Below are 214,701 nucleotides of genomic sequence, written 5' to 3'. Positions count from 1 at the left end.
CAGTGAACACCATGATACCATGATGATCAATTTGGGGAGGGAAGGGTTTATTTAGCTTACACTTCCACATTGCTGTTCATCATCAAAGGAAATCAGGACAGGAACTCAAGCAGGGCAGGAATCTGGAAACAGGAGCTGATGCAGAGGCCTTGGAAGGGTGCTGCTTACTGGCTTGCTCAACCTTCTTCTTTTTTTTTCAATTCATTTTTTACACTCCATATTCTATCCCCCACCTTCCCCATCCATCCTCTGACTCCTCCACATCCCACACCTCCTCCCCACCCCACCTGACCTCTAAATTCCTTGAGGCCTCCAGTCTCTTGAGGGTTAGGTGTATCATCTCTGAATGGACACAGACCTGGAAGACCTCTACTGTATGTGTGTTGGGGGCCTCATATCAACTGGTGTATGCTGTTTGGTGGTCCAGTGTTTGAGAGATCTCAGGGGTCCAGATTAATTAAGACTGCTGGTCCTCCTACAGGGTAGCTCTTCTCCTCAGCTTCTTTCGGCCTTCCCCAATTCAACAACAGAGGTCAGCTGCTTCTGACCATTGGTTGGGTACAAATATCCACATCTGACTCTTTTAGCTACTTGTTGGGTCTTTTGGAGGGCAGTCATAATAGATCCCCTTTTGTGAGTGCTCCATAGCCTCAGTAATAGTGTCAGGCCTTGGAACCTCCCCTTGAGCTAGATCTCACTTCAGGCCTGTCACTGGACCTTCTTTTCCTAGAACCCAGGACCATCAGCCCAGGGGTGGATCCACCCACAATGGGCTGAGCCCTCCCCCATTGATCACTAATTGAGAAAATGCCTATAGCTAGTTTTCATGGAGGCATTTTTCAACTGAGGCTCCTTCCTTTCTGGTGACTCTAGCTTATGTCAAGTTGACATACAAAACCAGTGGAGGGCAGGAGGGGGAGGGGGGAGGGAGGGATGGAGGGAGGGAGGGAGGGAGGGAGGGAGGAGGGAGACAGACAGACAGAGAGAGAGAGAGAGAGAGAGAGAGAGAGAGAGAGAGATCTTGATATGTCCCAGGCAGGCTTTGAACTCCTAACCAGCAGTCTTCCCGCCTTAGCCTCTGGGATGGCTTGGCTACAGGCATGCATGCCACTGCACCAACTATGTCTCTGCCTGTCATAAGACTCGCTGTACCTGTCACTTTCCCTCACTGTGACCAAAATAATGGAAATGACAACTTAGGGGAAAGATTAATTTGGGGTTATGGTTTTAGAGTCTAGTCCACAGTCCTCAGTTTTGCTGTGAGGAGGGCCAACATTGTGACATTGGGTGCAGGGGGAGGGGGAGGGTATGGCATGTGCTGCCATACCTGCCACAACTTCAGCTTTTAAACACAGATGCTATTTACAATTTTCACAGCTTATAATGATATTGAGACTGGTGATTAGGTTTTTGGGGCTGGAGTCTCTCTGGCTCATGGGTTAAGAATGCCTACTTCTCCCCCACCATTGCCTCTTGCCACCTATGGCAGGTGGGAGAGCTGGCCCTGGGGTCACAAGAGCAGGAGAGCTGGCCTTGCCCCTCACCTGCCCAACATGTCGCCTGTGCAGCACAGCAGAGCTGGCTATGGACATGGGGGATGCTGATAAGCTGGCCCCCAGAACATAAGCACAGGAGAGCCAGCCCTCCCACTTATCTGCTGTGCAGTTACAGACAAAGGAGAGATGTCCCCACTCCCCTCCCTTGTCTCTCACCATCTACAGCAGGCAGGAGATCTGGCCCTGGGTTCATAAGAGTGGAGAACTGACCCTATTATTCACCAGCTTCAACATCTGGGAGAGTGGGCCCTGCACCTCACAGGGGCAGCACGGTAGAGCTGGTCCCAATGGCATGGGTACTGGTCAGCCAGCCTCAAGGGCACAAGCACAGGAGAGTTGGCTCTGTCCCTGCTGGCTGAAGCATTGGATGGGCCAGCTGGGGCAGGGTAGGAAAGCTCACCCTGCAGGCTGACCAGCTCAGATACCTCTCAGAGCAAGATCCAGGGCTTTGAGTTGGTCCACCCCAATATCTATCCCATTGATGAATTCCTGGAGTGCGTAAAGGGTCTGATCCTACAGATCTAAAACTACAGGATCTCCATGACACAGGTCAACAACAGAATATCCTAGAGGAGTCCCAGTGAGGTTCCAGTATTGATATGTAGCAGAAGCCAGAGGTCTTGAACTAGACCAATGACCATTGTAATGAACATATGCAAGCAAATAGGTGTGGACAAAGGGCTATACTGTGGGACACACTGTGACATCCTAGAGCTTCCACGACAAGATTTCTTTCTCTGTTGGGGAGTAGGTTGCAAGGTAGGAGGGTGGGTACAAGAGGAGGGAGAGACAAGTGGTATTGGGGTGTATGATATGAAGTTCACAAGAAACCAATAAAAAGTTAAAAGAAGAAGGAGGAGGAGGAGGAAGAAAAGGAGGAAGAGAAGAAAGACAGAAAGAGAGAGAGAGAGAGAGAGAGAGAGAGAGAGAGAGAGAGAGAAAGAAAAGAAAAGAAAGAGAGAAAGAAAGAACTTGTTGCTCACCAGACATTGGTGGTGGACAGCTTCAATACCAGCAATTATGTGGCAGAGGCAGGTGAATCTGAGTTCTAGGACAGCCTGGCCTTCAGAGCAAGTTCCAGGATAACCAGGGCTACAGAGAAAGACACCTGTCTTAAAACAAAAAGTGTTCAGCTCGTCTCTTAGGAAGCTCCTAACTGCCTGTAGCTCCAGCTTCAGGAGACCCCCCCCTCCACTCCTCTGTGGTCCTCCAAGAGCAGCTGCTCTCACATGCACATGCCCATCCCCCTCCCCACAAAACACACAGTTAAAAATTAAATAAATATTTAAAACGATGGCAATTAAAAAATTTAAAAGTTCTTGTGCATTCAAGAACATATATTTTTTTTCTTTCATGCAAGTTGCTAAAAGTGGAACTACTGGACTTTGAGTCATAAATACTAACCATGATTACATGTACAGCCCCAAAGTTATACTTCTTTCCTGTGACCACTGGAAAACTTCAGAGCCCACAGGTTTGAAAGCTGACATAATCTGATTTCTGCTATCACTACCTATTGTCAGGTGGACGCTTGCACCGTTGCTTTGATTGACATTTTTCCTGTTAGCCTTGAACACCTGTACATTTTCCCATACCTGTCGGCTGCTTGAACACCTAGGGCAAACCGTGCACTTACTTTGGATAGGTAAATTTTATGTCACGTGTACTATATATTCAGGTTGGAAACCTTTGGGGTTTTCTTTTCTGTGAAGATTTCCTTTCCACAGAATACCACCTGCACTTTAATGCAATGTTTATGGTGATTTTTACACACGTATATTCAAATCAATCTCTTCCTTCATGATTTCTGATTTGGGGGTCAGTTACCATTCCAACATGATACACATGCGTCCTTCTTTTTCTTCTAGACTTTGCTCGCTTGGGTTGAGTTTTGGCCTACAGAGCTCTCAGTCAGTCAGGGACTTCTAAGTAGTCTAAGATGTGGTGCACAACCCACACTTTCTTTTTCTCCCACTGATTCGCTGGTTGCCAGACCATTTATCAAATAGCGGATCTTATTCTCTTTAATGCATTTGAGTCCATTCAGACACTCTGACTGACAAACTGAGTCTCACTGACTGACCAACAGCATGGTTGACAGAACTGGGGCCCTGGAGCCACTCACTCAGTCTGTTATTGTTGGCTTTCCCTTTTTTAGGTTTTATTTAAACCTTTCCATATAATATGTTTTGATCACAATCTCCTCCATGATCCTTCCTACCTTTCCACCCAGCCAACATTGTATTCTTTCTCTCTCTTTCTCTCTCTAAAAAAAAAGAAAAAAACACAAAAATCAAAACAGAAAAAGAAAGAAAATCAGAAAGACAAAAACAACCAAAAAAACAAGCAAGCAAACAAACAAACAGACAGAGCTTGCTCTGTAGCTCTAGGCTGTTCACAAACTTGAATCTCCCAGTCCTGGCCTCTCCCTTGTTGGGATTATAGAGGTGTACATGTGCTCCTGTGCCTAATGCTACAGTACTTAAATCCTGAGGCCTTCCTGAGATGAACATTTTCATCTCAGATGGAGACTTCCCGCCTCATGGTTAAGACTCAGAGTTTCTTGACTCTCTGTATCTGATGGTTTTTCATGATGAAGTGTAAGGCTCCCTTGCCACCTCGATTCCCCAATCCTTAGCTGGCTTTTGAGTGCAGTGATATCATATTCATACACTCATTGGAGAAAGAGTGGGCATATGTCATAACATCATTTTACAACTCAGAAAACAATGTCTTTTTGCTGGGAATGGTGGAAACAGCCTTTAATCCCAGTACTTAGGAGGCAGAGGGAGGCAGGTTTCTGTGAATTTGAGGGTAGCCTGATCTACATAATGAGTTCCAGGCCAACCAGGGCTACTTTGTCTGTTATAAACGGAAAAGAAAACAGTCTTACATATCTGAGGCTCGTCTCCATCTCACTATGTAGCTGAGGATCACTGTGAACTTCTATCTTCCTACCTCCCTCTCCCGAGGGCTGGGAACTCTGATGTGCCTCACCTCGTGCAGCCCTGGGGATTGAACCCAGGGCCGTCTTGGTTAGGTAAGTACTCTACCAACTGAACCACACCCTGGCCCAACTGTGTAATTTTTGTGAGTTTTATGGAGACGTATTTCACATAGCATATAGTTTAGCCATTTAAAATCTCCAACTCAAAGGCAGGTCTGGAGAAAGAAGACCTCTGGTCACACAGGGAGGTCAAGGTCAGCCTGGGAACTTAGTGAGAGGGTGGAAGAGTGGAGAGCAAGAGAGCAATGAACAAGGACGCCCTGGATAGAGCGCTAGCCTAGAGTGCACAAAGCCCAGCACAATAGGTTCAATCCTCATTAACACACACACACACACACACACACACACACACACACACGCGCACACACTCACTTCAGTGTATTTTAATATACTCAAAATCATTTGCTCATGACCACAGTCGAGGTGTTTGAACATTTTCAACACTCCCAAAAGAATTCAAACACCCATTAGTTTTTACCTCCTGTTCCCCAACCTCTCAGCTTCAGGCCATTATAAATCTCCTTTATGTGTCTCCAGACCTGTCTTCACGGGACAGGTCATAGACATGGAATCAGGGTGTGGCCCCTTCTCAATGGCTGCTTTCCCTTGTAACATGTGCAAGGTTCGTCTGCAGCTAGCAAATACCACAACTTAATTTCTGCAGAGGCCAAGTAATAACATTGTATAAACACACTACGTTTATCCACTGATCAGTTGGTGGCTCTATGTAGTACTTCTGTCTTTGGCTATCTTGAACAACGCTGTTATGAATATTCACACTCAAGGTTTTGTGTGTTTTTATTCCTCTTGAGTTTATAGCTAGGATTAGAATTGTTAGGTCCTGTGGTAACTCTTCTTCTAGTATTTTGAGGGATTACCAGACTATTTTCCAGGATGACTGTGCCATTGAACGCTCCCACCAGCAGTACGAGTCTGAGGGTTCCTACTTCTCCTGTCCTTGTCAATATCTGCTAATATTTGTCTTCTCAATAATAGAGTGAAATAGTTCATTGCAATTCTGATCATGTTGGCTTTTTTTTCCAGGACAGGTTTTCTCTGTGTAGCCCTGGCTGTCCTAGAATTCACTCTGTACACCAGGCTGGCCTCGAACTAAGAGAGATCCACCTGCCTCTGCCTCACTAGTGCTGGGATTAAAGGCATGTGCCACCACTCCCCAGACATACCCATGTTTTCTTCTTTGAGTTTTGTGGTCTTAGCTCTGACATCTAAGTCTTTCAACTGTTTTGAGCTAAGCTCTGTGTGTGGTGTTGTCAGGGACCTAGCTTCACCGATTTGCACATGGATATCCAGTGGTGCCAGCTCTGTCGGTGGCAAAGACTGTTCACTTCCCTTTCAAATGGTCTTGGCACTTGGGCCTAAATAAATAAAAACTAAGTAGCTGTAAAGTGAGGTTTAAATGCCGACTCTCCATCTTGCTCCTCTCATCCGTCTCTCTAGGATAACCTCAGCGTCCTGGCTGCTGTAGTGTTCCTCCGAGTCTTGGAACGAGGGAATGTGTCTTCCCACCTTTCACCTTCCCCCAGGGTGTTTTGCTTGTTCTGAGTCCCTGTCCTGTTTTATTCAAAGGCACCTTGGGTGCTGGGGTGGATAAAATAGGCTGCATTTTTTTTTCTATTGTATTTCCTATTTGGTCCCTGCTGGTGTACAGAGAGTTACTGAATGTTGTATGTTTGTTTTGTATACAGTTCCTTTACTGAATTCCCTTATTGGTTCTAAATATCTTCCAACCCATTCGTTGTGGTAGGTAGACAATCACATACATACATACATACATACATGCATACAAACATACATAATTTGTTCATAATGATAAGCTTAACTTTTCTTTCCCAAATTTATCCCTCTGTTTTCTTCTCCCATTATTCTTTGTCTGATTCACAGTGACAAAGATCCTTGCTTTCATAGGGATGCTTTTATTATTAGAGACTGCATCTCTTCTTCATCCCTCCTCCTCATTAGGCACCACGCTGCAGTTTGATGGGGACAAATACCATTTATCACGTCACCAAAGCCACCTTGTATTTCTAGTCACTGAGTTCTCATCAGGGGACATCCCATCAGGGTAATTATATTGCTGGGTCTCCTGAGCCCTATTCATATGATGAACAACATTAATAAACTTTACATTGATTCCCCCTTTTATAAACTAATTGTCTCCCCTCCAGTGGGAACAAATGAGCTCACATTAGCAGAAATAGCTCAGGTTTCAGAGGCACATGGTCCCACCTGTATAATATAGAACAGATGTCACAGGCTGAAGGCTGGCGTGTCATATATCCATTTGGCTTATAAGGAAGGGCTTTTAAAATACTGTTTTGAATTAGTCAACAGCATTGAAAGATTAGGGAATTTCAGATAAGAATTCCAATTTCCTTTTTGTCTTTAAATCTCTTAAGATCTGGCCATTCTGGTTCCTGCGTTTCCACATGGCCACAGCAGGCTGAGGCTGGGCCCCAGGGGCTCTCTTGAGAGGTCTCTTCATCTACCTCATTAGCATTCTATCTGTACCCTATTGTCTCCATAGTCAATTGTTTCCTAGACACAAGGGTCAAGGGTCAGTTACCCAGTTTTTTTGTATTTGTGCAATTGCGTTTCTTATAATGGAATTAGGTGAAAGTGAAATATTTCTTATAATGATGTCTCTAGAAAATTTAGAGGAAATAAAAGAGGCCAAGAGGGCTCTGTGCATCAAGAGACACAGGGAAGCATACTTCATGGTGGATATGAAGAGTGTTCTTGGGGGGTTAATACGCAGTGGGTGTCTGTTGAAAGCATTTGATGTAAAACGCCACCAGAAACTAAAACATTACAAGAAGAATATTTAAAAGTTGCATTGACGTAGGAACACACACACACTCACACACAGATTGACACACACTCACACACACACAGACACACACACACACACACAGACACACACACACATTTCCACCAGGATCATTTGAGGAAGCTTTAAAGTATAAACCAGGCCGCTATGAAATGTCACGATGTGTTAAGGAAAACTCCTGTCCTGAGTCTGTCCCTGAGTTTGACCTGCCTGGCTTGCAGAGATATTTATGTTTCTAATCTTCGCTCGGGTCTACTTGGTTATTTCTGAGGAGTTTCCCAGCAGTGACTGTGCTGGCCTCAGTCTCTCTGGGAAGACTAGAGTACAAGGCATTGAAATTTCACACTTACCCTCATCTCTAAGAGGCCAGAGCTGGGGCATGTTCCTTCCCAGCCACCTTGGACTCTTGCTGTGTGATGCCCAAGCTCTCAGGGGTCCTAATAGAAACCTCTTATTTCCCCTGCCCTTGGAATTCTTTCCCCATAAAGTTCAGATGCTAACCTATGAAGCTGACCTGGAGCAAGGGTCACAGCCACAGAGAAAGCAACACCAAGGGGTTGATTTGGGAGAGACAGCGATGATGCAGTTTGGCTCCATATCTACCAGTTTCTCAAAGTCCAATCTGAATTTTAAAATGGTGACATACTGGCCAAACCCTGAGCCTCCCCTCCTCTCATACCCAGGGCCACCCATAAACTCCTTGCAAGTCCTCAACTCAACCTGGTGAGTGTGCCCAGGGTGGCTCATGTGTCCCTAGGCCACTTGATTTTGCTGTTTGTTTTTGGCAGAGTCCTCACTATGCAGTGCTAGCTGGCCTAGAGTTTACAGAGACATGCTTGCAGTAGCATCCTGGGTGCTGGGGTTAAAGGTGCGTGCCACCTAGTCTTCTTGAGACATCAGACATGTTCTAATCTTCTTAAGCTCACCAGGATGGCAACATTCCTTAAAGCTTACTTGATGCGCCTTTTAGATTTGCTTATTTTATTTTATGTGGTATGAGTGCTTGCCTGCATGTATTTATTACATATGGTATTTGTGGCTCGATGCTGTGGAGGTCAGAAGCAGGTGTTAGATTCCCTGGAACTGGAGTTACAGATGGTTGTAAGCCACCATCCTGTGGGGGCTGAGAACCGATCTTGGCTCCTCCGCAAGAGCAATACCTGCTCTTAGCCACGGAGCCATATCCCCAGCTCCAATCAACACCACGTTGGCACAGCACATTACTTTCTTTTCCCTTTTTTTAAAAATTGAAACAAGGTGTCATGTAGCCCAGGCTGGCCTTACACTTGTGTATAGGAGGATAACTTTGAACTTCTAACCCTCCTGTGTCTACCTCTCAAGTGCTAGTATCACAGGTGTGCCACACTGTGCTGGGTTTATGTGGTGCTAGGGGGCAAACCCAGGCCTTTGTGCGTGCCAGGCAAACACTTTACCAATGGAGTTGTATTTTCTGCTCTACACTGATTTAATTTAACAACTTACACCTGTTTTTTGTTTGTTTGTTTTTAAGATTTTGCTCCTTTATCATTTTCATCTGCAGTTCACCACATTTTAGTGTCAGGTTGAAATGAGAACTCTTTAAGTAGTTTTTTAAGATCTGCAAATTTTAATTTTTTTAAGTGTTGGCTTATATTTATAAATAATTTGGACTGGCTAAAAAAAAAAGCTGTAAATATGTAGGCTCTATAAAGCTTTGCCTAACTCTCCCAAATACCAGTATTGAACATGAAATTAGAATTGAAATTAGAATTGAGGGCTGGAGAGATGGCTCAGCTTAAAACCACTGACTGCTCTTCCATAGGAACCTGGCTCAGCTGCCAGCATCCCCGTGTAAAAACCCACTGTCACTCCAATTCCAGGGGCATCTGACTCTCTCTTCTGGCCTGGGAGGGTACATCATATATGTGGTGCACAGACAGACATGCATGCAGACAAAATACCCATACACATAGAATAAAAATAAACCTTAAACATTTTACAACTAGGCCGGGCGTGGTGGCGCATGCCTTTAATCCTAGCACTCAGGAGGCAGAGGCAGGCGGATTTCAGAGTTCGAGGCCAGCCTGGTCTACAAAGTGAGTTCCAGGACAGCCAGGGCTATACAGAGAAGCCCTGTCTCGAAAGAACCAAAAAAAAAAAATTACAACTAGTATATTACAGTAGCATTGAGACTAGATCTTGCTACGTAGTTCAGGGTGGCCTTAAACTCATTACTTTCCTGCCTTTAGCCTGCCCAGTTTTGGGATTACCAGCATATGCCAACATGGCCAGCTTGATGTTATGAGTAGGTTTTATTCAAATGTTGCCATTGATTCCACTAAACTTACTTCTTTTGGTCCAAGACCCAATCTTGAATCTCTTATTACACTTAACTATTGTGTGACAATGGTCTCCCAGTCTTTATGTGCCTCATCCATGAAACGGGTATTTTGTAGAATGACTCTCAGTGTGGGTTAGTCTGGTTTGTCCCCCATGGTTAGACTGAGGCAAAACATTTTAGGCACGTACATCTCAGAAATGACACACCATTCTCAGCCCCTAGAATCACGTCACTCCATATGATGTCATCAGTTTTGTTTGGCATAGGGTGTGTCTGCCTGGTTTCTCTACTGCTAAGTTTCTGTTTTCTCCTTGTGGCGGTTATAGATCTGATGGGAAGTTATTAAGCAAAGCAAATAGCTCATTATTTTTTAGTCCCTTCAGGCTGCAATATCAAAAACATCACACATGAAGTGACTGAAGGTCAGCAAACATTTCTTCCTTCCTTCCTTCCTTCCTTCCTTCCTTCCTTCCTTCCTTCCTTCCTTCCTTCCTATGTTTCTTTTTGTTTGCTTGTTTGTTTTGTTTTGGTTTGGTTTTTTTGACACAAGATCTCTCTATATAGCCCTAACCGTACTGGAACTCACTGTGTAGACCAGGCTGGCCTCAAACTTACAGAGATCCGCCTGCCCCTGCTTTCCAAGTGCTGGGATTAGAGGCATGTGCTACCACACCCAGCCTTAGCAATTCCTTAATAATTTAGTCTACAACCCTTACATAGTCTCCCAAACACTGAAAACACAAATGTGAATGTTTTATTTTCCCTACCAGTTTTTGCTCTTTCTTTCTTTCTTTCTTTCTTTCTTTCTTTCTTTCTTTCTTTCTTTCTTTCTTTCTTTCTTTCTCTCTCTCTCTCTCTTCTTCTTCTTCTTCTTCTTCTTCTTCTCCTTCTCCTTCTCCTCCTTCTCTTGTCCTTCTCTTCCTCTTCCTCCTCTTCCTCTTCTTCCTCCTCCTCCTCCTCCTCCTCCTCCTCCTTCTTTTGGAAGTATAGTCTAGAGGATTCCGGCTGTTGCCATTTTGTCAGATTCTCTTGACTGTGCCTCTGGGTCGCCTTCTGTTTCCCAGCTCCTCTGGGCTCAGTCTTTTCCTAGGAATGAATGGCAACTGACATGATCTGTTGTCTGGCTATGAATACAGACTGAATAACGGAGGGGAGGCAATATAAACAGAAATCAGACTGTGGAAGGGCAAGGAGGGATGAAAAACTCAGGGAAGACTCTGCCTCGTGTCCTATGTGCTGAGGTACGGTTTACCATGAGCAGATTATTTGGCTTTAAGGAAAGCGTGCTAAGAGTTTGGATATGAGCTGGCTGTCTAGGCTTCCTGTGTTGGAAGCTTTGTCCTCTGCATGGTGCTGTCAGGAGCTGGAGCCTGTGGGGAGGGAATGAGATCCCAGGGTGTCTCAGCACTGATGACTGAGGTACAGAGGTGCAGAAGCACCAGAACCACAGGGTTTTCACTCAAGAGAGAAGTCCAGGCTACCATTTTGAATGGGATGGACAGATGGACCAAAGTTCTCTGGGAAAAGAAAAACCAACTCATGCAAACATGCAAGGCTTCCAACGCTAAAGGGAAGATGAAGAACAAGAAGCCAGAAACAGGTCTGAAGTGAAGGGTATTCAGGGACCAGGGGAGTTTCCTCAGAAAAGTAGCAACAGTGAACCACATGCTGGATCTGGCCTTTAGGGCTTTCCTGGTGACCTTTTTCTAGAACATAGTGGATTAAATGTAAGATGAGGAAGTCAAAACAGGGCAGGCTACTCTCTGAAAACATCAGATGACGAAGGGAAGCAGGGGGATTACAAATAGCCTTGTTTGTAAGAGGAAACAACAGAGCTGTACAGTGATGGGAATGTAACCAGGTGCCACCACTAAGTGACAGAGGCACCCATGGGTCTTTCCAGCTGCACTGGGGCACTGCTTCTAGTGCCTGTCACTTTAATTTCTGTCCAGAAGATGCCAGGTGCTCTTGAGGTCTGGTGGTCGGCCCTGCAGGGACAACAACACACCCCAGTGTTGAAGGGAGGACAATTTCAAACTCAACATCTGCGCCACAGCTGCTAGGAAGAAAGAGGGTGTGCCATTGGAGGGCAGCATCGCTGGGTTTCTGAGGTTCTGAGCTTCCCGGGGTTTTAGCTTTATTCTGCCTTCAGTTTTGGGAATAGCAAGAATGCAGAAGAAGTCAAACATTCCACAACTTCTCTAGCACATTCCTGGACTGTGAAGTGCGCTCTTCTCTATCTTCTCTTTCAGGCACATACTGCCAATCTTCTTTGCTTCTTTACAGTGAAGCCTGCTTCCTCCATCCCTCTCCTCCAATGTCAACATTTTTGTGAATAAAGTGGAGACTGGGGAGACAGTTGTATGGACCACATTGCCCACGGCCAGGCTCCTCACCTGTAAACAGGTAGTTGGGATGGAGATCACTGTGGCTAGACCCATGGTGGGCATTGAGCCCCTTCCCACCTAGTTCCAACTTCTGCTCCCGCCCAAAGGGTACTTTCTGTTTCTGTCTATTTGGGGAAGTTGCTTTTTCTTGGTATTTAGGGAGTCAGGAAAAGAAAAACCATTGGGTTTTTACATTAGCTTTCAGGTAGGGTTGTGGCTTTTGAGCAACAATAACGTATGACCTTGTGGTCGGTTCTAGATCTACTCCTGGGAAGGTGGAACCCAGCTGAAGTGATGAGAGATTCTGGCACCGTGTAGAGGTGGTGGGTTGTGAAATCAGAGGTTGCAGAAGCAGTGCTGGAAGTTTCTAGGAAGATTCCTGTAGACGGAATAGAGGAATCAGGGTGCTTGCTCCTCAGCACATCAGGGGTTCAGGACTTTTAAGGGTTAAGAGCACCCGAAAAATAGAAGTAGTAGGAGGAAGTGGGGCGCTGGGTCGCATTGCAAGAAGGAAGCAGCTCATCGGAGCTTCCTCTTTCTCCTCCTTCCCCGAAGCCCCCACCCACCCCTCCTGCACAGACAAAACGCTCTTCCGCCGCACGGAACCTCATCTTACTTTTGGGGATCTGTGATACTCAGTACTGGTACACAAGCCGAAGCAGATGGGGTCCTAGCGCAGGGCAACTGCTTAGAGTCCTAAACTCTAGGGCTGGATGTACCGACTTGACACAATCGAGCCACCAGAGGGCGAGAGAGCCCAGCTGGGCGGCTAGCCCTGGCCACACCCCCCAAAGGCCCGCCCCAAAGGCCCCGCCTCCCATAGAGTTGTAGAGACCCGGCAGATGCTGGGACTTGCTGCCCGGCTCCAGCCGCTGAGCGGTGGTCCGGGGCCTCACCCCAACTGCTGAGAGTCGCCGCAGGAGAGGGGCTCGGTGCCCGGCGCCCAGCGGGGACTGCAGGTGTGTAGCTGGACAGCCAGCGGGTGCTGAGGACGCGTATAAGAGCTCGAAGCACAGCCAAAGCAGGTTGGGACCATCCTGGAATAGTGTGTCCCAACTGCAGCCGGTAGGCTGGACAGTTGGCGACCTGCTAGTTCTACAGTTAAGGTCCACCTAGGGGACCGGGGCTCACAAACCCATGGGACAAACCCAGAGGCAGAAGGGGCATCCCAGGACTGTTCAAGATTGAAGTAGCTATGCGGCCAAGTGTGTGTGTGTGTGTGTGTGTGTGTGTGTGTGCAGCCTCCTGCTGGGTTAAAGCCACCGTGTGCTCAGGAGTGAAGGAACCTGCCTGTCTCTGGCTCTGAACTCTCTGGGGTAACGTGGACAACAGGAGTTGTTTGGCATCAGGACCGGGGCGTTCTCCTCCACCGAGCCTCAGGCTGCCCAAAGTTAGTGACTCTCAGACCTGGCTGCGGGCTGGGAATTGCGCGCCCAGCACAGTGTTTACGCTGTATGAGTGTGTGAATGTATACACGTGTGTGCACGGTAGGGCTGGCATGATGGCCCATCCTAGGGTGGTGGTGGTAAATATGCAAGAAGTTCAGGACAGTAGGAGGAAGGAGGCTGTTCAGAGGGAAAAGGAAGGCGAGATGAAAGCAGCAGGATGTGGTATGAAGTGAGTTAAGCCTCCTGCCGAGAGGAGGGGTGGCTTTTGGCAACAGGAGGTCTAAAAGCAGGCCAACTCACCTGAAGGCCTTTTCTGAATGGCGGTCCACTTTGCTTTCTTTGGGGGTAAGGCCCGGTTCCCAGAGCAGGGCTGTGCTCCTGTAATGCCTATCGAGTCTCTGGGACCCAGTTGTACAGTACAGCTTTCCAAGGTGAAACACATTTTAAATAGGGTTCTTAAGCCTTGATGGGGGAGCTTGCTTGGTAAGGTGTAAGATGGAATAGAGACCTGAAGTCCAGCCAGGTTCTGGCATATGACAGCTCCTTATTTGTAAAACTGGCTGTGTATGTCTGAGTTGCAGTGTCGGGTCAGAAATAAAAGAACACAACGCAATGAGAGCTATGTGGGTGACCCTCCACTATGATTGTTACAAGCTCTTACAAGCACATAGAATCTGTATGTTTAAAGAGACTCATTCCCGCCGAGGGGCTGAACTGTGTGCTATGTAAACGTGTGTATGTAGCCTGGTGTTTGAGCCTTTGGTTCAAATGAGCAGCAATGAATATTACCTATAAGGATATATCCTCAATTTGGAGATGTACATGTGGTTCACATTTTATTTCCATATCTCAGTTATTATTTAAAACATTTGTTATTTAATTTGTGGCTGTGGATGAGAGCGCACACGTGCAGGCTTGCCATGGTACATATGGTGGTCAGAGGGCACCTGGAAGGGGTCAGTCCTCTCCTACCCTGTGAGTCCCAGGGACTCAGGTTGTCAAGCATAGCAGGAAGCCGTCTCATCTGCTCTGTTTGTCTTTTCTGAGACAATCTCAGCCTGTGCCCCAGGCTGGCCTCTGACTCAGTATGTAGCCGAGGCTGGCCTTGAGCTCCACTTCACACTCGAAGTTTAGCAATTAAAGTTAACAGATTACTATCATAATAAGCCCTGATGTTTCTTTCTTGTCAATACACAAAATAGTGGTGCATCTTTACAACTGATGGCATCTTACAGTTTGTTAAATACAGGGTATATTTACAGATCGGAGGGAATATATATTTTTTAAGATTTATTTATTTATTATATGTAAGTACACTGTAGCTGTCTTCAGACACTCCAGAAGAGGGAGTCAGATCTCATTACGGATGGTTGTGAGCCACCATGTGGTTGCTGGGATTTGAACTCCGGACCTTCGGAAGAACAGTCGGGTACTCTTACCCACTGAGCCATCTCACCAGCCCTGGAGGGAATATTTTTTAGAGGTATATGGGTACACACAGAATTGTGTCAGTCTTCTATCTTGCATACATTTAAAAAATTGAACCTCATTGACATTTTGTGGTATCTAGGTTTTTTGTTTGTTTGTTTGTTTTTTTGGTGTTAATTGTTTTTTTGTTTTTTGCTTTGTTTTGTTTTTGAGACAGTCTCACTGTGTATCTCCTAGCTGACCTGAAACTCATTTGTGCATACCAGGCTGACCTTAAATTCACAGACATCTGCCTACCTCTTATATCCAAATGCTTTTTTGAATTGCTTTCAGCAGGGATTAAAAATGTGCACCTCCACACCTGGCCCTATGGGCTCTAGTTTTAAAGACAGTGTTGCCTGCTTTGTCAGGTGGAACACATCCGATCTGATTTAGTAGCTTTTCCAGAATGTGATCAGACAGTTTGAACACACCCTTCTCCTTTGTACCTTGGGCCTGCTTCTGATACATTTCCCTCCATCTCTTCCATCTTTCTATGCCACGTCTCCCCCTTTGGCTACACGTCTGTGGTGTATTGGACACTGTGCTAAGTGCTTTGTACCCTTTCATCTTGATATCCACACTCTGAGATAGTTGTCACTCTCACTCCCGTTTTACAGATAAGGAAATGGGGTGCTGAAGCCACTCAATCAGAAAGTGCCAGACCTGGGGTGACTCCAGCATCTGCTCTTGACCAGAGGAGAGAAGGCCCCAGTGGTGGGCTGTGGTTTTGCTTCTAGGCTGGCTGGCAGCTAGCTTTTGGATCATTGGCAATCTATGCTTCTGGGTGATATCACATGGGGTTGATAAAGGAGAAAGTAGGTAATGGTTATAGCTCAGAACATGAGTCTCCTAACTCTCTCATTTGGGTCCCAGATTCTGGCCAATAGAGGTTGGCCTCAGTGGGGGGGGGGGGGGGGAAAGCGCCTGCATCCTGTTGCTATGGTGATGGAAGACTCCCAAATCTGAGTGATTCATTCTTCAGCTGAAAGCCTGAAGAAGGGTATCTAGGCCTCCGACCCCCAGCCTACATCCACCCTCCTGCGTTCTCTTATGAAGCACAGGAAGTCCTTCAGCATTGAACATAGTGTTTCATCTCCTCAGACTGTTCTTCCCTTCCTCTACTTGCCGAGTAAACTGAAAGTTCCTCCCTGGGTGAAAGGTTTAAGCTCCATCTTCCAGAGTCTTCCCTGATCTCTCCTCTCACCCTGTAACACTAAGCTACCATCCCTCTGTGGGTTCCCAGCATAGCACTGACTGCCCTGGTCCATGGGGAATGATCAGGGACAGACACAGCTATGGCCTGTTCATGATCAGCATGGCATTAAGCTGTCACCACGAGATTCCCTAGGATCTCCCAGGCAAGAAGCCCTCCGTGTGCAACCCCAGTAGGGGTTGCCTAGATGCAGGATAGTGTCAGGGCCAGCAGGGTGGGGCCCCCAGAGACTGTTGTGCTTTTCATTTTCGTGTCCTCTGGAGTCTTGTTATTGTGTTGACCTAGGCAAATGAGCGGTGTGGTTTCTTCCTGGGGGTGTGGGCAGGGCTGGGATGTGAAGATTGAAGGTGGATTCTAGCCTATGGGACTTGCTTGCTTCTACCTCTCTCCTCCACTCCTAGCCACACAGCCTTGATTACAATCAGATGCTTCTCTGAGTGTCATTTCCCCTGACTATATGGCGGCAGTGTGGCATTTGAGCAGGCCTAACCTGCTAGGGAAGCATAGCAGTTTCTTATGGGACATGTTTTCTTATGGAACATGCTCAGTGGACAGTCACGGTCCAGGCTCAGACATGGGAGGGCAAACATGGTTCCTATTCTCAAGGAGATGTGGTCTAGTGGTTCAGGACACACGGCACAGAAATCATCTTGTGATACGTGTGAGAAAGGCACGCTGCTGTGGGGTTGCAGGAAGGGAGTTTGGGGTTTAGGGTTATGTCATGGTTTACTTGAGACTTGAGAGATATAATACTCATGGTAATAATGAAATGAGCATTTGACAGTTACTTGCTTATGGCTCTGTGGATATCTTCTCTCTGGAGTTTGCCTCCCAATAACTTGGAGTGTATGTATGGTTATGAGGGGTTTCTGTCTTTTGAAATTCGATGTTACAACCAACAGTAGTGACTTGGTTCTATTTCTGATGTGGACCAAGGGCTCTTTGAGTACTCCCTCCTCTTCCGATATTCCAAGGTGCATTTTGTGGACATCGAAGTCTTAAATTCTGTTGCACTGGGGGAAGGCTCCCTCTTCTCTGTTCTTTGCTGGAGGGCACACCTGTCTCGGGACCCTTTGTGGCCATGCGTTTTGTTAGTAGCCCAGGGAGTCTAGACCCACTGGAAGTTCTACCCGTTGAAGCCACACCTTTATCTGGTGTCTCTTGGGCACCCTGTTCTTGCCATGTTCAGAAACCCAGCTCCTGATTCTCTGTATCATGTAATATGGATCCTTTTTCTCCATCTAAGTCTGTCTTCCAAGAACCCCAACATCCACTCAGACGTATGGTTGAATGTTTGTTCCTGTGTGGCTCTGTGGTGTGGGCTCTTGTCAGGCAAATCTTCACACAGCCACTTCCACCCCACCTGGTCGACGTGGCCAACCTCTTCTGGGGGTTTTCTGCATTAGTTAGATCACGTCATCTACACCTACAGCTCTTCCAGAAGAGTTTCAAACACTCTCTCGGCCAGTGGCTGTCAACCTTCCTAATGCCTTTAATACAGTGCTAATGCCTTTACTACAGTTTCTTGTGTTGTGCTAACCCCCAACCATAAAATTATTTAGGTTGCTACTTCACAACTAATTTTGCTACTATTATAAATTGTAATGTAAATATCTGTGTTTTCCGATGGTCTTGTGGTTTTACCCCTGTGAAAAGGCCATTCAGTTCCCCGAGGGATCTCAAGCCACAGTTTGAAAAAGTGCTCTGGGTAGTGGGTCCCTCTGAAACACTGATGGAAGGGCTAGTTAGTAAGCGCACATGTATATGTAAACACACACACACACACACACACACACACACATACACTATCTCTTTTACATAAAACTCCAGAGTCTTCTTAGATTTCTATAGTCCAACAAAGAGCCCAGCTTAGTAAACTGTGTTCTAGAAAACACAATCGTCTCTATGCAGTGAGGCAGCTGTTATCAGAGGCAAACTGCACATGGAGATGGGTAATGAATACTTTACAAGGCACCACAGGGACGACCTTAGTGACCCTCTATCTAGTGAGACTTTGGACCATGTGCTAGGGGCCGCTGAACCCCATGGGCTCACACTGGGTTTGTCTTCTGCATTTGGTTTTTTAATGTGGAGTCTCACTATGCAGCTCGGACCTGCCTCTAACTTGCACTCACGACTGAGTACTGAGTATCTCCTGAGTACTGGGATCACAGTCGTGTGTCGTGTGTCCAGCTGCCATCTTCTGAATTGCTTGTGAAGATTTGATTCCAACCTGTTTCTAAGATGGCAGATGAGCGTTGCCTTGGCTGATAACATGTTGATAAGAAGCACTTCCACTTGGTTCCCCAGCCAGGGCACCAGATTTATAGCTAGGATTAGGGGAGAGAGAAGAAATGGCCACGATCAGGTCTTTGCCAGTTATATCTGCAAACCCTTGTGTTCCTAGAGACTGGCTTGTTTGGGGGCTTCCTTTCTTTGATGTGGTGGTGGCACATCAGCAGGAATATGTTTGAAAGGTTCTTTCTTCCATTGCTCACTTACGAGGAATGTTAAAAGCATGACTGAATATTAAGGCTGTCAAATACATTTTTGAATGTATGCTAGAAAATTCTTTCACTTTGACATGGGATTATGTGACGCATCATATTATTAACTTCCTCTCATTGAGCCTTCCTTGCATTTCTGGAATGGATTCGATTATTATTTTAAGTGCAGCATTAGGTTTCTTCAGTGTAAGCCTCTTTAGGAGTTTCAAGTCTGTACTTAACGCGTTAGCTTCCCGTCATTGTCGAACACCTGAGATAATCAACTCGTAGAGAGAAAAGGCTGACTCGGGCTCTGAGTTTTGGAGTTTTCAGTCTACAGTGGGTTGGCTTCACTGCTTTGAGCCTGTGGTGGAGAAATAGATCGTGATTGGAACATATGATAGACTCAAACTGTTTACATCAGGGCTGCGAAGGAAAGCCAGAAATGGGGAGGGAGGGAAGGAGGAAGGAAAGGAAGGGAAGAAAGAAGAAAGGAGGGAGGGAGAGACAGGGTTAAAGAGAGAGAAGTCCCCTTTGTAAGTGTAAGCTAAAGACCATTAGCACACACACCCCTTCTTAAAGGTCCCATTACCCCCTAATCTAAATAACACTGAACTAGAGACCAAGCATTTAGCATATACACATCTTTAGGAACATCTAAGATTCAAATCACTCTGCTCATAGTGAGTTGGTCCTTACTGCTCTCCTCAGTTTCTAGTATGCTTTGATGGTGAACTTAGAGGCAGTTCATCTCTTGCACCCTGGGGCAGCTTGCAGAGCAAGCAGTGCAGGTGCGTCCCTTGACAGTCACGAGAGCTGCCCAGATGCTGTGGTCCCCTGCTCCTGGGTCCCACTCTCTAAGATCTTCTCTCCTCGGCTTTTTAGTTCTCTTAGATGCATACCTGTAATCCACAGCCACCCATAGCTAACACTGAAGAGTCATCTCTGGTCCTTGACTCTGACAGTCAACCACTGTGCCTTCACCTTACATGCCCTTCAGCTTATGCTAAAGCCATTCCTCCGAGTGTAACTCAGCCCCCCCCCCACTTCCCCCTTTTGGGAACGCTGATTAACCGCCCATGGTATGTCAGAGAAAGGTAACCAAGGAGGGTGAGGACATGATGTAAAATTATCATAAAAAATCAAAGTTTTCTCTAAGCAGAGGAGATGAGTGAGGTGCCACCTATCTTCAGATGTCTGAAGGGAAGGGCAGCTTCCTTTGGAGAAGGGTGAACAGGATGGGAAAGGAGTCAGTGAGAGAAAAGGAAAAGGAAATAGAATTCAGCTCACTTCAAGGAAGATCTTAGAGAAAGACAGAACAGATTACATTTTGACAGCCCTCTCCTTATTGGTGGAAAGATTCTGGGGAAATGCCTGATACTCCTACGGCCATGGTAGCTGTGAGAACAATGTGAGCTACCTCTGCTCCTTTCCATTCGGGGATCGTGTCTGGCTACAGACAGGATTGTTCTGTCTGGGAGTGGTGGTGCATGCCTGTCAGAAATTTGCTATGAGTTTGAGGCTAGCCTAAGCTGCATAGCAAGAATGTCTCTCTCTCTTTTTTTTTTTCAAGATGATTGTTCTGAAAGTTGAAAAAGTAAGTAAGAAGTCTGGTGGGCTTGAGAGAACAAATTCAGTTATCTTGAAAGTCCCACATCTCTGCCTCACAGTGCATTCCTCCTGGCTATTGGAAAAAACCATCAGTGCCCATGGCGACCCCCACTAGAGACCTAGATCTTTATCACATCCTAAGCTTGGGTGTGGGACTCTGCTTGGGGTCCTCTGCTCCTTGCTTCCTATGATGCACTAAGTCCTGTGAAAAGTCATCTGGGCAGAGGCCCTCAACCTCTCATAACCAGCCACAGGCCCTCCATGGTGGGCGGGGAGTGAATGGCCTCTGGACTGTGTGGCTTTCCAGTCAATATTTCATAGGCCTTTGAAATTTACATTTGTTTCTGTATAGACATCTTGGGAGATTTGTTTTGAAAGAACTGGATGCTCAGAGCCATGACTATGCTTAAGGGAGTATAGAGCTGCGGGGTGACACTCAGGTCACTGGAGGGAACAGAAGATGTGACAGTCAATCTTTTTTTCATAGTCCTTCTCATCTCCCCAAGCCCATTGCCTCCTGGACCAGCTGACCCCAGGATTCTGACCTGGACGTTTCTAGGCTCTAGATGCATCCTTGTGGGAACTGATGATACAGCTCTGATCCTAAAGCTGGGCAGTTCTCTCAAAAGTGACTTTAACGCGTGACCCTCCTGGATTCCCAGGCATGTGCCACTGGGTCTCCTTCTTGGAAGTTTCTACAGAAACCTGAGGCCACCTGCTGTCACCGGGAGCTGTCCCCTTGCCACTAATGCCTCTGGCCAACAAGTCCCCTTCTGTCCTTGGTCCCTCTCTCCCCAGACACACTTCTCTTTCTCATCCCAGCCCTTGTTTCTAAGGCCATGCAGGCTGCTTTCCCTTGGATGCACTGTTTCACTGGGAACACACATCTGGAACCTAACACACTTCCTCCAAGGACTTCCTCACTGCTGTCTCTTCTGCAATCCGACTCCAGCTCTGAAGTCCCGGCATCCTCTCCCATGATGCCCTTCTCTCCACGCGGTCATCCTCTCCCATGATGCCCTTCTCTCCATGCGGTCATCCTCTCCCATGATGCCCTTCTCTCCACAAGGCCCTGCTGTGATGATGCTATCTAACTCCATGGCTTTTTTGTCTCTGACTTCCCCATCCTTTCCTCTGATGCCCACTGACTTCTTCATCACTGTGTACCTGTGGAGGACTTCTGTCACAGACTCTTCCTTTCCCTACCAGGAGCCACGGAAGTGAGCTTCATCACTCAAGAACGCTTTGATGTCATCCCATTTTGGAGAAAGCCTAATGTCCTTGGTGTTCCTTAGGATACAGTACAGTGACACTGTGTTCTTTATGAATTCTCATCTTCTCAAATTCTACCCCCCAAGGCCTAAGGTGTTCTTGCCCCCCCCCCCCCCGGTAAAGAAGGTTTTCCAGCCTTTACTTTCACTGCTAAGTCCCCAGTGCTTTGGGAGAAGCGGTATTTGGCTGTGTTCAGTCAGTAGTGGCTGAGGCTATGACAGCTCCACGAAGCAGCCAGCACAGGAACAGCTGAGCCTCAGCCATGAGGGTTGACTGATAGGCTGAACTGCCCATATTTGACCTCTCCTGGGGGTTTCTCTGCAATTCTCTCAGGGGCTATACCTTCCAAGCATCTTGCTGGCTTCCTGGAGGCTCTGACAGGTTCTGACGCCTGTGTCTGTGCCTTCCAGAAATAGGACAAAGTAGATGCCCTCTGGTGCCATTTCAGCCCCCTCCCCCGTTCTGGCAAGAGGCGCGTGCTGATTCTTCAGGGGGTCCTCCTGCAGGCAGCCTCGGCAGAGGGTGCATGGGATGGGGAAGTCCTGAGGAGCCTCTCCCCAACCCCTGACAAGCCCCAGTCTGTGACAGCTTGGGTACAGGAGGCTGGGGAAGTGTCTGTTTGCAACACAGTATTTACAAGGCTGAGGGCCTTCCTGTCTCACCTACAAAGTAGGCTGTGGGGCAATTGGGAGCAGTGTTTTCAGGAGGAGACAAGACATGGTTGGGGGGATTTCTGGGGATTCTTTAGACATGTTTGGGGGTGCCTGGACTACCTGACCTAGGACAGGTTAAGGGAGATAATGAATGCATGTGTTTCAATTGGGAAGAAGGTATTATAACTAGTTATGATTGTTTTATATACTGCAAAACCTGAAAGCATTTTTCACAGATGTAGCCCTGTAGGGTGACGGCGACCCTTTAGAACAACAACAAAAGCAGGCCTTCTGCTCAGATTCCAGGAGGGGACCATGGGTCAGCATAAGGGAGGGTGAGATTCTCGTCATCCTTTGCTTTCTTTCTTATTCTCTCCCTCTCCCCTCCCTCCTCCTCTCCATTCCCACCCCACTTCTTCTCCCATCTTCTGTGCTTTCTTTCCTTCATTCTTTCTGTATGTGGTATGTGCCTGTGTACATGTTTGTATGTGCATACATGTGTGTCTGCATGTATGTGCATGTCCACATGCTTTTGGAGTCCAGACGCCAATGCCCAGGGTCTTCCTCCGTTGTTCTATTATTCTTCACCTTCTTTTTGTAGGATGGGGTTTCACACTGAACCTGAATCTCATCAGTGCAGCACAATTAGCTGACCCGTGCGTCCCAGGCATCCTCCTGTCTCGGCTTCCTCACCACTGGGATTTTGCACTGCTGTGTTGCCTTTTTACATGGGCCCTGGGGAATCTAAACTATGGTCATTGTGTGAGAATGACCAACACTTCACATACTAAGCAGATGCCCTTCTTTTTCTGAAGGGGAGCTGTGTATTGGAGAGGGAGGAAGGCTTTCTCTGGAAAGGAGAAAAAACCCAGCAGACAGAACCCCTCTTTCTAACTTGGGGTCCACCTGGATGGAGAGAACCACCTCTGCATATGCTTCTATGGCCTGAAGAGGCTGCTATGGTCTCTTGGTCTCCTTACAAGGCATGGCAAGTTTTGGGGCACTCAACCATTTGCCTGGCTCCCTTGCTGTGTCACATGCAAGAACATGAGCTCATGTCCAGAGTCCCCTCACTGGCCCCAGATACGAATGAGTATCTGGAAAGATCTTGGAAGGTTCTTTAGGTCTTCTTGGCCAAGGGGATAGGAGTGCCCCCATGTTCCTCTGGAGTTAGAGAGACCCAAACCACGGCTCAGTTTTAAAGCTAGGAAGCTGTTTTTCGAAGTGTGTTATTTCTCTGAACCCACGAGAGAAAGGATGGAACATATGAACCACCCAGCTTTGGGGCTGAGGCGTGAAAACCTTGACAGTGACGGGCTGGACTGTGGGTTACAACGTGAGGATGCCGGTTTGTGTAAGTACATTTGCTGTGAACTGTAAAGGGGGTGGGGAAGCAGTGGTAAGGGTGTGGCTTTAAAGGACTTGTTAATAAAAATATCCAGCAACTGGCTGGGATGACACATACCCGTGAACCCAGTACCTGAGAATCTGAGGCAGGAGGATTACCGTGAGTTTTCAATGTGTCGAAAAAAAACCAAGCTTCTCCTTGAGAGAGACAGAGGCTGCCCTGAGGGCCTTGAGGAAGATGAAAAGTGGAGTCGAAGCAGCCTGCAGATGAAAACAACAACAACAACAACAACAAAAACTCCCCAAAAAACCAAAAAACAAACAAACCACAAACCACAAAAAAAACCAACCAAACAAAAAACCCACAGTTCTGACCTGTGAGGCCAAGCCCAGGGCCAAGCGTGAACTCTTTGGAGTTTCATCAAAAGTTTGCTCCAAAAAGTACTGAGCCAGATGGCCAGGATGGTGGGGTCGTGGAGTTGACAGACACAACCCTCAATGGACAACTCACTGATGCGTCAAATAAGGACGCCTCATAGGTGTCACCAACTGCCACTCCTCCTCTTATGTCCCACTTTGTCCCAAGGCCCCAAGCTGTCCTCTGGGATGGATGTAGCTGGCAGAGAATGCTTTTGGCAGGCCAAGGCTAAATTCCACTGTCCCCAGGCTCCTTTGGGGGGCGGGTGCTGAAGGACTTGGTTGTGGCCTTCATTGCATGATAACCATACTTCCACCTTGAGCCTAGAGCTCAGTCTCCTCAGAGAGTAGCGTCTTCTTTCTCTCTCACGCTCCTCTCAAAGATGGGGATTGCTTTCCCCAGGGGTTTGAACTCTTGTGATTGGCTCAGAAGGTAAAGGTGGGCGAGTGCCTCAGTTTCACTGAAGTGTTTGCTGTCTCAGAGGGAGGAAAAGTCATTGTGAAATGTTATTTATTTCATGGTACCTTCTTATTGGTCAGTCGTGGATGGTCTCTACTCTGTTACTAAAACAGGAACTTTTCTACAGAGAATTGCTTCAGTACTGCCTGGCCAACTCTGTATGTTCCTAAGAACATTTGACCTGAAAATCCTTGAGTTCCTGTCACTACACAGCCTCTAGAACAGGTGACACACAGAGGCAGCAACCCATCTAGAAAGTTGATATCACCTCTCTGGAGATCTTTATGAGGTGGTCTCTTACAAGGGAATTTTGGCTACACATTTAAGGTCACGCCATAGTCATACTCTACACATTTGGGAAAGTCCACTGTTTGTATCAAAATGACACAGTAACTGATAAGCAAAACCATTGTTTTCTGACTCAGCGTGGACAGAGACCTTAGCGTATTGCTTTGTCTGTTGTATAGGAAGAGAACCAAATTGCTGGTGACTTAAACAAGCAAGGAAGGGATTTATTTCTTTCTCATATAACAGCTACATGTTTGCAAGCTACATGTTAGCAAGCCACATGTTAATGACAGCCTCTCAGGTCAGAAACCAAGCTTCCCTCTATCGTGTGCCTTTTTCTTAAGTATGCCTTTTTCTTTTCTCTGCGCGAGGCTTTCATCCCATGGTCCATGATGGCTGCTTTAGCCATCACATCGTCCCTCTGGCCAGCAAGAAGAGGGCAGGGAAGGGTAGGATGTGAACCTTTTAACAGCATGCTTGGGGAATCACAGTCTTCAGTGTCTGCTCCAGTGGGCACACAAGAGTGGCTGGGAACTGTAACCTCCAGGTTCTGAAAGTGATTGTCAGAGAAGAAAGGAGCGTGGCTGAGAAGGCCAAGCAGAGTCTCAGTCATACTGGAAATCTACTCATGTGAGTGAATCCCCTCTGACACATAAACTTCATTGCTCTTGCCACAGAATACCCGTCTTGAGAACCCGTTAAAAACTTGGAATAAATAATGACACGAGGGCCAGGGAGAAGCCCAGAGACTAAGGCACTTACTGCATAAGCACGGGAACTGGAGTTTGAATCCCCAGAATCTGTGAAAAGCCAGGTGCATCGTAATCCCAGCGCCCCACAGCTCGATGGGATGTGAAACCCAGAAGCTCAGGGGCTCTCCTGGTGTATATGTAAAGCTAGAGAGAAAAGCCCTGTCTCAAATGAGGTGAAGACCAATGCCTGAGGTTATCTTATAACCGTCACACATGTGCTATGGCACATTCGTGTGTGCACTTACACACAAACATGCTCACTTACACCCACAACACACATACACACATCAAAAATGACATTTTGCACCAAAAGACAGAATCTTCTCAAATGACCATAGAAGGCAAATGTATGCATTGTGTATGTACAGTGGACTGTTCTTCAGCCTTAAAAAGGGCTGCAATTCTCACCTTCACTACAAACCTCATGAGCCTTGAAGACATGCTAAGTATAATAAGCCAAGCACCGATGAAGAGTACCGTTTGCTTCCATTTATATGAACTAACCACAACTCTCAAAGCCAAGGGATGGAAGGAGCTGAGAGATGGCCAGAGGAAGAGAGGAAGGGGAAAGAGAGTTAGTGTGGACTATGTATGTTGTTCCGTGCTGGAAGATGAAAGCATGCAGGCGATGGAGAGCAAGGATGGCTGCTCACGATGTGAAAGTACCTCATGCCACCGAGCTGTACATCCTATGTACAAAGCAATGTCATTTCACATTTAGTATATGTTAGCACAATTTAAAAAGATGGTGCTCCATATGGGTCCATCAGCAGGGGTCTCTGGTATTTTATGATTGATGTCCCTACAGGTAAAGATGCTCAATACTTTTGGGTGAGTTTACTAAATCAGCCGGGAACGAAATCAGCACCAAGCCCACCAGACAGAGCTCCCACTCAGTCACGTTTGTTTATAGCATCCCTGGATTGTTACAAGACTTGCTACAATTCAGAAGCGTTGTTTTTGTAGCGCTTTGCTTTGTTTTGTTCCCTATTTTAAATAAACAAATCCTTCCCAGTGTGGTGAACTGCCTTTTAACCATTCATAGAGAATGTTGCCTGTGAGCTGGTGGACGCTGGGATTGGGTTTCCAGGATTCTACCTTTTCCCCTCTGACCCCCTTTTCTCTCGCACATGTCTCATTTTCTCCACTTTTAGATCGTCGGTAGTCGTTTCCTTTTCTCTAAGTGTCTGAGATGAATTTATCCACACCTACAACCCAAAGTGTAGCATAAGCATCCGGGCCTGGGCTGGGCTCAGTGGGGGAGTGTTGGCTAAGGCTGGGAAAGGTCCTGAGTTTCATCCTCGCCACTTCAGATCATTCATTCTGTATCATACCCCATGCCCCTCGGTCTAACTTCACCCTACAGCTCCTGCTAACTGCTAATCCTAAATCAAGGGTATTATTCACCAGGTCACAACTCAGCAATGTCTCTACATGGCCACTATAGAAGCTCTTTGGTTGTTGGCCTGTCATCAGAGACCATTCCCAGAGTCTACCATCCCAGCCTTTAAAGCAGTGGGTTCTGAGCTTCCTAAAGCTGTGACCTTTTACTACATCCCTCACGTGGTGGTGACTCACCCCAACCATACAATTATTTTGTTACTATTGCATAGCTGTAATTTTTGCTACAGTTATGAATGGTAATATAACTAATTTGGGGGACTGGTTTGCCAGGGAGAATCACTGCTTTAAAGGTTCGTGGCTAATGCTCCTTTTAGGGATGCAGTCTTTTAGGAATGCAGCCTTTTAGGGATGCAGTCTCGTATCCCCCACCTTTCCATCATCCACTCCTCATTACCCAGGACAGCTCCTCCTGTCAGAACACCTCCTAGAAGCTACCCCTTGGTAGAATCTTGGTCAGTGTGCATTCTCCTGCCTCCAGGTCCCTCTTGTATCTGCCCTGGAGTAAACTCCACTGGGACATCTATCCTTTGGGGTCTTTTCTAGTTTGAAGATCATTTTGGATGTTGTTGGGGTTTTTTTGTTTGTTTGTTTGTTTGTTTGTTTTTCTGTGCTTTCTGGCACACCGCATTTTGCTAGTCCTAAGCCTAGGACAGGGTGAGATCACAGATGTAGTGGAGAGCCACTGAATGAGTTTCTGGGTGGAAGCTGTCCTACCAGCTTACATTCCCGCCAGCAGCTGCGAGTGCCCTTGCTGCTTTAGGCCCCATAGACCCTGTGCTTTCCACCTTAGACATTTCTGGGCGTGTCGTGGTATCGAATTGTGGTTTGAATTTTCATTTCCCTTATGACTAATGAAATTGAGTGACTAATGAAATTGAGTGACTCTTCTTGTATTTGGAGGCCAACTGGATGTCTGCTTTCTTGAGTTACAGGCTCAAGTATTTTGTTCATTTTTCTACAGGGCTGCTTGTCTTCTTTGGGAATTCTCATTGTTCCTGTGACGTTATGTGATAACTACTCAGGGGCCACTCTTCCCTCAACCATGAACATTGGAGAACTCAAAGTCTTGGGAGGTTCATCATGTCCTAAACCCTCAATACACATTTCCTACGGCTCCCCTCAAGGAAGCTGGAGATCCAATTTCATGAAAGCACCTCCAAATGCCAGAGGTGGACATCTCCTGCTTTGGACTTTGAGAACAACTGGGCAGGCCCTCTGCAGGGTCCTCCAGGTCCTTCTCAAACCATGCTTTGTAACATGCCTACAGTGTAGATATACATTCTTGTTTGGGGTCCTGGCTTCCATCTGCACTTAAGGCCCAGGAAGTCCCACTGGCTCCTTAACATCCCCTTTCTCCCACTCCCCCCGCCATCCCCTGTGACACCACATGCCTGCGTGACATGGCTTTGGTTTTCAGTGTTCTTTCCTCTCACGTCTCAGCCTCTTGGAAACCTGCTTCCTCAAAACCTCTGCACCTAGCATTGTCTTCGGTGAGTACTACAAGGTCTAGGGTGATGTGGTCATGTCCTCCCTGTTTGCCCCTCACTTCTGTTTTATAAAAGCTTGCTCTGTGGTCAGAATCAAAGACAGCAGTTTCCACCATTTTCTGTGATCTTCCAGGAGATGAGAGAAGCAGGAAGCATGACAGTTTAACTTTGGTTTAAAGGTCTAATGTCATTCTGGTATACCTTCCAATTCAACTGAAGTCCTTGCCATCCCCAGACCTCAGCTCTGGCTTTATGACTCAGGGAAGGAAAGTAGTGTCTCAGTTCTAATGTGTTTCTACCTTTGGTGTCTTCGTTTGGACTTCTTCGCCATTTTACCCATCCATCTATTCATCCATCTACCCATCCATCCATCCATCCATCCATCAAATGTGCCAGGCACTGTTCTAAGAGTACCTGGTACTGGCATTCTTTTTTAAAATCAAGAATTTGTTTATTTTTGTTTCATGCATACAAATGTTTGCCTGCATGCATGTATGTGTACCATGCACATGAAATGATCAAAGAGGCCAGAAGAAGGCATCAGATCCTCAGAAACTGGAGTTGCAAATAGTTGTGAGCCTCCACATAGGTGCTGGAACTGACCTTGGCAAGAACAGCCAGTGCTTTTAACCACTGAGCCATCTCTCCAGCCCCTGTGCTTACATTCTTTGTCTTTGTTTTTGTTTTTTGTTTTTTGTTTTGTTTTTTTGGTTTTTTTTCGAGACGGTTTGTCTGTATAGCCCTGGCTGCCCTGGAACTCACTTTGTAGACCAGGCCGGCCTCGAACTCAGAAATTCACCTGCCTCTGCCTCCTGAGTGCTGGGATTAAAGGCGTGCACCACCACGCCCGGCTGATTGTTCAGGTCTTTACAACGTGGTGACATCCACATGGGCAGGAGCAGAGCTCAATGTTTGCGATGGACAGTGAGTATATTAGTCATCTTTGAGTCTACCACAGCGTCAAGCATTGTTCTCGTGGCTGTATCTGCTGGATAAGAAAGGGTTTTGCTCGAGTAGGTGAGCATAGGATGGACGGTCTCTAAGGGCTCGCCTACTCCTGGCTTGCTGTGACTTAGTTGCCTACTACGCAGCCCCATGGCTTTCTCAGTTTCCTCACAAACTTTTCTGAACACGTGGCTCAGCAGCTTCTTGTCATATGGCCTGGTCTCTGTCATGATGCCTGGTGTGTGTCTTCCACTGCCCCAAAATGTAGTGCTGCAGAATGTCAGCCAGTTCGTTGATTCTGGGTGTGTCAGGAGTTTGACTTGGTGAAGTGGGGTGGTGTCTCTGTGCCAGTGAAGTGTTCAGCATTTGGAGAAGCCTCAGCTGGGAAGATAGAAACATCTGGAAAACAGAACTGTGGATCCAGGTGCCCACAGATTCTCCTCTAGGTTTCTTGGGCTTCCTCACATCACGACAAATTCTAGGTACAAAAGGAAACAGTCACTGCCTTGCCATTTATGACCCAGCCTTGGAAGCTGAAGCAGGCTGCTTCCATTGTAATTCACTGGTTGTCACAGTCATTGGCCTGCCTTGGTTTAAGGACAGAGAAGTTAGAATCCACTTCTTGAGGAACTAGAGTCTAAGGGACTTTAGAGACACCATTATAGACATCTTTGGGTACTATGATGTTATCAAATACCTTCTATTTTCTTGTTTTGCTTTGCTTTGCTTTATTTTGTTTTGTTTTTGGAAAGCAGGTCTTTCTACATAGACAAGACCAGTCTGGAACTTGCTATGTAGCCCAGGCTGGCCTCAAACTCACCATCCTTCCACCTCAGCTTCCTGGGCTTACAGCCATGTATCACCATGCCCATCTCTATGTTGTTTTCCTGTGGTGAGTTTTCGGGGACTTTTCCCTTTCTTCTGCTGCCAACAAGAGTGTCTTGAACTCCTTTTGAGTCAGTCATGGAGTCTCCTGGCTGAAGGAGGACAGTCAGGAGCCAGATGGAGGAGCATAGCTTTGGAGTTCGTGTCTTGTCCCCAGGAGCAGCATGTGGACCAGGGGTAAAGCAGACCTTTTAGTTTGTCAGGGGGAATTCCCATGGAGCTGGCATCTGACTACATGCTGTGTAGAGTGGCTCGTTTCCAGCCAATCTAATAAGTCCTGGCTGTGCCTGCTGAATGGGTAAGGGCCTGAGCCTGCCTGGGTGGGTAGTGTGTGTTCCTACCCTCCTTTCAAGGTGAGAGAAGGGGGGACAAGCCAGGCCTTGGAAGAGAAAGGCTTGCTGGCTTCCTGGACTGTTCCATGGCATAGCTGCCTGCATCCTAGCCCTAAACCCTTTCTTGGGAAGAAGAGATTTTTCTGTACTCCTCCTGTTGCAAGCTTATTCATTTGCTGGGGATTCGATAGACATGCATTTGTTAACCTCTTACAATGTAAGGGGCCAATGTCTATGTGAGGTCCCTGGACATAATGGGTTGCAGGCATGTGTTGAATAACATTTCCATTGATAATGAAATGGATATACCATGGTAGTCCTGCACCGTTATAATGAAGTTGACATTTTTCTATTGCCTAGTGATGTGGCTGTCGCAGAGCTGGAGCATACCACATTACTCCCGGGTTTGTGATGATGCTGGTGTGCTACTAATCATGTGAAGAGAAAAGTGCGTAACTGTGTAAGGGGTAATGCCTCCATAATGACAATAAGTGATCTGTGTCGCTGTTCCTGGCTTATGAATTTACTATAGTCTACTTTTAAATATTAGCTTGGAGTATCTTCCTTCTATCTACAAAAAATGTTGACTGTCAGACAGCATGCCATATCACGTCAGAGGTAGCCTCCTGTGCTCTCTCCTCACATTAGTGTCCTGTGGTGTCTGCATGGCTACCAAACTGTCGAATGGTGCATTCCCCACACCATAGCCTAAGGATGCGCTTTCCCTGTTGAAAGTAACGCATGACCACATTCAAGACATGATAAGCACAGCCTGCAGCTCAGTTTCATGTGGCTCAGCAAGGTACGTGTGTCTATGTGTGTAGCGTGATCATTAGATCCCCCAGTTAAGGAACCTGCCAAATAGGAATAAGGCAGAAAGGACAGAGACGTCAAAATGCCCTCCTTTCCTCTTTCTGCAGCTCCCTGCCTACAGCCTGCCTCTGTCTTGCCTCTTTGGGGGTACAAGTACAGGAGGACAGAGCTGGGCAGCAGGCTGGACTTGCTTAGATGTGAATTGCCTATAGCCTGAGTGAGCAAAGTGGAATCCTCGGCTTGGTAGGACCCCACAGGGAAGGTGACATTTTTCCAGGTCCTGGAGTGTTAAAGTGTGCATGAAGAGTAATGTGGGGGGTTTTGATGGTGGAACAGAAAGAAGGCAAGGGATGGAGGTGGAAGGGCTCTCCTGGAGACAGAGGCAGCTTACTGAAGGGGTTTAGGCAGAAGGCAGCAGGCATGCTTTCTTGGGGGAAGCCAAGAGAGAAGGCTGGAAGTTGATCTTCAGCCCCAGATCAGGGCCTGATCATCCATCCCTCCAATGACTTTTAACTGCACTTGGGAGCCTTGTAAACCTCTGTGAGAACAGACAGACAGACAAACAAACAAACAAACAAACAAACAGTGAGGCTGGGGACTAGGTGGGATGGGACCCCTTGTGGGAAGCTTCCTGAGTGACCTTGCTTCTGTTTAATTTATCTGCTTCCTGTTGCCAAGGAAACCCAGCTCCAATGGTCTTTCCTGGAGCCCTTACACCACCTTACTAGAAATTCCCAGGGAATGTAGTTTGGCCTGGGGGTGGGGGGAATCCCCCACGTAGCCCTCCCCAGCTGCTTCTCTAAGAATGGAGATCTTTCTGTTTCTTTATCTTCACACTGACACGGTAAGGTATTGTGACTAATGTGACAGGTGGGATTTGAAGCAGCTGTGGGAGGAACAGGCAGATAGTAATGGGTTGCAGCCTGCGGAGCTGGCTGTGGCAGGGAGTCCCCTGGCCCTGCTCCTCAAACTGCAGAGTCTTGAGGTGTTCTGACACATCCTGTGCCCCAGCCCACCGCTGGCTGCTCTCGAAGCACAGGCCAGATGTGCAAATTCTGCGGCTGGGCCGGGGCGAGGGCAGTACAGCTTGCTTTTCTTGGAAATCATCAGTGATTTGTTAGAAAAACAGGAAACCCTGGGGCTGCCGGTGTGCATCTTGACTTTTCTGTTTTTGTTTTTTGAGTTCCTTTTATCTATGACAGGCCCAGGTTGCCAAGCAGCCCAGCCCCGCAATGCTGTCTCTTAGCAATCATTGCCTGCCCACCTTCCTCTTTTCTCCTTCCTTGGGCTTCTGCAGCCTCGTCCTTTAGTCCCAGGGACTTGTACAGAGACAGGTCAGATGAGGTAACCATGGAAACATGATGATGGATATCAAGTTAGACCGTTTCTTCTGTAAGGTCTGGAGTAGGCACCTGAGTGCGCCTCCCTCTGCCTCAGCCCCAGATCTATTCACCCGCCTGATGACTGTGGTTGGACTGGAAATAAAGCTGCCTCTGCTTGTGGGACCTGCTGTCGCTGGGCATCTGGAGTGGCTACCACTGACCTCCTGCTGTTCCTCATATGACATCACCATCACAGGAAGAGCTTCATCTCTGCCTGGCTACATAGGAGCTCAAGGAACTCTCAGATATCACTCTCTGTTCGTGGGGCCACTGCAGCTGAAAGAGAAGAGTCTTTGCGAGGGTCTGGAATACAGAGGAAAAACACGGAGGAGACGGAGTGTAGTTATGTGTGCATTGGATCTTTAAGAAAGTTCTAGAAAGTGCTGCTGTTTCCTAGAGTCACCTATGGGGTTTTCCCTGAGTCTCCTCAGGTCAGGGGTAAGTGCTGAGGATGTCTGGTGGTTTATTTCTCAGACTGCTTTGCTGCCGCTGTTCACCCCATAATACAACCATGTGAAAAGCCCCACTCATTTTGAAGATGCAGTGACCCAAAAATTATCCAGCTTGCCTTGTCTCCCACTCTCCAAGCAGGGCCCTGGGGCATGAGCTGGTCTGTGCCCATCATGAGAGGTCCTGACAGAGCTGCTGCCTGTCTTGCATTCTCTGCAGATATCTACCCCTGAGTTTTCATTCACTGCTGTAGTCTTGACACCATACCCCACCCTAGGCGAGCCGGGCTCAGGGACTGCTGTTTTGAACTCATATAAGAAGCCTGATGTGAGTGAGAGTGGTTAGAAACTCCCCCACACCACCCTGGGGTGTTGCTTGGCAGAGGTATTGAACTGGTTTAGGGGAGAAACCAGAAAGCAAATGGACTGGGGGAACTCTGGACTGGACAAGGAGAGGGTCAGCCAGGTCATGCCAGGACTTCAGGACACAGTGAGCATCTACAACAGATAGCAACCCTCCAGGTCCATGTCCTCATTCTTCAGGGTTTCACAGCTACGGGGCAGGTGGGAGAGGGGGAGGGGCAGAGATTCTCACCTGCAGCTGTGCCTGGGGCCCATGAGAGAGGATGGAGGACAGGTGACATTTCTAACTGAAGGCTAGTGTTTCCTTTCATTATGAACATAGTCAATAAGCCACAGTCATATCAGTAGCACCTGCATCTTTGTTGGCCACAGAAGTCCAGATGTGCCTGTGTGCATCGCTCCACAGCGTTTGCAGATAGCTTTTGTTATTTGTGCTTTTTAACATTTCGGAGTGGTGATGGAAATTAGGCTGACTGCTGGGTTGGTTATTTAATGTGTTAGCTACATCATTTCTTTAGAAATCAGCTTGTTTAACAATAGTAAGCGATTGTATTTCCATAGTGCGCTGTTTGCTTACCTTGTTGCTGTAGTTTCGATTTCATTTGACTTTATTATTTTACGTGTAGAAGTGTTTGGGCTGAATGTGTGTCTTTGCACTGCTGACATTCCTGGTGTCCAGGGAAGCCAGAAGCAGCTCTGTGGGTGCTAGAAAGCAGACTTAGGTCCTCTGGAAGTGCAGCAAGTGCTCCTAGCTCTGAGCTATCATCTCTCCAGCCCTTCCCCCACACCCCTGCTTCTCTTTGCACAGCCTAGGACTCTAGCTCATGGAATGAATGATGCCACCCACGTTTAAGGTAGGTCTTTTCTACCTCAGTCAATCTAATCTAAAACCTCCCTCAGAAACTTGCGAGAGCTTTGTCTCCATGGTGATTCTAACACTTGTCAGGTCAACCATCAGCATGAACCCTCACACATGGGATGTGCTTCCTTTGCGATTGTGATGTAATCTCATGCATCTAAAACATTATCCTGAAGTCTCAGGTAGACCCACAGCGAACAACAACAACAAAACAACAACAACAAAAAGATAAGATGTGCTTAGTACTGGAGTGCATGTTCCTGGAGCAGTCAGGTCAAGAATTCTAGGCGTTCCCTGACAGCTGAGGAGATTTTAGTCATGGGATAATCCAGATGTTTCATCTTGGCTCTCACTGGTTACAGGTCTTGAGAAAATGGCTTAATCTCTCAGATCCATGCTTCTCACGTGTCAAATGGAAATCAATAACGCCCTGAAGGATTGTTCCTAGCTAGGCACCAGGCAGGAGAGACGTTCCCTCAGAGGCAGGAGGCCTGTGACTATAGCAGCAGCTTATTTAAGCCTAGGCGATTCAAGCGTGATTCTTTGCTGTCACAGAGGAATCACTAGGCTCGGTTCATTTCTGTTCATGTGGAAGGATGCTCTTGGATCACACCTGGAAAATGCTTTTCATCCATTTCTTTGCTCGGCTGGAGTCTTAGGTATTTCCCAGGCCTGAATTTTGACATATGAGTATGGTCATTGAAGAAATACTTAGGGCGTATTCACATGATAAAACACGTGATCCTAGAAAACATGTTAAGCGAGGAAAAAAACAAAAACAAATGTAAAAGACCGTATGTCGTATAACCTTGTTTGTATGGGATGCCCATAAAAATGGAAGTAGATTCCTGGTTGCCGAGAATAGGGAGGTAGGTAGAGGGCTCCCACTACATGATGGAGACATGCAAGTAAAGGCACTGGTGATGACTATATAACATACTGAGTGTTCTAAACACCGGAGTGGACAATTTAGAGTGATGAATTTACATGAACTACATCTCAATAGAAAAGCAAAATTCTGTACCATTTGGATAGTAGAGGGGAGTTATGGGCACCTCTCACCCACAAACTGGACAGTTTGGTGGGATGGGAGGTTCCTTATTTCTACTGAAACTCACACAGGGAGAACTTAACTGTCTGAAGAGGCTTCTGTCAATTAAACAAAGAGAATCAATAATTACCCCCTTCCAAAATGAACAGTGTCAGACCCGCATGGTTTCATTAGTGAATTCTAATAAACATTTAAGGAAAAAATGCTAATAGAATACTAAAATCTATTCCAGAATATAGAAGATGGCAGAGTGTTCCTTGACTCATTTTTAAAGGGTCTCACTGTGTAGACCAGGCTGGCATGGAGCTCACCGTGTAGACTAGACTCCAGCTACCTCTGCCTCCCAAGTGCTAAGATCAAAACTATGTACCACCATGCCCAGCTGTAAATCATTTTCTGAGGTCAGCATTACACTAATGCCCAAGTCAGAAAGAAGTGCTTACATCAACATACTGTATTTTAACTTCAAGTTCCAATTATTCAAGGTTGTTAAATAGAAAAGCAGTCATGGCCTGGGGAGGTTGACTTAGCTGGTACAGTGCTTTCCCAGCGTGCAAGAAGACCTGGGTTTAGTCGCCAGCATCGCATGATGTGACTGTGGTACAACAGGCCTGTAATTCCAGCACTCAGGTGCTAGAGGCAGGAGGATTAGGAGTTCAAGATCAATCTTGGCTACCTGGCTGTCTTAAAAAGAGATAAATAGGATCTGCAGATATAGATCATATTCTCCGTGCCCGTCAATCTTCAACAGTTGGAGAGCAATCTTAATCCATCAATGCATAGAAGAACTCTCACCACAGCCAGAGACACTGTAGACCACGAGGGGTTGATTTCAGATGCATGCTGCTTAGTCAGCATTTGAAAGTCAACTGGTGCAGCCCATGGCTTCCACAGGCTAACAAAGAAAAATCATAATCATATCAATACATTTGGAAAAATATTTTTTGACCAAGTCTCACACCTAGGCATAGCAAAACTTCACAGCACACTGGACTAGAGAGTCATGTCTTCAACCAGGGAAATCATGATTACAAAGAACGTAGCATCATGCTTAATGTGAAGAAACTAGATAGGTCAGGGACAAGCTTAAAGATGCTTGCTCTCCACTCTTACTCAAGTTAATACTAGAAGTCCTAGCTAATGCAAAAGCCATGAAAAGGAAATATGGCATCTAGAGGAAGGGAAGGAAGCCATGGCACTGGTCTCATTTGTGGATGAGAGTGTTGTCTATATGGATCATAAAGAATAAATAGCAATATCAAAATGTCTTGACCCAACAGATAGTTATAGCAAGGTTGGAGGACTGATGATATATAAAAGTCATTTGCATCTCTATATAGATCAGTAATGAGTGTTAGAATTTGAAGTTAAAGTTAAAGTACCATCTACCTGGACGTCAAAGATGAAGTAGTTATGTAGAATCTAATCTGTAATGAAGTACTTACTGGATCAAGAGCTGTATGTGGAAACCCCAACACCAATGAAAGAAATCTGAGAAAATATAAACAAATGGAGAAGTATTGCAGGCCCATGGATCGGAGACTTCACTATGGTTAGGGTATCCATTTCTCCATGACTGATTTATGCCATCAGTGCAATCCAAACAAACATATAAAGCTACTTTGCAGCTATGGACCAGTTTATTCTAAAGTTTACATGGAAAGGAAAGGGACCTAAAGTAGAGAACGCAGTATTGAGGGAGATCAAAGTCAGAGGACTGCCACTATGGACTTCAGGGCACAGCATTGTGCTATAGCATATTGAGGAGAAATGGACAAATGAGTCAGAAGAGCAGAAGAGAGAGCCCAGAATCAGATCCACACAAGTATACAATCAACTCATCCCTGACAATGGAAACAAGACAATAGAGTGGAGACAGGAAGTCTTTTCAACAAATGATGCTACAGATATGTAGCATACACAAACATTTCACATAGAAAAATTATTAGGGGTTGGAGAGAGGACTCAGAGCACTTGATGCTTTTCCAGAGGACCCAAGTTCAGTTCAGCACCCGTGCCAGGATGTTCACGACAGCCTGTAACTCCAGCTCTGGGAATCTGACCCCCTCCTCTGGCCTCTGAGGTACTTGCACACACACGGCTTGCTTCTCTCTGTCCCTCTGTCCCTCTGTCTCCCCTCTCTCTCCCTGCCTCTCACACACACATACACCAGAGAAAGAATTATGCAAAAATTATTCTAACTGAATCATAACTCTAAAAGTAAAGTCAAAGCAACATAGAGAATAAAAATTCTAGCTAACACAGAAGCAAATCCAGATGACTTTGGATCTGTTCACGAGTGTTTATCTTGTTTTATAGGGCATTTATTTTGAGGCACGATGAGAGACGCTTACAGAGGTACAGAGGAAAGGGAGCTGTAGCCACAGCTCAAGTCTTCCATGTGCCATTGAAGCAGCCTCTGGAAGTGGGATACTGCAGGCCGAAAGGAATACTGTCTTTCCACAGAATCCACCAACAAACACCCTCTCCATCTTTCTCTAGGGCAGCTGAGTCTTTATGGATTCAGAAAAGTCTCCTCCTCCTATCCCTTGCCCGCTGGCCTAGCTCCATCTCTGTTTCTGTGACAAAATACACTGACCAAAAGAAACTTAGGGAAGAACTGGCTCATCATTGCAGATTACAGTCCATCTCCTCGGTCTCATCTAGTTCTCTCCTGTCTTATCTAGCTCAAAACCCCCAGGACATGCCTTGAGGCCAGCCTGATCTAGGCAGTCCCTCAGTTGAGTCTTTCTTTTAGAAGATTCTGGGTTGTGGTTAATTAGAATTCAAACTGGTTAGTGACAGTCATAGCCACATACCAGTTACCAAACCTCATGTCAGGTCAAACCTGTGGTCCAGGCACCCAGTTGTCAGCGATGACAGTGGTGCTATTCATTACCCACTGCTTGCCCTAACTTTGCCAGATCTCCATCAAATACTACAGTGGGAAACTGGTAATATCAACCTTACAGCTCGTGGGGTACCAATCCATTAACTAGAGGTAACTTGGTCTCAGTGGTGGTGATGGCAGCATTGACACATTTGTGGCTAAACTACTTATGATACGACAGACAACAGACTGTGTGTTTAACACAGCGAGGGTCACATTTCACCATCTGACTAGCTGGCTCAAACCAGGTGTAGGTGGTCCTTGCTAGGAAGGCACTCATGGCAGGTTTTCCCAGAAAAGGTCACAGAGGCCCGTGTGGCCAGCAGGAAGGGGATCCAGGGTCAGTGTGGCACCAGGTCTGGTCTGGGATTTGTCAGAATCTGTCTGAAGAAAGATATCACCTTCCTAATGAAGCCGTTGAGGTTAGTAGAGGTTGGTGTTCATATATACAATGCAACCAACCACTCATACACATAAAAAAGAAATAGTTCTTTAAAAGAATTGTTTTATTTATTTATTTATTTATTTTTATTTTTATTTGTTTATTTATTTATTTTGGTTTTTTCGAGATGGGGTTTCTCTGTGTAGCCCTGTCTGTCCTGGAACTTACTTTGTAGACCAGGCTGGCCTCGAACTCAGAAATCTGCCTGCCTCTGCCTCCCAAGTGCTGGGATTAAAGGCGTGCGCCACCACGCCCGGCCGAATTGTTTTATTTTTTTAAAAAAGTAAAAATAATAAAGAATTTTTAAAAAAATCAACTGGAATCCCACGGGAACCCATCCTGGCAGGGGCCTCGGGAAGTTTAGCGTTGTTCTCTATTCTCAACATGGTGGTTGTTCTCTTAGTGTGGGGAGGAGGCAAAGGGAGAGAGCCAAGAATAGGTTCTGCTTTCATGTTCTGGTCTTTAGGGTGGCTCTTAGGAAGTTTGGGTTCTGACCTGAACCTTTTTCTTTGGCCTTTAGCTGAGAGGAAAAAAAAGGAGGAAGCTGGTCTTCCAGGCAACGTGCCCTCACTGTGGGTGTCCAGAATTGACCTAATCAACATCTCTGCAGACTGAGTCACCGGGGTGTTGTAGTCAATGTGATTTCCCCTCAGGCCTGAGGAATATCCCCTATTGCTCATATGCTCTCGGGTACACATTGGGGTGGAGCTTTGGTTTGTATACTTATTGTACAAGGAGACTCAGTCCAGGCCCCATGCCCAGTCATGGAATCAGAACCTTTAACACGGTCGACAGAAATGGAACCAGACAATTGTAATGTAGTCACTGGGGAAGCAGAGAGGCTGTGGATAATGTGGATAATGGCCTTTTAACCAGCCCAAGGGTCAGAAGACCTACCTTAAAACAATAAGCTGAGAGACTCAGTAGGGTAACTGAGTGGGAAGTGACACTTGTCACCAAACCTGAGACCCCAAGTTCAACCTGGGGACTCACATGGTGCAGGGAGAGAAGTGACTTTTGTTAGTTATCCTCCGATCTCACATGCATGGTGGTAGATGCACACACACACACACACACACACACACACACACAAATGTATTTTTTAAAAAAAAGATATGGCTGAGAGATGATTCAGCAGCTGGGAGCTCCGGCCACCCTTTTGGAGGACTTTGGTTCAGTTCTAAGGACCCACATGACAGCTCACAACCATCTCTAACTCCATCTCTGAGAGATGTGATGCCCTCTTCTGGCCTCCTCTGACACCAGGCACAAGTGGTCCACAGACACATATGCAGACAAAACACCCAGACACAAAGATAAACATGACAACTAAGTGAGGGTATGAAATGAACGAGAAGAGTTCAAGACAGAAGAGTGCAAATTGCATGGTGATGTCAGGAGTTTGGTACCAGCCTGGAGGGAAGGGGCTGGATCTCCTAGGGTCTCGTGAACTGTGTCAGAAATTGAACTGTGTCCCAGGGGAGTAAAAAGCTCAAGAAAAAAATGTAAGGGGGCCAGGAGCAATCCCTTGATTCCTATACAGTTCTGCTGGTTTGGGGATTCCCTGGGGTTTGAAGCGTCAGCCTGTAAACATTCCCTCATGCCCATTCCTAGAACACATTCTCTGTTAGCTTGCAGGTGACTGCCATCTTGATTTATTTCTCCACTCATTCGTTTCGTCTGTTTTAAAACTTCTTGCAAGTGGAGTAAAAAAAGCACCTGCTGTTATTTTATTTCGTCACACACCATGTTTTGGGGTTGCATCCATGTGATTACATGTATTCATGATCCCCTCTTCTCTGTAGGCTCAGTAATGATACATTGTATCCTAATAACACATTATGTAACAGCAATCATCCTTCTGTTGATAGATCAGGGTGGTGCAGGTGGGAGGTTATTTTGAATCAAACTTTCTATGAACAAGTATTGCACAAGTCTCTTGGCAACATAAGGTTTCACTTCTTTTGTGGGAAGGAACACACTAATTTGGTCAAAGGCTAGGCGATTGTTTAATTTTGTGAAATTGCCAAACTGTTTTTCAACTTTGTACCGTTTCACAACCCCATAAACAATGTGTGATTGTTCTGTATCCTCATCAACTTGGTATTGTTATTCTAGTGTCAAATTGCTTCATTGTGGTTTTAAATCTGCATTTTCTGATGACTAACTGTTCCGACAATACTTTAATGTGTTTATTGCCCACTTGTATATCTTTTATTAAGCATTTGTTCACTTCTGGGATCGGAACTATTTTCTCTCTCTCTCTCTCTCTCTCTCACTCTCTCTCTCTCTCTGTGTGTGTGTGTGTGTGTGTGTGTGTGTGTGTGTGTATGTGTGTATGTATGTATGTGTGTGTGTGTGGTGTGTGGTATGTATATGTGTGTGTAATATTGTCTTCTAGTTTCTGGCTTGTTTTTAGCTTACTTTATAATCTCTTTCAAAGACTAGAAGTTGAAAAAAATTATAAACTCAATCTTGTCAACTTTTTAAAAAGATTATTCACTTTATTTTACATGTGTATTCGCCTGCATGGAATGTAGGTGCACTGTATGTGTGCCTGGTGTTTGGAGGACAAAAGAAGGCATCAATTCCCTGAAACTGGAGTTGAGTTATGAACCACCTGATGTGGGTGCTAGGAACCAAACCCAGGTCCTCTGTGAGAGCAGCAAGAGTTGTATAAGCCATCTTTCCAGCCCGCCCTCCCCTTCTTAGTGCTCCCCTACACCTCGCCTCTTCCTTGTTTTCTACTGGGCCCATGGATGCAAAGATCAGATCTTTTGCTAAGTCCTTCAGACTCCTTGTCAGACTATCTTTGTCTCTGTCGTTATCAATAGGTGATGATATTATCAAAGTTCAAACTTGTGTGTTCTCCTGCTCTGTCCTCTATTCTGTTGTTGAATCTACACATTGAGGGGTTTTTGTTTGTTTTTTTGAGACAGGATCTCTCTATGTAGCCGTGAGCTGTCCTAGAACTCACAGAGCTCTGCCTGCTTTTTTGTCTCAAGTGCTGGAATTAAAGGTGTGTGCCACTATGCCTAAATGAATTTTTATTTATTTATTTTAGTTCTCATTTATAACATACTCATTTAGTAATACTCTCATCTCCCTTTTCTTTGCTTACCCTTCTTCCTTCCTTCCTTCCTTCCTTCCTTCTTTTGTGCTTAGGGAGTTTATAATTGCCCAGTGAAGCACTTCCCCTGGATGCTTTAAAATTTTTGACCTCTCATCCTAGTAGTGACATCTATTGACTTTTTAAAAGATTTCTTTCATATTTTATCTGTGTGTCTGTTGGGGAGAGGGTTCTGCACGTAGGCCTTGAGGGCCAAAGGGCATCAGATTCCCTGGAGAGGGAGTTACAGGTAGCTATGAACCACTTAATGTGGTTCTGGGAAAGAAGTCGGGTCCCCTGCAGGATCAGCAAGCACTATTAACTGCAGAGCTGACTCCGCCTCAGCACCCTGTCTACCACTTTTAAAATGTAGATTGGGATCTTCATTGTTCTTCATGTGACATGTTTTCTAAATGTACATGTGATGATGGTGATGATGATGATGATAATGATGTGTGTGTGTGTGTGTTATATTGTGTATGTACTTGATAGCAAGTTTGTGTGCTTTTGGAGGTCAAGGATTAACATTAGGTGGCTTTTCAATTTCTTTCCACCTTGGTTATTATTATTATTATTACTATTTTGAGACAGTCTTTTGCTAAATTGGAAACTATTTGACTCATCTAGTTTGGCTCTTCAGTGAGCTTCATGGATCCTCCTGTCCACGCCATCCCATGTCCTCTGCCCCGGTTATAAATATGCCCCGCCATACCTGGCTTTCTGTATGGGTGCTGGGATCTCAACTCAAGCCCACAGGCTTATTCACAAACCCAGCCATCTCGTCAGCCCCATGACAAGTTCTTCTTTATTAAAACATGGTCATCGTGGGTATTGTGGGAGTTATGAAGATCAGAATCTCATTTCAGCCTTACATTTTAGCTGCCTTCTCTGACACATCTCCATCAGGGAAGTGAGGATCTTTGCCTCATTACTGCTAGACGGGGGGGGGGGGGGGGGTGTGGACTCCTGGTTCTGCACTTAACCTCACTGACTTTGGGGAGGGCCTTTGTTACTAATGGGTAGGAAGCGAGTGCAGCTTCCTATCAGGCCTCTGCATATTCCTTTCTGGCTGGAAGGGACAGGAGTGCATCATTGCGCTCCAGCGTTACCATGGTGGTGGGAGAAAGGATGACCTCAGTACTGCAAGGTACCAATGAGAGTCTAGACTCTGCACTTGACTTTACTTAGCACCACCTGTTGAGGGATGGGGATGCTTATTATCTGGGATGGAAGCAAGTTCCACTGACTACTGACACCATGGGATGGGAGGATGCTCTTGACCACTGTGAGGATGCAAGACACAGCTTTCTTCTTGGCTTTCTCAGTCCCTTGGCAGAGGTCTGGGGAGCCTCTCTGTAGATAGCAGAGGGGAAGCATACACTTTGCCCTGGCCATCCCTGGGGGCAGTGAAGCTATACTTTCTGTGTGGAGCACGGATGGAACAGAGACCCTGTGGCTTGAAGGCTACCTGTCTTGTTAAGCTGCCCCATTCCTTGTCCTGGGAAAAAGCCAGTTTTTCCCATCTGTATGCCCTGACTTTCTAGGTTGCTAGCTCTTCACTGTTGAGTTGAGACTATGCAAGCAGGAAGAAAACCCAGGGAACCTGCTTCTGTGTGCTCCTGTCCTGTGTCCCCAAAGTCCTTGGCTACTCTGCCTTCCTCTACCCACCCTCCAGAGTCCCTTGGGTTCATGGTACATATATTGTCTGGCATGCACAGGTGCACTGTGTGGGAAGAACATAAAAAAAGCAACATTTCTTTTACAAATATAACACCTATTCTTTGTGTGATTAAAAGCAAGATTTAGGGGTTGGGTAGCCCAGCTGCAGAGGACTTGCCTAGCATAGTCCTGGCCAAGATCCCCAGCACCGCAGGAACCAGGTGTGATGGTAATGATTGAACTCCTAGCACTGTTGAGATAGAGGCAAGAAGAACAAAAGTTCATGGTCATTCATGACTGGGTATAAGTTTATGAAGCCAGCCTGGGCTAGCTGAAACATTGTCTCAAAACAAAACTAGGGTATAAAATATCAATTATTATAAAATGTTTAGAGATGAATATGTCTAATTTTTCCTCTTGGAGATAATTGTCATTAGCCTATTGGCATGTTATTTTGTTTAGATGGAAATACAAAAAAGTATAGAAATTTTGAAAGAGGGCCTCACTATGCAGCACTGGTTATCATGGTCTCACTGTCCTGAAACATGGCTACCTGCCTGTCTCTGCCTCCTGAGTTCTGGAATCAAAAAGCATATGCCACTGTGCCTGGAGAAATCCGAATGTTTTAATAAAAGAACAATTGGAAAAATCTCAAGATTCTTTTGGCCACAATTCCCAGAAACTAGATAAAGATATTCTGCTAGATAAAGCAGAATAAAAGAAACTCTGCAGTTGAGATGCTCCAAACACTTCAAAGCAAAACTCCCCCAGCTAGTTGCCTGTCACCCGCCTTCCTCCTCTCAGTGTAGTCCGTTGGGTTTTCTTGCTCTATGATCATAGAACTCTCCACGTTGCCGTGAGCTCCTGGGTCCTTCACTTCTGTCTTAACAGGATCCCTCTCTTCATGACTGCTAACCTGTGAGACCCCAGATGTAGATAGGTGACTCTCCCTGCGGTCAGGAGAGGGTGCAGCTGGACAAAGCAGAACTTTCCTTTGTCACCCCCCAAATCCTCTTCTTGCTAGGCTTTTCCATCTCAGCAATTGTACCCCACCAGTCTCCACGAAAGGAGAATGCAGAGGCTATCAAACACCCCATAAGTGTGCATATTCACTTGGGGACTTAACCTAAGTCAACTGTTATTCCAACTCTACCCAATGTCTATTGAGATTTTTTAAAATTAATTTTTATTATTTTAAATGAAATATATGTGTGTATCTCTGTGGTGGGGGTATGTGGCTTTCAGCTTAGAGTGCCCGCATAGGTGCACCTGTTTCTCTCTGTTTAAAGAAATGTGTATTTCCCCTTCTCTGTACATTTGGAAAGATAGCACCAATTTGTAGTAAATGGTCTCTCAGTGTTCTGGGGAGTTCTGGACTGGACTAAACAGGACTCTTAAATCAGTGTCTGCTTCATAAAAAGTTGTAAAAACTGGTCCAGAGAGATGGCTCAGTGGGACAGGCGACTTGCTGCCAAGCCTGATCCCACATGGCAGAAGGAAGAGAACTGAATCTTGTAAGTTGTTCTCTGATCTCTCTACCCACATGCACACACACCAAGGATGCAGACCTTTGCCTGTCTAACAAAGGGTGGGACTGAGTTCCCACGAACAGTGTGGAGGAAGGACGTGGGCTTTCGGAGTTAGACCAGCTTTGGATGTATTTCCAGCTCAGGCCATAAGACCTGTGGTGACAGAAACATGAATGACAATGGCTTAACCTGCTTGGGCCCCAGGAATTGTGGGTAACCACTTCAGGAGACTGTGGTATTTAAATGAAATCAGCAGCCGGAGCTGCCTAGCATAGTGTGAGACAGAGAAGACACTGTTGCAGGCAGCAAGCCAGCCTTCTGTCTGTCCACCTTCCTCCTTCCCTGCTCCTTCTGCCTTCCCTATTCCTTCATACACACTCTCAACCTATGGGTCTGGACCTCTTGGAGGGGTCGGATGGATGACCCTTTTGCAGGGGTTCCCTAAGACCACCAGAAAACACAGACAATTACATTATGATTCAAAACAGTAACAAAAAATACAGTTACAAAGTAGCAATGGAAATAATGTTATGGGTGGGATTCACCTCAATAGGAAGAACTACATTAAAGGGTTGCAGCCTTAGGAAGGTTAAGAACCACTCACTACTCTAGACTGAGATTCATGGAGAATTGACATTTCTGTGTAATATCACACCAAATTTATTTTTTCCACTTGTGGTTAAATGCACGTACCATGTAACATACCATCTTAACTATGTTTGGAGGAACCATTCAATAGCCTTAAAAAGATTTTTTTCTTTTAACCATAGTATCCCCAATCTGGCTTCAAACTTGATGTGTAACTGAGGATGCCTCTGAACTCTTAATCCTCCTGCCTCTACTTTCTGAATGCTGGGGTTGCAGTTGGGCACTATCACACCTCTTTATGTGGTAGTGAGGGTCACACCACTTTACCAGGCAAGCCATCCCCCACCCTTGTTCAGTAGTCTTAAGGCCATTCACCCAGGAGTGCAATCTGTCACCAGAACTCGTTTTCATCTTATGCATCTCTACCCATTTAACCACTTCCTATCTCCTTCCCTCAGCCCTTGGCAACCATCATCAACTTTCTATCCCTCTGACTAACAGCTCCAGGTACCTCACCCAAGTGCAGTCTTGCTTTCCTCGTTTGCAGCTTCTTGCGCCCAGCAGAGATGCTCAAGGTTCATCTGCATTGTAGCGTGTGTCAGGATTTCCTTCCTTTAAGAGACTAAATCACACACACACACACACACACACACACACACACACACACACACCTTGTTTGTCCATTCAACCCCCCATGGACACTTGGCTTACTTCCAGTCTTTGGCCACTGTATCCAATGCCTCTATGAACGTGGAGGTTCAGGACCTTGCTTCCCGTTACGTTGTGCATCTATCCAGAAGTGGAGTGACAGAATCCTAAGTCGGGCTTGCTGTGTATCTTAGAGGAAGCACCTTGTTCTCCCGCAGCCCGTTAGCTGCTACCTTTTTGTTTCACATTCCCAGGCAGCATGCACCAGGCTCTGACTTCTTCACAGCCTAGCATTTACTTTGTTGTTCTTTTTCTCTAATAGTAGCCATACTGATAGGAGTGGCCCAGTTTTGATTGGCACTTCCATGGTGATGAGGAGTGAAAAGGATTCTATTACCACCAGTGCTATCGTGTATTTGTGTGGGGTCAGCTTGCCCGTGTGTGGAGGTCAGAGGACAGTGTTGTGTAGTCTGTTTTCTCCTACCTTTATGTAGGTTTTAGGGATTGAACTGAGGTCACCTGCTTGTGTGCTAACTGCCTTTTACCTGTTGAGACATCTCATTGGCACTGAAAAACCCTGTCAAATGCTTATTAGCCACCTGCATATTTCTCTAGGGAAATATTCCTTCAAGTTCTTCATCTCCCTGGGCGGTGACGGTGACAGGGTTGGGGTGTAGTCCTTTGTCACCCAAATGACAGGGAAGACTTCTGTTCTGTGGGCATTTCACTCTTGACTGGAGACTTTGATGCAGAGTTTTGGCTCTTAGATCTAACTTAGTTTTGGTTCTGAGGTCTAATTTGCCCAGGTTTTTTTCTTTTGTGCCCTGTATTCTTTGGTGTGTGGTGCTTTGAAAGAGACATGTCCCCATAGTCTTGGGCTTTTGAACGCTTGGTTCTTGGTCGATGGCATTTTTGGGAGTAAACCCAAAAATGTACAGCCCTGAGAGTGGACATAGGTCATCAGGGGTAGTCTTTGAGATGATGATGATGATGATGATAAAGAGCCTCCCCTGCTTCTAGTTTGCTCTGTCTGCTTGCTTGTGGTTAAGATGTGAACTCTCAGCTTCCTGCTCCAGCTACTGTGCCTGCCACTCCACTTGCTGTCATCCCATACCTTCAATTGCAGGCGTTAACCCTCTGAAAATATATGCCCAAGTAAACTCTTCCTTCAGAGTTGCTTTGGCCCTGGGGTTTTATCCCAGCCACAGGTATAATTAGCACAAGCATTATCACTGCGAAGCCATCTACAAATCCAAGGTGACCAAGCTTCTTCCACATGTCCAAGGATTTTTGCAGTTTTAATTACCATGTTTTTAGACTTGTGATCCTTTCCGCATCACTTCTGTATCGTTCTGGATCTTTCTGCATAATGAGAGGATGTGGATTTCCATTTGCTCTTGTCTTTTCTCTCTCTCAAAAGTTTTATTCATAAAAATTGCTTATTTTAAAGTTTATTATCTTTATTTCTCTTGATGCTATTATAAGTGGGGCCTTTCCCCTAGGACATATCTTAATGTAAAGATTAAGAATTGAGAAATATGGGGCTGGAGAGATGGCTCAGCAGTTAAAAGCACTGACTGCTCTTCTGAAGGTCCTGAGTTCAAGTCCCACCAACCACATGGTGGCTCACAACCATATGTAATGATGCCCTCTTCTGGTGCATCTGAAGACAGCTACAGTGTACTTAGGTATAATAGTAAAATAAATCTTAAGAAATAATTGAGAAATATTAATTTCTATGTTATTTTTTATCCAACAACATTCTCCAATTATTTTCATTGTTACAGCCATGTACTTTTTTGTTGTTATTGCTAACTGCAGTTTCTATAATATATCAGGAAGGGGTGAGGATAAAAGCCAGCAGCTCGGCCACTGACAAAGCTGTAGTTCTTGAAAGACATATGACTTACAAGACCTCAGAGCTTAGCCATGCACTTGGTCTGCCATCACTCAGAATACCCAGCTGAGCCAGAAATGAACTGAAATGAAGAACCTCAGAGTACAAAGCCAAGCAGTCGTGAGCAATGAGACCAGCCAGCCTCTCAGCTGCTGTCCACACAGTGCTATCACCGTAGTAACTATACCTAGTATAAGTGTCCAAAACAATTATTTCAGCAGCAGTAGTCTGCCATAAAATGTGTAATACAAACCTGAATCTGTACTTTAGGCAATATAGTGAGTGACCCAATATAAAGAGAAGGCATATGACCGACCTCAGAATGATTCAGAAATCATTGGGAAAATGACCTGGGAATTCCTGTCCTCACCAATACATTTTGAACTTTTGATAAACCAGAGTTCGAGAAATAGATATTTGAGAACCTGTTCCAGTAACTCTGGGAGAAATTAGAAAAGTAACTCAAATTAACTTGTTAGCAAGGGCTGAGGTGACTCACACCATTGGGAGGATGAGAGCTCCCATCCAAGCAAGTGAGTCTGGGCTCAGACTTCCACTGTCTCTGAGGGCAAGCCTTCCTCTGTAAGGTCAGCCAGCCCTCTGCACTGGCTCAGAAGAGGAACTTGAAAAGGAAAAAGCCATTGTTTAATGTTTTAACACTGCCCATCAGGGGAGCCTGCCTGGCAGCAGCTGGAATTTTACAAAGGGGACCCCTCTTAATGAGGGGAATCCCAGGATTGGACATCCGATACTGAACGGAGCAGGTCTTGCTTCCCAAGCTTTTGAAAAAGGTCTCATCCCACTGTCTTCTGTCACCCCTTCCCCAGAGCCAATGGGGTTCTGCCCACAAGTCATAAGGAATGACAGATGTCACCGAGTCATCCTGACAAAGCGAACCTCGTGCATGGCCAGGCGTGGAGCACAAGGGCTGACCTCACCCACAGGCTCCGGATGAGCCCACCCCCACTCTCATCTTTGTACTTCACCAAGGGGCTCCCCCGCTGGACCTCTATTGCCCCCCTCAGGCTCCCAGGCCAAGCACTCAGTAGGTCCCAACTTCTTTTTAAAAGTCATCTATTCGTTTTTACGTTTATGGGTGTTTTGTCTGCACATATATCTGTCTGCATACCACATGCATGCCTGTTGCCCAGGAAGGCTAGAAGAGGTTGTTGGATCCATAGAACGAGAGATACAGGTAGTGATAAGGCACATGTGAGAGTTGACGATTGAAACCTGGTCCTTTTGAAAGTTAAGTCCTGGTAATCGCTGAGCCATCTCTTCAGCCCCAGGTCCTAACTCTTAAGAGCATGGACCAACACCTAGATGACAGAAGTAGTACAGGGAACCCAGCATATCAGTGACTCTGCCCTGGGTTTGGAGGATATCTGGCTCTTGACCTTGGTTGTCTCCTTAGAGCCAGGGAACACCGAGGAGTCTACAGGAGGGAGGATGGAAGGCCATGGATCAGCAGGTACTGGAGAAGGGTGCTGCTGACACTGGGGAAGGCTGCTAGCAGCAGACCAGGACACTGGACTCTGATACCTGTAAGGACAAGGGCATGGCAGAAGAAGACACGGTGGCTGAGAAGGCTCATTCGTGACTCACCTTTGCATCACGACAGTGTAAGGCAAAGGTGACTCACACTGGCCTCCCAGCAAGACCAGCTTGTCCATCACTTCAGGGGTTGGGCAGAGGGGCGACTTAACAGCCAGTTCACACTTCTATCCTCTCCTCAGGCTGGAGAGGCAGGGCCCAGGTTGCCACCATGCACAGGTGTCCTGAATAATAAGGGGGTCTATTTTCTGGAAGAGGCAGGCTGGACTGGGCAACTGGTGTAGATAGACATGCCAGGGCTCAAGATTACCAGCAATCGGGAATGCCAACCTCTTTAAGCAAAATCCCAAGAATTGAGTTTTCCCTTGGAGTGCATTGGTTTTCTTTCCTTTCTAAACTGCATCTGATTTGCTGAGGGGCAATGTGTGCAGGGTTAAGAACCCAGACTTCCTGGGTTTGCATTCTGGCTTTGCTCCCTGTGATGGTTTGTATGTGCTCTGCCCAGGGAGTGGCACTATTAGAAGGCGTGACCCTGTTGGGGTAGGTGTGTCACTGTGAGTGTGGGCTTTAAGACCCTTATCCTAGCTGTCCGGAAGCCAGTATTCTGCTAGCAGCCTTCAGATGAAGAAGTAGAACCCTTAACTCCACCTTCATCATGCCTGCCTAGATGCTGTTATGCTCCTGCCTTGATGATAATGGACTGAACCTTTGAACCTATATGCCAGCCCCAATGAAATGGTGTCCTAATAAGAGTTGCCTTGGTCATGGTGTCTGTTCACAACAGTAAAACCCAAACTAAGATACTACCTCTGAGCTATGTAAACTTGGGCAAGGTATTCTACTCTTCTGTGACACTAATTGCTCATTTTTTTCTCCTACTCCACTACTGTCCCACAGAGGTGGTCTAGCCTCCTGCCTCTTACTGCTGGGTTGCCCACCCTGATGGTTACCTACTCAGAGTAACAAAACTGTTCAAGCCCAGCTGTCTTTCTAGTGTCCTGCCACCCACACAGTGGACTTGAAAGCTGTCCTTCTGCCTCTCCCCTCTTTCCTGCCAATGTTCCTGATGAATTGGGTATGACTCCGGTGGTGTCTCACCTGGTAGGAGACTCATATCCTCAGACAATGTCTTCAGGTCCCTCAAGCCCTTGGTTTTTAAGAGAACAGGTGCACCTTCTAGAATGGCCGATGACCCTTTTCCCCTTTGCAGTCTTATGGTGATGAACACACAGACACTGCTGTTCCAGGTCCATGCAAACACCACCCAAGATAGTTGCAGCCACTATCCAAGTGCCTTCTGGAACTTTAAATATTTATTTAATTATTCGTTCTGTGTTTAATGTGTGAGTATGTATATGTGAATGCAGGTACCTGGAGAGACTAGAAATGTTGGATCCCCCTGGAGCTGGGGTGACAGGTGGTTGTGAGCTGCTTGGTGTGGGTGCTGGGAACTGAGCTCAGATCCTCTGCAAGAGCAGCAAGGGCTCTTAACTGCTGAGCTACCTCTCCAGGGAACCTTAGGATGTAGGGCATTCAGCACTCTGAACTTGGGGTTTAGGTTCAGCCACAGCTAGGAAGAAGGAAAAGTCCTACTTGCTCCCGGGCTCTTGGGAGGGGTATGGCTTCCCTATAGTTCTACCGTGCTCCTGGTGGCCTAGAGCAGGCTCTGTATCGCCTTCGGCTTCCATACTCCTCTTGTGGAAACTGAAGGGCTGTTGGGCAGCAGGCTACGTGTCTGCTTTGCCACTGGGATGCTGGAGCGTTCAGGGAAGCATGCCCCTCAGGGAAGGCAGAATACAGCCTGCGATGGCGGGGGTGGGGGGGTGGGGGGGGCGGTCCCAGCCTGTGTTCTTCCTGATGAGAAACAGCAGGGACTGGAATGGATGCCATGGCTCTCAAGTTTCTGTGTACCCAGACATAGCTGGGGTCTGAGAGGATTTGAGACTGCTCCACGTGCCAGGCAGAAAGGGGATAATTGAGCTGGGGATGAGGCAGAATCCGGTTTGGTTCTGGTGGGTGCTGGTAGTAAAGAGGGGCTGAAGGCCTTCTCTGGGAGATTTAGACACGGTTCTATGGTCTCCCCCCACAACTGGAATCCCCCCCCAAGGATCCTGCTTCGATCCTTGACAAAGGAGACGGATCCTGCTTGTCCAAACTGCTCTGCTCATGGTGGATGTGAATGTGTACACCTTACTCAGGGTGAAGCAGGGATTAAACACCTTTTGCAGAAAGGGATACCTAGGAAGGGAAGCTCATTGGCTAAACACTCAGGCGTGTATCTAGATCCCTTGTTAGCATGGAGAACCCCAGGTTTTTATGCTACCTGACTAGTTGTCATGGTCCTCTCAATAGGATGTCACAGTTACATGTTCCATCCAAGAGAGGTAGACTCTGGCTGAGAGCCGGTTCCAACATCTGCTGTTCTTGATTATGAGAGTTCTAGGGAGTTGGGAGCTGAACCTGTTTCAATCTTACCAGGTCTTCTGTCTGGTGGTATGGTCTACTTGCCCACAAAGGACCAGCTGGGGTGACTTCCCATCTCCCTCAAGAACTTGGCCTAGGATTGATGGAGGAGCAGCTATGAGTTCAAAGGCTAGGTTTCGTCTCTAAAGTTGTCTGTATGGAGGTTTCTACTGTTCCAGCGGCAGGTGCCGTCAGCTTCAGGCTGATAGACATGATGTATAGGAGCTAGCGTTGGGACTGTCACTGAGATCAGCCACTCATCACAGGTATTAACCCCATGGTCATTCAGCCTCGCTGGGTACCAGCACAGCCCAAGATGAAAAAATAGCTGAGCTCAGGAAACTGCCTCATCTGCCTGGCGGGGGGGGGGGGGGCGGGCGGGCAGTGGATTCTACGTAGTTTGAAGGCAAATGTGGCAGCCGTTCTGAAAGGGCTTACAGATGCCTTGAGGCATCTCAACATCACCAAGAATAACATTTAGGGGCTTGATCATGAAGAGTAAATGAGTATTCTTCTTAACTCAGATCACCATCCCAGTATCTGGGGCCACGGAACCCGGGTCAGGCTGTGTTCCAGGCAAGCCCCATGTCCTGACAGCCTGCTCCAGGGTCTAGGTCCTTGGCAAGCTCATTCCTACACCCAGACCTTGGCAATACCAGCTCCTCTTTCTGGAATCCTCTTCCCGTCACTTAACTCTAGGTGTCCCTGTCTGACTTTAAGTCCCCTCTTTGAAGACTCTAAACAACCTACTATGTGGCTGGCCAGCTCTCCCTCTTCCAGCGCCATCCACTCTTCATAGCCTATGTCATCTCCCAGGAGTCCCCCTTTGTATGGTTGTCGGAGTCAACATCTTCCACCCAGGAACTCATGCCCGCTCTGTCCCGGGCACATAGTAGGTGGCCAGGAAATGGAAGACGGCATGGTTCATGGGTGCTGCCGTGCCATCCCAGTTTCCCGATGCGTCATTCTCTAGGGACGTTGGTGGGACAGCTCACAAAGAGCTTACTTTTCAGGGGGTGCTTGTTCTCCGTCTAGATGGGGAGACAGGAGGATTTGCCTAGATTGAGGCTCTGAGATCTGGGCATCTGGGTCTGGGAGTTTATCCCTCTTTGCATGTCGTTTGCATGGCTCAGTTTGGAGGTTCTGCTTCCTCTTCTGGTTTCCTGGTTGGTCCTCAGATCCACAGGACTGCTCCAACACTTCCTCAGTGTCCTGGATGACCTTGCCTGACCAGCCCAGGGACAATGTCTACAGTGAGATAAGTCCTGGAGGGCAGGCAAGTGTGGCAGAGATGGCTGTGTGGTATAGATCTCTCAGGGATGCTCAGTTAGGGCCTTGTGTTTCCTCCCCACAGCCTTCTGACATTTGCACCATCACCATCCCCACTTCACAGATGAGCAAACTGAGGTTTGGGGGAAGCTCAGGCATTTGCCACAAATCTTGAGACTAGCAAAAATCAGAGTCCAGTTTGGATCTCGCTCTGGTGGAGGCTGCAACCTGGCTTAATCACCATGACAAATTCCTGCTATAGCTTCCAAAGGACCCAGAGAGCTCTCCCCAGAATGAAGACATGGGGTTAGCCCTATTGGAGACTCCCAGTTTCCCACCTGGTGTTAAAACCGCTCCTGAAGTCCCTTCCTTGTGGCCCCCTAGTTGGGCCAGCTGGGCCTCAGGAAAATGTGGAAGGGCCATGGACAAGGGCTTTGGACAGACTGCAAAACGCTCAAGGCAGAAAGGACCTGGGCATCCAAACTGAGGTGGTATGGGTTGTATGACGTGAGGCAACATGTGGGAAGAGACCCCCACCCTTGTCCTAGCCCTAGCAGTGGCGTTGACCCCAACAGTGGTGGGTCCAGCATGTGGAGAGAGATCCTGCAGCCCCACCCTCTGCAGGACCAGGAGACACAGGTCTGGAAATTCACAAGAAAATCTCCCATGTAGTTTTGATTCCCCCCCCCCCCCCTGGAGGTCCCTTGCCCAGATGTCAGAGGTCTGGCCATTCTCTAGGTATCCCTGGGCATCTCCTAGGCACTTGGCAACACTCCCTACTGCCCAGTGAGTAGGCACATCCTATTTCTCGCTCCGTTCCCATCCTGGAACTCTCTTTCTCTCCACCTCCATGCTTTTCTTTTTTTTTTTAAGATTTATTTATTTATTATATATAAGTACACTGTAGCTGTCTTCAGACACACCAGAAGAGGGAGTCAGATCTCATTACGGATGGTTGTGAGCCACCATGTGGTTGCTGGGATTTGAACTCAGGACCTTCGGAAGAGCAGTCGGGTGCTCTTACCTGCTGAGCCATCTCACCAGCCCCCTTCCATGCTTTTCTGTCCCGTGAGTGCCCTCTCCTGACACACAGATAAACCTTCCGGAAGCTGCTCCCTCCTTGTAGACAGCTAGGAGCCTCCTTGTGCAGTGCCCAGAGCACCCAAGTGGGCCGAGAGTGCCAGTTTTACTACTGTCCTGCTGGGCTGAAGGCTCCCCTAGCCTGGTGTTCTCCAGGAAGGGAGCCCAACAAGCTGACCAATGTCTATCTATCCCCCATGCAGGCAATGACTCAGGATGCAGCCAGCAGCCACAACGTGCACAGAGGACCGCATCCAGCATGCTCTGGAGCGATGCTTGCATGGACTGAGCCTCGGACGCCGTTCTGCTCCCTGGTCAGGTAGGTCTGGGGGACTGGGAGACGTTCCAGAGCCTCAGATGAAGGCGTCATCCAGAACCTCTGGGCTTGCTTCCTGGATCTCTTCCCTAAAAACCCAGCCCTCTCAGCTCAGATGCCACCTCTGTGGACAACTTTCTCTGTCCTTTGGAACTAGATAGATTTGGATTAAGACTCTCACTGACTATACAGCCTTGTACAATCCACTTGTCCTTGTGAGAGCCCAATGGATAATGGAAATACGAATGACTAGAAGCAGGAACCTGGGCAGAGAGACTGTGTAAGGAAGCCTAGCACCATAGTGGCACGAAGTAATGGTCAGTGAAGAACATTTTTCCTTCTTCCCCCCTTTCCAGGTTTTGATACAGCCAAACTTTACATAGTGTTGGGGCCAAGCATCATTAAATAAGAAATAAGGAAATATCTGACTTCTGCGCTGCTGCTTTGTTGTTGGTGGTGGTTTTGTTTTTTCCTTCTCTTTTTCTTGCAGTGCTAAATGTTGAACCTAGCATCTCATGCATGCTAGACATGAATCTAGAGGCACATGGATACACTTCCAGGAGCTTCCAGGGTTTTGAAAAGCACCCCCACACCCGAGGAAGCATGGCCCCCGCTCCTCGAAGGCCATGTCCCCTTCCACCCCCTCCAGTGATCACTCCCTGTCCCACTGATGCAGCCCCTGTCCCTGTGGTCACCTCTTGAATTTTTAGGGGTTTGCCCTGGCTGATTTCAGGGAAGCCAGGAACCAGCACATTAAGAAAGTCCCAGTGACAAGGAAGGGCTCAGAGCTTTTCGACGCAGCAGTGAGTCCAGCTTCCCCTTCCTTCCTGGGCTCCTCTGCCAAGCAGTCTTAGGAAGCCACATGACTGTCTCGGACACAGGGTGGAGCGCTTGTCTTGTAGCAATTTTTACCTCTGGCCCGACTTCCTTGCATCTGGTAGGAACTGGCACCCACTACAGGAAAGCTGGGCAGGGACAACTGTTGGGACCACCGTCACACCCGGAGGTGCAGGGACAGAGTCGCAGCAGGCTCTTTGGCCTCTAAGGGATTCTAGCTTTGATCAACAACCTCAATGGCTAAGGAGTCCCCTCAGACCCAGGGCTATGAAATGGGTTCTTATATCTTACGGACTTTTTTCTTTTTCTTTTTTTTTTTTTTTAAGATTTATTTATTTATCATATGTAAGTACACTGTAGCTGTCTTCAGACACTCCAGAAGAGGGCGCCAGATCTTGTTACGGATGGTTGTGAGCCACCATGTGGTTGCTGGGATTTGAACTCTGGACCTTCAGAAGAGCAGTCGGGTGCTCTTACCCACTGAGCCATCTCACCAGCCCCTCTTTTGCTATCACCATTGTTATTGCTACTCAGTATATTTCATTATATAGCCCAGGCTAGCCTTGGACTACATCGCCTACGGTGCCCCTTAACTCATGATCCAACTGCCTCAGCTTCCCACATGCTGTGCCACCAGGTCTGGTTTCACATGTCCTGGTGGAGCTTGGGGGCTTTGACCTGATGCCATTTCTCCAAGACTCTATTTAGAAAGAAATATTCACATATACTCTTCCATATCAGCGTTCCAGAATAAACCCTCTTCTCTACAGCTCTGCCTATAGCTAGCCAGAGAGAGTGAAACTAACCACTGATCTAACTTGCCCCCTGTGTAGCCGGGCTGTGTCTGAACTGCTGGAGCCTACAGGAGCTGGTCAGCAGGGACCCGGGCCACTTCCTCATCCTCCTGGAACAGATCCTACAGAAGACCCAAGAGGTGAGGGTGAAGCAGACACTGATGAGCACAGATAGAATTGGCATTGCAAAGGCAGGACTTAGGTCAGCTCTGTGGGTCCTGTCTGCTCTGCTCCTGCACAGAATGTCCTATCCTGTCCTGTGTAAACACACAACAGGTCCCGTGTGGACCTGAGTTCATAGCTACAGCTTAGGATAGATGATGCTCTTAGTCAGGGTATAGACTAGAAGGAGGGAAGAGGAGGCAGGGAGGAAGCTTCACTGAGTTCCTTTCCTGAGAAGGATCCACAGCAACAGAGACAAGGAAGAGGACTCTGATTGGGAAGGGAAGCTGGGGCCTCCTCTGACAGCTCAGGGTGCAGGCTTTTATTTACATACGTAATGCTGAGCGGGGCTGAGGTTCCAGAATGGGCCAAGTTCCCAAAATGACTCAAACTGTTTCATGGAGGCTTCTCTTTTATGTTTCTTGTCTTTCTGAGTTGTAAATGGGATTCATCATTTAAGTCATTCCTGATGGCAGCACTCATGGCCACCATCCTGGTATGAGATTTACCTGGTGCGTTTGCTTGCTGGTCACAAGTAAACCAATTCAAAACCATGCTCCCAATTTCTCATGACCACACTGTGACACGTAAAGGACCCACTGTCTTGGAGTCATGGGGGGGGTGTGTGTGTGGAAGGTCTCAAGCATGTTGGGAGAGAGAAGGGGAAGAGAAGGAAATGTCTGAATTGATCTGCTGAGGTCAGCACAGAAGCGCTGTATGCCACCTGCCCACAAGTTACACAATGGCCGAAAGACCTTGACCTCCCTCTCATCTCCACAGGTCCAAGAGAAAGGCACCTATGACCTCCTCGCTCCGCTGGCTCTGCTCTTCTATTCCACTGTCCTCTGTGTAAGTACAGCTGGGCCAGGAGCTGAGAGATGAGAGGGGAGAGTGGGCTCTACCTGGGCCAGAGGCCTCACCTCTCTGAGGACAAACAAACTTGGGAGCCAGGACACTCGAGATGGAACGAGACCTTCTGATAGCACCCTGGGAAGCCTCTGGCTGATGTAGATGGTTGCCATGGTACCCGCTATCTCTTGGCTTCTATGGAGGAACAGTCCACCCAAAGAATAAAAATATTTGCCTCTCATGAGAATATTTACATACGAATCGTGTTTGCACAGAACATAGTTCCTCAAAGGGAGTAGAAACCATGGCACCATTTACCACGACCTCTGAGCTGACAGCTTTTCAGAGAGACTTCCTCTCTGAAGTGTTGGAAAAACTGTGGTCTGTGGGCAGAGTGTGTGGCTCAGTGGGGAGAGCACTTACCTAGCAAGCATGAGGCCCCAGGTTTGATCCTTGGCACTGCATAAAGTCAGCACTTGAGAGGTGGTAACAAGCTCAAGGCCAGCCTGGGCTACTTAAGACCCTATTTGATGAGAACAAGGCCCGTTGCCACAGAGAAGCTCTGGACAGCATCTTGTCTGTCCATAGTTCAGTTTTCCCCTGATCTTGTCCTGGGGTGTAACTGCTCTCTGGAAGTGTGTGTGTCCTTTGTGAGATATTCCAAAGAGGGAGCAGAAACTGTCTCGGGATACAATGAACCCTTCCTCACCTGTTCACTTTTTTCTCTTTTCTTTTTTCAAGACAGGGTTTCTATACTATACATATATCATATATACATATATCCTGGAACTCACTCTGTAGACCAGGCTGGCCTCGAACTCACAGAGATCCACTTGCCTCCGCCTCCTGAGTGCTGGGATTAAAGGCATGTGCCACTACATACCTGGATACCTACATACTCCTTACTGTCCCTCTTCCACCCTAGACACCACACTTCCCACCAGACTCCGACCTCCTGCTGAAGGCAGCCAGCACCTACCACTGTTTCTTGACCTGGCCGGTTCCCTACTGCAGCATCTGCAGAGAGATGCTCACCTTCATTGATGCTGAACTCAAGGCCCCAGGTGAGTACCAAGGGGGCCCGGGGTCACATGACTAGGATAACCAGCCCTTCTGGAACAGTTCTCCACACATGCCATCCTTGCCCACACCATGGTAAGGAATGTGGAGTGCGCTCTTCACGGTGTGCTTAGCATCAGATGGTTGTGTTCACACACATTAAGGCAGTCAATACAGGGAGTTATTTAAGTGAGAATTGTTCAGGGAAGCTAGCACAGGCCTGCCTGTACTGCTATTCTGATTAGCTAGGACAGCAGTTCTCAGCCTGTGGGTCTCGACCCCTTTGGCAAACCTCCATCTCCAAAAATACTTACATCATGATGGGTAACAGTTATGAAGTACAAAAATTACAGCCATAAAGTAGCAATGAAAATAATGTTATGGTTGGGGCACCAGGACATGAGGAACTGTATGAAAGGGTCACAGCATTAGAAGGTTGAGAACCTCTGATAAGCTACGGGGTGGCCAGGGCTGTGCAGATCACTCAGAGAAGTCTCCAGGATAATGATGAGATGTGTTCTCTTTGCCCTGGGAGCAAATAGGCAATTGTAGGAGTGGCTTTCCCAGGGATAGTGCCTGCTGCTAAGAATGGAGGCTGTTGATGGTTGTCCTGACAAGTGTGGACAAAGACTTCATGTTTCCAGGTTCTTTTTTTTTTTTAAGAATTATTTATTTATTTTATGTATATGAGTACACTGCAGCTGTCTTCAGACACACCAGAAGAGGGCATCAGATCCCATTACAGATGGTTGTGAGCCACCATGTGGTTGCTGGGAATTGAACTCAGGACCTGCTGAGCCATCTCTCCAGCATGTTTCCAGGTTCTTTCATACTTAGGATCTGAAAAGTAAGAGTTCTTGAGAAATTGTGACTGCTGTTTTAAGCCACACTTATGCACTTTGTGTAGGGGTGGCAGTACATGTGTGTGTGAGTGCCTTGGTGTGACAGCTTGGTGACAGTTCTCTACTTCCACTGTGTGGGTCCTGGGGATCAGCTTCAGGTCACCAGGCTTGGCAGCGTGAACCCTTTTCTACTGAGGCAAATGGTGTAACTGCTGTTTTTAGATGAGAATCCTAAGAAACCCAGGCTTCAGCAAGAGGAAGAACAACCAGGTCTGATTCCCTGAGAGGCTGCCCAGAACAGAGCGATTCACCACTGTTCTATTTCAGGGAAGTCATCTCTTTAGATTCCTCTAAAGCATTTGCTTAGCATCAACACTCTCTCTTGATATTCAAAACCCCTCAGTATATGGAAACTATTGCTACAGAAGTGTTTTTAATATGGCAACTGCCCAGGGGAACTGCTGCAAGCATTTCCATTGAACTTGAGCATCGTTCTGGGTTTCCTCATATGTATTTTGCCTATGCAAAGGGTCTTTCTTCATCTGGAGGGGATAACATTTTAATTTTATAACACCCAATTGCTTATCTAAGTGTGAGAGAATCATGCGCATGAGTAACTCAGAGCCAGCAAAGGCAGACTAAACTTCCCAGTTTACCAGCCCCATCTAGGAGGGAAAGATCCAGGACTCGGGGCAGAGGAAAGAGGAGCCAGCCTGAGCTACAGAGTGAGAACCTGCTTAAAGAGGAAAGAGATAGAGGCAGAGAGGGAAGGAAGACAGGAGAAAGGAAAGGAGGGAGGCACACAAGGAGGGGGGAATACAACAGAGATAAAAACCTAAAAAAAAAAATCTAAAATAAGAAATGTGAGTAATCCACACAGAGATGTCAGCATTAACTAAAGGACTGTTCATTGAAGAGAGACATTGTGGAACTGAACCAATATCAATGATAACATCAGGTATCATGGAAATAATGTGTCCCAATCTAAGTACCAAGATCATTTAAACCGGAACAACTAAAGCCTACTTGAAATTATAACTAGACTACAGAAGCATTTGATTTATTCATTTGCTATGTGTTTATTTATGTGCTCTTAGAAGAGACGGAGAAGGGAGTATTTGCATCATTAGGTCTTTCTAATGCTGAAGCTATTAAAATAGCACCTATTAGTGTAGAAATAGATCGGCAGAACCAAAGGCAATATCTGCCATGGTAAAGAGGCACCCTCAAGCCAGCAACAAAAAAGCCCAGTCACTTAATAAGTACCATCAGGATAACTGGCAGGCCACTTTAGAAATGAGTTAAAATTCTAATCCTGCAGAGCATTGGCAGTTCACACCTTTGACCTCTGCATTCTGGAGGCAGAAGCAGGTGGACTTCTGTGAGTTTGAGGCCAGCCTGGTCTATAATAATGAGTTCCAGGCCAGCCAGGACGACATAGAGAGACTGTCTCAATAAAAAAAAAGTTAAACGAAGTTCCATCTTAAACATAAAATAACTTGCAGATAAGTAAAAGATTTAAGCGTGGAAAACAAGAGAATAAAAATAATGGAAGAAAAAATAGGATATGTGAACCTGGTCTGCAGACGAGTGGAGTGGCCAAGCCCATTCCTAAGATAAAGCTACAGAGAGCCGAGAGGATCAGGAAGTGTAGAACTGAACACCCAAACATGGAACACAAATGACAAATGTGTGTGTGTGTGTGTGTGTGTGTTAGAATTATTTCAGACCTATGGAAGGTTCTTTTGAGTCAGTTTTAAAAATTGTCAGACACACCAGTGAAAATATAAATATTTTATGTTGACTTTATATGTTGATTATATATTGAATAAATATGATTCATGTGCTTCAGAAAGGACTCTGAGAACAATGCTCTCTAGGACCGAAGCAGATGCAGAATTGGAAGGAGCTACTGCCTTCCTTTTCAAAGTGGCTGACTTTAAAAAAGACTGAAAATACCACTATTGATGGGAAAGTGGTGAGGGCTGGCTCCAGCATCACCCTTTTACACCACTATTCCATTCTTGAAACTCAATCCGGAAGACTAACCACGGCTGCACAAAGATTTAGCAGAGAGAATGTCCATCAAATGTACCCTCCCTAAGCATTAACCAATGCAGAACCCTGATTAATGACCATAGTTCAGTATATGGTAGCAGTCATTTGGTAGGATGCTGTTCAGTTTTCTAAAATGGAGGCTGGTGAAATGGCTCAGCAAGTAAGAGCACCCTGCTCTCACAGAGGATCCAAATTTAGTTCCCAGCACCCACGTGGGACAGTGCACAGCCACCTTAACTCCAATTCCATGGAATCTGTCGCCCTCTTCTGGCCACCTGGAGCACCTGCATGCATTTAAGCACTTTCCCACGCACCATATACGCACATCATCAAAAAAATAAAATCTCTCAAAATAGTATTTAAAAAGCAGCACTTAGATTATTAGATGTTGATTAGCTAATTGATTGAAACCCCCATACATGATACATTGTAATCCTTTTGCTTTCCCATTGTAATGTTTACTTACTCTAGGTTGTGTTTAGCATCCGGGGCATTTAGCTGTCGTCATGTAAACACAAGCTGACTGAAGCATTACATTCTATACCCCAGCTCAGGAGCCCTAAAAAGTTCAGGACTGGATTTTCGCTTGTGAATTCCTTTGCAAGGGTTCACGCCTCACATCTCCAGTCAATCCGCTGATCTGTCTGCTCATCTTAAATGAGCAGTCAGTGTAAGGTCAGCAGTCTCTTTCATGGACCTACCTTGACTTCTGGCTGTTGACCCGGGTTCCCTTTCCAGGAGACAAAGCTTTTCTTTCCTTTTGCAATTTCAAGGGACAGGATTTAAACTCCAGGCACCTTGACGGTGCCTCTGCACACACAGAACTGAGTGGCTCCTTGATTTGAAGCGGTCCAGGGAGATCGCTGCACGGGGGAGGGGCATCACCTATGGAGAGACTGCTTCTCACTTTCAAGCAGAACCATGTGGCTAGTCTTAGCTGGGTGCACGCAATGCCTTGAAAAGATGCTTTTGTGGGTTGTTGGTCAGAAGCGCTGTTCTCAGCAGCCCAGCAAACAGGTGTGGAGAGGCAGGAACTTGGGATGATGGCATGCTAAACTTGGGAGTGAAGAGCCAGACAGAGCAGCCACTGATGGTGGAAATGAAGGATGGGCCCTTCGTCAAAGGAGGGAGGGCCCAGCGGTGGCTACTCACTGCAGAGAGTCCTTGATGTGAGACCATGAGAGGTGTCAGATACACACACTAAGGATCTGGGAGAGGTCAGATGCCGGGAGCACTCACAGAGCTGCCCATCCCTCTTTGAGGGTAAGCAGAGCTGAACTAGGAAATCATGACCTCTCGCGGCGGCCGAGAATCACTTCCAAATAGCTCAAAGTCTCCCACAGCTCTGTACTGAGCCTGTATTGAAGTCAGAGTCCATTCATTACTGAGCAGTAGCAAGGTAGAGCTGGCTTCCAGAAAGGCAGAGACGTATTTAGGGATGGTGGTGCACGCCTTTGACCCCAGTGCTTGGGAAGCTGAGGCAGGTGGATCTCTTTAAACTCAAGGCCAGCCAGGTCAACAAACACAGTGAGTTCCAGGATAACCAGAGCTGCACTGTGAGACCCTGTCTAAAAAAAAAAAAAAAAAAAAAAAAAAAAAAAAAAGGCAGAAGAACTGGATGTAAATTTCTCACATAAGCTAGAATAAGATTCAAACTGAGGGCATGAGGTGCAAACTGACAAGATTAGGTAGAAACTAAAAGACATTAGAGGCGAACTGAGCTGGCATCATTCAGATACTTCTAATGGGCCAGAGCTTTGGGTGTGACTGTTTCTATGGAACAACAACAGCAACAACACAAATGCTTGTGACTTTTCTCACTCCGTAGGTAGGTAATTTCACAGAAGCTACGCCCTAGTCCTCAGCAAGTAGTGGGTTAGATAAAGTTACCCTCTTCTACGTGACCAGCAGGTAGGCTTATTGGAGAACATCTTAGTGGGATTTTTGGTGGGACTTACTTCTGCATGACCCCCTTCCATCTGTAGTGAGCCTGGCCAAGAGAAGCTGTAGAAGAAGGCTGGAACAGAGGCCAGGGAACTTGAGCCATTGAAGGAGAACCAAATAGCTCTATGTTTCCTTTGGCTTCGTGCCAGGCCATTGATTCCAAATCCTGGATCAGAGTCTGACACTCATTGACTGGGAGGCCCTTTGATAGGACGCGGAGCATACATATAAGCCTCAGTTTCCCCATCTGAACAATAGGAGCACAGTGTAGCCTCTCTCTCTCTCTCTCTCTCTCTGTGTCTCTCTCTCTGTCTCTGTCTCTCTGTCTTTCTCTCTGTCTGTCTCTGTCTGTCTCTGTCTCTGTCTCTGTCTCTCTCTCAGGGCCATCTGTGAATACAGGTGCTGATTCTATCAATTTCGATCTTGCAGGGGGCAGTAAGCACTGGGATGCTGATACCTTCAGAGATCGGTCCTGTCAAGTCAAAAAGATGACAAGGGACCTGGGGATCTGGGCCTCCCCCAGTAAAGTTTCAGAGACTCCGTTGCTATGAAAACAAGAGCTGGTAGTCTCCTTAAGTATGGAGGAAGTGGGCTGGTTATCAAAGTAGGGCCTTCCCTTTTTTCCTGACTCCACCCCCAGTGGCATCAACAACACCTCCTCCCCCAGAATAGCCCTTTGAGCTTCAGACCATGTGTTTATCGAATGTTGATTCTGTGCTCACATGGTGATGCAGAATATCATACTTGCCTGCTAAGGACTGCTCTGGAATCCTGGTCGGTGTCACGGGCACTTTACGTGTGAGGCATTGGGCAATTTTGAAAACACACAAACCTCAAGGCTGTGTCTCAGCGGGCCACACGCAGTTCTACAGGGGGAGGAAATGATACAACGCCCCTAACAGATGCATAAGTGAGAAACCCGCTTCCCTTGTCCAAACAATACGGTCAAGTGTGGGAGAAGGAACATGGACCTTGAGTGACAAGGACCTCGATTTTGGCACGTACTAGCTAGTGACTTTAGACAGGTTTCTCCATCAAAGCAGGGCTTCTGCTGTTAATAATGGTGCAGGGGTCATTAGTGTGTGCTCACAATAAGGCAAGTGTGGGTCCCATGTAGCCTCAGAACAGCTCTTGGTGTAGTAACGGGCGTGCTCACTGTTTAGATAATGAAACCGGAGTTAGATGGTAAACCCACATCTACTCAATTCCAAAAGTCGTGGTGAAGTCCTCTTCCATTTACTTGATGCCTTATTCCTACCAAGACAGGTGACCCCTATACTTGGGAGACCCCAGTGTACTTCTTTGGAGGAACTTTTCCATATAGGAAAAGTCTGATGTCCTGTGTCAGTCGGTTCTAGTATGTTCCCAGGTCAGGCCCTAGCCCGCCAACAAACTTCATAAATCCCATAATCTCACAATAAGCAGTGGAGGCCATCACCAAGAGAGGTCAAAGGACACTGAGAGGTGTCTTCAGGTTAGCTGTCTTATCAAATGGTTGTGTCTCTGCTTGGAATTGTGGGCGTCTTGACTGTTCAGACAAGCCATTAGCTCAAATCACAGCTTCCTCTCGGTCAGTGTGTGTCAGGATGTCCTCCCGAATATCCCCCTCCTGGTGCTTCCAAGTTAAGCAGACAAGTACAAGAGAGAACGTCGGAAGCAGCCCCCACACTAAACTGTACCACAGCCCAAGATGAGGGGATGGCAATGTCCCTACACGGAGACATAAGGAAAAACACGACAGAGGGTAGTCCTCATTGTGAATGCCACAGAAGAGTAACTACAGGGACTGCAGTTGCCAACACTCTCCCAGAGTCAAAAGACACCTATACAACCAAGTGGCAAAAAGCTGGGCAGTTGGGCTTGGGGCCAGGGCAAAAGCTTGCAGCGGAATGCAGGGGGTTGGGTAGTCTTGCAGCCTAGCATTTTGGAGAATTTACATGCAGGGACAGAGACTTCATGGCTTGGTGTGTGACTGGCTGGCTGTCCATCCTAGATCAACAAAGGCCACAGGGAGCAGCCCCCACTCTAACTGCACCACATTGGGGGTGTGTAATTAGGGGCGAAGAACCCCTGAGGAGTGGGCTGCTGATTTTAAAAGCACTGAAGGAGCTGTTGCTCAGTGAGTAAAGCACTTACCATCTAAGTATGAAGACCTGAGTTCTGATTCCAAACACCAGGTAACTCTGGGCGGGTATGACAGCCTGCCTGAAATCCCAGTGCTTGGAAAGCCAAACCCAGGGTGTGCCAAGGCAAGCTGCCTGGCGAGTCTAGCAGAACAAGCAAGCTCTGGGTTCAAGTGAGAGATCCTGGTTCCCTTTATAAGGTGGAGAACAATTGAGAAAGATACCCTGTGCCAACCTCTGGCCCCCACATACACTGAATGCACATTCATATATACATATGGGGCCATAGACCTTCAGACAAGCATATACACATACATGCACAAAATTAAGTAGAGCTGGAGGAAATAGCTAGAGATTCAAGGGCCCGGGATTCTACCCAGCAAAGTGCGCGCGCACACACACACACACACACACACACACACACACACACACGTAAATAAAGTCAAGAGATTTGCTTGTCTATGTTGCGCGGGTGTGGTTCGGGCAGAGGGTGTGGTGGGATTGAGTTTATCTTTGTAATGTATGTGAATGGCCACTAGATGGCATCCCAACTCCTAAGAGTAACAGCTACTATTTTAAGGATGCTATTAGCAAAGAAGACCTAACATTAGCGTCTGTGGCAATTATAGAAAGCCAACATCACACAAAAGGCCAACAATCAAACCAATTATGTCCCAAGTTAGAGGAACATGAACTGGTAATTTCCTGTCGTTTACCAAACAAAATTCATGCCCTTTGTGTTTACAGCTTTCTTGGCTTTCCTGCATCCACGGGGAATTCCCTCCAGCTACCCCAGCTCAGTCCCAGCCAGGGATGCCGTGTGCCCAGAAAGGACTTCCTTGCACCTATTTCTGAACATTGTTTCCTTTCGGTGTGTTTAAAGTCGCAGGGGAGGAAGGGAGACAGGCTGGGGACTGTCAGAGAAAACAGGCACTAGGCAAGACTTAGGTCTCTAAGGTGTGAGAAGCCAGACAGAGAAGTGGAGAGTGGAACAGGGTGCTGCCTGGCCAACTGAGGCTGAGCATGGAGATTGGTGGGTGCCTGGCACACACCCCTCCCCCACTGCAGGGAGACCCCAGGCGTTAGTGACACTATGCGAGGACCTAGGAACGACTTGGCAGCCTCCTGGGCCTGCATTCTCCCTCTCATGAAGTTCTATCTCCCAGGAAGGCCAAGCTGGTGCATCAGAGGTGGGCCAGGGACTAAGCTATGAGCAGCCACAGAGTTGTCTCCTTTAGCTGTCTCCTCAGGGGGGACTGAGGACCAGGGTCAATGACCTGTCTGCCCAAGGCCAGGTGGGAAAAACCAGAATAGGACATGGGGGATCGAACAATACATCCCTTTGTCTCCTGCTGCCTGTTGCCAATCTAGGGATAGGACCTGGACAAAATGGTCAAGAAAAGACAGAGGGCAGCAGAGAGGCTGAGGGTGGCTTTGAAGTGAAGATTGAAGTTTACGGGTGAAGTGACCATTCCACAGAAGCAAAGCACTTAGCCAAGGGCCAAATAGCAACTGTCTTTCCAACGTTTGTCTGGAGCTTCCTGGGGCACTCCCAGCTTGATGTTTCAGAACCTGGCTCGTAAGAGGCCCGGGATGACATTGCCTGGGACCTAAACCTACCTACCCTCTCCTCTTTGTTGTTTGTTGGTCCACAGGAATCTCCTACCAGCGGCTGGTGAGGGCTGAGCAGGGCCTGCCTGTCAGGAGCCACCGAAGTTCCACTGTGTGAGTGTTCTTGGGGGAGGGAGGAACAGGGGACGGAACACTTCCTCCCTTTCCCACCCGGCCTCCTGCACTCACCCAACACCACACATTCTAGTCACCGACCAACGGGGAACCCCGGGAGCTGTGGCTGTTGCTGCTGTGGTGTTTAGTGTCTGAATTACTCTTTCTAATCTTCCCTCAGATTCATGTTTTAATTTTTAATAAAGTGTTTTGTATGCATGTATATCTGTGCCCACAGAGGCTGGAAGAAGACATCAGAGCTCCTGGGACTGGAGTTGTAGATGGTTGTGAGCTGCCATGTGGGTGCTGGGAATCAAACCTGGGTCTTCTGGAAGAACAGCCAATGCTCTTAACCACTGAGCCAGCTCAGCTCTCCAGCCCCATTCATCTCTCTCCAACCCCCTTCCTTCAGATTCTCAAATGGGTCGTCCAGCACACATGACTTTGTTTATATGTGAATTTCAGGTGGAGAAACTGGAGATGAGAGAGACAAAGTAATCTCCCCAGGATCACACAGTTAGCAAGTGTCTGTCTGAGTCAGGATTTGAACCTTAGGCTTACTCAAGGACCCCTACCCTTTCCATGGTGTCTTTCCCCTGTTGCTAAAACAAAAGCTTTCTACATTCTTTTTGATCTGGACTTATATTAAAAATATGCTTTAATGGGCATGGTGGCACACACCTGCAATTCTCACATGGAAGGCAGAAGATTGTGAGTTAAAAGCCAGTCTGAACTACATAGTAAAACCCTATATATTTTTTTAAAATTATTTGACAGCCTGGCATAGGTGTGGGGGCAGAGTTTCGTGAAAAAACCAACCCTACCACATACAATGAGTTCTTTACCATCCTTATTTATTTGCCTATTCACTTAGTTATTACCCTAAACTTACTATGTAACAAAGACCAGCCTTGAACTCTTGTTCCCCTGCCTCCATGTGTCAAGTGCTGGGATGGCAAACAAGAACCAGCCACTGTGTCTGAGTCCTGGGCTGCAGTGTGTATCTGTGTGTGTGTGTGTGTGTGTGTGTGTGTGATTGTTTAAAGAACTTTTGAGTGACAGGGTCTTACACCGTAGCTCAGGCTAGCCCAAAGCTTACTGTGTAGCCCCATCCGGCTTGCATTTGTGTGATTCCCCTGCCTTAGTCTGCTGAGCGCTGAGGTTCCCGACATGAGTCCACACTTTTCCAGTCTGCAGCTGGAAAAGCCCTAGAGAAGGGACCCATGGGGAGGACCTGCCGGTTGTCTGAGTCTGAGTGCTGCCCCACCTTGATGTGTTGTCAGAAACCAGGGAGCCAAGACCTCGTACACACACTCATGCCCATCACACCATTGAGCACCCGCTGCCTAGGTGCTTGAAACACTTCTAAGTTAAAAACGAGTCAACAAAAAAGCCTGTGGTGAAGGCTAAGAAACAGAAAAGACTTAGAAAGTTTAAGCAATCAGTCCCCTTACCTTTCGTGGATACGGTCCAAGATACACAGTAGGCACCTATGGCCACGGATAGCATCAAACCCTCTCTACATGCCAAGAACTTTCACTTCAAAGAACTTTCGGTGTCTCCTCAGCACTATTCCAAGCATACACACACACACACACACAAACACACACACGTATATGCATATATATATATATATATATATATATATATACACACACACACACACACACACACACACGGCATAGCCAAACAGGCCAGCGTGTGCCTTGAATAAATCATTGACCACAAACACTGTAGTGCCTGGATGGTTCATCTGGTCATTAGGTCACAGACAGGCCATGTATAGGGTGATGTACCAGTGAACGGGCCTGAGTTGCCTAAGGCTGAAGAATTATGAAATATTTATTTCTGGAATTTTTCATTTTATATATTTGGAGCTCGCAGGCCACTGAGGCCTTGGATAAGGAGGGCTGTGTGCAATAGTTTAGTAAAGTCAATAGGGGGTTCCAGAGAGCTGAAGAGGTGGGTTACTGAACAACCGGCAGTGCCTTTTCATAGTGTACTGCAGCTCATAGCATTATTCTCTTATCAAATTAAAATGTTTGGTTTTATTCTAAATGTAGGGGTGTTTTGCCTGCATGTCTGTCTGTGCCGTGTTTGTGTTGCTGGTGCCTGCAGAGGTCAGAAGAGGGCGTCTGGTCCCCTAGGACTGGGGCTGCAGATGGTTAGTTAGCCACCATGTGGGTCCTGGGAATCGAACTCTGGAAGAGCAGTCCTCTGGAAGAGCGGTCAGTGCTCAAAACCACTGGACCATCTCTCTAGCCCCTCAGCACTATTCCAAGCACACACACACACACACACACACACACACACACACACACATTAACCCTGTGAGAGAGGGCTCAGTTAGCCTTGTCTTGCATACAGTGTGGATCAGCACAGATCCATGGAAGGAATGACCAAGACTCTGCAGAGGCCCAGCCAGGCACCGTTCAAGATCCTGCCTCCTTTTAATTCTGAATAGGGAAATTAAAAAAATAATAATAATTTAAAAACTCAGTCTCTCTGACAGATAGGGACTGCCCTGTCCTTGTGCTCTGAAGGCAGACCTGCAGAGTCTGGCAGGAACTCTACCTGCTCAACAATGCCTCTTTGCCCTGAGGTCTGATGTGGGACTGTGAGAGTGAGGGAGGCTATAGCCTCCTGGGTCCTGAATCCCACAGAGTGGGGGTTAGCACAGAGAAGCAAGAAAGCTGCTTGTTGTCAACTGCCTCACACAGCTCTAGCTCCACTGAGTCTCTTAGTATTTGAAAGTGTTTGAAAGTCTCCATAACAAAGACATTTGAACCCTGACACCACAAGGGTCCCAGGTGCCCTGCAGGGTTAGGTCCCAGGTGGCCCAGCCCACACTGTCCCAGCCCCAGGCTGGAGTGGAGGATAAGGGCCTGACTTGGGGCAGATGTCAGTCTCTCAGACCACAGTAAATGACAACCCATGACAGGCTGCTCTCTCTCCCCTGAAAAAATGATCAGTGAGCTTCAAGTTACCTTGGTGAACAGTGGTCCTTCTGTGAGTAACTCGTACCCATTCAGACTTCTCATGGGAATAAGTGACTATGTAAAAGTCAAGGCAGCACCAGTAGACTAAGGGCAAAGAACTGTGGGCCACACTGGAATACACAGAGCGACCCTGTCTTAACATAAAACTTCAGCAGAAATTCACGGTGAAAAGTCAGGCTCACACTTGTGTTGTTGTTTGTTTTGAGGAAGACTCTCTTACATTCCTAGCTGGCCTAGAAACTTCTATGAAGACAAGGATGGCATTGAACTTCTAACTCTCTTGCCTCCCTCTCCCAAATGCTAGGATGAGAGACGTGCATTCTCATACCAGGCTTATGTGGGGATCAAACCCAGAGCTTGTGCACTAACTGAGCTATACCCCCAGCTCCTTAAGATCAGTTTAAAAAAAAAACATTTAATTTATTTTTAATTATTTATATGTGTAGGCGGGAGTGGAGGAGTTAGGTATGGGTATGTTTGTGCAGATGCCTGCAAGGGCCAGAGGTGACTGACTTACAGGTAATTGTGGACCACCATGTGGATACTGGGAACTCAGATTCTGTGCAGGAGCAGTGTATCTGATCACTGCAGAGCCTTCTGTCCAGCCCTTCAGGTTTGGTTCTGAAAAAGTCTTTGAACACTCTGCTTGAAAAGCACCTCAGAATAATCATAAGCATACCCCCATGGAAATGCTCTCCCAACATCCCAAGCCCCTTCCAGGAGACTACGCCACTTGTGTTGTGGGGTGACCTGTGTGGATTTGAGCCCCTGGGCACAGAGGGTGCAGCGCCCACACAGTCCATCCTCTGTGTCCCCAGCACTGTGCTGTTGCTGAACCCGGTAGAGGTACAGGCTGAATTCCTTGCTGTGGCAGACAAGCTGAGCACGCCCGGACAGTCACCCCATGGCACCTACACCACCCTGCTCCTGCATGCCTTCCAGGCCACCTTTGGGGCCCACTGTGACCTTCCTAAACTACACCGCAAACTTCAGGTAAAGGCTAGGAAGCCTAGGTCTATGAAGAAGTATTTTGTTACAGAGAGGGTCAGAGGGGTCATGAGGCTGGGAGCCCTTGGTCTGGTACTGCAAACTGGGAGAGGCGGGCCAGGAACATACTTTGTCTCCTCCTGGACTTTCAGTCCAAGACGATAGAAGAGCTGGAGGACATCTTCACCGAGACGACAGAAGCCCAGGAGCTGGCGTCTGGTATTGGGGATGTAGCAGAGGCCCGCCAGTGGCTCCGGACCAAGCTGCAGGCAGTGGGAGAAAAAGCAGGCTTCCCTGGCATCTTAGGTAAGGCGTGAGGGAGGGAGAATAGCTCTGTCCATTTCCCTACCATCTACTCTGGCATGCAGAGGGTGTACACCAGCCGGCCTGGCAGCTCTGTCCCACAGAGCCTTCCAGGGGCCGGGTTCTTCAGCATCTGTGTGCTCCCCGAGTCCCCAGGCAGAGTTCCTGTGGGCAGATGCAAGGCTGGGTTGTTTGCCTTCATGTTAGCAAGAGGAAGAGAGAGCTCACTGAGAGAAGGGAGCCGCTCGCATTACTTTGGTATACGTTCCTGAACCCACTTACATCATGGTCACATCTTGCTCCAAAAGAAGTTAGAGATGCCCCCTGCCACTCTTGTCACCATAGAGGCGGGTGGCATAATGTCTGAGCGCCAATGGGCAGCTTCAGCTACTGTTCCTCAGACAACCTCTTAAGGAGCCTGGCATGGTGGCATGCACCTGCAGTCTCAGTACTGGGGAGGCTAAGGCAGGAAGTTTATGGGTTTGAGGCCAGCTAGATAGGGAGACCTTGTCTCAAAACAAACACCCAAGCCAGAAGGTGGTGGTAAGCACCTTTAATCCCAGCACTTGGGAGACAGAGGCAGGCGGATCTCCTAGTTCAAGGCCAGCCTGGTCTACAGAGCAAGTTCTAGGACATCCAGAGCTACACAGAGAAACTGTCTCACAAAGTCAAAAACCAAACCCAACAAAAACAAAAACATGCAGACAAGACTTTTAAACTAGTGTTTCTATTTCTATTCTTTTCCTGATTGTCAGTAAAAGAAGGGCTTAGAGGCTGTGACTTGGCCACTCCCACAGAGTTTGTATGAGTTGGGGGTGGGGGGCTACAGTCTACACGGTGCCATAAAGAAAGGTGCAGTAGCTGAGAGTCAGGTATCCCAGCCCATCCAGTTCTGTGGCTCCTACCTGTACTGCTCCAACTCTGGCCTCTTCTGTAAGGCCAGGAGACTGAGTTGGCCATTCTGCAAGGCCCCTTCCCAGTCCCCTCTTCCTGTCCTCCCTGCTCTTATAGACCCTGCAAACCCTGGGAAACTCCACACCATCCCCATCCCTGTCGCCAGATGCTACACCTACAGCTGGAACCAGGACAGCTTTGGTAAGGGGAAGCTGGTCCCAGACTCCAGCTGTCTGTCTGATCCTGTATCTATGAATGCTTTGCATTCCTGTGGGATCCCCCACTACACAGGCCATACATAAGCCTAGTGGGGGGGGGCACTATAGCCCTGGAGCAAACACCTCCTACTCTTCCAGAGCCCATCATCCTCTGCAGGGGCTCAAAGGACACCGACCTAAACACTGCTTCTGTCTCCCTATAGACATCCTCCAGGAAGTCCTTCTCAAGGAACAGGAGCTGCTGCAGCCAGGGATCTTGGGAGATGAGGAAGAGGAGGAAGAGGAGGACTTGGAGATGGACAGGCATTGCGCTGAGAGGGACTCTCTCCTCTCCACCAGCTCCCTGGTGTCTCACGACTCCACACTGTTGCTCACCTCCTCTCAGGCCTCAGAACCGGTGCTGTCCCGCCAGGTGCTGACCACCTTTGTCTCAGGCCTCTCGGATGGCATGGACAGTGGCTATGTGGAGGACAGCGAGGAAAACTCAGAGTGGCCCCAAAAGCCCGGCAGCCAGAAACGCCAGGGTCATCGCAGGCCTGGGCAGAAGTTCAACAGGTTCTATAAACTCTTAAAGAGCACCAGCCAGTTGGTCCTGAGGAGGGACTCTAGGAACCTAGAGAGCAGTGTAGACCCAACCCTGCCTCTGCGGAGGGCTGGGAGCCTCTGCAGCCCCTTGGACTGTCCCTCTCAGCTCCCCTCCCGGGCTCAGCGCTCACGGTCCTTACCTCAGGCCAAGCTCACCACCCAACTCCCCAGATGGCTTCTGGCACCACCCTCACACCACCAGCGCCGCCGTCCCTTCCTCAGTGGGGATGAGGACCCCAAAGCTTCCACACTACGGGTTGTGGTCTTTGGCTCTGATCGGATTTCAGGGAAGGTGGCTAGGGCCTATAGCAAGCTCAGGTAAGAATGGGGACAGGGTGTGTCACTTTCCCTTGTGCATCAGGACTGGGGTGTTGATAGAATTTAGAGCCCACCTGGAGTCCTGACGTCACCGTGGGTTCACCATTCGTCATCCCCTCACCAGGAGGCTGGAGACCAGTCACCCTATCCTCACACGCTTCTTCAAGCTTCAGTTCTTCTATGTGCCTGTGAAGAGAAGCCACGGAACCAGCCCCAGTGCCTGCCCATCCTCTCTGAGCCAAGCATCTCCACTCCCTGCAGACTCCCTGAAGTACCCCAGCCCTACAGTATGTCCCAAATCTCCAGCCGACTGGGATGGGAAAGAGGAATAGATGAGAGTAGGTTCTGGGTATCGGTTTTAAAAAATCATTCAGAGCCATCTCCTGTGTCTGTAAGCACCTTCCCCTGCCTGGCCCTCACTTTTAGGTTCCTGTCCTGTACCTGGGTATGACATTCTGCCACCTGACAAAGATGGAACACCATCACATTTCTCTAGAGGCATAGAGAAGCTCAACTTGGGGTTTCAGATATAGCCCTGTGCTCTGTAGCTTTCTATGTGGCTGGGGATAATTCTTGTCCCTTATCCCAGGACCTTGGCATGGCCCCATGGGAGGACAGTACCAATGACATCTCTCACTACCTCGGTATGCTTGACCCCTGGTACGAACGCAATGTGTTGGGCCTCATGCACCTGCCTCCTGAAGTCCTTTGTCAGGTAAGTGGACTCTGAGGTAAGGGTTGGAGCCCACTGGCTGCTGGCATTCCACCTCACTTTGAGGAGTCTGGCTTTGGGAAAATCCATGGAGGGCCAGGTCTGGCTTAGAAAAGTGGTGGGAGAGGTGACAGGGTAAAGGAAGCCATCGGAGGAAGGGAGGTAAGGACACACAGAGAGGCAAGATATGTGAGGAGTAAGATGAAGTCTGAGCCCAGGGCACTAGGAATGAGAGCTGGGGCCACTGTGCTAAAGGGGGAAGGGCAGATCCTCAGAAGGGTAAAAAGGACTTTAGGTGTCAGTTCCCTTTCTTATCTCCTGGCTTGTCTCCCAGGAGGCCTGAGTGAGACAAGGTGGGGCATAAAGGATAATTGGGCTCCCTGCCCAACACTGCGTCCAGACCCGGTCTCACGTTTGCTCTCCCTCTTGCTCTGTCTGCCTCCAAACTGTTCTCTCTGCCTCTCTGTGTGTCCTTACCTCCTTTCCTCCGATGGCTTCCTTTACCCTGTCACCTCTCCCACCTGGCATGGCTGTCCCATCTACCACAGCAGTCCCTGAAGGCAGATTCTCGGCCCCTGGAGGGCTCGGCCACCCAGCTGCCCATCCTGGCCGATATGTTACTCTACTATTGCCGCTTTGCGGCCCGCCCCGTGTTGCTGCAGGTTTACCAGACAGAGGTGAGGCATGCCACCATCCTGTTTCTCCCAGATTCCCTGATTAGCTATGGCCATCATGGCCCGGTCCCAGCCTGTGACCTGCTGGGCCTACAGCACTCCATCCTCACCCCTGGAAGTCCCTGTGCTGGTTCTACTGGGTCCCACACTGACGTACTTGTGCCCCCTCCAGCTGACCTTCGTCACTGGGGATAAGACCACAGAGATCTTCATCCAGTCTCTGGAGCTGGGTCACTCTGCGACCACTCGGGCTATCAAGGCTTCAGGTGGGCACCGAGGGAACCCTTACAGGGATGGGCAGGAGGCAGAGTCAGAAAGAAGAGGGAGCAAGAGTTGGGGGGTCCTGTGAGGAGAGAGCGCGACTACGGAGAGGTAGAAGCGGATGCAGGAGTCCTGGCTTTGGGGAATTGGAGCCCTGAGGAGCCGAGACCAGAGGGAAGGGGTACCCAGAGAATTGGGAACATTGAGTGAACAGTGTATCTGTGTGACCCAGGTCCGGGTAGGAAGAGGCTGGGCATTGACGATGACCGGGAGGCCGTCCCTCTAACACTACAGATTATTTACAGCAAGGTAAGAGAAGCCAGTGCTGCCCGGTGTGGTGGCCTTTAATCCCAGCACTCGGGAGGCAGAGGCAGGCAGATTTCTGAGTTTGAGGCCAGCCTGGTCTACAAAGTGAGTTCCAGGACAGCCAGGGCTATACAGAGAAACCCTGTCTCAAAAAACAAAAAAGAAAAAGAAAGGAAGGGGAAGGGGAAGGGGAAGGAGAAGAAGGGGAAAGGAAAGGAAAGGAAAGGAAAGGAAAGGAAAGGAAAGGAAAGGAAAGGAAAGGAAAGGAAAGGAAAGGAAAGGAAAGGAAAGGAAAGGAAAGGAAAGGAAAGGAAAGGCCAGGCCAGTGCTGGGCTGGGCCCCTTCCCAGCTGGGGCCTGCTGCTGAGCCCGCCTCACCAGAGCTGGGGCCCAGAATTGACTCTAGTAGACTCCCAGACTTCCCTTGGTACCAAGAGGTGACCCTTTAGCATCCGGACACTCCCAAGGCATCAGGCTCTGGGGCTCTGGGCTGAAGGGTGTGGCTGCACTGCCTTCCAGGGAGCCATCAGTGGGCGAAGCCGCTGGAGCAACCTGGAGAAGGTCTGCACCTCTGTTAACCTCAGCAAGGCCTGCCAGAAGCCGGAGGAGCTAGGTGAGCGGGCTGGAGAGGATGGTGGGGAGATGTGGCTGGGGAGTCCCGAGCCTGGTCTGAGCCACCCTTGACCTCCAGACTCCAGCATGGAGGAGCTGATGCTAACCCTGACAGAAGTAGTGAAGAGGCAGAACCCTAAATCCAAAAAGGGCTTTAACCAGGTAAGAGCTTGCTTCTCTCATCTTCCACCCTCAGCCCTGGCAGGAGTGGGGCGTGGCTTGCATTCGAAGGTGGCCTTGTGTTGTATGTAAGAGAGAGACAGAGAAAGGATTGCTGGGAAGGGAGAGGCAGATGAGGGGTGTGGTTGTGGGTATACCCAGGTGTGGAATATGAGGATGTATGTATGTGGAAAGGTTGTGGTCATTCAGGGTCATTAGGTCTGAGCCAGTGTGGGTGCCACATCAGAGAACCCTGGGGTCTCTGAGTTGGAGCGGGCAGTGCGTTGATCCCTCAAGACTCGGTAAGAGACTGCGGAGGAGACAGCCTGGCATAATTCTCATGATTCCTCCTCTGACTTGATGGGTAGGTCTCAAGAGCTGCCAGGCAGTCCTGTCTCAAATTCTCCCAGTCCCTATGGGTAATGAAGCACCCAGGGCTGGCAGATGTATGGCCGGGGCTCTGGGGCCTGAACTAGGGCTTCCCTTCCAGATCAGTACATCCTACATCAAAGTGGACAAGGTGCAGATCATTGGCTCCAGCAGCTGCCCCTTTGCCGTGTGTCTGGACCAGGATGAGAGAAAGATCCTGCAGAGTGTGGTCAGGTGAGATGGGGGCCCGGGGAGGGGGTCTTTCTTTTTGTCCTCTGAAGCCTGCAGAGCCACGTTCTTACATCACCCTGTCTTATAGGTGTGAAGTGTCACCCTGCTACAAGCCAGAGAAGAGCAGCTTGCCACCCGAGAGGTCCTTCAGCCAGCCAGCAGAGACTGGGTCCGACCTGTGCTCCCTTCTCTGCCTTCCCATCATGACATTCAGTGGGGCTCTGCCCTAGTGCAACTAGGTACGAGGCTGGGCAGCAAGAGTGCATAGCTTCTCCTGGACCACTCTTCAGGGCAGCTGCTCTCTACGGAGAACAGAATTGCCCTGCGCTGCATCAGGATCCCTCTGTAGGCCCTGCCATGGGCCAGGGATATGGCCAATGGGATCTGGAGTCCCTGAGACGTGATGAAGAAACAGGCACTGGAGAAAGAAGGGCCTGGGATGTCCAGTCTTACAGATGCCTCTGGGCAGAGGGAGAGGGATGAGCGAGCGGCCCCAAAGAAAGGTGTGAGGCTTGTCTGTGGTTTAGGCCTCCTTTCCAAGCCCTGAGCTGAGGTCCATCTTTGGTTTGTCCAAGACTCAGGGTCCCTAACTAGAGGTCATTCTCTCTAAGGCACAGGTAGGAGAAAGATGGGTGAGACATTTCTTTCCTGGTCTCAGACACCATCTCTCTACCCTACCACTACCATCATGAGCACACATGCACAGACACACACGCGCACACACACACACACACACACACACACACACACACACACACACACACAGGCTTTCTCTCTCAAGTTCCCTGGATCCCTTGAAAAACAGCACTAATACTTGGTCCATTGCTAGGACCTGGTACAGTTTCTCTCCCGAGCCCCTTGCTGGGTCTCAGATGCTGGGGAGATGGGTCAGACATGGTTCCTTTCTAGCTAAATGCCCAGAGGAAGTTAAGGCACTTCTTTGAGCCTCTGTTTCCTCAGTGCTGAAGTGAAGGGGAAGTGGTTCCTCAAAGGGAGTGCCCCTGAACCTTGCTCAGTGCCTGGCTCCCAGCAGCTGCCCTGGAAAGACAACATCTTGCCCTTCGCTACTGATGCCCTCCTTTGTTCTTGAACACTCTCAGGATAGTCCTTGCTTGGCCTTGCCCCACCTAGGGATGAGGCGGAACTCAGGCAGGCTAAGCAGCAGTCAGAAAGGGCCTCCTAGGTACGGATCCTCCCCCACTTCCCTAGCAGGTCGGTTCCCATATGCTCACTTCCTCTCAGCTGGAGGACTGGTGCACTTGTGTGCTCTGGACACAAGCTCTCTGGACAAGATCTCAGAGGAGCAGAGGGCAGACTACTGAGTATCTAACGGTAGAGACATGCATGGAACCCAATACAGCAAGAGCCTGAAGTTTAAACCTGTCAGACCGGAGGGCTGGACAGGTGGACAAGATGTGGCTGGAGCGATAAGGTGGTGGGCTGGCTCAGGCCTTGGCCTGGCACCAGTGAGTAAGGAACCTTGGAAACATAACAAGTTGCCACAGAGTTCTTACCATCATGTTCTGCACCTAAGACCTCAGTTTGTAGAAGCCCAAGGAACCTGCAGAGGGCTCCTGACTTGAGAGACCAGATGGAGCCACTATGTTGTCACCCCCAATCCTAGCTGACGGTCTATCTGCCAGGTTCCGGAGCAGTGTCCAGCCATATATACCAGTGTGCTTTTTTACCTGCTGTGTGAGCATATTGTTATACTGTAAGATCAATATGATGTGAATCAGTGAATGCGATTTTAATATTATTATCAAATAAAATTGATTTATTGTATATTTGGTCACCTATAGTTATGTTGGAGCATGTCAGAGTTTACATGTATCAATTCAGGGCTGGAGGAATAAGTCAGTGACCCTCGCTGCTCTTCCAGAGGACCCAGGTTCAGTTCCCTGTACCCACATAGGGTGACTCACAACTGCCTGTCCTCCAGCTTGAATCTGATGCCCTTTTCTGGCATCTGAAGGCATTCACACACACATACACACACACACACACACACACACACACACACAAACAATACAATAAAAATAAATTTTAGCATAAGTAAGGCTTTGGGGGATTATATAGTTTATTTGTAATTTTCCACTCTGTAGAATATATATCTGTGCTAAAATTTCATTGATACTCCTCCATTTCAGCCTCATCATACACACTCCCAAAACAAACAACAACAAAATCCTATACATCTCTACGGTTTCCTGTATTACTTCACTTGAGAAACATAAGCCTGTATATCCTGATGTCCCCATGGGCCTGAGGCTCCTGTCACTGACAAGAAATAGAGGACCTGGGCCCATCATACTAGGGAGAGCAAGGGAAGAGGTAATGGCCATACACACCTGAGGGCGGCCTTTACACTCCGCACACAAGGGGGAAGAAGAGGTGTTGGACACTGGCGGACACCAACTCCAGCATCCCAGAATAGCTGAGTTGGATGGAAGGGGAAGGCTCTAAGGAGGTTGCAACTTGGCATCAGTAGGCTGCCGTGCGTGTCATTCTTCCCCACGCAGCCACAGACACTTAGGGTTCATCTAGTCTCAGTTGAGCTTGGCACGGTATGGTCGCAAGCTGTGGGCTGAGTCTGGGTGTTTCCTGTGGGTCTCTCGGACACCTTGAACTTGCGTGATTGGCCACCTCACCACATCTGCAAGCTTCTCCCTACCCCTAAAAGGGGAGGCAGTTCTATTCCCAGGGGTGTTGCGGGGTGTCTGAGAGGAAGTGTGTAGCAGGCATCATGCTACTAAGTCTAAGAAACCTGCCTGTCCCCTGGGGTGCTGTGAGTGGAAAAAGCCAGAGTTGTGGTTAACTCTGGCCTGCTGAGTTAAATGGGGGCCTTAAAACTATCCTGGAAAGGGGACAGCCCCAGAAACAATGCCTGAGCCTCCTTTGCTCTTCTTAGGCAGCTGGGGCCTGAAACCAAGTGGCCCATTACCTCTCCAGCTGTCCCTAAGAACCAAATGGTGACTCCATCGATGGCTAAGAGCTCCAGGGCAGGGATGCTCCCAACTCCCCTGCTTGCTCAGAGTTGAGAGAGAAGGGGTGGGGGTGGGGGGTCCACCCAGGCATACAGGAAATGCTAGGCACTGGTTAGGTTTTTGTCAATGTGACACAAACAAGAGTCATTTGGAGGAGGGAACATCAACTGGGGGATTTTCTTCAGCAGACTGTCCTGTGGGTACGTCTGCATTATTGTCTTGATGAATGGGTGACATGAGAGGCCCGTCCCACTGTAAGCGGGTGCCACCCCTGAGCAGGTGACCCTGCTCTGTTGCCACCACTGGCCAGGCTGAAGCTAAGTGACCATGGGTAGTGAGCCAGTGAGTGGCTTTCCTCTCTGCATCTCCTGTTTGAGTTAATGATACCCCGGCTTCCCTCGGTGATGGGCTGGGACCTGGGAGTCCTGTGGTGAAATAAACTCCTCCCACCAAGCTGGGTCTTAGCCAGGGTTTTACCACAGCGACAGAGAAACCCTGTGGACTGGAAGATATGCAGATCCTTGGGAAGAGGACTTCCTGTTTCTTTGTGTTTATGTGTGTGGGGGGGGGGGGGAGGTAGATCTGCTTCCCCCTACTTCCCCCCCATTTCTGAATCTCTCTCTTCACCTCTTTCAGTAAAGTCCAAGTACAGAGAGCTGGCTCTCCAGGACAAAGCGTCCTCTGCCTCCTGCCTGAGGCATAGGAAGTTTCTTCTGTGTTCTACCTGCAGGCACACTTGAGGCTCTGAATAGCCCCTGGAAAGGTAGTTGTGGCCACAGCTGCTTCACGAACCCCTCTGAGGGACCTAAGAAGGTAGAAGTGGAAGGTTCATGCTCTTAGTTGTGACCACGACAGTAGGTCATCCCAGTGAATGCCAGCTGGGTTAACCCCACCTCAACCACACTTAACTCTGCACTGATCAGGTGTTCTCGACCCTCGTGTTCCTGCTAGCTTATGTGTGCCTCTTCTGACCCTGTGAGGTTGGTACTGTTATACCCATTCTACAGGTAGGGAAACTGAGATACAGAAGGGTTGAAGAATGTACTTATGGTCCCTCAAGGCCAGATGGTGGCCTCCAAAAGCGCCATACTTAACAAAGCTATGTGGCCATCTCAATACATCACAAGTGGTGGGGTAAACTGAGGCCCAGAAAAGCAAAACTCATGGTTGTATCTGAGGCTGTCTTCATTGTGATGGAATTGAAGAGGAGAGCTCCGGTCTCCTGATGGAAGGGACACTCTGTTCACCCTCAGGAATGATGGGAGCAGGCTGGGGGAGGGGCCAAAGGAGGGGAAGCTTTGGTAGAGGTTTGTCCTGCTCCAAGGAAGTCTGGGCTGCCTGAGCTCAGGGAATGGTGGCCGGGAAGGAAGCGTGAGTGTAGCTTCAGGCCTCAGTGGGCACCTGGACTCACATGTACATGCTGATACACAGACACAGATAGGCATCAAGGAAACTTGTTAAACTTTATGCATAATCCAGTTAGACGGCTTAGTGGGTAAAAGCACTTGCAGCTAAGCCTGATGACCTGAGTTCAATTCCCAAATGATGACTCAGAAGCTGGCTTAACCTAGTCCCCCTGATGCCTTTGGAAGGAAGGGTAGAGGACAGGATGTGGGTGGCTCAGGGCAGCCCTACCCCATCCACCCACACCCCTGAGGGAAGGGGCTTAGATGGCCAGAGAGCAGAATAGGCTGGAACTGGGCTCCTCTGGAGAGCTGAGAAGCTGGCGAGCCTTTACAACCAAGCTCTCCAACACCTCAGGGTATAGATGAAAAGACTGAGGCCCAAAGACAGCCAGAGGTGTATTAGCAGGAGGGTGTGTGTGTGTGTGTGTGTGTGTGTGTGTGCGCGCGCACGCGCGCGCGCTTGCGGGTGTGCATACACTTGAACAGTCCCCCGAGAGTACCTTTGTTGTCATGAACCACCCTGGGACCCTCTGTGCTGTTCCTGGAGAATTATTGTAGGTCCAGGGGAGGTGGGTGGGGCTAGACAGCCGGTCTGTGTCTACACCCTACCTGGAGATGGGTGGGGCTGTGCACAGGTGCAGGTGTGGGGACAGATCTTTCTCATCACTGCCTCCTTCCCTCCTAGTCCTCCGTGGAAGGGATGAGTCTGGGACTGTGCTCAGTCAGTCACCTGGCTGCCCCGCTATATGGTTACCACACCCACACCAGCTGCAGAAACGCTGCTGATAAGAGCGGTGCAGCCACAAGAGCAGAGGCCAGCTTGTGATTTCCGATTCAGTTAGGCCGAGACTGATAAGCGGGTCTGCCCGTGGAGGCTGCACGGGTTCATGCTCTCGGCTATCACGCACGGGTTTATTCATTTCCACCACTCCCCCCGCCCCCACATCTGTCACTCGTGTGCTCACTTTCCACTTGCTTTACTGAAGGAGCCAATCTTTCTCTTCACATGGATGCGGTGACTAAAATCTGAGGACCGTTACTATCCCAAAACTTACTGGGCAGGAGAAGACGGGTCGGGCAGGCAGGCAATGAATGGCCTCAGGACACCAGCGAAGAGGGTAGAGACGCTAGAGAGAATTAACCCCGGGGCATGGGGCTTGTGGGAGAGTCTGGAAAGAAAGTAAGGGGAGGGAGGCAGAGCCAGAGAAGAAATGACGCTCATCCATGGACTGTGTTTTTCTAAAGGCTTTCTCTTAAAAAAAATGAAGGCAAGACTAGAACCTAGTGAGGGCCTTACAAGGATGTCAAACAAATAAAATCCAGTACTTCCAAAGCTGCAAGCGAATGAAGCCCACATTAAAAAAAGTTTAATCTTTAAAGTTTAATCTTTAAAAGGCAGGGAAATTATTGGATCACATAGATGAGCTGATTAGAAATAGATTAGGCAACAGGGTTTCAGGCATGACTGGATCTAGGTGCTTCAATGACAGCATCACTATTGATCTGCCTGCCACTCTCCAGAGCCAATTTACCAATAGGACGTGACCATAGAGTTTGTGACTTTTTAAAAGAGGCCTAAAAAGTATGTTGGAGATGTTCCTGTGTGTTTGATGTCAAGTCTGAGATAGAGGAGGAGGGAAAGAGGGAGGCAGAATGAGAGGAGGCGAAAGAGGTGGAGCTTCCTCTCAGTACCCAAACTGTCCTTCCCTAGCCTTGACATTTGCCACCACTGACCACTGGTCCCTTCTTGACATTCCTGCCCAGCTTTTCCTCTTGCCCCCTTTGCCCTGTTTCCTTTTCTTCCCTGAGATGAGAGATGACCCAAGAAAAACATTGGAAGGAGAGTCCCATGGCCTAGATGGTTTTTGTTTGTCTGTTTAGAGACAGGCTAGCAATATGTAGCCCTGGCTGGTCTGGATCTGCATATGTAGACAAGGCTGGCCTTGAACTCACAGATATGCACCTGCCTCTGCCTCTGCCTCTGCCTCTGCCTCTGCCTCTGCCTCTGCCTCTGCCTCTGCCTCTGCCTCTGCCTCTGCCTCTGCCTCTGCCTCTGCCTCTGCCTCTGCCTCTGCCTCTGCCTCTGCCTCTGCCTCTGCCTCTGCCTCTGCCTCTGCCTCTGCCTCTGCCTCTGCCTCTGCCTCTGCCTCTGCCTCTGCCTCTGCCTCTGCCTCTGCCTCTGCCTCTGCCTCTGCCTCTGCCTCTGCCTCTGCCTCTGCCTCCCAAGCATCTGGATCAAAGGCATGGACCACCACACCTGGCAGCCTGGGTAGTTAAGAACCTTCACTAGGGTGCAGAGAGGCTGCAGTGAGGAGCTACTCAGGGGTGAGATTAAGGAAGCGGCTCAAGGACAGGCTTTGTCACAGCTCAAGACAAAGCCCACAGGCTGGGGAGGCAGTGCTGAGCAGACTTGATGTGGTCTAAGATGCAAATGTGGGGGACAGATGCTAGGATGACACAGAGTTTCTGTTCTGAGGTGACAGAGGTGCTGGTTTGGTGTGAAATAGTTCGGCCTGTGCATGTCAGGTGGGAGGAGGTTATCTAGTCCCTCATGCCCACCGTAGGATAGGACGTAATTGGAGTACCTGAACCTTTGGAAAGCCTAGATTTCTGCTTCAGAACCTCATCAGCATGAGAGTGGACATGTCCACCCCTTGTGGAAATGTTCATCCCTCTAGACAGGTCACTTGCATTAGGCCAGAATAAGGAACCCCCAGGGACAGTGAGTGACCACACCCACTTCTTTGAAAAAAAAAAAAAGCCTCAGCAGGATATGCCTGGGAGGGGCTTTGTGGGCCATGAGGAAGGGGAAGGAAGGGGAGGGACAGGACTGGCTGTGTGAGGAAGAACTTTTTCTGCAGATCTCTAGAGTGGACAGTCAGGACGACGAGCTCTTGTTGGCTCCTTTGGGACATCTGGTCCTTGGGGTTGCTGGCCTCCTGGACAGGACCTCAGGAGCTCATTGGCTGGAGAATCTGGGGACGTGGACAACTGTGGTCCAGCTAAGGTAGGTTCTGACTACCTACAGAGGCAGAGTGTCTGAGGAGGGAGTTGGGAGAGACAGGGCTGAACCCAGATGAGGTTCAACATGGAAGAGGCTGGTGGATGAAGAGCCCACGTCTCAGAAGGCTGGTCCTGATGTGACAGTAAGAGCGCCTGCCAGCTATTTCTGTTCAACCTATTTTCCAATGAGGAGACGACCAAGATCTTGTGAGGAGACCTTTCTTGTTTTGCCCCTCGAACTCTGTGCCTGTTAGCGATAATAGGGTAAGGCCAATGCTGTATAGATGTGATTCTCCCAGGAACTAGAGGCTGGGTGGGTAAGTGCTTCAATGCCCATCTGGGGTCAGGAATAGACCAAGGCTCAGTGCAGGGAAGTAAATTGCAGCAGGTTACAGAATAAATGAGCGAGCAGGGAGAATCCTGAATCCCTGTCTATGCTGCTTCCAGGACATCATCTGTCCATCTCTCTTCTGGGTATTTAGTGACTGTCAGGGCTGGCTGGTGGTGGTGGTGGTGGTGGTGGTGGTGGTGGTGGTGGTGGTGGTGTGTGTGTGTGTGTGCGCATGCACTCACACTCTCACAGAGAGACCAGGAGGGGTACAGGGAGGGGTGTCTGTGCTCTTGGGTTGTTGGTCTCCTGTTCCAGGGGCTGAGACAAGGCCTTGGGTGTCTGATACAGTAATATAAGACAAAAGATTGCTCGTGAGCCGGGACTTGGAAACAGATACAGGGAAAGTGAGGCAAGATCAGGATGAAGCTTCAGAGGTCGGGAGGGCCTATATGCAGAGGTGAGGATGGCCCTGGAGCACCCCTGGAGGAGAGAGCCCAGAGTGCAAATCTCAGAGGCAGGTCAGTGGATATATGATTGAGGATGAGGGAACAGAGACCTAGAGACTTTGTGTGGCAAAAGATGCAGACTTGTGAAGGACTGCAGTGTGGGACTATCCTCCTTCTTTGATTTAGCTGTGGGCAGGTCTCATGTCTCACCAGGCACAGTCCTCCTGCCCATCCTATGTGACAGGTACTGCAATGGTGTTTCCTTTAAAGCTGAGAGGGCTGGGGGGTTGTTGCCCAGTGGCACAGCACCATGCCTAGCATGCAAAAAGCCCACAGGTTTGTAAGTAAGTATGGAGTAGGAAAGAGAAGGAGAGAGGGAGGGAGGGAAGGATGGAGGGAGAAGAGGAAGAAAGGAAGGGAGAGAGAGAGAGAGAGAGAGAGAGAGAGAGAGAGAGAGAGAGAGAGAGAGAGAGAGAGAGAGAGAGAGAGGTATAAGCCATTCAGACTTACAATAGCCTCAGTGATAGGCTAGGTTAGACCCCAGTCAGTATGGGCTAGAATGCAGGGCCTCATCACCTGTCACAGGCCTACTGCAACGCCCTCATGCTGTTTCCAAGACTTCTGGCCATGATGCCTGAAAGGCGCACAAAGGCCAAGCTTCAGTTCCTGTGGCCCCTCAGCATCCAGGACCCTCGGATCCTCTCAGCCTCCCTGGAAACAATGTTGTTGCCCTTACTGCTCTGTCCTATTCAGGTGTTTCCTTTTAGCGCTGCTAGACATCCCAAGGAAGTTGGCCCGAAGCCCTTTACAGAGCCTGCAAGGAGGCAAGGTCTTTAGGAATCTTTAAAATTCTGATTGGCCCTGGGGGCTGAGGAGGGTCCCAGAAACTCAGAGCTCTGCCTGCATTTCCGCTTGCCAACTAATCACTTGCTATGGTTTGAAGATCTGCCGAATAGTCAATTCTTTAAATTAAACAAATAGCTGTTGTTTAATTTAAAGAAAAAAAGTTATATTGTCTGTTAAGTGTGGTCTGCCCCTGAACTCCGGCAGTGAGAATGGATACTCCGGTGGGAGAGGCAGGCAGGGAGGCTCCATGGAGAGGTGAGAGGTGGTGAACGTGGGTGACAGAGGCTCCGCAGATGTGTTTCCATCTCTGTGTATCTCTGTCTCTCTGGGTGGGAGGGGGTGACTGCAGGTCATAGGGAAACAGAAAGACTACCTGCAAGTTCTCTGCTGTTGCTCCAGGGTTTGGCTTGGCAGGAGAGGCTGTATCAGGCCGGACGCACATACAGTGTCTGTCTGTCTGGACTGCTGGGCACAGGGATGCCATTGGAATGCGTGCAGCAGAGGACAGGGCTGTGAGGCTCTTTCAGAGCTTCAGCCCCAATCCCAGCCCAGCATCTCCGAGCTTCCTCTAGCGAGGCTGCTGACAGGATCACACAGCGGCTACAAGGGCCCAGGACTCCCATTCGCTCTTCCCACCTGTTACAATCAAGGCTGTGGCCTGCCTCATACACCTGCCCCAAGAGCTGATCCTTGCTAAAGTTCTGAACTTAAGAGAAAGCTCTCTGGGTCCCCCCAGTCCCTCCTCCCTTTTTTCCTTTCCCTTGTTTATTTATTTATGTACTTATTTTGTCTTTGATCTCATCTTTCTGTCAAAAAATAATGAGGGGTCTTCTTTTTAATTATGTGTGTGTGTATGTGTGTGTGTGTGTGTGTGTGTGTGTGTGTGTGTAGCAAACACCCAGATGGAGGTCAGAGGATAACCTGTAGGAGTTGCTTCTCCCTTCTACCTGTGAGTCCCAAGGACCAAACTCAGGCTTGGCTGCAAGCACCTTTCCCCACAGAGTCATCTTACTGGTCCCAAGAATGGTGAAGGATTTTTTTTTTTGGTCTTTCTTACAAGTTAATCTGCCGCTTGAGGGTGCTGCATAAACCATGAGACCTAATGACAGAGAAAGAAGAAAGAAAAGAAGAAACTCATTAAGAGAAAAAATGTGTTTCAGCACAGGAAACGCTAAGGATAAGATAGGGTCAATTCTCTTGATCTCATCACCCCACATTTCACACACATATGACATCACTTTGTGACTGGTAAGTGTACATTATTGCAAACTGTCTATCTCTGACTAAAAACTAAAAATTAAATACATTGAATCATACACCAAGCCTTCAAGCCTCTCTTTAACTCTACGACCTCTCGTTTTTTCTTCCTAGCCTCACTTTATTGCATTTATCAAATAATACACAATTTAATTACTTAGTTTGTTGCCCAAGCCCTCCACCCTCACTTCACATTCTCTTGCCTTTCCATGCACACACAGTATTCCGTGAATAGCTGAGTGAATGGGTGGATCCATCTACCTATTCCATTTCAATGGAACATCCTTTCCTCTGCTAGTGTTTGGGTTGAACTTAGGGCCTCAAACAAGCTAGGCAATTGCTCTCCTACTGACCTATATCCCCTGCCCACTTTACTTTTCCCTTTGAGACAAGGTCTCACCTTGAGCTCATCCTGTAGCCCTGGAAAGCCTTGAACTTGGGATCCTCCTACTTAGACCTCCATGACAAGTTTGGGCTACATCTGTGCCACTTGACCCAGCAAAGATTCCATTTTTATGCTTACTTATAAGATGGTTTCTGGCATGTAAGGATAGACAGTCAAGGATGAGGTAGTGGGTAAAACAGAATGGATGTTGTGGGGTCCAAAAGGTCAGAGCTCATGATACCTGCCATATGCCACATCTGCTGGGATTCTTCCTGGTTGAGTCTTGCTGTCCTGAGGCACCGCATCTTTGCAGTCATTAGGGGAACTAGGAGATGGTGGGACTGTGAGCTGAGCTCTGGCATGCCTTTGGCTGCTCAGTCTCTTGCACGTACTTTGTGACGTGACATTGCAACTTGAGCTGTCCACGATGGAGTCTGAGTCAGATCAGCCATCTGCGGTGACACCATGTGAGTGTGGCAAAGCACAAGGTCCTTCCCTACCCTGTGTCCACCTTTCCACTCTGTAGAGCTACAGTCTTTTTGTCATTGTTCCTGGCGTCGGTACAATCTGTTTCTTAAGCCATTTGCTGTGCCAGCTGTACCCAGCAGTCTTGCCTGTCTCAGGGCTGTTTGGGGATGGTGACACTGTCTTGTTTTCCAAAAGCATGAGGTTTTTAATTTTTGGTAAAGGGACCTTCAATGTGACATAAGCAATGTGACATATGTTAGAGTGCTGCACAAAACAGAGCTCCTGCCCTGGGGGAGCAGCACTCGAGTGGAGGCAACCAGAGGGTTAACAAACTCAGTGTAATAAAGCAGGTGCTGTGTGGAAATACTGAGTGACCGTTAATGTTGCCTGATGATGTCTATGATGTGCATAGACGTCGTGGGACTGTCCTTATGCCCAGCTCGTATCAGGCAGTCTGTGATTACCTTGGCTTTCTTTTCTTAATTTCTCTTCTCCTCTCTTTCTCCTTCCTTCCTTCCTTCCTTCCTTCCTTCCTTCCTTCCTTCCTTCCTTCCCTCCTTCCTCTCTTTCTTTCTTCCTTCTTTTCTTTTCTCTTTTCTTTTCTTTTCTTTTCTTTTCTCTTTTCCTTTCCTTTCCTTTCCTTTCCTTTCCTTTCCTTTCCTTTCCTTTCCTTTCTTTTCTTTTCTTGTCCTTCTTTGAGGAAGGGTCTCACTATGTAATCCAGGCTAGTCTTAAACTCACAGGAATCCACCTGTCTCTACTCTGTGCTGAGTGCTGATATTAAAGGCATGTACAACTTGCCCCGTTTATTACTGTTTTAACTACTGAAACTTAAATCACTGATACAGTTCTTACCTGGCCATGAGTCCTTGTTAAAAGCCAAGCAGGTGTCATGGCATGAGCCAACAGTTCTTGGTGGTGGCACTGCACTGCCAAGGCCTCTGTATTGTGAATGTGACAGGTGACCCCAGGGAGCACTTGGCTTTCAATAGGAACAAGCACACTTCAATGCCACCTGATTGTTGGCATGTGGAACTATGGACCCAGTGTCCTCAGGTCTTCCAGTTCCATATTTTAAACAAAAGTTGAAATTTTGATGTATATGTTAAATCTGACTTTTCAATGCTGGACACAGATGCATTTTTTTTCAAATGCTGTGAGAAGTTTCTGGGGGAAGGAAATGGAATGAACCAGAGGATAACTGAGAAAGATGCTTGCTTTTTGCCTTAGAGCCGTTTGTGCCTTCAGATTTTGAAGACATGCAAGGGTTTTATTGTAAAAAGTGATTTTTAACCATTAACTAAGAAAATCATTGTGTCCAGGTTCCTCCCCCCACCCCTAACATCACCTGAATCTAGGAAGCGAGGGAGTTGGTTAAGTCAGGCTGCCATGAAGAAACAGGCAAAAAGATGTTAACAAATGGGCAGGAAAGCACCACTTTTTTGAGGATTGAGTCAAGTGGCTATGGAGACCCAAGGAGTCCCCCAGCAAGCCAAAAACCCAGAAAAGCTCATGTAGTAGTTACAGTCTGGTTCCAAAGACCTAGGGAGCAAGGAAGCTGGTGGTATAAATTTTGATCAGAATGGGGCTTGAAGACCAGGAGTATTGATGCCAAGGGCAGAGACGTTGGACTTTTAGGACAAATAGCAAGAACAAATTCACCCTACTTCTGGCTTGGTTCTGTTTAGGCAATCAAGGGCTGGATGCTGCCCAGCTACATGAGTGAGAGCAGATCTTCTTTACTGAGTTCATTGAGTTAAGAGCTAATCTCTTCCAGAAATACCCTGCTATGGTTTAGATCTTGAATGTCCCCCAGAGTCTCATGCATTAAAGGCTTGGTCCTCAGGGTGTGCTATTGGGAGATGGTAGAACCTGAAAGAGGTGGGGCCCAATGGGAGGGCTTTAGTTCATTAGAGGCATGCTGTGAAGGGAAATATGACATCCTAGATACTTCCTCTCTTTTCCTTCTCCCACGTCTTGCCAGGTAGTTCAAGCTATCCTCAAACTCATGCTCTCCCTGCCTTAGCCTCCTAAGTGCTGGGATTGCAGGTATGCCCCACCACATGCTGGCACTTCCTCTTTATCTCTTGCTATCTGGATTGTGAAGTTAGTGGTTTTGCTTCAGCCATTATGTGCTGCCTCATCCAAATCATTGGGGCAATGCTCATGGGCTGAAACTTTCCAAACAACTAGATAAAAGAGATCTTTTCTGTTCATAAGTTAATATCCTCAGGTACTTTCTTAAAGTAATAGAAGACTGACTAACAGCTACCCTCACAGACATACTCAGGAACAATGTCTTATCAGCCACCTGGACATCCCTTGGCCCAATCAGATTGACAAAAGTTAACCAACACAAATGTGCTGTGGGTATGAGATCTGCAAGATATTTTTAGTGGCTAAGTGGTGGGCCAGGAGTGTGTGAGGCCTGTTTGAAGAGTCTTGGGCAAATGGAGACAAACTGTGGTCATTAAAAATTTATAGAGTGGGCAGGCAAGATGGCTCAGTGGATAAAGTACACTTGCCATATAAGTTTGATTTCTGGAACTCATGTGTCTTAATTAGGGTTTCATTGCTGTGAAGAGACATCATGACCACAGAGACTCTTAAAAAGGAAAACATTTAATTGGGGCTGCCTTTCAGTTTTAAAGACCATAATCATCATAGTGGGAAGCATAGCACTGTACAGGTAGCTATGATGCTGGAGGAGTCAAGAGTTCTGTAGCTATATGTTTCTCATAGGACTTATCCTGAGCATGTATCATATCAAAGCCCACCTCCACGACAGCATACTTCCTTCAACAAGGACACATCTCCTAATAGTGCCAGTCTCTATGGTACACAAAAGAGTCTATGGGGGTCATACCTATTCAAACGACCACAATGTGTGAGGGTGGAAGGAGAGACCTGACTCACAAAGTTGTCTGCTGACCTCCACATGCACTATTACGTGCACAATACACCTCCACAGTAATAATAAAGAAAAAAATTACAAATGGTAGACCAGTAGTCCCTAACGACAAGGCGGTGTCTCATCCATCTATCTGTAACTCTTGGTTTCCCATTCATTAACTTGTAACCTGTAGCAGGATCTCCCATCTTCATCCTCATCATACAGGCATGATCTATATATTCACTGCCCACTGGGTCTCAGTGTTGCTCTGGTCGTGCGTGGTTCAAATTCTAATCATTAGCAAAGAAGAAAGAGGAAGAGGAGGAGGAATAGTGCAGGAGGTCTTTGTTACTTTATGGGCTTTTTTTTTTTAACCAACCTTTATTACCTCCCACCCCAGTTTCACCCCTATCACTAGATAGGAGGGGAAGAAGGATCCCAATAGTTTGATTTCACCAATGAAGACTTGAGAGGCAGATGCTGGGGTGAAAGCCTGCCAGCTCAGAGAGGCAGAGAAAACATCCAGTCCTCCTAACTGAAGTCCCATCAGGATTGCCCCTCTCCCATGCCAGCTCAAAAAGCTTCCTTCAAACTGAATGTCCCTCCCTTCTACTTCCTGTGCATCTCTCTATCCGTCCTCCTCACTCCCTCTTATTCTCTATGGTTTTTTCTTAATAATTCTATGATCGCGCTTCCCATGATCTGGTTGCTTGCTCCACCTCTTGACCTATGCTTGACTTAAAAATCCTGTTTTTAACATTCAAGCAGAAAGGTGCTTGGATTAAAGATGTGTGCTAAGGCTGAGCCACATCGCAACAAAAAACAGGTTTTTGTTTTTTGTTTCTGTTTTGTTTTTTTTTTTTTTACAGTAGATAACACTATCTCAGGTTCTCAGTGTGATCAAATATCCTACAATAGAAAGTTAGAGGGAGAGAGAGGAAGAGACAGAGAGAGACAGAGAGAGACAGAGAAATCTGAATCTAATTTCTTTCTTCTTGTTTCTTCTTTGAGCATGACTACTAACTAACCAGAGCCAACCCCCTGAACAACCAACAACCACCCATCTGCCCTCCCAAGGACCTAGCATTTATATACCCTCTGAAAACTTCCCAGAATTCCAAATGTCACACAATTGCAGAAACTATCTGCAGCTGGCAAAACTTTGCCTCTGCTAGAGCACAAGGTAACTCATAACTGCTTGCAGACAGTTGAAGCAGCCCCATATCCCCACACCTGGGACTAAAACAAAAAAAATTAATACTTCTGTTTTTTTTTTTTGGGGTTTTTTTTTTCGAGACAGGGTTTCTCTGTATATCCCTGGCTGTCCTGGAACTCACTTTGTAGACCAGGCTGGCCTCGAACTCAGAAATCTGCCTGCCTCTGCCTCCCGAGTGCTGGGATTAAAGGCGTGCACCACCACAGCCTGGCTGTATTTTTTTAAAGAAACCAAAACTCCAGAATTCTCATTATATTTCTCCTCATGTGTTTTAAGCCATTAAGTGTAACACAGCCATCTGCCAGATTGCATTTCTTTTGTCACTCCTAGGGTTACCTCTAGCAGGCAATAGAATTTGGACAAAGAATAATTAGGACATTTTCTTATAGTTTGCTTGGCTTGTTGCCAAGTGATAGAAAAGTTTTTCTTTAAACTTTTGGTGCTAACATGGTGTTTTTTATGAAATTTTGAGGTTTTTTTTTTTTTTTTAAAACACATTTCCTATTAATAATTGGTTATTTTATTTCCTTGTGCCAATGGATCTGGCAAGCATATATGAGACCAAATATGAGTGATATATATACTGGATAATTCCTATTTCTGATTGTCTATTACAGCTGTATAAATAAAAAAGCTAATTCTGAATTATCTGAAATAAATTCAGCAGTTTTCATGTGCAGAACACCTCTTTCTACATATTGAGAGTCAGTAATTATATTAAGAGATCAGGAAAATCTAATAATATCAAGAATTGCATATAGCTCTGATTTTTTAACTGAAGTATATAGGCTTTGAAAAACTTTTCCCATTTTTGTCTGACTTATAACCTGCCATTCCTAACTTATTTGCATCATTATAAGACATAGGCACTTCAGGAATTGTCATTACTTCTACAATACATGGAATAATCCAATTAGATATTTTTATAAACTGAAGATGCTTGCTTTTAGGGTATTTGCTGTTAATTCCTCCCAAATAGTTGCTATATGCTCTTTGCTGATCTTCACTGGTGACATAATCACAGCATTGCTATAGGGTACTATGGTTTACTGCTGGGTCCATTTCTGATAATCGATGTAGTACTATTCTACTTTTTAATGATTAAATCAGAGACTTTTTCTATGTAAGTCTTTAATTTTTTACTTTGTGAGCTAAGAAAATCCATTCCATAATAACTATCTTCCCTTTGCATAATTAATGAGTCCAGGAGGAGAATGAGTTGAAGGCAAAATAACCGAAATGCAATCAATACCCATACACAGCTTGCAGCCTCTGTTCTACCAGAGTTAATTCTCTTACTGCTTCCTCTGTCAACCATCTTGGACTGTTTAAGTCTGAATCTCCTTGTAATGTCTGAAACAAATTACTTAAGTCTTGAGTAGTTGATACAATGGTAGGCTATAGGCAATTAATATCTCTCACTAATGTTAGAAAAATCATTAAGGGTTTTCAGCTGATCTCTTATAAGAGTACATGACTGATCCTTTATGATCTGTACCTTTTATGGTTGAATATTTGTTGACTTATTTTATAACCCAAATAGTTAATAGAATCTCCTCTCTGTAGTTTTTCAAGAGCAATGGACAACCCCCAGCATGGCAGAATTCTTTGTGTTTCCTTAAACATTTTCTCTAAAGTAGCTGCATCAGAATCAGCCAACAAAATATCGTCCATGTAATGACAAATAATGGATTGAGGAAATTGCCTATGAAGCATTTCTAACAGTTTTTTTTACAAAATCTTGATATAATGTTTAACATTTCCTGTGGAAGAACTTTCCACTGACATCTTTTTGTAGGTTGAGCATTATTATACATAGGTACTGTGAAAGCAAACCTTTCCCTATCCTGGTCGTGCAAGGGGATAGTAAAAATGCAGTCTTTTAAATCAGTTACTATTATGGGTCACACATTAGGTAATAAGGAAGGTAAAGGAATGCTAGGCTGTAACAGACCAATTGGTTGAATTACTCAATTGAATCTGTTAACATTCTCCATTTCCCCAATTTCTTTTTTATAATAAATATGGGGGTGGAATTTCCCTCTTCTATATGCTGAGCCTCAAGTTGCTCTTGTACCAGATGCTCAAGTGCCTGTGATTTTTCCTTAGTTAAGTTCATTGCTCTATCCACACAGGGTTGTCAGTCAACCATTTTAAGAGTAAGGCCAGTGCCCTCACCCCTTATAAATCAATCACTATTATGTTCTGTGTTTGGACAACTGATGCAGCCTGGGTTATTCTTGATGAACTATATCAACACCTTTCCCAGGATTATCCCATTTCATCCCTTATTTTATCATGGGCTGTGTCTGAGATTGCAAGAATATTAATCTGAGCACCCCACTGTTGTAAAATATCCCTTCCCCATAAATGGTGAATAATGGCTTCTTTTTTAAATGATTTATTTATTTATTTTATATATGTGAGTACACTGTAGCTGTCTTCAGACACACCAGAAGAGGGAATCGGATCTACAATGTGGTTGCTGGGAATTGAACTCAGGACCTCTGGAAGAGCAGTCAATGATGCTGAGCCCCCAAGTCATAGCTTCTTTAAAACACCTTAGAACTATCATTTCTATAAGATGCCAACCTATCTGTTCCACACCATTAGCAGGCAGGCATATGTTGTAGATTACTGTGAAAGCTGATGGTGATCTGGTAACTCTGGGCCTCCCTTCCTCCCACTCTTGCAACACAGTTGCTAGAGATGGACACTTTCTCTACAAAGGCTGTTTCATCAGATTGTACTTTTGTTTTTTTCAGTTTTTCTCTGACCAGACCTCACTCTGGCACAGTTTCTTTTCCTCTTTCCTCAGGAGAGAAACTCCCACTCTCTTGCTCAGTCACTCGGACCAAACCGTTTTGTTCTCTCTTTTCCAGTGCCTCACTTCCCAAGAGCTTCTTACCTCCACCCGCAACCTCTCAAGTTCCACCACCAACTCTGCAACCCTTTGAGCAAAGAGAGAGTTACCCTTTCTGGTTTTCCCATTTCAGCCATTGTATTGTTTCTCAGGCCCCTCCGTTTCTTCCACAGTTTTTTCAAATGCTCAGTCATTTTTTTCAACCTTTTCAAAAACAGAATATACTAAGAAGAAAAACAAACAAACAAACAAACAATATCCCCTCTGGGAACAAAGTGGGGGGTTATCCCAATGGTAGCAGCTGCAATAAAATTTTGCTGGCCTCTTGAAACAAAATATCCACTCCTCCTTCCCTGCAGTTTCCTTAAAATACTATTTGAAATCAAATTTGCCATTTTTATCCTTAACTTTTGAGCCCCATTTTGAGGCTCCAGAAGAGGGACAGAGGAGAAGATGGAGGAGAAGGTGGAGGAGCAGGAGGAGGAGGAGGAGGAAGAGGAGGAGGAGGAGCAGGAGGAGGAGGAGGAGGAGGAAAACAGGATGCAGGAAAACTCCAGGTACTGTGAATGAATCAAAGTCTGTACATGAGTTGTCTTGCATGGGACTTCAGAAAATAGCTCTTTGAGGAAGTGACCTTTAAAATGAGTCCTGAGAGATGGCCTGGAGGTTAAAAACAGTTGTTACTCCTGTGGATGACCCAAGTTTGGTCCCTAGCACCTATACCTAGTGACTTACAACTGCCTGTAACTCCAACTGGTGAAGATCTGATCTCCTCAGGCATCTACACAGATGTGATACAACTAAATTCATTCAGGCACACACAAATGCACATATATTTTAAAAATCTTTAAAATGAGGCTAGAACATTGAGAGGGAGCCAGTTGTGGGAGAAACTGGAGGGTAGATGCTCCAGGCAGAAGTGTGCAAGGGCCCTGAAGAAAGACAGAGTTTGGCAAGTGGGAACAACCCAATAGGTGAGAATCTGGTGATGTGAGACAAGAGAGAGGATGCGGAGACATGCACTGGGGCCATATCAGGCAGCCTTCAGGTAGGACAAGGTGAGTGGGACTTACAGAAAGATCAAAAAGAATGCACAGGGGCTTTAATCAAAGGACTACTAGGGCAAGAATGGGGGCTGGGAGACCTGTCAGGGAACTGCCACAGCACAGCAAGAGATGATGCAGGTTGGAACTGCTGGGCAGAGGGTTATATTAAGGTATGGTTGTTCCCAGCATCCACATGGATAAGAGGGAGATCATGGAAACCTGACCTCCTGCCTCTCATGTAGGAAGCTTCTCTTTGCCTCCACACTGAGGGTGTGGTGTCAAAACCTAAGTCTTCCCTGTGCCTAGCTGCTCATTTACCGTCCTCAACATGGCTCTGATAATCTGCCATCAATGAATCATATCCCCTTCCCTCATACAGGAACTCCCCAAACATCATGGCTAAGTTTTTATGCTTGACTTTTTCACAATACATTCCAATGTCAATGCCTTCTTTGTTTTTTGTTTGTTTGTTTCTATTTTTGTTTTTGTTTTATTAAAGACATGGTTTCTATGTGTAATTCTGGCTGTCCTTGAACTTGACTTGTAGACCAGGATGGTTTTGAACTCAGGGATCCACCTACCTCTGCCTCCTGAGTGCTGGGATTAAAGCATGCACCACCACTGCTCAGCTGTTGTTTGTTTTTGTATCTGAAGCAAAGTCTTGCTCTGTTGTCCAGGCTGACCTTGAACTCCTAGGTCACACGAGCCTCCTCTCCTATCTTAGCCTCTTGAGCAGCTAGTGCTACAAGTGTCCACCGTGCCCAGACCATAGAATTTTATTTTATTTTATTTTATTTTATTTTATTTTATTTTATTTTATTTTATTTTATTTTATTTTGAGACAGGGTCTCATTATGTAGCTTTGGCTGGCTGGAACTTAGTTTAGCAGTTCCTAACACTCAGAGAGGGAGACAGACATGAAGATTTTTTTAAATTACATTTTATTATTTATTGTATCCATATATGTATGCATGTGGACCACAGTGTGTCTGTGGCGAGCAGAGGATAAGTTGTGGGCTGAGTTGATTCTCTTCTTCCATCTTGTGGGCTCTGGGGATTAGACATGGGTGGGCAGGTTTGTCTGCAAGCACCTTTCCCTACTGTATTACTTACTTTTCTGTTGCTGTGATAAAACACCATGACCAAAAGCAACTTAGGGAAAAGAGAGTTTATTGGGCTTAAGGTTCCAGGGGGGGATAAGAGTCAGTCTACCTCGGTGGGGAGGCATGGTAGCAGGATCAGAAAGCTTACATCCTTAACCACATGCATGAAGCAGAGAGAGTGAACTAGAAGAGGGGCCCGGCTATAAGCACTCAACTGTGAAAATCTGAAATAATGTGTCTGGTCTTTCACTAATATCTTTGTGGTCATTCTTAAAATGAAGAAAAATAAAGAATGAGTCCCCACCAACAACATTCTTTCCCCATATTATTTGGCTACCTCAATTTCTTTGCCTGTCCCTATAAATCTCAGCTTCTATGTATATGTAGCTATAAAAAAAAATTCTGCTGACATTTTTGTTAGGATTCATTCATCCATACATCAACCTGGGGAGGCTCACATCTTAAGAGATCTTCCAAACTGTGAGCCTAACAGGCCTCTTTATTTATGTATGTCTTATTATTTCATTAGCATTCTTATCTACAGGTTCCACATGTTTTGTTAGATTTATACCCTGGCGTTTCTTTGTTAATTTTGATGCTGTTTCAAAGGATCATATGTTTTAAATTAGGGGTTCCAATTGCTCATTCGTAGTATATAAAGATATGTCTGGTGGTGTGTGATGTGACCTTGTTTCTTGTGCCCCTACCTAAATTATTCACTAGTTGTAAGGGATGTTTTAAAAGTGTTTTTATTACATTTATTTGAATGTTTACATGTGCATTGTGCATGTATATGAAGGTCAGAGGACAACCTACAGGAATGAAATTTCTTCCACCATGTGGGGTTTGGGAACTAAATTCTGGTCATTGGTTTGGCCACAAGTACTTTTACCTACTTAGCCATTCTGTTCACCCTAAGAGAGAGAGAGAGAGAGAGAGAGAGAGAGAGAGAGAGAGAGAGAGAGAGAATTCATTTTGTTTGTTCTAAGGTTTTTTAACTTACAATGATTTGTATGATATCAGTTATTTTAAGTAAGTAACACAATGTCTGCAGATAGTCATTTATTTTCAGGGTTATCTCCTCCTTCCAATACGTATACCCTAGACTGGCTTTAGCTCGGGAGTTCCTTCGACAATGCAGCAATCTGGTGTGTGTGGCTGTTTTCCTCCATATTACACTGGCATGGATTTCTAATGTCAAGTTGGCTAACAATGGTAGCAGCAGACAGACACCTCACTTCTGTCCTGTGCTATTGGATGATCTTTATCATAGTAATAAAATCCCCCGGCTCCTAATCCTCCATGAGCTTTTGTCGTCCATGACCACTGAGATTGTCAAATGCTATCAAGTGATAGGATTATGTGATTATTTTTAGTCTTCACCATAGTAGATTTACATTGATTGGTTTTCAAATATCGAATTAGTATTTCATGCCTGGGATAAATTCATCAAGCCATTGTGTATTACTGTCCATATATTGCTAATACTTTGTTGAAGATTTTTTCATATAAATGCATAAAAGATATTGTTTCTTTTCTTCCTGTCATCCTCTTCTTCCTTCTCATCCTCTTCCTTCTCATCCTCTTCCTTCTCCTCCTCCTCCTCCTCCTCCTTCTCCTTCTTCTTCTTCTGGTACTATTCTTGTTTGGTTTTGGTTGATAAGAGCCTTCTGAAATGGGCTGGAAAATGTTCCCTTGTACTCTGTTTTCTAAGTCCATGCATGATTTAGAGAGAGATGCTAGGCTAGGGGATGGCTCAGCAGCTACTTACTGTTCTTGCAAAGAACCCATGTCTCTTTCTCAGCACCCTCACTGGGTGGTTCACAACCACCGAAAACTCCAACTCCAAGGGATCTGATATCTTTTCTGGATTCTATAGGCATTGAACTCAGGTACACAACCCTCCTTCCCTCTCTCCATACAAATAAACCTTTAGAAAACATTTTAAAAGAAATACGTTTCTTTATATGTTTGAAGACTTTTCAAAAGTTATATTCATGGTTTTTATTTTAGGTTTACTATTATTAGGGTCTGTGAACTTATTTTGTATTGTTTTATTATCTTAAGTGTGTTAAGGTTTGTACAACCTGTTCGTGACCTATCCTGCTGGACATAGTATGTACATTTTAAAATAATTTTCATACAGTGGTTATTGTCTATAAGATTCTATAGATGTTAATTAAATTCAGTTGATTGGTACTGTTATTTAATGTTATTTGGTGTCTCTATTATCTTTCTTGAAGATATGCATTTTAATTTTACCTTATTTTTAAGATTTCTTCATTTTATGTGTATAGGTGTTTTTCTTGTATGTTATACATATACACCACATGTATGCCTTGTGCTCATGTAACTGAGGTTACAGACATTATGAGTTGATATGTAGGTGCTGGGAATTGAACCCAGGTCCTCTGCAAGAGCAGTCAGTGTTCTTAACCACTGAACCATCTCTCCACTCCAATATCTCTACATTTCTGTTGATTTTTCTTCTTCTTCTTTTTTTTTATAAATTTATTTATTTATTTATTTATTTTTATTATATATAAGTACACTGTAGCTGTCTTCAGACACTCCAGAAGAGGGAGTCAGATCTCATTGCAGATGGTTGTGAGCCACCATGTGGTTGCTGGGATTTGAACTTTGGACCTTTGGAAGAGCAGTCGGGTGCTCTTACCCACTGAGCCATCTCACCAGCCCTGATTTTTCTTCTTGACTATCAGTTACTGAGACAGACAAGCTGACATTTCCAACTATAATAGTAGATTTTCCACTTATGCTTTAATTTTATTAGGTATTCTTTTATGAATTTTGAAGCCACACAGGTATACACACACACACACACACACAACTATATGCATGTTCCTCATGAATTGAGTCTTTATCATTTTATAATGTCCCTCTTTATTCCCAGTAAATTTCTTCTTCTGATATGTACTTTGTTTTACATTCATATAGCCACCTAGACTCCTTAACTTTAATTTTCTTCGTATTTTCATGGTATATCTTTTTGTTTGTGACTAGCTTATTTACACTATTGTTTAAACTTTGTTGTAGACAGCATATAATTAACTCTGCTTACCTTTATGTCATGCAAGGCAGGCTTGGTGGTACACTCTACCAATCACTGCACTTGGGAAGCAGAGGCAGGAGGATTGCTGCAAGTTTGATGTCAGCCTGGAATACATAATTAACTTGGAGTCAGTCAGAGCTCCTCAGTGAGATTCTATCTGAAAACAAATAAGCAACCCCAACCCTTTTCTTCATGCTACCCATTCTGGCAATCATCTCTTGGTGAATTTAGGCCATTTACATTTAATGTAGTTATTGTTGCATCTCGAGATCTGACATTTTATTAATACTCTTGTAGTTTGTTCTGTGTTGTTGTTGTTCCTCTGACAGACAGGAATGGTAACAGATTCCTCTTCAGCTCTCAGGATCATGAACTCTGGGCTTAGAGAGATGTGCTTCCCTTATTCTGATTCCTTGGCATCTTCAAGCCACCATGTCCAGTATCACTGCTCTAAACGTTGCCTGAGTCCCTGGGGCTATGGCAGAAAATGAAAGAGTGAGAGGGAGTTTCCCATCTCCCAAGTTTAAAGAGGTCTTTTCTGCAGCTCAGACAGAAACAGAGGCTTTTTCTTTTTAAGCTGGGGGTGGGGGAGGGTTGTGTGCATGCATGAGAGTGCAGACACCCATGGGGCAAGCCCATTGGATTCCCTGGAGCCTGACCTGTTACAGGTGGTTGTGAGTTGTCCACTATGGATGCCAGAACTGAACTCTGGTCCTGTGAGAAAGCAGTACAGACTTTTAACTCCTGAGTCATCTCTCAGGTACCCCACCCTCACCCCACCCCCAACCTTTAACTCTTTTCTTAGACTGCTGGGCTAGCGTCATGCCAGGCTGGTTATGGAAGAAGGGGGAAAGCAGAAATCTCATTACTAGATCATTCTTCCTTGAGTTCTGTTTCCCTTCTGCCCTCTTCCTGATACTATTTACTGTTTAGAATGCTTAGGTAGCTGCCCTGTGTCTCCGGCTTGGAGTTTGCAGCTGCGGCTGGCCGGCAGGGATCCTGGATGTACACCTGCACTTTCCTATGCACACTAACAGGCTGCCTCTTATTTTGCAGAACAATCTCTGTGTAGAAACCACCATTCTACGTTCCACTCTGCTGCTTGAGACGACCACATCCTCCCCCATACAGGACAGACTCCATGGAGAGCTCAGGTCAGTGTGTAGGGTTGGGGGAGGGTGTGTCCAGAAGGCCTGGCTGCTCAGTGAAGAAATAGTTTGTACATCTATGAGTCAGTCAAGGAATTCTAGCTGATGTAACAAATGACCCCACATCTCAGAATAGCACAGCAATACTCACTTTACATGTAATCACAGTCCAGTCTGGGCTCTAAGCAGTCTTCTGGTATCTGAGGATACAATCTTGTGGCACCATCTTCCAGGGCTCAGTGGGGACGGTATGGGTACAAGGTGTGAAATTCTAGGGTCAGCCCTGCAAATGACAGGCTTCACTTCTATTACATTCCATTGGTCAGAATTTGTTGTGCTGCTCTTCTCTAACCACAAGGGAGTCTGGGAAATGTAGTCTTCCTGTCTACCTTGATTTGATGAACAGTTAGCATTGTGTTGAAATATTAATCATACCTAATTTTACCAGGTGGTGATCGTGCACACCTTTAATTTCAGCACTTGGGAGGCAGATCTCTGTGAGTTTGAGGCTAGCCTGGTCTACAGAATGACTTCCAAGACAGCAAAGGCTACACAGAGAAACTCTGTCTTGAAAAATCCAAAATAATAATAATAATAATAATAATAATAATTATTATTATTATTATTATAAAATGTATACTTGTAGTATCTAGCAACACCAAGATCAGGAGTGTGTCCTTCCCCTGTGGAGCGGGACTTACAAGGCCTGGACCCTGGGGAGAGTCAGTGATGGGCCTTCCTTTTGGCTGGGGCCTCCTGAAGTGGCCAACCATGTTGTATGGCCTAAAGGAGATGGAGGCTTCTTTGCAGGACATTTCTGTGCTCTGGGCAAAGTTGGTTCAGAAGGTTTCTATGTGGCATCCAAAGACACAGTGCTTGGTGCTCCGGTGCCTTTTCCCTGAGACTCTGTAACACTTTTTTCCTCCTGGTCTTAAGAAGTCTCACCTCCTTGAAAGGAGAATATTACCTTTCACTCGGTCTCCTTTTGGACAACCCAGGTCAGCTCAGTTAGATAACTGGGGTCTCCACGGTCAGGCAAGGAATGGAAGCCAGTGAAGACAGGAAAGGTGGGTGGGGAAAAAGCAGAGAAGACATGCTGAATCCTGAGCCTGCTGTTTCCCGGTGCCTGCCCATCATCCCCATCAGAAGGACTCACAAAAGCGTCCATGGATTTTCAGACTTGCAAGAGATGCCAGGCATATACATTTTTAGACAAACTTCCTGATTCCTAAGTCAGTTTTCAGAAAATACAATCTTGCGCGTCGTCCGACTCGACCAGCAAGAACGACGCTGCAACAGGATCCTTCTGCACGCGTTTATTGGGAGAGCTTGATTGCAGAGGCGAAAGGACCCTTAGCCCAGCCCTGGTGCTGCTTTATATAGGCCTAGGAGAGGCGTGTCTCACACCCGGATTGTGTTGTGTTTGGTTGATACTTACAACCTCATTTGCATTCTTACATCTGATTGGTTACTTTCTCTCTTATCTGATTGGTTACTTTCTCTCTTTTCTGATTGGTCAATTTCTCTCTCTTCTGATTGGTCAATTTTGGTCAATTCTCAAAACTTCATCTTGGCAAAAAACTTTCCTGCCTATGTATGCGTGGTGGCCAGCAGAAGCCTGTGCCACTTTGCAACGGCACATGTGGCTTCCCACATCTCCCCCTTTCTGTTTTAATAAAATGAGGCTGGACTAGGCCTGTGCAATTATGTCCATCTGCTGTGGCTCCTGTTTTAGGTCGTTCCTCCAATGTCACAGTCTTTTCCCGTCGTAGGGTAACCCTATCGCCACCGGGCCCCGTGCCTTAGGTTGGCCTGTGCATGAGGAAAGTTGCCCGTCTCTGGATACCCCAGTGCTGTGTGACAGTAACTGCTAAATGACCTAGGGCGAACTCTGCAAAAGAGGCCAGCCAAAAAATGAATTAGTGGGGAAATCATGATCACCCTGTCGTATGCATCAATGTGCAAGGGCTGATCAATGATTGTTGAGTCTCTCTCATGTGCAAGAGCAGAGAACTCAGATGCTGACTAATTCTTGAGCATAGATAACCAAACTTTGGGGGAGGCGCCGTTTTCAATAGCCAATAGTGCCTGAGTTATAATCACCTTGTCACGTTTTTGTTGTGTTCTAAATTTGCATACCAACCAGAGCATGAGCGCCAGTCCACAGCATATGGCAGCACCAAACAAAATCACTCCCACCCATTCCTTAAAGTAAGAGAAAGCAGAGGAAAGCCAAGAGGTAAAGTCTCCAAAGGTCACAGGTTCCACTCTGGTTCCATTAAGGTTCAGGATCTGTATCTGCAGCCTCTTCTGCAGCCTGTCCAGCTCCTGCGACCAGTTTCCCTTCAGATAATTCGATAGGTCTGTACTTTTAATAAAAGAATTATTAATATACCTATTGGGAGTAATGCATACATGCAGAGTGGATGCCACACAACTCATTTGAATGACATCCATCATCTGTTCCATGTTATGCTGTAAAATATCCACTCTCTGATTCACTAACATTAATCCTGAGGCGATATGAGAATCCACCCTTTGCAGAGTGAGCAATGCCTCAGATGTTTTTTCTGCTATCTGACTTATGGTATCAGCACTATTAACTTGATTGGCCATAGCAATTCCTGCGGTAACCGCTGATGCTGCAGACACTACAATGGCAGTGACAATGGCAGCTGTGATTCCAAAATCTCTCTTCTGTCTAATTAGACTCATTATTGGGAACTTCTCTGGATCTGCCTCAACAGGTACAGGGACCAAGATTGGTAGCTGTACCACTAAGGCTAAGGATTTGGTTCCATCCAGCATTGCGTCAAAAAACAAGTGATATTTGTACAATCTAACCATTCTGTATCATTTTGAAATTCAGCCAATATAAAGAAAAATGGAGGACTAACACAAACTTCTACTGGAGAGGTAGTCATATTTCTGATAACTCTATTAGTTGTCACATTATCTAAATGAGCAGAGGTATTGGAAAGTGTGGCAGAAACATTCAGTATCTCATGAAAGGTGCCAGTCAGCAGTGCAAAGGCTGACAGACTGGTACTAGCACCTGCCTCATTACTTAAAATCCATTGGTAATATGGCCAAATATTTTCTTTTCCTGTAGCATCTTCCTTATCATTCATTACAGAAAAATCCAAAGGAGGTGACAAAGCAAAATCCTTTGCTATTTCTTTTCGAGGAAAAATTTTTGATTGACAATGTGAAAAAACTATAGGAAATGTGAGGTCCGGATGACACCAGGGCACGCTGCGTTTGGCAGTAGCATTGCCAACAGGTCATCGTGATCTTTTGGGAATAGTCACCTTTCCCTTTATCATAATAGTGGTGATGTTTATAGGTGAAGTTATATTATTTCCAACATCACCTGATCCTAATTGCTCTCCTTGGACGACTTGCGTTAAAGCATTAAGTAACACTTCAGAGCTCACTTTATTTTGGATAATGGGATCTGCCCAATTAGAGATAACCTTTTTCTTTAAAAATATACAGGGTGTAAAAGGTCTATCCACATCATGCACAAAGCATAGTGTATAATTTAAATGAAAACTCGTACTATTATACACCCGTGGCTCTTGAGGAGTTTGTCGTGCACAAGGCGCATCCAGAAAACATTCTGTTGCATAAAACAAAGGCAAGGTGGAAGAATTGGAATGTACCGGTAAAGGTACTGGCCATGATCTTACTATGGCCCACAAAGGTATACTTATCCCGGTCTCAATTATCAGGAGCAGGAATAACAGGATCATCTTGGGATTCATCTTGCTCTTTCACGGTCCTTGTCAGTCGCATCGGGACCCAAAGTGGATTTTCTTCACCCTGTGGAAAAACACAAATAGCTCCCCGGGATCTGATTAAGATAGGATCCGGGCCATACCATTTATTATCAAGGACATTTTTCCATTTGACCATTTCATTGGGCGATTGAGGCCATTGTCCGTGCCTTTCGGCTGGTGATCTTCCAGCATCATCCAATTTTAAAAAATTAAGAGTAAATATTGTAAGGGATAGAGCCATCTTTGGCGTCATAGCCTCTATTCCCCCTTTCTGTTTTTGCAAATATTGTTTCAAAGTACGATGAGCTCTCTCAATGATGCCTTGGCCCTGTGGATTATAGGGCAGTCCAGTAATATGTTTCACTTGCATTTGTTTGCAAAATTGGCTAAATTTAGAAGAAGTATATGCAGGACCATTATCTGTCTTTAGCACTAGGGGCTTACCCCATGCAGCCCAAGCCTCTAAGCAGTGAGATATGACATGAACTGCTTTTTCCCCTGACAAGGGAGAGGCATGTAGGACACCAGAACTGGTATCGATGGACACATGTACATATTGTAATTTCCCAAAAGCTGGGGTATGCGTGACGTCCATTTGCCAAACATCTAGGGGTCGCAATCCGCGAGGATTAACGCCCACGGAAGGTGCATTAATGAATTCTACACACCTACCACACTGGAGGACAATATCTCGAGCTTCTGTTCGTGTGAGCTTAAACTTTTGTCGTAATGTAGAAGCAGGGACATGATAAAGTTGATGAAAATTTTTTGCACTTTCTATAGAATTTTGTGATAGGAAAACCGTATCTCTGGTGGCTGAATCAGCAATTGCATTACCCTTAACCATAGGTCCAGGTAATGATGTATGTGCTCTAATATGTTGAATATAAAAGGGATGCTCACGCATCAAAATACAATTTTGTATTTTCATCAAAGTTTCAGTTACTGGACTAGACTGCTTAAAATTTCCAACAGTCTCTAACATTAGTACAGCATTAACCACATAAACAGAATCAGAGATAATATTTATGGGCATAAGAAATCTTTTAAAGACTTCCAAAACCACCAAACATTCTACCAATTGAGGGGCTCCTGGTGTAAATTGCAACCTTACAGCCTTTTCATTAATCACATAACTTCCAATTCCTGTTTTGGATCCATCTGTATAAATATCAATGGCTCCCTTTATAGGAGTGTTAGCCGTTACCTTTGGAAATATAACTGGATGTAATAACAGAAAATGTAATAAAGGATGTTTAGGATAATGATTATCAATTAAACCAGAATAACTGCATCTAAGAATAGCCCATTCATCTATAGTCGCACACAATGTTTGCATTTGTGCAGCAGTATAGGGGACAATTATGCTATCCGGCATTTTTCCAAAGTGAGTAATTGAACTTTTTATACCTTTGTGGGCCATATTTGCCACCATGGTGGGATAATGCTCTATAGTCTTATTAGGGGATATATGTGGATGTATCCATACTAGAGGACCATCTTGCCATAATACAGCAGTTGGCAAGTTTATGGTTCGTAATATGCATAGGCAAAAAGGTTTTTGCTCATTTATATGATTTAGCTGTGCTGTTTGGATTGCTTCTTCTACCTTCCTAAGAACATCAGAAGCCTCAGGTGTTAATTGTCTCAATGAGGTAATATGTGATTCACCTTCTAAAATTTGAAATAGAGGTTTTAATTCCGAAGTAGGGATCCTTAAATAAGGTCGAATCCAATTTATATCTCCTAATAATTTTTGAAAATCATTTAATGTCTTTAGATGATCTTTTCTTATACTAATCTTTTGTGGGGTAACACACTGTAAAGTAATAGTGGCTCCTAAAAATTGACTAACATTAGACTGCTGCACCTTTTCTGGTGCAATAATCAAGCCATTATTTTTTAAAGTTTCATTAAGAAAGCCATAAGCTCGCTGTATACTTTCTTCTTCAGGTCCACAAATCACAATGTTGTCCATATAATGACAAATTTTTAAGGAGGGGAAACCATCTCTGACTGGTTGTAAAGCTTTTCCTACATATATTTGACATATGGTAGGGCTATTTGCCATTCCTTGGGGTAACACTCGCCATTGATACCTTTTATCAGGCTCCATATGATTAACAGAAGGTAGGGTAAATGCAAATCTAGGTTTATCTTTCTTGTTTAATGGAATGGAAAAGAAACAATCCTTAATATCTACTACTATAATTTTCCAATCCTTAGGTAGAGCTGAAAGTAGGGGAAGTCCTCTTTGTACAGGACCCATAACTTGCATTTGTGCATTAATGGCTCTGAGGTCATGTAACAATCTCCATTTACCTGACTTTTTCTTTACAACAAAAATAGGGGTGTTCCAGGGTGATTGTGTGGGTTCTACATGTCCCAAGTCTAATTGTTCTTGTACTAATTCTTTAGCTGCTTTTAATTTCTCAGAGGATAAAGACCACTGAGGCACCCACACCGTGTCCTCTGTACACCATGGAATGGGCAAAGGCTCCTCAGCGGGCCCTAGAAAAAACCCAGCCCTTTCTTATCTGCTTTTACTGTGGCTTTAACTGGTGAAATTCTACCTTGTAAACTTTTTCCTAGACCTAGTCCAGGTATATATCCCATTCCTTTCATCATTTCCTTGCTTTTCTGAGAATAATCATTAGTCAGTATAAAGTTCATGGCTGACATCACATCTCTTCCCCATAAGTTTACAGGTAAAGGGAGTACATAAGGTTGAAAAAGCCCTGTCCTTCCTTCTTTATCTTTCCATTGTAAGGATTTTGCACTTATAGTTGGGGTAGCCTCATATCCTAATCCTTGTAAGCTATGTGATGATTGATTAACAGGCCAAGAAGCAGGCCACCAATTACTAAATATAATGCTTTTATCTGCTCCTGTATCCATTATACCTTGAAAGGTTTTTCCTTCTTATTTGTAAAGATATGTACTTTCTTTTCAAACCTACTCTTTCCACCCTTTGTACACTGCTTTTGCATATCACCTGTTTTCTTATGTTGTTTAGAATAACTAAACTTGAATTTCCAATTTTAAGCTAACTTTCTGTTACAAGCAAAAGGCTGCCTGCCCCTTTAAAAGCTCCATTTGCAATCGGCCCTCAACAGGGCTTTTTCAGCTGTACTTGACTCCCAGCCACCATGCAGCTAACTTGTCAATTTTTGCTGTGCAGACTGAGACTGCTTTTTATTATTTTTCAACATGAAACACAGAACAACAATCATTCAATCATCCAAACATGAATTGACAAACATATAGACAATTTGGTGCACCAAAAACAGACAATAGACAGCTCAAAGGGACACAGATATCCTAACCAGAGCTAAGAATCTCTCCATAGGAGTCAGAGAGGAAGCAGGACGTCTCCCATTTTCCTTATGTCCCTAGGAGGGCTCTGAAATAGCTTATTTTCCTTTTTTCTCTTTCTTCTGGGAATTCTGCACAGTGGCTGCTTCTAATAGTTACTCCTCTTTCCCTGAGAGCTATCATTAAGCCTTTGATGAAGGCTGCCTCTTTAGTCAAAGTCCTCGAGAGGAGGGTAAATTGACTTAATTTTTTGTTCTTCATTTTTTATATTATCCTTTATATCTTTATATTATCCTTTGTATCTTTATATTTTATATTATCCTTTGTATCTTTATTTTTAGCTTCCTTTCTTTTTCTCTTTTTTTTTTTTATATTTCTTAAGTTACTTATTTTTCTGCGCGCGTCTTCTTTTTCCTTTCTCTCTGTTTCTGATATGCCTTCCTGGTACTCCTACACCTACTGCGTAAGAAAGCATACCTCTCAGAGACTTACCTTAATTTCTTTATACTTACCGGTACCACTGTTCCTCAGCTGAAGAGTTCTGAATCCTTGCGGTCGAATCCTTCTCAGCAGCCTGTTTTGCAGGAACACTTTATTAACACCGCTCCCCAGCTGAAGAGTTCTGAACCCACGCCGGATCCTTCTCAGCAGCCTGTTTTACGGGAACCTTTATTAACCGCTCCTTCCCCGTGATGCAGTTCTGAATCCTCCCTGTAGCAGGGGGTCTTCGCTCGTGCCTGAAGATGTTTCGTCCCGGGTTCTCGGCACCACTTCTTGCGCGTCGTCCGACTCGACCAGCAAGAACGACGCTGCAACAGGATCCTTCTGCACGCGTTTATTGGGAGAGCTTGATTGCAGAGGCGAAAGGACCCTTAGCCCAGCCCTGGTGCTGCTTTATATAGGCCTAGGAGAGGCGTGTCTCACACCCGGATTGTGTTGTGTTTGGTTGATACTTACAACCTCATTTGCATTCTTACATCTGATTGGTTACTTTCTCTCTTATCTGATTGGTTACTTTCTCTCTTTTCTGATTGGTCAATTTCTCTCTCTTCTGATTGGTCAATTTTGGTCAATTCTCAAAACTTCATCTTGGCAAAAAACTTTCCTGCCTATGTATGCGTGGTGGCCAGCAGAAGCCTGTGCCACTTTGCAACGGCACATGTGGCTTCCCACAATACAACACAAGCCTGAGCAGACCACGTCAGCAAGTTAGCAGAGGGCCAAAGCATGACTCTGTCCTAGCTTTCAAAAAACAGCATTTGTTTGAGATTGTCTCCAAGACCGACTGGCAACTTCTCTTTTTCTCTGAAACATGGGGGATGGGCAGAGGCAGAGACAGATCCGAATTATCACTGGTTTAAATCTTTTCATGTAGTCAAAGGACAAAGGGGGAACAGAAGAAAGGGAAGAAAGGAGGGAGGGAGAGAGAAGGGAGGGGGGATAAAAGAAGGACTAAAAGTTCAAGGGAGAGAAGTCAGGAGAGGGCCATGGAAAGAAAGAACACAGCAGGGAAGGAGAAAGGAGGGAGGGGAAGGAAGAAAGGAGAAGCAAAAAATGAAAGGGCATAGAGAAGGAAGGAGAGGGAGGGAGGGAAGGGGGAGGGAGGGAAGGGGGAGGGAGAAAGACAATGAATTTACTAATGATTCACCTAGCATTACGTTCATTAAATATCTTCATTAAATCTTTATGTGAGGTAGAGATGGTAGATGAGAGGGCAGGTTGGAGCACTCGTCATGCCAGACTAAGTGACTTCCTGGCTAATTTGGAGAGATGGGGCCCTGCTCAGCAGAGTGTCTAAGTGGGTAGACATGGCTGTCACGTTCTGCGAACCTTCAGATTTGGGGAAGCTGGGAATCGGGCCTGGACAGTGACAACTGCCTCTCAGGGATGAGTGAGAGTTGGGAGGAAAGTGGGGGACTTCAGAGATGGCAATGATCACACTCTGGAGAATGTGGGTGCCTCATAGCCACTTAGTGGGGCTGCCTGATGACCAGCAGAGTGCAGGATACCTCAGCCTTAATGGCTTAACTGGAGCTACCTACCATCCGTGATGTTTACATATGTAGCCTCTATCCTTCTAAAGGAATTAGAGACAATTAAGGTGTGCACTTAGTAAAACACAAAGCAGAGGCAGCAAAGAGGAAGCAGGAAGTGAGGTCCCGGCCCCTTGACACCGGCTGATGTTTGGGACTGGACTCTAACTCAGCTGCAACTTTCTTGGCAGCCAAGTCATAAAGGGAAGCCCTGAGGTATGTCGTTTGTGTTGTCTGGTGACTCAAGAAGACAAATTACTTGTGTATAGAAACACTCTTGGTTGTTGGAAATCTGCCCTTGTGGGGAGCGCTTCCCAGACTTCCCATCCTCGTCTAGATCCTCCAAGGAGTGAACAACCAGGATGTGTAAGGATTTGTTCAAGGAAACACCTGTGAAACAGACAGGAGGCAGAAAGCAAGAAGGAGAGGTTGGCTTGCTGGGGGATGGTGCATGCATGCGTGCGTGTCTTAATTGGGGAGGAATCCAGAGAACAGTTCCACAGTGTAGTACTGCTGGTGGAACCTAGAACCAAAATTTGTCCTCAGAGTAGGTCTTCCTGGGAGCCGCTGGGAAAAGCACTGTCGTGCTCTGTACTGGTGTCTGCAAGCACAGAGCCTCACAGCGAGGCCAGGGAGACACATTTTCCAGGCTGCCTCACTTCACTAAGTCACTTACATATTCTTCATCATCACTCCCCTGCCGCATCAACACACCCTCATTAAGGAAAAAAGATTTACCCTGACACTTGTCACAATGGCATGGAACACTTTATTCATGACTGGCAGTGGAGACTCAACTCCGAGGACACGAAGACACCTGGGATACCAGCCTAGGGGCAGAGTGAGGACTGAGGCAGGCCAAAGGTATCAAGAAGCATATAAGGGTGGGGATCTCTCTGAGCTGACTAGCCAACCTTCTTGATGAAACTTGGATGTACAAGCCAGAGTCAGGACAGAGGCCAGGGTGGAGCCTACGACTGAGTGGGGCAAGGTCACTGACACCATCTGGGACAGCGTAAGTAAAGCAACGTTGCTGTCACTACCAGGAACAGTATTTGTATGATTAAAAAAAAAAAACAAAACAAAAAAACAGAGTTGGGCTGGAGAGATAGCTCAGAGATTAAGAGCACGGACTGTTCTTCCAGAGGTCCTGAGTTCAAATCCCAGCAACCACATGGTGGCTCACAACCATCTGTAATGGGATCTGATGCCCTCTTCTGGTGTCTGGAGACAGCTACAGTGTACTTATATATAATAAATTAATAAATAAATAAATCCTTTTTTAAAAACAGAGTTAATATTTAATAGAGATGTTTTATAGTGATCTACAAGAAAGCGGCACTCAGAAAGAAAGACAAGATACCCCCTGGAGCATGGGTTTGGAATTCTCCAAAACACTCCCACCCCACTGTCTTTACCATAGCCAAATATAGAGTTTTGGGGGCTTCGAAGCTATTGTCCTCATGGTGACTAAGGAAGCTGAATGCACTCACCAGGTGGGTCCTGAGGCGCTCCTGAAGGGCTACAATTAATGTGATCAACTGATATTAACACTGTCTGGGTCACAGGGATTAGGACTCTTTACCTGTAGACAAAGCTCTTGTTTGAGACTCTCAGACTACGGCTGGAGACAGGAGTAAAGCTCACCCTAGGTCAAATATATCCAGGTCCTGAGCCTGGACCATTGCTGTTTTAACAGAAGGGTCTGTATAAGAAAGGAATATCGGTGTGTGTGGATAGCTTTTCAGTTGATGGTACTGCTGTTGACAGGAGATTCTTGCTTCTCAGCTCCAAGTAGACTTTGGGATGAGGGCTCCGCCCCCCTCAGATCTCCATCATTTTCCTCTGTCTTTCTACTCTGCCTCATCTCTCTCCCTCAGACTTTGATCCCCCAATTGTAAGGGTTTCTTAAGGGTCGTAGATGTCCCCCAAAATGTGTCTTCTATGACTTGTCCATGCTGAACAAGGGTGTAGACCCTATCTATCTAGGGACCAAAAGTCTCGAGACCTAGGCTGGAGAGATGGCTCAGTCCATAGAAGAGCTTGAAGGCCTGGTGATCTTAGTTCATCTCCAGAAGCCATAATGGAAGCTTGGAACAGATAACAGGGAGGTTGTTCTCTGACCCACATGCCCACATGACACATATGTGGCTACACTCACACACATACACAGCTATACACATGCACACGTACACACAATAATAAAATAAAATCACACATTGAGGAAAGAATTTATGTCTTAAACTGTCTTATGTGACTAATGTAAAGGGAATCTGAGAGAATCTGAGGTTAGAGGCTTGCAGGTCATCATTTGAAGGGAATCTAGATTTTGGACGTTATCATTTCTTGGAACTATATCTCCAACAACACTTCAAGGGAATCCTGGATGAGTCACAGGGATAAAGTGGGAATGATAAAGCAGGACATTCAATTCCTCCTCTGACCTCCATACACATGTGCATGGGTGCACATATCTGAACACACATATACATACATACATGTGCATATGTCCATATATATATGTATGTATGTGTATATATACATATATATATGCATCCACATGTATATGACCACATACTTATACACACATATACATGTGTATGACCACACACTTATATACATATACATATGACCACACACTTTATACACATACACATGCATATGCCCACACACACCAATTTTTTTTTAAGTTATTAGAACACAAGCACTACTATACTAAGATAGTTTAGCTGGTAATCAAGATGGCTGCTAATGACTAATGGATAAGTAAGTGGTATATTACATGTACTCTGAAAAGAAAGATATTTCAGGTCTCAGGCCATATGGAGGAGGAGGATGTGAGATTTTACCATGCTCCTCTGAACAACAAACAATTTAAAACTCGTACATTATTTATTTCTATAATTCCCATTTAATATGTTAAAACCACAGTTGGTGATGGATAGTTGAAACCACAAAAAGTGGAGTCTCAGGTAAGAGGGGCCTGGATTGCTGTCTCTCTACACTTTGGAAAGTTCTGGTTTTAGGAAGAACACAGAAATACTATCTTCCAGCTCAGAGCAATGTGCTGGCTGCCAACTCTTGATGGATTGCTACTGGGCACCCTGCGAGGTTTATGGGAAGGCTGAGATTATTCTCCAGAGAATAAAGGTTGGGGCAGCATTAAGGCCAGGTGGACTGAGCAGCACAGCTCCTGACCTCAAGGTTCCCTCACTTTCAGATGTGGAGCTGGACTTCCAGAGGAGTGTACAGGCCGTGCTGCGAGAGCTCAACACCCCAAACCCAGCCCTCCAGAGCAATCAGGGTAAGAGCTGGAGCAGGAAGCAGCCACTCCTCACCCCCCAGCCCCTATCCCGTCCTTCCAGCTCTGTCTCAGGCATTCCAGGAAGGGCCCATCCTCGTGTTCTTAGGTGAGGGGTTTCCAGCTTAGCGGTCTGCTTGTGGACTTGGAAGGCTTCTCTGCTTCCTGATACAACCCTCCTGGTTCATATGTTAAGACCACAGTTGGTGGTGGGGTAACTGAAGCTGCAAGAGAAATGAAGTCTCAGGTAGACGGGGACTGGGCTGCCATATTGTAGACAGGAATGGGTTCTGTTACCTTCTTTCCTGGTTACCTTCCCCACTTCCACTTCCAAACAAAACTCTGTTTTAGGACCTAGAATCATTCAGAAGGCGGCTGGGGCTCTGGGCCTACACATATTACTGCTCCATGCTTCACACATACACCTCTGTCTGCTCTTGTGCCTCTCCTCTTGTTTCTGGCCTAGAAAGCCAGCTCACTGCCTAGAAAGAGCTAGAGATCAGGTGGCCACAGGAGGAGCTCACCACAGGCATCTGGGGTCAGCTCTTACTACAGGGTCAGATGTAGCTGGCTGGTCACACTCTAGGACTCAGGAAACAGGGTCCTGCTCAGAAGAACAGTCTCTAAGACCCTCTGGTCCCACCCAGCCATGACGGATCTCTTTCTCCCGGCCCAGGCATGTGGAGATGGTCTCTGCATAAGAAGGTGGAGAGAAACCCAGGAAAGAGCTCCATTCTGGTCCGAATTCTGCTCAGAGAGCTGGAGAAGGTGAGTGCTCAAGCCTGAGGAACTCAGCAGGGGTGGGGTGAAGAGAGGCGCCCCCTCAAGTTGGGGCTTCACCTGTGCAGATCTGTGCTCCCAAACTCGGCTTCTTTGTAAGCCATATGCCTCATTTTCTTCATTGATTTTTATCTCAGCACTGTTTTCTATTCATCCACCCCCACTTTTTCTTAAATTAACGTATTTCGAAAAGAAACTCCATAACATAGCCATAAATGGAAAACCCACATCGCTAGGTAGAAACATATATATCCTCTGCCTATTTGTGTGCAACCATTAAGGTTTATCTTTGTGCCAACTGAACTTATCCATGCCCTGCATGTTACTGCTTGGGAAACACTGCTCCAAGTTGTCAATTAGCTTTGGCTCCTGTGTGGCGTCTGTGCAGCTTCCCTATCCTAACCGCTTGCACAAGGATTCCTCCGTCTGTCTCGTCCCTCACAGAGGGCTCCCACATCCTTGTTTCTCCCTACCCTACTCCCTTCCTCCCCTCTCCACAGCAGGCCACTCCGCTTAACATAATATATTGCTGCCTTCCATCTCATCTCCCACCACCCCCAGCCTAACCGCAATCCGTAGCTAGGATGTGGTGCTCCCTGGAGCACCCAGCCCAGCGCCATGCTAGGGTCTCCTGTTTTCCAGGCAGAAAGCGAGGACGGGCGCCGTGTCATCATTCCCTTGCTGCTCACTCTAATGTCCGTGCTCACTAAGGTGAGAGGGGTTGGGGGTCAAAGTGACTCACAAGAGGCTGGGGACTGTCAGGAGGAAAAGTCACAATTCTCAAAGGGAATGAGAGGCCATTCATTCTGTAATCAAATATGAGTGACTGGAGTTGGAGAGATGGCTCAGTGGGTAAGAAGACCCAGTTCAATTTCCAGCACCCACATGATGAGAACTTCAAGTCACAAGGTCTCATCCCGTCTTCCTAGTTGGCATCTAATCTCTGCTAGCGTGAGCCTGGTCTTGCCTGCTTTCCTTTCTACCCAGAGGTATAATTTGGACAGGCAATGGGAGAGTTGAGACAGTGTGGAGAAGGGATAGAGAGCCTTGGACAGTGGGTGAGCCCTTGGGTTGCTCATTTGTGCATCGTCATTGTGAGTAACAAGTTCTTCATTCTGTAACAACACATACAAGAGACTGGAGAAAGCAAAACTGTTGTCAGAACTCGGTTCTCCATAACAGGACTCCAGCTTAAAGAAAAAGCCAAGATGGCCGGCATGGCATTTTGGTGCATGAGAGGCTTGTAAAGTCCCCAGACTTGAGAAATCTCTCCTCTCTTTTCCCCATAGGATTAGAATCTTCACACTCCTCTAGCATAGTCCCTTTCCCAGCTCTCCATCTTATTGGTCCAGGACACAAAGCCTTATCTAGTGACCACCCAGGGGCTTGGAACTGCCTTCTTTTCCAACTCTCTGAGTTCTAAGACAAGCTAGGAAAGGGAGGGGCCTCATGCCTTCTGCTTGTCCGTGACTCTTTGGTGAGCTCTAAATGCAGACAGTACTAAAAATGGGCCAGAGAGGTCGATTTCTTACAATTGGTGATCTCCACATAGAGGTGGGACATAAGAAAAACAATGTTTTACACTCTTGGTTAAAGGAGTTGGTAGTGGGCTGTAGGGAGTCACTGTAGCATCTGGGATGAGGATGAGGCTGGGCTCTGGCAGAGGAATGGAACACAGTGAGGAAGAAGGCAGAGGGGAGGAAAGGAGAGACTTGGGAAGTGAGTCCACGTTTTTAAGCCTGGAGATGCTCAGAAATGCTCGACCTAGCTCCACTATCAAGGCTGGGAGAGAACTGATCTGCGGAGAATGTAGGGATGGATTTCTGTCTTGCTGAGGTGGAGAGTGGGGTTTTAGGGAGGTCTCTCAGATGCTGGGAAGAGCGCCTGCCAACAAAGGATGTGGAGAGCCCAGAGCCAGTCTGCCCGTCAGTCCCAACCCTCCTTCTTCCGCACCTACTCTAATCCATCCCACCCTAGACCTTCAAGACCTAGAGCATCAACCCCTCCCTCCCACCAGGCCACAGGCATCCCGGAAGATCTGTACCATAGAGCTTACACCTTCTGCACCAGGCTGCTGACCCTGCCGGCCCCCTACTCTACAGTTGCCTTGGACTGCGCCATAAGACTGAAAACAGAGACGGCTGTCCCAGGTGAGAGCACACTGGGTATCAATGCTACTCAATATCAGGCTGTTTTCCCCAGGATGCCAAAGATGCTCAATTCTCTCAGCTCCTTCCAGGAAGGGTGGAGAATTGGAGTGAGGGACCCAGAGGCCGGCTCACTAAAGTGGTTTGTTTGCAGGTACGCTGTACCAGAGGACTGTCATCGCTGAGCAGAATCTGATAAGTGAACTATACCCTTACCAGGAGAGGTAAGAGGCCTGGGAGTGGTTGCTGCCCTCTGCTCCCTCAAGGTGTTGGGTGCTGGGCAACTCTTCACTGACAGGAAGACAAAAGTGGAGGCTAGATAAAGAACATCACTTAACAGAGCTTCCACGCTGGCCCAGCAATGACATGCACTTCAGCTCTAAGGGTGGTAGTTATATTGTTTTCTTAGCCTTGCTTCTTTGGCTCGGTCCAGATTGACCCTGTCTCTGTTCAGAAGGAACATATGGCCTAGGAAAATGCTGCTGTTCCATTCTTGTGTCTCTTCCCCCTCCCCAGCTTTGTGCCACAAAGCAGCCACGCCCAACCAATCCAGGCAGCAAGAGATAGCTTCAGAATGCCCACACTGCAGGGACTGAACCCTAGGGGCTTCCATCCATGAGTTCTCAGCCCTGAGATTAGGGGGGAGAGTATCCCTGGTCCATGTTTGGAAGAAGAAGAATAAGCAAGGGGATGTGGACGGTGCCTCTCTCTGCTGCAGGCAAGTTTGTGGACTTAGCACTGAGTGGCACTATGTAGGCTAGAGACTTGGGAGCTATGTTGAGGAAGGATGCTAAGGAAAAGAGCACCCGGGGAGCAAGTGCTGGAGGAGAGAGAAGGCCCAGCACCCTGAGGTAGGAAAGAGAGGGTAAGCCAGTTTTCTGGTGTGATCAAGGTGATGAGCAAAGATGGAGCCTGTGTGGGTCTGGGGCTCCAGTACCAGAAGGGAGTGCAGTTAAGGTCTCCCTAGAGGGTAGGGATGCTGATGCTGAGGACCAGGAAGCAGGCGTTCATTAGATGCAGGACATAGCCTGCTTCCCCACATGGAATCAGTAGACTGGTTGAGGGGGACTATAGCTGCCCCTCTGCAAGAGCTGTGCATCCTGCCTGCTGTGGTCCCTGCTTCTCCATCTTCTGTCTGCCTTTTGGCTTTTGACCTTGACGCTTATCCTTTTGGGGGAATTAACCACTAGAAAATGCTTTTGTTATTAAAGGCGTTTAGATAACCTGGAGTGAGGGAGCTACAGAGGTTTGGGACCATCCATCTAGCACCTCCATTCCATTCCTGTCCCCCAGGGTGTTTCTGTTCGTGGACCCTGAGCTGGTTTCTGCCTCCGTGTGCAGTGCCCTGCTGCTGGAGATCCAGGCAGCCCAAGAGCAGCAGACACCCGAGGCCTGCATGCGCCATGTGGTCTCCCACGCCTTGCAGGCAGCTCTGGGAGAAGCCTGCCACACAGGTGCTCTGAACAGGAAGCTACAGGTAATGACCACCACAGCCTGGGCATCCAGCGCACTCACTGCCTGTGCTCTTCCTGCTTCTGGCCCGTGCCACCCTTTCCGTGGCAAATCATCAGTTCATACATGTTTATTAAAGGAATTATGAAAATACAGATAAGCTGCTGAAAGACAAAAATAAAAAAAATCACTCATACGTCTCTACTTAGAAATAACAGAAATGAACATTTAGTCTATTTTCTTAATAATGATGATATTGATGACTAATAGACAGTTTATTGTCTGTTATTCCAGACACTGTGCTAAATTGATCACATTCTGAAGTTCTCCTCCAGCACAACTACCATCTGCCCTTATAGATGGGAAATTAAGGCACAGAGATGTCGACCATCCACTCATGCTCACACAGATGCAAAGAGACTGAGCTAGAGTTTGAATCCCACGTCAAGCTTATGCCCTCTGGCTCGTACCCTGACTCTCCTGAACATGTGACGCTATCAAACTCCGCAACTGCTTGATATAATGTGTATTTTCCCATGGTGGCCTATGCAAACATATTCCTTGGGAAACGTACTTCTAAGGGCTGCACAGTATGAGTGTGCTCGTGCACTTAGCTGATGCTCGGCTCCCGCTGCAGGGCATGTGGGCAGTTCTGACACTTACTTGTTTGCTACCTTTTCTCTCTGATTCAGCCTTAGCCCAAGAAATCCTTCTGGCTGAGAGTCACACCAGGGACTGAACTTCTTAGGGATGGGGGAATGGGAGGACCAGTGCCATTAGGAGTGACATTCTCTTGGAAACAGGGAAGGCTAGGCAAGGCTAGATTGGACACATGCAGGAGATGGAAAGGCTTGTCTGGGTGGAAAGGGTTAGAATTGCTGCAGTGGGAGGAACCAGGCACCCAGAGTGAGGGTTCAGTTGTCCCCCGCTTGCCCTGGTTTAGGAAGTGGGGAAGATGTCAGTCAGGTTCTTTTCTCACCCAGTTATTCAGACCAGTCTCCGGCTTTGCCCATCAAGATACATAGTAGCACTGCTCTTCTGTTCTTGTTTTCCCTCTGGAGTTCTCCAGTCTGAATCCCACCCACATCTTGAATCCTTTATTTTGGTGGATTCCTCCTAGCTTTCTCCCCAGCATAGTGCATGAAAGCCAGAAAGAAACTCCACTGCCCACCGGCAGGCAACAGGGGACAGCAGCCATAGCCTGGCAGAAACCTAGGCTCTGGACCAGGAATCCTAACAGTTCCTGCCCAGCTCCTCAGAGCCAAAGGGTGGTGCCATGCTGGACTGTTGGTGGCCCTGCCCAATTTAGCATAGGAGTGCAGTAGGTGGGTTGGTGGGCAGACCTCAGGCTCTGGTGTCCCTCTTCACAGGCCAGCTCCCGTCGTGTCCTGGAATACTATTTCCACGCTGTTGTGGCTGCCATAGAGCAGGTGGCTAGCGAGGACAGCCCCAGCCGGCTGGGACACCTGGAGAAGATGGAGGAGATTTACTGCTCACTGCTAGGGCCTTCGACCACAAGAAGGCGCTGCGTAGGTAAGGGGGAGGGCTGGGGACTTGCCTAGAGAGACTGCCATCCGCAGGGGAGGGCGCCAAAGAGCTAAGCTAGACAGAATGAGGTTTCCAGAGGAGCCTGAGGACTGAGAGGAGAGCTAAGGGACTTGGCCGACCAGGGAGGAAGCAAGAGGTTAATACAGTCATGATAGCCCACAGCTGCAAAGCTCCGGCTTTATCCCATTAATGCGCTAAACATTTAACACATATTCAAATCTATGCCGTGTGCCAAATCAAATAATTCGTAAAGTTAGGAGGTAGAAATGATTATTGCCCCCATTTTACAGAGGAGATTTATAGACTGATTTAGAAAGAGATTAAAAATCTTGCAGACTGTTACTCAGCTGGTGAGTGGCAGAGCCAGTATTTGAATCTTGTTCTGGGCATAGTAGCCAACAGATGTGATTCCCAGGACACCTCCACAGAGGATGGAAAGAAGCCCGTGTTGGCATTATTTGTCTCCTGGGGTCGATTTGTACCCTGAGACCTCCTTTCTGTTGGAATGTTGATAGAGACATGCCACGCCCCAACAGGAGCAAGTGTCACGAGACGAGTGGGCGTCAACAATCCAGAATGTGTGTGTGTCCTGCCAGCAGTGGGATGATTCTAATGTGTGCCTTGTTTGCACAGTCACTCAAAGCAGCCATGGAATATGTCGGCCTGAGCGTGTCAGAACGTAGGGTCACTGACTGCACCCATAGATACAGGGTGCAGGGGAAATGGACTAGAAACCACAGCAGAGATCAGTGCACCAAGCACACTAAAGCTTGAACGTGGTAGCCCAGGCTGGACAAAGTGAGCAGGATAGCCCTGTTTAGACTCCACCCTCTCAGTCTCCCTGGTCTTTTGCCTACAAGCCTCCTCAGTCCCCACAGTCTGCTCCTTTCTTCAGGTGACCTTCTGCAAGACCGCCTGCCAAGCATCCCCCTGCCCAGCCCCTACATCACCTTCCACCTCTGGACCGACCAGGAGCAGCTCTGTACGTGCTGGAGCCTCTGAGCTCCTATAGAAATGGCTGAGGACCGTGGTGTATGTCTGCGTGTGTTCACGTGTCTGTGCTCCTTCCTGTCTGTGTTCAGGTTTTGTTCTATGCGTTGGTCCACATGTCTGGGCAAAGTCGCAAATCTTCTCCGGGTTGGATTAGTCCAGTGCATTAGCTCTTGGTCTCATTAATCTTAATGTCATCAATGTCTCCAAAAGGGAGGCGAGCAGAACCCACTGTGGTACCCAGATCGGGGCAGGGGACCTTCCAGAGCAGACAGCTCCCTCTACTGTTGTGTCCTGCCCCAGTTCTCTCAGCTCTTCTAGCGAGTGAGGACAAGGACTCCAACTGTGGTAGAAAGGATTAAGCTGGAGTACTGGGTTCAAGTCTTGACACTTCCTTTTGCATGGCGGGTTATGGTAGATGCCTTGTCTCTCTGAGCCTAAAAGTAAACTGGAAACCCTGCAAGTCGTCCCTGGAGCTGGTGGCCTGCTATCTGTGTCCCAGGGCAAGCTACAGGAAGTGGGGTGTTGGAAGGGACCCAGAGTCAGCTAAAAGTGGGAGGTGCTGGGTTAAGCATCATCTTCTTTAGTACTGGAGTTCTCAGGGATTTTAATATGTTTACTGAATGGCTGGGTGTGGTGGTGCACACCTTTAATCCCTATACTCAGGAGGCTGTGACAGATCTCCGTGAGTTCAAGGCCATCCTGAGCTACATGGAGAATTCCAGGATTGCCAGGATCCTACATAGTGATCCTGTCTCAAAAAAAAAAAAAAAAAAAAAAAAGAGAGACAAATAAATAAAAACAAAACAAAAGAAAAACAAAAGAAGAAATATATTTACTGAGTAGCCTCAATGGGAGGAAACAGTAATGACTAAAGGACTGTGGTGGCCTTTGTGGAGCGTCCCATGGGGGTTCTGCTCATATGGACAGTATTTGAGAAACAGGAGTCCTGTCCTCTCATCGTCAGGTGTCTTTGCCATCCTCATGCTCCCTGTTCTCCTGTCCCAGGGAAGGAACTGGTACGCTTCCTCCGCCCACGCTCGCAGCTGCGCCTCAGTGCTGATCTGGATGCCTTGGATCTACAAGGATTTAGGCTAGACCGGGACTTGGCCCGGGTGTCCACCGACAGTGGAATTGAGCGGGACCTCCCTTTGGGGAGCGATGAGCTTCCGGACCCCAGCAGCTCTGAGATGGAGCGGGCCGCCCTTCAACGCAAGGGGGGCATCAAGAAGCGTGTGTGGCCCCCTGACTTCTTCATGCCTGGCAGCTGGGATGGACCCCCGGGGTTGCATCGGAGGACTGGCAGGCCTAGTGGGGACGGGGAGCTGCTACCTGGAGTCTCTCGGGTGCATACCGCCCGCGTGCTCGTTCTGGGGGATGACAGGATGCTAGGGCGCTTGGCCCAGGCTTACTACAGACTCAGGTAGGACCCTAAGGAGGGACTGTGGTGTGGGCGCTTCTGGGATGGGCTGATGAAGGATCCAAATGGGTATTAGAGGGACAAGAGAAAAGGCACGGGAGGGTAATGAAGGACGCTGTAGAGTATCCCCAGTGCCCAGCCATCAGCGTGACAGGAAATGTCTACTGTTTCCATTTTGTAAATTGGTAAACAGAGGCTCAGAAAGATAGTATAAATTGCCCAAAATCAGCATATGAAAAATGGCAACGCCAAGACTATTTGATGCCAACATCCAGCCCTCAGCTCTTACCCACCTACCGTGCTGTCTGTTGCTAGGAAACGGGAGACCAAGAAGTTCTGCCTCACTCCTAGACTCAGCCTACAGCTCTACTATATCCCTGTGCTGGCGCCTCAGGTGACTGGACAGGTGAGGGTTGGGGCCAAAGGGAAAAGGAGTGGAGGGGTCAAGAGCAGAAGTCTCAGCAGAGAAGAGTGGGAGAGGTGGGGATCCACTGGCAGCCTGGCTCCCAGACTCAGGGACCAGAACCATTGCCTTATACTGCAGAGTTGAGAGAAATTGGGGTGGGGTGGGGTGTCTTCCAGATCAGAAGCCAAGACTCAGGTTTTGTCACAGTAGCCTCTCCTCTGCTCAGCTGCCTCGTCTCTGTAACAAAATTGTCAGTGCTGATCAGAAACCAGAAGACCTTGACCACACCAGAGAGGAGATTAAGGATGAGCCAGAGCACTCGGGAGGCAGAGGCAGGCGGATATCTGAGTTCGAGGCCAGCCTGGTTTACAGAATGAGTTCCAGGACAGCCAACGCTACACAGAGAAACCCTGTCTCGAAAACAAACAAACAAACAAACAAACAAACAAGGATGAGCCAGAAATGAGCAGGGTTAGTGAGTTTATTTAAAAAATAAAATAGAGATGAGAAAGCGCATGCTTCAGAAGAGACAGAGCGAGACAGAGAGACAGAGAGAGACAGAGACACACAGACAAAGACACACAGACACAGAGAGAGAACAGGAAGGGAGAAAGAGACAGGGTGAGGAGAGACTAAAGAAAAAGATGCCACTCACCCAAGGCTTTGCAAGAGCCTACTTTAACGACGCCTATGGTCAAGGTTTTACTATCTTGCTCAATGGATGTAGTTTACAACCAACTTAAAACATGGAACAAAATATCATGTAATGTTTAAAAAAAAATAAGTGGTTTTACTTATCCTAAAGAATGTCCTCTGGTATATCCTAAAGAATGTCTCTGAGAGAGAATACCTCTCTCTCAGAGTTGAGAGAGGCAGTCAGCACAGGTCAACACGGGCAACACACGGTTAAACTCAAGGCCACACATTCTGGCCCTAAGGAAGCACTGCCCATTTGTTGTTTTAATATTTTGGGAGAGTTGTTTCTTTTTGTTATATTGAGACAGGGTTTCTCTGTGTAGCCCTGGCTGTCCTGAAACTCACTGTGCAGACCAGGCTGGCCTCGAACTCAGAGATCCTCTGCCTCTGCCTTCCAAGTGCTGGGATTAAAGGTGTGCGCCACCACTGCCTGACATGTTTTAACATCTTTGCTTGAGATTTTTTTTTTTTTTTTTGAGAAAAGGAGATATTGTCTCTTTAGGTCTTCACAGTGGAGTTGACAGGGATGCTGAAATTCTCTGATGAGAGACTTTGCCTCCCCCGTCCTTTCCCTCTACAGGAGAGAAAGTATGAGGCAGATGACCAGAGTTCATTAGTGTTGATTAGTGTTGGTGGAGTGTGTGTGTGTGTGTGTGCGAGTGTGTGTGTGAGTGTGTGTGTGAGTGTGTGTGTGTGTGTGTGTGTGAGTGTATATGTGTGTGAGTGTGTGTGTGAGTGTGTGTGTGTGTGAGTGTGTGTGAGTGTGTATGTGTGTGAGTGTGTGTGTGTGAGTGTGTGTATGTGTGTGTTTGTGTGCGTGTGTGTGTGAGTGTGTGTTTGTGTGAGTGTGTGTGTGTGTGTGACTGTGTGTGAGTGTGTGTGTGTGTGAGTGAGTGTGTGTGAGTGAGTGTGTGTGTGTGAGTGTGTGTGTGTGTGAGTGAGTGTGTGTGAGTGAGTGTGTGTGTGTGAGTGTGTGTGTGTGCGTGTGTGTGTGTGTGTGCTTCTCTCTGCCATTTAGAGGTCAACAGTGTCTTTCAGTGTCAGACAAGTGGCCCTCAGCAAAAGCCCTTCCACTTCACTTGAGTTTAGGATACAGAACACCAATGTATCTTTGCACAGTATAGAAGCTGAGCCCAAGTGGTTAAACGACTTGACCACAGTCACCGAACACTGGGCGTTGGTGTCTGGGGCACCCAGACTGGGAGGGAGGGAAGGACTGACAGGTGTGTCCCCTTATTCTCCAAATCCCTAGGATCCAGAAGCATCCAGGAAGCCTGAGCTGGGAGAGCTGGCTTCCTTCCTGGGTCGAGTCGACCCATGGTATGAAAGCACTGTCAACACCCTGTGTCCTGCCATCCTCAAGTTGGCCGAGATGGTAGGAGCAGCATTGAGGGAAGGGGAGGGAGGAGGGAGGGGAGAAGGGAGAGGAAGAGGGGAGGGAAGGACAGATGGTGGGAGAAATACGAGTGGCATGAATGAAGACATTTTTAAAAGTTCAGGTGGAGAGGGTGGTAGAGTCAGGAGGAGAGCCCCCAACTAGACACTGTGAGTGACCCCTGACCTTAGAATCAGCCCCACACGGTTTGTTCATTTTTAGTTTTCAGAGCGTAGGAACTGATGTCCCCAGGAGTCATTGTCTCCATTTCACAGGCCAGGGAGCTAAAGCAGAAAAAGATTAGGTAATTTGCCCAAGCAGCAAAATCAATTGTGATGCACTGTCCCCCATCCTTGGAACCAGGCATCCTGCCTGCAGACTGCATCTGCCATTGCTTAGTCATGTCTGTCCTGCCTGCAGACTGCATCTGCCATTGCTTAGTCATGTCTGTCCTGGTTGCAGACTGCATCTGCCATTGCTTAGTCATGACTGACAGGGCAGGACAGATGGGGAGGCAGGCATGGCTGTCTTGAGAGAGTCTTTAGCTATTCACACTTAGACTGGCTTGCTCCCAGAAACGCTGCGTTTAGTTTTTACACTTTGACATTTGTCCATCAGGTTTTTTTTACTTAGAGTTTAATGTTTCCTGTTAGATATAGAACTTTTATTCTTCGTGGCTTCTGCCTTTGAAAGCTTCTTTTTAAAAAAAAAAAATCTCTTTTTTTGCCTTTAAATGGCTCTGGGCATTGAAGTTGAGTCTTCAGGCTTGTACAAAATTCTTTGCTCTGAGACATCTCTCCAGCCCCAAGAGTTTTGCCTCTTAAGGCCTGAGATCACAATGCTCAAACACAGTCTGGATTTTGACATTTAAATAACTATTCCCTCACATAAATAATTTTAGTTCTTCATCTTAGGTGTGTGTGTGCAATCTGGCTTTTTTCCAAAGGTTTAGCCAGTTATCCCAAAGCTGTTGGTTGAGTAAGACATCCTGCCTCATCCATTTGATATTCTGCCGGTATCCCTGACTGAAGTCTTATGTCTGTGTGATGCTTTTTAGGCGAGCCTGTGTTTTCATGGATCTAGGCAGTTCTGTACAAACCAATATGATTCTATCTTTATGCCAGGAAGGGTAGGTCTACAGCTTTTTTTTTCTCTTAATAGAAAATTTCAGAATATACTAGCTTATCTTTGCTGATAAACTTTAGGATTTGCATGTTATTTTTAAATTTTATTTATTTATATTAAACGCATATTTTATTTTATTCATTTTGTGTGCGTGGGCATGCCTACACATGTGCAGATGCCCGAGGAGGTCAGAAGAGGGCATTAAGTCCCCTGGAATCAAGGTTATAGCTGGTTGTGAGCTTCTCAACATGCTGGGAACCTAACTCAGGTCCTCCGAAAGAAAGAGCAAGTGCATACAACCACTGAGCCACCTCCCCAGACCCAATTCAAAAAAAAAAAAAAATCTGTTGAGATCTTGATTATAAAGAGAGAATCAGCCTCTTTCATATATTAACCCTCTCTGGGTACACAATATAATTTCTTAAGTGCTTTGTGGCTTCTGCCGATGGAGACTGCAGTCTTTCCTATATGGCTTCTACCCATTTTTGCTAACGTCATTCTTACCATCCACGAGCGCATACTTCTTGTCGTGGTGAGCATGTGCTTCTCTCATTCTAATTAGAAAGAAGGAATTGTCCATGGAACAGGAAGCTACCAATTTATACATTTTATTTATCAAGTTACTCACTTGTTTCTTAAAAAGGTTAAGGTTTGAAAACAGAGCCCCAGGCGTACCCAGTTGATTTTTGACTGGCAGCTGGCAGCTGAGCTGAGGTCTCTGTTGCATTTCTTACCTGCCCAGTTGGGACATCATCTTACATGTTTTGTGCACACAAAGATGTCTGGCTGTGTGTGTGTGTGTGCATGTTATCTGAATAGCACATGGAGATGTTTGTGTACATACACAAAAGACTGTTTAGCAGGGTATTAAAATACATTTCCTCTTGAAAGTCAGAGTTTATGGGAGAGAATCCATTGGCTCTATTTTTGCTGGTAGCTTTTCTTCCAACCAGGACACATCAAAGATTTTCCTTCATTTCTCTACTCTCTCTTATAATTAATCACTTGTGTGGCCTTTCCAAAAGCAGCTTCCATGTGAAGGGCCTGGAGACTCTGTGAGCAATGATGTGTTGTCAGAATGCTGTATTATCAGCATCATTTGGGAGGTGATTGAGACAGGGTTTCTCTGTGTATCCGTGGCTGGCCTGGAACTCACTCTGTAGACTAGGCTGGCCTTGAACTCACAGAGATTCACCTGTCTCTGCCTTCTGAGCAATGGGATTAAAGGTGTGCACCACCTTGCCTGGCTGAGCATGATTTGTTTTTAGAAGTATTTATTTGTTTTATGTATGTGAGTACACTGTAACTGTCTTCAGACACACCAGAAGAGGGCGTTAGATCTCATTACTGATGGTTGTGAGCCACCATGTGGTTGCTGGGAATTGAACTCAGGACCCCTGCAAGAGCAGTCAGTGCTCTTAACCACTGAGCCATCTCTCCAGCCTGAGCATGATCTTTTTAAAGGGAATACTTCAGTGAAACAGACGTGAAGGTCAGAAGGAGTTTTGAATTAGATGCACAATGTTTAAGACAAATCTGAGTCTTTTGCCAATTCTGGCATTACAGCTTGAGCATCCCTGACCTGGAAATCCTAAACTTGAAATTCTCCAATACCCACAACATTTCAAGTACTACCATGATGCCACAAGTGGAAAATTCCACACCTGTCTGCATGTGACAGGTCTAAGTCAAGACACAGGCACACTGAAATGTGTGACTTTATCTTCAGGCTAAGAGGAAAAAGTACCTGTGAGTCAAAATGAACTACACTTGAGCCCCATGGTCAAGATAACTCATCATCAACACATAAATGTCCCATTATCCAAAGGGGGGGGGGAGCGCGGAGTTAAAAACATCCCCGTGGTCCGGAGCATTTCTGGCAAGGGGTAGTCAGTCTACATTCCAGTCGACATAGATGTTCCACTCTCTGTGAAGATCATACACTTTACTCACAGGGCTAAGGAAGCCACAGAAGACAAGGGGCTGAGCCCATTCCCAACAATGTGTAAATATTACTGGTTTGTTTATTTTGAGACAAGAGTCTCACTGTGTAACTGAACTCAAGAAATTCTTTTGCCCCAGCCACCCAAGGAGCGGGATTATGGGCACATACCATCACACTTAGTTTGTTAGTGAGTTTATGGATAGTTTCAGAGGTGGCCAGAGCTGAGAGGAACATCATCTGGTCAGGTCGTTCAACCTCTTAAATCTCCCTTGAAGATTACTCAGGCCTCAAACAGTTTGAATAACATTTGCCCCCAGGCTCCCGGATAGTGAGTATCCAAAGGGAGCCTAGATAAAGGCTTTTGTCACAGTTACACTTCAAGCAGCTAGCTCAGTGTCTTGCCGCTCAGTAAGTCTGTAGGAATGAAGTTAACCAGGTTCCCTGAGAAGATGGAGTCTTGTTAGAAGTAGTTCGTGTTTTGGTCAGAAGTAAAAACCAGATGGCCAGGAAGGCTTGGAGCACGTTGAAGGATTGGCCAGACTTGGTCATCACAGGGAGTGTGGGAGGTTTTGGAGTTTCTCACTGAAAATAGTGCCTCCCCTAGCAGCCTGGAGGTGGGTGGCTGCTGAAGACACTGCCCCTGTTCCTCACAGCCTCCCTACTTGGACACATCTAGGACCGTGGACCCCTTCATCCTGGATGTCATCACGTACTATGTCCGCATGGGCACTCAGCCCATCTATTTCCAGCTCTACAAGGTTAAGGTAGGTTCCCGCTGAAGTTCCCGGGATACCGTGCGAGCCTGCAGGACCATGTTAAACCCTCTGGCTCTGGCGAGATACTGGTCATTTGCAAGCCCATTCCTGGTTGCTCTTGACAGCTTTGTGTTCATAGTGTTTGGGCAAACCAGTTCATTCTTAACTTCAAAGACCTCGGATCCAAGCAGACTGGGAGTCAGCGGTAGGCTGTTCTGAACTGGCTTCCATCCTCTGGTTACAAATTCCCAAGGCACTGCCATTTTCTCTCCTTGACCTCTTGGAGAACTTCAGGCCCCATGAATAGATTCACCTCTGTCCTTACCTCTCACATCATCCCTTTTCCTTCCCTGCCAGGCAGTTCTTTATTTGAGCCATCCTACTGCCTTGTTCTCGTCCCTTTGTTTCCACAGCTCTCTTCCCAACAAACCCCAAGCCCAGAGTGGTAGTGCCGCATACCCTACCAAGGCCCACCTAGAACAAAAACCCAACGCGATTTGGCGATTTGACAATTTGGCGATTTGGCATGGCACGCCTCCTTTTCCTGGTGTGCACGTTCATCCTGGCCCATGGAGATCCCAGGCCAGTTTCCTCTTCCTCTGAGACAGTGGCTGCTTATCACTTTCCTGAAGCCTTTCCCTTCCGCAAGTGACTTTCCTACCATTAGGTCACCTGAATGTCCTGTCTATACCCAGAATGCATCATGTCCATTCCAATCCCCACAGGGCCTCTCCTGGTGCACCCAGTCCTCCTCCAGTTCAGTCCGAATTCCTCCATCTTAGCTCTTGACCGGAATGATGCCCCTTCTCCTGGACCTTCTCCCTTAGCCGTTCAGTTTTACCTGACTCAGTCATTTACACTGGCTCACCTACTCTCAGAACGATGATGTTGTGAACCCATGAACTTTGATCTGTTTTCCCATTTAGGGCATTGATAACATTGAACTTCAAAGGTCAGACTTTCTCCACGTCTCAGTTTTCTCTCCTACTGTGTTTCAATATTTGATGGCATTAAACAGTGGGAGGGAAGTTAGCTTCCAGATTGTTCCTTTAGTTCCTTTAGTCTCTTATCAGTAGGTAGGTAGGTAGGACCGGTTTGTGGAAGCTTTGGTTTCTTCCTTCTCTGCCCTGAGGTTGATAAGCTTTCCAGTGTAGCTTCCTTAGTGGTCCTTACTGCAGGACACAGAAAGTAGCTGGCACACACCTACAAACTGGCTTTATTCTGCCCAGGGCCTTAAAGCTGAAGCACACAGATGGACTGAGTCCTGGGGTCCAGCAGACAGTAAGGATGCAGGGTTGCACTCTGCAGGAGCATCTCCAGGGAGGGAGAGGACCTCACTGCTCTCTACCTAACTTGGATTCGGTCACTCCTTTAGAGTTGCAGAATCTGACTGCAGATACCTGCTCTGCTCTGTACCAAATCCTAAGGTTCTGTTTTCTCCCAGAACATTCAAAATATGTTTCAGGCTCATAACTCAATGTGTGGATCAGACAATGTCACAGAAAAAAATATATCATTAGTAATTGACGTGAGAAATTAGGCATTTGGATTATCTTGAGTTTGATAATCATGCCAGACATAGAAGGGCACACCTGTAATCCCAACACTTGGTAAATTGAGGCAGGAGGATCACCATTTCCAGGCCAACTTGAGCTGCACAGTGAGACCCTGCCTCAAAAAAACAAAAAAAGATTCATCGAGGAGATAGATTTGATCAGATAGTATATAAATATCTGATCAATATAACAATATAAATAATAACTGATATTACATAATATAAATTTAACCTTATAGTATTAAAACAGTATTAAGGTTTTAATACACAGCTGCCAACAGTCACGTCAATCACATCACGTTCCATGTGAGCCTGAACATGAGGGGCTGGAGAGATGGCACAGTGGTTAACTGCACTTGTTCTTTCAGAGAACCTGGGTTTGGTTCCCAGCACCCACATGGTGGCTCACAGCTGTGCATAGCTCCAGTTCCAGGGTGTGCACACATTTGAGCAAAGCAATCATATATAGATAATAAATCTTTTTCTTATTTCTTAATTTTTTATTTTTATTTTATTCATTTATTTTGGTTTTTTTGAGACAGGATCTCTTTATGTTGTCCTAACTGTCCTAGAACTTGCAATGTAGACAACACTGGCCTTGAACTCACAGAGCTCTGCCTTCTTCTGCCTCCCGAGTATTTTTCTTAATTCTGGCTAGCTCTCAAATAAATAAGACAGAGACTATTAGATTTATTTAATAGGCTTTATGGTACAACATCTAAACAGTTAGTAATCTGTTCTAATCCTCTGAGCTAATCTGGCTACCTCACAGCCAAAATCCCCTACATATATCCATTTTAGAATCCATCTGTCCCTCTCTGCTCTAGGTGTGTCTCCTGGACACACGCCTCGTGATGAATTCCCTCTCTCTCTCTCCCTCTCTTCCTCCCTCCCCTCCCTGGAATAGGGAGGCCAGCTCTGTTCTCACCTCTGCTCAGTCATTGGCTGATCAGCTTTTTTTGACAAATCAGAGAATAAATGGGGAGCAAACCTTACACAACATTGAGGCAGGCAGAGGATTCTTAGCATAAGCGCTACAATGCAGAGAAATCAGCATTTGAATAATACAAGGATACTCTTTACATAGTGCACAATAACATTATGCCAACATAAATCTTTTTTCTTATTATTTCTTATTTTTTTTTAATTTTATTTATTTTGCTTTTTTTTTGAGACAGGGCCAGGGCCACTTCATGTAGTCCTGGCTGTCCTGGAACTTGCTATGTAGACCAGGCTGGCCTTGAACTTACAGAGATCTGCCTTCCTCTGCTTCCCGACGCTGGTGTCAAAGGTGTGTGCACAGATTTTAATAAGTAAGATTTTAATAAGTCTTTAAAATAGAACAAAATGATAAATACAAATTATATATGTATATGTATATATATATATATATATATATATATATATATATATATATTTGTGGCTGTGACATGCCATCTTATGATATGTACACGTGAAACTCTATTAATTGGACTGGCTAATGTGCACATTACTTCACCCTTACATTTCATGCCACAAATACTTACAACCTACTTACAGCTCTTATTAAAAGTACAATGTGTTGTTACGAACCGTGGTCACTGTACTGTGCAGTTGCTCCCTTGAGCTTGCTCCTCCTATAGAGCTGGAATTTTGTATCTTTTACTAGTATCTGACAGATAGGTTTGATCAGAATTAATGCCTCCTGATTCTTCCTCTCCATTCTTTTGTTTTGGGAAGGACTCAGATGTAAGCGACAGGAACTTTTCAAATCAGCTTAGGACTGGAGGCATTATTAGCTTACCTTGCTGGAAAGGTCTGGACTGGTGTGGCTGTCACTGTGCAGCTCGGAACCTAGCATGGGTAGGTGGGTGGGTGGAGCCCCTCAGGCTGTAGGGACAGAAGCTTTCTCTAAACTCCCTCCTTCCCCCTTTCTTTCCTTCCCTCCCTCCCTTCTCCCTTCTTCTCTCTAGATCTTCACCAGCTTGAGTCACGACCCTACAGAGGACATTTTCCTCACAGAGCTGAAGGTGAAGATCCAAGACTCCAAGTCCCCCAAAGGTGAGCTTCTGCTCCCCGTTTCCCAGAGCTCACCCTGGTTCAGCTGCCCCTACCCTCACTCTCTGGTCTTTCGCCAGATGTCAGCCCCATGGTCACCTTACTGTGTCACGAGACCCTGCTGAATGCCAGGGCCACACTTACCTCTGTCTCGGGGCACTCCCAGACTGAAAGGCCATCTTCCCAGATGTTGCCTCTCCATCCAGGGACAGCTGCCATGTCTATCCAGCAGCTATGCCTGGGAGACATGGGGAAGGGGCTCTCACCTTATACCTCCTCTTGTCTTCCCTCAGAGGGCTCTTCACCCCGAAGGAGAGGGGCAGCTGAGGGCACAGGAGCTGAGCTGTCCATGTGCTACCAGAAGGTCAGTGTCACTGGCATAACCAACAAAAACTTAGGAGGCACAGTGAATGAAAACCAGCCTCTGGGGGGTTGTAGACAGAGCCAAAGGGATCCCCCAGCCTTTCTTGAAGATACCACTAGACTCTTTCAGCCCCCAGAGCAATCTGCAACGATGGTGCAGGGACAAGGTTGACCTTACATGTAGACAAGGAGGCAGTGTGCTCTAAGAAATTAGAGGTTGGGTGAGCACACTGGTGCATGTCTTTAAACCTAGCATTTGGGAAGCAGAGGCAGGTGGATCTCTGTGAGCCGGAGGCCAGCTAAGACTATATAGTGAGACCTCATTTTAAAAAAGAAAAGAAAAGAAAAGGAGGGGAGGGGAGGGGAGGGGAGGGGAGGGGAGGGGAGGGGAGGGGAGGGGAGGGGAGGGGAGGGGAGGGGAGAGGAGAGGAGAGGAGAGGAGAGAGAGGAGAGGAGAGGAGAGGAGAGAGAGGAGAGGAGAGAAAAAAGAAAAGAAAGCAAGCAAGCTAGTTTCTTGCTCAGGACCTTCTTCCTTGTGAACTACCCATCTAGGCGTCTGATTGGCTCCTTGGGGATTAAGAATGGCTAAGCCTCTGCCCATATGCCCCTTATTGGTATCAGTACCCAGGGAGAATCTCAGGGTAGGGTGGAAGCCTGGGGGAAGCAAGACATGAAGATGCAGGGGAGAGGAGAGCCCTCGGGACACACCCTCTTCTGCTCAATTCCCATCCCCAGGCTCTGCTCAGCCACAGACCACGAGAGGTCACTGTTTCTCTGCGGGCCACCGGGCTGGTCCTGAAGGCCATTCCAGCTGGTGACACTGAAGGTGAGGAGCTGGGAATGCAGAGTGAGGAGATGGGAGGGATGAGGAGAAAACCAGGGAGGAGGAAAAGGGTTAAGAAATAGGGAAGCCAAGGTTGAGAGGTGGCAGCTGGGTGGGGCTGCAGCTGGGCAGGGCCTCAGCAGCAGGCAGAGGGTGGTTAGCTGAAACCAGGCAGCCTTGAATAAAGCAAGACCCCAGCACCCAGGTGGTCCACTGGCTGACAAGCCAGCTATCCCAGCCTTGGGGCATGCTCCCAGAGCTGGAAGGTAGAAGGACCTGGGAGCAGAAGCGCCCCCTCTCTGAATTAGGCCTGCAGAGCTGGCAGCCTTCCCCTGGGAAATGTTGGATTTATATATTATTCCAAAATAAAAATAAATGAACGAATGAAATGGAGTGACTGGGGACAGCGGAGAGGAGCATCGAGTGAACGTGCTTGGTTCAGAGCCTGTTCCGAGTCTCCTGCGGAGGTGACCTTGAAGTTATTTTCTTTGCTTCTGTTTCCCCTCAGGAAGGAGTTAGGAATACTGATAATATCTGTCGCAGAGAGTTCACATGCTCAGGAAAAAAAAAAAGTCCCACACCTAACAGAGTGCTGCTAAATTAAGCCCCTGAAAAATATGTTTGGCGCTGGTAGTCTGTGTCACCACCTTTTGTCCTTCCTGGGACCCGGGAGCTTTTTGTGAAAGCTAATATTGACAGCGTGCTATGTCTATATAAGCTGATTTTTTCCCCCTGTGTTTTTTCCATTGCTCACATTATTTGTGGCCTTCCTCCTTAGACCAGGCTGGTCTCAAACTTGGCATCCTCTTGCTTCCAGCATCAGTGTTCTTACAGAGACAACTGGCATAAAAGGGAAGAAACTCAAGAAATAATACTTTCATAAAAGGTCACTTCCAGGCGAGCTGAACTTTTAGGTGACATGTGGCACTCTTTCATATTCTAGAAAGACATTCTTTCCTTGTAGCATGTTAGCGTCACGAAGGAGCTTCTGTTCATCCAGTGGCTCACGGTCTAGAGGAGACTGTGATGAGCTGGGCTGAGAGCGTAGGGGCAGAACTGGGTGGTCGGAGTTTGCTGCTTGCTGTGCAGCTTTGGGCAAATAACGAGTCACTTTTATAGTTTTAAATAAATAATATAGGTAATAGGCACTTGTTTGTGTGCACACACTTAGTAAACTATGAATGGCTTTGTCCACGGGAGCCTGGTAGTACACACTTGTAACCTGAGCAAGCTCAGGATGGGGGTTGGAGGGGCAGGGAACCAGATCAAGGTCATTCGTTGTTACATAGGACTATATGAGACCTTGGGGAAGAAGAGGAGGAGGAAGGGAGGGGTGGCGGAAGGACATTCCTTCTTTTTCCTTCATAAGACTCTCACTGGTATCCTAACCCCAAGTCCATCACAACAGGTGAGACCAGAACCAACCACCAAAGCACAAAATCCTCTAAGCAGCATTTTTTGGCAGGGAGGGTTTAAGCCTGACAGTGGTCACACAATAGGGATTTTTTGACAAAGTGTATACTACTAAGAGAGTGGACAGACTGAGGTGGGGGCTAGGGGATGGCTTGCTGATAAAATGTTTATCTGGTACATTTAAGGTCCCGGGTTGAATTTCCAACACCACTGAATGCATTTTTAAAAAAATTTATGCACGGCGGAAGTGATGCATACCTTTTGTCCCAGCACCCAAAAGGCAGAGGCAGGCAGAGGCAGAGGCAGAGGCAGAGAGGCAGAGAGGCAGAGAGGCAGAGAGGCAGAGAGGCAGAGAGGCAGAGAGGCAGAGAGGCAGAGAGGCAGAGAGGCAGAGAGGCAGAGAGGCAGAGAGGCAGAGAGGCAGAGAGGCAGAGAGGCAGAGAGGCAGAGAGGCAGAGAGGCAGAGAGGCAGAGAGGCAGAGAGGCAGAGAGGCAGAGAGGCAGAGAGGCAGAGAGGCAGAGAGGCAGAGAGGCAGAGAGGCAGAGAGGCAGAGAGGCAGAGAGGCAGAGAGGCAGAGAGGCAGAGAGGCAGAGAGGCAGAGAGGCAGAGAGGCAGAGGCAAGCAAACCTCTGTGAGTTCAAAGCCAGCCTGGTCTACAGAGTGAGTTCCAGGATAGCCAGGGCATCACAGAGAAACCCTGTCTCAAAAACAAAACAAAACAAAGAAAAGCAAAGCCTAGTGTGGTAGCGATGCCTTTGGTCCCAGCTCTCGGGAAGGAGGGGCAGGTAAATCTCCGAGTTCCAGGGCTACACGAGACCATTTTCTCAATGTGTAACCCTGGGGTTTGGAGTGGTGATCACTATGGGTTCAGAAACGTGGTTGATTCTCCAAGGAAGGAGATGGGAGAAGAAGAAAGAACAGAAGCTTGGTTAGGGTCAACATGGAACCCAGGAGAAGAGGCTGAGGGGCGGGGTAAACTGGCAGCAGAATGGGAAGACAGACATACAGGGTCTTCTTAGGACCCAGAATCTCCAGCTTCCCACTCACATACCCCCTCCATTTCTCTGTTTCAGGGTTCTCCCACTGTACCTCACCAAAGGCTGCTTCTGCCACAGACTGTTCCTGTCTGCACGTCAGTGTGACAGAGGTGGTCAAGTCCTCCAATCTGGCAGGAAGGTCATTTACGGTGAGTTTGTATGGACTAGAGGGGGGGACAGGCAGCTGGTAAGGGAGCCCAAGGGGAAGGTACTCAGAGAGGGGGAGCTGATGGTGGCCCTTCACACCTGCTGTGGGACTTTCCAATCAATGTGGCCGATGCAAAGACCCTGTGGTATAAGGCAGACACGGAGCCCCGTCTTCCTTCCATCTGCAGCCCATTTGAGAATTAACACCCCTAACAACCACAGTCACCCACACATGTCATCCCCACCACTGCTCCTCAACCAGACTCCTACATAGCAGCTCTCATATCCTCATTGCCTCTCTGACCACCTTGCCCCTTGGCTTTGCCTTGGCTGACATTTAGTGATCAAGGGATGAGACTCACCCATTTTCTTGCTCTCTGATGGCCTCTCTCAACTTCACTTAACCTGACCTCAGAGCCCCGTGGTCCCACCTGAACCACGTTCTCACTGACACAGACTCCTGTGCACCACCCACCAGACAGGCCAGATGCTGATAGCTTCTGGGATAAATCCTGTACCCACATTGACCAGGTCCCAGCAAACTCCTGCTCACCCAGAACATTGATGTCACTCAGCACCTTTCTTGATTCTGGGAGTCTCTCTTTACTTTCTCTGCCCTTCCTTCCCTCCCCGCCTCCCCCTGACCCTCCTTCCTCCACAAATAGATTCAGGTCTTCTTTCCATCCTAGAAACAGACAGGAAACTCGACCTTGGCCAACGATTTCTCTCTGGCTGCCAGATGCAGTTCATTTCTCCTACGTCACTCAAGCTTTTAGAAAGATACTTCTAGGGGTCTGGAGGGATGGCTCAGTGTTTAAGAGAACTGACTGCTCTTCCAGAGGTCCTGAGTTCAATTCCCAGCAACCACATGGTGGCTCACAACCATCTGTAATGGGGTCTGATGCCCTCTTCTGGTGTGTCTGAAGACAGTGACAGTGTACTCGTATACATAAATAATTTTTTAAAAATATATATTTTTTTCTATAAGTTTGAGGCCCTTATTCAGGACTCCTTTGCCTGCAAGCTATGGCTTTGAGCTTACCCCTTTGCAGCAAAGTCACCTCCATGTTGCAAAGTCACTGTCCCTATTCAGTCTTTCCATTTCTTCTTTGCATGGCAATGTTGTAATCTATATGTGCAAAATAAGTTTACTCATCATCTCAGTGCATGGTTAGGATGACATTTTTGAGTATCAAATAAATACTTTGGTTTTTCATTATATGTTCTTGAATAATTGATAAATACAGTGAATAATTGTCTATAGCAATGTTTTTGCTCAAAATATTTGAAAGAAGGCTGGGAACAGGACTTTTAACCAGAACTCTGGAAGCAGAGACATGAGTTCAAGGCCAACCTGGTCTACATAGTGAATTCCAGGGCAACCAAAAGAGACCCATATAATATCTACATATTTCACATTATATTATATACGAAGGCTTTGTGCATTTGTCCTGATGGGACTTTGTTTATGCCATTAAATATTATTTCATAATGGTTGTGTATACCCATAATGATTATTGAAATGTTTTTGTATGATTCAGTGATCTTTTATGATTATAAGCATGCTGTGGCAAACATACTTAGGGTTAAACAGATGCTAAAACTCATGATTATGCTTTTAAAAACCTTCCCTAGTGAGCTGACACCCACACATCAGGACATTTCACCACACTGGTCTCCACACCCCACCCCCATTGCCATGTGTGGACGCCAATTTTGGAAGGCAGCCAATACACAAGCTGACTTGTTCCAACTCTGTGACTCTGATCATCAAAATTTTGATTGTTTCAATCTGGATTTCTGTCACTCCCAATTAGTGACAGTGATTTTTTTTCTCACATTTACTGGTAACTGTTTCTTTTCATTTATTTCCTCTGTGTGTTCTCACCTATACTGAAACCATGGTGTCCTGGTTTTATATGAGAATACCATCCTTTTGTTCGTCTCATGTTTTTAAAATATTTTCCCCAAATTTGTTCTTTAAATGTTTTATAACCTTTATATTTCAATTTCCTGCCTGAGAGTTTGAAAGTGTTTCAGAAACCCCACCTTTGGCCTTTGCTGAGTTATCGTTGTCCCCATAGACTTTTGCCTACACTTGTGACAGGACACAGGGGCCATGTACCTGGGAGACCTTCCCTTCCCTCAAGATCTTCCCTACTCCCTACTTCCTAGTGAGCTGGGTACCCCACCTTTGTGCTCTCCCTTTAGCCCTGGGGACACAGCCATGGCGACACTGCAGCTCTGTAAATGGCATGGGGCGGGGCCCTCAACTTGATGTTTCCAGCACTCAATGTATCGGGCACACAGCATGTTGCTAGTCACCTAGAGCTTCGAGCATCTCAATTCTGAACTGGTAGCCTACCTTCTCTGACGCCAGCTATCCGTGGTATTAAGAGCTTTCATTGCTCAGAGACACACTGTTTTGGATTCAGTTCTACCTTAGCCTTGGACAGTATGGTGTTCAAGCTTGAAGCTGTAAGGTAGACCTTGTCACTTTAACTGCAGCTCCTCTTTGAGAGTCAGTTCCTCTGCTAAATGACCTCATTAAATAACCTGGCCAGGGGCTTTTGGCTCTCTAAGCAAATCAACCCAGCAAGTTCCTGTTTTTTATTTCTTTCTGACTTGCTGAGCAAGATTCCAATAGCTGTGTTTCCTCTCCTGGAACCCTGGCAGGTTTCATTAGATGGTAGGCACCAAGCCATGGAAGGGAAGTTCTTGGTGATCTAGAGGGAAGGTGTTCCCAGCTGAGAACAGCAAGAGCCCTGTGGCTGCCTACGCAGTCTTGTCTTTGGCTGGGTTGGATGCTTGATTGACAGGAATAACAGCAGCGAGGCAAGGACAAAAGAAAGGGGGCTTTGGGTGTGGAACACAGCAACGCCAACAGGGAATGGAAGCCTTGCCTGTCCTCCATCTTGACACGCTTTGCGAAGCCTGCAGCTGGCCCTTGCCGCTGGCCTGTATAGATGCATTATAGGTGTGTGTTGCCTTCATAATCCACAGCCCAGGAGACCCCAGAGGCAACTGCAACAGACAGGTGTGTGGGAGGAGGCTAGTGGATGGCCTCTGGTCACCTACAGTGTGAGTCTGGGTTGTGCCAAACACCTGAAGTACCCTGTACGCAGCAGGGGAAAGATCACTGAATTAGAATCGGTGTGCTGAGACCTTCACTGCGGGAGCTCAGCAGGTGACACCCAGATCCTCGGACCCCATTTTCTTCACTTGGGCAACCCCAGATTCCTTCGATCATAGCGTGTAAAGTGACTAACCCTGGCTTCCCCTGGGCCACTCTCCTTCTGCAGCTTTTGTGGGTGCTCCTGGAAGGTGACTAGTGACTCCCCCAGTGTAGACAACCATCTGGTTAACTGTCAGTTACTGCCCACTGGGCTCCACAGCCTGTTCCCCTGCCCACGACACACTCCTCCCTCATAGCTAAGAGTTCCTGGGGGAATCCAAAGTGCTTGAGGTTCTCCTGCACGAACAGGCATCTCCTCTCCCCTCTGGCACCCTCAGCCGTGGGTGTCTGCTCCTCTCCATCTAATGGAGGTTCTGGTGTGTCTTTCTTCCATTGGTGCTCACTTGTTCAGATTCGCATGAGGGAAGAAGAAAGGGGTTTAGGATGGAGACAAAAGAGAAAGAATAGATAGTAGATTTCCTTCTTCATCACTTAAGACCACTGTTTGTGCTTACACTCATCTGGAAATATTACAGTGAACAGGAACAACAACAACAATAATAATAATAATGCCAACCCACACCAACACTAACACAGTGCCTTCCGAGCGCCATCTACTGGAGACTTGTGGACCTACCAGGGGCCACACCCTTAAATAAAACTGACTCTCCATCCCCTGGAAGCCCTCCCCTGTCTGTGAGCTCCTCGCTAAAGATGTGCTCTATTGCTGGTAAAACACTCACCAAAAAACCAACCTGGAAAGGAAAAGTTTTATTTCAGCTTATAGCTTCCAATCTGTCATTGTGGGAAGTCAGGGAAGTCACTTAAGCAAGAACCTGGAAGGAGGGCCTGAAGGAGAGACCATGCAGGAATACTGTTTACTGCTCGCTCAGCCTGCTTTCTTACATAGCCCAGGACCACTTGCTCACAATAGACTGGGACCTCCCAAATCAATCCCTAATTTAAAAAAAAAAATGCTCCATAGCATTGCCTACGGGCCAATGGATAGAGGCTCGCTCTCTCTCTCTCTCTCTCTCTCTCTCTCTCTCTCTCTCTCTCTGTCTCTCTCTCTCGTTTTTCAAGACAGGGTTTCTCTGTGTAGCCCGGGCTTTCCTGGAACTCACTTTGTAGACCAGGCTGGCCTTGAACTCAAAAATCCGCCTGCCTCTGCCTCCCGAGTGCTGGGATTAAAGGTGTGCACCACTACCACCTGGCTAGAAGCACTCTCTTAATTGAGATTCTCCTCCTCCCAGGACTCTAGTTGGTGTCAAGTTGAAAAAATAACAAGCATGGGGTTCCTGAACCCCTCCCCTTCTGTGCTAGATCGTTGACTGGCTTGGTCGGGTGCAGGTCTTGTGCAGGCAACCAAAGCCGCTGAGTCCATGAGTGCACTGGTCCTGTCATGTCCAGCAGACACCAGTCAGCTCCAGTTGTCCCCGACCTCTGACCTTTACACCCATTCTGCCCCTTGGGTGATTACTGTAAGCATCCGGGGTTGAAAACACTTGGGAGAAACCGTCTCAGAGGCTTCCCGACACACTGGGGCTGTCTTTGTACCACCCAAAGCTCCTGTCTGTTGTCAGTGTTCTGATTAACCAAGGACAATTGACTGAGAAAAGAGAGACTTTGAAGGATAGGTTCAGGCTTCTCAGCAGCACGGTCTCAGCCTCTCAAGGACAGAGCACTGCCAGCCTCCTGGAAGCTCTGTACAGGGTTACACATAAGGCTAAGCGTGCAAGTCAGTTTCTGGCACACTGAAACTTCTTATCTGATCTAGGGGTTGCCTTGGAACCACCATCACCTAAGCAATTCTCGTTCGTAGGAAACTTCGAGACTAAGTTAAGCAAAGGCTCTTAGAAGCGATCAAAAGAACAGCCCCATAAAATCTCAGATAACCACTGACAAAAGGCTACTTCCAAGCTTAGATGCCATCAGTCCATATTCATGCCACATATAACAGGCTCTGCTGAAATTCTGCTACAGTCTGTGTGGGGGATGGGACCCCTTGGGATACACAGAAGAAATGCATCAGCTTCCAGGGTAGGAAGTGTTGGCAGAGCCAACTGCTGAGCAAAGGTGACATTTACATAAAGTCTCCTCTGATGTAGACATCAACCAACACCTTCCGGACATCCAGTATCCAAGTCCAGAGCCAAGACCAGAGGCTGCTCACACTATGGCTGGACAAGGACGGTCGGCGGACTTTCAGGGATGTGGTCAGGTGAGTGGGGCTTTCTACTCCTAGGACTCCTGCCCCAACAGGGAAACCCTGAACGCCCACAGTCTCCTGCCCATGGCCCAGGCTACTTATCAGAGTCAGATCTGTGGTCAGGTAAGTTTTAGGCCACTGTCTTACGACTTGAGGTTAGTGATAAATGTTCCCAGGACTCCTCGGGGCACACACAGCCTGAACATCCTCCTGTTTCAACCTTGCTGCCTGTACTGATCTTTCATCACAGGCTCCCCTTCTGGGGCATCTGTACCCCCCATTTTGTGACTTTTGCAAGTTTTCCCCAGGGAGGTAGACACAAAGACACAGTGGCCTAGATCCAAGCATCTCCCCCACTCTCAGAGAACCTTGCTGCATGAGGACCTCCTTCTCTGATTTGTCTTGTCTTCTTTTTAACTCTCTCTGTTCCCTATAACAGTTGCTCTACCTTTTAAATGTGGTCTACCTTTCTAATCAGGGAAAATCTGGTTTCTGATTACCTTCTAAGCTGGTCTCTCCCCACTGCAGATTTGAGGCCGGTCCCTGCCCAGAGCCATGTTCACGGACCCAGAAATCCAAGACTTCAGCATTCAATTCGCATGGGCAGGAGACAGAGAAGAACATGGCCAAGCCCAATTCTCTTCTGATGCCCATCAACACATTCTCTGGCATCATCCAATAAGCTTACCAGGACAGTGGGAGATCTGGGTCCAGGGGCAGCAGACCCAAGAAGGAGGAAACACTACCTACCCATCCACAACATTTACACTGACAGCCCCACTGGGCAGCTCTGCTTGGACCAGGAGTCAGAGAATGCCTGGGAATGAAAAGAGCCTGGATTGTAATGAATAAGGGGCATGTGATAAAGATGGATGCAGCCCACGGCTCCCAGATTGCTGGACAGAGCTGGAATGAGATGAGCTTCTCGCAGAAACATCTTTCTTGTGATGATGTTCATTTCCCGTTTCTCATCCACTCCAGCTCCCTAGGGAGTCCTGAGAACTGGTGTCAGGTAGCTGCAAGTATAGCTGGTGGTTCAGTGGTAGAGCACTTGCCTAGTGTATGGGAGGCCTTGGGTTTGACCTCAGTATATAAAAAGGGGTTCAGAGCTGATGGATTCACTATTTGTACAGCGCCCTGTGGCTGAGGAAGGACCAGGAAGTAGGTGGTGAATACAGTATTTGCTCCCTTCTGACTTCATACCATCCTTTCCAGCTCTCAAGGCCATGGTTCGCCAGCGCCGAGGCGGTCAGTCTGTCTCAGTAAAGAAGAGAGTGATAGTCTCAATAAAAGCACACTAAAGTGTTACTGCTTCCGTGTGTGTGTGTGTGTGTGTGTGTGTGTGTGTATGTGTGTGTGACATTATATGTATGTAGGTCAGAAGACAATTTGTGGAAATTTATTGTTTCCTTCCACAGTGTGGGTCCTGGAAACAAAACTCAGGTTGTCAAACTTGGCAGCAAACACCTTTACCCACTGATCCATGACCACAGCACTATTTGCGCTGCACAGGAAGTCAGAAGACAGAACTTGATTTAACCAAATGAATTCTCTTAGGCTGGATGACAGTCTTGTGCCATATTCATTGCTGCGGTCCATTTCCCTACTCTTTCCTCTCCTCGTTTTAAGGACTCTCTCAAGCAGAGGCAGGAATGCAGGGTGCCTTCAGGAAAGCCAGGAAAGCCAGAGCTTAGAGAATAAGAAAAATTGGCGTTTCAAGTAAAAAAAGAAAAGTTGTACATTGTCTTAATTAGAGTCTTACTGCTATGAACAGACACCATGACCAAGGCAACTCTTATAAAGACAACATTTAATTGGGGCTGGCTTACAGATTCAGAGGTTCAGTCCAGTATCATCAAGGTGGGAGCATAGCAATGTCCAGGCAGGCATGGAGCAGGAAGAGCTGAGAGTTCTACATCTTCATCTGAAGGCTGCTAGGAGAAGACTGGCTTCCAGGCAGCTAGGATGCGGGTCTCAAAGCCCACGCCCACAGTGACACACCTCCTCCAACAAGGGCACACCTCCAAATAGTGTCAGTCCCTGCGCCAAGCATATACAAACCACCACACAAAGCCATAGTAGTGTTGTTGGCCCTACGATCCATGGCCTCATGACTATAGGGTGGGGGAGAAATAGAAAAAGTCCAAGGGAGTTAGACTTGAGCCCCTTCCTGTCAACTAGATGGAGTCCCTGGGCTGGTGGGATCCTTTGAAGCCAGGAATCCATATTAGTTACTTTACTGTCGCTGGGCTAAACGTCATGACCAAAGAGCAACCATAGAAAGAGTCTGTTTTGGCTCAGGGGTTCCAGAGGGATGAGAGTCCACTGTGGCAGGAAGGATAGCAGCAAGCAGTGAGCAGGCATGGCGGCAGGAAGCTGAGAGCTCACATTGCCCAACATGAGCATGAAGTAGCGAGAGCAAACAGAGAGGCAGCTTTAAACTCTCAAAGCCTTTGCCAGATGCACACGCCTTTAATCCCAGCACCCCAGGGGCAGAGGAAGGTGGATCTCTGTGAGTTCCAGGGCAGCCTGGTTTACAGAGGGAGTTTCAGGACAGCCAGAGCTACGCAGAGAAACCCTGTCTCAAAAACCCCCCAAAACCCCAAAACCCCAAAAGAAAAAAAAAACTCTCAAAACCTGATCCTAGTGTCATACTTCCAGTAAAACCTGCTAACTGTCCCACCACTACCACCAAACAGCGCCACCAACTGGGGGACCAGGCGTTAAAATATCCAAGTGTTGCCGGGCGTGGTGTTCAGGGACCATTCTCATTCAAGTCAATATAGAATGGGGGTGGGGGGTGGGGTGTGAGTGTCAGTAAAGTAACTAATATGGCATTTTATCTCTGACCTCATTATTCCAGGAACAAGGGAAAGTCCCATGACCCATTCTTAAAGCCAAGGATGATGTGAGTAGGGCTCAGGGTTGGTTTAGTATACACACCCAAAGGCAGTCTAGGCTTACAGAAAGTCTCTGCTCGCCCATGGGCATGGAAAGCAGGGAATGTTTTCTCCGGTAGCCAGAAGCAGACAAGCCCACAGAGTCTCAAAGAGCCAAGAAAGAAGCTGTGGGAAAGAGCAAGTGGGGGGAAGGCTGCTGAAAGAGGCAAAGGCAGGGGCACTGGGGGGGGGGGGCGCAGGCCGGCTGGCAGGTGGGAGGGAGGCGCTGGGGGGGGGCACACAGAGGGTGTTGCACAGGCGGGGGCATAGGCGGGCTGGCAGGTGGGAGGGCCGGCAGTCTTTAGTGGTTTGAAACTGGTAACAATCACAGCCTCACTGAGTCTGACCTGGGATTTTCTGTTTTTCTGAACTGAGGTGATGTGAACTGCTTCAGACCAGTTTGAACATACTCAATCACACAAGCATTAGGTTTTTGTTTTGGGGTGTGTGTGTGTGTTTAGGTTTGTGGTTGATATCTTTGAGACAGGATCTCATATAACAAAGGCTGGTCTTGAACTCCTGATTTCCCTGCTTCTACCTCCAGATGTGGGATTATATGACTAAGCCTCCACTCCCATTAATCACTTGCATGTTTGTTTTCTTTTTGCTCAGTTTTGTAAACAAGGTCTCACCTTAAAAAAGCTAGCTGAGGCTGATGGTGAACTCCTGATCCCCCTGCCTCCATCCCTCAAGTGTTGGACACAGGCATGCGTCACGTCACCATACCCAGCTAGCAACTCTTAGTTTTTAAATTTTAATTTAATAACATTTTAATCCTTAGGTTCTGATCATCAGTAAGTCTATCAGTCATACAGTAAGAGAAAGTGCGGAGGACCTTAGCTCTCTACCCGTCTCCCGAGAAAGACGGTACCCAGTCAAATTTAGCTACACATACATATTGGCTGGCAAACACCCCCCACTCTCCAATCCACGGCCAAATTAGGTGCATTGAGCAAGCCTTGAGTGAAAAATGAACCAAATCAGAGCTGGGATACAGCTCAGTGGCAGAGTGCATGGAGACCCTAGGTCTGAGAACAAATGGCTCTCACCTCAGTAGCTAGATGGTTGGCCATTCTGGAGGAAAGCCTAAGACGCACCCCCAAATGATTTCAAGGGCTTGCATCTGAGTTCCGTTGAGAGAGGAAATGCCTCTGAGGAGAGAAAACAATCTGGAGTCATTTCTCATGACCTGGATGCCACTGAATTCACCTGGAAACCTTTACTAGGACAATAAATTACCATGCCTTTTGACCTGCAGTTTTTAAGTATCTGTAGTCACTTCCTCTACTGAGGTTCAAAGCCAGCTAAGAATTTCTGGAGTGCACTCCCAAACAGGGCAGGCAACAGCATTCTATTGACTGTGGATGAAATTTTCCACTGTGTACATACTGCCTGGAGCTGTGAGGTACTACCAGGATTGGATGGATGGATGGATAGATAGATAGATAGATAGATAGAAGGCAAAATATCTGCCTTTCTGGGAGTTTTAATGCCGATGGAAAAAAACAATAAGGTGAACAGAAAGATTATAGACAAAAGTTCAAGCAAAGGAGGGGAAGTCTGAGTCCTCTGGTGATGGCCAGACAGGATTGGGATTTCAAGTACAATCAACAGGACCAACTCTGTAAATCGCCACTGACCAGTGGGCCTATGAATACAGACCTGAGGACGAGGGATGTGTGAGGACCAGAGATGTGCAGATGTTGTTCACTTCATTCTTCTCTCCCGGAAACATCCCCATCCTGACCCTGTCAGTTTCTCAGGTCTGAGGCAGTCCAGGCGCCCAGCAGCACCTGTGGTCAGAACGCGCCCAGCAAACCACAGGGCGTCCGTCATCCATTAGGTGGCGCAGGTGAGGCGCAGGTACAACAGGTGCAGCAGGTACAGTCAACAGGTGCGCGGGCTCCGCCCCCGCCGCGTCTCTCTCTTGAGGCGGGGCCACTTCCGGGAGGGTGGCCGGACATGGGGGGCAAATAGCCGTTGGCTAGGTGACAGGAGGTGACGCAGTTTGGCTTGCTCGGAACCCTGAGCCAGCGATTCTCCCTTCCCAGGATATGGAGCGCCGCGCGCCCCGCATCTAACTTAGTCCTGTGCCCTTCCGGGTCTGGCGAAATCCCGTAACCATGAGCCCCAACCCGCAATGGGATGTTCCCAGGGCACTACGGGTGGCCAGGCTCTTCCACTTGGTGTGCGGAGTCCGGGATGCCTGTGTGACTCCGTTCCTGACCCTCTACCTGAGGCAACTGGGTGTGGCCGCGCCCTTGGTGGGCATCCTCATGGGAACCAAGCACCTGATCGCTACCTGCTGGATTCCCTTCTGTGCCTTCCTGGCCAAACGCTACCAGAAAAGGAGAATGTTTCTGACTGGCTCATTGCTGAGCTCCGCAGGCGCCAGCCTCCTGATGGTCCTCGTCCCACCGGTGGACAGAAATCTGGTCAACCACTTTTGTAATGGAAGCAGTAGGGTGGCCACCACTATCCTACCGCTGGGGGTCACACAAACTGTGATCATGACCCCTACCCAGGGGTCTGGAGCACCCAACCTCCCAGGCAGCAGGCACACCAGAGCCCTGGACACTTCTGGCTTTCCAAATGGATCTGAAGGAACATTTAGCGGTCTGCAGACCTATTTAGTGGGCTCTGTTGAAGGAGCCAGGACCACTACACAAGGCCTCCATCTTGTCACTTCTGGGTTGAGAGATAATTCCCAGAAAGGGACTTTTGAGGTGGGCAATGTTACCCTGAATCTACTTCCTGGAAGTACAGCTCTTGGAGGTCCCGTCAACTTGTCAAAGCCCCAGGGGGCCCAGACCCCTGATCACTCCTCGAAAGAGTCACCGTGGACTTTCATCCTCTCCTTGGGGGTTGTTGTATTCTGGGAACTTCTGGCAGCCCCTCTGGAGCAGGTGGCGGATGACAGTCTTTATGAATACCTGGATTTCGTAGACGCCACTGATCGGAACAGAGACCTGTGGGTGTGGAAACTGTTGGGTGTATCAGCAGGTGTGTGTGGCATCGCAGCCTTGGTGGGGCATCTGGAATGCTTCCTCGTGGCCAATGGTCCTCAGGGCGTGATTTATTTCTACAGCTACTCGCTGGTCAGTATCCTGGCCTTAGCAGTGAGCACTGCCTTTCCTGTTCCCATAGACCAGCAACAGGGGCCCAGCTACAAAGCCATCAAAGCTCTGTCCCTCATAAGGGGTGACTCCCGCCTCATCCTCCTGGCCTTCACTGTCTTTTGGATAGGAGCCACTGCCAGCACTGTGCAGGACTTTCTGTTCTGGCACATGAAGGACCACGGCAGCAGTGAGCTGGTGATGGGTTTCTCAGTGGCTCTCAGCTTGCTAGGAGAAATTCTGTTTCACCCGTTCAGAACTTCGTTGCTAAGGAAACTGTCTAGGGTGGGTGTGCTGGGGCTGGGGCTGGGCTGCCTGGCCCTGCAGGTGCTTTACTATGCTTTCATCTGGAGCTGGTGGTCCGTCCTCCCTGTTCAGATCCTGAGCACCATCAGCAGTGGGGCTCTGTGGTGGGCTGTGGGGGCCTCCATAGAGGACCTGGCCTTCTCCGGAATGGAGAGGTCTCTGGGCACCATGTTCCGAGGTCACTTTTACGGGAGCGGCTGCAGCCTAGGCAGCTTTGTCGGGGGCTTTGTAGTACTGCACTTCGGCATAGCTGTGCTCTACGAAGCCTGTTGTGTGGTCCTGTTGCTTTGGCTGGCCTTGTTCCTGTCCATCCAGCCCAGGCTGCCCCAAGAGCAGAGGATCAACTACTCAAAGCTGCTAGCTATGGAAGGGAGTGACTCCAGTGACTCCGAGCAGGGGTCAGAGGGGGACTGGCTTGTGAAGGCCATGAGGGAGGAGCACTCTGACTGGAAGAGCTGAGAGGTGAGAGCATGCTGATGGAGGACAGCTCTCACGGATGCCAGGACTCGTGCCCTGCACTGCAGGGAGCCTTGGAGAAGAAACCATGTCTATGCCAAAGGCACAGCAGGATCTGCTCGCTGCGTGATTTTATTTTGTAGTAAAAAGAGTTTTTTTTTTACTTTTTTATTTTTTATGTGTTTGTATACATATGTGGGTGCACATGCCCTCTCTCTCTCTCTCTCTCTCTCTCTCTCTCTCTCTCTCTCTCTCTCTCTCTCTGTGTGTGTGTGTGTGTGTGTGTGTGTAGGTCACTAAGACAACCTCAGGTTGTCATGTTCAGGAACACATCGCCCTCTTTAGAAACAGAATCTCTCACTGGCCTGGCGTTCACCGTTTAGGCAAGAGTGGCTGGTCAGCAAACCCCAGACTCCTCCTCCTGCTGCATCTGCCTCCCATCACTGAGTTCTCCCATCACACACACCACCAGGCCTGCCATTTTTACATGCATTTTAGAGATCAGACTCTGGGTCTTCTGTTTGCAAAGACTGCGTTACCAACTGAGCAGTCTCCTTAGCCCAAGGTTTGTTTGTTTGTTTTTTAATTTTACTTTTTTATTTTATTGCTATGCAAAGTGTTTAGAATGTGGGAGAAAGAACACATTTGCCTTTGTGTTTGCTGATTTTGACCTGGGAGGCTTGCAAGGGCTTTCAGAGTAGGACTCTGGTGCAACTGGAACCAGCAGTGGCAAAATGACAGAAGAGGGGATATTAAACTGGTTGGAAGGAAACCGGACCCGAGGGATGCAGTGGGCAGAGAGGAAGTAGATCTAGATGGGTCATAGGCCTTCCTGGAGGTAAGAGAGACACTAGCTTAATCCTATAAAAGCTGTGCTGAGGGCAGATAAAGAGGCACCCAACATTGAACTCTACCCCCAAGTTTCTTACTCTAAATGTATGTGCCACAAGGAGAAGGATGCCGAGAATCCTGTATTCCACCTTGCACGAGCACGTGGAGATGTTAATATCTGCCTTGATTAGAAGGTAGCATTACTGAAACTGTTCTGACTCTTCCAAACCTTTACTCCAAAAGCAAGATTTTTGTTTGTTTGTTTGTTGTTTTCTGAGACAGGGTCTCTCTGCTGTCCTGAAGCTCACTATATAGACCAGGCTGGCCTCCAACTCACAGAGATCCACCTGCCTCTGCCTCCCATGTAAATTGTCCCAGCTTAAAGTTGTGAGCTACCAGACCGGGTGCTTAGAGGGCAGGGTTTTTTACATCCTAATTCTTCTTGTCTTATAATGAAAACAATAGAAACTGGACAGTGGCTGGGTGGTCAAGAGCACTGGATGCTCTCCTAGAGGACCTGAATTTGATTTCCAGCATCCACATGTGGGTAACTCCAGTTCGGGGGATCTGATGCCCTCTTCTGGCCTCTGTAGGGACAGCATGCATGTGGCATGCAAACATACCCAAACAAAAAACAACAAAAAATACCCCTTTTTTTTTTTTTAATTAAGAAAATGTATGATATTAAATTTAGGAGCCTCGTTATACAAAATGCAAAAAGTGATTCACAGGTGGCGAAAAGGAGGAGACAAATGAATGCTCAATGGTTGGAATACTTTCTAGGGTTTGCCTGTTGTTCAGTACTCTCTGTGATGCCTCATGGTACAGATAACTAACACAAAATCACCTCTGCTTTCAACAGACTCATTTGTCTCACATCAGCTATTGGGGGGAAGGCTACCCAGAACTGATCAGTGCTCAGTGATGGCAGAGAGAGAGAGACTACAATCCTGTCCCCCTCGGGGCCCTGCCACACTCAGCCTCCCCCACGTCTGTAATCAGGAGGAGACACTGCCTTATTGACAGGCCCCTCATCTGCTTCCCAGCTGTAAGAAGCGTAAAAATCAGTGACAACAAGGCAACGAGAGAAACAGAACCAGGGAAGCAAAGGCCTTCCCCGAGGTCCTTGGCTGACTGCTGTATAAACTGTGTCACATGGCCAGCCCAACCATAAGGGAGTCTGGGAAGCTGGGTGTTTTTAGTGTTATTTATTTATTTGTGTGTGTGTGTGTGTGTGTGTGTGATGTATGCGTGAATGCAGGCACCTGTGTTGTACCACAGAGCATAGGCAGATGTCAGAGGGCAGCTTTCAAGGTTAGTTCTCCCCCGTTCACCATAGATTCTGGGGGTTGAACTTGGATCCTCAGGCTCCTGCAGCAAGGGCTTTGCCTGCTCAGCTATCTCCTTGGCCAGCCTGGTAGCTGCTGAGCCCTTTTATCAGAGCAGAGTGTCGTCCCAGACAAATCTTGGGTTGCAGGCGGCAGAAGATGGGGTGGGGACAGTACCATTGAGTGGGATCATCTTCTGGAGGCACCCAGATTCCAGCCATTCTGAAGTCTCTGTTCTCTTCACCTGAGCAAGCCAGCTTCCCCATAGACATTTCAGCCATTTGAGCCCCCCATGAGGCTTGCATGCAGGCAAAATAGTCACATACATAAAATTTAAGTTTTGAAAAAAAAAATCTTCCCTTTTACAAACGAGAAAACGAAATCTTAGGAAAATCTCACATTGGGTCACAGGCTGAGAGCATTGCGCATCCATCCCCTTATCCCAATTTTGGGACATTTTCTTCTGTGCCAGAGCCTCCTAAGCTTAGCTGTCCCTCCAGGTCTGAGCGTATAGAGGAAAAGATGGAGTCCCAGAAGTCATCAGATCCTCCTAGGTGGGAACGAGAATTCTCTCTGTCTACCCCAGTCTCCAAGTGGCTCTGATGTGGTTAACCACGCCCTTGTCAATTCAGTTCCTCTTTCCTTTTCCTATCTGCCTCACCAAATGCTTTCCTGGTAACTACATGCTAAACTCCGTACCTGTGCTAGTCCATTCATCTTTACTCTTGAGATTCACCATCAGCACCTACAGTTTACAGGTGACAAAGCTGATGGGTGACTTACTTGAGGTCCCACAGCTAGCAGGTAGCAGGATCAGACTTCAGCTCCAGTCTGGTGGCTTCAGGACCTGAGACTTCCTTTTGCCTTTGAAAGTTAATTTTTGTTTGTTTGTTTGTGAAGAGCCACATGAGAAAAGGAAAAAAAAAAGTTAGCCTTCCCTCATCATAAAAATATACAAAAGCATAAACTTTCTCAAATGTTGTGTGAACTCTCTTGTGGAGATAAACAGACATCTGTATGTTCACCCAGACAGGGTGCCACAACAAGCCACAGAAATGGTTCTACTCACGTCTAGCCTGGTGAACCATGGAGTGACCAGGGTTACTTACAGGATTGTGAGCAACTTACAAACAGCTATACCAGTGAAGAAATTGTCTTACAGCATTCTCTAACTGCCTCTGTGTTGTTAGGGAGAGGCCTTATGACCCCTTCTTCACTAGCAGCTATCAGCCGGCCATGTATCTTTTATGATCCGTGACAGATGTTAGCAGGTCCAGGTGTGAGCAGGCAATCATAGCTGCTGAGAGCTCAAGAAGGCAATGGTTGGAGCTGGGGAGATGGCTCAGTGGTTAAGAGCACTGGGTTCACTTCCCAGCACCCACATGGCAGCTCACAACTGTAACTCCAGTTCCAAGAGATCTGATGCCCTCACACCAATGCACATAAAGTTACATAAATCATTTTTAAAAAGAAATAAGGCGATGGTCATATTCTTTCCAGGGGCCAGCGTTCTTCTCATTCACAACACTCGGAGGTTTAGCATGAACATCTGAAAACAAACCAGAAAGAAAGAAAGAAAGAAAGAAAGAAAGAAAGAAAGAAAGAAAGAAAGAAAGAAAGAAAGAAAGAAAGAAAGAAAGAAAGAGAAAGAAAGAAAGAAAGAAAGAAAGAAAGAAAGAAAGAAAGAAAGAAAGAAAGAAAGAAAGAAAGAGAAAGGAAGGAAGAAAGAAAGAAAGAAAGAAAGAAAGAAAGAAAGAAAGAAAGAAAGAAAGAAAGAAAGAAAGAAAGAAAGAAAGAAAGAGAAAGGAAGGAAGGAAGGAAGGAAGAAAGAAAGAAAGAAAGAAAGAAAGAAAGAAAGAAAGAAAGAAAGAAAGAAAGAAAGAACATTTGCTATGGATTTCGCATTTCTCTGCTTGGAGTTCTCTCCCATGTAATACTAATATTTCTTCTTTCAACATTTGTTGCCCAAAACAGGATGGGGAGAGGCTAGGCAGGAAAAGCAAATCTGTTGGATGCTGAAACTGGAGAGGATGCTGCGTGCTGTGCGGGGCTCGGTGCCAGCATTCATGGATGCTGGGAGAAACTGGTCCTTTCCTAAAGAATAATAGGAAGTGCTCTAATGTCCAAGCCTGGGTTTTAGTCCTCCTCTCTTGCTCTGATGTTTCTCCGTGCTGGTAAGGTCATGGCTTGCTTTCTGCCTTATTTTCAAATGGTTATTACTTCTGCAGGTCTCACAGCTGGTGGTGAAGGTGGTCTGAGGTCACTCAGCCCTCTTGCTGGTGGCCAGGGCAGGGTTTTCAGTTGGTTCCTCACCTGCTTTAGTCCCTTTATGGTCTTGTGAAAAAGCATTTGGCCACGTGGATAGTTGTGGGGATGCTGGTGTTTGCAGCCAGCAGATGGCTGATTCGGACCATCTGCTACTGGCTCTCCATCTCCCTCCCTGCCCCCCCTCCAACAGCAGGTACAAGTCATGGCAGAGGGGGTCTCCTGGGGTGGCTAGAGTGGCAGGTTTGATTCTGGACCTGAAGCTGTGTTTGTTTCTCTCTCCAGTCTTACCAGCATTACACAGAGGCCCATGGTGTCTGCAAAGTAGCCATGGCCAAAGTGGCTATGTCCATCGGGTGCAGAGCCTCAGGGAGTCATTCCCTCCCATGGGGACCCCATCTGGGCCAGTGACAAAGCCTCCTCCCCGCCCTTCTTCATCAGTGGCACCAAAGTCAGTGTTTTCGTTTGCTACACGGTGCAGAACGTAGGCTTTTCCTTGGATGCTTCTTGATAGTAGTCTGAAATGCCAATGCATCTTTTGTGTCCTTTGCTGCCCACCTTGCGTTCCGGTGTCATTAACCCACTGCGCTCTCCCTTGCCTCCTTTGCTGGCACCTGACACCTGTGTAGCTATTTGTCACAGTTAGCACCCCTGATTGGCAGCATGGTCCCCAGCTCACCCTCTGAATCCATGCTTGCTTCGCATGTGAGAAAGAATCTCTCACTGAACCTGCAGGGCATCTATTTGGCCAACGGTAGACATCGGTAGCCCCAGGGATCCTCCTGTCTCTGCCTCCCCAGTGCTGGGATTATGGAATGTGCTGCCACTGCCGTTCCCTGCCTTCTAATGTAGGTGCTGGAAATCCAAACATAGGTCCTTGCACTGGTATATGGCAAACATCTGACTGAGCCATCAAAGAACAAAACAGGGTCTCACTATGCCACACTGGATGGTCTGGAACTCATGGGGGGGTCCACCTGCCTCTGTCTCCCCTGTGCACCACCATGCCCACCATCTTTTTTTTTAATGTCCCCTAATGTTTATCTGCCATTCCAATGACCCTATTCCAGAGAGGTGGCACTATCCTGGAGAGCTGGTTTGCACGTGGGTGGGCTTGGAGTCCCCTGCACTAATCTGATGTCACCAGCCATCAGGTTTTCCATGTTCATCGCATTCCATGGACTAAAGTACAGTGCCAGCTCCCCAAACAGCAGCCAACTGTTGACTGCCTCAGATGGATAAAACAGGGTTTCATGCATGAGATAGATTTTCCCCCTGCCAAGTATTTTGCCTATTGCTCACGTTTTAAAATCTTCTAATTTTTGCCTTCCCTTTACTCTGGGGTCTGTCACTTTGTTCTCATTAAGCTCTCAAAGAGCTCTTGATTCTGTTGCTGCCCCCTGATTGGTCCTTTGGCTTTTGCCTTCTGGCCAGGTGAAGCAGAAACCGGCTGCGGTACAGAGTGCAGGGCCAGAGGAGGTGTTCCGGGACAAAGGGAAACCCTGTGGTCAAGCTGGTCCAGGGCTGTGCTCTTTGGTTTGGATAGAGCATGGGAGCTGACTGGAAGAGTAACACCAACAGGAAAGCCTCCCTGGACGATGGAGCTGATGACGCCACTCTGTCCATGTGGCCACGGAAGCTTGGAGGCGGCCATGTTGCTACCATAGCAAAACCTGGCTGGGAACCAAGCTGAAAACTTAGAAGGGAGGGGCAGACTAAGGAGTGATAGATGGAGCCAGGCAGTGGTGGCACACACCTTTAATCCCAGCACTTGGGAGGCAGAGGCAGGCGGATTTCTGAGTTCGAGGCCAGACAGGTCTACAGCGTGAGCTCCAGGAAAGCCAGGGCTACACAGAGAAACCATGTCTTGGGAAAAAAAAGAAAAGGAAAGGAAAGGAAAGGAAAGGAAAGGAAAGGAAAGGAAAGGAAAGGAAAGGAAAGGAAAGGAAAGGAAAGGAAAGGAAAGAAGTGGTAGAAGTGGTAGATGGACAGGATGAGACGGAACAAGTTCAACATTTCAAGAAGCATGGGGCAGGGCAGGCAAAACCCCCCAAAAAACAAACAAAAGACTCATGAAGATTGTGAGATAAACCGACATATGGAAGAAGCAGGTGCAGGGTCAAAGACTCAGCTTTAAATTGTGACTTACATTCTGTCATCTCCTCAAACTAGACAGTCAGGTAAATGTCACAAGGTCAAAGTCCATCTAATTCTTATCTCCCAACCTGGTGGCTCTTGGAGACGTCATGACATTCTGACAGCCATGATTCCGGCGAAGCAGAGAGTAAGTACCTAGCGAGCCAGGAGCTGCTCCGCTCACGTTTATTTGGAGTGGGTTTTGTAGAATAGGCAATCCTAGTGCGGTGGGTGGAGTGTTAGGGAAAGTGGTCAAAGGCTTCTGCAGCCCCACAGCTTTAGAAAATGATGACAGTTATTGCCACCTCTTAGAGGCATACACCGCTTATTAGCAAGCCGGGGCTCTCGGGAGCTCTGTAGTTAACAGACCTACTTAGCTCTGTTTGATCGTAGCCAATCCCTATGTATCACTGCCTGACAACGTTTGCAGAAACGGTACTCCCTAGGAGACGTTTGGGAAATACCGAAGTTAGCAGGTTCTGGATGGCCTGGTGCTTCCGGGCAAATCTGGGCTCCCAGGCTAGCAAACCTCCCTGACATTGTACTAAGAACTCGACAAAGGTCCTCTCATTTAGTCAGAACACCAAATTTATGAGGTGAGCCGTTACTATACCCTCATGTTATGAGTGACATGGCTGAACTTCAGAAAGGTAAAAGTTTAAATCCTATCTGTCCGACCTGGGAGGTCCATACTCTCAACTGCTATGCTAAACCAATTTAGATAGTGAGAGACTACTCTAGGCAAGGAGCGGTTATGTGGGGTAGGACCACAGCAGGGATAGCTTGTGTGGGGGTTGATTTCATATGAGGAATCATAAAAAAATATATATAAGGCTGGGCAGATGTGAACATCCTGTATGCCAAAGAAGGAAAGGACGGATGCATACTGGTTGAACTTTGCCTCTGTGCCAGATATCCACATGCAATCATGTTTGCAATTCCCTCAAGCGATGTTCAATTACAATAAACCGGAGCTCGCAGAAATGAGCTGACTGAGTTGCCCAGGATCAGGATCATAATAATTAAATGGTAGATACATGGCTTGGATGTAGCTATGACCCAGCAAAGCCCACAGCCTTCCTTCAGCCTTCCTCTAGTTTTTGACGCTCTCCTGAGGGTTGTGTTGTACATGGTGAACTGGAGATACACAGGATGCTGAGCACTGAGATATCTGTTTTGGACTGACCATGGCATGTCCACGAGAGAAGGCACTGCATCCAGAAAGAGGGAAAGTACTAAAGAGCAACAATGTTGCAATGTTGACGGAAATGAGTCCCACAGATACAATCAGAATGTCGCTCTGGCTGTTGACTAAATAATGAAACAAACAGTTAAAAAAAAAAAAAAAGGTTTCAGCAACCATGTGTCCATGAGCGGGGAAGATCACAAAGCTGTCAGTACCAGATCTGAGAGCAATGCACAGATCATAAAATTATAGGTACAACAGTGGCTGGAGAGATGGCTCAGTGGCTGAGAGCACTTTTCCCTTTTCTAGAGGACCATAGTTTAGTCCCAAGCATCCACCCTGGCCAGTTCAGGCCTGTGACACTAGCTTTAAGGAACGAATGCTATACCTTCTGACTTCCATGGGCACCTGCACACACCTAGTGCACACACACTCATACAAATAAATAAAAAGAAGAAAATTCATTTCTGTTCTTCTAACCTGGCGCCAAGTCTCTGGTTTCATGCCCAGTAGGCACACGGGGCCCCATGCTCAGTCTACTGGCCAAGCGGTTTGTCCTCAAAGCAGGGGCCCCACTGGTGGTGTCTGAGTTTGAGGAATAACCTATAGCAGTTGATGCTTTTGTATGTATGTGACTCCAACATGGGATCATTGTTCACAGGCCTGGTAGGCACCATAGGCGTGAGGGTTCTATGGCACTCAGTAACGTTTTCCCTAGGTCAACCAACCCCCACAGGCAGCAGCTTCGAGCATCTGCAACTCTCTGCTCTTTGCAAGGGATGGGGCCATCCTCTTAAGCCTGAAGGACCATTTTCTACCTCTCCCCTAGAAGTCAGAGTGTATAAACTGTTGAAAAGGGTCTAAAGGGAATGAATGAGGGCAGGAAAAAAAAAAAGAGAGAGAGAGAGAGAGAGAAGCTGGGCCAGAGGGTTGGAAGCAGTCCACTAGGGGGCACCAAACATACTAAAATTCCACTTCCTCCAGTAACCTGGTCTCATGCCCTTCCCAAAGCTCTAGCGATGATGCCAGGTGGCCCCGTAGCCCATCAGCTCTCCGAGGCTGCAAGAATAGGAAAACATGAGATGAAGCGTCGAGTTAGATTTTTTAGAGGCAGGAAACAAGTCAAAGAGAGGGATCTGAAAATCCGCAACGCAGATTCTCACTAGCACTGGCCAGCAAGACACAGGTCACACCAGCTCTGAGTAAATGTGGGTGTCGCTTCCTGAGAACACGGGTGACCCTGACGCGGCTTTCACTTTGAAACAGGAGAAATGACAGTATGAATCCTTTGCGTCTCCTAGGATGGTTGAGGGGCCACATGAGGTCAGAGTCACAAATAATAAGCCAGTTTCGCAGATGCTGGCTACCTGCTCCTCAGGCCCCTCCCCTCCGACAAGTTTCTCACTCTCCCCAGCTTTGGGTGTGAGTGATTTCAAAGGGGCTTCGTGGTGTTTACGAGTCCGATTCACTAAGTGTTCACTGAAGCCTCCATGAAGTGGGGAAGATGCGATTTGATGCCAAACAAGTTGAAAATCCAAGAGTCTCTGCTGTCATTGAATTAAAATCTCCTGCTTTGGGCATGGGTGAGATGGCTCGGTGGGTCAAGGCAGTCAGCAGAGAGAAAAGACACACGGCAGAGCGCAGAGGTGTGTGGTCAGAGTCTAATGTGCGGACTGTATGAAGAAACAGAACACAGCAGCCTGCGCTAGGGCTCGAATAAGGTTTGTACTCTTCAAAACTCACCTTGGGATGAAGTGCGGTTGTGGGATACTGAGAAGGTGGGAACTTAATCTAACTGTGGTGTTTAGAGGTGGGACCTTACAGAGGTCATTAGGATTCTGTAACATTATCGACGTGACTTTCCCATGGTGGCCTTAAAAAGAGACAGAGATAGAGGAGAGGGACAGAGATACAGAGAGATACAGAGACACAAAGAGACACAGAGAGTCGGGCAAATGACACACCCACACAAGCAATAGGCTGTACTGGTTCCACCCTGAGAACCGGAACTCTCTCAGGTGGGAAAGACTGCTCTGCACACAAAAGCACTTGCTTGCGGAAGCCTGTGGACCTGAGCTTAGCACCTGGAACCTACATAAGGGTGGGAAGGGTGAACTGAGCCCACAAAGTTAACTTCCAGCCTCCACACGAATGCAGCATTAGCATCCTATATACTATACACACCATCATCACCACCACCACCACCATCATCGTCATCTTTACCAGCAGACCTGCTAACCAACATAAACCTTTTTGACTTATCCAGTCTGTGATATTATACTATTAGCAATATAAAGGGGCTTAATACAAATCATTTTGTCATTTCCTCTTTAACTCAGAGACAATTTAGTAGTGTTTGGCCAAGAACACAGAGCTTTTGTTTTGTTTCGGGTTCAGTTTTGTTTTGAGTCAGGGTCTCTCTACATATTCCCGGCTGTCCTGGAACTCACTCTGTAGAACAGACTGGCTTTGTACCCTCAGAGATCTACCTGCCTCTGCCTCCCAGGTATTAGCACTAAAGGCCTGTGCTATTACTCCTGGCAAACAAGTTTTCAGGAGCACAGAATTTTTTAAGTGCTCTCCTTCTTTATTTAATTTTTTTGCTTCATTCCATTATACTTTAACTATAGTTAAAGATTGCCAGCTCTTTGTAATTTTTATTTTGTAGCTTGTGGACATTTTCTCTGTTAGCTAAAAAATGCATGTGCATAATGATATGATTTTATTATCCAGACACAGTTTGAGTGTGTCCATCAAGGGGCTCAGAACTGGAAGCTTGATTACCATCTGGTGATATTAAGAGGCGCCGGAGCCTTTAAGAGATGAAACATAGTGAAAGGTCAAAGGTCAGATTAGCTCCCCTCTATGCTCCCTGACCTTCTATCTCCCCCTGTCTCCCCGCTCCCGTGTGAGTGTGTGTGTGTGTGTGTATGTGTGTCTATGTCTCTCTCTGTGTATGCATGTATGTCTGTTTCTCTTTTTCTGACTCTGTCTCTGCCTATGTCTCTCTCTCTCTCTCTCTCTGTGTGTGTGTGTGTGTGTATGTGTGTGTGACACAAAACACAAACTCTCACCGTGTCATTCACTGTGGAGTTGCACAGGATGGGGTGTGCTCAGCAGAGGTAGCACTCTGTCCCTGGACTCCAGCCCCCAAACTGTGAACCAAATAAAACTCTCTTTGTAAGTTCTCAGATGTTTGGAGAAACTGACTAATGTACCTATATTTAGTCTTCTTGACTCGCCATAGTCTAGAAAAGGTGCGCTACATAATTGTGGACATAGTGACTTCTCCCATTGCAATTGGTTGTTGCTGTATGTAACTTGAGACCCTGTTGCTACATCATTCGGGATATTTGTGTTTATGGTTATTTCTTCTTGGTATGTTATTCTGCACTAATCTACAAAGTTTCTTTTTATCTTTTATCTATTTGTATCTTAAATTAATTTTATTCTGTTTTTATTGCTATTCTGAAGCTTCCCCTCCCCCACCCCAAATATAAATTAAACCTTTTTAATTTTCTAAATTTGCTCAAATGATCTCTTGCTAGCAATGTAACTATTAGATTTTTTTTAGAGATTATGTGTGTGAATGCGTTTCCTACATATATTTGTGTGGACCACATATGTGCCTTGTGCCTGTGGAGGTCAGGGACAGTGGAACTGATTTTACAAAGAGTTGTGAGCCACCATGTGGGTGCTAGAAATCAAACCTGGGTCCTCTGCAAGAACAAATGCTCTTAACTGCTGAGCCATCTCACCACATGCGTGCATCTCTGTGCTTTGTGGATTTAACTCATCTATGTTTGTTCATATTGTTACCTGAGGACCTCCACTAGTCCCTCTTGTGTTGTTGTAAGGTATTTAATAACTCTATTGGTTCTTATTATGACCTGGCCAAGCCAAATAATCAAGGCAGAATCCTATGGATTTATTTAATCAGCTTTACCACAATGACTGGGTGATTGATTACCCCTAAACTTACTTACTTACTTTTACTTACTCTAGATTGGCTATTTCCTGGCTATGTTCCCCAAGTTACTTGCTGTTTGAGTCTCACCAGGCTTATTTCTGTTCCATCAGTCTGTCCTCAGTCCTCAGGGGGCACTTCTCTGGTCACATGCTCCTGGTCCATCCTGTCTAATGGTGACCTCCTGCTTCCTCCATCCTCTCTCTCTCTCTCTCTCTCTCTCTCTCTCTCTCTCTCTCTCTCTCTCTCTCTCTCTCTCTCTTTCTTTCCCTCCTGTTTGTTCTTCGTCCCTTCCTCCTTCCCCTCCCCTTTTGTCCCCCTCCCCTCCCTCCATTCTCTTCCATGCCATCCCCCTCAGTCCTGTAAACAAAGCCCCAAAAGAAGTCCCGCCTACCTCTAGTCTACCCAGTAACTGACTGTAACCACTTTTATTTAACCAATAGCTTTAAATTGGGGTGCAAGGTTCACACAACAAAGGCAAGTTTCAGGACTACACTGAGAACCCCTGTCTCTAACCCCACCCCCAAATAGGTAAATAAATAAATAACCATAATGTCCCAGAAATGGAGTTTTTCTAATTTGGACAATGTATTGGTTATTTTGTTCAGATAAGGTTTTGAGACAACTCTAAAAACATCAATTCCATTAGTTTTGACATTGCTAACTTTTGACACCTAGTGGACAAGCGAGATGCATTGATCTATTGAAAGTTGGTATTTTCCTTTTGATACATGGTTTTCAGATCATTCTGTAGTTTTGGCACATTTCCTAGATTCTAGAAAAGTTTAGTCCCGTTGCCAGGACGTTTATTTGAGAGAGGTTTCATTGTGTGGCCTGGCTAGACTTTAGCTTACTTTGCAGTCCAGGCTCGCCTGGAACTCACAGAGATCCACCCACCTCTCTACATAGTCCTGACTGTCCTGGAACTTACCTGGCAGACCATGCTGGCCTTGAACTGAAAAAGATCCGCCTTCCCCAGCCTCCCAAGAGTTTGGGGATTAAAGATGTGCAAGCCCACCTCCAGGCGGTGGTTATTTGACTCACGGGCTGTTACAAAACTCTCTGCTCAGTGTCACCCAAAGCAATCAATACCTGGCAATATCTCAGCTGCCCACGCTGTCATTTGGGTTACATAAAACATGAGTGTGGCCAACAATAAAAGTTTACAAAAACATCTTTGAGAAGTAGAAAAGCACTGGATACTTTTTAAAGCTCCAGCATTCCTGGGGCTCTAGAAGGCTCAGTATGCCTGAATGATTAGGAAAGATGTTACAAGGAGGAAAGTCGCAGTCACTTCTGGCTGACCTGAATCCTTGCGCAAGCTGGACATCTAATGGCTGCCTGAACTGACTCCTTGAGAAAGAATGGAAGACATGCGCGTGCACACACACACACACACACACACACACACACATATTTAGGGAGATCTTCAGATCAGTCATTGGCTAGCCACTAAATGATACTGACCTAGGAGTGAACCCCAGGAGACAAGACTTAAAAATGAAAATAAAAACTTCTTAAAAAAAAAAAAAGCTAACAGAAAACTCAGATCTTGCACAGTGCAGAGAATGTAAAATGTACAAAAATAATTCAGAAGATGCATGATACAAGGCCCTAAACAATAAAAACAAACAAACAAACAAAAAAAAACCCGAGAAACCAATCTGAGAACAAGGTTGCCACGTTGTTAAAAATTATCTAAAATGTGGATTCTCAACAGAAAATCACAAGATGTGTGTGCGTGTGTGTGTGTGTGTGTGAGAGAGAGAGAGAGACAAAGACAGAGACAGAGACAGAGACAGAGAGATACAAAGACAGACAGAGACAGAGAGACAGAGAAAGGATGAATCATGGAACATATATAATAACATCCAGAAACAACAGAAAATACCTTGAGGGTGCACAGATCAGATTTAGTAGCTAGACTTTCAAATCAACCATTATAACTATATTCAAAGAGCTATAAAATATCATGTCTAAGGCACTAGACGATGGGCAATGTCTGCTCCAACAGAGAATACGATGAAGCTGTGAAAACTGCAGGAAAAGAACTAAAAAGGAATTTTGGAGTTGAAATATACAGCAGCTGAAATGAAAGATTCACTGATACCAAGTCTGATCGATCAGAAGAAACAGCAAACTTAAAGACTGATCACTAAAGGGGCTCCAAGCTGAGAAACAGAGTGGAAAAAGAATCAAGGAAATTGGCAGCTTCAGGGATCTGAGGGAATCCAGTGCTGAGCCAGGGAAGGTAAGGCTCCTTGAGTGAGATGGAAGAAAGAAGGCTCAGGTAGGCTTTAACTGAGGAGCCTGGGACTGGGAACTCGGTCACACAACGCGCCCACTGAGATAGTGGCTCTGCATTTGTATCTGCAAACGCAAGACTGACATTTCATAGATAACAGAAGCCTGAGTTGAGAAAGGCTTTGCTTGTGTAAAGCAACAATTAGAAAGCCTCACCAATGGGCATATAATGAAAGAAGATGGGGTTGGTGTGGCAGGAACAGCACAAATAAAATGGGAGAGGGGTAGGTGTAGATTGAAGCAAAATTTCTGTGGACTCTATCAAATTTGAGTTAATTTTAATGCCAAATAGATGTTTAAAGATTTATTTGTTTATTTATTTTAGGTATATGAGTGCACTGTCGCTGTCTTCAGACACACCAGAAGAGGGCATCGGATCCCATTACAGATGGCTGTGAGCCACCAGGTGGTTGCTGGGAATTGAACTCAGGACCTCTGGAAGAGCAAGCACTGAGCCATCTCTCCATCCTTGTAGTAAAAACATTTACTTAGTTTCATTGGTTGTTTTGTTGTTGTTGTTGCTTTGTCTAGATGTATAAACACTGACTCTAGAATGTTAGTGGATCTAGAAAAGCTAGCTTGAGGCAAGCCCAAATCTATCAGACAGGTGGAAAGCCTCCATCTGTAAAAGCACGTGAATGGGCTGATTAGCCAAATGGAAGAATTTTGTTACTTGAAGGGTTATTCTAGAAGTCATTTGAAAATGTCTGGACACCCATCAGACAAGGCAAAAAGTCTTATCCTGCTTCATAATATATGCCAAGATAAGCTCCAACTGGCTCAAAAATGATAAAAAAATATTAAGAATTCAATCATAAAAGCCCGTGGAAGCTTTTTTGAGAAAATGTGAACAAATTCTTTAACAGTTTTGCAATGAAGAAAGTTTCCTTTAAAACACTGGTATGTTGCTGAGTGTGGTGGTATATGCCTTTAATCCCAGCACCCAGGAGGCAGAGCCAGATGAGTCTCTGTGAGTTCAAATCTATCCTGGTCTATATAGTGAGTGCCACACCAGCCAGAGCTACATAGTAAGGCCTTACCTGAAACAGAAATTAATTGCCAAGTGCTGGTGCTACATCTCTTTAATCCCAGCACTGGGGAGGCAGAGGCAGAGGCAGAGGCAGAGGCAGAGGCAGAGGCAGAGGCAGAGGCAGAGGCAGAGGCAGAGGCAGAGGCAGAGGCAGAGGCAGAGGCAGAGGCAGAGGCAGAGGCAGAGGCAGAGGCAGAGGCAGAGGCAGAGGCAGAGGCAGAGGCAGAGGCAGAGGCAGAGGCAGAGGCAGAGGCAGAGGCAGAGGCAGAGGCAGAGGCAGAGGCAGAGGCAGAGGCAGAGGCAGAGGCAGAGGCAGAGGCAGAGGCAGAGGCAGAGGCAGAGGCAGAGGCAGAGGCAGGTGGGTCTCTGAGTTTGTGTCAGCCTGGTCTATAAGCTAGTTCCAAGACAGCCAGAACCACACAGAGGACCTTTGTCTCAAAAAAACAAGAGAGAAAGAAAGAAAGAAAGAAAGAAAGAAAGAAAGAAAGAAAGAAAGAAAGAAAGAAAGAAAGAAAGAAAGGAAGGAAGGAAGGAAGGAAGGAAGGAAGGAAGGAAGGAAGGAAGGAAGGAAGGAAGGAAGGAAGGAAGGAAAAAAGAAAGAAATGGAAGAGAAAAAAAAGAAAGAAAGAGAGAGAGAAAGGAGGCAGGGGGAGGGAGGAAAGAAAAGGTTAAATTAAATTTTACTTCATTTAGCTACACTAATTTTAGCCTCACCATAAGTCAAAAGACAATAAACAACTGGAGAAAATATTTTCAACTTATTTCATGTACAAAGGCTGTTTTCCCTACAAATCTACATAAGTATAAGGAAATGATCAACAAAGGCAGTGGATTGACAGACTGACACTCACAGGAGTAAGGGTCTCGAACGAGGTGCTTAGGGGAGGGAAGAGAAAGCAGAAAGCTGGGGCCAAGAGGTGTTGGATGAGCTGAAAGCTTATGCCAAGCCAGCTTATTACGCCTTACATACTTCCTTACGTACGACTTACAGGGGAAAAATGCCCAGGGTCAGCAGAGAGCTAAGTCAGACAATGTTGGCAAAGAGAGCTCAGGATACCTCAGCCACAGCTGCTTTAGGACCAAAAGCCACAGCCCAGGGGGAAGAGTAGAGTCGCCATACACCATACCATAACCTGTACTCCTTTAGGGCCCTGGCTCCAGCCTCAGACAAGGACATAGAACTCACGGTCCCTTTATCCTTTCATCCAGGCCTCTGAGAAAGTCTTGGATTGCCTTTCCTCTCAACAGTGGACCAATGGTATTATAACAACATTTCTGCGTCTCCAAATGTGTCCAAAAGACACCATTGTCTATGTGTGAAATTATATCTATACAAGGTTACTTACTGAGCTAGAATTGAAATAGCCCAACTGCCCATCAATAAGAGGTCTCTTAAATGAACTATGGTATAACGGCATAATGGATATCTGCCCAGTGAGAAGTCCTTCATGTACTGATAAGTGAAATGTTCTAATATACATTAGGAAAAATGTAGGAGGGCCATGTCAGTCTATCAGTGTACAGAAGGGGGGAGAATAAGCATTCGTTCATGTCTACTTACAATCTTCCTGCAGAAAGAAACTAGAAAAATACACACCCCCCTATCTGTAGGGGAAACTGGGCATGGTCGAGAAGAGATCCAAGTGAACTTGGTGGTAGTTTGAGGCAAGGCTTCACTACACCGTCCTGGTAGTCTGGAACTTGAACTCACAGAGATCCACCTGCTAGGATTAAAGGTACACACCACCACACCAGGCAAAAGGTGCACATCACCACACCAGGCAAAAGGTGCACACCACCACACCAGGCAAAAGGTACACACCACCACACCAGGCAAAAGGTGCACACCACCACACCAGGCAAAAGGTACACACCACCACACCAGGCAAAAGGTGCACACCACCACACCAGGCAAAAGGTGCACACCACCACACCAGGCAAAAGGTGCACACCACCACACCAGGCAAAAGGTGCACACCACCACACCAGGCAAAAGGTACACACCACCACACCAGGCAAAACGTACACACCACCACACCAGGCAAAAGGTACACACCAGCACACCAGGCAAAAGGTACACACCAGCACACCAGGCAAAAGGTACACACCAGCACACCAGGCAAAAGGTACACACCACCACACCAGGCAAAAGGTGCACACCACCACACCAGGCAAAAGGTGCACACCACCACACCAGGCAAAAGGTGCACACCACCACACCAGGCAAAAGGTGCACACCACCACACCAGGCAAAAGGTGCACACCACCACACCAGGCAAAAGGTGCACACCACCACACCAGGCAAAAGGTGCACACCACCACACCAGGCAAAAGGTGCACACCACCACACCAGGCAAAAGGTGCACACCACCACACCAGGCAAAAGGTGCACACCACCACACCAGGCAAAAGGTGCACACCACCACACCAGGCAAAAGGTGCACACCACCACACCAGGCAAAAGGTGCACACCACCACACCAGGCAAAAGGTGCACACCACCACACCAGGCAAAAGGTGCACACCACCACACCAGGCAAAAGGTGCACACCACCACACCAGGCAAAAGGTACACACCACCACACCAGGCAAAAGGTACACACCACCACACCAGGCAAAACGTACACACCACCACACCAGGCAAAAGGTACACACCAGCACACCAGGCAAAAGGTACACACCAGCACACCAGGCAAAAGGTACACACCAGCACACCAGGCAAAAGGTACACACCACCACACCAGGCAAAAGGTGCACACCACCACACCAGGCAAAAGGTGCACACCACCACACCAGGCAAAAGGTGCACACCACCACACCAGGCAAAAGGTGCACACCACCACACCAGGCAAAAGGTACACACCACCACACCAGGCAAAAGGTGCACACCACCACACCAGGCAAAAGGTACACACCACCACACCAGGCAAAAGGTGCACACCACCACACCAGGCAAAAGGTGCACACCACCACACCAGGCAAAAGGTGCACACCACCACACCAGGCAAAAGGTGCACACCACCACACCAGGCAAAAGGTGCACACCACCACACCAGGCAAAAGGTGCACACCACCACACCAGGCAAAAGGTGCACACCACCACACCAGGCAAAAGGTGCACACCACCACACCAGGCAAAAGGTACACACCACCACACCAGGCAAAAGGTGCACACCACCACACCAGGCAAAAGGTGCACACCACCACACCAGGCAAAAGGTACACACCACCACACCAGGCAAAAGGTGCACACCACCACACCAGGCAAAAGGTGCACACAACCACACCAGGCAAAAGGTGCACACCACCACACCAGGCAAAAGGTACACACCACCACACCAGGCAAAAGGTGCACACCACCACACCAGGCAAAAGGTGCACACCACCACACCAGGCAAAAGTTAAATTCTGAGTATATGCCTTTAAAAGTTTTTTTGAATAATGAGGAAAAACCACTCTTTTTAAAAAATATTTATTCATTTATTTTATGTATGAGTACACTGTCGCTGTCTTCAGACACACTACAATAGGGTATCAGTTTCCATTACAGATGGTTGTGAGCCACCATCTGGTTGCTGGGGATTGAACTCAGGACCCCTGGAAGAGCAGCCAGTGCTCTTCACCACTGAGCCGTCTCTCCAGCCCGGAAAAACTACTCTTTTAAGGTAAGGATTAAAAGTAACTGTCTATTTATTAGGGGCTGGAGAACTGGCTCATCGTCTAAGAGCACTGGCTCCTCTTCCAGAGGACTGAGGTTCAATTCCCAGTACCCACATGGCAGCTCACATAGGGTTTGCCTTACACCTGAGACAATTCCTCTTTCTCCTCCTCCTCCTCCACCTCCTCCTCTTCCTCCTCCTCCCCTTTTTCCCTATAACTCCAGTTCCAAGAGATCTGACACCCTTACACAGACATACATGCAGGCAAAACACCAATGCACATGAAATAAAAATAAATCATGAAAACATAATTGTCTATTGTCTTTATCACTCCTAAAGCTTATCATAATCTGCCTAAGCGTGGCAGGGGATCCCTTTGCTGTAGTTTAGGTTTGGCCTTTCCTAGAGATGAACTTTTTGTCAGTTTGTGGGCTCTTATAGGAATTTCTCATTCCCTTTTCCCTACATGAGAGACCCCTTAACACTGTGGTTTAACATCTCTGTCTTCTGCATCCTGGTGCTACTGTTTGACTACGTTTTTCACCCAAGAGTTTCATTAGCTGGAAGCTTGTCCTGGGAGTTGAGAGGTAGTTAGAGTTTTAAGAGAAAGGGTCAGTGGGAGATTGTTATTGGCTCTTCCTTGGATTCTGGCTTCCTTTCTTGATATGTAACATTCCCCTCTTCTGCTAGCATCCTTTATAACACCGTCTTGTCACTAGTCCTAACCAATCAATCAATCATTTTACCCAGCCTCATGTACTTCATTATAGTGACATATTTTATCTTTACCTAGATGAACCTAGATTTTATTTTTGCCTTTCTGTTGTCCTCTGAGAGTTCCTAAAAACAGTCTCCCAATCACGGCGTTCCTCCTATCTATCCTGCCAGGCAGTAGGTTGACATGGGTTTCGAGCTCTGAATGTCCATCCAGTTTCTCTGCCTTATTCATTTCTGAACTCGGCCTTCATCCCTCTGAGTCTATTCATGTCTAACTTAAATCAGGTATAAACTGAGTCTCTGTTTCCTTTGTGGTAGCTTTGTTTGGTTCACTATCTTTTATAACAGGTACCCCCATCAAAGGCCACCCTCCGTGGCATAGTCCCTCACACAAGGCCACATCTCCTTCCTCCTCCTAACCCTTCTCAAGCAGTCCCACCAACTAGGGACCAGGCATTGGAGCGTAGACGCGTATGAGGACCATTTTCATTCAAACTACGATGAGGAACTGCCTGCTTCAGGGTGGCGCCCTTCTTACTCTGCATCTCTGCTCTTGTCAATATTTTGCTTGTGGCTACACAGTGGTAATAGGCTGTGTATATGTGCACGCACCACACACCCCTAATCACGTTCTGTCTCCCTACTATTTCCTCAGTTTTCCTTAAGTACTGTGCCCTTCACCACCTTCCACCTCAGCAACATTGCCGTGGCAGGAGACAGGAGCCTTCCCTGGTCTGCAGTCTTTATTTGTTGTTGTTGTTTGTTTGTTTACCTTATTTCATTGGTTATTTTATTTACTCACATTTCAGATGTTATCCTCTTTCCCAGTTAAACCCCTTATTACCTTCCCCCTACCCCTGCCTCTATGAGGGTGCTCCCCCCACCCTCCCACCCACTCCTGCCCTAGCATTCTCCTACACTAGATCATCAAGCCTGCACAGGACCAAGGGGCTCCCCTCTCATTGATACCAGATAAGGCCATCCTCTGCTACATATCCAGCTAGAGCCATGGGTCCCTCCATGTGTATTCTTCGGTTGGTGATTTAGTCCCTGGGGATTTGGGGGATCTGGTTGGTTGATACTGTTGTTCTTCCTGTGGGGTTGCTAACTCCTTCAGCTACTTGAGTCCTTTCCCTAACTCCTCCACTGTGGTCCCCATAGTCAGATGGTTGGCTGCATGCATCCACATCTGTATTGGTCAGGCTCTGGCACAACCTCTCAGAACAGCTATAACAAGCTCCTGTCAGCGAGTGCGTCTTGGCATCAGTAATAGCATCTGGATTTGGTTTCTGCAGATGGGATGGATCCCTAGGTGGGGCAGTCTCTGGATGGCCTTTCCTTCAGTCTCTGCTCCACTGTTTACTCCTGTCAAAAGGAAGTGCAGGGACAAAGAGTGGAACAGAGACTGAAAGAATGGTCTGCAGTCTTATGGGAATCCTGTAATTAGCCTTGTTTCAAATCCTGGCTCAGCCATTGCTGAAGATGAAATTTAACTGTTGACTTTCCTCTTCTTCTTTTCTTTTATATAATGAGACGTTTGGGGCAGACGATCTCGGGTTGTTCTAGCTCTGAGATTCTGTGAGTCTACATGGTAAATGAAGAGGTGGCAAGCAAAGGACATTGAGATACTTCACATGGTTTCCAAGGAGATAAAGAGGCATAGCTGGGGAATACCCAACAAGGGAGGGTTATTAGCAAGAAGAGATGTCAGGTTTAGAAGGTGGGATGTTAATCAATATTCAGGGCATGCAGAGGAGGAGGAGGATGTTGGCAGAGGTTCACAAGAGAAGAGAAAAATCACTCATCAAAAGTAGGGTTAGAAGCCAGGTGCAGAAACTAGAAACTCAGACCCAGAGGCAGGAGGATCACGTGTCTGAAGCCAGCATGGGCTCAGAAGCAAAGCAGATAGAAACATAAAGGCAGTGCGTCCGGGGATGTAACATGGCTGGTAGGATAGTTTCCTACCATACATGAAGCCCTTTATCCAATTTCTAGCACCCCATCAACACATGGTAGGGCACATCTGTATTCTCAGCACTTAAGAGGTAGAGGCACGGGGTGAGGGGTGGGTCAGAAGTTTCAGGTTATTCCTGGCTACACAGTAAGGTAGAGATCAGCCCCGGGCTGCAATGAGACTCTAAGGAAGAAAAAAAGTTAAGGAGGCCTGGAGGAGAATTAGCACACCTTGAGAATGGCCAGGCCAGAATGATTAACCAGTACAGGAGCACACACATTCTTAGCTTTCAAAGTCATGATACATGCTGAAGTATATGGCCTTTTAGAATTTTGTTCAGGTCCTAAAGTGGCCACCTGTAGCCAGGCAGGACTGCCAGTGGAGGGATAAGGACAACAACCTATCCACAAAACCTTTGACCCAAAATGTGTCCTGTCTACAGGGTGTGCAGGGACAAAGATGGAACGGAGACAGAAGGAATGGTTAGCCAATGACTGGCCCAACTTGAAACCCTTCCCATGAGCAAGAACCAGCCCCTGACCCTATCAATAATACTCTGTTATGCTTGCAGACAGGAACTTGGCATAACTGTCCTCTGAAAGGTTCTACCCAGCAGCCGATGGAAAGAGATGCAGAGACCCACAACCAAACACTGTATGGAGCTCAGGGAGTCTTGTGGAAGAGTCAGGGGAAGGATTGAGGGACCCGAAGGAGAGAGAAACTCCACAAAAAGACCAAGAGAGTCAACTAACCTGGACCCTTGGGGGCTCCCAGAGACTGAACCATCAACTTAAGAGCAAGCATGGGCTGGACCCAAGCCCCCTGCACATAAGTAGCAAATGTGCAGCTTGGTCTTCATGAGGGTTCCTCAACAACTGGAACAGGGCCTATCCCTGAATCTGTTGCCTACCTGTGGATCTAATTCCCCTAACTGGGCTGCCTTGTCTGGCCTCAGTGGGTGAGAATACTCCTGGTCCTGTAGTGACTAGATGTGCCTGGGTGGGGTGATGCACAGGGGGACCTCCCCCTTCTCAGAGGGGAAGGGATGAAGGGGGATGTGTGAAGAGGAGACGGGGAAGAGGAGGAATGTTGCAAATCAGGATGTAAAATCAGTAAATTATTTAATGAAAAAAATAAAAGCCAAAAAAGGTTTGCTTATGAAATAAAAATATTCCAGAAATCCCAAAAGACACATAGATTAATGTAATAACCCTGCGTCTCCTGTGCCCAATTTCAAACATGACACATCACCAATTCACATTAAGCCTCTCTGGTCCTATCTATGCCCCTTCCTTTACCACCACAATGAAGGGAGCACCCAGAGCTCTGAATTGGTTGATTATTATTTATTGTTTCTAGTTCTTTGCAGTTCCACTTCATATCTATAAGCAACATTTTTTTAAAATTAGATCTCATGCTTGAAGATGAGAAATGTGACTTTTGAAATATCAGAAGCAAAGCCAGGTGTCCTTGCCGAAGACACAGAGGTGAGGGCAACGACCCCAGAAGTCCCTCTGACTTGCTCTCTCCTGTGTGATGAGGTCACTGCACAGGTGGACGGAGCACGTGGCTCAAGATGCCTGGAGAAAGCCACACTCCAGCACCGAGCTCAGGAGGAAAGGGCCAGCTCAGCAGCTGCCTGCTGTATCTGTTCATTTGGATCCCTGGGAATTCTCTTCTCAGAAGCACCAAGACTGGGTGATGGGAACAGACCAGGGAGCAATCATTAGCCTTGCAGGGAAAAGACACATCACGGCTTAAGCCAGACTGCAAGACCAGGGTCAGCCAGGGAGATGAATCCAACGGGATTCCCCTTCATCCTGCCTGTGGAGGCGCCTTTGAAGCAGCCTCTGAGCCGGACCTGGCAGCCTCTGGCTTAGCAAGCTGCCAAAATGAAACAAAGAATCATTCAGTGAAAAGATGGGAGCGGAGGCGGGGGCCGGTGGTAGCTCTTGCTTCTGGTGACTTTTTGGTCATTTGGCAGTATCATCTGAACTTATAAAACAAATAAAAACCTTTTAAAAGATTTAAATAACAGTAGAAAGCTGGTGTTTCCAGGGAGGGCACTGGCATGGAAAATGTACCATCTATAATGCTAACTCTTTAAAAAAATATGTTTAGGGGCTGGAGAGAAGGCTCAGGTGTTAAGAACACTGGGTGCTCTTCCAGGGAATAAAGGCTCCATGCCCAGCCCTTACTTTGGGGCTCACAACCTTTAGGGACACCAATCCTTGGGGCTCTGGCCTTAGTGGGCACTGTATGTATATGATGCATCCATCATATAAAAACCGTTTTTTTAATTTAAAATTTTATTAGTATTTACTGTGTGTGTGTGTGTGTGCATATGGGCATGTGGAGGTCAGAGGACCACTTGTAGGAGCTGTTCTCTCCTGCCTTTATGAGATCTGAGCTCAGCAAGCCCCTTTCACTCACGTGGCCATCTCACTGGGCCAAGAATCCTGCCATCTTTAGACCACCCAGCCCTACAGGAAACATAGCTAATCCCTAAATGTTGCCACAACAAACAGATTAAAACACTCTTTCGTCAACATTCAAAATACTTTGGAAAGGGGGAAATGAAAGGGTTTTTAGAATTCTGCTTTAGAAATTACATGTCTCAGTAACTCATTTAATTCACAATTTGCTTTCCTTCCCCGAGCCCCCCCCCCAGAAAAAAAAATCTGTGAATAATTAGGAATTCTTGGGGAGTGAGGAATCAAATCCACAGATTACTCCGAAATGTGTGAAACGCAGCGCGAATGCTGAAGGGAAGCTTCGAGTTACGTTCCCCTGCACACCACTAAACAGCTCAGCTCTGGGCTCTGGCTGGGGACTTTGTTTTTGAAAGCCAGCAATTATTTTAAAGTCTCAGACTTTGGGCTCACAGGGCCCCAGGTTGGGAGGAATAGCAACCAATCTGGAAGGTCTTATGGGAGCAGCTCATTTCTGTGCCCCCACTCACAGTCACTCGTGATGCTGAGGGCAGTGCCTTGCAGGCACCTTCCCGATATATAGTCACCGAACCCATGTGTTGTTTGCTCCTGCTGGCTGGTTAGGACCTAGCCACAGCCTAGGAGAACCATGTCAGAGCTACTGTGTGGAAATGTTTTTTCTAAGAAATGCTTTCTTTAAAGTTTGCTGTTACAAATTTTACTGGCTAGTTTTGTATCAACTTGACACAGGCTGGAGTTATTTCAGAGAAAGGAGCTTCAGTTGGGGAAATGCCTCCACGAGATCTAACTGTAAGGCATTTTCTCAATTAGTGATCAAGGGGGAAAGGCCTCTTGTGGGTCGGACCATCCCTGGGCTGGTAGTCTTGGTTCGATAAGAGAGCAGGCTGAGCAAGCCACGGGAAGCAAGCCAGTAAAGAACATCCCTCCATCAGCTCCTGCTTTCTGACCTGCTTGAGTTCCAGTCCTGACTTCCTTGGTGATGAACAGCAGTATGGAAGTGTAAGCTGAATAAACCCTTTCCTCCCCAACTTGCCTCTTGGTCATGATGTTTTGTCCAGGAATAGAAACCCTGACGAAGACACAACCTATCAACTTTCCCACAACCTATGAGCAAGTTAATATAATAATGTGCTTTGTGGTCATCTGCTGACACACTGTATATTCAACCCACTGAGCATTGGCTAACTTCTTTATTATTTTTAAACATACATGCATGTGTGTTTTACCTGCATATATGTCTGTGTAACATATGCATGCCTTCAAATTGAGGCCAAAAGAGGACATTAGCTCCCCTAAAACTGGGGTCACAGAGCCACCAAGTAGGTGCTGGAAATTGAAACCTGATCCTCTGGAAGAGCAGCAAAAGATGCTCTTAACCACTGACCCATCTCTCCAGCCCCCAGAATTAACTAACTTCTAAGAAAAAACCCCACTGTAATCCACCTTACTACGCTTTGGACTTCTAAAATGGATTATCCCTGCAAGCTCAGCTGAATGGGCAGCCTCAGTTGTACCAAGTTTCCTCGACTTCCTTTGTGGCCCATTCACATTCCTGACTCAGGACAATGTTCGTGTTTGTGAGGTGTGGGGACCAGGTCTAAGACCATGTGCTGAGAGCAATGCCCTGCACCCCAAATATTCTGTAAACAACATGTGGGTATATATCTGGTTGTGGCTTGCGTGCTGTTTTGAGCCAATAAAGGCAGAAGACATGTTTCTCCCTTGCGAGACCCCAGTAAACGATGAAGAGTAAGCGCCACAGTCCCTGTGGTTACCATATTTGCTGTGCTATTCATTACGTAAAGACGGCCTTTGTTCAGGATGCCTCTGAGTCTCTTATATTTCTACTCCTTAGATGAGACTTCTTTCAGATCAGACAGGAGAGGCCAAAACTCCTCAGAGTCAATCAGGCCCACTCTTGTGTAAAAAGACGGAGGGTTGGTCACCTTTTACAGGTCACCGCAGCACTGCACAGAAATGTTTAATGAGTGCACGATCACCTCTGAAACACAAGACCGGGATAAATAGAGGTTTGGCTGTATCTACATTGTCTAAGCAGTTGATAATCGAACAGATTCACTATTAGCATCATAATGAAAAAAAGGAACATGTTTTTGCAGTGAGGTATTGCCTCACACCAACCATAGCGGCTGAGATGAAAGGGAAAAGAGCAGAGATGTCAAGTTTCCGCAAGGATGTGGAGAGATTTTTCTGTCACCAGGCATGGAGATGTAAAATGATGGGAATACAGTATGGTGGATCCCCAGACGTGAACCAAAGAGCTGTGCCAGGCATGGTAGCACATGCCTTTAATCCCAGCACTTGGGAGGCAGAGGCAGGCGGATCTCTGAGTTCGAGGCCAGCCTGGTCTACACAGTGAGTTCCAGGACAGTCAGGGCTATACAGGGAAACCCTGTCTTGAAAAGAGAGAGAGAGAGAACCAAAAGAAAAATATATATAGTTCTTATGAAAAAAATGAAACAATACAAGACACTTTTAGAAAAATGATACGGAGAGTACATTTTTTTAAAAATTCCAAACAGCTTTCCCACCCCAAGGCATTCTTGTCTCCAGAGCTCCGCGGACAAGCTCCCCCAGCCTGGCCTCCGGCACACGCATGCGCACGCGCTGCATCCTATTAGACATGCGGTGCAGCAGCTCGCTTCTGTCACTCCATTTGTCCCCGATACTTCTCCCACGTCTGTGCATACAAATCAGCTTCATGCTTTCTGTAAGTTGCATAGCATCGCATTAAATTCAAATCACTGGAATTAACCATCCCCTTGAATCTTCATAGTATGTGATCACAGCATCTGCCATTGTGTTAAAAAGAAAACAGAAAAGAACATTTTAAATTTTTTTTTGTCGTTTTCACACTAGCTACAGCATCCAAAACAATGTGAAGTGATTGTGGTGACAGCGAAGAGATTGTCGAATCCCTAAGTTTAGCAAGAATATCTTTGACACAAATGTTAATATCATCTCTTGGGTTCAGACTCTTTTATCTATCACAATTCAATTCTTCCCTTGAGAATTTCAATAGAATTACTTTTATTAATAGATTTCCTAATATTTAAGGATTTTTGCATGCAAGCCCTGGTTATTCTATTCAAATTTCTCTTTTGAGTTAGAGGTCCCAGCAAATGTATTTTGAGAGCTGCACTCTGGAAGAGTCTTAGAGATGTGACCACCATGTGGAAGACACTCTCCCAGGAGAGGTGGGAGACTATGTGAACTAAATTAAATTTGCTAATGCGGATGCTAGGATTCCTGCATAGGAGATATGGTTGGCCTATTTTCTTCCTTTGTCTGCCATTGGGCTTCTTAGGCGTTGCTCTCCGCTTACCTTCAAACACCCTTTCAGGCCTCAGAAAAAGGAAGGCACAGATTGTTTGTATGCTTTTCAAAGTCATTTAATTTTTCTCAGAAACGCAGCAAAATGGTGGCCAGCCTCTTTCAGTGTAGGAAGAAGCTGTCAGAGGTGAAGGAGTTTTGGCAGCAGAGCCTCTTTGTGTTTTCTTGTTCCCTTCAGCAGTGATCTGGCCGGTCTAGGTAAGTGCAGTGGAGAACAAGATCCAAGGGGTTTGGACCCTTAGTCACTGCTGGAAGGGGCATCTCACAGGACACCTGGGAGCTTGTATACCCAGTGCTATTCCAGGATAACACGTTCAAGCAGTGATTCTCAACCTTCCTAATGTTACGACCCTTTAATATAATCCCTTATGCTGTGTTGGCTCACAACCATACAATCATTTTTGTTGCTAACTGTAATGTTGCTACTGTTATGAGTCATAATGTAAATATCTGATATGCAGGATGGTCTTAGGGGACCCCCTAATGAAAGAGCTGCTCAGCCCCTACAGGGTCATGACCCATTGGTCGAGAATCGCTGCTTTCAGGATATTAGCCTATATCTTTTATTTTCTGCAGTTTTTTCCTCCCCTTTTCCTATAAGTGTTGTGGGTCAAACCCAGACTCTTGTGTGTGTTAGGCAATCCCTGTACCCCAAGGATGTGTATCCCAGACCTCCCTGCCTTCTTTTAAGCAGATAACAGTCTCAGAAGATAACGCAACGGGGCAGAAAGCAAAACATCCCCGTTGGTTTCCAGCATCCAAAACCCATTCCATCATTAACTTAAACTGAATACATTTTTACCTCGGAGGCAAATAGCAAGGCAAAGGAGGGCTGTGGGCAGTGGTAAGGAGGAGACCAGGAATAAAGATGAAGGTGGAGAGAAGTTCTGTAAGACAGTGTGCAGGTCACAGAGGAAGAACGGAGCTGAGAGTACAAGCCTGGCTCCCTAATGCCTGGAAAGGCAGTAACTACCCCACCCCACCCCCACCCCCACCCCCTGCCAGCCCTCCAGGATAATAGTCAGTGACTGGAATCTAGACTGACTCACACAAGGTACCATGGGAAACAACATAAAGAGCTTTGAATTCTTCCCAAGGGGCTGAACGGGAAGGAGAGGTGTCTCAAGTTCTGTATGGACTACCCAGGCCCTGACTCAAGCTGATTTGACTGACAGGCAAGCAAGGACATGTCTTAGGTGACAGAATAACAGGTGATTCCAGGAGCAGATGACTCTACTTCTTTAAGGGCAGCAGCATCACGTGGCCCCTCCAAACTGAGCTATCACGTGAGGTGAGAAGTGGAGGGCATAGAGACATCCCTAATGGATGGTGTCAAACTGTCCTAGTTAGGGTTTTTATTGCTGTGAACAGACACCATGGCCAAGGCAACTCTCCTAAGGACATTTCATTGGGGCTTGCTCACAGGTTCAAGAGCTTCAGTCCAGCATCATCAAGGCAGGGGCATGGCAGAGCCCAGGCAGGCATGGTGCAGGAGGAGCTGAGAGTTCTACATCTTCATCTGCAGGCTGCTAGAAGACTGGCTTCCAGGTAGCTAGGACAAGGGTATTAAAGCCCATGTCCAAGGTGACACACCTACTCCAATAAGGCCACACTTCCTAATAGTGACACTTTCTACCCCAAGCATATACAAACCATCACACAAATTAACTGGATAAAGAACACACACACACACACCTTTTGTGAAACTTAGAAATAATTTGCTTTATTGTCATTCTGCTGGGTCTATATCTGGAGTTGGGATTAGGGATTTACGGTGGGCTGGGAGTGATGAGGGGATAGATGGGTGAGATCAGAGTGGGTGGGCTTTTTTCTGTACCCTGAGGAGAGACCAAAGGTGAAACAGGAACAGGACACTCTCTTCCTCACAACAGGGATTTGGAGAGCTAGAGGAAGCAGCATGCCAGGTGACCCACAATTTAGCCTGCAAGCTCTGTCCTTGGCTCCAGCCAGAGACCCCCCAGCAATCCTACCTCAGCCCGCTGGAAGGAAGGGCAGGGAGGGGTCAGCACCAGGGCCTAGTGCCAGCAGAGGTCACTATAGTCCTGTTTCACCCAGGGACCCAACCGTACACAGCTTTAACCTCAAGTCAAATAAGTATTTAAATATGCATGTGCCCTCTGGAATGGAGGAAGGCAGCCATAAGAAGTAAACCATTTAAACAAGGGACCTATTCCATTACCCCCCACACCTGCACTTACAGCTCAAACTCCGTCTCACAATAAAGGGACCTTGCCTTGCCTAGGTCCCTTTCCAAGTGGCCAGGAGCTGTATGCCCCTACATCTCTTTGGCCCTCTACTTTGTTCTAATGCGTCTCATCATTTCCCCACTTCCCACACTTCTTTGTCCACCTCTCCCCGTCCCTGGGCTTATCTAAGCTCCTAGTCTTCTCTCTGCTGCTTTTGCTCTTTACCATCCATCTGCCACCCAATCTCATCTTCGCCTTCACCTAACCCTAGGAAAGAGGCGCCTGGGAGTCAGCTTCACACACCGGACTCCTCTGTCAGGCTTTCCTTCTCTGCGGCAAATGGTCATACCCTGCCTCCCTACCCGGTAAAGGAGCAACTGGTAACGTAATCAGAGTTCCTGAAAGGTGCCGGAGGGAATAGAGAGGCCACCTCAACAAGTGAGTGAGGTTAACCGGGAAGGGATGATGCACACCTTTCATCACAGCACTCAGGAAGCAGAGGCAGGCGGATTTCTGAGTCCAAGGCCAGCCTGGTCTATAGAGTGATTTCCAGGACAGCCAGGATTACACAGAGAAACCCTATCTTGAAAACAAAGCAAAACAAAACAAAAAGAGAGAGGTGGGTGGGGAGTTAGTGGGTTCATAGGTTAGAGGGCAAACCATGAGTGCCTCAGAACCAGGCAGCTTGTTGCTAGGTAACCAGATCTCCTATCACCGCAAGAGCGCATCATACTAAGGCAGCCTCTAGCTGGTTTCTGCTGTGTCTCTCAGCTCCCACTCTCTGTGGGACTTTGAAAGCAGCAGGAGGAGAGGAGACCGAGAACCCAGCCACTATCCCCTGAGTGCCCTGTGGTACTGTCACTCACCATTTCACTTTAAAAAGTAGGCCACCGGGGCTGTTAGGTAGCTGCCACCATGAGTTTGGGCATGATGGAAGAGGAGGACTTGGCCGAATACTTCCGGCTACAGTATGGGGAGCGGCTGCTTCAACTGCTGCAGTGAGTGCTTGGTATAGAGCCTGTCTATCTCGCCTCTGAGCTTGGGACCACTCTTACCCTCATGATGATGCTCTGCTGCCAGGTGTTTCCTCTCCTACAGCCCAGTGCTCCTAATTGCCTTACCCCATGACCCAACTCCACCCTGACTCTGGGCCCCCATCACTCAATCACCCCCCAAAAGCCCTCGTAGACCTCTCTCCTCTCACACAGCTCCTTTCATTAAGGTGAGAGCGGAAACCTCTTTTCCTTCCCATGGGCATCCATCTCTGAGGTGCTCCCTCCCCGATCCTGCTCCTGCCTCTCAGAGGGCCCTGTTCCCCTTTCACTGTTCTCGGGCAGGAAGTTCCCAAATGTTGAGGAGCAGTCAGACTCCCCCTCTATCCAGCTCCTGGAGAAGAAGAAAGAGGCCAAGATCATGCAGGAGGCCATGGAACATAAGAAGGAGGTGAGGTGGGGAGTTGTGGGTGATAAGGGTAGGGGTACAGGGTAGGGAATGGATTGGCTGGGGCTCGAGGTTAATGGATGGTGGGCCCTCGCTTTGGGGGTGGGGTGGCTACAACTGGTTCTGGTCTCTTTCCTCCACAGAGAACAGAAAGGGTCTGAGTCTTGGGGGAACTAGGGTCATGGGATACTATACTAGGGTCTCTGTACAGGATAGAGTGCAAACTACAAGTCCTTCTGTAACTACACTTCATTTGAGGAGTTGGGGATTTAACCCCTGGCGACTTCTTTTCCACTGAGCTACATCATCAGCGTTCCAAGAGCCCCCCAGGCTAAAGGATAAAACACTTTGGGCAAATGATGTTAGAATCTTTCTGAGAACCCATGTCAGGTGGCTGGCTCCCTGACTTTCACCTTCTCACATGCCCTACAGGCATTCCAGCGGAGAATGGAAACGCTGAACTTGCGCTGGGAAGAACTAGGTATTAAGGAAGAGCAGCTGAAGGCCCATATCCAGAAGTTCGAGCAATTCATCCAGGTATGAAGTGGGGTGAGCTGCAGTAGGCAGAGACTTTACACTGCACTGGGCCAGGTGGCTCTTTCCCTCTACTTGACTTTGTGGACTCCCCATGCTCCCAACCCCCGGGATTAAAGGTGGTCTTCCCTGGTCCAGGAGTGCCTGATCTTTCCCAGGCATCTTCTATATTCTATCTACCTCTATCTGAGATGTCCCATTTACCTGCCAGTCTCTGCTCTCTACTTGACCCTTTCCTGTTTCCTTGCCAGTACCCAGGTGGCTGGGTGGACGAGTGGGTGTGATGGATACAGAAGTGAGTCAGAGGGGCTTGGTCACGCCCTCACTGTATCCCTCCCTCTTTGTCCTTGCATTGAAAGCAAGGGACAGATGAAGGCAGGAAACCATTGCAATGAAGGACCATGAAGCAAAGAGACTAGTAAGAGACTCAAGAATCTTGACCTTGATTCTTGGTTAGGGAGTTAAGCAATGTCCCCTTTCTTCCTTCTAAGATCTCAGTGATCCGGAGGAACCAATGAGCACAGATGGGTAGTGATAAGCAGGAGCAAGAATGTGTGCTGAAGTGTGCTAAAGCAGCCACACTGGAAGATTTGTACAGCGCGGATGATGGCTTCCATGCTTACATAGATGTCGCCTCTCCCCTAGTTCTTCCCCACCTATACACTCTTAACTCCTCCCAGAGACACTAGGGCACACACAACTAAGGCACACTTGCATCCAACTGGTTGGAAGGAGTGACTGGGTACTCAAGGGAGGGTCCCCTGATCCTTCCCCACCCCTTACACTGAGGGAGCACCAACAGTCAGCCAGCCCAGCTGTGATGGATTTTCTGTGGCTGGGCCCTAGAGATGACAGCAGTTTGGTCAGAGGATGGCCCTCTTCATCAGTACTTAGAGGAATGATTTGGGCTGGCAAGATGGCTCCGTAGGTGAAAGTACTTACCGCCAAGGCTGAGAGCCTGAGCTAGACCCTCTGGGACCTACATGCATGTTAGAAAAAAAAGAGAGAATTGACTCCCCCGAGTTTTCCTCTGATCTCTGGGCGTGCACTGTAGCATGCACACAGGCATACAGGTGCATAGACAAAAATAAATAACAATGTAAACAAAACAAAAACCTCACTCAGACTTGTTGGCCAGCAATCCTCCAGGACCAGCAGTAGAGAAGTCCTGAGCAGTTGGGAGCTGTTGCAAGGGGAGCTCACTGCTGCCCTCTCCTGGAGGAACCCTGCTCTTAGGGTTCCTTATTCTATGCACAACTGGGCAGAGCAGGGATATCAGCGTTCTGAGATACAGTCCTCCTGGACCAGAGCAAAGTTGATGGAGTATTGAAGAGGACAGGAAGTCTGAGAGTTAAGGACTCTCCAAATGACTTCCAGGAAGTCAGAAGCTGTGGAATCTCCTGGTACTCTTCGCAAATACAGACGCTGGTAACTTCTTCCTTCTTCTGCCTCTAGCAGGTCTCGGGTTGAGACCACACACCTATAGGTGTTTAAAAACTTTCTAGGTGATTCATATATGACTGATTTGGGATCCCCCGGGGCCTCTCTGGTGCTTTGGAGCAGGGCACATATCTGGTGCGTTTCTCCATCCCCCCTAAATGTCCCCACCATCCTTGTTCATCCATGAGGAATCATGGGGGCCCATGACGAGAAAAGAGACACCTGGTGACATCTGGTCAAGTGCAAGGGGTTGACTTGCACTGGTCCTGATGCTGCAGAAAGAAGAGGCAGGGTCAGTAGCTGAGCCTCATCCCTCCTGCGTGCAGAATCCAGTTACCACTGTCATCTCCTCTAGCCCTGGTCGATGCCAGTCTGGACTGTCAGAAGCATTTAACATATGGTTCCATTACTACTGTCATGGGCTTTGTAGGAAGAGAGGGCTACCACCTCTCAGCTAACAGCTGGAGAAACAGAAGCACTATGTACCAAATCAGGAGACCATGTGGACTTCCCAGTCCCGGCTGAGCCATCTGCCCCGTGACAAATGGCCACCACTAAAATCAGAAATCACAAAAGCTCTGCCAAAGGCTTCCTGCTTCCACTCAGTCTTTGTCGGCTTTCTTGGATGCAAGCTTGATCTTCCTCCACCTCCCTCTTTCTGTGTGCTCTCTTCCCATCCCTGCCCCCCTCTGAAGCCCAGAGACAAACTCCCACAGAAGCAGAATTTCCTGCTTGTCCTTCCTAAGGCCACCTCTTGAGCTGAATTACTGAACTCACAGCCTCCTCAGGCCACAGAAGCCCCTCAGCTTTACTAAGTCCCTTCACTTAACGAAAACCTCACCAAGTCCTTTTCTTTCACACCCCGTTTCCAACATGGGCAACCCAGCAAGCTCTGCCTGCCCTCTGGTGATCTGAGCTCAGCAGACAGAAGGGGCAAAGGGTATCTATCACCAGCCCCAGGTAGGCCAGGGTCTCAGGAGGAAAGGGCGAACAGCTTGCCTGATTTACACTGCCTTCCTCATCCCAGGAGAACGACCAGAAACGGATCCGAGCCCTAAAAAAAGCCAACAAGGAGCGTGAACTGAAACGACTGCGCCTGCGGGAGCTGGCCAAGGCCAAGCAGGAGATGATGGCACTGAGGCTGGAACACCAGAAGCTGAGTATCAAGCTGCAAGACTACGCCATCTTCAACAAGTACCTGGAGAAGGTGGTGGAGAACTCTGAGGTGGGTCCCAGGGCTGGAGGCGCCACACCACAGGGCCCTTTGTCACAACCCTTCAAGTTAATGGAATAGAGTTCAGCTCCAGCTGGCTAGGGTTTGGGGGCCCTTGGAATCGTTATCCTGATCTGGGGAGGGGAGGGGCAGTGGCCCTGGGAGATGGATGGCCAAGCCCCCTCCAACCACCCCACCTACTATGAGATTGGGTGGGGCTCTCAAAGCAGGAGGCTGTGCACATCTATACCTCTATGTGTGGGTTGTGTGTTTACATCTGTGTTTGTGTATGTCTGAGAGAGAGAGAGAAAGAGAGAGAGAGAGAGAGAGTTGAGAGAAAGGAAAAGTGGAAAAGTACCTACCCTCCAAAGACCAGGAGCACTTAGTATGCGATAGAGGCTGACTGGGAGTTTACAGAGGCCATCCCTGGAATGAAGGAGATGAAGACACCTGCCCAGGGTCTCACAACTTGGAAATGGCAGAGCTCCATATTTTCTCCACTCTCCTGAGGGCCCCTCCAGGCCGTAAGCACCCTGTGTCTCGGCAGGACCTGTCACCCAACCCAGGAATTTTTAGCCCTCTTCCTGCAGCACCTCTTGCAACATATAATGTCATTGCTCCTATGACACCTCCTCCCTCCTTCCCAGGGCCCTCTGGGGTTTCCTCTTCCCAAATTCTTCCTTAAGCAAGACTGACTGTGCCTCAGACTACAGTCCCACCATAACTGTGCTTCATTCTTCCCCCACACCCCAGTCCTGAAGCCATCAATCAGATATGGTCCAGTCTGCTTCTTACGTATTTCTGGAATCTAACCCCTGCCCCTTCCTCATTCCTCGCGCTGCGTGCTTCAGCTGTGTTACCTCTGCCCTTTGCCCTTTTACATTCTACAGCCTCCTCCCCCACTCCTCTTTCTCTTCCTCTCCTCCTCCTCCTCCCTGCCCCTCTCCTGATCCTTTTCTCCCTCTCTGTCCCCTATACTGCAAAGCATAGAGAAAAACTTAACCTTTCAAGAACTCAGACAAGGCTTTGTCTAATCTTAATATTTTCCTGGTTTCTTTTTCTTTTTTCCCTCTGAAATAAAACACTACTGGGAACTTAAGCCCCTTATATGTCCTTCCAAATTTCAATCTTTCTTTCCTCTCTTCAGGGATCACCGGTATCATAGCATTTAAATTTATTATTTTCATGACTGTTTTCCTTATTTTGTGATGTATCAGCTGCCCATATATATTCCTCTATGATTTGTCTTTTTTCAATTTTCTTTCTTCCTTCCTTTCTTAATTTCTTTTTCTTTCTTTATTTATTTTATTTTATTTTATTTGTCAGTGTCTCACTATCTACTCCTGGCTAGCCCCAAATTCAAGATCTTCCTCTCTCTGCCTCCCAAGTGCTGGGATTGCCATGCCCACATCAAACTCTTGATTCTTTATAGTGTTCAGAATAAAAAATTAGCTTGTCAGCAGCCTCCAAACATGGCCTTTTGTGTCATGAACTCATGGATTTGAATCCATGTTTCATCCTTTTGTATTTATTCTCACTGATGCTCAAATCGTCCCCTCTTTGGACAAGCAGGGGCCTCTTTAAGCTGGCACCTGAGCTTTTGACATCAGAATAGAATTGCCAGATTCCTTCCTGGTAGCTCTGATTGGACCCATTCATTCTAACTTCTGTCTGCCAGTGGTGTTTGCTGAAAGAACTGTAGGTAATAGAGACAGGACATGGGCTCTCTGCCTCCTGAGACAAAAACTCTTCATGGGTAATGTTCATACTCTTCCTAGTTTTCTGGAGTGTTCTGTCTCTCTCTCTCTCTCTCTCTCTCTCTCTCTCTGTGTGTGTGTGTGTGTGTGTGTGTGTGTGTGTGTGTGTTACCAGCACTTGAACCCAGGTCTTCGTATGTGTTAGGTAAGCACTCTACCACTGTGCTGCACCCCAGCCCTTATTTTAGTTTGACACAGGATCTTACTAAGTTATCCAGACTGTTCTCAGACTCACTTACTATATAGCCCGGGTAGGCCTTGGACTCGGAAACCTCTAGTCTCCACCTGCCTCTGCCTGGCTAGCCTCATGTCAGTCTTCCTGTCTCCCCAAAATACTTTTCTGGCTGTTCCAACCTCCTCTACCACTGGCTGGAGTGGTCTTCCTCAAGAAGCACATTTGGAAAAACAGGAGCAGGACTGTTCCTGGACACCAATCTGCCACCACCAACTGTTATGATATGCCCAGAGAGTCCCTGAGCAGGCACGATGCCATAGCTCCTGGGGAGATGCACTGGTGCCATGAAACTGGAGGTCACATTGCCCTCTATAGATATGCTTGCTGGGCAAACTCTGTGCTTCTGGGCCCCACTGGAGCAGGTGACCTGAGCCTTGCTTACCCCCTGACCTCACTGGCTTACCCCTCTTCAGCACCACTTCTGATACAGATGATGAACAAAGGCTTAAGGGAGTTAGTGTCTGGGCCCTGTGCAGCCCCACGCCCCAGTCCTAAAGATGGTTTATCACTGTCTATCCTCCCTGTACCCAACCACCCTCTAGGCTATAAATTTCAAAAGAATGGGGTCTGGCTTTCTTATCTCCTGCTCTGTCACTAGCCTTTTAGCATAGCTCCTGGCCTGTGAATGGCTTCTGGAACATTCTTGATATATAGGATTGCCTTAGGAGGCAAAGTGCTTTTCCATCAGCAATTCTTAATTCTAGCTCAGCCTGGAACTACCTAGAGATATCTTGCAAAATTTTAATTCGATAAGGGCCCCTGTAAGACAAATTAATAATCTGAATCTCTGGGATTGAAGCTTGGTAAGTATCTTTTTTTAAAGGGTCCTCAGCTGGTTCTGATATGCGGCTGGCATTAGAAACATCAGGTCCAGCTGTGCAATCCTCCCACATCTGGGACATAGCCCGTATAAACTCAGGAGAAGCCAACATTCTCACAATACCTATTTATGGCTGTGGCTTGCCGGCCCTGGTTTCCAGATGTCCAGGCCAGAGGTTATGGGCTGAGATGGCTGAATAGATGGCCCTCGGAAGCCAGCTATTCGGTGATCCAAGCCCACTGGCCCCTCAGTTTGAAGAGATCCACGAGGTGATTGCCCGCTACAAGACCCTGGTGAGCATGCACCATGACCTCATGCAGTCGGCTCAAGAAGGCCAGGAGAAGATTGAACGTGCCAAGGCGCGGCTGGCCCGCTACATGGAGGAGAAGGATGATGAGATCCTTCAGCACAACAACGAGCTGGCCCGCCTGCAGATGCGCTTTGACCGGGCCCGCAGTGATGTCATCTTTTGGGTAAGCTTTGGGCCCAGTACAGGGCTGGTGGGGGTGGGGGTTCCTGGCTATATTTCTGCATGTGTGCACACTTGCATGCGCGCGCGTGCACACACACACACAGAAAGAGAGAGTCAGAGAGTCTCCGCCTCCTGGGTTACACTTACACACATTGCCACCACATCTCTCCCCAGGAATCTCGCTGGGCACACATCCAAAACACGGCAGCCAAGAAGACCCTCCTGCTTGGCACCATTAAGATGGCGACGCTGAACCTCTTCCAGATCGTGAGCAAGCAGCTGAAGGAATCCACCCAAGTGTCCCTGGAGGACACACACAAACAACTAGACATGGTAGGTGGATGCGGAGCTGGGTCCAGCAGGGCGGCAGGGTCAAGGAGGTTCTGAATTGGCGAACTGAAGGAGTGAACCAGGCAGAGTAGTAGCCCTCAAATAACTCAGTGTCAGGATCACCTAGTGGTGGGACTGGGGAATCTCAGATGAGAACCCATGGACTTACATAGTTAGTAATTGCCCACCTTACACTGCGGATCAGGGTTCCACACATTGAGACCTACCACATTAGCACCCGGAATCCTTGTTAGCTTCAAACCACAGGGCAAGACTAGGGACCCACTGTTGAACTCATTGGTCATGCAGAACCGTCTTGTTGGCCATGCGTGGCAACGCAGAGTCTGTGGTGTGAGGGAGGCTGTATGAGACTGAGCCTAACTGCTGCCTTCTCCACCTGTGTGGCCCTGGGGCCAAGCTGGGTTCCTTCTCCGAAAGCTGACTGCATCTACCCTTCAGTTGATGTTCAGAAATAGTTTTCAACCGCTTAGATTTCCAGGGAAAGCCACGGCTAGGGCTCTGAACATGGATCCCCACGCTTGAATAGCGAGCACCTTACCAACTGAGCCATCTCCCCAGTCCTCGAGATAGCACGGTTGATTGAAACTCCAAAAAAAGCTCCTTGTGTGGGGAGAGCAGCATCGGTAGACACTTTGTCCATTCCCTTTAATGTCTGGCTCAATAGTAGGTAGATTTGCTGTTTGTCCTTGTTGTCACCCTGTTCTGACAGGACAGCAAGGAAACTGCTGTGGTAAAGGAGACCATGTGCTTTTGAGGGATAGGTGCTGTCTTGGTGTCATGGTGATCTTGACTTCTAAGATCTCCTGGTGTGCTCCTCTCTCTTCCTTTAGCTGTCCTGACCAAAGATGCCCTGAGACGTGGTGCCTTGCAGCTCACAGCCCCAACCTGCTCATTCCCTGCTCTGCTCTGAGCTTCCAACCCCGTCTACTCCAAGCTCTGAGCTTCTTGAATCCTTGAGGATTTTTCTCAAGTTTTATTTTCCGGAGTCAAAACTTCCGGAAGTGCGCCTGGCAAGGAAAGTCAAGCCCAGATTTCCCCTGCCAGGCGATGCACCTCATGCTTCACAGAGCCTGTCCTAAGATATCTCTATCTTCATCCCCACGGAATGTAAGCGCACTGACAGAAATTCAAACTGCTAAGCAGCTCACGCAAACAAACAAACAAACAAAGAGGTGAGAGAGTATAAGCGAAACAGGAGGTTGAGCACATATTCTGCCCCTGAGTGGAGGGTCACCTTCTGAAGAAGAGAAACCAGGTTGGGTGTGCGGCTAAGCGCTACAACATGCGCCCCGCATGCACACACGCACGAGGCCCTGGCTTCCATCCCCAGAATGAAAATATTTCTTCAGAGCTGTTTTTGTGTGGAGCCCAGCTGGGTCTTCTTAGCCTCAGAGTCTATCCGGGGTCACTCTGACCACAGGCTTTTAAAACAGAAGTCGGTGAATAGAATTTAAATTTCCCTTGAGGACAGGACCCCATCACAGGGAGCATCAGGCAAGCTCTTTGATGTTGCCAGAGGGCGTTTACAGCCCTGTCTGCAAAATGCTTCACTCTGAGGCCTGCTTGGGACTGGCTCTCTTTCTTCCTCCTGTACATTCCTGACTACCTCTTAGCAAGTCCCAGCCCTGACCTTACTGTGCTGAGTCCACTGTCATGGTTTAAACCCATAGGCTCATAGGTCCTTGTCCCCAGCTTGTGGCACTGGTTTGGGAAGATGAAACCTTTAACAGCAAAGCATGCCTAGCAGAAGTAGGTTACTAGGTGCAGGTCTTTGAAGGTGACAACTGATCCACCCACTCCAGTCACACTCTCTGCTTTCTGGTTCCCTCTCCAAGTGAATAGCTACTACAGAACACTCCTACCATCGCAGATGAAGTCACTCCACCATGTCTTCCAAGGTAGGCCTTGAGTTTTGAAGGCCACGCCCCCTTTAAGTTGCTTCTGTCGTGTATTTTGAGCACAGTGCCTAGAAAAGTCACTAATAGATCTGCTAAACCCGATTCTTAAGGTCACCTAGGACATCTGTGAACCGAGGCAATGCAGCAGCCTCGGGAAGTCAAGGATGAGGGCATTGAGGTCCTTCCAAGGAGATGCTCCATCTTAAGACTTGGGCAGTTTGGCTGGGTGAAACCAATGCTGTCTCCCTGTCTTGATAGATCCAGCAGTTTATACAAGACCTGTCAGACATCTGGACAGAAGTAAAGAAGAAAGAACAACAGCAAGTCCGGATATAAGGAAGCAACATGCTTCTAGAATGTTCCAAGACACTTGAGAGAAAAGAGCTAGGAAAGAGAAGGTTCCTGGTGAGCCTGTGGTCTAGTCCCCCTAGTCCAGCTGTTGAAGACCAACTGCTTCCTGATGATGAACCACCTCCCCACCCCACCCCCATCCTCCCCGTTGGCTTTCCCCTCCAGCCTCAGTTTGTCCCATCCCTAAAAACATTAAATGTTATAAGAAGTTGGCTCTGAAATTACTTCTCCTTTCGAAAATAGGTTCATGGGGAAGAGCCAATGAGGGGAGAGACCCACAAGTGCCCCATCTAAGAACAGCTCACTCTCAGCTTTCTGCTCTGGCAGGGCTGCTGGAAAGCCAGACGCCATGCCTTTCACTGGGTGTCTCTGGGGCTTTAGACCAGCAAGCACACCCTGTCTCAAGAGATTAAGGTGGGGAGCAGGACAATTAATATCTTCCCCTGGAGTCTGCACATGCACAAATGGGTCCATGTACTGGCACAAATATGCTTACAACACACATGTACACATGCATACACATGTGTACATACTCCCGTGTACACACACACACACACACAATTGAATAGCTATTGCTTTATAATCCGGAGAGATAACTCAGCAGTTAAAAGCACTGATTGTTCTTCCAGAGAACCCAGCACCCACCTGGTAGCTCACAATTTCTAGTAACTCCAGTTCCAGGGAATCTAACACCCTCCTCAAGCCTCTACAGGCACCACACATGTCCATGGTTCTCAGACATACATTCTGGCAAAATACATAAAATAATGTTTCGTTTTTCAAGACAGGATCTCACTATGCAGCTCTTGCTGTCCTGGAACTCAGTCTGTAGACCAGGCTGGCCTCAAACTCATAGAGACCTGCCTGCCTTGTCCTCCCGAGAGCTGAGACTAAAGGTGTGTGCCACTCTACCTGACTTAGATAAAATGATTTTTTCAAATGTGTCAGGACTACATGCTTTCTAGAACCTGAGCTTCGCTCATTCTCACTATCGGTTCATGATACTGTCCGTGTCAGTTAGCATTCAGCCACATGAGGACACTAACGTAAGATTAAATATCACTTAATCAAAGTACTTGAGCCAGGTGTGGTGGCAGACACTTTTAGTCCCAGTACTGGGAGCCAGAATCGAGCCAGTCTCTGTAAGTTCAAGGCCAACCTAGTCTACATAGTGAGACACCTCTACACACACAGTCCCTACTCCACCATTTTAGAAACAAACCCAAGAGTTGAGATCATAAATGTTTCAGATTTGGGTATTTTTTCAGATTATGGAATACTATCATAGATAGATAGATAGATAGATGATAGATAGATAGATAGATAGATAGATAGATAGATAGATAGAGATAGAGATTTTATAGGGATGGGACCCAAGTCTAAGCATAAAATATACTTGTTTTATATATGCTTTGCACATAGTTTGAAGACAGTTTTATTCAATATATGGACATTTGGTTTTTCTAGACAGGGTTTCTCTGTGTAGTCCTGGAACTCACTCCGTAGACCGGGCTGGACTCAAACTCAGAGACCAGCCTGCCAGCCTCTACCTCTTCAGAGCTTGGATTAAAGGTGTGTATGATCACCACCCTCAGTATTTGTCATAATTTTGTGTGGTCCATCACACCAGGCCAGACGTGAAATTTTACACTTACACGGTCACATCCATGCTTAAAGAGTTTTCCATTTTGAAGCCCTTTCGATTTTGAAGTGTCCAATTGAGGATGTTCAGCCTGGATACAGATATGTAAAGGTGAACGCAGGAAACCCGGAGTATCCGTTTATGTACAGCCACATATACAGCTTCCTTACAGGAATTTTCCTGGGCTGATCATTTACATCTCAAGCTGATGCCTGAAGTCAGAGAGGGCAGGTAGCTGGGAGACAAAACTGGGGAGATGGCTCAGTGCATAAAGTGTCACCAGGCAGCAAGGACCTAAGCCAATCCCAGGGCGTCATGAAAAGGCTCCGTGCTGTGCTGTGCCACTGCTGGGGAGGCAGAGGAAGGAAAATCGCTAGGTCTTGCTGGCCAGAAGGTTTAGCCAACTCAGTGAGCTCCAAGTTCAATGAGATAGCCCACCTCCAACAAAACAAACAAACAAAACCAAGGTGGGTGGGGCCGTAGAGATGGCTCGGCAGGTTAAATCACCTGCACCTAGGCTAATGGCCTGAGTTCAATCCGTGGTACCTACAAGGTGACTTTTACACACATATGCTGGTGCATGCATGTGTATACATACATGTGTGCATATATAACAACACACTAATAAATTAAAATATAGTAAAGAAATAATTTAAAAATATGTAACAGGAAGCAATTGAGGTCAACATCTGGCTTTCATACCATTGTGCATGTACCCACACACACACACACACACACACAGGAACACACATACACACACATACACACACACACACACACAGAGGGAAAGTTGGGAAGATCAAGAACAAGATAGAAATCTCATGGCTTTTATCCTGAGGACAGACAGAAACCTATGTCGGTCCTTGTTGCCTCTTTACGCTGACAGGGGTGCCTTGCAGAAGCTAAGGCTTTGGATCCCAGAACTAAACATACACCCTGGCCCAGGGCGGGAGGAAAGCCCGAGGAGGATCCGCCAGATTCGGAAGCAATTGTACGTACACCCTGCCACTGAGGCAAGTTAACAGAGAAGCAAAAACTTATGTGAGCCACAACATAGCTGCCTCTTCTCCTCAGCCCCAAATCGCCCATGGGAAGCCATTCATGACCTGCTGTCACAGGAAACACCTGGGAAAGGGAATTCTGGGTAATGTAGCTCAGTTTAGTGAAGCTGACATGTCACAAGCCTCCACACTGCCTCTGTCTCCATAACTGAGGAAAGGGAGGCTTTCCTTTTTGAGAGAGACCTGGAGTCTGGGAGGCTGCCACAGAGCTGGCCCAGTCTAAACAAACCTCTCTCTCTGGTACAGGTTGGAGACCAGAGGGAATCTCAAACCTAGCAAGGGTTCAGTCAGGGGAGTGCTCAGTCAGAGAATGAATCATGGCTGGCCAGAAATGGCTTGAGGGAGTGGGAGGCTATGTCTCTGAAATAGCTGGACCTGGGAGGCAGGGGAATAAATGTGAAACAGTCAGTCTGTCCAACTCCCAGATACACAACACCCTCCCGTCAACCTCCTGCTGTCCCTTGTGAGGTGGTGTTTGAGAAGCCCGGCCTGTTAGGATTACACACACTTCCTCCTGGGCCAGGCCCCTCCGCCCCACCCCCACCCCCAGTCCTATGCCAGGAGCTGGATGGAGTCTCTCTGCCTCCCTCCTTCCACTCCACAGCCTCGCAGAGTCATGTTTCTGGCTTGAGTGAAGTCGGGAATCAGGAAGGGTCACACTTGGAATGCCTGTGATCACACAAAGCTCATCTTAACCCTTGCACATTCACACTTGCTTTATGCCTCGGTCTGGTATGATGGCGTTTGTCAGGTTGAAGATAACTACCCAGGCTTGGGACAGAAGGAATTCTGTGGGTCTAGGCAGATTTCTTGAATATAGGAGAAGCCACAAGTGTATAAAGTTATTCCCAAACCCACAGAAGAAGGAAAGAAAAATCCAGAAGGTTCAGAGGCCTCAGAGACTCAAGCCAATGACAGGAGAGTGAGGAACAGGAGGCTGCCATAGACAGGCTCTCAAACCCCCTTCCCAGAGACTCCTTCCCTCGCTTCCCAGTGCCTTCTTCAGTCCCTCAACGCTGCTACCTGGGGCCCAGCATCCACATAAAGAAACTCAAGTCTACCCAGCTAAAAGAGACTCAGGCTTCCAGATGGAGGAGACTATGGGCCAAGAACAAGAAGTTAAGAGGCTGATTGGAGATTTCCCAGCAAGAAAAGACATGAGCTCATTAGAGCAGGAGTAACTGATTGGTTCCAGAGATGGATGGTTCTCATCAGCCAAGGCAGGAAGCAAGCCGGGCTCAGCATGTGTGGAGGCAAAGGAGGGGATGAGCTCTTCAGGGACTCATACTCTGTGCTAGGGAACCCTGTCCCCCAGAAAGACCGGTTAGCTTTTCCGCAGGGAAGGGAGTAGCTAAGGGGAGGGGGAGGTATGTGAGAGCTCAACCTCCAGGCAGCAGGGTGGGCATAAGCCCATGTCTGCCCCACATGTCAATCACGGACACAGCCGCTAGTGCAAATACGATCGAATCAGTCAAAAGCCCTTCGAGGTGATCTTGGATCACCCTGGGGGACAGTCCAAGAGACCCTGTGCCAATGAGATTATCCCTCAGTCTCAGGTCTTTCACACTTTTTTTTTAAATCCCGACCCCTGCTGGCTTTTGGACTCTAGAACTGTCTCATTTCACATCACATTAAAATTGGTTGCTCAGAGAGCTGAGACTGCTTCTGCTTCTGGTCTTTTGAGCCTTAGGATATATTCTGGCATCTTCTGTGTGTGCGAGCAGAGTGCTGAAGGCATGCAGAACCAAAGGAGAACAGCACCTCCAGCCCCACCCCCCACCCCCCACCCCCCACCTCCTGCCCCAGCATTTCTTCTGGAAGAAAAGAGCTGTGATACTAGCCAGGCCAGCCTGGGCCTCAGCTTCCTCTCTGCAACTGCCAAGCATCCCCTCTGCCTTAACCTTTGAAAGGAAGAAGTAGGAAGTGTGGCATAGGGAATTCACCAGGCTCAGAGACATCCAGGGGGTGACATCATTCTGGGGAGTGGGACAGGAAGTAGCTGTTTTAAGAATTTTATGAGGAAAAGACCAGCATCTGGGAACACCCATCAGGAAGACAGCCAGCTGCATCGTGATGCAAAACTGATTCTATTAGTTCTGTAGTCTGTGTCATGGCTTTCAGAGTTCTAAACCATCTCCTCGGCATCTCACAGGAGTGAGTCTGGAGTCCCTGTGACATGACCTGGGTCCTACTCAGCCACTCTTGCAAGACAAAATCAAAGTGTTGACCAGCTGGGCGCTCATCTGGAGCTAGGGGAGAGGGGAGGAGGTTGGGGGGGGGGGACACATTACTCCCTCACACATTCAGGCTGTTGACATAATGCCTTCTCTACAGCTGCAGGTCTGAGGTCCTATTTCCTGGCTGGCTGTCAGCCAGGGGCTGCGCTCTGCTCCCAGAGGCCAACTGCATTCCTCTTTGCATGGCCCCCTTCATCTTCAAAGCAAGGGCACCACATGGAGTCTTTGTTGAGCTTTGAATCTGACTCTTCTGGTACCAGGCAGGGTAGCTATATCCACTTAGAAGCACTCCTGTGGTTAGATCAGGCACACCGGGATAAAGTTGCACATAACTGAGACTAATACCAGGGAGTCACAGTCCAGGAAGCCAACCTGGGATTCTGCCTACCACAGGAAGGAGTCAAGCGGGATGAGGCACCTACCCCATGTCCATAAGCCCAGCACTAGGGAGCTTGAGGCAGAGAGATTGTGAGTTCAAGGCCAGCTTGGACTACACAGTGAAATCCTGTCTCAGAAAGAGGACAAATAGAGAAGATGAAAGGAGAGAAATGGGATAGTAAAGTCAAAATAGCTGGAAGAAGGAGAGGGGGCAAGGAGTGGCTACATAGTAATTAAAAGTCACAATGAGGCACAGACATATTGAAAGCTCTTAATTGTGCCTCGTCTTGATCCTCCATACCCACTAATAGTCACTCACATTTCTTCTCAGTCCCCAGCCTCAGAAAAGGATCTTTCCCTCTGTCTATAATTTTGCCTTGTCTGGATATGCCATTTAACCTAGAGTCACCCAGCGTCTGGTATTTTTGTGTTGACTTAGTGTGATGTGTTTTCCTTAGGATAATGATACACAACATACCATGTACCACTACACCACTTTTTTTTAATTATTTTTTACATTAGTTACATTAGTATGAGTGTTTTGACCATGTATATGTCTGTGGACAATGTGGCTGCCTGGTACCCAAGGAGGTCAGAAAAGGGTTTTGTATCTCCAGAACTGGAGTGATGGAGAGTTGGAAGCTGTCATGTGGGTACTAAAAAAACCAGATTGTGGGTTCTCTGCAAAGCAACCTACACTCTTAACCTAGGAGCCATCTCTCCAGTCTCCATAGTTCCTCTATATAGTTGAAATAATAATAATTCATTGTGTGGGTTATTATGCCTCATTAATTCAACAGTCAGTTGATGGACATTTAGGTTGCATCACATTATGGCTATTTTAAATAATGCAGCTTCATATGCATGGGCATATTTTTATTTCTTTTGGGTATCTACCTAGTAGTTGAAATTGCTGGATTGGATGATAACTCTGCGTCTAACTTTTGAGTGACTATCAAATGGCATTGCCTTTTGAGATTCTTGAGGAACATTTTCATTTCAGAGGTTAACAACAAAATGGTTTAAAATAAATAAATAAATAAATAAATAAGCCAACATGACAAGAAATATAAGAAAGATCAGGATTTGACGAGGCAATGGTGAGGAAAAGGTCAAACTGGGTGAACATAAGACTTGATCATAGAATTTCCAGATCTGAGGGAGTATATGTGGATCATAAGCGAGAGAGTCACCATAACCCAACCCATAATTCACTGTATGACGGGGGAAAAATATCATTTCACATCCCACATCGCAACATCCCCCACTTCACCCCTGGTCAGGAGAGTCCTCTATCAACCAACAGTGATCTGTCTCAGGGTCCCCTGAACCCCACACAGAAGGCAAAGCCAAAGGGACAACTGATCAGACTCCTGCCCCTGACCCGGGAGCCGATGGCCTCTCAACAAAAGGAATCTAAGCAGACGGTTCTAACAAGCCCTACAGCTCAGTCATCAGGATTTTCACCACACGGGCTGCCAAGTGGTGCTCCGTGCCATGGGGTCCTGAAGGGGAAGAAGAAGCCAGAACAGACAAACTGTTCTGAGGGAGTCACCCCTGAAATGTTTAGGAAGAGACTTGAACGGATAGATGGTTTTTAGCCAAACATGATGAGGAGAAGAAGGAAAGACTGAAAGGGTCTGAACAAAAATTGGAAAGGGCCCAGATCTGGAAGGGGTGGGTCAGAAGGGGTGCTAACATTGGTCAAGTAGCAAAAAAATGAGGAAGAAAAGTCAGTGCCCCCCCCCAAATCCTCTTCAAGGATGCTAGCCAGGGCTGTGCTCTTTAGGATGCTAGCCAGGGCTGTGCTCTTTTGCAAACCTCTTCTATTAGCTTGTTTATCTTGATTCTTGCTCTCCCTACCCTCATAGCTGACTCTGTGTACAAGCCCCAGGACTACCAGACTCCTTCCCACCCTACCTACTGCAAGTGGGTACTATGGATTGCCCGTCGATCATACATAGGACCTCTCCTTTTCTCTGAAATTTATAAGAAGCAGAGCCGGAGAGATGGCTCAATAGTTAAGAGCATTTACTGATCTTCCAGTAAATGTCCCCTCCCCAGAACCCATATAGTGAATGGATCACAACCATCCATATCTCAGTTCCAGGGAGGCCAATGCCTCTTCTGACCTCTGTTGTCACCTGCATGCAATGGCATACACACATACACTCGGGTGCACACACATACACATAAAATTCATATTCTTAAACTTAAATAAGTAAAAATGAAATGTATAAGAAGGGACCCTCATTCTGCCACATGGACCTGATCTCACTTCAGAGTCTCTGCAGTGTTCTTCTCTATCCATCCATCTATGGGAACACATATAGGCAATTAAGAATGCTAAGATAAATTTGCTAATAGACGCAGACATGCTATTCCCTTGGGGCAGAAATCAACCACTACATCCCTGTACAAGGCTCATTTGAATTTTTATTCACAGCAATCAACAGCAGCATCTCCATGACTTATCTTCTGTCTCTACAGAGTCGCAGATGTTTTTAAAAGAAGACAGACAGGAAGAAAGGCATAAACCTTTGTAGATTCAGCTAACCTCAAGAAGGATGCTCTAAGCCAGCACTGGTAGCGCACACCTTTAATCCCAGCACTTGGGAGGCAGAGGCAGGTGGATTTCTGAGTTCGAGGCCAGCCTGGTCTACAGAGTGAGTTCCAGGACAGCCAGGGCTACAAAACCTCAAAAACCAAAAAGAACCAAAAAGGAAGGAAGGAAGGAAGGAAGGAAAGAAGGAAGGAAGAAATGAAGGAAGGAAGATACCCTAAGGACCATACCCTTGAAAGGAACCCAGCCATGCCTATGCCCATTTCAAAGTCTTTTGTAAATTTCCCTGGCAACTTGAGGTTGCCAGTGTGGTCCAAGTGAACTTGGACTTATACAGAGGGATATTATGGGATGTGCCGTGGTTTATCTGAGGCAATGGGGTCCAAAGGTTTTCCTCATTCCTGACAAGCAGATCCAGAGACACCATGGGCACTTGGGACCCTAGAACCCAGATTACAAAAGGAAAACCGTGAATTTCCAAGGTTCCTCCCTGTGTAGGTCTCAACACTATCTGAAACTTCCATTTCCTAACTCTTAATCTCTTTATATCATTTAAGTCAAACCTCTTGCTTATATTGAGAGACTGGAAAGCTTAAAGATGAACTGTGAGTTGGTCTGTTCAGTTTTTAAAGTTTTTTTTTCCTTACTTCAGAGTCAACACTGAAATTCTTACAGAGAACAGGCCCCATGCTCCACCTGTCCTCTCTCAGATCTCACCTTCTACTCTCCCCCTGATCTCCCCAGTCTCCAGAGTCTCCTCCAGGCCTCCAGGTAGGCTCCACATCACAGCCTAGGTGTTTGCTTCTCCTCAGGTATAGAATGCTCTCCATCCTCTTTGAAGACAGTTTCCTGGTGGGGTCTGCTAAGACCAACTCTTCCTCTAATTCCAGTCTCCACCCTCACATTCCTAATTTGTCTAATTTATCCCATAAATGCATCCTCTTTGTCTTAGGGTTTTTATTGCTGGGACAAAACACCATGAACAAGTTGGAGAGGAAAGGGATTAATCAGCTTACACTTCCACATTGCTGTTCCTCACCAAAGGAAGTCAGGACAGGAAGTCACACAGGATAGGAACCTAGAGGCAGGAGCTGATACAGAGGCCATGGAGGAGTGCTGCTTACTGGCTTGCTACCCTGGTTTGCTTAGCTTGCTTTCTTATGGAACGCAGGACCACCAGCCCATAGATGCCACCACCCATAATAGGCTGAGTCCTCCCCCATTGTTCACTAATTGAGAAAATGCCTTACAGCTGGATCTCACACAAGCATTTCCCCAGCTGAGCCTCCTTTCTCTGTGATGACTCTTGCTTGTGCCAAGTTGAAACAAAAACATCCAGTAGATTCTTCTAACACATTGCACAATTTGCTTGTTGATTTCCTTTCCTGTCTCTACCATGAGAACGCAAGCAACAAGAAGGAAGGTGTTTTTCCATTCTTTTCTTTGTTTTTTGAGACAGGGTCTCTCTCTCTATATGTAGCTCAGGCTGTCCTGGAACTTACTATGCATACCAGGCTAACCCTGATTTCACAGAGATCCTCCAAAGGCAGGTGTTTCTTCTGTATTGATGTAGAAACCCTGTCCCCCATACTTCCTATGATAATGTCAAAAACAAAGATTACAGAATGCTGGATGGGTAAATGGGTGACTTAGGAGAACTGGCTCCCATAGACACCACCACATCACACTAGCTGATGCAATAAGGATTGGCTGAATTCCTTTCTTGCTAGGGAAGACTCACACACAATGATAAGCCTTGGCAGCTACAGAGACACTGTAGAGTGATGTATGGTAGTTATCTTAGGCCCACCTGTAGGCTTATCTGTGTTCTATGTTATACCGTATTCTGTCTTATTCCAGGACATTATTATACTTTTCTTTAAGAGGAAGTTAATATTAATAATCACCAGCATGTTGTATTCAGTGCTTACAGGCACAGTGCCAAACTCAGGGTCTCATCTAATCCTCTTAATGGTCCTACAACACAGATATTACCATAAATCTCACTTTACATACGAAAAAGGTGATGCAGAGGTGTGGGTGACTTTTAAAATTAATATCTGGAGCTGGATCAATGGCTCAGCAGTTAAGTTCACAGGTTGCTCTTTCAGAGGACTTGGGTTCGGTTCCCAGCATCCACATGGAAGCTCACAACCTTCTGTAACTCCAGTTCCAGGAGATCTGACGCCCTCTTCTGGCCTCCTACCAGGCGTGGATGTGGCATCCATACATGAAAAAGAGAAAGAGAGAAGGGGGGGGGAGGAAGGAAGGAAGAGAAAGAAAGAGAAAAAGCAAGAAGGAAGGAAGGAAAGAAAGAGAGAAAGAAGAAATCGAGAAGGAAGGAAAGAAAGCAAGAAAGAGAAGAAAGTGAGAAGGAAGAAAGGAAGGAAGGAAGGAAGGGAGAAAGAAGAAAGAAGAGAGGAGGAAGGAGAGAAAGAGAGAGAGAGAGAAATTAGTATCTAATTTACTGAAATTATTGAAATTCCCTAAGCTGCAGCTCATGGGCCTTTCCTACTTGTGACCACTGTACTTTATCCACCACTTCTTAAAGGAGTTTTAGTGGTTGGCTCCACTTACAAAGCTAAACCTCTTTTTAGACACTCAAATTACACTCGAAGCTGGTTACTGTGGTCATGTTTCTTTTATGTATGCTATTACTCTGACTTAACAATTGGCACTGTTCAAGTATGAGTATTCCAATTATTCATACAATTAATCAAATGTATAAATAAGGTAAAATTTGCATTCTCGTAAATATTCCAACACAGTATTTACTTCTTCTTTTGAAGATCAGGAAGCTTTTTATTTTAAAACTATAAGTCTAAATCAATGAGATACTTTATAATTTTAATTGTAATTTCAAGATTTTTTTTGCTCAGAGCTCCCAAGCACTATAAAAATATTAATGTATATAGACTGATTTACATAAAAATATTAGTAAGATGGTTTGGATCCCCTTAAACTTTCTATACTCAATTTAATTAATCAATCAATTAACTAATTTTGTGACAGTGTCTCTGTATTACCTTAGCTGGCCTGGAGCACACTCCATAGGCCAGGCCAGGCCTCAAACTTGTGGTCCTCCCACCCCAGCCTCCCAAGTGCTGAAATGGCAAGTGTGTGTCCCATGCCTGTTTCTTTACTTCCTTTTGAGTCTCCATGGATTCAAGAGATTCATATCGTTGGGCCTGGTGGCACATTAATTCCAGGACTCAGAAGATAGAGGCAGGTGGATCTCTGTGAGTTTGAAGCCAGCCCAGTCTTCATATTGGGTTGCAGGACATCTGGGACTACATAGAAAGGCACACACACACACACACACACACACACACAGAGAGAGAGAGAGAGAGAGAGAGAGACAGAGAGACAGAGAGACAGAGAGACATACAGAGACAGATAAAGTGACAGAGACACAGAGACAGAGACTGAGTGATTCCAATTTGGAGGACTGTTTTCATGACTCTCCCACGATTGCATAAGAACAGTCTGTCCTGTCTGTCACTGCTGTACTGATGACCCACTGCATCAAAGACAATGCCATATACCCTGTGTAGACCAAAGTCACTCTGCCTTTAACAGAGAAGCTCTGCTACATGGTTTGATCTGGCATGCCTTTTGCTTTTAAAATTTGCAGTCACTTCTAACACTAAAGACCCCAGAACCAAATGAAATCCTCTTTTTTTCGTACTGGGGTCTTTAGATTACACCTATTTTAGATATGCTAAAATCCATTAGATTGCTGGGCAGTGGTGGCACACACTTTAACTCTAGCACTTGAGAGGAAGAGACAGGCGGAAATCTAAGTTTGAGCCCAGCCTGGTCTACAGAGAGTTTCAAGACAGTCAGGGCTACACAGAGAAAACCTGTCCTGAAAAACAACTACCAGCACAACAACAAATTCATTGAATTGAATCACTTAAGAATCAGCAATTTTCACCTGAAGTTCACTTCAGGCATCTGTCAGCCATGGGAACAGACGAGCAAGGGGTCACTGGTTCCTTCCCAGGTTTGTGACCTCACACCCTGTATGTCCCTGGCCCCTGAGGTCAGCCAGCTCTTAGTGTAGGGAAATAGAGACTTCCTTTAGGAATATCTATATTGAGATCTCCTGTCCTAAAGGCCATAGTTCACCCAGATGAGACAGGAAGACACAGACACAGCATGGTCCACTTATAACCACTCGGGAGGATGCCCAGAGGTCCCCACAGACTTCTTTTATCTCTTCCTTTGAGTCACTAGCTTGGCAAGGTGGACAGAAGAGGGAACATTATTCTCGTTTTTAATTAATTCAATAAACATTTATTGCCCATTATGGGATGGTCCTTCAAGGAGCTCATTGTTTATAAAGGAGTCATAGCAGCCCATAGTCCTGGCCTGAATGTAATCCACATTGTAGGAAGGGACTTGGCAAAGTTCCACAGGGCTTAGGAGAATCAGTTAGTGGAAGGCATTTCGGTATCTCAGAGGCAGAGACCATTAGCATCTCCATTCTGTAGTTCCGCTGCAGATATCTGCAGCTGTATAACTACCCATCCCAAAATCGAGTGACTTAAAGCAGCAATTATCCCCACCCCACCTCCATCCCCACCCCCACCTCATGATTTTGTAGGTCAGAAACTGAAGCAGAACTCATCTGCTCTCCAGTGCACTTTGCTGGGAAGGGAACAGAAAGATTGTTCATTCACTAGAGAGGCGCCCGGGGGACTCACCAGCATTTGGGGCACTTTAGTTATCACTGGCATTTCCAATCTCTATCCGGGCAGAAGAACTTTCTCTATAATGTGAATAACTACCCAGAGCATCAAACCAGACACTTCAAGTGGCACCATCACATCCGCCACATTCAGTTGGTCAATAAATGTTGCAGAGTCAGCCCAGGCCCAAAGGGAAGGAAAACTGACACGGAGGTTTGGCACAGTCACTCCGAAAAGGGCACCCAGGATGGAGATAACAACTACGGCCATCTTTGGAAACAATTTTCCACATAAGTGGTGCTTAAATAGTTTGCTGAAGGCCACGTGGCTAATTAGGCTTTGCGGGTCCATAGGAGAAGGTCAGTCAGACATGCAGAAACGCAGAAAAGGACCTTTCAGATGAAATGGTACCTGCTGGGGGGAAAGCGATATGTGCGGGTAAGAAGTCGCTGGCGTGAAGATCTGCAGTGTGATTGTTCAGTGTGTCGGAAACAGTAAGCGGAGAAGAATGAGACAAATATATAGGCCGTGTTGGGTCTGGAGAGATGGCTCAGTAGTTCAGAGCACTTGCTCTTGCAGAGGACTGGAGTCCATCAGCTCCTAGCACCCATATTGGGCATTTCACATTGCCCAGGATTCAAACTTCAGGGAAATCAGTGCCTGGGAATTTGTGGGGGATAATTCTAGCCTTAGGCACTGCATTCAAAGGCTCACACACACACACACACACAGAGAGAGAGAAAGATAGACACACACAAAGATAGACAAACAGACAGACACATATACATACATACAAGACAGACAGACACACACACAGAGAAAGACAGACACATAGAGACAGACACACAGAGACAGGCAGACAGATAGACTGACAGGCAGGCAGACATACAGACAGTACCCAGAGGATGCATGGATTTAAACACTGTGATGGTTTGCTCAGCCCAGGGAGTAGCACAATTAGAAGGTGTGGCCCTGTTGGAGTAGGTGTGCCACTGTGGGTGTGGGCTTTAAGACCCTCATCCTAGCTGCCTGGAAGCCAGGATTGTGCTAGCAGCCTTCAGATGAAGATGTAGAACTCTCAGCTCCTCCTGCACCATGCCTGCCTGGATGTTGCCATGTTCCTGCCTTGATGATAATGGACTGAACCTCTGAACCTGTAAGCCAGCCCCAATTAAATAACATTATGAACTAACCAGTACCCCGGAGCTCTTGACTCTAGCTGCATATGTATCAAAAGATGGCCTAGTCGGCCATTACTGGAAAGAGAGGCCCATTGGACTTGCAAACTTTATATGCCCCAGTACAGGGGAACACCAGGGCCAAAAAGTGGGAGTGGGTGGGTAGGAGAGTTGGGGGGGAGGGTATGGGGGACTTTTGGGATAGCATTGGAAATGTAAATGAGGAAAATACCTAATAAAATATTTTAAAAAAATAATAATGTCTTTATAAGAGTTGCTTTGGTCATGGTGTCTGTTCACAGCAGTAAAACCATAACTAAGACAAGCACCAAAGTAAACTACTTGGACTTGCTTTCGTACGTAGAGAGGTAGAGAGCTCAGCCTGGCCACATCAATGCCTCTGCCTCCTGGGAATGGCAAAGCCTTGTCCAGATAAAAGAGAGACAGAGAATACGAATGTGGAAGGCATGACCCAGGTTGGACTCCAGCTCTTTGGGCTCTGGTCATCCAAGCATAATGAGACCTTTTGTAGTAAAGAACTATAAATTACAGTAACTTTAATATATATATATATATATATATATATATTATGTATATGAGTACACTGTCATTCTCTTCAGACACACCAGAAGAGGGCATTGGATTCTTCTGGTTGTGAGCCATCATGTGGTTGCTGGGAATTGAACTCAGGACCTCTGGAAGAGCAGTCAGTGCTTTTAACTGCTGAGCCATCTCTCCAGTCCCTGTAGTAACTTTTTTTTCTGGGCACACCAGCTTTAGCATGCTGCTGGCATCTGTAGAAATGAACTTTCCTCATTACTGTGACCAAAATCGATCAGCAGCCAATAAACAACCAACAAGAGGAAAGCTTTGTAACGGCTCCAGATATCAGAGGGTCCAGACACCTGAGGCTGTTTGGCCTTGTGCTCTTGGGTAAAATAGTGCTGTGGCAGAAGTGGATGCAGAGGGAACTCTTTACGTCACAGGTAGGAGACAGAGAGAGGCTGGACCCGATGCCCAGCTGGCTTCTGCTTTCTCTCCTTTAACTCTGCCCCAGACCTCTAGCCCAGGAGATGGCTCACATTCAGGATGAGTCTTCCCCTCTCACTAGATCCTCTCTGGGAACACTTTCAAACACACGCAGAGATGGGCTTCAGCAATCACTTACGGGATTCTGCAACCTAGTGGGCAATGTAGATGAGCCATCATAAGGTCCGTCCCTGAGTTGGTCTGTGCTAAGAAGAACCCACTGAGGAGGGTTTTGTTCATCCTCCCTGCCATATAATGTCCTTTCAGAAGGGAGCAAGCCTTGGTCCATGTGGAGTTAGTTGGGGGCTGAGTGTAAAGCCAGAGAAGGAAAGCTTACCTCTTGCCCCCTCTGCTTACACACACAAGTGCTCTGAATGTCTTCCCAGTACAATCACAGCAGGGGAGAGAGAACAGAGGGTGTAATGCGCCATCCCTTCAAAGTGCTTACTTTGAAAAGACATTGCATTTAAAGGAAAGAAAAGGAGGGAAGAAAGAAGCCTAGTTGGTATCATTTTTCTCTCTGAACGAGTTTCTCTGGCTGCAAAAGAGTCCCCCACCCCTACCCCCACTCCCTCTCTGCTAGCTGCCCTCTGGGGTTTGTATCTCTTATTCTTCTGACACACTTCATGCTAGGAGTGCTCATTTTGGCTCCTTCAAAAAAATTGGACTCTAAATTTAGAATTGGCCTCAAAACTTCTGATCTTTGAGCTCAACTTGTCTGGGTTGGCCGGGGCTCCGGCAGCCACCTCTTATCATTATTAATGTTGCTCCTATTTGGTTTCCTGGTTGTCTTAGAAACATGGACTGCTATGATCTGTCACATCCAGGAAATAGGAACCAGAACCCACCTATCTACCTTGCTAGGACCCCGTGCCTGTTCTTTTCTGGTAAATAATGTTCCCTCTGAGCAGAAAACACTTCCCCGACATCTTCTAAGAGCTGGCCCCTTGGTCCTACTCCAAATTCCTTCTGGTCTCCCTTCCATCTGTTGTAAGTTCCCTTCCTGACATCTCATCTCTGGAATCACCAGAGAGAAGAGGAAGCAGACTTTAGTTTATGCCTCAGGCCAGCTGCTTAACATCTGGACTGAGGCCCATTAACCCCTGACCTTCAACCACAATATTGCCCGGTACCTCGCTTCATATGGCCAAGTCAGGAGAGGTGCTAAGAGGCAAAGGACTACCCAGACTCCATCAGGTGCTCAGTTCTAACCAGTGAGTGTCCAGCAAAAGACCAGAAGCAGGTTCTGCGCATCCCAGCCTCTGCCCCTCCACTCCATATCTCATTGGAAAAGTCACTTACCTTTCTAGCTAGCTCATTTGCCTACTCTTCCCATGAAGAGTTGAATGAACCGGCATCTACCATGAAATGGACTTCCCTTCTGTGCCCTCTAAGCAACCCCTACCTCTTTGATCACTGCCAGACTCCACTGGATAAAAGCTCCTTTAGCGCAAAGGCTCGGTGGAGTCTTCTGCAACAAGCATGTGGTCAGGGGCACGTCAGGGAGTCCCAGCATTTTTCAGTGAGCTCCAGAGACGTAACCCCCCGACTCAAAATGGTTCTGCAGGAGGCCAAAGCCATCTGGGTCTCATTTGTGGTAGTTTTGAAGGTCCACAAGGCTCCCAAGATAAAAGCAACCTTCCTGGAGCCGTCTTCCCCACACGGCCGTCTCGGGAGCACCAGGATTCCATGTGGGACAAGAGCTTCAGAAACCTACTGCCAAGTTCATTTGGGGAAAGCTGGTTTATTGACTTTAGGATTTTTCAGAGTCATTAGCAGACTAACGTGCCTTGAGCTTACAGCCACTACTAGAGACATTGCATTCAGTCTTCACATGGAGACCCATTTCATTTCACCCCTTTGCTAGTTCCACATGACAGACGAGAACTCAAGTCGGCCAGAAGTTAAATGACTTGTCTGGAGGGCTGTAGCCTTGAACTGCAGGAGCAGGGATTTGAACTCAAGTTTAGTCCGAATCTAGAGCCCATGGTCCTTACCTTATGCTATTTATACTTTCCATCCATATCAGTCAGCTCCATGAAGAAGCCACCTGCTTGGAGGGGCTGCTCTTGTGCTAGACAAGACACCTTGGGGAAAATGAGACAAAGGGAGGGTTTCTAAGTGAGAGGTGGGAATAAGATGGTGCCAGCTGAGAGCGTAGACAGCTTCAAGTATAAAGACCTATGTAGAGAGAATATCTTGTGTGTTGTATGGTTGCATCACTTGTCCATTAAAAAACCCATGGCCTATAGAAAAGTGTAGCATAGAAGGTGGGACATCCAGGAGGCAAAAAGAATTCTAGGATAGAGTAAAGTAGGAGATTCACCTGCTGAGGGAGAGGTAACAGAATGGACACTTAGTACCTGAGCACAGGGAACCAGCCACACGACAGAATGCAGGTCAAAACAAATGGGTGGTCTTTAGTTATGACCTAGTCAGAGAAGAGCCTAGGTATATGGCCAAGTCATTTGTAAATAATATATTTTGAGTCTGAGTCTTATTTCTGGGAGCATGGGGCTTAGAGGAAGAACCGGGACCTAAATTCAACAGACTTATAACTGGGGACAACTTAGTCATCAGAGGGACACTTGAGCATCTGTACTATTTCTCATAATGTTTTATTATATTGTTTATCATATGTGTGTATGTGTGTGTGTATATATATATATATATATATATATATATATATTTGTGATACATACACATGCCACATCAGAGGTGTGCCACAGCACGTGTGTGGAAACCAGAGGACAATCTTGTGAAAGTCTGAACATTCGGGTTCCTGTTCTCTCCTTTCACTGTGTGGGGCCCAGGGAAGGACCTCAAGGACTTGGGAGCAAGCGCCTTGATCCACTGAGCTGATCCACTTTGGAAAACGTAACTTTTTATTTTATGATTTTTTTCCCTATATGTATGTATGTATACATACTGAATAAGTGCCTGGTGGCCAAAGGTACCAGAAGAGCTCATCCTGTCCCCTGGAACTGGAGTTACAGATGGTCATGAGCCACCCCACAGGTGCTGGAAAGCAAACCTGGATCCACTACATGAACAGCAAGTGCTCTTGCCTTGCTAAGCCATTTCCCGAGCCTTGTAATTGTTCATCTCAAGATCTTGCTGCACAGCCTAATTGGCCTCAAACCTATAACACTCCTGCCTCTGCCTTCCTAGAGCTGGGGCTCCAAGAGTGTGCCATTATACCTATAACTCCAAGCCGTAAGGTGATAAATCGGGTGACGAGGCGCTATCCCCTCGATAGAGACAAGAAACACCACGAAGACTGTGTAGCTTCAGATATAACCATTCTAGCGAAATCTATTGTTGCCCAGATTCCCCTCCACAACAGAATTGTCTGGACAGTGTGAGCATCAGCCTTAGGCATTCAGTCTGCTGGACGGCTGACAGCCCATAGTTTTGGGGAAAGGTGAACTAGATCATCAGGTTTTGAGAATTCGAATGAGGGAATCCAAACACTGGCTTTAATTCTAGCCACTTTCCCTCTTCATTTCTCTAACAAAATGGTTCCTAACCTTCCTAACACTGTGACCCTTTTACACAGTCCCTTATGTTGGAATGGCTACCAACCCTAAAATTATTTTCGTTGCTACTTCATAACTTTAATTTTGCTACTGTTATGAACTGTGATATAAATATCTGTGTTTTCAAATGGTCTCAGGTGACCTCTGTGAAAGGGTCATTTGACAACCCCCCCCCCCCACACACACACACACACACAAAGGGGTTGTGACCGGCAGGTTGAGAAACACTGCTCTAACAAGCAAATATTGAACAAACCGCTAATGGTCAGGAAGCACAGTGGTGGGCGTGTCCATTGACCCTGTTCTCAAGGAGAAGCAGTCCTTAAACAGAATGAATCCTTATGCTAGGTGTGATGGCAGAGTCCTTTAATCCCAGCACTCAGAGGCAAGCAGAATTCCGTGAGTTTGTGGTCAGCCTGGTCTATACAGCAAGTTCAAGGCCAGCCAGGGCTATAGAGAGAGACCCTATCTCAACAAAATACTGACGTACATGAGTAGTATGAGTTACAGACCGAGTAAGCACGGTCTTGTGGCAGTGCATATGTACTCACACGTGCCTGCAAAAGATGTAACTGGCTGACAGCCTCCCTGTCGAGTCTTGAGACACACCACGGATACTGCAGTTGGGCCACCCCTGCCTGACACACAGCTCTTTCAGTGAGTAGTCCTTTCTCTTGGGCCCGCTATCAATGCGATTGGCCCACTCCAGTCATCCTCCCTTTCCTGTCTCCCTCCTTTATTCTTAAGACACTTTCCCCCAACTGGTTTTTGCATCTAATTCTACTTTAGTGTCTACTTCTCAGAGGACCCAAGTGAAGGTTAGTAGAAATGCTCCCTAGGAAGGGACAAAGAGACAACATCAGAAAGAAAAGGGACACATCCCATTTAGGGCCAGCAGCATGTGCAATGACCCTGTGGTGGAAGGCAGAAAATGTGGGTGAATCACAGTGGCGGGGAAGGGAGACGGCAGAGGTTGTGTTGTGGGTTGGTTCAGAGTGCACAGGATCCTCCAGGTCACAGAAAGAGTCACATCATTATCTGAAGAATAAGAGCAGCTACTGCATTACGTTATATAGACAGGGACACGAAGCGAGCACCCAGCAACTTTCTCCTGGCTATCAAGAGGACCAATAGGAAAAGGAGCCCAGTCAAGTGGAGGAGATGATCAAGGGCCCATGCAGATCTCTAAGTAAGGGATGTTGGGTTGTGAACTAGGGTAACCACCGGCAGCAGTGAAGTAGGTAAGTGGGTGGATGGAGATGATTGGGTACACTTGAAATCTACTGAATGCAGACTGGAGTTAGAACGGATGGCAAGATAAAGTCTGAGGAATGACTTTTGGGGTTCCAGAGGCTGCATGGGTGGCAGGGTTGTCACCCACCAAGATGAAAAGTTTTAGGAAAAGCATCAGTTTTCTGGGGAGCCTGTGGGTGATGCTCTAAAACACTCAGCTTAAGGTGTCTTCGAGATACTTGAGTAGAGATGCAGAGTAGATGGTCAGACTTGAGCCTAAAGCTCAGAAACTCAGAACTAAAGATACAAAATCGAGGGTTGCACTAGTCAAGTTCCACTAGTGTATGCTATTCTTAAGAAAAACCAGGGGCTAGAGAGGCGACTCATAGATTAAGAACTCATACAACTCTTGCAGAGGACTGGAGTCCAGTTTCCTAACACCTTCCTACACACACACACACACACACACACACACACACACACACACACTTAAAAATGAAAATAGGGGATGGAAAAGTGGCTCAGTGTGTTGGGGCCAGCCAGCGGCTCACATGTCGGGGTTCGAGCCTGGAAGGCATCTTGGAACTGAAAGAAAAGAGGGAGCCTAGGTGGGTTGAGAAATAATGGAACCAAGACAAATAGTCTGCTCAAGGTTCAATTTTTTAATGGCAGACACGCTTTATAAAAGAGGGGGGAAGCCGGGCGTGGTGGCGCACGCCTTTAATCCCAGCACTCAGGAGGCAGAGGCAGGCGGATTTCTGAGTTTGAGGCCAGCCTGGTCTACAGAGTGAGTTCCAGGACAGCCAAGGCTACACAGAGAAACCCTGTCTCGAAAAACCAAAAAAAAAAAAAAAAAAAAAAAAAAAAGAGGGGGGAAAGTCCGTTCCCGCCAATTCATCCTTGGAGCCTGGAACCAGCTGCAGGTGATGATGTGCAGGATAGGGCATAGTCTCAGGAATAGCTCCGGGGCCTCTCAGCAGGTAGCAGTATCTTGAAGATGAACAGCGACAGTGGCTCAACAATAAAGTCATCTAGGGAGGAAGGCTCTACCCTAGATAATCTCCTTAGTGGCAGCAAGGTCAAGTTCTGGCTCAGCCTGCTTCAGGCCTGTGGGAGTCTACATCAGTGGTTAAGAGCATTAGTTGCTCTTGCAAAGAACCCACATTTGGTTCCCAGACTCTACATGGCAAGACTCAGTCTCTGTAACTCCATTTCCAAAGGATCTGATGCTCTCTTCTGCCTCTTTGGGCACTGCATACAAGTGGTGTACATAAATTCATACAGACACATATATACATACATGAAATAATAAGCACATTTTTAAGAGAAAAGAAAACCTGGTAAAATGTCATTTAAAAAATAAAAATAAACATAGGAAAAAAAATTAAAGGTGGAGTGGCAATGTCTTAACTCCTAGCACCTGAGAGGCAGAGGCAGGTGGATGTCTGTGAGTTCAAAGTTACTCTGGTCTACATAGTGAGTTTCAGGCCAGCCATGGATACATAATAAAACCCTGTCTCAAAATAATATTTATATATATATATATTAATGTTAATAAAACTTTTTAAAAGGAAAAGAAAAGCCAGCAAAACCATAGAGGATCTATCTGAATAACATTATTAGTCCCTTGGCCCAATTGACATTTGTAGAACATTCCAACTACCCATTGTATGTTTGACAAGATAGAACATGTTGAGTCATAAAACAGGTCTCAGGACATTTCAAATTACTGAGAGGCTCTCCAGCAGCAATGAAATTATGAAACCAATCATAGTAAGAGATCTAGCAGAGCGCAAATATATGAAAGTTAAGCCTATACTTCCAAATAATCCATGGATAGAAGAAGAAACCATTGGCTAGCCATGGGTAAAGGAGCTTGCTGCCAAGACTGATGACTTGAGTTCAATCCCTGGGACCCACATTGTAGAAGGAGAGAATAGACTTCTATAATTTGTCCTCTGACCCTCACACACATGCCATGGCATTCAAATAAACAAACATAGATAGATAAATATCAGAGAGAGAAGTAGAAGTCCAAACATATTTATAAAGTAAATGGTGAAGGCAAATAAAAGCTGTCAAATTTTGTAGCACACAGATAAAGGAAGAAAATAGTTAACTTTCCTGAAAAAGGATGACGTGACCTTTCAATACCATAAAGGGGTGACTAGAAGACAGACTAAGGCGCTAGCTGGTAAAGTGCTTTCATATCTTGCATGCATGAGCACCTGGGCTCGATCTTCAGAACCCATGTGATTTCCCCAAGCCAGAGGGTGGAGACAGATGGGTCCCTGGGCTTGACTGGCAAGTCAGCTTGGGGAGTTCCAAGCCAGTGAGGGAAGCTGTGTCCAAGTCAAAGGAGTGTTGCCACTCAGGAGGTGAAGGCAGGAGGATCTTAAGTTTGAGGCTAGCCTGGGTCACACAGGGAGACCTTGTCTCAAGAACAAAACAAACAAAAACTAGAAAAGGAAGAGCTGAGAAACCATAAGTAAACAGAAGGGGAAAATACTAACAAGAGCAAATCTTTGAGAATTAGGAAGTGTGTTAAGTACCAGCTTTTCTACACCCACTTTTGTTCCTAAATAATGACACAGAGACATTTATATTTATAAATGAACTCCAGGCACAATAACTGGGCAGATTCTGATCTATTCTAACTGACTATGCTGGCCTGGCCTACTTCCCAGTCACCTCCCAGGCGCTTCCCAGGCACTTCCCAGTCACTTCCCAGACATGCGATGTTACCTGCCACTTTAGATTTGCTCTGGCACCTCCTCCTTCTTCTGTGTCTTCAGGATGACTCCCCAGGCCATGGAAGTCCCACTTTACCTTCTCCTGTTCAGCTACAAGCTGTTCATCTCTTTATTGACCAATAAGAAGATGGTGGAGAACAGTCTTACAAAATACTGAGTCGGAAAACAGTTTACAATGCTGACAACACCAAGTCCTGCATCTCTGAGGTACAAAACTCAGCAACTAAATACACAAGGCACAAAAACAGCCCCCTGCCCCAACAAGGAAGCAATTAACAAACCCAAAAGTCAGTTCCCTAAAAGTAACTACAAAGATAGCAAACTCTTAGCTAAAGAGATTGATCCAGAAGACCAGGAGAGAGAAGGAAAAGGGAGGAAGAGGCAAGGGAGCTGGGCAGAAGAAGGGAGAGTGGGGAGGAGAGAAAGACCGAGGTGAAGAAGATTAAAGAGTGAAGGAAGAGATACTGACTCAGAGACTAAAAACAGGAAAAGAAGAATAAAGTATTATGCTTAGCTTTATGTCAATAAATCTAGTAACTGACAGGATGGGGGATTGTTTAACAAAGTAAAAAAAATTATCAAAAGTTAACACAATAAAATAAATTCTAATAGTCTTATCTATTGGGGCCATTGAATTCCTTATCACACTCAAAGGAAATAGCTCACATATGTATGGGGTGTGTGTGTAGGGATATGTGTGTGTGTGTGTGTGTGTGTGTGCATGTGTTTATGTGTACTTGTGAGTTGTTATCAGGAGTCTTTCTCAATAAGTTTTCTCCCTTATTTTTTGAGACAAGCTCTCTCACTAAACTTGCTGTTTTGGCTTATTGGCCAGTGAGCCCCTAGGAGCTGCCTGTCTCCATCCCCCAGGGCTGGGTTAGAGCAGCACCCTACTTTGCCCTGCTTTTATGTGGGTGCTGGGGCTCAGGGGCTCAGCCTTGTGTAGCCAACACTTTACCCACTGAGCCACCTCCCCAGCCTTACAAAGCAGATAGCTCTTAAAAATCTCTCTCACATCTACACATACCCACACAGTAACTATTAGAAAAGACAGCTATGTTAACTATCTGGGCTGTGAGGGTTATTAGATTGTATGACACCAAAACACCATTGGAGGCTTTAAATATATCTAATTTTATTGTCAATGATATCTCAATAACTCTGTTTAGAAAAGAGAGAAATCTCGAAGTAAAACTGTTTCCCTGGTGAATTCTCTCAAACACCAGAGAAGGAAATAACACCCATATCAGCCAAATTCCTTCAGAGAATAGAGCAGGAGGAAACAGACTCCAGTTTGTTTCTCGAGACGAATAGTAACTAATATCAAAATATAACAAAGGACACATAGCCAAAGAAACACGTTTGTCAAAAAAAAAAAAAAAAAAAAAAAAAAAACCAAAGCCGGGCGTGGTGGCGCACGCCTTTAATCCCAGCACTCGGGAGGCAGAGGCAGGCGGATTTCTGAGTTCGAGGCCAGCCTGGTCTACAGAGTGAGTTCCAGGACAGCCAAGGCTACACAGAGAAACCCTGTCTCGAAAAAAAAAAAAAAAAAAGAAACACGTTTGTCACAGTAATTCAGCGAGATCTGTTTCTGCCACATCATGTGTTGAGAACAGATCTTAAGAGAGACCCCACCTTAGATCCTCTGGGTGCAGCCTGATGAAACTCCCTTCTCCTTGAGCTTCACTCTTAGCTGGGCGGAGCAGGGGGACCTGCGCAGCATCTTTGGTACTTGTCTTTTGTTTCTGTTCTTTACTTTTTGTTGCAGAAGTTTGCGAATATCCCCAAACAGAGAGAATAGTTCGGGAACCTCCGTGCCCACCGTGCTCACTTCTGCTCATCGATTCCTTCTACAAACAGCTCTAGCTTGTCCAACCTCCCCATTTGATGCTCAACTGTCTTGTACTCTCCAGGGAATCTCAGTTTTGGCTTCCAAACAAGCAGACTATGTTTGGGTCTTATGAGTCTTTAAAGGTCCATAAGGTCTTCACATCAAAGGTTTCCCGAGGTTTGGCTTTAGACTCTGGATAAGGGGCTGAGGTGAACATTTTACATAAAGCAGACCTGGCATCCTGGTTCTCCCAGCATGTTTCAGTCTCCACCTTGCCTACCCTGCCCCCAACCCTGAACTTTCCAGCGAAGGGGCTAGGCTGCCCTTCCTCAAAGGCTCTTCCCAATACAATTCAGACATTTTGGTCTCCCTGCTCTCACTCCTCTCTCTGCTCACACATCCTTTCTTTCTCTCTCTTCCCCATCTTCTCTTTCTCTCTCCTCTTTCCCTGACCTCCTTCCTTTGGAGCCAAAGAACTTGCCTGCTGGAGAGCAGCTTTCCAACAAACCTGAGTTTAATCTAGTCTAATCTGATTTGAATTAGCTCATTTCACAGACAGAGAAATAACTTATCACACAGTAAAGGCTTGGTTTCCAGGGAAGTACTGTTGGGATTCACAGAACTAGAGGTTCCAGGAAAGGGGAGATCTGTAGGTCATTTGGAGACAGGCCCCCTAAGGGAACAAGAGAATCCCAGCTCCTTCCCTTAACTCTTTGTCCTTCCTGGCCTCCTTGAGATGAACTACAGGCTCCACCACATGCTTCTAACATCAGATGCCACGCCCCAAGCCCAAAGCCAACTGTGGCTGAAACCTTTAAAAATGTGAACTAAAATAAAATAGCGTTTTCCCATTCCAAGCTGATTCATTCGGGTGTTTGTTTCAGCGTGCATGTGTGTGTGAGTGTGTGTGTGTGTGTGTGTGTGTGCGCGCATAGCCTCACACACCTGGCCTGTGGGTGTGTAAATTTGTTTAGGGTGGAGGACTCAAATGTGAGAGGAGGTGGTGGGAGCTCTATACCCTTTTACACATCCGATGTAGGGTCTCTGCCTCTGCCTCCTCCCTCTCTCCCAACCTCACTCATAACCTTTCTCAGCTGGGGTTTTCAATCCCGGGGGCCCATCCATCAAGAGGTTAACTACTGTTTGTCCTTTAAGACTCGCTTCAGAGTGTTGGTTCCTTCCGGAAGCCTCCTAATAGCTGGCTGGATGCCTTGTACGGCAGCTGTCCGCTCCTCCAGGGAGAACTTGCTTGAGAGCCTGGATCTTGTGCGCGCTGGTCACCTTCCTCCAGCAGAGACCTCAGTGCAGGTTACCTTATGCAGGGAGACACTGGGTTTGACTGCTTGGGCAGGGCAGAAGAGGGAAACTAAAAGGACAAGGAAGAGAAATATGTATGGAAATGGAGCGTGTATGTGCGCATGCATAGTATCTCCCCTCCCCCAGAGAAATCAATTTTATCACAGTGGGTTAAGGTTCAGGGTTGTTGGAGACCGTGGGGTTCAATTTATCCTTAGGGCTAGGGATGAGGAGAGTCTAGATGTTACTATATCTGCCTTCAGCGGCCACAAGCATTCATTCAGACACTGTACCAGGCTGTTTCCTGGGGACCTGGGGAAGAGCAGGGGTGAATTATCACACAGGCTCTGGTCTTCCTGGTTTAAGACAAAAAAAAAAAAGCCAAACGTACTTGCAATGCTGACCCTTAAGGCAAAGTCAGCCCTGGTCTGAACCCAAGAAAAAGAGAGCAGGGGAGGTGGCCCCGCCTCCCGCCTCCCCGAGCCAATCGCTGAGACTCTTAGGTTTCCGCAGCAAGGTGGGGGCCCTGAGAGGGGCTGGAACGGGTTCTGAATCCGACAGACTGCGTGCTCCAAGAGCTGACGCAACCGGAGAATTTGGCTTCTTTTTTATCACATATATCATTTTGCCATATATGGTCACCGAGAGCTACTGGCAGCGAGACTCCTCCTCAGATGGTGGGCTCCCAGAGTGAAATGAACTACATACCAGCCCAGAGCAAACAGACCATCGCTCACCCGGCCGGACAGGTGGGTGGGCCTGCAGAGGGGTTATATATAGTTCTGAACACATTCCTTCACTAATACATCTTGGCCCCCAAATGCGTAAACAGTCTCCATTTCTGGCTCTTTTTACTGAATTTGCTAATTGCTATTCTTTTATAACCAAGGGAACGACAAAAAATTCCGGGAGGAATGTTGGGGGAGAGATCTGTTAGCCCTTGATCTCCCAGCCACCCTCCCCTTCCCTTCTAATCTCCCTCCCTCAAGGCGCCTTGAAGTCTTTCCCACCCCACTCCCATCTCAGAGGGCCCCTGCTCACTCTCCCCCTTTTGCCCCTTGTAGTATCCCGGAGTTTCCCTGGTAACCCTTTGCCCAGGTGAAGCAGGCCAGGGGGAAGCTGAACAGAATTCAAAGAAATGGGACTCACAGACAAAAATCCCCTCATTTCCAGAACTGGGAAGGCTCACCCTTCCCATCTGACCAAGGCTGGCAAAGGTGCCCCCAGCATTCCCTGGGTGCAGTTGAAACTAATTTGAAGGGGGCAAGCTTGGTGACACAGGAAGCTGGCCCTTCAGAGTCTAAAAGTACGGAATCCGAGACCCCCCAAAAGCACAGCAGAA

General features: G+C 47.0%; 4 protein-coding genes and 1 pseudogene across 5 annotated transcripts; 4 read left to right on the top strand and 1 right to left on the bottom strand.

Annotated features, from left to right (window-relative positions):
- Positions 1 to 11,490: 11,490 nt before the first annotated feature.
- LOC147001483 (uncharacterized) lies at positions 11,491 to 21,300 on the bottom strand (annotated as a pseudogene).
- Pik3r5 (phosphoinositide-3-kinase regulatory subunit 5) lies at positions 12,954 to 78,694 on the top strand. Its single transcript, XM_021178060.3, has 19 exons — positions 12,954 to 13,077; positions 54,777 to 54,892; positions 56,560 to 56,660; positions 57,463 to 57,531; positions 58,457 to 58,595; positions 67,213 to 67,282; positions 71,100 to 71,274; positions 71,421 to 71,574; positions 72,583 to 72,666; positions 72,887 to 73,586; positions 73,711 to 73,873; positions 74,176 to 74,301; positions 74,847 to 74,975; positions 75,145 to 75,238; positions 75,466 to 75,542; positions 76,058 to 76,151; positions 76,230 to 76,312; positions 76,800 to 76,912; positions 76,998 to 78,694. Exons 2-19 carry the CDS (start codon positions 54,790 to 54,792, stop codon positions 77,137 to 77,139), a joined length of 2,616 nt encoding a protein of 871 aa, XP_021033719.1. The 5' UTR covers positions 12,954 to 13,077; positions 54,777 to 54,789; the 3' UTR covers positions 77,140 to 78,694.
- Positions 78,695 to 84,187: 5,493 nt separating this feature from the next.
- Positions 84,188 to 142,497, top strand: Pik3r6 (phosphoinositide-3-kinase regulatory subunit 6). Of its 2 annotated transcripts, XM_029483150.1 has the most exons (20): positions 84,188 to 84,309; positions 101,286 to 101,383; positions 113,728 to 113,811; positions 114,485 to 114,576; positions 115,231 to 115,299; positions 116,606 to 116,738; positions 116,890 to 116,959; positions 118,029 to 118,212; positions 119,558 to 119,720; positions 120,631 to 120,717; positions 121,734 to 122,148; positions 122,461 to 122,551; positions 124,500 to 124,622; positions 128,346 to 128,456; positions 131,955 to 132,042; positions 132,333 to 132,403; positions 133,138 to 133,228; positions 135,713 to 135,825; positions 141,107 to 141,219; positions 141,736 to 142,497. In XM_029483150.1, exons 2-20 carry the CDS (start codon positions 101,371 to 101,373, stop codon positions 141,887 to 141,889), a joined length of 2,265 nt encoding a protein of 754 aa, XP_029339010.1. In that variant the 5' UTR covers positions 84,188 to 84,309; positions 101,286 to 101,370; the 3' UTR covers positions 141,890 to 142,497. The 2 variants fall into 2 exon arrangements, with proteins under 2 accessions (XP_029339010.1, XP_029339011.1); XM_029483151.1 differs by lacking the exons at positions 84,188 to 84,309; positions 101,286 to 101,383; positions 113,728 to 113,811 and having other exon boundaries at positions 114,498 to 114,576; positions 115,235 to 115,299.
- Positions 142,498 to 145,996: 3,499 nt separating this feature from the next.
- Positions 145,997 to 148,144, top strand: Mfsd6l (major facilitator superfamily domain containing 6 like). Its single transcript, XM_021178196.2, has one exon. It carries the CDS (start codon positions 146,270 to 146,272, stop codon positions 148,025 to 148,027), a length of 1,758 nt encoding a protein of 585 aa, XP_021033855.1. The 5' UTR covers positions 145,997 to 146,269; the 3' UTR covers positions 148,028 to 148,144.
- Positions 148,145 to 178,129: 29,985 nt separating this feature from the next.
- Ccdc42 (coiled-coil domain containing 42) lies at positions 178,130 to 188,132 on the top strand. The gene is made up of 7 exons (XM_021177530.1): positions 178,130 to 178,412; positions 178,752 to 178,857; positions 179,287 to 179,391; positions 181,856 to 182,053; positions 185,105 to 185,326; positions 185,500 to 185,658; positions 187,833 to 188,132. Exons 1-7 carry the CDS (start codon positions 178,330 to 178,332, stop codon positions 187,908 to 187,910), a joined length of 951 nt encoding a protein of 316 aa, XP_021033189.1. The 5' UTR covers positions 178,130 to 178,329; the 3' UTR covers positions 187,911 to 188,132.
- The last annotated feature ends 26,569 nt before the right edge of the window (positions 188,133 to 214,701 follow it).

This window comes from Mus caroli, unplaced genomic scaffold (genome assembly GCF_978045245.1).
Source record: "Mus caroli unplaced genomic scaffold, Mus_caroli_1 scaffold_13, whole genome shotgun sequence".
Taxonomy (NCBI): domain Eukaryota; kingdom Metazoa; phylum Chordata; class Mammalia; order Rodentia; family Muridae; genus Mus; species Mus caroli.
Note: the sequence above shows the minus strand (reverse complement) of the source record. Positions and strands in the feature narration are given on the sequence as shown.

Coding starts and splice junctions, on each gene's coding strand:
- Pik3r5 (XM_021178060.3), top strand. CDS start 54,790: ATGCAGCCAGCAGCCACAACGTGCACAGAGGACCGCATCCAGCATGCT. Junction 58,596..67,212: donor TGCTGAACTCAAGGCCCCAG/GTGAGTACCAAG, acceptor GTTGGTCCACAG/GAATCTCCTACCAGCGGCTG. Junction 75,239..75,465: donor TCGGGCTATCAAGGCTTCAG/GTGGGCACCGAG, acceptor TGTGTGACCCAG/GTCCGGGTAGGAAGAGGCTG.
- Pik3r6 (XM_029483150.1), top strand. Junction 128,457..131,954: donor TCCAGCTCTACAAGGTTAAG/GTAGGTTCCCGC, acceptor TCTTCTCTCTAG/ATCTTCACCAGCTTGAGTCA. Junction 133,229..135,712: donor TCCAGCTGGTGACACTGAAG/GTGAGGAGCTGG, acceptor TCTCTGTTTCAG/GGTTCTCCCACTGTACCTCA.
- Mfsd6l (XM_021178196.2), top strand. CDS start 146,270: ATGAGCCCCAACCCGCAATGGGATGTTCCCAGGGCACTACGGGTGGCC.
- Ccdc42 (XM_021177530.1), top strand. CDS start 178,330: ATGAGTTTGGGCATGATGGAAGAGGAGGACTTGGCCGAATACTTCCGG. Junction 178,413..178,751: donor CGGCTGCTTCAACTGCTGCA/GTGAGTGCTTGG, acceptor GTTCTCGGGCAG/GAAGTTCCCAAATGTTGAGG. Junction 179,392..181,855: donor AGTTCGAGCAATTCATCCAG/GTATGAAGTGGG, acceptor TCCTCATCCCAG/GAGAACGACCAGAAACGGAT.